Source organism: Microtus pennsylvanicus, chromosome X (genome assembly GCF_037038515.1).
Source record: "Microtus pennsylvanicus isolate mMicPen1 chromosome X, mMicPen1.hap1, whole genome shotgun sequence".
Lineage (NCBI taxonomy): Eukaryota > Metazoa > Chordata > Mammalia > Rodentia > Cricetidae > Microtus > Microtus pennsylvanicus.
The window spans coordinates 113495215-113783572 of record NC_134601.1 but is presented as its reverse complement, the minus strand read 5'-3'; the positions used below and the strand labels follow the sequence as shown (position 1 = coordinate 113783572).

At 36.3% G+C, this 288358-nt stretch overlaps 2 protein-coding genes, 1 long non-coding RNA gene and 1 other non-coding gene across 10 annotated transcripts in view; 2 read left to right on the top strand and 2 right to left on the bottom strand.

Moving 5' to 3' along the window:
* The window catches only part of LOC142841237 (uncharacterized), a 265846-nt gene extending 246867 nt beyond the window's left edge, over positions 1–18979 (bottom strand). The window contains exon 1 of the long non-coding RNA XR_012909036.1: positions 18891–18979. This is a non-coding gene — a long non-coding RNA (uncharacterized LOC142841237). The remainder of the gene's footprint in view (positions 1–18890) is intronic.
* Positions 18980–48601: 29622 nt separating this feature from the next.
* Cnksr2 (connector enhancer of kinase suppressor of Ras 2) lies at positions 48602–256293 on the top strand. Of its 7 annotated transcripts, XM_075958273.1 has the most exons (22): positions 48754–48966; positions 78581–78744; positions 79575–79777; positions 85060–85147; positions 109804–109845; positions 125682–125801; positions 131808–131867; positions 135948–136016; positions 150352–150498; positions 159964–160097; positions 163146–163357; positions 176594–176683; positions 178192–178406; positions 205907–205955; positions 206309–206481; positions 209346–209419; positions 209970–210041; positions 215200–215267; positions 220127–220227; positions 222686–223226; positions 252979–253175; positions 255944–256293. In XM_075958273.1, exons 1-22 carry the CDS (start codon positions 48903–48905, stop codon positions 256157–256159), a joined length of 3099 nt encoding a protein of 1032 aa, XP_075814388.1. In that variant the 5' UTR covers positions 48754–48902; the 3' UTR covers positions 256160–256293. The 7 variants fall into 7 exon arrangements, with proteins under 7 accessions (XP_075814394.1, XP_075814388.1, XP_075814390.1 ...); XM_075958275.1 differs by lacking the exon at positions 150352–150498; XM_075958274.1 differs by lacking the exon at positions 176594–176683.
* On the top strand, positions 178550–178684 carry LOC142841865 (small nucleolar RNA SNORA70). Its single transcript, XR_012909124.1, has one exon. It is a non-coding gene; the product is annotated as a small nucleolar RNA SNORA70 (small nucleolar RNA).
* Positions 256294–257720: 1427 nt separating the features above from the next.
* Klhl34 (kelch like family member 34) lies at positions 257721–264487 on the bottom strand. Its single transcript, XM_075958280.1, has one exon. The coding sequence runs from the start codon at positions 261308–261310 to the stop codon at positions 259376–259378; it is 1935 nt and encodes a 644-aa protein (XP_075814395.1). The 5' UTR covers positions 261311–264487; the 3' UTR covers positions 257721–259375.
* Between the last annotated feature and the right edge of the window lie 23871 nt (positions 264488–288358).

Here is a 288358-nt window from a genome sequence, read left to right as displayed (position 1 = left end):
GAAAAATTCTACCAGGGAACACCAAGAGCTGATAAACACCTTCAGTAATGTAGGATACAAGATTAATTTAAAAAAATCAATAGCCCTCCTATATACAGATGATAAACAGGCTGAAAAGGAAATCAGAGAAATATCACCATTCACAATAGCCACAAACAACATAAAATATCTTGGGGTAACTCTAACCAAACAAGTGAAAGACCAGTATGGCAATAACTTTAAGTCTTTGAAGAAAGACATTGAAGAAGATATCAGAAACTGGAAAGATCTCGCATGCTCTTGGATAGGTAGGATCAACATAATAAAAATAGGAATCTTACCAAAAGCAATCTACAGATTCAATGTAATTCCCATCAAAATCCCAGCACAATTCTTCACATAACTTGAAAAAAACAATACTAAACTTCATATGCAAAAACAAAAGCCCAGGATAGCTAAAATAATCCCTTATAATAAAGGAACGTCTAAAGGCATCACCATTCCTGACTTCAAGCTCTACTATAGTACTATAGTAAGAAAACAACTTGATATTGACCCAAAACAGACAGGTGAATGGAATAGAATCAAAGACCCTGATAGTAATTCACATACTTAAGAACACCTGATTTTTGACAAAGAAGCTAAAATTATACAATGGATAAAAGAAAGTATCTTCAACAAATGCTGCTGATATAAATGGTTGCTGACATATAGAAGAATGCAAATAGATCCATATATATCCCCATGCACAAAACTCAAGTCAAAATTGATCAAAGACCTCAACATAAATCCAGCCACACTGACCCTCATAGAAGAGAAAGTGGGAAGTAGCCTTGAATATATAGACACAGGAGACCACTTCCTAAATATAACACCAGTAGCAAAGGCACTGAGATCGACAATAAATGGGACCTTCGGAAAATGAGAAGCTTCTGTAAGGCAAAAGATACATTCAAGAAAATAAACAGCAACCTACAAAATGGAAAAAAAAATTCTTCAAAAACTCCACATGTGACAGAGTATATCTTTGTATATCTTCAAAATATACAAAAGATGCAAGAAACTAGATGTCAAAATATCAAATAGTCCAATCACAAAATGGGGTACAGATCTAAACAGAGAATTTTCAACAGAGGAATCTCAAATGGCCAAAGGCACGTAAGGAACTGTTCAACATCCTTAGCCATCAGGGAAATAAAAAAATGCAAATCAAAACAACTCTGAGGTACCATCTTACACCTATCAGGATGACTAAGGTGAAAAACACTAATGAAAGTTTATGCTGGAGAGGATGTTGAGTAAGCAAAAGACTCCTCCATTCTTGGTGGGAGTGCAAACTTATACAGCCACTTTGGAAATGGTGGTTTCTCAGAAAACTGGGAATCAGTCTACCTCAAGACCCAGCAATAGCACTCTTGGGCATATACCCAAAGGATGCAACTCAAACATCAAGGACATTTGCTCAGTTGTGGTCATAGCAGCATTACTCATAATAGCCAGAACCTGGAAACAACCTAGGTGCCCCTCAACCAAAGAATATATAAAGACAATGTAGTACATTACAAAATAGAGTACTACTCAGTGGAGAAAAAAAACAATGATATTTTGAAATTTGCAGACAAGTAGATAGAACTAGAAAAAAAACCATCCTGAGTTAGGTAACCCAGATTATGGAAGACAAACATGGTATGTTCTCATGCATAAGTGGATATTAGACATAAAGCCTATAGTCCATGACCCCAGAGAAGACAGGAAACAAAGAAAACCCTAAGAGGGTCATACATGAGTTACCTTGGGAAGGGGAAGTAGAAAAAAATCTCCTTAGTAGATTGGCAGCATGCAGGGAGGGAAGAGGGTAGTAGTGGAATTGGGAAGGGATAAGGAGGGGGGGAGAACATGAGGGAACAGGATGGTTGAGATGGGGGAAGGACAGAGAGGCAGAGCAAGGAGATACCTTGTAAGAGGGAGCCATTATGGGGCTAGCAAGGAACCTGGCACCAAGAAATTCCCAGGAATTCACAAAGATAATCCCAGCTAAGAATCTAAGAAAAAGTAGAGAGTACCTTAACTGTCCTTCCCCTATAATTAGATTGATGACTACCTTAATTGTCATCATAATATAACCTTCATTCAGTAACTGATGGAAGCAGATGCAGAGATCCACAGCTAAGCACTTTGTTGAACTCCTGGAGTTCAGTCATAGAGAAGGAAAAATAATATTATGAGAAAAGGGATCAAGACCACAATGGGGAAACTCACAGAAATAGCTGACCTGTGCATGTGGGAGCTCACTGACTACATACTGACAGCTGAGGTACCTGCATAAGACCAAACGAGGTCCTCTGAATGTGGATGACAGTTGTGTGGCTTGAACAGTCTATAGGACCACTGGTAGTGGGACCAGGATCTATCTCTAGTGTATAAACTATCTTTTTGGAGCCCATTCCCTGTGGAGGGATACCTTGCTCAGCCCAGATACAGGTGGGAGGGCCTTGGTCCTGCCTCAAGTGATGTGACAGACTTTGTTGACTCCCCATAGTAGGCTTCATCCTGAGGAGTGGATGGTGGTGGGATGGGGAGAAGGTGGGAGGAGCGAGAGGACAAGAGGGAGTGGAAACTGGGATTGGTATATAAAATAAAATTGTTTTAAAAAGAAAAAAATGGCAGTGTTAGGCTATCTTTCAAGATTCATTATATCATTAGTCCTGAGTAGTTGGCTGCATTTCCAGCACCAGGAATGATTTGAGGGAAATTAGGTAGTTCAATTACTGAGTTGTTGGTTACTGCCAAGGTGTGTGTGTGCCACTAAGACATTACTTTAATCTTAACTTCTGTAGTGTTCTAAGGCCTTGATGTAGTATTCTGTGTGCATATGTACATATTGTGGCAATTATTTTTGAAAGGAGCCAACATCTTGAAAGTAACATTGAACAAGTCAAACAGCCCATTAATTTGGGGGGAAAAAGAATTGTATTGGAATTTTGACAGGTATTGCATTGAATCTGTTGACTGATTTTGGTAGTGATAAGTATTGGAGCCCCAGTTATTGGGTATACACTGCTGATGTAGTAAGCCAAATCAAACTGAATTAATAAGACCAAGTTTAATAAATAGAGCAAAGCAACCACCAGGTGACTCTCAGAAAGGAAGGAAAGAAAAATCACATGGCAGGTCTGGTGACAGGGTCTTAAATACCCTGTAGGCATGGCCTTGGGTGAACCCAGGGCGGGAGTTTACCTTTGGTGGACTTTCTTTGGACAAGGTTTGGAGAGCGCAGCACCAGAGATCTGCTGCTTTGTGCATTGAAGATGAGGTTTAGAACGGGGTCACTAGCTGGAGATCCCGAACAGGTAGGCTGACCATTTTCACTGTATTAATCCTATTGATCCATGAACATGGGAGAGCCTTATATCTTCTGATCTCTTCTTCAGTTTTTTTCTTCAGTGTCTTAAAGTCATTATTATATAAGGTTTTTACTTGCTTTCTTGGTGTTATCCCAGGATATTTTTTGATGTTCTCTAATTTATTCTCAGTCTGTTTGTCCTTTATATACGAGAAGGCTATTGATTTTTGTGTCTTAATTTTTATCATGTACATTGCTGAAATTATTTTTCAGCTGTAAAAGTTCCCTCATGTAGTCTTTAGGACCATTTATGGATAAAATCATATCACCTGCAAATAAAGATATTGCTTCTTTTTCTAGTTATATCACCTCGAGTTCCTTCAGGTTTCATATTGTTCTAGCCAAATTCAAGTGCTATGCTGAATATGAATGAAAGATATTTATGACATTAAATATATTTTATATAATAAAAATCATTCATAAAAAGAGATGAATAATATTAATATATCAGGAAATAAGAAAAGCATCAACAAAAAATAAATTTCCAATATAGGGCAACAAGAAATATAGGGCAAGGGAAATTTGTCTCACAGCAAGCAGGATCAAAGACATAAAAACCACTAACAAAAATCAATGAGAGTTAAAAATAATTTTTACAAAATCAGTAAAGTCTAGTGCCAACTGTTTAATAAAATTCAGGAAACGACACATTTGGCTCTACTTAGAAAAGAAACAAATTTCCTGATATAAGAAATAACAAAGGATCAGAGGCCAGGTCAGCTACCTGAAAACCAGAGGCCAGAACAGCATCTTGAACCCCAGGGAATATTGTGCTCCACCTTATCTGTATTCCCTTAAACATAACTTCAACTGCCCCTCCCTACCGAATCACCAGTGCATTCCACCCCATCGAAGGCCAGGGCAGCATCCTGAAAATCAGAGGTCAGATAGCATCCTGAACCCCAAAGACCAGGCCAACTCCCTGAAAATCAAGTGGAAGCTTCCTAACCCACGAGAAGCCAGGCCAGTTTCTGAACTCCAGAGAATCCCTGGACAGATCAGAAGATACACACACAGCCAGAACTTCAGCCCTAAATTTGAGCGGCAACTCCTGCTGGACCAGAGGCCATCAAGATCATCAGAAGTTCAGTCCCCAATGTGGGTAGAGACCCCTCGACTCAAAAACAGGTTACAGGATCCATAAGATCAAAGAGGAAAGAGAAACTAAGGAAGAAAACATCCATCTAACAAAGACAAATCCAGAAATTGGCACCTGGACCTATAATCACTCCAAATCCAGATGCCTAAAGGTAAACATAAGAATACAAATAGTAAAAGCAACAGTCAGGGCAATATGTCACCACCAGAGCCCAGCCATTCCACTACAGCAAGCCTTGAATATTGCCACATAGCACAAGAAAACTATTTTAAAATCAACCTTATGAGGATGATAAAGTCCTTTAAACAGGAGATGAAAAACCGCCTTAAAGAAATTGAGGAAAAGACAACTGAAAAATTAGGGGAAATCAACAAATTCCTTAAAGAATTCCAAAAGAGCCAAAGAAAAACAAAGAGATGAAAGAAACTATCCTATCCAAGACCTGAAAATTGAAATAGAAGCAATAAAGAAAACAAAAACTGAGGGAATTCAGAAAATGGAAAATCTGGGTAAGTGAACAGTAACTGTGGATGCAATCATCAACAGAATTCAAGAGATGGAAGAAAAAAATCTCTGGCATTGATGATACAATACAAGAAAGGTCAAAGAAAATGTTAGAGAAAAAAAAAACACATAACATAAAACACCCAGGAAATCTAAGACACCATGAAAAGATCAAACCTAAGGATAATAAGAACAGAGGAAGGAGAAGGATCACAGCTCAAAAACCCAAAAACTTTAAGAAAATCAGATAAGAAAATGTTCCTAACATAAAGAAGGACATACCCATAGACAACACCAAATAGACTGGATCAAAGAAGAAAGTACCCAAGTCACATAATAATCAAAATATTAAATATACAGAACAAATAAAGAATATTTAAAAACTGCAAGAGAAAAAGGCCAAGTAATATATAAAGGCACACCTATTAGAATCACACCTGACTTCTAACAGAGACTCAAAGCCAGAAGGGCCTGGACCAATTTCTGCAGACTCTAAGAGACAATGGATTCCAGCCCGGATTAATAAACACAGCAAAACTTTCAGTCACCATAGATGAAAAAAACAAGATATTCAATGATAAAATCAAGTCAAACTTAAGCATTATCTATCTGAAAATCAATCCCTATATAAGGTGCTAAAAGGAAAACACTAACCCATAGAAGTCAACTGCACCCATGAAAACAGGCAATAGACAATCTCATACCAACAAAATCAAAGGAAAGGAAATACACACAAACCACCACCACCACCCACAACAACAACATAAAAACAGAAACAATCAGAGGTCATTAATATCTCTCAATATCAATGAACTCAATTCACAAATAAAGGCACAGACTAACAGAATGGATATGAAAACAGGATCCAACCTTGTGCTATATATATACAAGAAACACACCTCAACATCAAAGATAGACATTACCTCAGAATAATGGATTGGAAAATATTTTCCAATCAAATGGCCCTAATTAGCAAGTGGGTGTAACTATCCTAATATCTGACAAAATAGACTTTCAGACAAAATTACCTTTCATGTTTATCAAAGGAAAAAATCCATCGAGATAATATCTCAATTCTGAACACCTATGTCCCAAATGCAAGGGCACCCACATTTGTAAAAGAAACAATATTAAAGTTTAAATCACACATCAACCCCACACATTAATAGGGGGAGAATTCAATACCTCACTCTTGTAAATCTTAACTTGATTTGTGATATAACCAGGCCAGCATGAAGATAAACAATTTTATTTTTACTTATTATAAGGGGAAACTCTTGCCATGAGAATGGGAAGTCCAGCTCCGCTATGTCACTCAGGAATCACCCAGAGAGAGCAAGCACCTGGTCTATCCCAGTTTTTCTTCCTGGGCTCCAGGTAGCCACGCCTTAATTAGGTTCCACTTCTTAGAGGTGATTGGTTAACAAAGCTTCCCCCATCACACTCTCACCAATGGGCAGGTCTTCCAGACAGAAACTAAACATAGAAGTAATGGAACAAACAGACATTATGACTAAAATAAGCCTAACAAATATCTAAAAATCATTTTACCCAAACACAAAAGACAATACCTTCTTATCACCAATACATAGAATCTTCTCTAAAATTGACTTCATACATGGTGTCAAAACAAGTCTCACCAGATACAAGAAAACTGAAATAATCCCCTATATCATATCAGGCCAACATGGATTAAACTTTAATTTCAACAACAACAGAAACAATAGAAAGCCTATAAACTCATGAAAACTGAACAATTCTCTACTGAATTACCACTAGATCGGAAAGAAATAAGAAAGAAATTAAAGACTTCTCAGATTTCAATGAAAATAAATGCCCCAAGTATCCAAACTTGTGAGACACAATAAAGGCAGTACTAAGAGGAAAGTTCATAGCATTAAGTGCCTGCATAAAGAAGTTAGATAATCTTCAAATCAATGACTTAAGTGCACACTTGAAAGATGTAGAACAAAAAGTAGTAGATATACCTAAGATTAGATAGCAGGAAATAATCAAACTCAGGGCTGGGATCAATAAAACAGATAAAACAAAAACAATATAAAGAATCAATAAAACAAAGAGTTCAGTTCTTTGAGAAAATCAACAATGTAGAAAAAGTCTTATCCAAACTAACTAAAAGGCAGAGAAATAATATCCAAATTAACAAAATCAAAAACAGAAAAGGGAACATAACAACAGACACTGAGGAAATCCAAAGAATTATTAGGTTATACTTCAAAAACCTGTATTCCACAAAATTGGAAAATTTAAAAGAAATGGACAATTTACTTGATAGATAACACTTACCAAAGTTAAATCAAGATCAGATAAACAATTTAAATAGACCTATAGCCCAAAAATAAATAGAAACACTCATTTAAAGTTATCCAACCAAAAAAAGCCCAGGGCCAGATGGTTTCAGTACAGAATTCTACCAGACAATCAAAGAGCTAATATTAATACTCCTCAAATTATCAGACAAAACAGAAACAGAAGGAAGATGGTCAAATGCATTTAATAAGGCCACAGTCACTCTAATACACAAACTATACAAAGACTCAACAAAAAAGAATTGCAGACCAAGCTCTCTCATGAACATTGATACAAAAATGAATACTCAACAAAGTACTTACAAAATGAATGCAAGCGCATATAAGAAAGATCATCTATCATGATTAAATAGGTTTCATCCCAGAAATGCAGGGATGGTTCAACATATGAAAATTTGTCAATATAATCCACCATATAAACAAACTGAAAAAAAACACATTATCACCTCATTAAATGCTGAAAAAGTCTTTGACAAAATCCAATAGCCCTTCATGATAAAATTCTTGGAGAGATCAAGTCTACAAGGAACTTACCTAACATAAAAAAGCAATTTACAGCAAGTCAATAGCCAACATCAAATTAAATAGAGTGAAACTCAAAGCAATTCCACTTAAATCAGGAACAAGACAAGGTTGTAGACTCTTTATATATCTGTTCAATATAGTATTTGATGTTCTGGCTAGAGCAATAAGACCACTTAAAAAGATCAAGGAAATACAAATCAGAAAGGAAGAAGTCAAAGTATCATTATTTGTAGATGATATGATAGGGTACATAAATGACCCCAAAAATTCTACCAGGGAACTCTTATAACTGATAAACAACTTGGGTGAAATGGTTGGATACAAGATTAACTCAAAAAGGTCAGTATCACCTCTTATATACAAACAATGAACTGGATAAGAAAGAAATCATGAAATCAACACCTGCTATAATAGCAACAAATCATATAAATATCTTGGTGTAACTCTAACCAAGTAAGTGAAAACCTTTATGACAAGAACTTTAAATTTTTAAAGAAACAAATTGGAGAAGATATCAGAAGATGGAAAGATCTCCCATGCTCCCATGAATTGGTAAGATTAACATAGTAAGAATGGCCATCAAACCAAAAGCAATCTACAGATTCAATGTGATTCCTGTTAATAACACAACATAAATCTTTACAGAATTTGACAGAACAATATTCAACTTCATATGGAAAAATTAAAAACCCAGGATAGTTAAAACAGTCTTGTACAATAAAAGGAATTCCAGAGATACCTCAATCACAGATTTCAAGCTCTATTACATGCTATAGTAATAAAAACACATATGGTATTTGTATTAAAACAGATAGGTGGATCAATGGAAGCAAATTGAAGACCCAGACATAAATCCACACACTTATGAACATCTGGATTTTGTCAAAGAAGCCAAAATTAAACAATGGAAAAAAGAAAGCATCTTCAATAAATGGTGCTGCCATAACTGGGTGTCAACATGTAGAAGAATGCAAGTAAATCCATATCCATCACCCAAGTCCAAATGGATCAAAGATCTCACCAGAAAACCAACACTGAATCTTATAAAAAAGAAAGTGGGACAGTAGCATTGAACACATTGGCATAGGGGACAACTTACTGAACAGAACACCAATAGGTCAACATTTAATAAATAACACCTCATGAAAATGAAAAGTTTCTCTAAGACAAAGGACATCATCAATAAAATAAAATGGCAGCCTTCAAAATGGGAAAAGATCTTCATCAATCCAATATCTGACAGTGGACTAATTTCCAAAATATATAAATAACTCCAGAATCTAGACATCAAAAAACAAATAATCCAATTAAAAATAGGGTACAAATATAAACAAAGAATTTTCAACAGAAGACTCTCAAATGACTGCGAACCAAATGTTCAACATCCTTAGCAGGGAAATGCAAATCAAAATGACTCTGAGAAGCCACCTGTCAGAATAACTAAGATCAGAAGCACAAGTAACAACTCATGCTGGAGAGGATGTTGAGCAAAGGGAACACTCCTCCATTGCTGGTGGGAGTGCAAACTTGTACAGTCACTTTGGAAATTGAAATGGCAGTTTCTGAGAAAATTGAAAATCACTCTACCTCAAGATCCAGATATACCACTTTTGGGCATATACTCAAAGGATGCTCAATCATACCACAAGGACACTTTCTCAACTATGTTCATAGCAGTACTATTTGTAATGCCAGAACCTGGAAACAACCTAGATGTCTCTTAACTGAAGAACAGATAAAGAAACTGTGGTACATTTGCACAATGGAGTATTACTCAGCTGTAAAAAAAACCAATGACATCATGAAATTTGCAGGCAAATGGGATATTAGCTGTAAAGTAAAGGATAGCCATGCTACTATCTACAGACCCAGAGAGGCTAGGTAATAAGGAGGACCCAGGGGGGACACTTTGATCTCCCTAAGAAGGGGAAATGGAAGAGATTTTGTGGGTGTACAGGAGTAGGTGAGGATGGGAACATGAGGGGTCAGGTGTGGTAGGGTAGGGGGAGGTTAAGGGACAACTGGAAAGGGCAGGCATTGCAGGGTCAGGCAGAAACCTGGTGCAAGGGAAACTCCCAGGAATACACAAGGAAGATCCCAGTTAAAACTCTTAGCAATAGTAGATATGTAGCCTGAACTTGTCATCTCCTTTGACCATGCAAGACTTCCAGTGGAGGGATTGGGACACCAACCCCACCATATAACCATTGACCTACAGTCTTTCCTATCTATGGGATATGCTGGAAAGTCTGGTAATGGGTAAGGATGGTATAGAGATTGTGGAAGTGGCCAACCAATGACTGTTCCAGCCTGAGACCCATGCTACTAGAGTGTTCCCACCCCATGACACTGCCTGGAGTACCAGGACCCAGAGCCTGGATGGCCCAGAGACCTAGGATAGAACCAAATATGACTGGAGGAAAAAATATCAGTTTAATGATGTGCTATGAGATTCCCCTCTGTATGCTGTGAATACCATTGATTAATAAAGAAGCTTTTTTGAGCCTCTAGTAGGGTAGAGCAGAGATAGGTGGGGAAAACTAAACTGAATGCTGGGAGAAAGAAGGCGGAGTCAGAGAGAAGTCATGTACCCCTGCTGCAGACAGGCACTTGGGATGAAACTTTACCAGGTAAGGCTCAGCCACATGGCAATACACAGATTAATAGAAATATGCTTAAGCTATTGGCCAGACAGTATTGCAAATAATACGGTTTCTGTGTGGATATTTTGGGGCTGAGTAGCCCGGAACTAACAAGCAGCCTTCCAACAACAATGATGCCCTAAGGATATTCTGCTATATTTATGGACTGGTGCCTAGCCCAACAGTCATCAGAGAGGCTTCCTCTGGCAACTGAAGGAAACAGATATAGAGATTCATAATGAAACATTAGACTGAGCTTGGAAAATCCTGTGGAAGAGAGGGAGGAAGGATTGTAGGAGCCAGAGAGGTCAAGGATATCAGAAGAAAACCCACAGAAACGAATAAGCGGGCCTCACAGGGGCTCACAGAGATTGAACTGACAACCAGGGAACCTGTATAAGACTGACCTTAGCCCTCTACATATATGTGATAGTTGTACAGCTTGATCTTCTTGTGGGACTCCTAAAAATGGGAGCAGGGGCTGTCCCTAACACTTTGGTTGACTTTTGGGGCCCTATTCCTCATACTGGGTTGTTTTGCCCAGACTTAAGAAAAGGGGAGGGGATTAATCTGACTGCAGCTTGCTATGCCATGCTTTGCTGATATCCAAGGGAGGCCTGCCCTTTTCTGAATAGAAACAGAGGAGAAGTGGAATGGGGTTTAAAGGGAGGTGGGGGAAGGAACTGGGAGGAGAGAAGGGAGGAGAAACTTAGGTCGGGCTATAAAATAAATTAATAACAAATAAACAAAATACTATGACTAAAAAATTTCCCCAAAAAATAACAAACATATTAAAGACCCTACAAACTTTAAAATGATAAGAGAATACTTTGAAACAATACTGTTAACAAATTTGTTAAGTTGGATCAAATACCAAATACTTAAAATACAAATTATTAAAATTCATTCTATATGAAACAGAAAACCTAAGTTTAAAATTGAATTTGTTTCTATAAACTTTGCACCAGAGAAAACTCAAGGACCAGATGATTTCACTCTTTAAGCTTACCAAACATTTAAAAAATAAGAAAAAATACTATCAATATTTGAGAAAACAAAATAGAAGGATCTATATCCTGACTCAGTTTTAAGGATTGTTTTATTCTGGTATTAGAAGTAGACAAAGATAAAACAAGAAATGAGAATTACAAATGAATCTCTCATGGACATTGGTTCAGTAAGCTACTAAATGTTGTCAAATTGACTACAGCAATGTAGAATAGACTGCCTATCATTACTAAAAGAGGTTTCCCTCCAGATAGAAAAGATTGACTCTACAACAAACACCAATCACTATGATCAACAATACAACAAACTGAAGAATTATTATTCCAATATATCCAAAAAAGGTATTTGAAAGAATTTAAAATTTATATATAATCTATCCTCATGATAGGAGTAGGAATTAATATCCTTCACTGGGAGGAGTTATCTAAAATCATACTTACCAATGAAAAATACTTCTTAATAGATAAGGAAGGAGATAAGAATATCTGTTATGCCTACTCTTGTTCAACAGCATATTAGAAATCTTATCCAATATAAGTGCAGAAAAAGAAATAATATACACAAAGATATGAAATTAGAAATAAATAAATAAATAAAATTAGCTCCACTTTAAAAGACTTTGTTGTCCATATATAAAACTTCAAATGTCTACATGAAAATCTCCTAGAGTGAATGAGTATATCAAGTTTTGGAGTATAAAATCAATTGTGATAATGATTATAAAAATTCTATAAAATATAGACAATCAGAACCAAATATTAAAATATTAATAATTAAGTTCAAATCTACAAAATATATGAAGAATCTATGTATTGAAATCTATGAAACACTAATGCTAGAAAGCAAAAGTTTCTAAATAAATGAAGGCACACCATGTTTATGGGTTAGAAGACTTAATGGTTTGTTTAATTTAGTGAGTTTTCCATTGATTCCTACCTTTATACTGTGGTAAAATTTTTCTCTTCTTTTTTATTACAAAACTTAACTGGGAATTTTTATTTCTTTTTTTTTTAATCTTTTTTTTATTGAGAAAATGAGAAAAAAAACAAGTTTCCACCTCCTCCCAGCCTCCCATTTCCCTCCCCCTCCTCCCACCCTTCTCCCCCTCCTCCCACCCTTCTCCCCCTCCCCCCACTCCTTTACCCCTCCCTTTCCAGTCCAAAGAGCTGTCAGGGTTCCCTGCCCTGTGGTAAGTCCTAGGTCCTCCCCCCTCCGTCCATATCTAGGAAGGTGAACATCTAAATGAGCATCATTCTTTGATTTAATGTGCTGAACTTACTTCCTCAAATTTGCTTCTTTTCTCATTGTTTTGTCGAATATTCCTCCCTTTAGCATCTTTTCTTTATTAACCTTATCTCACTTGCTGTGGAATCCTCTTGTACACTGTAAAGATTTATCACGCAAATTGGTTTAATAAAACACTGATTATTAGACAGTGGCCAGGCAGGAAGTACAGGTTGGGCAACCAAACTAAGGATGATGGGAAGGAGAAGGGCAGAGTCAGGAGTACCAGCCAGACATAGAGGGAGCAGGATATGAACATGCCATGTTAATAAAGGTACCACTACATGTAGCAGAGTATAAATAAGAAATATGGGTTAACTTAAAATGTAAGGGCTAGTTAGTAAAAAGCCTGAGCTATTGGTCAAGTATTTATAATTAATATAAGCCTCTTGGGAAGCAGCTCCTGGATAATTTGGGAACAAATGGTCAGGGCAGAAATATCCAATTACACTCATTCACATTATTCCAGCTGACAAAACATCACAGAGGATACTTGCATATCCGTTCTATAATTCTAGCCTGATGCCTACCCTAGAAGTACATCAAATTTAGTGTATTTGTTTTTTACAAAAATATGAATTCCTTTTTTTGTGCAGATTGATGTATTTTACCATGACATTTCTGTAGTAGGAAGTGGAGCGGGCCGTGTCCCACCGCCCGGCTAGCTTACACCCAAAATAATTACATGGAAATTGTCTTAATTAAATTATGGCCTGGCCCATTAGTACTAGCCTCTTATTGGCTAACTCTCACATCTTGATTTAACCCATTTCTAATAATCTGTATGTCACCACAAGGTCGTGGCTTACCAGGAAAGAGTCAGCATGTCTGACTCTGGCGACTCCATGGTGGCTCTCTCTCCCTGCCTTCTTTTTCCCAGCATTCTGTTCTGTCTACTCTGCACACCTAAGGGCTGCCCTATCAAAAGCCCAAGGCAGTTTCTTTATTCAACCAATGAAATCAACACACGTATAGAAGGACCTCCTACACCATTTTCCCTTACAGACTGGCACCTCAACGTGGTCGACTAACTCCACATAAAACCTGAGAGGGCTTTAAAAGGAATTCTAGACACAAATATAGAGTTTAACACAGCTTTTTGCTGTGTGCTGGCAGGGTGCCGCAGAGAAATCTTTCCAACTCAGCAACAGCAGCAGGAAAAAAGCTGCGCCATTTTAAAACAAGGCCTCCTAGGCCCTGCCTCTGGTGCAAACTCTGGCTATGGAGCGTTTGTGGGCCCCGATGTTTGTGTGCCCACTCGGGGTTGGGAACAAAGTACCTGAGACCATGCCTGTGGCTTGGCACTCCGGCCTGGGCAGATGGCAGGATCAGGCTTAGACAGGTGGGAGAGCATGGCGAAATTCTGCCACCATACAGAGATGTTTCCAGGCTGCACAGTGCTCTGCGTGGCAGATTTGGCTATAACTCAAATAAAAAGAGTTTATGTGCTGCACACTCAGTCTCAGAGTTAAAGTACTGAGTGCAGCTCCTGCCTGGCAGGCCCCAGAGCTAGCAGAAATGATACATCTACCATTTTGAATTTGGAGAGAGGTGGAGCCAACATCCAGAGCAGCTGCAACCAAACTGCTTAGCATTTAAAGAGCTCTTCAAGACAGTAGAGAATTAAAGACACTGCAATGGACAGATTCAGACACAAAAGACCTCTAAATGGGTCATAGGGTTAGATAAACATACATAGGCTTGGGAGAGAGAAAAAAAGAGTATAGAGAGTCATAGCAAAAAGTTAATGCCTTAAAAAAGGGGTAAAGTCTTTAAAGAGACAGAGTACAGATAGTCATAGATTAAAAGAAGTAAAGAAAAATAAGCCATGTAAAAATGGAAAATTCACAGAGAGCCTGGATTCTGTATATTATTGTGTTTTTTTTTAATTTTTTGACTGTCAAGGAGCTAAGTACTAAAAAATATTTCATTAAATGGGCTGTTAAGCTAAACCAGCATATATGTTTTAAAGGTATTTGATGTGGGAGTGATTTCTTATTAATAAAGAAACTGCCTAGGCCCATTTGATAGGCCAACCCTTAGGTAGGCAGAGAAAACAGAACAGAATGCTGAGAGAAAGAAGCTGAATCAGGAGCTGCCATGATTCTCCCACTCCAGACAGATGCAGGTTAAGATCTTCCCTGGTAAGCCACCTCGTGGGTTACACAGATTATTAAAAATGGGTTAGATCAATATGTAAGAGCTAGCCAATAAGAGGCTGGAACTAATGGGCCAGGCAGTGTTTAAAAGAATACAGTTTCCGTATAATTATTTCGGGTATAAAGCTAGGCGGGTGGCGGGAAGCAGACAGCTGCTCCTATTACAACAGGTATTATGACTTCAGAATTTGGGTCTAAAGATATGATGCTTTGGAAAAGAGATTCTTCTTTTGTTTTCACAGAGGATGAGACCCTGTGGATTACATTTAGACCAATATGGTATGATAGGCCACACCCTCCTGAATGGTTGCTGTAAACACCCTCAAAAAATTACTTTGCTTGACTGCTGACTGAGAGGAACCTAGCAAACAGGATATACCAGGAAAGACCTGATTAACAGCGCCCCCATACGGCATGAAGCAGTTTGGAGAGAAATAACTGTGCCCATATTCCCAAATATTGTTTATATATGTTCTTTTACATTTAAAGGGGGATATGGTATAGATATGAATAATTTACATTGGTATAAATCTTGATTTATTAATACAAATTTAAGGTCAATTTTGTTATATGTATATGTATTTCTGATCTTGATTAAGGTATTGTGATTGTGTCATTCATTTAACAATGTAATGTATAATTAGGAAATATATGTTGTTGATGGATAATCATCAACAACAGTCAAGCTTGTAGTCATGTTAGTTATATTTTCTAGATATATAGATATATATTTCAGTTAGATCGGCATTCTTCATATCTTTCAAAGACTACAGAATATGGCATTTAATGTTTTAATAGCTTAAGACTTTTCATGACAATGAGACACATCTGCTCCTGGCAGCATCAGCTACTTCAAGAGGAAGATGGGCATCGAAGAGGCTCCTCGTGGAGTTTGCTAGCCATTTGGACAAGAAACTGCTCTTTTCTGGACTGTTGCATAAACTGGACATAGAGAACCTGCAGAGAGGACTGCTGACCTTGCCTAAAGGTAAGATGTCTCCCCATTCTTTGATAGGCCCTTTTCTAATGTCAGGATATGTTATTTGTTTCCACATATGAGAGGAAATATGTAATGAAAGCCTGGAGGGGGAGCATTAGACCATAGCCCCAACAGAGACAAGACCTTAGTTTCACTTCACTAGAATGGGATGGAACTGAGCAAGCAGGTCTCATGAAAAGCACAACTTATGGGTGACCATCAGCAACACCACAATAAGCACTTCTGCTGGCTCAGCAGGCCACCAAAACCCTTCTGCTGGCTCAGAAGATGCCACCCAGACTTCTTCAGGCTAAAGAAAGTTTTCCCTACCCTGCTGCTGGGAGGTCCCTAACCTCTAGGACTTTCTACCAGTCAGTACCCATACTAACCTTTCCTCCACCAATCAACCCCAGATTAATCTATTTGCCTTGGATTTCCCCTAACTCCTCTTAAAAGGAGCTTGTAGGCTACTTTGGTTGTGGCTCTTTTGCCACTCCAGTGTTAGAATCAATAAAGTGCTCTTGTTATTGCATACATGGTTGCTGGTCATCATGGGGGCTTTTCTTGGATCCTAACAGTAATACTTGTCTTTTTGTGTTTAGCTTATTCCAATTAGCATTATGCCTTCTAGTTCTATCAATAGTCTTGCAAATGATACTACTTTTCCTTATGACTGGGTAATAAACCATTAAATATATGTATGATATTTTCTTTATCTATTCATCTGTCAATAGATGCTTAGGCTTATTCTGTAATATTGCTACTGTGAATACAGTATCAATAAATATAGCTATGCAGGTATCTCTTTTTCTAAATGATAATAAGGACAAAAACTAGGTGAAAATTTTTCCCCTTTTATTTCTTTTTCTAAAACCTTGGTTTAGAAGCTTGGTCAAATAACTGATATTTCTTCATTTTTATTAGCACTGCTACAAAGCTTAGGTGATCATCTGTACAAAGCAACATTTGCTAAGTACACTGTCTACCAACTGGGAATACAAAGACAAATAAGATAAGTGAGATTAATTCTTAAAGTAGCTTTCACTTTCCTAGGAACTGGAAGAAAAGGAGCACATAATTGGTCAGAGTCTCTTATTTTGACCATATGGTAGGAAGGAGAGGCTGATAATTTTTTCTTTTTGTGTGCTGGGTTAGAATTAATATGTTTGTAACTACAGACTCACTGTAACAAATCAGTGCATTGGCCAGGAGAAAAACACAGCAGGAGACTGTGGAACAAGCAGGAAAAAAAATTAAGGTCTAGAAAAAATGAGAGAAAAGCACAAACTGACACTAAATATATACCTAAACAACCTTTAGAACTCATGTTTTACAGATAATGAATTAGTAATACTGAATTTTTAAAGTGAAGGGAAGCTCCTGATTCATGTGTGATCACTGTGGTAAAGAACTGTCTTTGTTAATAAAAGCCTCTGAGTCCTTTCCCTCCAGGTAGTGTCAGGGGTGGGATGCCTCTCATGGCATGGGTCTCAGGATGGAACAGTCATTAATTGGCCACTTCCACAATTTCTGCACCACTTTTACCCCAGCACATCATGTAGACAGGACAAACTGTAGGTCGAAGGTTATGCGGCTAGGTGCTCTTATAGAGGATCTGGGTTTGATTCCCAGAACCTACATAGTAGCCTACAACTTCCTATAACTCCAGTTACATATATGAAGGCTTTTTTGGTTTGAATGAGAATGGCCCCTATAGGTACATACAGTTGGTGAAAATGTTTGGGAAGGATTAGGAGGTCCTATTGGAATTGTGTCACTGGGGTTTTGATGTTTCAAAAGATTCACAACATTCTTAGTGTCTCTCTTGGCCTCCTATATTTGGATCAAGATGTATGCTCTCAGCTTATCCTGCCACCATGCCTTTGCTTTGCCATCATGGACTCTAACCCTCTGAAACTGTAAGCTCAAATTAAACACTTTCTTTTCTAAGTGATTGCCAATGTTACATTGGCTTTTTCATTTTAATTAATTAATTTATTATTAAATGATCTTTTATCATTTTACAAACCTATCCCAGTTCCCACTCCCTCCCCTCTTCCTGTTTCTCCCAACTTTCCCCCACCTCACCCCACATCCACTCCTTAAAGAGGGTAAGGCTTCCCATGGGAGTAAACAAAGTCTGACATATTACTTTGAGACAGGACCAAGGCCCTCCCCGCCCACCACTATACTTAGACTAGTAAGGTATTGCTATAAAAATATAGATTCCATAAAGCCAGTTCAAGCAATAGGGATAAAACCTGGTCCCACTGCCAGTGACCCCACAGCCTGCCCAAGCTTCACAACCATTGTTAATCACCAAAAAATATAATATGCCATATTAACAAAGTTAGGAATAAAAATTGCATGATCTTCTAGATAGATAGATAGATAGATAGATAGATAGATAGATAGATAGATAGATAGATAGATTTGTATATCAAAAAATAAATTCATGTGTGGAAAGTTATTAATAAGTTTGTGCAATGGCAAAAAGTTGAAAGACTTTAAGATCAGAAGAATGTCTATTCTCAGTGTTTTTATTCAACACAGTCCCAAAAACCTTAGCCAAATCAATTAGGCAAGAAAAATAAATAAAAAACATTTTTCTCTGTTCTTGGTCCATTCTTTTCTTGGTTCATTTCTTAGAGAATACAGAATGCAATAGCTACTTGGGAATACTGTCTTTTTAATTATATAATTTGGTTCTTTTCTTTCTCTTCCTTCTGATACCCAATGCATATAGTAATCTACTTGTGGTACCCGATGGGCCCCTTCATTTTTTGTTTCCATGCTGTTCCTTATATCAGATAATTTACAGTTTTTTTGATCCAATAATACTTTCTCCTGCTTGATTTAGTATGCTGTTGAACCCGTGTATTAAAATTTTTAGTACAGTTATGTATCAGTTACTTTTATGATGTTGTTATAAAATATCATGGCTAAGAACAATTTTAAAAAGAGTTACTTTGACTTACAGTTCTAGAAGGCTAGGTGCCTATCATGTCAGGGAGTCACAGCAGCAAGTAGCAGGCATGGTGATGGGCTGGAGTAGGAAGCTGATAGATCACATCTCCAACTGCAAACACAAAGACAGAGCAAACTCTAAGTGGGTGAGGTCATAAACTCCTAGTGATGTACCTTCCCTAACCTCCAGGCATTATCACTAACTGGGGACCAAATGTTTAAATGCCTGTGTCTACAGGGGACATTTCTCACTTTAACCACCACAGATTGTATTTTTAGCTGGATTTTACAACGTTTGTCCTTTTCAATAATAAATACTGTCTATTTGTTGAAGTTTCCAATTAGTTCATATATAACTCTCCTTAAATCAGTAAGAACTTTTAAGTGAGAATTTTTATAGTTATCCTTTTGGATTCTTTGTGAGATATATGAAGCTATATCTTGTCTCATTATTTGAATTTTTTTACTTCTCAATTCTCCATAAGTCTGTGTAAGTTTCCACACATTGCATCTGCAGTCCATTAGACTGGTAGATGGTATTCTAAATCAGTCATAGCTTTTAGGGACTTAGAGGCATTTTATGCTTATCCGATTTGTTTTCATTGCTCTTAGTGCTCCCCCAAAGATTTTAGAGAGTGTTAATTGGTGTTATTGTCTTGATAGCAGTAGGACAGAATATAGTACCGTGGGTTGAAGCTGGAAATATTGGAACATTAAGATTTTTGTGTGTTTTCTGTTTTTAAGGAAGTATTGCTATGTTGTCCAGCATATCACAATCCTTCTGCCACAACCTTCAAAATACCTGGCTTAAGTTAGGGTGTTAGAGATATGATATGGTTTCTTTTCTATTTTCAATGAAATCAAGAGTCAGAGTTTATGTCTGCTCTCTTCTCCATAAAACAAAAAGTATATGAGGCAGCTTTGCCAGATTTGATCATACTGCTTACTTCGAACCTAGAGCGCTTGCTACTGAATGCTTGAAAACTTAAGTGGCATCCTTTGTGTTCTGTAGTCCAAAAGGCTCAGGAGTGCAGGGGTCCTTTAACTTTCAGAGTCCGCTGATTTAGGAACCAGTCTCTCAGGTGAAGGTTATGAAAGCTAGGCTAATGGATGCATTAGTAAACTATTTTCAAATAGAGTAATCTGGATTTATTGTTATGATATACCATGAAAAGATGCAACAAGAGCCTACTCTCCTGTTTAATCAAGCAGAGGTCTTATATCTTTATATCAAAAGATTTCCGTTCTAGGGGTATCACTGATATAAGTCAGAGACAAAGAGAAGGCTGATTTCCCTTTCAGACATGGAGATACACCCACCCCCCACACTTTCTAATTTCTCTGATGAGTGAGACAAGGAATAGACTGCAAGGTGTACCATCCCTCCCACTCTTACCAACAGAGACTTCCAAATTCTCTTCCACAGAGAGCCGATAGGACTAGAATTACTGTTGGAACAAGCAAAGGAAAAATATCAGTATTCCTAATCCCATGTATGATCAAGTAATTTATTCTTTGATGGAAGAAAACGTGTATGGGTGTGTATTTGTCCAAGTTGAGTGTGTGCATGTGTGTATGCAGTGTGTGTGTGTGTGTGTGTGTGTGTGTGTGTGTGTGTGTGTGTGAATGTGCACCTAGAGGTCAATGTTGATGTTGGGTATCTCTATCATTCTCTACTTTCTCTTTTGAGATAAGGTCTCTTCCTCAATCTGGTGCTACCAATTTACTAAACAGGATGGTGAGTTCCAGGGATCTGCCTATCTCTGGGTTCCTAACACTGGGACTCCAGATATTTGCCACTGCACCTGACTTTTTAGGTGAGTGCTAGGGATCTGAACTCAGGTCCTTCTGTTCGCAAAGTAAGCATTGTATTGACTGAGCCATCTCTCCAGTCCCACACATAATTTTTTCTTTATTTGCTATGTCAGCTTCTAAAGACTGAATTGTTAGATTCCAAAACCAAAATGAACTTCTAGGAAAGCATACAGTTAGGCTCTATTGGAAAATTAGAAGCTAGTATCATTCTAGAGGCGGTGACTTCTGCGAGGGTTGGCATGCCCATCTCCATCAACAGCTGTAATTGTTCTTCATACTTGATGGAAATCCTCCAACCCTACTTGTTCTTTGTACTCAATAGAAAGAAATCCTCAGATGTCCTTTCTCTGCTGCTCCTTCAGCAAGGGTTTTAAAAGCCAAGCCCTTCCCCACAGACTGGAAATTTGGAGGCTATATGTGGAGCACAAACCCTTCACACCTCAGCAAGAAGATGGCAGCTATGTTTTCCTTCTTTAAAGTATTCCGAGTCTGTCTCCTGCTCTTCCTACCATTGAAAAGATTTTATTTTACTGTTTTATGTGTGTGGGCATTTTTTTGCATGTATGTCTGTGTATCGTGTGCATGCCTGGAGCACAAGAAGGCCAGAGGAGGGCATCTGAGCTCTTGGAAGTGAAGTTATGTTTATGAACTGCCTTTTGGGTGCTAGGAATTGAATGTCCTCCAGAAGAGCAGCCATTGCTCTTAACCACTGAGCCACCTGCTCTCTCCAGTCCTATTCCTGCCCTTTTCGATGGGAGTGTTTTCTCAGTTGTCTAGTATATAGAAGATTTCCAAAAGGATTCTGACCATCTTCTGGAGAATTGATCTGCTTGTAGGTATCTCCAGTATATATGATGGTAAAAGTATAACCAGGAGCTTTCTGTGTCTCACTAGTTATCTGGATAAGTTTTGAACTAAATGTTGGATTTAACCCAACAGTTCTTAATGTTTCTCAAGTGGCTTCAACTTCATCCTTTGTTTCATCCAAATTTCATGTGCTCTGTTTTTTTCTATTCCCATTATATTGTACATACCATAAGTTGTGACAGTAAGGATGTTAAACGTGATTCCTAGTGACATTCTACTATACCCATAGCTCAGTGCCTTGCTTAGTCATCATCATAGAAGCTTCCTCTTGCAGTAGATGGGAACTAATACAGATACTGACAACTGGACAGTTTGCAGGCAGTGAGAGACCTTGGAAGAGTCAGTCCTAAATGGGATATCTTCATCAAACCCCTCCCCTCAGGGCTCAGGGAGCTATGCTGAAGAGGAGGTGAAGGATTTTAAGAGCCGAGGGAATTGAAGACGCCACAGAAACAGTGTCTTCCAGACACAACAGTACCATACACACATGAACTCACAAAGACCGTAGCAGCTTGCACAAGGCCTGCATATGTTCAAGCTAGGCGGGCTTGCAAAGAAAAAATTTCACTGGGCATATTAACCACACTTTAGGGTTGGCCAGTTCTGAGCAGAAGATGGCCAACACAAAATGAACTCAGTGGTATTTCTGTAGGCTTTTTGTCTCACTTCACTTTGTTTGGGCATTTTTTTGTCTTACTGGTCTTTTGCTTATACATTTTAGTTTTCTATTTTATGTGTGTATTTGTGTGTGTCTCTCTGTGAATGTGTGCTTCTTCTGCTTTCTCTTTGCTACTTTTCTTTTTCTTCTACTCTGGTTTGTTTGGTTTTGGTTTGCCTGTTTGTTTTCTAAAAAGAGAAAAAAGGCAAGAGTTGGGTGGGTGGGGAGGTGGAGGATCTCGGAGAAGTTAAGGGAGGGAAAATCATGATCAGAATACACTGTATGGGAAACACCGGGCGGCGGAACGCAACGCGGCCGGAACACCGGGCGGCGGAACGCAACGCGGCCGGAACACCGGGCGGCGGAACGCAACGCGGCCGGAACACCGGGCGGCGGAACGCAACGCGGCCGGAACACCGGGCGGCGGAACGCAACGCGGCCGGAACACCGGGCGGCGGAACGCAACGCGGCCGGAACACCGGGCGGCGGAACGCAACGCGGCCGGAACACCGGGCGGCGGAACGCAACGCGGCCGGAACACCGGGCGGCGGAACGCGGCCGGAACACCGGGCGGCGGAACGCAACGCGGCCGGAACACCGGGCGGCGGAACGCAACGCGGCCGGAACACCGGGCGGCGGAACGCAACGCGGCCGGAACACCGGGCGGCGGAACGCAACGCGGCCGGAACACCGGGCGGCGGAACGCAACGCGGCCGGAACACCGGGCGGCGGAACGCAACGCGGCCGGAACACCGGGCGGCGGAACGCAACGCGGCCGGAACACCGGGCGGCGGAACGCAACGCGGCCGGAACACCGGGCGGCGGAACGCAACGCGGCCGGAACACCGGGCGGCGGAACGCAACGCGGCCGGAACACCGGGCGGCGGAACGCAACGCGGCCGGAACACCGGGCGGCGGAACGCAACGCGGCCGGAACACCGGGCGGCGGAACGCGGCCGGAACACCGGGCGGCGGAACGCGGCCGGAACACCGGGCGGCGGAACGCAACGCGGCCGGAACACCGGGCGGCGGAACGCGGCCGGAACACCGGGCGGCGGAACGCGGCCGGAACACCGGGCGGCGGAACGCGGCCGGAACACCGGGCGGCGGAACGCGGCCGGAACACCGGGCGGCGGAACGCGGCCGGAACACCGGGCGGCGGAACGCGGCCGGAACACCGGGCGGCGGAACGCGGCCGGAACACCGGGCGGCGGAACGCGGCCGGAACACCGGGCGGCGGAACGCGGCCGGAACACCGGGCGGCGGAACGCGGCCGGAACACCGGGCGGCGGAACGCGGCCGGAACACCGGGCGGCGGAACGCGGCCGGAACACCGGGCGGCGGAACGCAACGCGGCCGGAACACCGGGCGGCGGAACGCAACGCGGCCGGAACACCGGGCGGCGGAACGCAACGCGGCCGGAACACCGGGCGGCGGAACGCAACGCGGCCGGAACACCGGGCGGCAGAACGCGGCCGGAACACCGGGCGGCGGAACGCGGCCGGAACACCGGGCGGCGGAACGCGGCCGGAACACCGGGCGGCGGAACGCGGCCGGAACACCGGGCGGCGGAACGCGGCCGGAACACCGGGCGGCGGAACGCGGCCGGAACACCGGGCGGCGGAACGCGGCCGGAGGACGCCCAGCGCAGCCGGCGGGGACCCACTGGGACCAGAGCGGCAGCAGAGGACACAGGCTGCTGGCGGCGGGAACCGTCCCAGCAGCAGAAGCAGGCTGCAGGGACCACGCGCAACACCAAGAACAGATCGCCCCACTACAATTAAATCAAAGAGGTAGGCCTTCGGTTGGGGAGGTCCCTGGCAAAGGAGGAGCCGGGTCCTATTCCTGAAGACCTTTCTGAGGGGTGAGAGGGATCTTGGCCCCTGGCAGGAACCAGGAAACAGAGCAAGGGCATTTTGTAAGAGGAGCCCCTGGCCAGCAGGGGAACCTGAACCAGTTTTAAAAGACCCCTTAGATAGCATCGATAGGAGGAGATGGGCAGGTGCCAAGGAAAGAATTCACCCAATAATCTGAAAAACAACATGAAAACACCAGAACCCAACAATCTTACAACAGAAGGTCTCCAACACCATAACACAGAAGAAGTGGAAAAAATTGACTTTATGAAAGCTGTAGAGTCCCTTAAACAACATGTGAAAAATGCCCTTATAGAAATGGATGAGAAGTATAACCAAAAATTTGAAGAAATGAGTAAATACGTACATAATACCCTGGGAAACCAAGAAAGAACGATCAAACAGGTAATGGAAACAGTTCAAGAATTGAAAACTGAAATGGAAGCAAGGAAGAAAACACAAACTGAGGACCAGCTGGATATGGAAAATCTAGGTCAACGAGCAGAGCCTACAGAAACAAGCATAATCAATAGAATACAAGAAATAGAAGAAAGAATCTCAGATTCTGAGGACACCATAGAGAAAATAAACGCTCTGATCAAAGAAAACTGCAAAGCCAACAAATTCTCATCACAAAACATTCAGGAATTATGGGACACAATAAAAAGACCAAATCTAAGAATAATAGGAATAGAAGAAGGAGAAGAGTCACAGCTCAAAGGCCCAGAAAATATTTTGAACAAAATTATGGAAGAAAACTTTCCCAACATAAAGAAAGATATTCCTTTGAATATTCAAGAAGCATACAGAACACCAAACAGACTGGATCAAAGGAAAACATCCCCTCGCCATATAATAATCAAAACACAAAATATACAGGTTAAAGAAAGAATACTAAGAGCTGCAAAGGAAAAAGGCCAAGTAACTTATAAAGGTAAACCGATCAGACTTACACCTGATTTCTCTATGGAAACAATGAAAGCCAGAAGGTCCTGGATAGAAGTACTGCAGAAGCTAAGAGACCATGGATGCAAGCCCAGACTACTATACCCAGCCAAGCTTTCGTTCACTATAAATGGAGAAATCAAGACATTCCAGGATAAAAACAAATTTAAACAGTACGTAGCCACGAATCCAGCCCTACAGAAAGTAATAGAAGGAAAATCGCAACCCAAGGAATCCAACATTGCCAACACTGCTTACAATAACTCAGGCATCTAGCGACCCTTCACTAGCCACAACTCAAAGAAGGGAGACACACAAATTCTACTTCCAAAAACAATAAGAATATCTGGCATAAACAACCACTGGTCATTAATATCACTTAATATTAATGGTCTCAATTCACCTATAAAAAGGCACAGGCTAAGAGATTGGATACGAAAACAGGATCCAACATTCTGCTGTTTGCAAGAAACACATCTCAACCACAAAGACAGGCATCTACTCAGAGTAAAGGGCTGGGAAAAGATCTTTCAAGCAAATGGTCCTAAGAAAAAAGCAGGTGTGGCCATATTAATTTCTAACAAAACTGACTTCAAACTAAAATCAATCCGAAGAGATCGAGATGGACACTTTATACTCATAACAGGAACAATTTGTCAGGATGAAGTCTCAATCCTGAATATTTACACCCCTAATATAAAAGCACCCACGTACGTAAAAGAAATATTACTAAAACTCAAGGCAGACATCAAACCACACACACTAGTAGTAGGAGACTTCAATACACCTCTCTCAGCAATGGACAGGTCAATCAGACAGAAACCTAATAGAGAAGTAAGAGAACTACTGGAGGTAATGAAACAAATGGACTTAACAGACATCTATAGAACATTCCACCCAAATAGGAAAGAATATACCTTCTTCTCTGCAGCCCATGGAACCTTCTCGAAAATTGACCACATACTCGGAAACAAAGGAAACCTCCACAGATACAAAAAAATATCAGTGTCCACCTGTGTCTTATCAGATCACCACGGATTAAAGTTAGAATTCAACAACAATCATACCTCCAGAAAGCCGACAAACTCATGGAAACTGAACAGTCAACTACTGAACCACACCTGGGTCAAGGAAGAAATCAAGAAAGAAATTAAAGTCTTCCTTGAATTTAATGAAAATAAAGGGACAACATACTCAAACCTATGGGACACAATGAAAGTAGTGCTAAGAGGAAAGTTCATAGCACTAAGTGCCCACTTAAAGAAAACAGAGAAAGCATACATCGGAGACTTAACAGCACACCTGAAAGCTTTAGAAAAAAAAGAAGCAGATGCGCCCAGGAGGAGTAGAAGACTGGAAATAATCAAACTGAGGGCGGAAATCAACAAAATAGAAACGCAGAAAACAGTCCAAAGAATCAATGAAACACAAAGTTGGTTCTTGGAGAAAATCAACAAGATCGACAAACCCCTATCCAAACTAATTAAACGACAGAGAGAGAACACGCAAATAAATAAGATCAGAAATGAAAAGGGGGACATAACCACAGACACAGAGGAAATTTAGAGACTCATTAGATCTTACTACAAAAGCCTGTATGCCACAAAACTAGAAAATGCAAAAGAAATGGACATTTTTTTAGATAAGTACCACATACCAAAGCTAAACCAAGACCAGGTGAACGATCTAAATAGACCTGTTAGTCGCGAAGAGCTAGAAACCGTTATCAAAAATCTACCTTCCAAAAAAAGCCCAGGACCAGATGGTTTCAATGCAGAATTCTACCAGAACTTCCAAGAAGAGCTAATACCTATACTCTTTAATGTATTTCACAATATAGAAACAGAAGAGTCATTGCCAAATTCCTTTTATGAAGCTACAGTTACCCTGATACCAAAACCACACAAAGACCCAAACAAGAAAGAGAATTACAGGCCGATCTCACTCATGAATATCGATGCAAAAATTCTCAATAAAATACTGGCAAACCGAATCCAAGAACACATTAGAAAAATTATCCATTATGATCAAGTAGGCTTCATCCCAGAGATGCAGGGCTGGTTCAACATACACAAATCTATCAATGTAATCCACCATATAAATAAACTGAAAGAAAAAAACCATATGATCATTTCATTAGATGCTGAAAAAGCATTTGACAAAATTCAACACCCCTTTATGATAAAAGTCTTGGAGAGATTAGGTATACAAGGATCATACCTAAATATAATAAAAGCTATTTACAGCAAGCCGTCAGCTAACATTAAATTAAATGGAGAAAAACTCAAAGCCATCCCACTAAAATCAGGAACACGACAAGGCTGTCCACTCTCTCCATACCTCTTCAATATAGTGCTTGAAGTTCTAGCAATAGCAATAAGACAACATAAAGGGATCAAGGGGATTTGTATCGGAAAAGAAGAAGTTAAGCTCTCGTTATTTGCAGATGATATGATAGTATACATAAGCGACCCCAAAAACTCTACCAAAGAACTCCTACAGCTGATAAACACCTTTAGTAATGTGGCAGGATACAAGATCAACTCCAAAAAATCAGTGGCCTTCCTATACACTAAGGATAAGGAAACAGAGAGGGAAATTAGAGAAGCATCACCTTTCACGATAGCCACAAATAGCATAAAATATCTTGGGATAACTCTGACCAAGGATGTGAAAGATCTATTTGACAAGAACTTTAAGTCTTTGAAGAAAGAAATTGAAGAGGACACCAGAAAATGGAAAGATCTTCCTTGCTCCTGGATTGGGAGGATCAACATAGTAAAAATGGCAATTCTACCAAAAGCAATCTATAGATTCAATGCAATCCCCATCAAAATCCCATCAAAATTCTTCACAGATCTGGAGAAGACAATAATCAACTTTATATGGAAAAACAAAAAACCCAGGATAGCCAAAACAATCTTATACAACAAAGGAGCGTCTGGAGGCATTACCATCCCTGACTTCAAACTCTACTACAGAGCTACAGTATTGAAAACAGCTTGGTATTGGCATAAAAACAGAGAAGTCGACCAATGGAATCGAATAGAAGACCCTGACATTAACCCACAAACCTATGAACACCTGATTTTCGATAAAGGAGCTAAAAGTATACAATGGAAAAAAGACAGCATTTTCAACAAATTGTGCTGGCAAAACTGGATGTCAACCTGTAGAAGAATGAAAATAGATCCATATCTATCACCATGCACAAAACTCAAGTCCAAATGGATTAAAGACCTCAATATCAGTTTGAACACAGTGAACCTGATAGAAGAGAAAGTGGGAAGTACTCTACAACACATGGGCACAGGAGACCACTTCTTACGTATAACCCCAGCAGCACAGACATTAAGGGCAACATTGAATAAATGGGACCTCCTGAGACTGAGAAGCTTCTGTAAAGCAAAGGACACTGTCACTAAGACACAAAGGCAACCCACCAACCTGGAGAAGATCTTCACCAACCCCGCAACTGACAAAGGTCTGATCTCCAAAATATATAAAGAACTCAAGAAACTAGACCGTAAAAGGCTAATCAACCCAATTATAAAATGGGGCATTGAGCTGAACAGAGAATTCTCAACAGAAGAACTTCAAATGGCCAAAAGACACTTAAGGTCATGCTCAACTTCCCTAGCGATCAGGGAAATGCAAATCAAGACAACTTTAAGATACCATCTTACACCTGTCAGAATGGCTAAAATCAAAAATACCAATGATAGCCTTTGTTGGAGAGGTTGTGGAGAAAGGGGTACACTCATCCATTGCTGGTGGGAATGCAAACTTGTGCAACCACTTTGGAAGGCAGTATGGCGGTTTCTCAGGAAATTCGGGATCAACTTACCCCTGGACCCAGCAATACCACTCTTGGGGATATACCCAAGAGAGACCTTATCATACAACAAAAGTATATGCTCTACAATGTTCATAGCAGCATTGTTTGTGATAGCCAGAACCTGGAAACAACCTAGATGCCCTTCAATGGAAGAATGGATGAAGAAAGTATGGAATTTATACATATTAGAGTACTACTCAGCAATAAAAAACAAGGACTTCATGAATTTTGCATACAAATGGATGGAAATAGAAAACACTATCCTGAGTGAGGTAAGCCAGACCCAAAAAGAGGAACATGGGATGTACTCACTCATATTTGGTTTCTAGCCATAATCCAAGGACATTGAGCTTATAATTAGTGATCCTAGAGAAGCTAAATAAGGAGAACCCAAAGAAAAACATATAGGCATCCTCCTGAATATTAACCTTCAGCAAGCGATGAAAGGAGACAGAGACAGAGACCCAAATTGGAGCACAGGACTGTCAGGAGCCAGTTTCCTCCTAAAATCATTACAGGAACCATCACCCTGGGGAGTCTGCAGGGAACCCCACACCCCTAATTGTGTTAAGAATGGTTCTATTGACAGAGCCTACCCCACACCCAAATTGGCTGTTAATGAGAGCTATCTGTTAGCGGAACCCACCCCGCATTCTAAATTATCTAGAGAACTAGGTGTGTCATCTCCTAGTTGCCACTTCCAGGCCTACAGTGACCTGACCGAAGATAACCTCCTGCCTACGTGACCAACGAGGACCATGTAACCAACGTGAACCACGCGGCAAGAGCCCAGAACCCTGTGCCCATCCCCCAACTCTTTACTCTATATAAAGCTATACCCCATCTGTAATAAACGGAGGCTCTGACAAACGTTGCATGGCCTTCTTCCTGTCTCCTAGCCCATATCTTCCAGGTAGTGCCTCTCCGTGACCCTGGAATAACTGAATTGCCAGGCGGGCTACTAACCCTAGACTAAGTGGCCCGCCAAGGCAATCTACAGTGGCGCCCGAACCAGCGACGCGGAGCACGGTCAACTATCGGACGACAACGCGCAGTCCCGGGAAAACAGAAGGTTCTGCAGCTGTAGAACTCGGACAGATCTGCAGGACAAGGTAGGCGCAGGCTCACCGTCGTCCAAAAAGATATGGGACTTTCAAGGGAAGAGAAATTCATACAGGAATTTAATCAATCACTCAGGGAGAGAGGAGTAAGAGTCAAAAACAGAGATTTATGTGTTTGCTTCATATGTTTGCTTTATGTGTTTGCTTGTGGACTCAAAAGGGAGTCCCTCGAGATGTGAGAAGTTAGGGTACAATCCACACAGCTACGCCTGCCAAGCAGGCTGGCTGCTAGGGCTAGAGAGCCTATGTCTTTAACCCCCTGCCATATGGAGCAAAAGCTGACAGGCAGGTTTGCTATACAGGAATCTAGACTCAAAAAGCTGCAGCTTCATTTAGGGCAGTAAATATGCTTCTTTTCCATTTTAAAAATCTTGCTTCTTGGTCAAAAATCTTTAGTTTGTAGGTACATAAGTTTATATCTAAGGTAGATTAATTTCAGTACTGTGTTTCTGTAGGAAAGTTTTAAAATCAAAGATTGTGATACATTCAGAGGATTTTTAGAATTGTTTAGGCTATCCTGAGTTTTTATTTCTTTTGTATAAGGTTGGAGATTGTTCTTTTGAGTTCTATATTGTTCTTTCGAGTTCTGTAAAAAGTTTTGCTATAACTTTAATGAACATTTACATTAAATCTGTGAGTTCTGTGAGAAATGTTGCTATAATTTTTAATGGACATTTACACTGAATCTGTAAACTGCTTTCAGTGAAATTGTCATTTTTGCTGTATTTCTTCTGCTTTCGCAAGAAAGTAGGGGATCTTTCAAGATTTAAAGTTCTTATCCTACAAGTTTTTCCATTTGTACGGCCCGCTCTCGGGTGGGAGTCGTATCGTTTCAGCTTGAGGTACTTTCCTGCTGCCAGGTGTGGCTTCAAGGTGAAATGCTGAGACTCAGGCCTCTTAATTAACCTTATCAAGGGCCAGAGTTATACTCTAACAAATGATAATGGTTAAAAATAAAAAACATTTCTGCCTTCACAGGCAGAGATGATGGGACCGAAAACGTCTGTCCTGCTTGCTTGGAATTACTCCAAGATATTTTGTGGTATTCATGGATATTTCAAAGGATGATGTCTCATTTATCCTAGGTGTAAAAGAGGTACATCTGGGTTATTTTCAGATTCTAGGCTATGATAAAATGGTTCTGCTATGGGCATGGCTAAACACGTGTCCTTGTGGTATGGTTAAACATCTTTGTATTTAGGCCCAAAAGAAATATTGCTAAATTTTGAGGTAGATATTTGCCTAATTTTAAAAAATAGACCGAATGAGGGTCCCTCAGTGCTGGGGAGACTCTCACTCGGGTCTAGGGATGGCAGGGCCCGGAGACCATCCTTGCTGAGGTCGCACACGTGGCCTTGGTTGGTGGGGGAGGAGTTCGACCCCCAATGACCAGGAGAAAAAATTTTTTGAGGAAAGGGGCCACACCGCAGTGGTCCGGGAGGGTCATAAATTCCAAAAATCCTGTGGTGGTTGCAGGAGGGACAGCTCTCCTGCCTCGGGACCACTCCCAAGGTCCTAATCCCCTAGTTCCTAAAACAGTACTGTGATAATCGCAGCTGGAAAACCTGTTTTTCTGAGGTCAAGGCTTTGTCTTCAGCTGGTTCCTAGGGCAATGTGGCTGAAGCGGCTAGCCCTGGATTTTTGGTTCTTCTCTTCCTGCTGGGAGAGTCTGGTTTATCCAGGATTTTCAATACTAGGTATGATCCAAAAGTGGCTGTGCCAGTATGCACTTCCAGCACCAGTTTACACTTCCAGCAATAAAAGTTTTTTCTTTACCCACATTTTCTTAAGCATAAATTGTTAACAATAATTTTTAATCTTGGTCATTTCTACAAGGATAAGATAAAATCTCAGAATTTTAGTTTGCATTTCTCTGAGGACTAAAGGTTGTTATGTTTGAGCATTTTTAAGTGTCTCTCAGTCATTTTTAAGTTCGTCTGTTGAGAGTTTTCAGTTTAGGTCTATAACAAATATTTTTTGGATTAAAATTTTTAATAACTAAGTTCCTGAGTTCTTCATATATTTTTGGAATGGATTTATGATAAGTAAAGATCTTTTCCCACTATTTAGCCTTGTTATACAAAAGTTTCTCAGTTCAGGAGATTTATGGTTTCTCCAAATGTTTATGCCACTGAGGCTGTGTCTGAGATGTGGCAAAGTATACTTCAAAAAAAAATTTTTTCTGTAAGATTCAACATAATTTTTATATGCTGAGGCCTTTGGCTCATTTAAACTTAAGTTTTGTACATGGAGATGGATATAGATTTATTTTCATTCTTCTACATGTTGGTGTCTAATGAGGCCAGCATTATTAGTCAAAAAATGCTTCATTTTTCCATTTTCCTATCTGCAAGGCAGACTTAAAACTTAAGAGGAGGATAGCTTAAAAACTTTTGGTTGGATGTCCAATGGTTAAAGCCCTAGTTATAATATTCTTATGAAAGACCTTGAGCCGCTAGGTAAAATTCTTACAAAAAAAGTTTCCAATAGAGAGCTTAAAGCTGCCTAACAGGTATTCAAGCAGGTAAAATATAAATCAACAGGTAAAGTATACAATAATCAACAAATACAGTATATTAATTATAATTCAGCTATGACAAGTGTGTATATTAAATGTAAAACTTATTCTACAACAGTTTTATAAAAAATGTTTATGGCTAAACCTTCTCAGTTTTGCTAGTTAAGATATTAAACTCTTGATTTAAAACAGCCTGTCTTATACAAAAGGGCAGGATAAATGCTAGAAAATGGCTTTACAAAATATTGACTATGATCAATGTTTCTTATACTAAATAATAGATTCATTGATAATTTTAAGACTGATTCCTGGACAATTGTCTTTGCCCAATTCAAAGACAAAAACAATAATCTTTTCCAAGATCATTGCTACAATTCACACAACTATATTTTGCTAATGTTATAGCAAAAAATCCCTTAAAGGATTTTATGCTAAATTTTACAAATGGCTCTTCTTCCAATGGAAGAACTGTGTATATGGCTAAAAATAATAATAAAAAAAATTGTGGAGTGTAACAAGGCTCCTTGAAAGCAACTCATAAAAAGTTGCAAGCAGATCCTGATGCAAACGGATCTGGCGTGATAACACCAAGCTGACCTTTGCTAAGGCAAGGTGGAAAAGCCCTTACAATACATTATAAAAATACCCGACCTATTTATATTTGGGGTCGAGGATATGTTTATGCTTTTTTCACAGAAAGAAAATAAAAGCTGGATCTGATGCTGTCGAGGCTGCAGATGCCCACAGAGGAGTTCCAGAGGAGACTGGGGAGAGGTCCTTGGTCCGGCCTTTCCTGCCCCCAAGGAGAGGAGTGCCTGATAACAGAACCTGCTACCCCACTCTGCAAGGTGTCAATTCTGCCCCTAGAGAGTCCAGGGAGACCCGCCTGAGATAAGTGCCAGGATGTGCTTCAGATAGCTGAATCCAGCTCACCTCACTCAGGAATCCCACCTGCCCTAAAGCACTAATGCTGAGCTCCTTCTGCAGTTTGATTTCTGGTTTGCTTTGAAACTAAGATGCAGACTAAACATCAGACAGTTTTAATCTTTGGGACACAAAACTCATTTTAATTAAAATATTAATGCTTCTTCACTTAAGAAGGGGAAAGATTAGGGTTCCTGTCACTGTTGCTCAGAGACTGGAACTGGTGGTATTTGGTAACAACAATGTATGTCATTGTGCCCTTACTGCAATTGACCTGATACTTATAACTGCTTATAGATGTTGGAAAAAGTCTGACACACGCTGTAAAATGTTTGGGTTTAATGCATATGTTAAAAAATTTTAGATTTAGATCCCTTTTACACTGCCCTAATTATTGGCAGGCAGCACTCATAATCTTATTGTGGAGTAGGCATTTAGGAAGGAGGATACCTAAGGCCTGATTAAAAGGTGAATACTGGGTTTGGAAAATGCCCTTTCTTCTTGTCTGGAGATGGAGTTATTGGTGCCCAAAATTATATCATTATATTTTGTTTGAGGAGCTACTCACAGTCTTTTCATTAATGATAGACGCAGGGGCCCAATGACGGGAGTTAGTGTGGATCCTCGCCTGAACAGCACACCATACAGAGGCTGTACTGGCCGGCTCAACATGGCATGGTGCCAGGCACGAGGAGTGCCTTCCACATGGCCTAAGACAGGGTGACCTGTGATCTGTTTACTTTAAATCTCGCTAAATACCTTTCATTTGAGGAGCTCCAAGGACGGGTGACTTGTGGCAGGAAATCCCCCAACCTAAGACAGGATACTGGGAATCCTAAGACGGGTAAGGGGGATAAAGACCTGGTCCCCACTAGACCTAAGAATCATAAGGCACCCCTCTGTTCCCAGGAGAGGTAAATTGCTTCACCATTCGAGAGGAGGGTCTCTCTTTGTCCCAGTCACTTCTCCTTTAGATCTGACACCTTGGTTGGACTCTGACCTGATGCCCTTCACTTAATAGCTACCTGTCTTTATAAAAGAAAGGGGGATCTGTCAGGAGCCAGTTTCCTCCTAAAATCATTACAGGAACCATCACCCTGGGGAGTCTGCAGAGAACCCCACACCCCTAATTGTGTTAAGAATGGTTCTATTGACAGAGCCTACCCCACACCCAAATTGGCTGTTAATGAGAGCTATCTGTTAGCGGAACCCACCCCACATTCTAAATTATCTAGAGAACTAGGTGTGTCATCTCCTAGTTGCCACTTCCAGGCCTACAGTGACCTGACCGAAGATAACCTCCTGCCTACGTGACCAACGAGGACCATGTGACCAACGTGAACCACGCGGCAAGAGCCCAGAACCCTGTGCCCATCCCCCAACTCTTTACTCTATATAAAGCTATACCCCATCTGTAATAAACGGAGGCTCTGACAAACGTTGCATGGCCTTCTTCCTGTCTCCTAGCCCATATCTTCCAGGTAGTGCCTCTCCGTGACCCTGGAATAACTGAATTGCCAGGCGGGCTACTAACCCTAGACTAAGTGGCCCGCCAAGGCAATCTACACAGGACTGAAATCTCAAGGTCCAAATCAGGAGCAGAAGGAGAGAGAGCACGAGCATGGAACTCAGGACCGCGAGGGGTGCACCCACACATTGAGACAATGGGGATGTTCTATTGGGAACTCACCAAGGCCAGCTGGCCTGGGTCTGGAAAAGCCTGGGATAAAACCGGACTCTCTGAACATAGCAGACAATGAGGACTACTGAGAACTCAAGAACAATGGCAATGGGTTTCTGATCCTACTGCACGCACCGGCTTTGTGGGAGCCTAGGCAGTCTGGATGCTCAACTTACTAGACCTGGATGGAGGTGGGGGTTCCTTGGACTTCCCACAGGACAGGGAACCCTGATTGCTTTTCGAGCTGGGGGGAGACTTAATTGGGGGAGGGGGAGGGAAATGGGAGGCGGTGGCGGGGAAGAGACAGAAATCTTTAATAAATAAATAAATTTAAAAAAAAGAAAAAAAAAGAATACACTGTATGAAAAATTTTTATTTTGTATAAAGATATAAAAACATAAAAGTAAGAATAAAAGGATGTGAATTTACCTTTATATCAATATGGCACAATATTTTTGGACAAAAATAAATACAATAATTATTTGGCCTCTTCTCCCACTTTTTATGTGAGAATTCAGACAATGCTGTGTAGAAATTACTGGTGCAGACCTGGCATGGTGGCGCACACCTGGAGTCCCAAAATTTGGGAACTAGAGGCACGGATGAGTTTAAGGTAATTTTTGCCTACCTAGTGAGTTCCAGGTCAGCTTGGGCTGCATGAGAACTTGTTTCAAAAGGAAAAAAAAAGAAAGGTAGAGGGGGGGAGAGAAGGAAGGAAGGAAGGAAGGAAGGAAGGAAGGAAGGAAGGAAGGAAGGAGAAAGAAAGGAAAGAAAGAAAGAAAGAAAGAAACAATAAAGAAGAAATGATAGGTACACAGGTTAAGATGAGGATTCTGTGAAGCTTGGTTTTTTCAGCCACCCTATAGAAAGTGTATTTCCATATATGGGAAACAAAATGGAAAGGTTTCATTTTGTAAGCCAATTTTATTTCATATGAATAGTCATTTACATATGCTGATAGTGAAGTGCTACTTTCGTAATTCATTCTCCTCCCTCCCTAATCCAATTTTAACTCTCAATCTTAAATGGTTCATAAGAGCTGATTTTTTTCCATTACAGCTTATACCCGCACAAAAATAAAATGTATGAAAACTGAATGACATCTGAATGACATATTTTTTCACTTTACAAACATTGATTTACTTGATTATTTTATAATTTGTTTTTTTTTATTTTTGTAAAGTAGTAGTTTTCACCAAACATAAAAACTTTTCTAGATTCCTTTCTGATGCTATGATTAAACACACTTACCCAAAGCGACTCTGGGTAGAAAGGGATTTATTTCATTAATATTTCCATGTCACAGCTCATCAGTTAGAGAATACAGGATAAAAACTCAAGAAGGAACCTTGAATCAGAAACCCTGGAGGAATGCTGATTGCTAGCTTACTCTCTGGCTCACTAAGGTTTGTGTTTGGCTAACATCTGTACACAGCCTAGGACCATCTGCCCAGAGAACTAACTGGACCACTCACAGTGAGATGGGTTTTCTAACCTTGATTAAAAATCAAGATAATTCCTCAAAAACATGCCCACAGACCAATCTGATAAAGATAATTACACGACTGAGATACTCCCCCTAGGTGATTCTAGACTGTGTCAAGTTGACAATTAATGCTAACTAAGGAGACTTAGAATGCCCTAGGAGTATATATGGAAAGATTACTAAATCTCAGATAAACAAATTCTTGTAAGACATCTACTATAGAAACATAATAAATTACAATTAGCCACTCAAAATAATCATCTTTGAGGTATTTTATAATTAAAAACATTCTGAAATTTGTAAAACATTGCTTTCAGTAATTTCTAACATGTTTTGTTTTTTTTAATTTCTAACATTTTTCAAATGTCATTTTATAGCTATTCTTCATCTAAATAAAAGTTGTGGTAATGAGTTAGGAGATCAACTTTACTAGTCAGACATGGCCTCTAGTGAATTTTCACTATCAAAGTCATGCATAAAGAAAAATAATTGCTAATCTAAAAGAGTTAGGGTTAGGGTCAGGGTCAGGGGTAGGGATAGGGTCAGGGTCAGGGTTAGGGTTAGGGATAGGGTCAGGGTTAGGGTTATTTAGATATTCTGTGGCACACACTTTAATTTAAAACATTAGCTTACATTTGTATAACTTACCATGTTTTAATACATTTTTATTTGAGCGTGAAGACATTTATAAGAAATGGAGACCCTACTGTAAATGAAAACTTTAAAAGTGATTAGGTTTATGAAGTATTCTAAATATTGTAGACCCTTGAATTTGAAATGAGACATGAAGTTTACTGTTGTCATTCCTTAAGCTCTCTTTATACTATATTACTTTACAATTCTACACATTTTGGTGAATTTGTGATTTATCTTCTAATTTTATACAGCATTTGTCTTAGGGTTTCTACTGCTGTGAAGAGACACCATGACCACGGCAACTCTTATAATGGAAAACATTTAATTGAGGCTGTTCAGAGGTTTAGTCTGTGCAAAGCATGGTGGCATGCAAATAGACATGTGCTGGAGAGGCAGCCAAGAGTTATACATTTGGACCCACAGGCAGTGAAAAGAGACACTGGGCCTAGTTTGAGCGTCTGAAAATTCAAAGCCCGCCCCCCGTGACTCACTTCCTCCAACAAGGCCACAGTTACTCCAACAAGGCCACATCTCCTAATAGTGCCACTCCCTATGAGCCTATGGGGGTCATTTTCATTCAAACCACCACAGCATCTATTTTCATATAAGTTGTAAGAGCATAATTTATGCAGATGAGATAATTTTCTTGGGGATATATATTTTGATCAAAATGATTTGCTACTGAAAATAACCTTAATGTTGCCTTTTGAACTTATACATTTAGATTAAAAGCTAAGCAGATTTAAAGCCTTAAATTGTTATTTTCAAATTTGTAGCTATCTGGTACCATGAGAGTACTTGTATGAGAACAGCCAATCTTTGATACCAATGTAAGTCTGAACATATTCAAAGGAAAAAATAACAAGCTTTCTTTGAAAGGTTATAATCAGTTATGAACTAAACTAAAATTACTATTTTGGGTGGAATAGTAAAAGTAGTAATGTAGTAATTGAAAGAGACGTCTGTCTTGCATACATTTACTGTTGCTGTGGTAAAGAGCTTTGACAAGAGGGTAGAAGTGATGGCCCAGCAGTTAAGAATGCTTCCTGCTCTTGTAGTTTTGAGTTTGGTTCCCATCATCGAGGTTGAGCAGTTCACAACCACCTGTAATTCCAGTTCCAGGGGATCCAACTACTTCTCTTGGCTTCTGAAAGCACTCAAACTCTTGTGTACACACCCCATCCTCAGCCTGGGCTACATAGTGCATGTCAGGCCCATTTGAGCGACAGACTGAGATGTTGGTTAAAAGAAAAGAAAAGAAAAGGCTCAGAGACAACATATTGTTCTGAAAATAAAGTTTCCAACTTAGGAAGCATATGGCCACTCTTCAAGAGATCAGGGAGAAAAGGGTAATTGTTAAATATGCTCTGTTAGGATGGCTAGAGGGGCAGACCGTATGATCCCAGTACCAAATGTCCCATTTTAAGATGCTGTTCCTTATATTTTCTTATCAAATGACCAATTATTTTACTTTTCCCCTATTAATGTATACTTTATATCTTGAATTCTAAGATTTTTATTGTTTTTTACTTACACTAAAAAGATTTCGGGTATTGTACCCACTACATTTCAAACAGTAATGAAAAAAAATTCTACATTTAGGGTGAGACAGAATTTATTTAAGAAAGACTCCCTGGAGGCAGTTATACTCCAGATAATAATAATAACAGTGAAAAAGGAACTTTGAAGGGAAGAAAACAAAAGAAGACAATTGTCATAGTTATGGTTACTATTGCTGTAACCAAACACCATGACCAAAAAGCAAGTTGAGGGGGAAAGGGTTTGTTTGGCTTATACTTCCATATTGCTGCTCATCACAGAAGGAAATCAGGACAGGAACTCAAACAGGGCAGAAATCTGGAGGCAGGAGCTGATGCAGAGGTCATAGAGGGGTTCTGCTTATCAGCTTGCTTTTCATAGTTTGCTCAGCCTGTTTTCTTACAGAACCCAGGATCACCAGCCTAGGGACCACCCACTATGGGCTGGGCCCTCTCTCATTGATCACTAATTGAGAAAATACTGTACAGCTGGATCTTATGGAGGCATTTCCTCAACTGAGGCTCCTTCCTCTCTGATGACTCTACTTTATGTCAAGTTAACACACAAAATCAGCCAGTAAAACTATGCTTTTTTATGTGGCTAAAAACATAAATTATAGTGGGGTAATGCTACGCATAGAAATATACAGCTAGGTTGGGATCATCCTGTTAATAATTACAAGCATCTTATAAAAGATTTCTATCTTTACACTGTAGTCATTCATAGCAGAGCCGTCTACATTTTTTCCAAAATATTTAAAAATGCTTACTAATGTAAAACATATAACTTCAGTAATTTGATTTTGACTTACACTGAGACACTATAGTCCTTTGCCTTTCTTATATTTTCTCACTTTCAGTCATTTATCTGATTATATTAGCAGACTTCTTAGTTTAAGGCATTATTCAGAGACTTTCTGTCATAGCAGAAGAATATTTAGCTAACTTTTCTAATTCCTCACAATGTAATTAGACAGTCTTAAGGCTCTTTTGCTTAACATTGCAACTTTATATTTAAGAAATTTAAATATTTTTACATTTTAGGGCATTTGTTGGTTGAAATGAGACAATGTATTGCTTTGTAGTCAAGCCTGGCTTGGAAATACTATGGAGTATATGCTGGTCTCAAAAGTGGTAACCCGGGGCTGGAGAGATGGCTCAGTGGTTAAGAGCACTGGCTGCTCGTCCAGAGGACCAGGTTTCAATTCCCAGCACCCACATGGCAGCTCACAACGGTCTGAAGATCCAGTTCCAGGGAATCTGACACTTCACACCTAATGCACATAAAATAAAAGTTAAATAAACCATAAAAATATTTTTTAAAAAAAGTGGTAACCCTGCTATATCAATTTCCCGAATGCTAGGTTTGTAGGAATGCACTACCATGCATTGCAACTTTAAGAGATAGATGTTAATTTTCTTTTATAGGAACTATGTAGCATATCCCTTGGTTCTGAAGTGTAAAATGAGCATTTTTGTGTATATTTTCCTCTTCCCTTAAAGTATACTTTATTTGACATTAGCATATGTCATTAATAGAGCCACCTTTGCTTTTAAAAATTAATATTAATTCACTTCTCTTTTGACCTGTTATATTTGTAACAATTTTTTAAAATACCATATCATTGTAATATATTTTTAACTCTTTTTGCACCATTTTAAGTTGATGTCCTTAGATCTGTAATAGCTATATTAATTGATGCTTTCAAGTTTAAGACCACCATGTTCTAAATAATTTGTTTGTTCTGTTTTAATTTTTTTGCCTTCTTGTGTGTTACTTCAATTTTTAGAATTTAAGTTTATTTAGACCTTATTGCATCTCTCAACCCTAATTAGAGGAGTTTCTTTCTGCAGAATAAACAAGACATTCACAAGATCAAACCTCCCAAAATCTGAGCAGAGATGCTGAGGGGCTCATGAAGTCCCCCCTCAGGCTGAAGAGTTATTGGGCAACTCTATCTATAGGGAAAAAGAGATTCCGTTTCCTCAGGAATGTATCTCCCAGAGGCTACTCATCTTCCAGTAGACGGTCCTACACCTACAGTCAGTACTAAGTGAATTCAGTGAATTTAAAGAAAGAGCACATGAAAATTGAAAAAGAAAGGGAAGGATATAGGGGAGTAATTGGAAAGGAGGGGTGGTGGTATATTTGTTCAAAACACTTTGTATGCATGTATAAAATTCTCAATAAAGATAATAATAGAAAGAAATTAGCCAAAATAAAAATGAAAACCATGGAAATTTGTAGCATGGATTCTAACTGGTCTTACTAATAAAACACCCAGAGTCAGCTATAAGGGTTAATGCTGAAAGATCAGAGAAGCAGAGCAGTCAGTTACTAGTTCTTACACTCTACCCGTATCTTCAGACCGAATGGGTGATCCTAACTCTAGGAACCTCAGACTGAATGCTCTGAGCTCCTGTCTCCTCTAGCCTTGTATTTCTCTCTCCACCCACTCATATCAGTCCTGTCTCCACCCTTCCTCAGTGCTGGGAGTAAAGGCGGGGGATCCCAAGTGCTGGGATCACCTTTGTGTGAACTGTTTCTCTTATAGACTGGATCGATTTCGTGTAGCCCAGGGTGTCCTTGAACTAGTAGAGGTCCACCTGCCTGTCTCCCAAGTCCTGGGATTAAAGGTGTGTAACACCGTTGCCTGGCCTCTAGTGGCTTAGCTTTGCACCCTGATCTTCAGGTGAGCTTTATTTGTTAAAACATAAACAAAATATCACTCCCGGAATTTTTATTAGTTACAGAGTAATCTTAGGGAGACCTAACGATTCAGAAAACTGTAGTCTTTTCAAATTTGCAATCAAGTTCCTCCTGCTGCTGCTCCTGCTGCTGCTGCTGATTTACTAGGACACAATGGATGGTCCTAGTTTATTCAGACAAAAGTTCAGTAGAACTCATTCCTTTGGGAATATTTATGGACTTCATAGATCAAATCTATGCTAAGTAGTTAAACGGGACTAAGTCTGCAGCATGGTGGCAGTTACTAAGTTGGATTGTCACACTTCCATAGCGTAAATCACTAGGGAAGTAACAACCACAAATGTGTTTAGAAAATTTATTTATTTATATGGCTGGCAATGCAAGATCAGCTCGCCATATCTCTATTTCTAAAGGATGATACCAAATCCAAGTGGCCAGGCAATAGATATAAAATAATAGGTTATTTTGTGCTTGATCCTTGCTTATGTGCCCTATGTGAAGATGTGTAATATAACCAGTGTCATGGCAACACTGTTTCCATAAAATCTGATGAGAGTAGGTAATTTTATTTATTTAATTATTTTAATTTAAATAACTTTTTTCATTTATTTTACATACCAATCAGTTTCTCCTCTGTCCTCTCATTCTGTCCCCTCCCTTTTCCCACCTATCCTCCTCCTCATTCGCTCCTGCTCTATCTCCATTCAGAAAGGGGCAGGCCTCCGATTGGGTTTCACAAAGCATGGCACATCAAGTTGAGGCAGGACTGAGCTCTTTCCCTTACATAGAGGCGGGGCCAGGTAATCCGGAATGGGGAACCCATTACCAAAAGCCAGCTAAGTGCCAGGGAGAGGTCATGGGTAGGTAATTTTAAAGGGTGGCATTGCCCCTTAAGTGGGTGAAGATGTAATCTCAGATGAGAGTATCACGATAGTGTCTGGGATTTTGTCAGAAAAATGTACACAGTAATGGATAGATTAGAGAAAAGTAGTCACTCACTTTTCAGCCACCTAGTTAAATTACAAACATAAGGAGGCTATGAGGAAGGGTAAAAGAAAAAATAAACCTGTGAAAAAAGTTGATAACCTGCTACCAAACCTCCCCTTCTGACAGCTAAATTCTTTCCCAGATTAAAATCAGGCCATAAATGATATCTGAACTGACAAAACCACCAAGCCTTACTGGAATAGCTTTATCTGTGGCCCTCAAATACTTTTCCACTCCTTTCCACCTGCAGTGTTTTGTTCATTGGGCTATGGTGTCATGCCATACTCCTGCTTTCTTTCCCCTCCCTCCATTCTTCCCTCTCCCTCTCATCCACCCTATCGCTTGCTTCCCCTGTATCATCTCGCATTCACTCTCAGATCTACAGTCTTGTTTCAGCAACTGCTCACAGATTTCTATTTCAGCCCATACTAAGCTTCATCATTTATATATGAATGCAGGAACTACCTAGTATCAATTTCTCATCAACTGTCTCAGATTCCTCATACTTAGAATGTCCAAAAGGAGTGATATCTCAGATTATCTCCACTTCTCAAGCCAGCTTCTTATGTTTTAAATGATTTATGTAAGAGAAATAATTTATCTATTCACCCAAGTTAGAATCCTGAAATCATTCTTGATATTGCCCCTTTTCTAACCTCTCACCCACTTAATCAAGTTTTGGATAATTATTCTATCAAATCCTCTCTATTTCGGACCTGATACATCCCTTCACTGGCCTATTGCCACATTGTTTGAATTGAAACTCTTCCATCCTGCCCTTTCCAATCCCTATTCTCCTTGGCTACCTGAGTATTCTATAGAAAATACAAATATCTCTAAGTCACTTAATTACTCAAAATATTTAAAATGCTTCATTTCAGTTTGATTTTTCCCATTGTCTTGTTATTGCCTTCCATTTCTACTCTATATCCTGTCACTTTTTGCTTTTTAATATTCACTACCCATGAACCTATATAAAATGATATGCAATCCTGGCCACAGTCTGTCTAAAAAGTCCTTTTCTGCATTGTTGTTTAACTGACATCCAGTCCTCCAGGTACTCTCCTTTATAGTAGATAAACTCTCCTCTTTGCATAGCAGTAAGCATATCTATCTTGCTATTACATTATCCTTTTAAAATGAATTGTAAACTTTTTGTTTTCCCTACCAGCATATGAATAACTTGGCCATCTGTATACACAAAATTAAGATTTTTTTTCTGATCAAAGTGTAGAACTTGAGCCAGCATTTTTGATGGGGCTCAAAACACGTTGAATAACAACGTTGAATATGCCTTTCACTAATGTCTGCCAAGTGCATTAGAAACTTCCCTGGTGGGCTAAGGCTTTATGTATTAAGGAAACTAATCTTGGTGGGCTCTGAGGTTTTTGTTAGATTGTGATTAATACAGCAGGGGACGATACTGGAAAGAACATTTAAAGACCTCCACTGGAACAGCCTCAACTCAGGCCAATTTCTCTTCACTTAGAAAGGATTGTTGTAAATCTTGGTTGAAAAGGACAAGGCTTGATTTAATACAGCTTACCTTTGAGGCACAACAACAAAGAAATGATTCTACTAATTTGATTATCATCTCAAGGTGTTCTTTGTCCCCATTAAATCTAAAGGGAGATAGGGCCAGGAGAGGTGCACAGAGTCCTATTTACAATTAAGGTTATTTCATATTTGCTTATCTGATGACTGGAAATTTTGGTTGCTATCAGAGACTTTGGTTCTTAATTGATAGCTGTTAGGTGAATTATACTGGAAATAACATTATTACAGAAATTTCACTAACCTTTCTCTGGAATAAATTTTTTAATTAGTCTTAGGACCTTTGTTTTATAATTATTAATATTATCAGAACTGCTGAAGTATGGTGTGGTATTACACTCTATATGCTATGACTATGTTTTATTACCATTCTTTAATAAAGAAGCTGCTTCAGCCTATAGCAGGACAGAATATAAGAAAGCTGGAAGAGATATAGAGAAAGAGTAGGCAGAGTCAAAGAGACGCCATGTAACTGATGAAGGAGAGGATGCCAAATCTTCGTTGTAGGCCACAGTCTCGTGGTGATATAGAGATTAAAAGAAATGGGTCAGTTTAAGATATAAGAGCTAGCTAGCAAGATGCCTAAACCGTTGGCCAAACAATGTTGTAATTATTATAGCTTCTGTGTGATTATTCGGGTTTGGGCGACTGGGAACAAATGAACAGTCTCTGTTTACAGAAGTATAATACACCTGCTTTTGAAATTAAAGGCACTGTCTGTGATGAACTGAGGGAAAGGAGGAGGTTGTTATTTTCTCTTGTTTAAAATATGAACTTCTTTTAACTGTTCTCTCCATGTTTTAGTGATCAGTGTTATTAAAAAGTAAAATATAAAAGGGATAAATTAGCATGAGAAAACATTGCTTATTAAAAGAAAGCAAGAAGTTGGGCATGGTAACAAATACCTGTAATTCCAGCACTTGAGATTCAGGTAGGAGAGATGGAGAGTTCAAGGCCAACTTGGACTACCTAGTGACTTTCAGGTTAGGCTGTGCTATGTAGACCCAGTCTCAAAAAAGACAAGAAATCAATATAGCCATATCAAATAATAAATCTAGGCAAACCGAAAATATCCACTAGAAGATATCCAAATGTCAAATAAGTAGAAATATTAAAATATATTTTGTACAGTAATCCAAAGTGAGCATCTTTGCAAAATAAATGGTAAGTAATAATACGATCTCTATAAGCACAATTTAGAAAACATTTATATTTTTTCTTCAGCCCCAAAGAGACAAAGGATTAAAAGTCCTTCTTCCAGTGGAAGACTACTTTCCTAGCTGACATAATTCCTAAAAATAACATCAGTTAGAGAATTATTTGTAAATTCTTCATCTAAAGCCAATTAAAACTACATTATACTCTAAAATCTTAATTAAGGGATTTTCATTTTTATTTTGAAATCGAGAGTGACAAAATGTTAACAACCAGAGTCATAAATTGGGTTGACATCGTTTTTAAAAATAGTAGATTAAAAAAGGTTATTTCAAGTGATTTGTTTGATATGGTTGCACATATCTCAAAAAGTATATATCCAATTAAAGTAATTAACTTAACATTTCTACTCTACCTCCATTAAAAAAGAATCTGTGGCTTTCCCCAAAGGTTCATAATTTGGCTTTTAAATCTAGACTGTTGAAGAAAATGTGACATCATACCAATTAGTTCATTATATTTTTATATATGTTTATGACAACATACTTTACTCTTAATATTTAAAGACTGTATTGTTCACTAAGAGAAGGCAATATTAAGTTGCCCAGGTTTTTATAAAGAGAGAGCTATAATATGTGCACATGCATGGGGAAGATGTTAAATTCTGAGTAACAGGCAGAGTACATAAATGGTAGTTTGTTTGAACAGTTGTGGAAAGAAAAATGCCAGATTCGGCTGAGTCATTTGTAGTTAAGAATAAAAGAATAAGAGCAGTGATGATTTAATCCTTTTATTTTTCTGCCCTCCCCAAATCGAGAATACATAAAGTGAAAAGCCTATTATGTTCTGAAGAGTTTAAGTGGAATGATTTATGCTGATTATATTGTCAAAGTCAAAGTTAAATGCTATATTTCATTTAGCAACCAAAGGGAGAAGTGAAGAGAAATGCTTAAGGCCTTGGTGCAGTCTGTTAGACAGTAGGAATCTACACTCACATTTTGGTTCATTTTTAGATTTAGTTTTACAGTTATTTTACATGATTGAGCAAAACATAAATGCATAGCTGTAACATAAATTGGGAGGGGGCTATGCACTCCTTCAATCTGATATAGGGTCTTCCTCCAAATTCTCTTTCCTTTCTCTGGAATCTTGCTTTCCTATTTTCTTGCCAGTGGCCTTGTCACATAATTTCTATCAATTTATGTCTGTCTGTCTGTCTGTCTGTCTGTCTGTCTACCTACCGACCTATCTATGTATCTATCTCTACCTGACTAATCCTGGTGTGTGGCAGTTGTCTTGCTAGTCTGCTCACCAGACAAGTGATATCTTAATTTGCACTTGCTGGCAATATGATCCACAGTATGGTTGCTTGTCACAGAAGCCTAGTCTTTCAACCTGCAAATTGCTGCTGCCACCAATTTTAGTCATGCTCTATGTTCTTCCCATTTTTGGTTAGGTATAGACCAGGAAAACTCAGGATGAGTCTCAACGTCTTTGTGGTTAAGTTTCATGGAATGCATCGAGTAGCTCTTCAGTGGCCCTCCCATCCACTATCATTGCTCATTTTATGACGCTGATACAAGCCTTTTCCTCACTTTCAAAATTGAGATTCTGGCATGAATTTGCTGTTACAATCATGCATCATGATCTCAGATAAATTTGACCATTTAGGGCACTATTCACTAATTTATTTCACATTTATGTAACATGATGATAGATCTAAGGGATAGGAACTGAATATACAGCTGAAGTCTCAGCTGTAAAATGTAGCTAACAATAGAGCTAGTATGAGGCTAGACTAAAACAGAAAGTGAATATTTAGCACCTTGCTTAACAAAATTTGTGTTATTACTAATAGTAATATTTTTATAACATTAACTTGTGTAATTAAACTCCTTTTTAAAATTTTGTGTATATTTTGAAGTTTGGGTTAATTTTTTTGTTCTGTATCAGTAGTATGAAAACATCATTATTTTATCATCTACTGTTTAACCTCTTTGTGTGTGCGCACGAGTGTTGGGAGGATGCTGTCAATTCACGACAAGTGAAGAAAGTGACATTCTGTATTTCATAAAACTGAGTTAGAGAAAATGACTACGGCAGGAACTGGCATGATTTATTGACATTATTTAAATGATTATAGAAATAGAAGAAGTTTCTTGTTTACTCAATGTGGCTCTTTAAGAGTTATACCAAGAAAAAAAAAGCTATAATGGTGGTAGAGTTTGCTACTAGACACTCTAGAATTGTCACTGAAGTGAAGCCTCATTAGGCAAAATGTATTTTACTAAATGTTGCATAGAAGCCTGCATAGATTTCTGAAGCAAACAATATGTGGAATATCATGCTTGCAATTTGTCACTAACTTTCAATCCCATTATTACTCTCCAGTTCTTATATAAGAACATCTGAACACAAAATGACATCATGTAAAATAGATATCGGGACCCTGTGTCAACGGAGTTGGGCGAAAACCTGAAGCAGAGGCTTGGCAAAGGCACGTGTAGGGGTGGGGGAGGCTCCAGAATCACCTGGAGCACCTTGCACTTGACTGCCCTGACTTCCCAGGTCCCTTTTAGCACCCAGGGGAGATCCGACAGCCAGTGCCATCTAGCCTCATCTAGGCGCTTCTGGCTAGAGCCGAGTTCCCGTCTACCAAAGCCCACACCCCGGTTTTCCGCAGGGACTCTCGGGTTCAGAGGAGTCACCTCGGGAGCCAACTCTGCAGCCGCGAAGGCGACAGCGAGGAAAACCAGGAGCTCCCATTGTCACCCAAGCAGTTCAGCGGCGTCCCCTCCCCACGGTGGCAGGGGTGGGTGAGCTACCGTACCCTCCTCCACTACCTCGGCTGTCGGTTCAACTGGTGGGGCGGCCCGTCGCAATACCGCGTCTCCTGGGAGGCCACTGGGAGCCATGCCCCTGCCGCCGCACCTGACTGACTGACTAAACGACCCCCAGGCTCAGTCCGACTTCAGTCTCGAGCCTCCTGGGTCGCCAGCACCTCAGGCGCCACCGCACACGCCCTCCCGGCGCGGGTCTGGCCGAGGGCGGCCCCGGGGGCGGGAAGGCGAGAGCGGGAGCTGCCCGCACCTGGCCGCCTGTTTGGCAGAACTCCGGCCGCGGGCGCGCGCTGGCACACGCACGCGCTCACGCCCGGCGCGCCGGCTGTCGGGCTTGGGGGCGGGACCGCGCGGCGGCGAGCGGGCGGGGGGCTCGTGGAGCGCGCGCCCTGCACCCGAGGGCTGCGGAGAGATATTTTGGGTGGCAGGAGGCCCCTCGTCATTTCCGCCGGGCGGCTCGTCGTGCCGGGGGCTCCACTCCCGCGCGCCACGGCAAGCGAGCGGGCAAGTTGGCTGCGGCGCTGCGCCGGCGCCTCCTGCCTTCTCCCGCCGCGGCGACCCTCGGCGGCTCGAGCCATGAACTGAAGCCCGGCGGGGACGCACACCCGGGGCTGAGCGGCGGAGGCTGCAGCAGCAGCCGCCGCCAGTGCTGGGACCCAGCCGACCCCAGGGCTTTTTCCCCGGCCGGCCGGCCGGCCGTAACCGCTCCCACCCACCGCACTCGCTCGCCTCCGACGCTCCAGCCTCGGGACCGCCACACAAAAGCCACCCTCTCCGAGCCGCCACCCCGGGAGCCTGCGGCCGGCCACCGACCCCACCTGAGGGTGCCTCGGGCTGCGGACTTCGCTTTCTGTCCGAGCTCCGCGTCCCACGCGGCACTGACCCCCGCCACTCATGGCTCTGATCATGGAACCGGTGAGCAAATGGTCTCCGAGTCAAGTAGTGGACTGGATGAAAGGTAATGCCCTCTGTGGGGAAGGCGAGGCGACCCTGGGGGCACAGGGTCCCGGTATGAGGGAGGGGCGCCCTCCAGGGCACAACCCGTTTCTGGGAGCTTCCAACCGACTGCTAGCGGTCCTCCCTGGGGATGGACGGGGGTCCTTGGGCTCTGGTAGGGGCTCGGGGACCCTGGTCTCCTTTTGTCTTCAGCCCGAGGGGCGAGGGGAGCGAGCGGGCGGCGGGCGCCACCTGGTTGAAGCTGGAAGCAGGGCTGTGGAATCCCGGCGCATCATCTTAGCCACTTCCCGCTTCCCTCGACGCCTTCGGGCCGGGAGGACGCTGCGACCCTTGTTTCCCAGCTAAGGGAGGAGCCCTCGGGACCTAGTCTCAGGAATGCCCCTTCCCTGGTCCCTTTGTTCCTGGAAACCTGAGGCCCCTTCTAGGTCTCAACCTGCCAAGTGCCTTCCCCAGTGCCAACTCTCCTGGCAACTTTTAAGCCCGCATAATGGGGTCAGGATGCAGTCGCTCGGGTTGGAAACTAGGGACCCCCTTCTCCAGACTAGGCTGAGGATGATTTGGAAAGGGAGCGCGCTACTTTGGGGTGAGGGAAACATGCTTCCCTTGGGACAGCATCCCTGCTGATACATGTAGGTTCCCTCTTGCGCACCCTAGCATATCCTTTGCTTTCCTAGGTTGAGGTATGCGGAGGCTTTAGACCTTTAGCTGCTTCTTGTTAAAGGCTCAACGTCAGGTTTAAAGTGGTGCACATTCAAGTACTCTCTCCTTTCTTCCATCTTGAAGGCTCCCCCAGCCCCCGACAATTTCTAATAACCAGTTTCAAACCTTCACCCTCCTTCTAGTCGCAAATGTGGGCTTTTTCTCTAGTCTCTGGGCTTTCCCGTCTCACTATCTCCCTCTGTTGTCTGAGTTGTGGGGCTTGTATGGGATCTCTCCAATCCATCCCCAGACCGAACTCTGAGAAAGGGATGTCTGGGTTGGAATAAAAAATTCTTGAACACGCTTGGAGAATGCTTGAAGTGGTACCCGAGCACACAAACTTAAGATGCGTAGTCTCCAAACATTATGTCTGAAAATGCCCTTTCCAAAGACGAAGGAGCCCCTTTTCTAAGTATGGCTTAGCAGCCAGACTTTTTAAGATCTGCGTACTTGAAAATGGAAGGTGGGTGGTTGATTGGAAGGTATTGAAAGTAATAGGGAGAATCTCAATTCTCCCCTTATGCCTTTTTGGACGTTTGCTTATTCTTCTGGATTTCCCTTTTTCTGTTTTGCTTCCTTTTTTTCACTGATTTGCCCTGCTACTCCTCACTTACTTTGTTTTCTCATCTAATATGTGGGGAAAATGCTTTGTAACTGCGAAGCACAGTGTAAGTGCAAGTGAATTGAATTAAACCTAATTCATTATTTATCCACTGCCCCCTGTGTGCACTGCATTGGGTGTCATGGGGGTTATAAAGATGACTAAGACAAAGTCCAGCAATGGCTCATCTTTTCTGCTGCTTGCTTTCTTTCCATATTTCCTATTAAAATTCCAGCTTCCTGGATTCCTACTAACACCCCCACAGCCCCAACACACACACACACACACACACACACACACACACACACACATTTTCTCTCTCTCCCTCCCCCCCCCTCTCTCTCACACACACACATACACACACATTCTCTCTCCCTCCCCCGCCTCTCTCTCTCTCTCTCTCTCTCTCTCTCTCTCTCTCTCTCTCTCTCTCTCTCTCCCCCCCTCCCTCCCTCCCTCCCTCCCTCCCTCTCTCTTTCTCCATTCCCTCTCCCTCTCTGCCTCTCTCCCCCCTCCCTTTCTCTCCCTTTTCCCCCCTCAGGAGAAAAAAAAATCTCTTTTCAGTTTCCCAGTCATGGAAGACAGAGTATTCACAGGAAGGAAGAATGCTTAATTAAAACTCTTTCTTTGAATTTGTCTGAAAGGTGAGTTTAGTTTGAGTCTGTTGCTGCCACAGTATTCAGAGAAAAGGAGTCTTGGCTTCATGGGAGTCAGATTACCTCCATGGACTGCCTTCTAGAAATTGCCATGATGGCTGTACCGAGTGCTGCATACTCCATCTTCTTTACCTCCCACCCAGTTGCAGTCTCGCGTTTTCCTTCTCTCCACCATCGTAGGTCCCCGGAAGCAAGCCCACCAGACCAGATGATGTATGTAATCTGACACACATCATCAGCTTTCCAGTACACTGGTCCTTTCAAACGCTCTCCAGTGCAAACTGCAGTTTCTTTGCACTTTGGTAAAGACTATTTGCTGGAATTTCAAGTTTACATATTTAAGTTGAATCACTTGTTTGGGTACTTGTTGGTGACATATTTTTCAGCTACCTGAAAAAAAAAAAAAAAAAACCTTAGGTAAGTGTAGGAGCCAGCCAAAGTAGGAGCCAGCCACAGTAACCAAAGGTAGAATTTGCATGCTTTTGTATAACAAAAGACTGGATGACAGTGGGAGAGCAGTTGCTTTAATTACCAAACCGCTAATTGTTCAAATTTCTGTGATAGTCTATAAATTTGAGATTCTATCAGAAAAGATTTTTAAAAATAGTTGAAGGAAATGAGCATTTCCTCAACTTGCCCCTTCTACTGTTGTTACCTTAGTTAATTTTCTCTATTTTTCCACCAGAAAACTTTAACAAAAGACAAAAATAGTTTTCACACTTTCCTCAGTTGCAGAAATGTTTAAAAGCCAACTGCTAATTGAGCCTATAGCCTTGAAATGATTAAACCTTGCTTAATGCTTTTTCTATGTAGTGTCATAAAACCAGTAGTAAAGCATGAGCAACACTTTGTTGTTGTTGTTTGAAAAAGAATCTCAAATAGCACAGACTGGTCTTGAACTCTGTGTACCTAAGCATGACCTTGAATTTCTGATCCCGCTTTTTCCACTGCCCCAGAACTGGGATTACAGGCATTGCTTGAGGTGAAGCTCAGGTCTCTCTTCATGTTAGGGAAGCATCAAGTGAGCTAAATCCTCAGCCCCTAAAAAAAAAAAAACCGAGTAAGACATTTGAATAATGGCAAGATCCTGGGAGTTCTTCAGAGTGTATTCCTTCTGTGACAGCTTTATCCTCCTTAATGCTTGTAGCTTTCAGCTGGTCACAATCATAGCTACTTATACTGTTTTAGTCAGGCACATACTTCATATTTTTCCAGGACTTTATTTATTTATTAAGCAGGGGAAAAGTACCAATAGATTTATAGAAATTATATAGAAACTAAGTCATCAAAGAAGGAAACGAAGGAGAAAAATAACTTTATTGAGCTTTCAGAGCATGTGTTCAGATTGATTTATGAAGGACCATTAACGTGACAATTCATTTTGATCTATTATTTTTATTTAAATGTATTTGAAGATGATGCCAATATAAAATGTATATATTAATTTTTAGCAAAGATGTAAGTTGCTTATTCACTCTTTGTAAGTATAGTGCTGGTCAGTTTTTCTGCTGGCAATGAATATTTGATATAGCACATTGTCATTTTTGCAGGAAATGCACAAGGCATGATCTACTTAGGAGACTTCTATTCCAGATTATTTTTATAGTACTTCCTGATATTTGGTGATAGCTCATAAACTTCTACGTTACCTAAAAATTAAGTTTATAAAATTGCTGTTGGAGAAAATCAATATATTCGTCCCCTTTATTAGCACTTGAAACCAACCTTCTTCAATTGGAAAGTACGTTCAATTATCTTAGAGTTTTGACAAATTAAGTCTTAAAACAGACATTTTCAGCATCAACAAAGGCAAGCAAGTTACCAAGAAAAGTCATAAACAACAAAATAAACCAATATCTTTCTAATTTGTTGTTGAATCTGTTAATCTAGAATGTTATTTTCCAGTTCCTGTTTGTTTATTTGACAATCCTAGAAAACCTCATAATCTATAGTCTCATGAGTCCTTGTTTTCTTTATTTTTTCTCGCTAAAACATAACAAAAACCTCTGAACACTTCAGTGTTCCTCTTATTAATTTTATTATTAAATTTCCTTGTCCATCTTATACCAAGTAATTCCACTCTCCCTTTCATAACTTTTTGAGCTTTGAGACTAATGCAAAATATCCATATGGCCAAGATAATTATTTTCTAGGACCATTTCCCTTTATGATATTCTTCTAGTGAGCTTTAATCTCTTTCTGGGTTAAATAAAATGGCTATCATCTTCAGACCAAAGCAGAAGGCCCCCTTTGCTGCTCTTTTCTTATGATTTCTGGGACTTAATTTCACAGCATTTATAATTGCCAAAATAATCTAAAATTTTAAGATAGTCTTTAACCTATTCTACAATCAATTGCTCTATTCTTTCTTGAGCATAATAAAACATTTTGTTTGAGAACTAGTCCCTGACTTCTGGTTTCTATACTGATGACTCAGCCATCTTGAGCATAGAAAATGAAATTATTTTAGGTATTAAAAAACCCAAGCTTAATGTTATGCATGCAGTCCTATAATAGAGGGAAATGTAGTGATTGCATGATGTCTATTCAGTATAAATGTGAAGTGATGTAGAGGAGACTATACTGATAAGACAGAAATTTTGGCAGGTGATTAATAATTCTTTTTTCCCCCTCATAGGACATCAGAGCTTAGGTTGAAATGCGTCTTAATTGTATAAAGGAAATTATCAACCTTTTAAGATAAATTGAATTGAGGGAAAGAAGCTAGAAAAATTTATGGCAAGAACTTAAAACTGTACACGCTGTAAGGAAAAGATGTTAAACTGAATTGATCACATTGGTTATATTACTTTTGAAATATCGATCCTTTTTTCAAATTCAAGGTAATTGGAGAGGCACAGCAATCTGCTTTGGATTTGACAGTTTTGCTTTTTTTTTCTAATGGGAATTCTTATAATTTTATGTAAGAAAAAAAAGACGTTTACCTTCTGATAGGTGTAGTCCACAAGTAACATTTGATTTATATTGTCATTGACATTTGATTTCTAACGTTCACAAATTTAGTCATGATTAGAAAGAAAGAACTAACTGTATGACTATAATCTGCTCCTTGGATATTATTTACTGAGTACATCTACATGGAAAGAGTTTTAATGAGTTAAAAGAATAGTCTCTGCTTTAAAGAAATTATCTCTGTCAGTGACAACAATGTTATTATAAAAAAAACCTATTCAGGATAAAGATAGGAACAAACCAGTACACATAGAAAATATTTAAAAGTTTGTATTATCCATGCAAACACCAATTAAAAGAGATGATAGGTTTGTGAACCAAGAAGGGCTATAAGAAGAGGATGGGGTTTTAGCAACTATTTGAACTATTTGATTAAGGTGTGTTCTAAAAGAAATGTATCTTAATGTAGGAGGCATATCAAGAGATTGTGGAGAAGCAATAGGGGTGTTAACTGAAAGGGTTTATCTGGATTTGTCTGGTTGAAGTGGGAAAGTGGGCAGGAGAGGCACAGTGAGGGAGGAGTGTGAGTAGGTGACAAAAAGTACAAGAACAAATCTGCATATGAGAAAGACAATAATACTCTCATCATGTCCTGAGTTTAAATAAATACCACACTATAAAACTTTGACTGCCAAAACTCAGCCCACAAAGAATGTGTATTAAATTGGTACAGCTGTTTCAAATCTGTTTCTGAGGGATAATCTAGAAATAATGTTAAAGTAGTTATTTTGAAGATTAATTACATCATTAACATAGTGTTGGATATTTAGAATTTTACTGATCCAAATTCTTATGTGAGAAACTAAACTAGGCTTTTAGATATTAATACTGTTCTTAAAGCAATGATAAATTATCATTTTCATTTATAGCAGTGCAACCTCGGATTAAGTCTTAATTTGTTCCTAATAACTTTTAACTTTCAGCGCAACTTCTTTACAGTACTTGACATGCCAGACTATTTTGAAAGATACAATGTTCGTTTCTGTAAGCGTAATAGAAGAATAGCATATCAAAGTAATTTAAAAAGAGGGCAATAGAGAGCAAGTGATTTGGAAAATTGGAATGTAAAATTTTTTTCGTGTCTTTTATAGTTGTCTAGTGTCTGAAAATGGGAAGTATAGTTTTTAATGTGGAATCATTCTGTTGTATAACATTCAGTGAGTGAACCCCATTTTTGTGAATAGCATAGGTCTCTGCTTGGAAATGGGGTATTTCTCTGACTGTGAAAGGCAAGTGATCAAAAGCTGAATAGCTCATTTTTGTTGACAGAACTTAAATATTATTTTAAATTAAAACAAATATGAGTTTTACATCCATGATGCAGAAAGCAAAATTGGTAAGATTTCAGGAATTTTGGGCTTTCAGTAGGATGTTTAAAGCTGCATCCCTCAGACCTCCTAAGGCTAGCAGTACACTGTTCAGCAATTATGGAGACATCAGCGGAAAGCTTGAGAAGTGCTAGTTGGCTTTAGAAAAGGTAAATTTAATGGACTATGTATTTGTCTATTTTTACTATCACTACAAAGGGCAAATTTTTGACTTTGTCTCTTAAGATCATGGTATTTATTGCATTTTAATTTTGTGTGATCAATAAACCTACAGCCACAATGAACTCCTTAAGAATGATTCTTAGCAGATCATAACTTCTCACTTCTTGTCCCCCACACACACTTTAAATGACTTTTCACTGTTTTAGGCTAAAGGTCAAAGTCCTTAACGTGCTCTAAGACACCCTTTGGTTTCATTACTGCCTGTGAGGTAAGTCTCATGTCAGACAGCAGCTACACTGGGTTCCTCAGTCCTTTTGGTTTGCCCACCACTTGGCCTTTGTACTTTATATATACTTTCCTCTTTTCTTCCCTTTAGTCTATTATTCCTTCAGGTCTCAAGCTTTTCCACCTACACATCAAAAAAGTCTTCCCATCTTCCGCAAACCTCATAAAAATCTTTAGTTGTACGTTACTGTTCTGCAGCCTATATCTCCTGTGTCCCATTTACCAATTGTTTTATCGTTAATTCGTATGATTATTTAACGTTAGTCTAGCTGCTCTACTAAACAAAGACAGGAACCCCATATGTTTTATGTAACAATGTATGAAATAGAATGTGGTAATATATACAGTCACAAAATATTTGTTGAGTGAAGGAATAAATCAATTTATTTTCAGATTACTGGTCTATCGGCAAATCTGCTTTCCTAAATGACAATGCATGCACATAAAGTCCCTTACAGTGCTTTAAAGTATACTTTGTTGCCAGCGCGCATGCTGTATGCCAGAATACAAACTAAGGTAGGCTTGTATTAGTCATTTTTCTTAGTTGTGTTGGCTTTACCCAGTTCAAAGTCCTAAATCATGGTTTAGACTTGTTTTGTTAAGAAATATTAATTTCAGTGAGTTAATGAATGACACTGGTACTTATGAAATAGCTATTATAAATATGATACAAATATTTTCTAATTTAAGTATACTAGGCACTATATACAACTATCTATAAACAAAAAGTTAGTTTAAAAATAGAAGCATACCTTTTCTAAACATTTATCCAAATATCCTGATTATTTCACCATTTTATAGTTCAGAAAAAAACTTTATATTTGAGAGTATATGGGAGACTGGTATTGATAGAAAGCCTTGGGCTTTTTAATTTCCATGTAAGTGTTTAATAAAAGCTTATACAAGAAAGTTAAATGTATTTTTTCCAATAGTGAAAATAAAATTGACTTAATTAAGTAAATAATTGGAGAAATACCTCCTTTTAAAGCAACATTATCATCATTATTTTTAATGTGGAACTTACATTTTACTATTAGGAATTAAAATACTGAAGATACTTTTAAATTCTTTTTTTGTAATTTTATATCTTTCCTCCTTTCTTTGATAAAAATAATTTTAATATTTTAAATTATATATAAGTTTGTTTTGCCTAGCTTTTGGAGGCTATTTTGTAAGAATATATATGGAAGACTCAGTATGAAGTATAGCTTGTTGAATGAATGTACCCCATGTAGGTTTTTTGAGAGTTACATGCTACTAAATAAATACTCCTAGAGAGTTTCTTAATAAAGTATTTGTCCTCTCAATTTAAAGTTGGTAATGCATGTTATCTTAAGTGAAATCTTCAGACCTTAACATAGCCATGCTGATTTTTTTTACATTTTATTGAAAAAAGTTATATTCTGATTATCCTTTCCCATCTCTCAATTCTTCCCAGTTCTTCCCTACCTTCCCAACCACCCAGCTCCATGCTCTTTTTTTCTCTCTTTCTTTAGAAAACCAGGCAAACAAACACACAAAAAACCAAACCAGAATTTAAAAAAAAAAAAAAAACAAAGTAAAAACCACAAGAAACACCCACATATACCCTAAACAACAAAAAACAAAACCTATAAAAACACAAAATCAGAAACCATAATGTACAAGCAGAAGACCAGTAAGACAAAAAAATTTACCCTAACATAAAATGTCTACAAAAACACGAATGAATTCATTTGCATTGGGTATGTGGACTACTGTTAAGTGTGGTTAACATACCCAGTGAGACCCCATTGAAGAAAACTAATGTTTTTCTTTTGCAAGCAGATATCAGTTGCAGATTGCTTCCTGATTAGGGATGGGAGATCATGTATGCCTCCCTGTCTCTGAGCTGGGACTGCATTTGCCTTGAACCTGTGCATGCCCCATGTGTGCTGCCTCAGTCTCTGTGAGTTCATATGTTGCATCGATCCTGTTGTATCTGGGTGAGCTGTTTCTTTGGAGTCCTCCACAATATCCTAGATAATGTTACAGAATTATTATTTGCACTTGTATCCTGATTTTACTTACAAGCAAATATTCATTCTCTATGGTGGAAATTTTAAAACTTTAAAGATATATTTAATTTCTTTTTTGATTTTAATTTAAATTATAATAACCCTGATGTAACTTTGCATTGCCTTCTTCATTTAATTTGAAGATTTACCAAAACTTATATCAATTCATTAAAAATTTAAATTAAGAAGACTTTATGTTCATCTGTAGAATATTTTAGCACAATTTAAAATTTTTCAGAAGCTAAGCTGTATTAAGTAAACTAAAACTTTAATGTTAACATATATGAAATATTTGTCAAGTATTATACATGTCCATTATATATTTACTTGACATTAATGTTCTTAGACATTAGTCTTGTCTGATAGAATTATATAATCTTTAGATACAGTGATATATAAGAAGACATATTATACTAGTTGCCTTTTCAAATATTTCAATATCCTATTTTCTTCCTTACTTGAACTTTTTATTTTGTTTCTTAAACATCTGTTATTTCAAAGCAAGTCTACAACATGTTTTCCCAAGTTGTACCTACAAATCAACAGAAGGCTGGCTTAAATCCTGGATCTTACTGGTTTATTTCCTTTTTTTTAATTGTGCAATTTATTTTAAGGGGCAGTAGCATTAGCTCTTCCATTTATATTTAAGTGAACAAAAGATTACTTATTTTCTCATGATTTGTTAATCTTCTTGATTTCTGCTCATTAGGAAATACTAGAGATATAGTTTTCATATATCATTACTATTACTTAATATTTATTAATATTTAATGATAGATAAGGTTTTGCAGAATGAGCTTATTTATTTTTTATTCCCAGTTTGTAAACAAACTGAAAATGTGGAGAGTCATACTTTTATCACATTGTTTAGCAAAGATTATCATAAAATTCACTTTCTAATAGCATGATTATAATATAATTAATAAAGCTTTTAAATAGTAGCTTTAAATCTGAATGGTTAATTTAAAGAATCTATTTGTTAAATTTTATGTGTACTATATGTGTGTGTAGAAGTTACTTCTTATACTGTATATTTTCTTCAACTATTTGCATTATTTTTAAAAAATTTAACAGTACTGGATATTTGTGATTTTTTCCCCTCCTTTCAGTGCAGAAAATTTGTGTTTTAATTTCACATGATTGATTTGCATTTTAGTTTCCAACATGGGCCACGACGGTATTAAATACATACAAAATACAAAATGTAGAATATCAGCTCATTTTGCTCAAAATATATAAATTCGTTAATCCCATTGCTAACTTTTAATACTTCTAGAACTTAAATAAAAAACACATTTCATATGGCATAAAGCCTATATGACAATGGTTCTGAGTCTGTGGGTTGTGACCCCTTTGAGGCTGAACAACCCTTTCAAAAGGGTCAAATATCAGATATTCTATATATCAGATACTCACATTACAAGTCATAACAATAGCAAAATTGTAGTTATGAAGTAGCAACAAAATAATTTTATGGTTGGGGATCACTACATCATAAGGAACTGTATTAAAAAGTCGCAGTGTTAGGAAGGTTGAGAACCACTACTATATAGTATGGCATAGATAGATGTTTTCTCTCTGTTCCCTCCATATTGGTGGCAGGATAAGCTTTGTGGCAGTCTTTGGGATGGTGGTTCAAGCCTTTCTTATTGAGAAGCATGCTCACTTGCCTCTACGCTATCAGAACAGATGCTATCATTTGGATGTTAAATTGCTACATAGACTCCTGTGTACGATTAATTTTGCTTTTCAGTTTGTCTATAGGTATAATGCTTTGAGTTTGTTTGTGCTAAAAACTTGTTTCTTGAGGTTACATTTATTTGGACTTCAGTTGAAGATTGCTTTTGACACATGACAAAAGTGTTTGCCGATAAAAGCCATACATAATACCTACAAAATTGGAAAGAAATTGTTTGACCTGAAAAAATAGTGTTTTCAAGCATCATATTTTCCAGGAGACATTTTCACACTGCAAATATCATAGTTAGAACTAGCTTGTGGTTTTAGTTCAAATTATAGCTTATTTGGACTGACAGATTCTTTTTAATATTTTGAAGTATTTTGCAAACACTATATAGTATAACTTGGTTCTCATTTGCCAAACCTATAAATGTCTTAGGAACTTTACATTTAATATTAGTAATCCTAAAAGATGAGATAAGGGAGCCAGTAGAGGACAGGGTAAAGACACCTGCTCTCAAGCTTGCCAACCTGAATTTCCCCCAGACAAAGTGTTTCTTTGAAGATTTTATTCATTGTGATCCTATAGATCTTAAGCCCTTACATATCTACCAGATGTTAATTGGTTCCTTAAAATTGTTTTCTTTGAAAAATATTAGGAATCCAAATTATGATATGTGATGGTTTAGTGAATCAGTAAAGTAATTTAAACACTAAAGAAAATTTAATGTAATCGAAAATCATGAAATAAATAAAATTTGAAGTGATCAAGATGAGACAGTTGTTTGACCAGTAAATTACCTATAAAATGCTAATGAAAGGTATAGTATATATTTATTAGGTATAATGTTTTTAAAGGTGTAGTTTATTTAAGGTAATGTATATAATTTGCATATAACTTTATATATGTATTAAACGTGTATTCTGATATGTCTGAGGCAACCTAAGTAGAATTTTTTCAGAGTTAAAACAAGATGATGCTTTGTATTGCTCCATTTTTTTTCATTAATAGAATTCAGATAATTTTAGAATGGAATTTTTAAACAAGTGAAAAGAACTTAATTTAGCCAGAGAGTGGTAGTGCACTCAAGCAGTAAGGGCAGGTGGTTCTAGGCTAGCTTGGTTCACAGAGTGAGTTCTAGGACAGCCAGGACTACACAGAGAGATTCTGTCTCAAAAAAAATGAAAAAGCAAAACAAAAAAGAAACAAACAAAACTTAACTTGTTATATTGGGAATAATTAATTTCAAATCTCTCTGTTGTTAATGAAATAATCACAATACTCTGACAATTGTTTTGAAGTTTATTTGGCCTTGTCCACTTGATATAAAAACACATATTTTTTCCTCCTACAGTATACATTACTTTTTATGATTCTTTTCAGTCAGTTCATCACTTTTCATAATATAGTTGTTGATATCTATATTTAAAAGAATTCTGGTAAGAGAAAGACCTGAATGCAATAATATTATAGATCTCTATCTAAATTAATTTTTGTATATTTCTGATTTGTATTTAAATACAGTGGTTTCTTATGTTTGTTACTTTGAGATGAGGTTATTTTGCCAGAAATTTTTTTTATTTATACTGAAAACTAGTGCACACGCATACACACGTATAGACATGCAGATACACATACACACACACACACACACACACACACACAGAGAGAGAGAGAGAGAGAGAGAGAGAGAGAGAGAGAGAGAGAGAGAGAGAGAGAGAGAGAATAAATATAATGAAATAACAGGGAAATTTATTTCTTAATTTGTTTTTGTTTGTTTTGCTTTTCTGAGACTTGGTTTCTCTGTGTAGCTCTGGCTGTCGTGGAACTCACTCTAGATCAGGCTGGCCTCAAGCTCACAGAGATCCATCTGCCTCCCAAGTGTCGGGATTAAAGGTGTGCCCACATTGGCATCCTTAATTTTTATAGTCAGTGATTAATTAGCCAAGTTTATAGTTTCATAAATGTTACAGTTCTCTAAAGATATTTTCTTTATTTAGCTTTCAAGTACATAAACACATTATTATCTACCTTATTCTTTCCCCCATATCAGATTTTTTGGACCCAACACTTTTTACATATCACTGTGTGTGTGTGTGTGTGTGTGTGTGTGTGTGTGTGTGTGTGTGTGTTTGTGTATCCTGATATAATAGTCATAGGAGGTGTCCCATACTTACATGATTTTAATTTAAAAAATCAGTACAATGGAATCTTGGTATAGTGGTATGTATCTGTATTCTTAGCTATTTAGAAGACTGAGGCAGAAGCATTGCTTCAGTCCAGGAGTTTGAAATCAGCCTCCATAACATTGTAAGACTCCATCTCAAGAAAATCACTATAATGCCCTATTATAATAAAAAAGAGTGTTTATGATAAAAATAAGATGGATTACTCTATGTGGAAACTCGGTTTAACTATGTGTCCTCGTTTACTTTCTATTAATATGATAAAAACCATGGCTAAAAGCAACATGGGGAGAAAAGGTTTGATTGTCTTCCGCTTCCACATCACAGCCCATCATTGAGGAAAGGCAGAGCGGGAACTCAAGCAGAGGGGCAACCTGGAGGCAAGAACTGAGCTGAGACCACAGAGGAGTGCTGCTCACTGGCTTCATCTCCAAACTCATGTTCACTAATCTTTCTTAGACCTAGCAGGACACACATACCCAGAAGTACTGCTCACAGTGTGCTGTGCTCTTCCACACCAATCATTAATCAAGACAACTCACCATAGACTAGCCTATAGGCCAGTCTGATGGAGGCCTTTTGTCAATGGACGTTCCTCTTCTCAGACAAAACAAAAACAAACAAACAAAAACAGCTAACTAACACACTACGGGAAAAAATTGCTAATTTTTTGCCAACATATATTGAATATATCTGGATTTAAAAGAAGCATTAGAAGATATGAAATCATTCAGTATAATATGTATAAGGAAGCAGAAAAGGAGATGGTAGATCAATATGAATATTAGGAGAAATAGTGACAGGACAGGCTCATTTGATATGTCATTCTAACTATAAGGTACTGGTACTAAATATTTGAACTCCTTGATCGTGGTTGTTGCTGATAACTTGTTTCCACTTAGGAGAGTGTAGGAAGAGGGAAACATGTAATTTTATAGAAGCCTGGCAATTTCTTTCTCAGCCAGGTGATCAAACTTATCTATATGAAATTTTATGTCATATACCCTTGATAAAGTATGATGAGGACAATTATATGTAGTCTCTTCTCTCAAACCTATAATCCAATTCTAACTATAAAAATAAAACTTTAGGAAACCCAAATGTAAGGATATTTTAAGAACTATCTGACTAATACTCTTCAACCTTATCAAGATCGTCAAACACCAAGTAAATAGAAACAGACTGGAAGAATCTAAAGAGACATGGGGATAAATTGTTACTATGGTATGCTGGATACTATTCTCGAAGATAATAACACATTAGGAAAAAATTCAATGGCAAAAATGTGAAGTTCAATAACAAAATCTGCACTATAGGGATATGAGCTATTAGTAGGAGAATTTGGGTGGAAGGTACATAGGAACTGGCAACTATCAATACTATTTTTCCAGCTTCTCTGTGAACCTTAAACTATATTGAAATTAAAATTTTATTTAAATATTTAAATAAGCATCAAATATAGCATACTTTTAATTTTTGTTATTTTAAACAATAGTCTCATGAGAAATAGTTTTTAGCATATCTCACTAGAATTATAAATACTAAATATTTACAAAGAAAAATATCACTTGGGATAAAGGTTTTCATTATGAAGGTTTGTTTCAAATATCATCAGTAACCCAACCTCTGTGATAAACTCACATTTTAACCTTAGGAATATATACTGCAGTGGTTTGCAAAGTACTTTTCTTTTCAAAAGAATGCTTTGTCTGGTTACTATTCTACTGAAATTAACATCTTACCTGATCAACTTTTTAAATTGCCCTTTGGTAGTCAGGAAATATATATAAGAAAAGAAGAGGAAACAATATAATTGATAGGATGCAAATTACCAAAACTAAGCCCATTCTCTGTATTTTACCTGCTAACTAGTTTGCAGTCAAACACTTGCATAGAATAATGTGCTATTATAAACCTCGTTAACAAAGTCTGATTCTCAACACTCATTCTAATTGTAGTTTTTGTTTCCCACAGACATTTTTGTTCATGAATGTTAAACACGGCATGAAAATTTTGAGCAAATAAATGTTGTGCTGTCTAATAATTGATTTTCAACTGTATAAATATAAGTATGTGTGTAAATAGTGGCACATTTACTCAGGGCAGAGTTGCTGAAACTGAAAGACTTTTGCTGATTGCTTTCCTGCAAGGATACGATGGTCTTGTCATTAACACCTTATTTTCATTTTGATAGATCTATGGAATGTGTTTTGGTGAATTTGGTTTAGGAGGATGATTAGAATTTAAGACCTGTGGTCACATCTCTAAGAAATGATATTATATTTTGAAATATAACTATTTTAATACTTAATTCCTGCAATTTTAATAACAACGTATTGACTTTTCATAGAAAACAGTCAATTTTAAGAAAAAAAAAACATTTTTTTTTCCTGATCTTGAATCACTGAAAACAAGAGAGAATGACTGGTAAAAAAATTACTTTTTCTCATTCATGTATTAAAAGTGGTATTTGGATGGAGGACAATTGAGAAACATTAAGACAGCAAATTAGTTCCCATGTTGTACAAAATGGTGGTTCGAAAGTTTACTAAAGATCCTATGCTAATATTTAATTTCTTTTATTACCAGCAGTTTTGCTTTTCTCCTTAAGCATGACTTCCGTTTGTGTTTTCCTTGGTAAAAAGGCTTCTTCTTTCTTGACATTAGCATATATTATATAAATAAAGTTAATTCACATATATAATTCAGAGGACTTTTAACTGTAGAAGTTAAGAGCCTTCTTTTAGTCAGTCTAATAGTATTGACTTTAAATATTTGGGAGACAATGCTCTCTTGATTTTTTTTGTTAGTTCTATTTGATATTGATATGCTTCTAATTGATAGTGTGCAGTATTTTATACTTTATTTCAAACTTAAGGATATTTTAGATTTTTTTGGCAGGAATGGTTGATGTATTTAGGTTTAGTTTTAAAGCAGTGGTTCTCAACCTGTGGATCATGACTAATACAATTACAGTTATGAAGAAGCAATGAAACAATTTTATGTTTGGAGGTCACCACACCATGAGAAACTTCATTAAAGTGTCACAACATTAGGAAAGTTCAGAACCACTGGTTTAAAGCAAGTGATTTAAAAAAGCGTACAACCATGAGATCATATGGTTGAGAAGCTGTATTTTTATGCCATAAACAATGGTAAATACTTTGGATTTCTGATTTCCTTTCCTATAAAATGATTCTGAACAATGAATATACTATTCTTTAAAATTCTAAGTCTATGATCCTAAACTTACTCACCCATGCCCACATTTGATTTAATGACCCCCAGAGATAATGATTCTTTTGCATTTCCATATCAATTATATTCTGATGCCTAATAGAATACCAAGAACAAAACTAAATGAGCATTGTGTGAACATTTTCTGTGTAACAAAAGCAGTGTCGCCTTCATGTTTAAGGTAGATCTGAATCACCCTCCACCAGTGTGGGTTTCCTATTAGCAAATGATTGGGACATTCCTGAGAATTAGATTATAAGTACTTCTTCCTTTTCTTTTCTTTTTTAAAAAGATTATTTTAAATTTTGTTACATTTATTCATTTGTCTATTTAGTGTGTGTGTGTGTGTTTGCTTAACCAAGGTACCTATGTGGATGTTAGATGACAACATGGAGGAGTCAATGCTTGCCTTTAACCATGAGTATTCCAGGGATGGAATTCCTGCCCTTTGGCTTGGGGTGAATGCCTTTACCCACTAAACCTCCTTGCCAACTCTCTTTGTTTTGTTCCTCTTTGTTATAAGAATGTGCCTTAAAGGGCTAGAAAGTTGGTTCAGCCATTAGTTAAAGGCCAGCTATTAGCTAAAGGGTAGACTCACAACCAAAATATGAAGAATCTGCCTTAAATTCTTAAATACAATTCAAACAATATTTTATTAATATTTTCTGAAAATACCCTGCTTAGTTTCTCACCACACTGACATCTTTGTACTCTGTATAGGCTATTACAGAAAGCTAGAACAAGGAATAGCTTTTAGAAATCTCTTGTTAATTTGCCATTATAGTACATGTAAAGAACTGAACCTACAAAAGTTAAAGAACTTGTCTAAACTCCCTTATTTTTCTAGCAGTGAAATTAGTATGACAAGGAATCTATAATGTATGAGAGTTCACAAATAGTATCTTCTATGAATATTTTCATTATGATGAAGACATCTCCGTTAGGAACAAAAAAGAATGAATTCTCTGATTATTTATGTCAGAGATAAGAAACATTTTCTGTTTGAACTTTAGTTGTCTTTATCCTTCATTTTTTCTTTCTTATCCCCTTCCCTCTCCCAATGAAACTCTTCTTCTCAACAATCCCCCATTTTTGTCTTCCTTTTGTGTGTAATCCACTGAATTTAATTAGTGTTTCTTCCTCAAGTATGATTGGAAGTTATGTACTAGAGTTAAGGCAATATATCAGTGACTACATACATCATTACCAGTAGTACCTTAGTAAAGGAGGGGGTTTTATAGATTCCCCCTGTGGCTCATGATAAAATATTGTTGGGACTCATCCGTGTGCTGGTCTTGTGTAGATAATTCATAACTGTAGTGCTTTCATGAGAGCAATGACAATTTCATGTCCAGAAGACATCTTTTTTGCTAAATGTCTCCTCATTCTTTAACAATCTTTTCCACATGGACCCATTCTTTTGTTGTTCCTTCTTGTTTCATAAATACAAATATACAAAAGCATTGCATAAAGTATACCAGATCGCAAGAATAACTTAATGGAGAGAACCTGCATACTAAATGACTAATCTTTCATAGAATTGGCTGTGAACTATAAAAGCCTATATGAGGGTGGATATGCAAGAAGTAAAACAACAAAAAAAAGTCCACAATGGTTCACTAAAGCATAACTTGAGTAGAAAGGGGACAATGGATTTTTATTACAGACTGGAGATCATACGTATTATGCTGAAAAATCCCTTAAGTGTCTTTTATCAATAAAAATGTTTTAATTTTGATGTAGTTCTTGTTTTATGCCAGCTCAGTAATGTATCTTGGTTAGGACAGATCTTTTCCTTCATTTTGATACAGTATTCTCATTTATTTAAATCTTATTTTATAATTTTAATTAAAAATTTTAAAGCGTTCTATTTTCTCCAAATGTATAACCAGCTAGTTGTTCTAGCAGAATTTACCAATATTCTCTTTTAGTACAACTTCAAAGCATCATGATGTTTAATAGAACATTTGCAAACTGAACAAGCAATTTCCTTCACCTTTAGGTTTGGTTTATCAAATGATTCTTAATTATTGATCATTTTTCCTTTTGTGTGAAATTTAGCTTTAGTTTGTCAAATATCAATTTTAAGAACCCACAATGGTTTTAAATGAGATTGAACTGGATTAGTATGTTAATTTTGGGAAAAATAGTGCTAAAACTATTGAATTTTCTCATCCAAAATGTGATATAGCCTTTCTTATTTATTTGGAGTTTCTTTCTACAGTCAGGAAATTTGAGGCCTTTAAATTAAAGCTAATATACATTGCTGTTCTTTTAGTTTAATGTTTTTATTCATATTATGAATGGAATTTTTATTCCATTTTCTGACTGACTTTGCTGTCTATAAGGTTACTATGAACTACATTTAAGGAATGTGATGTTTATTCTGTTTTTCAGTTATTTTTCTACTAATAATATACATTGTCCCTAGATTTCTTCTTATAATATCCATAACTCTTACTAATTTTATTTTCTCTTTATATCTCTTAAGACAAAAATGAAGACTGATTTAATGCTAAATATTCTTGACCTTTAATGAGACCACTTCTTGAGTTTCATTGTTGATCATAGTGATTCTGAATTGTTCTAAATATGCTTCTTCCTTTGTAAAGGCTTAATTAATCAATATGCCAAAGCTTACATTTTTAGTTCTTTTATAAGTAAAAGATGAGTCGCCCATCTCCCCATAACCGAATAGCTGGTTTAGAAAACTTAGTTTATCATTGGTAGTATCTGAGCCTTAAATATTTTCTTTATAAGTTTTAGGAAGGAAGTTTGTACATAGGATGATTTTTTTATATTTATGAAAATGTTGTTATTTTATTTTATGAAGTAACTTGCTATTAGATTTTCTATTAAATGTAGTTTCAGCTTTAAGAACTTTTATTTTGAAATCCTATCAATGATTAATATTTTTATTACTGAACCTTTAGAATATCTAAATCTAGTCTGTCATCGTTTATAAATTTCCTGAACACAACTATAGGCATTCTTCCTGAAATTCAAAAAGCATATATGAGGGAACAGGACCACTAGACAACTAGTAGTCGGGCCAAAGGGTATTCTTTTTTCATTGAAAGCATATTTACATTCAATATATTCTGCCTCCTCTCGCAGCTCCTCCCAGCTTCTTTTCACCTACCAGTTCCGGCAACTCCATGCCCTTTCTTTCTGTCACATTTGGAAAAACAAAAACCCATAAAAATCTAAGGCTATACACACACACACACATACACAAAACCCCACAAAACTCCAACACCAAAACATACAGGCAAAATACCAATAAAACAAAACAAAAAATTGTATGTCTTTTGGGCTGACCATTTAGCACTGAACAACAAATTAGAATCCTTTTCTTGCTTTCAACTTTCTCATGTAGGGTTGCAGTCTTGTGGACTTTTCTTCATTCAGTATGGCATGTCCTTTGATATCATAGTTCAGGTCATGCTTGCACAGTCATGTTGGTGAGACTTTACAGGTGCAGCTTCTATGACTAGGAGACATAGTCTCACAACAAATTCCCTGATCCTCTGGCTCTTACAGCCTTTCTGTCCCCTCTTTCCTAATGTTCACTCTTCATTTTGATTGGTTGTAGTTTTCTGTAGTGGTCCCCATCGGTTGCAAAGAGAGTTTTCTTTGATAACGGATGAAGACTATCTGTGGTGTCAGGACAAATGTTTATAGATTGCTGTTACGCATTATGCTGGTTCAGTGAATTAGTGGTTATAATTTTTCTTCCAGTAATCATGACTTCACTAGCAGTGAGGAGTTAGCTAGGTTTCCAGTGCTAGACATGGTTTTCCTCTTGGTGAGCAGGTCTTAAATCCAATTAGAGAACAGTTGGTTGCTATCAATGTTTGTGTGCCACTACTGCACCCGTAGGGTTACTGTGCCACCCTGCTCATTGGTAGAGTTCATAGGCAGCCTAACTGGGTAGGACTGTTGGTTTCTTCCTTCCTTTGCAAAGAACATTATATGGACTGAGCAGGTTATATTTATATGTAATAGAAATATATAATGCATATGTATAAATTCATGAAATAGGAATTAGTGAAAAAAAGAGACCATAAATATTAAAGAGAGCTGGATGGATATATGGGAGGGTTTGGAAGGAGGAAACTGAAGAAAGAAATGTTGTAATTATAATTTCAAAAATTAAAAACAAACAATAAAAAATGTCCAAACAAAGCTATATGAGACCAAAAGGTATACAAAAATATCATTGAGCTTGTTTATTTATTTATTTTTTGTTTTATTGAGACAAGGTTTTACTTTGTAGCTTTGTCTGGCCTGGAACTCCCTATGTAATAGACCAGGCTGGCTTTGAACTAGCTCATAGTGATCTGCCCTCCTCTATCTCCACAGTATTAGAATTAAATCATGCATCATCATGACTCACAAAAGGTTGTTCTATTAAAGTTCCATTATCTCTCTGTGTTATTTCATGTCACGAAAAGAAGGAATGGAAGTAGTTGAACCAGTTTCATATTCATTTACATTTTAAGAAATCATGATCCAAAATACGGGTTTCTAATCTTCCTGAGGTTTTCTAACTATACAAAGAATGTTAATCATATATCATATTCATATATTTATTTATTTAAAGGAAAAATTTAAAAGGCTTTTAATTTTAAAAAAGAATCTAGAGACACTGACCATATTTATTTTGAGATAGGACCATTTTTCAAAATCAATGATTCTCTTTTTATACTAAATTTTTCTTACACTCACTTTTCTTCCTTTCATCCCTCCTTTTTTCTTCCTCTCTTCCTTCATTCTTCCCTTCCTTCCTTTTCTTAAATGGTTCTCACAAGGTTACCAATAATACACAATCCTTAATGAACCATCTTTAATTGAAGCAGAAATTATTTTGTTTTACTCTCATTTTGAGATTTGGAGTTGTCATGCGAAGTAAAATCTACACACACCACATGCACACACATGCATCATTTCCTAGGAGGACATGACTCAATTTTGAATTAAGAAACAAGGTTGCACCTTAAACAATTTACTGTTTTTAGCGCATAACACTAGGAGGTCAGGATTAGAGTTCATTATTCACAACTTGAACGTATATAAAATGTTAACAGGAACTTAAAATTGCCTTCATCATTGCTGAATGATCATATTCCTCTTAAATTACTTTTAATCTGTTATGCTATAACCATTGAGAACATGTTTCCAGGGTGACTGATGACAATAAAAAGTAATTATATGTTTTCTTGCATTGTTACATATTTTAGTATATTTTTATTTTCTTTGTGAAACGAAAAGGATTCATTTTAAATTCCTTAGAATTAGAAATGTTTTCTAGTTCTGTAAAAGTACACTGAGTTCATTAGCCTATGTTTTAAAGTTGTCATAAGTGATTGGAAGAGTAGTTCAGACACAAAGTTCATAATTTAGCATGAATAAAGCCCTGGCTTCAATTATCAGCACTACAAAAAATTAAAATTATTATGAATATTGGACACCTTTGGCAAAGGAGCATTCAAGTATAAAAATTCAAAAGCTAATATTAATATCATCTATATTAACTTAGGAATTTTAACCAGTATTTTCTAGAGCTTTCATCAAAATTTCTTTTTGTGCCTATCAAGTTTTGCTCTTGTTATGCTTATAACATCTGCAGGACAGTTAAACACCCCTGCTTGTAGCTCATCAAGATATATTTTGGTAAGTTCTTTGTTGCTTTCACAGGTTCATTTATAGCTATTTTGAATGAAGGCCTCTGTAGAAGGCAGTGGTATTATGTTTATATGCATGCAAATCTTATATCCCTTAGGGTCTTTTAATTAAAATTCACCATTGGAAGAATTTAGGATTTGATTGAAATAAAAACTCATGAAAAGATTGTTTGTACAGCTGCTTTTAAGCAGGGGCCAAAGTCTCATAGGAGAGTGAATGAATACATTGTTGTTGAGCCAAGTTAAGAAGTTTCTTGAGTAGTGTTTTACAAAATATAAAATCATTACATGTGTTGGATCTTTGCCCTTGCCCTCACCTCCCCACATTCCTTTCTCTTTCTCTTCTTTCATGGTCTCCTTTCTCTAGAAGGGCTGATCGCTTATTTTTTTTTATAGAGACAATTGAAAAATACTTTGTTTTCTTGTAAAACTTAAGTATAGGTAACCTTAGAGTGATACTTTAAACCATCATTTTTAGATTCTGAAACCTGAGAAAGCATGATGTTCATGCCTCTTTCCTTTAGAAAGTACCGTTTATGAAAGTACTCTTTTTAGTGGGAATTTAATAAGAAGACTCATAGTGCTAAAATTTATTAGCTTCACTTGCCAGCAAAAGGAGTATCATATTAAAATATGACTTGGAGTTTGGAAATGGCATATAAAAGTTAATTCTTAAATTCTTAGCGAGCAATTGCAGTTTGTTAGAGAGATTACTTTATGGCTGGAGAGGCAGTGGTGCCTCTGTAGGAAGGAGTGATCACAGCACAGTGTTTGCTAAGGTACTGGCCTCCCACCTGTGCTTGTTCTTACACATCTTCTTACAACTGCCCTCCTTCCTTCTTATTATCAGGCAATTAGTATTCTGACCCACTGGAAAGAATTGGGAGTCCAGAGGGAATGGAGGGAAATCAGAATTCTTTTTCTTTTTCAAAACTGAAAATAGATTCTTCATTAAAATCCATCCAGACCCAACCCTTTCCTCCTCCCAGTCCTTCAGCTTTCCTCTCCCCTAGATCCACTCCTTTTCCGTTTCCCTTCAGAATGGATCAGGCCTCCATGAAACAACTGAATGTAATGAAACAAGATACAATAAGACTGGGCACAAATCCGCATATCAAGGCTGGACGAGGCAACCCAGTAGGAGGAAAAGGGTCCCAAGAGCAGGTCAGAGTCAGACACCCCCACTCCCACTGTTAAGAGTCCAACAAGAACACCAAGCTAAACAACCACAGCATGTATACAGAGAACCCAGTGCAGACTTAGGCAGGCCGCATACTTGCTCACTTCAATCTCTGTGAGCCCCTGTGAGCCTTGCTTAGTTGATTTGGTGGGCCCTGTTCTCCATCCTCTAACTCCTAAGTCTCTCCTCCCTCTCTTTAATAGTCCCTGAGCGCTGAGGAGAGCAGTAATTTCTAATGACATCTTTCACATTTGATTCTTGAGTAGACATTGATTGTAATAGAATGCTTGTGTAATGAAAGTATTTTACTGAGAAAAGTAATTATAGGAAATATTGAAAGACCCATAGTTTTGGAGCTTATCATTTGTGCTTTCTTTCCTAGTTTTGAAAATCTCCTACTATACCATTTATAACTGATAGTAACAATATTGGGAAGCATGAGACTATTGCTCATTTAGGCTGGTGAATTTCTCTAATGCTTTTAATGTTTTGCTTTTTACAAGCCCTTAAATATACAATTAGGGATTTATTTAAATAAACATAATTAAAATTAGTTTGGAGTAGCTTTTTCCTCCCCTTTATTTTGTCTAACTTAAAGCATGAAAAATGTGCTTCTTTGTAGTCTACACATTTATAGTAAATATTTGTTGATTCTTTTCTGTCATTATATGTGCTTTCATCCCCAATTGATAATTTCTAGATACTTGGAAACATAAACCTATTATTTCCAAGAATTGTGTTATTATGTATCCTATTTGATGATAAAACTTTAAAAAATAAAAAAAACAATTCTCTTTTTGCCTTGGGCGAGTGAACTGGTCTATTTATTGTTATTTCTGAATGATAGGAATACAAAATCCCAGATCACACCCCAGACAAAATAAATAATAATCTGATTCCATCATATCTGCAAATACTTTATATGTATATATAATTTGAAAACAATGAAAAGTTATTGTGAGTAATCAGAATTATTTTAAAGATATTTCACAAACTTTAGGGGGAAAATAGTCTGAAATATCTTATTGTGTAATAGAGTAAAATATCTGACAATTAAATTACATATTTCATATTGATTCTGATGCATAAAGTAAAACACTGCTTATATTTTTGATACCCTATCAGAAATAGTTATAGGATTAATATAGGCCAGCTTTTTCTAATTATAAACCCTCACATGTTGTAAAATAAATATTTGTAGTTTCATTTCAGTTTTAATGTTCAGCATAGCAAATGATTGTTTAGTGATTAGTAACAAAATATATTGACTAAAAATTAAATTGGGCCATATATTTTAGAACTTGTCATAGTCATAAAAATTATAAGACACCACAGGGGTTTTTTTGTTATTTGCCCCCAAGAGATTATTGAATAGTAATAATGTTGACATTCATTTGACATAGGAAAATGCTTGTGTAACAGTGAATGTGGCTTTAAACTCTGAATTTTAAATTATGAATAAGATTTGTTTCATGTTAAGAAAGGATCATGGGAGATGTATTGAGATAAAGTTTAATAGTGGATGAGGCCATTTTTTTCTGCAGTTACTTTACACCAAGATTTTCTTTGTTGAGGCTATTTCAGTCAGAAGTAATAAGCCTGAGTTAAAATGATAGTCTATAACCTAAAGGTAAAATTGACATCTATCTTAACATACTTCTAGATGCAGGATTTTAAATGAAATTTGTACCACTTGCCACATTGTCTTTTAATTACGATTTCTTATTGAGGAGAACATGAGTATAATTCTAAATAGTATCTTTTTCTTGTAGGTCTTTTCATTCGTGTAGCTTACTCAGTAGATAGTAAAAAGGATTATTAGGACTGATAAATCAAATGTCTTAAAGAAAGACATGTTTGGGAAAGATGGATACTCAATAAATATGGCTGAAATAGCTGACCGAGTGATAGGACCAAGCTGAAAGATTAGTTACTAATAGATTACTCTTTCTTTAACAAAAGGCAATGTGGTTACCAGTTCTGTTCTATATGCTGAAAGAGTGAAAACTCCAAAGAGTTTTTCACAGCATAGGTATGAACAAAACCTTTAGTCTTCCTTTCATTTTCTCATACTTCCCATTCATTTTGTCTCCCTAGGACTTTGCTGTTTCCAGCGTCTAGTGGTCTTTCCTCCTTCATTGCCTCCTTCACTCCTACTTCTCTCCAGATAGCAGTTCTTCCCTTCCCAGCAGAAAGCCTGTCCTTGGTCTGATTTGGAGCAAGGTCCTTTCCTTCTCCTCCCCTCCCCTCCCCTCCCCTCCCCTGCCCTGCCCTCCTCTCTTCTATCCTCCCCTACCTTCCCCTCAGTGAATTGTTAGGCTCATTTGTATGATTCCATAATTCCTGTGCTTCTCCGTTCCAGGAAGGAAGGGACCATGTCAGATTCGGTTACCTTCTTCTCCGTGCTCCTTAGAACAATACCTAACTCTCAAACAGGCATTTAGTAATTGCTTGTTGAATGAATAATTAAAAGTTGGTATCAGGACTTGGGAAAATATTAATATGCTATAGGAAAAAGCCAGGAGAGCTTCCAAAGGGGAATCATATAGAGGTGGATAATGAGGTAAAAATGTAAGATGCAGGCAGTACTTTAGAAAACTGGTTTAAATCTGAAAAAAAAATGAGAGCATTGGGGAAATGTAGTATGGAAATAAGGTTTCTGGTTTCCCCAGAACCTGTCTTCCCTGGAGAATGTACTCTCCTAGCAACCTGAGATTCCTGATTAATATATTGTAATACTATTTATTTGCAATTCATCTGAATAGCATTTTTATGCTTTATGAATCTAATCTATAGAATTATAGGTTCTATTAATATATTGTTATATGGAATCATATGTTCTTATACATTGTAGCATCATTAAAGGAAATAATTTTACACATACATTTTTCTACATGACAACCCACTATGACTAGATGTAGGGCACAGTATGTATTTCTCTTTATTTATTCTATGTCTTTTGCACCATGTATCTTGATCCCATTCATTTTCCCATCCCTTTGCATCTGTCCGCCATCCCTGCAACCCCCCCCCCGCCAAAGTTTAAGAGAAAAAAAGAAAATGGAAAAAAGTTAAAAATCTGGCCATGGAATCTGCAGTGTTACACAGCGAGTCGCGCAGTAAACCCCTTTCTTTGTGCATATATCTTTACTTGCAAGTGGTCATTGCAAAGAGTCATTGGTCTGGTTCAAGGCCTCTAGTTTCTACTACACTATTGATGCTGGGTCCTTACTAGGACTCTTCTTGGACATCCAATTGTTGCCCTTTGTTGTGGAGAGCCTATAGCTTTGGGTCTGTGAGTCAGCTTCCTTCACATGCTCCAGCAGGTCATCGATGGGGTGGATGTTGGGGCAGGCCAAGTCATATACCAGCCAATCCTCCCCTGTCCTCATCTCCAGCATTGCCCCTACTAATTCACCTCTTGCAGTGATGAGTGAGGGGTGGGGCCAGTTCTCCTTTCACTCCCTCAGGGTGGGCTCTCCCACACCTGTACCACTAGGGCCAGCTCTATTGTGTTGCCCAGGCTAGGCACAGAGGCCACTCTTCCAAGTACTACCGCTGGTGAAGGGTAGGGGTAGCCCTGTGCTCTACCGACCCCAACCAGCTCTTCCACCTCTCTCAGGTGTTTATTGGCAGGAGGTGGGGGAACATCTCTCCTCTGCCCATGCTAGCACATATCTGATGAGTAATAGAGAGAGCTCTCCTTTGTCTATAACATGCACACTTCCAACCACTGGGCAGTTCTGCTGTGCTGCCTAGGTGAGGGGCAGGACCCGTTTCTTGAGTGCTAAAGCTGGTATTGGGAAGGGTGTGCTCTGTCATCTGTTGCAGGCAGTAAAGAGCAAGGGGTATGGGGAGCATCTCTCACCTTCCCACACTGCTGCCTGATAGATGAGTAGTGGGGCCAGCTCTCCCATAATTACAGCTTTGAGGCTGGCTCACCCACACCACCACCAACAGGGTTGGCTCTACTGTGTTACCCAGGTGAGGTGCAGGGCCTGCTCTCCCAGGTGGTACAGCTAGTGAGGTTCAGGGACAGTTCTTCTGCTCTTATGACCACAGGGCCAGCTCTTCCATCTGTCCAGGTGTTGATGGCCAGGGGCAGCTCTTCCCCACCCACGCTCACAACTTCAGAGCTGGCCCATTCACACCTGTGCTAACAGTGTTGGCTCTATTGTGCATTGGTGAGGGGGAGCATCTCCTTCCACTATGGCAGATGAGGGTGGGGCTAAGTTTTCTGGCAATCGCTGCTTTGGCTCTGGCTCACCCACACCTCCACCAACAGGGTTGGGTCTATGATGTTGCTCAGGCTAGGTGCAGGGTATATATTTCCTTAAGAAATCTTTTTGCTGACTTAAAGATCATGAACAGATAGTCTTAAATGAGTGATTGGCTTGCTTTTACCTACTGAATGTTTTAAATTATATCTAATCATATTTCCTCCTTCACATTAACCCCTAGACAATTTAGAGTCTGTGTGATAGTGCTTTGTACATTCTAATAAATCTGATCTTCATTGGTGTGCACTTGTTTGTATCACTATTTTAGCTCCATATTATATGGGTAACCATATTTTTGTTACTTTCAATTTTCATGGTCCTACTGAATTTTGCATCTGTAAATGGAACAGTTAAATTTATTTTGATAGAAATCGTAATTTAAACTTTTTAACAAGATCTTTAGCTTTGTAAATGGAAAAAGGTTTAGACATTAATTACTGGTATGATCAAAATGGTTACTCTGGAGAATTGTAAGCAATCCTTTCCATTTTCCCTCCATTCTCAATTCAGTGTAGTATTTAAAAGCAGAGAAAAGGAACTTGCCTTAGAGCCCCACCTTACCATTTTATAAGGTGTAGAATCCTAGACCTGGCCCCAAATTTTCAGGTTTCTTCCAGCAAAATCAAGACAATGATATGCAGCTAATAAGTTTGCTATAAAAATTAAATAAGGAAATATTTGTAAAGCACTTAGATTAGTGCTTGGTACACAGTGAACACACACACAAATATATAGAAAGTAGTATTGTTCTTCAGCATGACTACTTTTTTGGAAATAACAGAAAGCTGTTGAAGTCATGGTCTTTTTCTAAAATAAATTAGGACAGAGTAATTGAAAACAGGCCTAGAAGAAAGTTGCCTTCTTTTTCTATTTCATTTGGTTTTCTTGAGAATTCATGTGAAAATGAATTGTATGCTACTTGTTAGATTGCAACCGTGTTTATGCAGAGGGTAACTGAATGATGGCATTGACTAAAATAAGGAAGCGTTTGCCAAGTCAGCATGTATCGTATTGGTTTCAGTGCTGTCGAAAGACTAGTGGCGGTGTTTTTCCCTTTCGTTTATTTGAATGGAGCTTTAGACTATGTGTCTGTCAGGTACTTTACATTTTCCTCACTTCCTGGAAGTATGCCAGCATGGAATTCAGTCCTTGCTAGTTTTTGCTAGCATTGTTTTCACCTGTGTGAAAAAGAGTGGGATGCTGTTACCTCATGTTATTTTGTCTCATATAAATAGCTAGAGTGTTCTCTGCCCGTTATACTGCCTTGGTTTTTTTTTTTTACAAGAATATAATACACTTTATTTTTGGAAACTTTTTTAATCTTTAGGTGGTCTGATGTAGTCAGAAAAGATCCAACTTCAAATCTTCTAGTTCTGATTTTCTGATCAGTTACTTACTATGTATACTTACGGAGTTACTTAATCTTGCTTAAGTTTTAATTTCTTTTCCCCCAACATGATATTTTTATTAATTATTCCTTAATTTTATTCAGTGCACCCCAATCACACTAGCTTTCTATTCCTCCCAGGTCTACCCTCCCATCTAGCACCCCCTCGGACTCCAAATTAAAAACATTAAGTCCAGTTTGTTTTGCTCATATACTCATTGGAGCATGGCCAAGATTTAAAACTGATAACAATAGTCCCCTTATTTGACACCTCCCAATCTCCTCTTCATCCTCACCAATACTATAAAATTTCCAGAAGAAAATCAATGTTTTTTAAAGTTTATCTTTAGGATAGCAGAGTTTTAAGTATAAAAGACATCAAAAAATAGAAATTTATTGAAACAAAGTATTTAGCTTTAAAATTATTGAAGTAGTGGTACAATGATAGAAGACAGGAGTTCAAAGTACAGGAAGATAGATTCATTAGGCTTATGTAAGAAGAATGAGGCCCCTCCCACTGAAATAGCGTTAAAGAAAATGAAATGGTATGATAATCTAACTCTAAAAGTAGTTATTCATTCTAAATATTTGTCTCAAATTAGAAGTTAGAAGACAGGTGAGGTTTTCAGTGATTACCTGGAAAAGTTTGAATAGGAATAGTGATCTAACAATTGTTATTGAAGTCTGCTTGTTTGTTTCCCAACTGCCCAGACCCAAAATAATCACTCAGGAACTATATTAATTACAACACTGCTTGACCTGTTAGCTTATGCTTCTTACTGATTAGCTCTTATACCTTAAATTAACCCATTTCTATTAATCTGTGTATGGCCACATGGTTGCGGCCTACCAGTAAGGTTCTGTCCGGCATCTGTCTCCTGCAGTGGCTACATGACTTCTCCTTGACTCTGCCTTTTCTCTCCTCCTCTGTCTGCTTGGAATTCCCGCCTTGCCCTATTCTGCCCTACAATAGGCACAAAGCAGCTTCTTTGTTAACAGATGGTATTCACAGCATACAGAGGAGAATCCCACATCAAACAACGAAGAATATAATTATTTTTTTGCTACAGCTCACATATAGAATGAGAAAAAATGGGTGATTTGACTAGACCAATGTCAAAATGGATTTAAGTTGTGGCATGGTAGGAGTTATTGCTTGCTTTCCACCTGTCCATCAATTGATTTATATCAACAATTATTTTTTTGTATTTTTTTCTTTTTTAATTTTATTTTGTAGGTCTTGATGACTGTTTGCAGCAGTATATTAAGAACTTTGAGAGGGAGAAGATCAGTGGAGATCAGCTGCTACGCATCACACATCAGGAACTGGAAGATCTGGGAGTCAGCCGTATTGGCCATCAGGAGCTAATCTTGGAGGCAGTTGACCTTCTGTGTGCACTGGTAAGGATTTAAACTGGTTGGAAAGAAAACCTTTCTTATCTCCTGTCTTCCACTGTCTGCTGTTTTGTTTCTTTCTCTTTTATTTGTTTTTGCTGTGCTTCCATATCACAGTGCATCATTGCGATAATTGGGACAGAAACCCTGGAACAGGAAGAAATACAGAGGCCATTAAAGAGTCATGTTTACAGACTTCTTCTTCATGTTCATGGCCTGCTCAGCCTACTTTCTTTTCCTTTTTTGTTTTGTTTGTTTTTGTTTCTTGAGACAGGGTTTCTCAGTGTAACAGCCCTGACTGTCCTGGAATTTGCTCTGTAGACCTGGCTGTCCTGGACTCACAAAGATCTGCCTGTCTCAGCCTCCTGAGTGCTGGGATTAAAGGTGTGTACCAACACCTCCTGGCCTCCTCTGACTTCTTATGGTACCCAGGACCACCAATTCAGGGACGGCACCACCCACAGTGGTCTGGGCCTTCCCACATCAAATATTAATCAATAAAATGCCCTACAGACTTTCCTGTGGACAGCCAGATCTTATAGAGACATTTTCTCAATTGAAGTTCTCAGCTCTCAGATGACTAGGTTGTTTCAAGTTGACATAAAAACTAGCTAGTACAGCTATCTTTATTATAATTGTTTTTCTTGGTATCCCCAAACACGCATTTGATTGGATTCCACTAAGCCAGGTATCTATCTTACTCATTTGTAATTCTAACATTGTCCCACTGCCATTGCATAATAAAGTACTCATTCAGTTCTTTTTATATCAATAAATTTTTAATAAATAAAGAAAATATTGACATTAAACATACTTTTCTCTGTTTTATTATTCAGAATTATGGCTTAGAAACAGAAAATCTAAAAACCCTTTCTCACAAGTTGAATGCATCTGCCAAAAATCTACAGAACTTCATAACAGGAAGGAGAAGGAGTGGCCATTATGATGGGAGGACCAGCAGAAAATTGCCAAATGACTTTCTGACCTCAGTTGTGGATCTGATTGGAGCAGCCAAGAGTCTCCTCGCCTGGTTGGACAGGTATACTCTTCCCCATGTTCTATAAGTAACTCGTCCTCATATGCCAGTTTGTATCATCACATTATTTCACATTTTCTTATGAAAATATTAGTCAGATAGAAAAGTAAAAATAATAAATATCTGGTTATGGGCGTGCTGTGGATTTTCCTGTCCAGAAGTCTGAAGACTGGACAGAGCCAAGAGATCAAATAGACACTGGCCTGTCAACTGAAGAGTTGCTGGGATCCTGAGGAGCTGGCTGTGCTGGTCCGAGTGCCAAGGATTGTTCCTCTACCTATGACCATCCCATGATATTGGCAGCCATTGCTGTGGCTGCCAGAGCAGCTAAGGCTGCTGGACTTTCCATTAGTCAGTCAGTTGCTTCTGCTAGCACAATGGATACCTTCTCAGGGCAGGTTGCAAATGCCTTGGCCATTCAAATTGAGCTAAATTTACAAATGAATATTGCAGTTAGTTTTGCTATTGGTTTTGGTTAAAGACCACTTCTAGGTTATACAGTAAAGGCTTATTGCTGTTATTCATGAACCCTGGAGTGCACAATTTACAAATTGGTTCTTGAGATTATTCTAGTTAACTATACCAGGGTTCCTCACACCAGCACTGAGACCTTACTTAAAGGGCTCCAATTTGGGCAGACTTGTTTAGGATTGAGCAGGCACAACCTCCTTAAGGAATGCTTACATGTGCTAGAGCATCATCTTCATGGTTTCATGGTACCAGAACCAAAGGAAAGCTCAGGTCAATGTTGCCACATGGCAGGTCCTCTTAGCTATTGCCCCAGAGGATCTTTCAGCATGAGTCTGGCTGAACTCAGTGATGGGTGACTAGTGAGCCAATGACAGGAGAGGTTTTTCGGGGGCTGCCTCAACCTAAGATAGGAAGTGTGTTTTGACCTGGATGCTCTCCCATGATGGGTAAGGGGTATTGCCTGATATTCAATGCCATCTAAAACAGGCCTAGTCATATAATTTATATAAAAGGGGGACAGCCCTATCTCATTCCTGATTTTAATAGCATTGTAATTTTTCTCCATTTGGGATAATGTTGGCTGTGGGGTAATCATATAGCTTTCAGTTAAAAAACCTATTTAAAATTATACCATAAAAAGAAAATATGGTGAGAAAGCCATGAGGTTTAAGCCAGTATATGCAGCATTCCTCCATAGCCTTTGCTTCAGTTCCTGCCTCCAGGTTCTCATCTTGAGTTCCTGCCCTTATTTCCCTTCATGATAAAATGTTAAATGGCACTGGAATCCTATTCTCTTTGGATGTATACCTTGCTCAACCTGGATGAAGTGGGAAGGGCCTTGGGCTTCCCACAGGGCAGGGTGCCTTGCCCTCTCTTAAGATTGGAGGGGGGTTGGGGGGGAGAGTGTGTGGAGGGAGTGGGAGGGAAGTGGGAGGAGGGGAGGAAGTGGGAATTTGGATTGGTATTTTTTTAAGTAATAAAATAAAATAATAATAATTTAAAAAAGAATGTTACTCTAAGCTGAAATAACCTCCATATTTACATACATAGTAAATATTACCTCTGGTCAGTAAGCTAGGCTAATTGCTAATGCTTAAATAACACATCAGTTTTAGTTTTATTTTCTGTCATTATTATTTCATCTGTAACTATACATTTGTTTATCCCAAAATAAAGTGATTTAAGTAAATTTCATTGTATTTTCTTTTCCTTGCATAGAATGATTACAGAATGCTTTTGTTTCCAAATGGTAGGCCTAAGTATACATACTCTAAATTAATTTTTATAATATAATAGTTTTGAGATTTTGTTGTATTATGTATCATTACATTATATCATCAATACAACTCTTGATAAGCATCAATTCACCTCCATATACAAACACCCACAGAAATCCCTGAAGCCATGCAAGTCATAGTTGTTTTATGCTTATTTTATAGGAAGTGACAGTATGACAAAGTCCTAAAGAAAATAGTTGGTGTGAATTTTGTACTATATCAGCAGTATTCAGTTAAATTAGAGGCTATTTGATATTTTGACCCTAAAAATTAAATAAGTACTTAAAAGCAACACAAAAAGATAAATTGGGATAACTTTTAAGTTCTATATAGATTTTTGAAAGTTGAAAAAAGAAATGAATGTTTATTATTTTTAATCACAGAAAACTTCAACTGTAGACTGGCTTGATCATTAACATTGCTTTAACAACTTGAGTTAAAAGAAAAAAAAAACTGAACTTGGTGGCACATGCCTTTAATCCCAGCTCTGAGGAGGCAGGTAGATCTCTTTGAGTTCTAGATCAGCCTGCCAGCCTGGTCTACACATTGCACTTCAGGACAGTCAGTCTAAGTTACCTCCTTTGACCCTGCCTCAAAAAAAATTAATAAAATAAAATAAGAAGAACAAAAGAAAGTCTTGGTCTTATTAATACATTTGCATAGGAAAGACAATGGGGTGCAGCCCAGAGTCATTGTTTTGTTCAGATCTGTAAATTTCAAAGATTCCTCCTTGCAGAAGATTGGAGAAGACCAATGCTAGAAAACAGGAATACTACTTTGGAGACTTTTTCAGGATTTAATCACTGCTACTACTGCTAGCATGGCGATGACACTCTTTGACATGAATAACTTTAGGCATATAATTATTTACTCAAAACAATCCAAAATGGTTGTCCTTATTTTACAATTAGGCAACCTAGGATGGTTAAATTCAAAACCAAATGAGTTAATGGACCTAGTACTTTACAGAGCCTAATAATCCGACGATATATTTTATTTTCTCCACTGCTATGAGATTTTAATTAATGAAGCAAAAATAAGAATATATCAAGATGTCTGGATAGACAAATAAGGCCTCGGGTCAGATAAGAGCTGGAGAGTCAGAGAATGGGGATATTTGGAAAGAATAAGTCATACCGGACTTGGCCAACCCAGTGAATAATCAAAGGAAATGTAAGGAAAATACTAGAATGTGTTTTGATTGTCCTACTTGATTTTTCAAAACCCATAGACAGACCTTCCTACTATGTTATATGATTCTACTTATAAACTAGGCCAATTGTTCTTATTAACTGTTCTTTCTATAATATGTCGTTCACAACAGCGAAGATTTTTCTTGTACTTTGCTCACTGATATCATAGTTATCCAGAAAATGTCCAAGCCTGTACAGTACACTTTATAATTTTTTGAAGGAATAGAGGGCTATGGAATAAGAAATGAGCCCTGTGGACCACCAACAGTTGAAAAACAATTAGAAGTTTAGTTCATGTTCGGCATGGTTGCCTTTAATCCTAGCACTTGAGAGGCAGAGGCAGGAACTGACTTCAAGGCCAGCCTGGTCTACAGAGTGAGTCCGAGGAGGAGGAGGAAGAGGAGGAGGAGGAGGAAGAGGAGGAGGAGGAGGAGGAGGAGGAGGAGGAGGAGGAGGAGGAGGAGGAGGAGGAGGAGGAGGAGGAGGAGGAGGAAAGAAGAAGTTTAGCTCATGAGAACAAATTTAGAAGTATAACTAGAATAAAAAATAAACTTATATGAAAGTAGTGTCATGGAAGCAAAAGAAAATAAGAATTTGAAGGAAAAAAGTTATCAGTAGGGTGAGATGTTGCTAAAAGAATAGATAGGGTATAGTATGTGATACATTAAGAAATCAGGATATTTGTGAATTATTTGGTTGAACATAATGTGAGAAAAGCTGCAGGATAGTTTTCTATTTTAACTTTACCTGTGAATCAATTTTTAATCTTTAGTGATTATAGAAAAAAATATTAGCACAAATTCTAAGTCCTAATAATACATTAGGGAACGTGACTGTTCCACCTCTGTCTTGGGTTGTAGGAGTATCAATCTGTATTTCTCCTTGACTGATAGAAATTTTAGAAAGTATTGATACCAATATAAATGTAATAGAATCTTATTTTCAATTACATTGAGAAATTTGTTTTCCTGATAAGCAGTATAAACTTCTGTTAAATATTGTTAGTAGGTATACGCTTATTATATGTTTAGTTTTCAAAAAAATTGTTTTCTACATAGCAGTTCATCCAAACATTCTACATACCCCCTTTTTGGTGTATCCTGAAGTCTTTTGAAAATTATGTTTAACCTTTACTGTTATTTTATGTTTGTGAGTGTTAAGCTTATGTGCATGTCTGCACATCCTGCATATATAGTGCCCACAAAGGTCAGAAGAAAGTATTGGATCTCCTGGAACTGGAGTTGTGAGCCATCATGTGGGTGCTGGGAATGGAGCCAGGTCCTCTGTAAGCAAGCACTCTTAACTGCTGAACCATATTTCTACACTCCATGTCCTAAAAAGTATACACAGAAAACAAAACACAAGAAGTAGATGCTAAAAAGTAGAAGGAATACTATCCATGAGCATCATTGTGGATCTCATATTTATCTGTAATAAATATGCTTTTCTTTTCATTAACTAAAATTTAATTACTTAAATATAAAATTTCCATATAAATGATGCTGAGCAAATGTTAAGATTTGCTTTTCAGTCTATATTTGATTTGTAAGGTTTATCCACTACAATTAAATATTGCTAAGTATTTTATCTTATTTTAAAGTTCTTTATACATAAAATTGTCATGATAGATGAAATGGAACAATTCCCTAAATAGAAGAGATTTATCATTGCTTCAATCTCTCCTAGTGATTTACCCTAGGTAAATTTATGTTAGTGTCTAACTGCATGTGACTCTGGGTTCTGGATTCAGACTTCTGAGTCTAAACACTAACTCCCACACTCACTCGTTCTGTTTCTTAGACAAATCACTAGATAATTATCTACCTTCATTGTTTTCTTTTGTAAAAGGAAAATAATAAAAGAATGCCTATTTCATAAGAATTACTGTGAATATCAATTAAGTATGTCACAATTAGAATAGTGATTCACATGTAGTAAGCCATCAGTAACCATTATTTTAGTAATATTGCTAACCTTTAATTATGAGTATTTCAAGTAAATGTCATATTTAAAATGTTAGGTTTCTTTGAAAATAAATACTTAAATGCTTAATGCTTTGTATTAGATTTAGTAAAGGAGTATTTAAAAAAGCATTAGAGAACTAGATATTAAGAAATTTATAAAGAAAATTTTGATAGAAAGAAAACTATATATTTCTAAATTTTAATTCTTCTTAATTTTACTCATGTTATTCTAAACGAGTCCCAGATATTGTGTTTTCTCACTATGTAAGCTTTAGAACAATTTATTTCATTATTATTCAAAATCATATTTTATACCATTTCATTTTGGTGGTCTTCAAAAGCTGCTCTGAATAATCACAGTCTTTGTTTTACCTTTGTAGGTCACCATTTGCTGCTGTGACAGACTATTCAGTCACAAGAAATAACGTCATACAGCTCTGCTTGGAACTAACAACAATCGTGCAACAGGTATTGACTGACAGTTTCCTTTGGTTAAATTACTAGCTATTATATATTTCATAAATGAGTAAATAATTTTTTTAGTTTTTCAAGATAGAGTTTTTCTGTGTAGCTTTGGAACCTGTCCTAAAACTCACTCTCTAGACCAGGCTGGCCTTGAACTCACAAATCCTTGGATTAAAGGCATGTGCCACCACTGCCTAGTGAGCAAATAATTCTTAAAAAGCAAATTATTTATTCGAAAAGTATGCATGTATCATAAGTTTTGTTTCTCAGAAGATATAAAAATGAATTGGAATTCCTAACTTCATTATTATAAGATCCTGTCTGTCAGTTTCATCGTCAATGGAATGTCTAAACTGTGTCACTTTCGCAGAATGAAATCACTCTATTCAACAGAGTCCGATTTTTGCTCTAAGATACAGTTTCACTTTGTGTGTACACATAAATAAATATACCTAAGAGCCTTTTAGTAGTGATCTAATTGCCTGAGCAAATTTTTCAGTAAAAATGAAGCGGGAGATTCCAAGATCAAATGCCTTCAAGAGTCCAACAACTAGTATAAATGTTTGAGTCCATTCTTTTATAAAACAATGAGAAATGTCAGAGACTGAAGTAAATTTACTAGTAGAGCTACGATAATTTTTTAAGTAAAATCCATCTAGGAGGATTGCTGTTTAGAGCTACAACTCTCCATAACTCTTGTGGCATCCTATCGCCGCTGCTTCTTTCTCAGGATACCATTATGCAGTAATGCAGGGACTGGGAGAATGGGAATAATGTATAATGATGCAAAAAATTATTGGATAAGCTAGTGAAATTGTGATTTACTTTATTCTTGTGCCACCTATCCTTGATTGTCAGCCATAGTTCTCAGATTGCTATATTGTTTATAATTCCTCAAAATAGGGAATTTTATTAATATAGACTTACTAGCTTCAATATACTTTTCTATCATGTAGTTATTTTTGCATTATTTATCTCATATTTTATGTTCTCATTATTTTCATTTAGGGTCTAGTTAGTAACATTGTGATGCCTCATCATGATATACATCAGACACTTATCAGATTGATATGATGGAAATGAAAAGCTTTCATTAGTCAAATGATGGGAAACATTTTTTGGCATTTTATTAATTTTCGTTTTTCTTTATTCTTTTCTCATACAATATATTCTGAATGCAGCTCCCCTCCATCACTCCTCCCATTTCCCTTCCACCTGCCCTCTTCTCCAGATCCACTGCTCCTCCATTTCCCTTCAGAAAAGAGCAGGCCTCCCAGGGATATCAACTGAACATGATATAACAGGATGCTCTAGGAACAAAGTCTCATCAAGTCTGAATGAGGCAATCCAGTAGGAGGAAAAGGGTGATGGGAAACATTTTATTAGCTTATAAGTACTCCAATAATCTGTGTCCCTTCATATTTGATAATGATAAATAACTTTTTAAAAATTTCAACTAGAAAATAGAAAAGCATAGTATATTGAAAGTACACATTAGGAAATATTTTTCTGAAGGGCCATATCAAAGTAGTAGATATTTAAGACTTTATAGGCTAGATTGTATTTGTCACAATAATCTCTCTTATTTTAAGGCAAAAAAGTAGAAGGTATAAATACATGAATGTGTTTAGAATCCATTAAAAATTGTTTCATAAAAATTAGCCAAATTTCAGCCATTGCTATTGATCTGTGTTCCAGAGCAGTGGAGTCCAGTGTGACCAACTGCTGTTTTGATAGCATGAAAAAATGTTAGAAACGGAAATGCTTGGGCCTCACTTCAAATGTATTATTATAGGTAAGGCCCAAGATCTTGCATTTCTGCAAGGTTTTCTAGGTGGTTTTGATTGTCATGCATTGCTCTTGGGAACAGAGCTAATAGCAATAACATAACTTACAGCTAATGACTCCTGTGGTTATGGCTTATCAGAAACATTTATTTTTATATTTTATTGGAATTTTTTTCATACAATATACTCTGATCATGGTTTCCCTTCCCTAACTCCTTCCCGATCCTCTCATCTCTCAACACACCAACTCCAGGCCCTTTCTTTCTCTTTAGAATGCAAGCAGGCAACCAATAAAAACAAATGATGATTTACAAGAACAAAAAAAAATCAAAAACATTTCTTAAAAATGTTCTTTCTAGAGTGTTACTTTATCTCTATGTCTTTGTTTTTTTGGCACTGTGTATGTGCACATAATAATAAAATACATTATTACTTTACTGTTACTTGGTAAAAATTTGTGGTAATTAAATTATCTGTTATTTAATCAATCTTTTTTGCTTTTACATGACAATTGTAATACTGTGAAATTAAAATTAAATTTATTGTTTGTTTTTATTTTTAATTTTTATACTAAAGGAGTTAATACTTATTGCTATTTTTATTATTTCAACATTGAAAATACTTTCAAGTATATTTGTGAAATGAAGGTTGGTATTTATTGAGTAGTGGGCTAACACTTCGATGTTTTTGTAAACCGAGACTGCAGTGCTTGATGACCTTGGAGATCATCAAGTAATCATTGCTTAACTCACATATATCAATATTGTTTTTTAATGAGAAGGCAGTACATGAAGGGATTTTAAACAAAAGTTATATATAAAGTAAGGTAAAAATAGTTTTCTATGTTTAGAATTCACAGATTATACAGCACACCTTTGTTCTTAACCTTCACCTATTACTTTGAGAAGAATATGGAAATAATTTTTAGTGAATTGCCATTTTTCTGCAGAGATATGCAGTGATGGAAATGCAGTGCATGTCAGATATGGCTAGCTCACACATTCTGTGATTCATTGATTTCTTGCTTTTCTCCTGATTGCATGAATGTCTGCTATTGATAGTTACTTTACATAAAACATCCCCCATCCTATCATTTGCCCTCAAAGACTTGTTAGTATTTGCAATAGGTCTTTTCAGTAGCTTTGCTCTTTATCTCCAGATTATCCTTGAGCATCTTATTATAAGGTAGTAATGGGTTTAAGTTTTGCTACTTAGAGGTCAGAAAACGTTAAGTAGACTAGAGATTCTTTTACAGGCTGAACTTTAAGTACACATTGTCTTGACCAAACATAAAATTGCTAAACTACTTCAAATGTACTTGGAACACAGAAGGACTTTTTGTACCCTCCACCCACTGGATACTCTGTTTAAAAGATAATGGTGTGCCCTCTTAGGACATTTTGCTCATATATCACCAGCTTCTATATTTTACAGTTCAGTAGCTCATGTCATTTATCATAACTACTTCTACCTCATTTTCATTTTCCCATCACATACTATGTTTGATGTGTCATCTTTAGAACAAAATCTTACATTGTTGGTTTATTCCTTGCTTTTCCATATTTCTAATTTATACCTAGTTCTGTTGTTCCTTAAAGGAAACATTAAATGCGAATTCCTCTTAGTAAATAATGTCGTGACAACCTTTTTTAATCTGTCTATAAATATAGACCTTATCACTTTTGAATTAGTCATTACAAATCAAAGCCCATTTTTCTGTTTACAAATACATTGCTAACTTGTTCCTTTGGGATTCAAAGGAGCTAACATTCTATTTCAGCATAACTCTGGTTTTATCTTCAAGAACTCCCAGGTATATTAACTCTAACTCATACAGATAAATTATCTTTAGTAAAACAGATCTTAGTTTGGCTGTTCATCTTATGATACCTCTGTACAATATACCCTATATATTTCATCTCTGCCTGATTAAAATTATGTCCTATACTTTAAGGACTTTGAGAAATGATAATTAGTTCATGAAGCTTTTCTGATTTCCCACAAGTGTCTGTGTCTTCTCTTAGTATTGAATATTTATTGTAATGTGTTTCCTGCTATTGTTGAAATTAAGTGTAACACCTTGCTATTGGTCTTTTACTTTCTCACACATCCAATTGTTTACCTTTTTCTGTAAAAGATTAGACTAGTTATTTGTCGTATTCTCTTTTATCCCGTTTTTGATGCATGTTTTTTGATCCACCGTTGTATGAGCAGAGGTAAAGTTCCTCATCATTCTGTGCAGAGCATCACATACCTTCTGGGACAGTCATAGCCTTGAAGAGCAATCATCTTACTGTCATTAGATGATAAACTCCTTGAAGACAAAAACAGTGTCTTAGTTCATATATAATGCTGGTGAAAAATAATTGAATGAGCAGAATTATCCTCTGTCCTTGCCATGAGTTCCTTTGTCTTTTGCAAAGAAAGAAAAATGAAGGAAGGAAGGAAAAAAAGGAAGAATTGTGTTACTTTTTTATTAACTCTCATGTGAGAAAGCTTCCTTTCTGTTTCTGTTATTCATATTTTAAAAACCTCAATGATATCCATCACTTTAAATCTCTCTTAAATAGTTAAAACATGATTATCTGAACTGCTGACACAGCTTAGTGACCGAGCACTTGTTTTCTGCATATGGCACTACATACTACCTCAGTGCTATGAAAGTAAAAATAAATAAGAAGTGATTATTCTCATAATTATATTACAGGCTAGCAAAAAAATATGTTCTGAAACATTATGCAGATACCTAATGCTAACAAAATGTATCTTTTAGGAATTTTGGGTATTTGTAGTCAGAAATTATCTCTGAATTACTGCACTGTTTTTTTTTTGGCTGTAGATGATACGATCTAATTTCTGAGCTCTGTGTTATGTTTCTGCTCATAAGTACCAAAAGGAATGAGGACTGATAGATAAAAATTGTGAAATAAAATAGTTAACTGTTTGGTTCTGGATAGTGAATCTATAGGCAGACTTTACTTTTCTATTTTTTCCAAATTTCCAAAAAGTGAATTTAAATTATCCAGAAAAGAAAGACTTTTTTCCACACTGAAGGAATGTTAAAGTTTGACAAGGGAACCTATCATAACCAAATACTAAAATTATATTTTAAAATAAATTACATATAGTTACCCTCCAACAAATTGTGTGTGTGTGTGTGTGTGTGTGTGTGTAGTAACCAAAGATTTATTTGGATTATATGAAATAACTAAATATAGAAATTAAAGTTCAGCTACCACTTAAAAGGACAAGTTGAATAAGTAAGGTATAGACTTTAAAATATATCTAGGGCATGCGTTTATTACCAGGATTTTGGGAAATCTCACGTGAACAGTTTTATGCTTTAAAATGTGCTGTGCTTAAAATGATTATTTTACACCACTTTAATTATTTTTATTCCCTTTGCAGCAAGATGAGATGATCAATATCTAAAAATAAACTGTCATAAATTGTTTTTGTCCCTCTCTTAACACAAAGGGGTGGTCCAATGAAGTAAGTGCAAAGTTCTTAATGACGTCGGGCACTTCTATTTTGAATAATGTTAAAATTAGAGAGGAAAAGCCCTTTAAATCTCTTTTTAAAATCTCCATTTGGAAGAATTTACTTGGTCTAATTTAATCTATATCATCTTTACTTATTCTGTGTTTTGATAGGTTGAGATTTTTTTGAAGTTATAAGGGTATTTTCCCCTAACACTTTTGTTCCCTACATAAAATTCATTATAACAACACAAGAAAAAATGGGGAAACTTGTTTTAAAATCTTAACTGGAAAGAATTCTCACAAAGAACTGAAAATTTTTTTAGAACACTGTCAGCAACTGAATAAAAAAAAAAGAGACAAGTACCCACGCATTTCTTGTCAGCATGAAATAATTGCCATGATGCCTGTCTTTGTGAATATTAGCATAACCTAAGATAATTCTACTGTACCATTTTAATATTCTCTACTTCAGACAAAAACTGAGACTGTCACTAATTAAGAATTGAGCAGTAAAGTGTCACTTTGAAAGGTAAAGCTTTGATGAGGTTGAGACTCCTTGGAATAAGGGACAAGGATGAAGGAAGTTAGGAGAGATGTAACCCAGCTCTGCTGAAGATCAGTTCACACTGAAAAATTCATTTCATGGTTTTTAAAACTTGTAAACAGAAGTTATCACATCTATCTCAAAGTTATTAGAAGGATCAAAATAAATAGGAGTTAAAATGGCCAAGAGACATCAAGTGAAAACCAAGAAGAATGTAACCAGAGACTGCTAAGAGGCAGTAAAACATTTTTATTTTAAAACCAAATATACAAAAACCATTAGTTAGTTTAGTTGGCCAAAATTTACACTTATGTTAGAATTATATGCTGAGAGAATAGTTTGGAGTGTTGTAAAACATTTTTAAATCAGATTTTCAATTGTTAAATTCATTTTTTAATTAATTAATTTTATTTATTAAAAATTTCCACCTCCTCCCATTTCCCTCCCGCTCCCCTAAGAGCAGTCAGGGTTTCCTGCCCTGAGGGAAGTCCAAGGTCCTCCCCACTCCATCCAGGTCTAGGAAGGTGAGCATCCAAACAGACTAGGTTCCCACAAAGCCAGTACATGCAGTAGGATCAAAATTCAGTGTCATTGTCCTTGGCTTCTCAGCAGCCCTCATTGTCCGCCATGTTCAGAGAGTCCGGTTTGATCCCATGCATTTTCAGTCCCAGTCCAGCTGGCCTTGGTGAGCTCCCAATAGATCAGCTCCGCTGTCTCAGTGGGTGGGCGCATCCCTCGCGATCCTGACTTCCTTGCTCATGTTCTCTGTCCTGCTCTTCATCTGGACCTTGGGAGCTCAGTCCAGTGCTCCAATGTGGGTCTCTGTCTCTAGCTCCATCCCTCACCAGATGAAGGATCTATGGTGATATGCAAGATATTCGTCAGTACTGCTATAGGATAGGGCCATTTCAGGCTCTCTCTCCTCTGCTGCCCAAGGAACTAGTTGGGGAAATCTTGGACACCTGGGAACCCCTCTAGAGCCAAGACTCTAGCCAACCCTAAAATGGCTCCCTTGGTTAGGATAACTTCTTCCCTGTTCCCATATTTCAGAGTTCAGAGTGAAAACTTCCTTTTAAATTTTATTTTTTGGAAAGATACCTTTACTTGAAATTGTTTTTTCTGAGCTTTTTTTTTCTTTGTTCCATTTTTACATGGAATAGTTATGTTGCTTCATTATAAATACATATTTAAGAAAAAAAAAAGGTATTATTTTGTTGATATACTTTAAATAGCCATACTGAAAAATGGTTTATTTTGCTGAGCAATCTCTCTTAAATTATGTACTTGTGCTTTTAGACATTTTAACGTTATAATACCTTTTATATAAATTAAATTAAATATTAACTATTCTACAATTATGATTTTGAAAGTAAAATTTTAATCTCTTAAATATTTCCACTAAAATTTAACTACTTTTATCTATTTAGTTTTGAGATTTTAGTTACTCAAGCTAAACACTTTTAAGAAAATTATAACATTTTATGGCAGTAAAATAGAATTTGTGATTTATATTTGTAGAGCATACAATTTATAAACAGTTGGAAAATATTGTAGAATTTATTTAAAAATGTAACCTAGAATTGATTTTAAATTTTTAATGATTATTCAAGGAAACTTTTATTAATAATGGCTGTCAGTCTACTTTATCATATTCTATGTATATGAATGTCAATTCCTTTACTTTCTTCAGGAACACTCTCTCTAACTTACTCCCATATTTTATCCTAAAATACTGTGGTAGAATTTGACATGAAATAAGATCTGAGTTTTTTGTACTGAATATGCTTTTCAAAAAGTGGTGTACGCTTAGATAAATTGCTTCAGAGGTCTGTTATTATTTACCTGTAAATGTTTACCTTTAACTATCTTGTTAGATTATTGCAGGGTTTTAGGTGAACATTTGAACATTGATAATATCTTAATAAATGGCTGTTAGAATTATTAGCAAGAGACTTTGGAAACAAAACTAAGCTAGCTTCTTGTTCAGAACAAGCTCTGAAGACTGATACTCTGCTTCATTTTGCTGTTGAATGGTCATAGAATAAAAAACTTTTCTGAAATGTGTGATTTAAAAAATAATTTGGAAGCTGAGTATAATATCACATGCCTTTAATGCCATCAGAGGCAGGTGAATCTCTGATTTCTGGGCCAGCTTGTTCTACATAGTAGGTTCCAAGACAATCAAAGCTACAGAGTGAGACCATATCTCAAAAACATTAAATAAAATATATTTTGGTTTTATTCAGGACATTTTATATTTTAATACACATTTATATAATTTGTATTCTGGAACATATCTTACCATTCATATTTAAATATAATACAGAAATTAATGTTGGTCATATATGAACTTTCCACTCACACTTAACATTTATAAATCACCTACATGTGAACATGTACAACTCAAAACATGTCCATTTTAGTGGTCAGTGTATAATAATCATACAAAATATGTCTTTTAAAGTTGATAGTAAAAGCAAACTTGAGTTATATTTATGTAGAGATGCAGAATGGTGCCCTCAATTGTGTGTGAATGAGCAGAATACTTACTCTTTAGATCATGCAGGGTTAAGGCATGAAAAGTTGAGCCAGAGTAGTCTTGTAGTCATTTCAAACACAGCTTTAAATACTTTTACTGCATGCTCAGGGTTAGTGCTTAAACCTTCTTGAATCAGACATTCTAGGTGACCCGAAAATTGAATCGGGGCTTTTGGGATTGAAACTAGAGCATTTCAGACCAAAAACCAGGGCAAGGCTTATATATAATTTTTTAACCAGTATGAATTATATTAATTCAGCATACCCAGTGAAGATGGTATAACAGTTGATTCTATTTTTCTCTCATATTTAAACTAATATCTTTAATTCATTTCACCTATAGCTTATCCTTTAAGTGTTCTTCAACTACTTTAATAATTCAGAAGCAGGAAATATTTTCAGATTTCCTAGCTTATCCTAATATAATAGATCAAAAATCAGATAATAGAAATATTAGAGACAGTAGTCAAATAACTTGAAGATTTTATCTGGATACACATATAAAAGTGGAATTTGCAAGGTTGATATTATGTTAAATATATGTACAACTGTATGCTTTCCAAAGACCTGTGTGTAATTAGAATGTTATAATCAGATAAAAGTACACATGCATAAGAAAGTTTCATGATCTTAAATAATCATTAAGAGCTGTTTATTTTCCTAAGGCTCAGGATGAAAGAACGAGTGAATAAATTATTGCTTGCTAGAAGTTTCTCAAAGTCATCCTGCCAAAACACTTTTAAATATGTAGACTACAGCAATATCTGTACCAAAAACAATAGATTGTTTATACTGCACTAGATGGGAATTGACAATGGACTGTTTCTCAAATATCTGCTTTATTTACTATATTATAGTAATGTTGTATAATATTCCATATGTGCAAAAGAATATATGCAGCATGTTTTCTATAGAACGTAATAATAAATAGTACATAAATCTATCTTATAAATCTAATAGTTGAAGTGCTAAATAATGTTTTAATTATTGAGTTTCTCCTGCATCTTATCTGCCTGCCATCTCTTGTTTTGTCATTTTTTTTGTCTTTAAAGAGTCATATATCATACTTTATTAACCACATTTAATGATGCATGTCTTTGAGCTATAGAAAAGTATTATTACCAAGCATCTCGCTTTTTTCACTTGGTATGTTCTAAATTTTGTTTGATTTATAGCTGTAGTTAATTTCACTGAATATAATATTGTATTCTGCTCATATTCACTAATGAGTTTACTCTCCTGATCATGGACATTTGAGTATATACACATATTTAAGTATATACCAAAGCATATCTACTAAGTTATATAGTTTATGATACACTATATCATTTTCTCCAAATACTTTTGCTTATTACATTTTTCATTTTCATTCAACCCATGAACTTTTTATCACATATTTTATTATATAATCAACTTTCAAAAGCTTTTATAATTTTCTACAAAAAATCCTAAGAATTAGATTTTACCATTATGCCTATGTTATGTGAAAGAAACAGTGCAAAATGTTAGGTGTAAGGAAACAGATGTAGAAAAGTATGTTAATAGATCTTGACCCTCATAGGGAATAAAATAAGCCTTGGACGATATTCCCTGGTGTGCTACCATTTGCAATATATGGTAACTACTCTGTGAAATTTCATGCTAAAAGTAATAGCAATACATTTCTAAAAGTTTTTTTGATGACAGATTTGGTGAAAGCAGACGGCCTCAGCATATCTATTACTTGGCACATAAATGTTTGCTGAAAAAATGCTTATGTTTCCCCCTAGAAATTCACCAAAAGAAGGTTAAAGAAATTCTAAGTTAGATTTATTAACTACTCTGATACTAAAAATGACCTAAAAGAGAACTAACCAGAAAATACTAATTTTATAATCCATTTATATTGTGATTATGGCACATATAAATTAGCTGCACATATTCTAACATGACTTATTCCTATTCCTTTTCCCCTTAGTCTTTGTACCTTTAGGGACAAGGGTTAACAAAATGCTTACAATACCAGCACCATAGTGATTTGAGGAAATGAACAAGATAGGAATTATTGTGAAGAAGACTAGAAGTTCAAGGAAAATACTTGATTTGAAGATAGGGAATTTTTTGTCCCATTATAATCCAATCTACTTCTTTCCTCTCCAAATTTTTTAGTGTCACTTAGAATCATTTGTAGCTTAAAAACAACAGTTTTCATATCATATTAAAGTTGGAAATGTGAGCTTTAAATATGAAATATAATGTCCCTGAATAATGCAATGCTACAGATAGTATGTGTTTAAAAAAACTAGATGGGAGAGCAAAGTATCAAAAAGATATCTTTATAGGTTTTGATTCTTCTATAGCTAACTCTTTATTGGTTCTGGTTTACATATGTATCTACTATTGAGTGCTGTGCAGATTTTCCCCAAATGCTTTTAAAATGTCTTTTGGGATGCTTCTCAGGACCTATCAACACCACAACTATTGATTTCCTTTGTCATGCCTTACTGTTTTCTGTTTCTCTCCTCAGCTCACTATCTCAGTGCATGCTCCTTTTCTTTTCATGTAAACTTCAAACATAAATGTTCAATTTCTGTACTTTGTACAGGGAATGAAATCTCCGCTCAGGTACTTTCCCTACTCTTTTTAACCCCTCACTCGCATCCTATCTCCTGAGAAAATCTTATTCTACATATTTTCTCAGTCACTAGGAAGAAAAGGATTTATAGGCTATGACATTTCTTTCTTGAATTTAGCATGGTGTTTTTACAACATTATTACGTTTTTCCCAGAAGCCAAGTTAAGAAGATAGATCGAATATCATTATCTTATTTTTTTGAAACAGGGTCTCAGTAGCTAGCCCATGTTGCCCTAAAATTCATAATTTTCCTTCCCGAAAATTGCAAATGCTAGAATTACACACATAATACTTTTACATGTGATTACTGTCAATTTTATAGGTGACTAAATTCAAAGTTAGGGATGTGACATAAGTGACATTATTCAGGGCTTTAATCAAGGTGTTCATTACTCCTCAAGTTAAGCTTCATCCTAGAATCAAATAGCTTTTGTAAGTATTCGTGGTTGGCCACCACCCAAGACCTATTAAATTAAGTCCCACTGTATAATGGGACTTGACATTAATATTTATTAAATGATGTCACAAATAATTCTAATATAGAACAAATTGAGATGATCACTGTGCTCTATTTACACCTTGGCAGTGAACGAACGTGAGGTGGGAAGAAGATATATATGCCAAGAACAGTGTTTACCAAATGTTGGTCCAATATTACTGTGGATGAAGCATTTTAAACATGCAAATTATGCAGGCTTTATTGAAAGCTGAAGTATTGAGAAGTGTGGATACTAAGACTCAGTTATCCATAAGGATTATCAGCTCAGAGCCTGATCAGCTGAAAGCCCAAAAGAGTTTAGAATTCATAACTAAAAGTGACTCATTTGCCAGGTATTATGGCACACATCTGTAATCTCAGCACCTGGAAAGTAAAGGCAAGACAATCACTGCAAGCCCAAGGCTATTGTCTACCCAATGAAGTACAATACTAGCCAAAGCTACATTATGAGACCCTGTTTCAAATACACACACACACACACACGCCCGTGTACGCACACACGCCCGCGTACACACACGCACACATGCACGCGCCCTTCACAATTTCTCTCAGCAGTCAATAATATGTTAAAAGGATTAGACATGAAAAAAAAAAGGATTAGACATGGTCTTTTGAACATTGAGTGTGTTATTTTACTATAACTTGTATTAAATTCATTGTGTGACAGCTTCATAAATACATATAATGCATTGATTACTTTCACCCTCTCTGAGAGCCTTCCCCACAATCCCCATTTTACCTCTCTTTCCTCCTTCGAAGTCTCTTTTCGCTATTCATGTCTTTTTGTTTTATTTTGTAACTTGTTGGGTATACTTAGCATCATCTATGTTATCATGAATCTGGAACTACCTATAAGAACATCTAGGCTCATCAGTGGGTACGTAACTGTAGACAGTTTGTTCCCTTCCCCCGAGCCCATCCTTAGCCAGTCATTTACAAGATAGGATTAGGGCCCAGTGAGACACACTCCAATCCATGATTGACTGTTGATAGACCCAGTTTTTTGTAGGTCCAATGCAGGCAAGTGCTGCTGATATAAAATCATGATTGCATGGGCTGTGTCATGACTGGAAGATAGTATTTCACAGGCCTTTTCCCCATCTTCCATCTGTTACATTCTTTCAGTCCTTCCTTCCAGAATGCTTCCTGATCAGTAGGTGGGATGATATAGTTGTACTGTTTAGGGATAAACATTCAAACAACCCTTATCTCAGAACCTAGAGCATCCATTAGTCTCTGCATTCACTGCTGTCCACTACAAAGAGTTGCACATATTAAGGCCAAGAGTAGCATCAGATATTTTATTATGCTCTTGTAATTAAAGGAGGACCAGTGCTACTCTGATGTGTTATCAACAGACAAGGGTAGGAACTAGCTAGATAGCCAAGGAGCACTACTTATATTTTAATCATTTGTTATTTATCAGACTGTCCCTGGATCAATTTCATATTAGTCTTTACATGGTTTGCATAACATATTTTTCATACTGATATAAGAAATGAAGATGTGATTTTTAATAACACTACTTTAGGTGGGGTTTAATGACAGCCAACATCAAATAGCGAATTCAGGTGTATTTAGGCCATAAGAAGTAAAATAGTGGACTGAAATTATACTTAATGGTATCAGCCTGAATAACTGATCAGAATTAAGTAATTAGAAAAAGAGAGCTTGAATCAAACATAAAAATGAGATTAAAGTGTTAATGAACACAAAATGACAAAGGAGTAGACCTAGATGAAGGTGGTAGTAACCTGAGACTGATTATGTGTTACAGTGTGAAGTTCAACATAGGACCTCTGAGAAAAATTGCACCCATATTTCTTGAAAAGATGCCTTAGAAAATGAATGGCATAGTTTTTATATTAAGCTACATTTGTCATATACTCAGATGCATATCTATCTTGTTTTCCCCTTGTATCTGGGGACTATATTACTCAAGATCAGAGATATTATGCTGCGGTAGCAGCCTGAAAATGTTAGTGGTTTCTACACTGGTGCTCACAATCTACATCCACCCTGGTTGCTAGATCTCCTGTATCATTTCTTCACTTCAGGGCCAACTGTGAAAGGGTAGTATTCTCTAGAATACTCCTGGTCATTATGACAGGTACGATAGAACATAGTAAACTGTGGTTTTTTTTCATATGGAAATAAGACATAGTTCATCAACTCACAATTTATTGCCCACAACATATTTCGTGTCTATGACGGAACTTAGTCAGTCTAAAAAGTTTACTTCTCCTATTAAGAAGGCAGTGCCTGTTCAGAAATGTTTAAATGTCATCTGTTGAGAGAGAATAAATGGCTTGTTGAATTTTTCCAAAGTATCAGATTCTAGCTTATGATCATTCAATGCTAGTATTTAGAAACCTTAAATGTACATCTGGTGTGTCAAATATTTCCTTAGAAGGCTTATCAAATTAAGCCTAAAACTTGGGCTTCTACTACTGTTTAAATTTATTAGTATTTAGGTATTATCTCTATTGTCATAAATCTAAAATATTAATCAAATACCTAAGAAATTTAAAATACTACATTTACTAAAAAGAAATGATTTTACTTTGCCCAGGAAAAATACAATTTAAGTAGATAAAAGATATATGAGTTAATGAGTTTTTTAATTCTAATAGTAGGAATTTATTTGAATAAATTGTGACAACAGTTTTCTTGCAATCAGGTAGAAAATCTTGAGGAAGTAATATTTAATGTATATCTTTATTTAGGATAGTGTATGGTGTTTATTTTTTCTTGTGCTATTTAATTAAAATTGTCACAAGGGAAAATTTCCCTCACAGATATCATACAGGTTTTCTTTTCCTTGGGATATGTTAGATGGTCTTTATAAATAAATTGAACATCTAGAAGCTAAAAAGCTTTGCATTACAAAGAAATGTTACCTTCATTGTATGAATGCACACTTCTTGATATCTTTTATGCAAGAGAAAACTTCCATGATAGAAGGTCTCAATTATTTTTATTATAAATATCTTCTGAGATCTTGCACATTAAAGTTAAGCTTAAATTCACATTCAGAATGTTTTTAAATCTGTGAAACTCAATCCTTTTTGTACAAAATAGAAGTGTGAAGAAACTAAATATACTATGAGTTTTTCAATTACGTATTTTATTTTCGTATGATTTTTTTGAAAGTCACATTTTATACCTCATCTGTAAAACATTTATTATAGAAATTGAACATTGAGAGTCAGTGTGATGAAATATTTATAAGGTGAGTTAACCTCATAGAATCTATGCGGCCCCTAAAGAAATTAAAGTTACAAGGCAGTTGTTTATAAGGTTCCTTTTTGAAAGTATTGAAAGTTTAATTGCAAAGATTAATAACTGACTCAACACATACAACATGAAAAGCATAGTTCATGATGGAAATTAATTTACTGCTTCCTCAGACTGACTAAAGTGATATTAAAGTTACAGAAATTATGGTCTCAATATAATTAACTTTCTAGTCATTGGTGGCTTTCTATTAAATCTTGGAAATTTGAAATCATTAGGAATTTTTAGGGATCTAAATAACTTTTTAAATAATCGACATGCTTTTTCTCTGTACCCCATAATCTTCATATGTTAAAGGTTTCACTTATCCACCCACCTCACTATTGAAACATTAGTCTTTTATTTTCAACTGAAAAACTAGAGTTCTCAGTAGTCCTCATTGTCCGCTATGTTCAGAGAGTCCAGTTTTATCCCAGGCTTTTCCAGACCCAGGCCAGCTGGCCTTGGTGAGTTCCCAGTAGAACATCCCCATTGTCTCAGTGTGTGGGTGCACCCCTTGCGGTCCTGAGTTCCTTGCTCATGCTCTCTCTCCTTCTGCTCCTGATTTGGACCTTGAGATTTCAGTCCGGTGCTCCAATGTGGGTCTCTGTCTCTGTCTCCTTTCATCACCTGCTGAAGGTTAATATTCAGGAGGATGCCTATATGTTTTTCTTTGGGTTCTCCTTATTTAGCTTCTCTAGTATCACTAATTATAGGCTCAATGTCCTTGGTTTATGGCTAGAAACCAAATATGAGTGAGTACATCCCATGTTGCTCTTTTTGGGTCTGGCTTACCTCACTCAGGATAGTGTTTTCTATTTCCATCCATTTGCATGCAAAATTCAAGAAGCCCTTGTTTTTTACTGCTGAGTCAAGAACAATGGCAATGGGTTTCTGATCCTACTGCACGCATTGGCTTTGTGGGAGCCTAGGCAGTTTGGATGCTCAACTTACTAGACCTGGATGGAGGTGGGGGTTCCTTGGACTTCCCACAGGACAGGGAACCCTGATTGCTTTTCGGGCTGGGGGGGGACTTAATTGGGGGAGGGGAGGGAAATGGGAGGCGGTGGCGGGGAAGAGACAGAAATCTTTAATAAATAAATAAATTTTAAAAAAAACTAAAATGGTTACAGCTGACTTGAACTTCATTTTCTATGGTCTTATAGGAGTGAAATGGGATAGACTATTACAAAGTACTATCATACAAGATATGGAAGAATTAACCATATTCATTGATAGATGATTTTTTTCAGCCTTCCTATCACAGCATGATTATTTCTTTGTGGGATCCATTGCCTGAAAAGATTTCAGAACTGTATTTGTGTAATTAATTTTTATATTTTATATTAATTAATAGCCTGTAACTATCCATTTCAAAAGACAACCAGTATTAGAGTTCATGTGAACTACCATTTCTAGTGCTCTCTTTGAAATGTCCATATTAGTTTATGTGTCCTTGCCCTTTCAGTACTGTCTCCATGTACTATCTTGGAAAGTATGGTTAATGCTATATTCCTATTTTGTTTTATAACTTTGAAAAACATTAAATGGCAGTTAGAAGTAGAGAATAATATAACTAGCAAATACACATTGTCCAGCACTTCATATTGACATCTTGAAATTTTGTCTTATTTTATTTTTTAAAAAATCTTATTTCACATATTAATTACAGTTCTCTCTCCCTCCAGTCCATCCGTTCCCCAAACCTTCTACCCACCCCAACCCTATTCACTCCTCAGAGAGGGTAAGGCGTCCCATGGGGAGTCAACAAAGTCTGTCACATCACTTGAAGCAGGACCAAGGCTCTCCCACCTGTATCTAGGCTGAGCAAGGCATCCTTCCATAGGGAATAGGCTCTAAAGAGTCAGGTCATGCACTAGGGAGAAATACTGGTTCCATTGCTACTGGCCTCACAAAATTCCCAAGCCACACAACTGCTATCCACATTCAGAAGGCCTAGTTGGGTCTTATGCAGGTTCCCCAGCATAAGTCTGGAGTGAGTGAGCTCCCCCACTTGCTCAGGTCAGCTGTCCTGTGGGTTTCTCCATCATGGTCTTGGCCCCTTTGCTCATAATATCGCTCTTCTACTTTTATGACTGGACTCCAAGAGCTCGGCCCAGTACTTAGCTGTGGATCTCTGCATCTGCTTCCATCAGTTACTGGATGAAGGTTCTATGATGACAATTGAGGTAGTCATCAATCTGATTACAAGGCAAGGCCGTTAAGTACCGTCTCCTCTATTGCTTAGATTCTTAGCTATTTCCCTGTGTCTTGTAACTGTGACTAATATGACAATGAACAAAGCAGTGCAGATAACTCTCTGAGATAGTGATTTTATTTCCTTTGGACATATGTACAGAGATTGGATTACTGGTTAATATGGAAATTCTAATTTTAATTTTAAGAGTAAACTCATTTTTCAAAATTATTATACTAATTTATATTCCCATGAAAAATAATCAAGAGATTCCATTTCTCAACATTCTTGATAGGATTTTTGACATTTTGATAATTGTCATCATAACAGTAGGAAGATAATACCTCATTCTGACTTTAAACCTCCCCAAGAATTAGTGATAGTGACCATTTCTCTCTATTTTGGAAAAATGTCTAGTCAGGTCTTTTGCTCAATTTTCATTGGATTATTTGATTTTTCTGTTTTATTCATTTGACATGCAAGTTCTTTATATATTTTAGTTAACAATTCATTATGGATATATATTTTTAAAATATTTTCTTTTTCCTATTCCATTTTTAATTTCTTCTGGGAGTTCTGAGGATGGAACCTAGAGATTTAGATGTGCTTCTATTTCAGTGTTTTGTTGATAATTTATTTTGTTATGCAGAAACTTTTTTAGATTGATGCAGTTCCACTTGCTGGTTTTGTGACCTCCATTTTTAATTATATGTATGTAAGTTTTTTATTGTATTGTATTTTTCCTATTTGGAATTTTATTTGATGAATTTTATTTCAGCTTTTTATCTTTTGAATAATCTGTGCATTTATTTCTTTAGAATTCGTAGTAATGCTTGGCTTAATCTAATCCTTCATTATGTTTGTAAGAATTTAGTGATAGGGAAATATGGCAAAAGTAAAGCATTTCATTACTGCTTTGTTAACTAAGAGACAGTTATATGTTTGTTAAATATCCTACCTTAGTATACCACAGTATTATTGATCAGTGTATTGTAACCACCTAAACAGATAATATGTTGCGAAAGGAATTATACTCTTCATATGTGGCTGAGCGGTGTTAGCGCACGCCTTTAATCCCAGCACTTGGGAGGCAGAAGCAGATGGATCTCTGTGAGTTTGTGGGCAGCCTGGTCTACAAGAGCTAGTTCCAAGACAGGCTCCAAAGCTGCAGAGAAAGCCTGTGTTGAAATACCAAAAACAAACAAACAAAAAAATCTTCAAATATATGGATACATTGTATCACTATGTGCAACAGAAGGATGATTGTAGGTGAGTTCAACAAAGATAAAAAAAATCACAGAAATGGGCCGTTTGTTAAGTAGAAAAGAACATTAGGGATTATCTAGTTTCATTTGCTTCCATTTCAGTCTACGGGTAATAACTGTTAACATTCACATGTTCTGTAATTTACAAAACAGTTCCATGTCACTTGATGTTCATAGACAACAGAGTTGTTATTATTGTGATACTCATGACAACTCTGTGAGGTAAGTATAAACATTCCCATTATTTTTTAATCTACTAATTATGGTTGTCTATTCAAAAGGAAATTCATTGTTTTTCCTTTTATTATAGAGTGTGGCTTATTGTAGAAGATAGAGGCATTAAGCATAATAGCAAAAATATTCAGTAATTAACTACACTGAAAGACATTTTTATAGTTACAGTTTTATTGCCAAGTAGCTGTCTAGTTGTGTGAATTGCTTACCTACATTATTTCTGTATTTCTTGTCTGTGAAGCTGTGAGGGCTGTCTACTACGGTTATGCCCATCCACACACTTCCATTCTTTTTGTATTCTTTTCTCTGTTACCATTTATAATCCCATATAAGCAGATGAAAATATTAAGAAATTCTGAGAATAACTGGCCCTTATAAGTAAAATAGCTAAGCTGTCTCTTTCTTAAAGTAATGATTACAGGAATACAAGCAAGACTGTGATAATTGAGCTGTTCAAAATGGTGGATAATATGCAGAAAAACTGTGCAAGATCCAGCCAGACAAAATCCCAACATAGAGGGCATGAAGGTGAATATGTAAGCCCACCGGCAGCTGAGGGATTAGTAACCATTGATGGCTGTTGGGAGAGGGAGGGTCAAGAACATTGTAATAATATGACTTCTGGTAGGCTGCTCACACAACAGAACCAGTCACAATCCCAAGACAAGCTGGGCAACAAACTACACTTGCTGGCAAAACAGTAAAAAAGCAAAAGAAGTAATCTCAAAATTGTAAAGGAAGGAATAGAAGGATGGAGAGGGCAGTAAGGGAAGTAGCTGAGGGGGTGAATATAAATTCTCAAAGAATTAATTTTAAAATGGGTGGATGCACTGTTGAGGAAGAGCTTTCCCCATCTGCCTTATATCTCAAGAGCACATAGGATGAAATCCCAAAGAGCTAAGCAATAACATGCTGGTAATGCCTGTATATTAACCCATGGGTAACTTTTTTGCACTAACAAGTCAGCTTTCGGTCTTTAAAAGTGAAGCTATTGTTATTTCACCTTTCTCCTGTATTTAGCTACCTCTCACATCCCTAAAGAGCTCCCCTTTCCCATTTCCCTATCAGATGAATTATACCCTGATACTTGCCTTTACCCATATTACAGAGTATTTTATTTTAAAAAAAAATATTTTATTTTTTTCTCCCTTTGAAACCCACAACGTCTTCTCCAAGACCTAAATTTAACCACGTGCTTTTTATACTTGAGGATGTATGAACATATTTTTTTAAAAAATTCAAAGTAATGTTCATACTCCTAGCCTCCTTGAGGATAAAATGTCTTCCTGGTATGGCTAAGAAGATATGCAATTTTAAAATTTTCATATGTCCATTAAGAAGCTATGAAAAAGGAAGACGAAAAACAGAGAAGAAATGAGACATTTTTATTTTCTTAATTGCCTTATTTCAACTTTATACTCTGTAGCATACCATATCACATTTACTTGCAACTGAAATACTCTATAACGTTAGTATTAGAGTAGGCTGCCTTCAACTTCAACCCTCCCCAAGGAAAGTGAAGAAAATTTAATTAGTTGTTAAAATTTTGCCACCCTGGTGTGCAGGAGCCTTGAAACAAATACAAGCTTTATTCTTTTTTAAACACAAACAAAATTTCCTAACAGCCTAAGGCTTTCATATTTTTATAAAACAAGTCCTTATTGCTGGCCTGCTTTCTTTCCCACTGCATAACCTGCACATACCTTATCCTATAACAAAATATGTGTCCATGTTCCTTACTGATTTTTGCCATTGTTCAGTTTTTTTAAAAAAAAATAAAAAACAGAATTGTTATTTTGCCCTGAATTCCCAGTATTCTCATTTGAAAGCCATTTAGGCCAGCTAAAATACCATCTCTTCCCCAGAGAGATAAGCCAGAATTATGAATCGTAATTTATCGCCTTCTGATGGACCTTTTCATTAATATTATATTGTCTACATTATCTTATTGTTTTCTCTCCCACTAAATAAGGAAATCCCAGGATTAAGTTTAATGTATCTCTGATCACTCAAAGGTGCCTAACACTACATTTCAAAAATACTAAAACGTCTTATGGCAAACTGTGACTTGAATGTATAGAGAGAGTGTAGATGGAGTCTGTGCTTTCCTTTCCCAGCTTTCCAGACCTCAAGAGTTGCACAGAAATGAATTACAACACTATTTGGCTCAGGCATATTCCTAGCTAGTTCTTACATGTTAAATTAACCCATTTCTACTAATCTGCATGTTACCATGAGGCTGTGGCTTAACAGTAATGTTCTGGCATCTTTCTCCTTTGGCAACTGCATGGTGTCTCTTTGACCCTGCCTACTCTCTATATCTCTGTTTGGATTTCCTGCCTGGCTTTACTTTGCTAAGCTATTGGCCGAAACAGCTTTATTCTTCAACCAGTAAAAGCAAAACATATACAGAATGACATCCCACATCAAGGGAGTGACAAAGTAAAACAATGAAAGAGGCAATTTGTTGCTTGAGTTACTCAGGCATATAAGTCATCTCAGTAGCTTAATAACAGAATTATATAGAGGTGTGAACATACAATATGAATATACTGTATTCAGAGGCTTGCATTGATGGGTCATTTAACATCTTCTAAGATTCATTATTTATAAAAGTATGGTATCAACACTAAAATTAGACTGATGAAAATCTAAGGCAGTTATAAAAATACAGTTTCATAAAATACAATTGTATACAGTATTAGAGACCTATACTATTTCTTTTTATGTATTTAATAACCTGTGTAGTGTTCTTGAGAGTATAATATACATATATTAATGAGAAGTGCTGTTTATTCAGGGTATTAAATAGTGCTTAAAACTTGTCGACCAGTACATGGTATACCAGTAGTAGTGTGTAGGAATAGAATAAATTTTGTGTGTTCTGTGCTCAGTATAGCAAAGATATCATTATTTTACAAAAAGGATAATTAATTATAATCTATAATACAGCTCATCTCTAAAATGGTATTTCTGTGTATATATGTTTTGAAATACGAAGTGATCAAAATTGGAGGAACAATCGTCACTTAATGAATACATTCTCATTAAGAATTATGTGCATAAAATTCAAATCACATGATTTAAAGAAGCAATATATGGATAAGGATGAAGAATTGCAAATTTCATTTTGCATATACAGCAAAAGACAACTTAAGCTATTGAAAAGAATTTGGGGAATGTATATTGTTCTAAAACCAACTTTTAAAAACTAAATTTAATTTAAACATGAAAAACTAGAACATAAGAGTTATATCTTTCCATACCATGGGTATGTTCATAAGAATGTAGATTTTTCTATATACAACACTATTTTCTTTTAAAACCTTGAAATACATTTTTAGGACAATATTTAGCCCCAAGTGTTAATAAAACCTACACTTTGAGAAGCAAGTATTTTAACATCCTATTTTTAAGGAAGTAAAATAACTTACTAATAAAATTAATCCTCCAAATTACCTGGGGCTGTTTAAATATTTACCATGATAAAAACAAATTACATAAAATTAGTGCTTAAAAATATCATATAATTATTTAGCTTTTATTATTTTCTGGGATAACAGGTTATTATGTACTGACTCTGTTTCTTGGTTTTGTTATACAGTATTTAATATACTGTGACCTTGTCCTTGATAAAAGCCTATGGCTTTCAATAAGAATCAAGCCAACATAGGCAAAACAAAAAAGAGATACAAACAAGTATATAAGTGTCTATTCAAAATAGTGAACTATTAAATAAGTTTAGTGGATGAAAAAAATCAAGTGATAAATTGTGTGAATGTATGCACCATGAGATTCTAAGGAATGCAGGACTGTTTAGAGTAAGCCAGTAACAATGTTTTTAAACCAAGTTACTAGTTTGTGAATTCTGTACACTTCATTTTTAATTTGGTTAATTTTTCCTCTTATATAATATACCACAGCTGATGAAAAGTTTTGCAGGTTTGAAATTTGACTGATACAAGGAATACTGTAATGTAGTTTTATTGAATTTTATAGTAAGGGTATTAACTTTTAAAAAAAAATACTTGCTCTTTCACATAATTTTGTGGCATTTATGCTTTACAAGACATTAAACTTTAAATGTCATGAAAACTATGGATTCCTGTGTAAGTTTTGGCACATCTGTGCAAATGCTATGTGATTTGCTTTTCTTTCTGTTGCTGTAATAAAATACTTGAACATGAAGTAACTTAGGGGAGAAAAGGGCTATTTCATTTAATAATCCAGCTACAGTCCATCATTGTGAGGAAGTCAAGGCAGGACTTTAATCAGCTGATATTAAATTCACAGTGACGAGCAGAGAAATGAATGTTTCCATTCTTACATCATTCAGGAACCTTGCCTATGAAATGGCACCAAGCAGAGCAAACTAGGTCTTCCTATATTACCTTAAGTCAACCTTCTGGACTTGGCCTCAGGCCAACCCAAATGTAGACAATCAGTACTTGAGATTCTCTGCCCAGATAATTCTAGGTCATGACAAGTTGACAATTTAACCATCACAGCATATTGTACTCATTTTTGAGTGCCTAGCACAATAGAATAGTAGTTACTCATTCAAGAGGAAAAGACATATATTTTACATGGTCCAATCTGTTATATATATATATATATATTCACTAAACTATTTTACTAAATATATTTTATTACCTCTAGTAATTTTTAAATTTCATATTAAAGCATTAGACATATTAATGTAGTTAATATTCTACAGTATTTAGTATGTTTTCACCCATTGCATTATTATCCTCTTATGTCCTCAGAGGAAGTAGGAATCTCTTCATGTTAAATCCTAGGTCAATATTAGTCATCTTAGATAGTTTCATTCTATCTTAAATCAAAATATAGTCCATTCTTATATATAGTTCCAATCTTATTTGAAATTAGCCATTTTCCAAGAAGTTCTGGGAAATGGTACAAGACAACAAAACTGAAATTTTCATTATTATTAAGTTGATCTTTGTTTCTATTCCTTCTCAGTGAGCATATATACATACATATATACATATATACAGCATCAAGATCGTATAAGGGTGGTTGTTTTTACTTCCTTAGTAATATGTATGTATCTGCTTTCTCCCTCGCTAAATTAATAATTATGAATGATGCAGGTGAAAAAGACATGACTTTTTTGTTTTGTCTTATAAGTCATACAGAACAGGTTTAGCACATTAATGCTATTTACAACAAGCAGTGGTTGCTAAAGATACGTTTAAGATTATTTTAACATTTCTTTGTGTTATATCCACATTAGATATGGCGTGAAATTATTATCTTGTATGAGTATTATGCTGCTTGTAGGGTATATACATTATTAGGCCACTAGTAGAATATTAACTTAAATGATATTTACTTTCTTAAGGAGATTCCCTTTGAAGTTTGAAAGTAAAAGTATTGGATTTTTAAAAATTAAATAATAATTGCCAAACAAGAGTAATATTTTACAATAGCATATTTATTACTCCTTATGTGTCAATCTCTGAGGCAAGCAATTTATCTCATTTTTCTCACTTAATTCTCAGATCACTCCTATTGGGTCACTGCTACTACATATCATGTCTATGGCCAGTTTACAAATTTCTTGAAAAAAATGACAACCATTATGTTTCTAAGCAGAAGTCACTTTTACATATTGTGGTTTATTGGTGAACAAATAGTTAAGAAAAAATGTAGTTGATTTTTAACTTTTTTTTACAATTTCAAAGATTCAAATTTATGTAAGAACTATAAACCTGATATTTTAAAATATATAATAGAAAGTAGATTTGATAGTTTGAGTAGTTAAAAATAGAAAAGTATGAGATTTTTTATATCAATGTTGAAATAAATGTTAGTGTATTCTTAATGGCCTAATCATAATAAATCAATGTTTAAAATCTTGGAGAATTTGACAGATTTACTTATCATGGGTAAAAATTTTAGATAGAAAATCTCTAATAATTTTTTAAATGTTTCCAAAAGTAATCTTAACATCTATTGCCCCTTGTTATATGTGCTTAAAGTTAGTCAAATTAGAAAATATACTTAAGGCAAAGTAACTGACCATCTAACCTTACCATTGGTTCTACTTGGGTTAAAAAAAAGTAAAATTTCCAGATTTTACTCATTCTTATTTGAGTTTTTGCATGGAATGTCAAGAATTTTTCTTAGTACAATTTCTAAAAACATACATTAAAATGGATATTGATTTTTTGAACATAATATTTGTTCTTGTTTTCAGGATTGCACTGTATATGAAACTGAGAATAAAATTCTTCATGTGGTAAGTAGATTTGGATGTATTTTTATCTCCATTAGATAATATTTACTTAGCAATTAAAAGAATATGGCTTGAAAAAAGTAATCCATAATAAAAAAAAAAGATCAACTAACTTACTTTAGTTAAGTATACATTATAGGAAACCTCTAAAAGAATCAAAACATGTTAGTTATAGTCAACTTGTTTTAGCTAATAGAAAAAAATGCTCTGATGTAATATTTGAATATTATGAGGCAAGATTTGAGTAAAATAATCTTGCAAACAGAATTGGAAAGTACAATTTTTCTCAGTAATTTATGATTTAAAAAATATACCAGAACAAGGTATTTTCTTCTTCAGTGGGAGTAATTTGTCGCTATATTCATTTGGATGAGATATTTCCTAAGAAAATCAAACTTCCTTGCTCTGATCTTATACTCAAGAACTAATCTATCTGGAAATTTGTCATTATTTGTTAAATCCATTCATTTCTTTGGTTACTTTTTTTACATTTATTCATTTTGTTGATGATGGGGGAGATATGAATACATGCCACATTATGCATATACAGATCAGAGGACAATCTGATTGGAAGTTTGCTAATAATTTTTTATGAGAAGTGAGGTGTTGTTAAATTATACTCAGAGAAAAGGTATCTCTTGTTGTTAGTAAACACCTTGATGACTTTTGCCCTTTCTTTAGGGTGATCTCAGCAAAGAACAACTGATGTACTCTTCTCTATTTTATAGCCTAGGAAGAAAAAAATAACTATCCCTCTTTTTAGGTACTGCTATCCATAGGCTCTGGAGAACAGGAAGGAAATAATAGCATGTGTGTGTGTGTGTGTGTGTGTGTGTTTTCCAATCATTAGTTTAATTTTTTAAGCATATTATAGGTTAAGTAGTAATCCTGAATTTCATTCAAAATATGAAACTGGTGTATGCACATATATACATGTAACACACACACACATGCGGAGTTCAGAGGAAACTTGTAGGAGTGGCTTCTCTCCTACAATGTGTGTTCCAGAATTCAAATTTAGGTCATCAGGCTTTCCCCACTGAGCCATCTCACCTACTCAAAAATCTAAACTTTTTGACCACATTTCTGAAGCTGCTGACATTGTAAGTGGAAAATTCCTTATCTGACCTCATATGATGGGGCCCATTCAACATTGAGGCTCACAACACAACTAATCCAACATCACCAAGGAAAAGATGACTCTCTCAGACCTCCCCAACAGCTGTGCTATATCTTTTTCATGTAGCTAATGCAAGAATACCTACAAATAATAATGAAATGGCGTATGTGCGGGCCAGCCGCAGGTTTCACATAAGACCTGTGGACATTACTTACAGTTGTTCATTTCTTGCTTTAATTTTGTTTATTCCTTCTGTAATAAAAAGATATTGCTAAAAATACCCCAAAATGTCTGTAGATAATCTGTTTGTGTCAGGGTGAAAAAAGATAAAGATATGTTTATCTATAATACGGAATGTAAACTGTTGAAAAAATGGACAGCGGTGTAAAGTACAGAACTTCTCCAGAAGAATGTGGTATTGCAATGACCACTATGTATGACATAAAGAAACAGAAGGATGAACTGTTGAAGTACTGTGCTAAAATGCTGAACAAAATACCACATAAATTAAAGACTGGAAATCTCAAGTTATGTATTTAAATAGCGGAGCCACTACATTGCTATCAGCACCTTCCAATTACTGTGCTCATCATGATGAAACAAGGGCTGATCTACCTCAATGAACTGAAACTTAAAAGGAACTGTATTTCCTAAGGTAGGTGCAGAAGTTTAAAGCATGACTCAGCATGAAAATTTTCAAGATTTGTTGGGATAAAGCTTCTGCCTATAGGAAAATGAAAATATTCATTGAAGTGGATATAAAAGATTATATCATCATTGGGACTCTAGTTGTTCATTCGTTGGCTGGTAGTAGAATAGTCAAAATGGTTCTGAATCAAGATGATCATGATAATAGTTACAATCAAGATGACATTTTTAATACAGCAGAGAAAATGCCTATTGTTGACCCAGTAAAAAGAGATAGTGGGCTTTTTGGAGGAATAGAGAAGTGTTCATTTATAACAGAATAAGAAATCATAGTAGTTCATAAGCTCAAGAAGAGACTTCTAAGACAAAATCTGTTTTTAATGGGTTAAATGACTCTGGAAGAAAAAATAAAAAAAAAACTATCCAGTACTGTGCTGTCTTATCTCTAGGAGACCTACTTCTTGATCCTGTAACTGAAAATTTTTATGATGATTTAAGAAGAAAAAAATCATTGGTCTCTGAATGGCAAATCAGATTTTATAGTATTTTGGATTACATAAAATATTCTGATATGATTGAAACCAAGATTTGCATAGGGAGAGATAGACGTTTTTGCCTTACACCTTTAATCCCAACACTTGGAAGGCAGAGGTAGGCAGAAGTCTGTAAATTCATGCCTAACCTCATTTGTATAGTAAGTTCCCAAGAATGTCAGAAGTGAGACCCTCTCATTAAAAAAAAAAATGTATAAGTAACAAAAGCAAAGTTCAAATGGTACATATAGTATAACATTGTTTGAATATATTTATACTACAGAAAATGTCTTGAAGATGTTTGTAATAGACTAGATCTTCTTTTGTCTGGTAGGAATGGGATGGCAGTTGTCAAAGAGGAAGGAAATGATCAAGTGTGGAAAGCTATAATACCTTAGGAATTCCCTAAGGAAATATAGGTAGCGTTGTGCCCTTTAACACACCTGGGAAAACTAGAGAGCTAAGCAAAGTTATGAGGTGTCTATTCTTAAATTAGGTCAATATGTAAGGATTAGCTTTTAAAAAGAAAGAGAAAGGAAATATGTTCTAATACACTATAATATTAAAATAATCCTACCTCATGAAGTAGACTTATTAAGCTTGTTTAATGTCCACAAAGAGTCAACAGAACACTGCTTATTTTTTTAAAAGATACCATATTATAAAGAAGGCATGTCCACTGTAAACAGAGACCACCAAGTGAGCTAAGACAAATGATTGTAGTAAAAGTAACCAAGCAGAAATAGAAGTAAGACTACACTAAAATCATTAAAATGAAAATCAGATGTTAAAGATAATATGAGAGGGAGACACAAAGTGGACTTCGATAGTACAGTACTAAGATATTTACATATTTGGAAAATGGAAATATGAGAGCAAGCTTTTAGAAGACAGGTTTTAGTTCTCATCACTGTTTCTAAGGAAGAAAGCAATAATAAAGGCTATAATAGAATAATTTTGGACTAGAAATTTATATATTCACTAAAGTTAGAAAATGTGTTGAAAGGATAATTATTTCAAGATATATTCATAGTAATAGTTCATAATTATAATGGCAAGAAGTAACTTTGCATCCATTCAACAGAGGGACTAGAGGAAAAGAAGCTCATTTTTGTGGTAAATGTCTGTAATCCCAGCAGCTGAGAAATTGAGGGAGGAGGATTATGAGCTCCAAGGTACCTGGGCTATATATTGAGACTGTCCCAGATAAGAGAGAGAATATGAGTATGAGTAGATTTCCATAAGACAGTGGATGAAAAATTGTAACTGTTTTAAAGAAAAGCAATGGCCAAAGCTAATTTGCAGAAACAAAATTTAAAAGCATGTTTTTAGATTAACAAGGTTGCTAAAGTAATTTCTTGATAAATACGTTAAAATAAAATTATTAAATAAGTGAACAAAGTAAGCCAAATTCCAGAATAGGAAAGTATAAGATTACGAAGAATACATGATAAAAAAACACAGATGAGATGACTAAGAGCAAAAAAAAGGATATAAAAGTGCTAATTATTTTTAAATGACAGTTTTAACTATTAAAAGATAATGTGCATATTCTGAGTTTTGTATATTTTTAAAGTGACAATCTCCTAATTGCATATTAAATTATAACATCTAATCAGAGGCAGTTATCCTCAGATACCAAGTAATTTTAATAAAGCAGTAAAAAAGTGTTTTCTATCTATTCCTAAACATACTTTTAAACATACTCATGTACTGATAGAAATCTTCATGAAAATAGAATGGGCTTAATTTATTGCTATCCATGTATACTACCAATGCCTTTTAGGAAAGCAAGTTTGACATATATTAATTCTAATATTTGCATGGTATTTTACAATTGCTTCTGCCGTTACTTTGAGTGCTATATACAAACTAAACTCATTTTGGTCCTCAGGAAAAATTGCTATCATCTCTCTTTTATAGATGAATAAATTTAAGCATATAATGGTTAAATTTCTTGAAATGACAGAAATGATTTATAATCAGTTTCTCTACTCCTAAGGTTCAGGGAAAAATCATTGAAGAGATGATGGAAATATTGTAAGAACCAGTGGATTGGGATGCCTGCCACTTGATACTGTCTTATAGACATGATAGGGAAGCTGCACCTAGGAAATCTCAAAGTATGGCACCTTATCAAACCTGCATAATAGTACCATCAGTTGACATGCCAGTGTGGATGGAGGAAATTTCACTAGGTCCCACCCCTAGATGATGAGCCACAGATAGTCAGTGGCTGCTAAGAGAATAATCAGTTTTCTCCAGGGTCAAGTTCCCTGAAAGGTGCTCCAATCTCAAGTGGTCATTCCTAAACATAAATGCAATTCAAAACATACCTAGTAGCTTAGGTGAAGGCGCTCAAAGAATTGGATAGGTGAGAGGGGAAGGTGAAATGATATATATATACACAGTATTTATGTATGAAATTCTCAAAAATCCATATTCCTATACTTTCCTAGGAATAAAATCTAGAATAAATTGTGGAATACAATAATATTTTCTATAGGAAATGTTCAAATAATCATAATACATAATAATGAAAAATAAGAAATGGAGTAATACTACAGTCAACTATGGTACATTAATAGTACATAATATTTACTACTCATGATTATTGCCTGAAATTTTTCAGGAATATATAATTTATGTTATAATTTATGAATAAATTATATTAGTATCCCAAAAATATTCATTGACCAGTGTTAAGATTCTAAATTATAATGCTAAGTAAATCATGCATAGAGTAAGTCCTTACTGCTAAAATTTTAAAAGTGAATATTCAGGAATAGTAGTATAGTAAATAGAATTTACTGTATTTGCTTGGAAAGATGAGAACTGAATTTTCAGCTTCAAGTAATTCCCTATTTTCAATTATTTATAGTATGTTTATAATAAAAACAAGAGAATTATATATTTTATTCTACTTTATTCATGCTTCTGATGGGATCTAAGGCTTAATTTCATATTCATATGGGTAAAACAGTCAAAACTGGTTTGAATATGACTTAAGGACAATTTTTTTTATTGATAAAAGGAGAATAAAAAAAAATTCCACCTCCTCCGAGCCTCCCATTTCCCTTTCCCTCCTCCCACTCTTCTCCCCCTCCTCCCACCCTTCTCCCCCTCCCCCCACTCCTCTCCCCCTCCCTCTCCAGTCCAAAGAGCAGTCAGGGCTCCCTGCCCAGTGGTAAGTCCTAGGTCCTCCCCCCTCCGTCCATGTCTAGGAAGGTGAACATCCAAACTGGCTAGGCTCCCACAAAGCCAGCACATTAAGTAGGGTCAAAACCCCGTGCCATTGTCCTTGGCGTCTCATCAGCCCTCATTGTTCGCCATGTTCAGAGAGTCCAGTTTTATCCCATGCTATTTCGGTAACAGTCCAGCTGGCCTTGGTAAGCTCCCAGTAGATCAGCTCCACTGTCTCAGTGGGTGGGTGCACCCCTCGTGGTCCCGACTTCTTTGCTCATGTTCTCGCTCCTTCTGCTCCTCATTGGGACCTTGGGATCTCAGTCCAGTGCTCCAGTGCGGGTCTCTGTCTCTATCTCCATCCATCACCAGATGAAGGTTCTATGATGATGACATATAGTTATCCTCTTGGCTAAGGGAAGTAGACAAAATTGCCGGGGAGAAAATTGGGATTTTGGGGGTGGGGTGGGATGGGGGTAAGGGGAGATGGGAAGAGAAAAGGTAGAAGGGAAGGAGGGGGGGACTTGGGGAAACAGGAGGATTGGGATAAAGGAAGGTTGGATAGGGGAGCTCGGAACCACAATTCTTAGTTAAGGGAGCCACTTTAGGGTGGGCAAGAGACTTGACCCTAGAGGGGCTCCCAGGTGCCCAAGCTGAGGTCCCCAGTTAGTTCCTTGGGCAGCTGAGGATAGGGAACCTGAAATGACCCTATCCTAGAGCAATACTGACTTAAGGACAATTTTGATATATCGCATTTCTCATTAAAATCGGAGTAGTCTGTGAAAAGTATTGCGGAAGGGAATTTGCTTGTAGTGTTTAATAGGGATGTGTATCAATGTAAATCATGACAAAGAAAGAAAAGATACTGAACAACCTAGGATTTGGGGGTTTTGCGTTAGCTCCAATTGTCAAAACTGAATGAGACCATGAAACACATTTCAGATAATTGATGTAGTATATACTGGAGTGATAAACATTTTCTTATAAGTCATGTTTCTTGGAATGTTGGGAAACATCTGCTTTGCTTTGCTGGCACCCTTGTTTTATATGTTAAAATGGCATCAGAGTATCTGGGATTTTCTTTAGTTCCATGCTTTTATACCTCACTCCCCCCTTTCTCCGTAGTCTTTGTGATTGATCTCCTCCCCAACCTATTTTACTCACTTTTATTTAACTTTGGTAATAAATGTTGACTACTTTCTGCATGTTAAGTATTGTTTTACTTCATAAATGTTTTGTGTAAGTTTTCATATTGGCAAGTTTATTGATTTTTCTAAAAATTCATCTGGTCTGGGATTCTTGTGCATCCTCTGCTGTCTAGACTAAAGTTCACAAGGTCAACAGTTGGATATAAGAGGGGAGCCTGCCAAAGGATGTGAAGAGCTCATTTCAGCCTTTGTCCTCACATTGATATGATATATTAAAACAGCCTTCTTCTGCTGATGATCCCAAACCTTAAAGATTCTTTAAGTAGTTGTGTAACAGCATGTCTCACAATGGAATAAAAGTGATGATATTTAATCTCTTAGAGCTTTCTTGAATTCAGTAGAATGCTAATGACTTTCAAATTCATATAATTTTATATTGATCTTCAGAAGTTCTCTGATGTGTGAAAAGGCAGCTTTTATCAATTATAACCCAGAATCCTCTCCTAAAGCTGCTATCTTGTTCTAAATGTAAATTGAATTTCTGTATGCTTGAAATTCCAGTGTGACTATTGCACTCAGGCATGTAAGTTCTAGTTATTCTCATTAATATGATTTCTAATACTGAGGTTTTTTTTAGATGAAAAGCACTAGGAGGTTGCTTGACTTGTATTACAGTTAACGTAAGTGATCCTGCTAACTTGACATGTATTACAGTTAATGTAAGTGATCCTGCTAACTTGGCCCCAATTCACGCCTTGTAGTCAACCTAAAGATACATGGTAACACTATTACTGAGCCAGAAATTGGTTTCTGGAGTTTGTATTGGATTTTGACACTTTGGTTATTATTAACATTTTAAACCATTTTAATCTTATTTTAATCTCTTGGCCTGAAGAGATGGCTAAAGAGTTAAGAGTACTTGCTACTCCTGCAGAGGATCTAGGTTTGGGTCCCAGCACCTCCACTGTAGTTCCCAATCATCTGTAACCCTAATTCCAAGGGATTCAATACCTTCTTTTGGCATTCTTGGGTGCCAGGCACATTCATGTTGCACAGACATACAATCAGGCAAAACACTCATATAACATAAAATAAATATAAATCTTTTTTTAAAATTAACTCTTCTATAACTGTTACCCATACCAAAAGGACAAAGGAGGAATGCAAGTGTAATATGATAGAAGTAGTAAGTATTTGCCTTTCCTACGACAAAAGGAGAAACATAGTCTTAAATATTACACCTGACATAAAGAAGATAACCTGGTATTGCTATTTCTTTTTATGATGTGTATAGACAGTACTATATTTATATAAGTGTTCTTGGTGATGTTATATTTGCTGAACGTATTATACATCACAGACTACTTTAATATTTAGACTGAATCTAAGGGTATAATCATTGTCCTCATAAAGGATTTGTTTATATTGAGTACCATCATAATATAGCAGAAAGGGCACTGATGAGTGGTAAAAAAAAAAAAAGAAAAGAAAAGAAATGATGTCCTGACTCCAGCCTGACACTTCATCTCTGTGAACAAGCTTAAATTAGCCTTTCTAATTAACTTGAGGAATTGGACTAGCTGTAATATCTTAGGTCTAAATGCCAAAGCTATTTTATGATAAGCTCACAAAATCATGTGAAAGCAACTGGCCACATAAGTGATGAGTTTGAGGACAATCTTTATCTGGTACCATTCTGTATGTGATCAAGACACTGGATTTTTAAAAGTACAGCCAAGTTGCTGTAAAATTAATTTTCAAGATAATTGAGTAAGCATAGAAATGGAAACTTCACACTAACTTAAACAAGGAAAGTTTGATTCAAATAATTATTAACCTATACTAAGAATTCTGTTAGGATAAAAAGGGAATCATGAAAATCATTCCTGAAGCCTAAGAGTACCCGAAAAAAAAAAGAAAGAAAAAAAGAAAAAAGAATTGGCTGCTCCTATAGTAAGAGTTCTGGAGAACATATTAAGGTAGCCTCAAGTTAACAAACTCTGAACCTAGACAGAGCTGTAAAGTTGCTGAGAGATTTGTATAAATGGTTTAGGTATGTGGTTGGAGCAGAACAATATCTGGAATCCTCGAAAGAATGAGCATGTCTCATAGACCCTAAATTGGAAACAAGAAAATTTAATGTATAGCCCATGAGAACCTGAAAAAGAAGTCTTATTTCCACCTGCAATGTCCCTGCAGTGCCCTCTACTGACAAAAAATATAATATTGTGCCCAATGTAAAGGCAGAAATGCGTAAACATCCAGTTCATGAGCATAGAAAAGGCACTGAAGGGTAACTTTGGTGCTGAGATTTAATAAATTCCTAACTGAAACAATAAGGATAGCACTTACCTCTGCAGAAACATACAGGCCACCTTCAGATTTCTTGGGTGTATGTGGAAATACTGCCCAGAGATCGCACCTGTTTGGTCCTTATTTACCTAAAATTTATATATTATATATATAGTCTGTAAAGTATTGAGCTCATCCACATCATTTATTCCATCTGAATCGAATTCCCAAAGCACAATTAAATCACCTTCTTAATAACTTCATTTTCAGTTCACTGATACATCAAAATTTTTGTCATCTTTGAGCCTAGAAAGTAGTATACCTACCCTCTTTTGTAGTGGTTCTCAGCCTTCCTAATGATGCGACCCTTTAATGCAGTTCCTCATGTTTTGGTGACCAACCATAAAATTATTTTTGTTGCTACTCCATAACTGTAATTTTGCTACTGTTATGAACCATGATATAAATATCTGATATTCAGGATGTCTGATATGTGAGCCCTATGAACGGGTCATTCGACCAAAGGGGTCATGACCCACAGGTTGAGAACCACTGCTCTATTGAGTGTCATCTGCTTGAAGACCCACCACAAACATGCCTGCCGCTGCTTCCTGAACACAAAACACAGGTAAATGATCTAGTTCTGGTTTCTAGCTTAGACTCTGTCCGCGTGGTAATGCAGAGAAGTAGGTACTGTCTTTTATTTTTATTAAAATCTTTATGTGTGACATAACATAGACACTTGGAAGGATTAAGGAATTTCCCTAATATCATGTAGCTAGTGGGTTGTAAACTGGGGTTCAGTCCCAAATTTTTCATCAGTCTTATATGATTGCCCTTCTATGAGAACAAAAGTCCAATTCTGTGGCTCAGAAATGAATGCAGATTATTTCAGTGACTTTCCACTCACAGTTTTCCATTCTTACCTATGGTGGGTAAGAATCTAAGATGGCTGCCAAGATCTATGCTCCTGGCGTATAATTAGCAATGCTTGAGTGTAGTTGAGATCAGAAGATACAATGAATTCTACTTCTATATGCCTAGATTTTGTTCTTTGACAAAAGTGAAGGGATTTTTTTTCAAATATGTTTAAAACCCTTTATCATTCGACTTAAATCATAGAAAAGAAGAAATTATCTCTGGTGAACTTAACCTTGTAAGCCATTTTTAAATGTCTCAAAGAAGATGAAATCTGTTGACTGGGTAAAAGCCAGACAGCTTATCTCACTGTATCCTATGAAGTGCTCCATGTAATCAGGACCTGAGGGCAACTCTTGGGAGCTAACAATAATACTTGGATAACAAGAAGAAAGAAAATGAAAAGCTCAGTAATATAGCCACGTGGAAATGAATTCTACCAATGACCTAAATGAACATGAAGCAAATTCTGTGTCTTAAGCCATCTTTTGGATATTTAACCCTGTTGACATCTGACAGGCTTGCAAAGCCATCATCTGCAGAGTAAGAACTGGGTCTAGTATCTGGATTCCTAGCTCACAGAAACTGGGAAATAATAAGTGTGTTATTTTAAGCATCTGAGCTTGTGGTGATTTGTATCAATCCCAAGTATATGACCAATTTAAATTTAAATCCAGACCAAATCAAAGAACTTGAAAATTTTTAAATAAACCAAAAAAGAGACCAGTAATCAAGAGAGAATAATTTTGAAAACATTTCTTTTGGTCATTTAAATTTAAATGTAGAATACTATATTTCCACCTCTAACATTATTTTATAAGAGCTGGCATGTCATGGGAGGACAAATTACTTTATTGAGCATCAAGATTTATGGGGGTTTGCTTTGACTATGCCTGTAGCGCTGTCAGCTTGTCAGGTTGTTTGACCTTTTAGGATCCGCAAGGGTCATTTAGGAAGACTGAACAAAAACTCTTCAGTTATGTTTATTGAAAGTCTATGACCATGAGGATTTCAACAATTAGAAGCCTTAGTGACAGAGTAGATGCTATCAATAATTGTCAGGACCTATACATTCCAGTGTAAGAATTTAGAAGGAAGTTGATTTGATTGCTGTGAGTTGTGAATTAGTATTTTTAACTCACAAGGTCTTAGGGGTTATTACTTCTCTGTTTTCAGGAGCTACAGTGTAACATGCTTAATGTTTGTGATGCTAAGGTTACAACCCCAAGTAAATTACCAGAAACACTACTCCAAGCTGTGGAATCCATAAGCATTGTATTTGACCTTTAATTCACATAGCATATTCTCTGTGATTGTTGAGTATATGAATGGCTTTAATGTCAGCATGATTGTGGTCAGGATAGATTCATTTAATCTTGTTGAGCTTTTCTCTCCACTACCATATTTTGAAACATAAAGAAATTACAAAAGAGTTTGGGGGCTTTAGAGGAATGAGTTTACAAGTCTTTTATTTACTTGTATATGTAGTTGATTTCTTTTTTTTCCCAGCAGATTAATTTTTATTACTTTATAAATAACACCAATCAAAATTTTCACTTCCTCCCCTCCTCCCACTTCCCTCGCCCTTCCCACTCACTCTTCCTCCCTCCCCCTCCAGTCCTAGGAGAGGGCAGGGTACCCTGCCCTGTGGGAAGTCCAAGGCCCTCCCCCCTCCATCCAGGCTTAGGAAGGTATGCATACAAAGAGAATAGGATCCCAAAAAGCCAGTACATGCAGTAGAGACAATTCCCAGTGCCATTATCATTGGCTTCTCAGTCTGCCCCAATTGTCAGCCACATTCAGAGTCCGGTTTGATCCCATGCTCGTTAAGTCCCAGTCCAACTGGATTTGGTGAGCTCCCATTAGCTCAGGCACACTGTCTCAGTGGGTGGACCAACCCCTAGTGGTCCTGACTTCCTTGCTCATATTCTCCCTCCTTCTGCTCTTCAACTGGACCTTGAGAGCTCAGTCCGGTGCTCTGATGTGGGTCTCTGTCTCCATCTGTTGCTGGAGGAAGGTTCTATGGAGATACTCAAGAAAGTCATCAGTCTGACTATGGGACAAGGCCAGTTCAGGCACCTTCTTCTCCACGGATCAGGGTCCCCGTGGACACCTGGGAACCCTTCTGGAGCCAAGCCTTTGCCAACCCCAAAATGGCTCCCTTAATTAAGATATCTTCTTCCCTGCCCCCATATTCGTCCTTCCTCCATCTCAACCATCCCACTCCCCTAAGCTCTCCCAACCCTCACATTCTCCCTTCTCTCTCCCCCTCTCCCCTTCCCTCACTCCACCCGCACCCCCATGCTCCCAACTTTTGCCCGGCAATCTGTATGTTTTTCTTTGGGTTCACCTTATTACTTAGCTTCTCTAGGATCGTAAACTATTGGCTCAATGTCCTTTGTTTATGGCTAGAATCCACTAATGAGTGAATAGATACCATATTCATCTTTTTGGGTCTGGGTTATCTCACTCGGGATAGAGTTTTCTATTTCCATCCATTTCCATGCAAAATTCAAGATGTCATTGTTTTTTACGGCTAAGTAGTACTCTAATGTGTAGATGTGCCATACTTTCTTTATCCATTCTTCCATTTCTGAAGAAATTTGAAACAGTCCTTTCTGGACATAGATATAATTTTGACATCACATTGAAATTTATTATTCTATTACATTAGTTTTTAAGTTAAAATTGTCTTTCAATTGTCTTTACTCGTATAAATAAATTCTTCCAGTGTTATGAAACATGTATATGAAATAAAACTTTTAAATCCCAGTTTAAATTTTATTCCTAAACTTTATTCTTTCAGAGTTATCCATGGTTAATTGTACCTTATATATTAATGATGTACTACTATAAGTAGAAGTATAGAATTTCTAGCTCAGGGCCCAGTAAAGTTACTCAGTGGGTAAAGATGGTTTCCAGAAAGCCTGACAAATTGATCTTGAGCCATGGTGGAAAAAAAATACAAACTTCCAAAAGTTGTCCTCTGAATTCCACATGCTTTTACCATGGTATACAAATGTGTGTGTGTTTGTGTTTGTGTGTGTGCATGTACTCATATACTTACAAATAAATGTAATAAAAAATTTCACCTTCAACAAAGATGTCAAGCACTTGGACATTAAATATTATATTTATATTTCCAAATGAAATTTACCATTTAGACTTCTCACAATTATTTGAATCAGTGTATATTTTATACAAATTTCATAGCAAAATAATAGATGCTAGCAAGATTTATACTCAATTATTTTAATAGCCAAACAAAATAGTAAAATAAATGTATACTCCATTCTCTAAACTGTTATAAATGAAAAATGTTTATATCAGTAATTAGCATTTCCCTCTTTTCTGTGTATCTGAAAGTAAACCTGAGTTATTTAAATTATGGGTGTATTAAATCATATACTTCACATGTATGCCATTTGTTAATTTCTTTTTTTGGGGGTGGGGGGTGGGGAGTGGGTTTCCAGACAAGGTTTCTCTGTGTAGCCCTAGCTATCCTGGAACTAGTTCTGTAGATTAGGCTGGCCTCAAACTCACAGAGATCCTCCTGAGTGCTGGGATTAAAGGCGTGTGCCACCACCTCCCGGTTTTCACTATGTTTTTAATTGAGTTATCTAACATACATCTAATGCAGACAAAACAATACAAAGGGAAGTTAATTGGACACGAGTTAGTAACTAATAATCAAAGTAAACACAATAATTAAGAATTCAGATCATTCTGCCAAATCAGTAGCCATGACTTGTTTTTAGCCTAATTCTTATATCCGTTCAGCTGGCTATAATAATATCTACTACTTCAGGAAGTTAGAACAATAAATGAAAATGAACATGAAGTAGTTTTCATTGTGCCAAACATTTGTAGGTACTCTGCAAATAATTTCTGCTAGCAATAATATTAGATAATAATTGCAGTGTATCTCCCTATGGTTACCGTTTTTTTTCTAAAATACAATCTTGGGTAGTTTTAAATATGATTGAGTTTTAAACTAGTAGTGTAAACCTGATGTGGTGGTTTACAACTGCATTACAAGCACTATGGAGGCTGACACAGAAGAGAGGATTCATTTTAGCTCACAGTTCCGGTTACAGTCCATCATTGCGGGCAAAGTCACAGCAGCTAGGGCTTGATGGAGCTGGTAATAGCGGATCCATAATTGGAAACAGTAATGAATGCATACATGTCATTGTTCAGCTAGTTCTCTCTGTTTCTTACAATCCAAGATTCTCTGCCCAGGCAATAATCCTACCCATAAAGGGTATATCATCCTACTTCAATTAATTAATCAAGATAATCCCCCACAAACACACCTTAGGCCAGTATCCTAGGTGACTCTAGATTGTCAAGTTGGCAATTAACACTAACCATCACTTATGAGTAGATGTTTATAAGGGTAAATACTTTCATTGTATCCTGAGACCTTAATATCAGAAAGAAGGCGAATAATAAGCTTTCTATGATTGTTATGTAGCTAGACTGGCCAGTGTAATTATTGTTTATTATAACATGGTCATGGAATTAAGAATAGTGTGTTATTTCATCTCATGTGTAAGGACTGAGGACTTTGCAGGTAAGAAAAACAATAGATAAGACAAGTAAGTATTTGTTTATTATCTTTGGATATTAGCTATATTGGACTGTTTTAAATATAATTATCATATATATTATAAACTTTATAAGGCTGTCTTCATTGCATCATTTAACTTTTTATTTGAAGAAATACAGTCTCAAAGATATAATTTGCTTACAAAGTCATTGTCAGTGGGGTAATTACAAACATCTATCCTCATATCGGGTTCGTATTTTTCCTCTGGGTATTGGTGTTAGGTGACTAATGTCTGTCTTTAGGAGCTGATAACCACAATTAAAGTGCAGTCTTGAAAAACAGATGCAAAAATCAGGAGTCTCATTACAGAAGCAAATTTAGCCTGACAATTTCTGTAGCGGAGGGAAGCAGAGCCCAGTGAGACAGACTGAATCACCTCCTTCATGGAAAACTAATGCAGTCACTGTAGAACAAGTAAAACGTAGCAGAGATGGAGTATTATACCTTGCTTCCCACAAAACAGTAACTCCTTCAGTAAAGAAGAAAACTGCTTATTTGATTATAATGCTCATTCAGATAAGGTAAGGATATATTTGCAGTGATCAGATGTGAGCAGTAGGTAAGCAGGGTACAGGGAAAAGTTAAAAATTACTGGAATATAAATGTTCCCTAGCTCAGAAGGGTTCGAAATGAAGGTTAATTTCTGACTGGTGACCGAAGGGTGAAGAAACAGATTGAGCTTGTTGCAAGTTTCACCTGATGGAAGTAGGAAGTTCTATACAAAGGTAAACTTGATCCAGAAAGTCATGAAAAATGCAAAAAGAATTATCCAAACAAGTGATGCATCTTTCAAATGCGTCATTTTCTTTAAGTTTTCTGATCATTAAATAAAAGAACCCAGATTTTAATATTATTTAGAATGTAGTTAAATATAATTTGAATTAAATTAAACCTCAATATCAAGAGTTTCTCAGATTATCAAAATTATTAGTTAATAATTTAGATGTGATGCATCAAATGATATAAATAATACATTAACTATAACTTGGATTAGTCACTGGACATATAGTTAATATATCCTTAACTTTAAAAATATAGATACCTTTGTGTATTATGTGTTCCTAGTGACCTTTTGTATAAGAATTTTAAAAAATGAAATGCCAGTTGACATGTCCTCAACTTTATGTTTCCCTCCTTAAAAAGTTATACTAGAGGCTGGACAGATGGCTCAGTGAATCAGAGTGAGTTTTGTTTCCAGTACGCACACTGCCTAGTTCTCAATCACCTATAAGCCAGATCTAGAGCCAGCTGATGGCTCTGAGGGACCGGCACTAATTTTCACACAAACATGTACTAGAAAATAAAACTCTCCAGAATCATAGTAAGTGGTGACTTGTATGTTACTACAACATGTGTTTACCGTAACTTTTCTTTTGCTCTTCCAGTGTAAAACTCTTTCTGGAGTGTGTGACCACATCATATCCCTGTCATCAGATCCTCTGGTTTCACAGTCGGCTCACCTGGAAGTGATTCAGCTGGCAAACATTAAACCGAGTGAAGGGCTGGTAAGGGATACCATGTTTATCAAAGCCATCATCCATCAGCACACAGCAAAAGATGTGGGCAAGAAGGCAGCCTCGGAATAGAGAAGTCTAGGAATTTCCACAGATCCTCACCCTCCTCTCCTTTTCATTTCCTGTAGAGGTCAAGGTAGAAGAGGGTGGCATTGAAACCACTTTTAAAAGACAAACCAAGAAAAAGAGAGAAAAGGAAATGAGAATTCTGAATTATCCTATTTGGTTGAGTAATCATTGATTGCATTCTTTTACCAATTAAAATTCCTGATCTTAAGGACATTTAAGAGTTTTGCAACAAGCACAGTGTTACCTGTCATTCAAGTAGGTGTTTTCTGGGTTTGTTTTACAATGATTTATCCTGGTTGTAATAGATCTTCCTTCCCCTTGAGTAAGTAATTAGAGAAAACTCACATATTTTGTTTGTGGGTCCATGTGTAGTGCATGTGTGTTTGTGTATGTGTTTATGTGTGTCTGGGCAGGCATGGCTATGTATTCACATGTGGGGCCTGGATTTAATATGGAATGCCCTCCTTAGTTATTCTCTCCTTTACTGAGACAAGATTAGCTTACTAAACCTAAAGCTTAATAGACTGACCAGCTCACTAGCCAGCAGGTAGCCCAATACTTCCTATCTCTTCCAGCTCTGGGGTTACAGGCAAGTTTCACCATGTTTGGCATTTTGTGTGGGTGTTGGGAACTCGAACTCAGGTCTTTATAGTTACTTATCAAGCTCTTTACCCATTGAGCCATCTCTCCAGACATTATAATGTATATGAATTGCATCTCTGCCATTTTTCACATCTCTTGTTAGAAGAATTGAATGAGCAACTGGATAGTGCTAGCACTAGGTTAATATTCATGAAATGCATTGATATATTTTGATAATGTTAGTAGTTTGTTCAACTGGTTAAAAACATCTTGATTATAAGTTTAATTCAAAGGAGAGCTTTTTAAATATAACTGTAGAAAGCAATTATATAAAATTGATATGAATGAGAAAGGCACAGACACACTAAGCAGAAACTGGCTGGTAAGCATTACCACTTATTAAATGTTAATTTCATCCTTTGGTGTTATAAACTTTCTACCCCATAGATAACGATGTTCTGGAAAATAGAAATCTTGGAAGCAAACATATTCTTAATGATCTCTGAGGAAATTTTAACTTTTTATGTGCTTTTTTTCACACACATGTATGTGTTTGTATAGTTATGTTTGTAACTATTTGGGGGAGAAAGCCTTTATTAACCACCAGTGATATTTAGTTTGAAGCCATTCATGCAATCTATACAGTAACTTCTTTCCTGCTAGTTGACAAATTGATTCTGGGTGTCCATCGTTTCTAGATTTTTTGCTTGTTTGTTTATTTGTTTTAGTTTGGATTTTTTGATTTTATAAATGATTTCTTAAAAAGATGAAAATCAAGTATAGCATCCTGGTTACACAATATCATACTAAGTTATAAGTACTATATCTAAGTTTGCTACAGTTTGTTTATAAGCTTATTTCTAATATGTATAGGTTTATATGGAGAAACCTTTATGATTTAGAATTCTCATTACCGCATTTTCCCCTTTAAAGTTTACTTTCTGTGGCCTCAACTAACATCATTAATTGCAGTCCTAAAATATTAAATGGAAATTTCAGAGACAATTTAGATTGCATACTATTCTGAATAGTGTGATTAAAATTTCATACCAACCCATCTAGGACATGAGTAATCCAGCTTAGCCGAACTATATATGATACCCACTCACTAACTACTTAATAGCTATTGAGGTTATTAAATTGACAGTCATAATACTGCAAGAGCTTGTGCTTAATCAACTCATATTCAACTTACAAACAGCCCCAACGTTCATTTATGTTGCTAAGACACCAGAAAATGATTCCTATAGCCAATAAACTGAAAATACATGATACTTTGCGCATTATTTCAGCATATAATCATGATTTTTATATTACTAATAGTTATTTTTATCTCATTTTATTTATAAATAAAAATTCATTATTATGGTTGTGTAAGAAAAACAGTACACACATATAGACATACTATGTTTGATAGGATCCATACCCTCAGATATGTCATAGACTTTTTGAACATATGAATAGGTCTCTTCTTCCTGAATGTCTGTGCTCCTTTTGGTATCTTTACCAAAGTAATTTTGTTTTTGAAGATAAAACACCCTCAAATATTTAATACTAATACTTTCCCTTCTCCATCTCCTCTTTCAGTTATAGTCAGTGAAAGATCTTAGCATAATGGGTGCAGTAGAAAATTAGGAACTAATGCATTATATTAGTTTAGAATTTGTGAATCTGGATTAAAAATATTTACATAAAATATGAGAGCAGTCTTAGGGATGTGGGAGAATAAATTTAACTTCTGTGGCCTTGATTTTGTCACAGAGAAAATATAGGGGCAGGAGTAGATCATCTTTAGATGTTCTGTGAGTTTTATGACTCTGTGATTCTAATAGTAGTGTTTGAAGAAAAGCACCTATTTTTCCCTTTAATTAGCACTAAAATCACGGGAACACTAAACATGTGAAGTGAGCTAAAACTCACTTTACTTTATTGTTCATGAACTTTATGAACAATTTGTTTTCTCTATGAACATACAGCCCTGGAGAAATTGTTTTAAAGTGAGGTCGGTCTGTATCTTCTTTTTAGAATGGACATAAATTTAAAGTAGCAATAACCAAAAATTTAAATAGGTTGGAAAATGTCAGAGAAAAGGAAAAAAATAGAAATTAGGATAAGTATTAGAAGTACTTTCTTTTTGCCTTTTATTTTCCTCACAACATATAGAATAAGTATTAATTTTCTCATTTTGCAAGTAAGAAGATAACCAAAAATTTTACTGATTGTCTTTCATTAAATAATAACCAGTAGAGGCAGGACATAAATCTAAACAAAACGTATCTGGCAAATACTTTTTCATTATCTTATATTCCAAATTTGGAATAGCTAAAGGGGGATAAAGGCAGCTTAAGAGAATAATCTTAAATTTGAGTTTGAATTTTCCTTAAAGAACCTCATTTTTAAAGGACAGTGGACAATACTTCAACTGAGTTGCTGTTTCACAGGGAGAGAAATAAAAACCTAAAATATTGAGTATTAATTGAAAGAATTAAAGGTGAACTTTCTTATGAGTCTCATCAAGTTTGCAGAAGATTAGAGGCTTTACATGACTTACTTAAGATGCTTTTTTAAATGCACTCATAACCTTCATAGGTCATGTTTAAAATAGATCAGTTTGAGAATTTGACCAGCATTCAGTAAGTGCTTAACCATGTGATATGTCTAAAAGGCAAATACGGGGAGAGACTGCAAACACGTGTGCCTAGTTGTAATTAAGCCATGGCCATGTGATTTGCCTTTAAAAAACGATTAGCAGAAAATTAAAAGATGTGGAAATGAGATCTATTAGAGCATTTAAAAGCTGAGTAATAGATAAGAGATTATGAGTTGAATAGAGGGTAGGGGCCTCAAGGCGTCATTCTGGAAGCATGGCTTCAGGCTTCTTCCTCTTGTGAGGTGCTTGAGCTACCTCCAAACTTGTAAAACTGCCTTATTGTACCATCTTGACTGTAAGGCTGCTCTGACTCCTACTACATAACTGGCATTTGGAGATGAAGTGAAACAAACATCATTTTAGCTAGCAAACTGAGCATGGGAAAGGGAGCTGTTAAGTCAACTCCAGAATTAATTGTTGCCCAAAAGGAAAAAAAAAATAAGAAAGATGGTTTTCACGCCTTTAAACCCAGCACTTGGGAGGCAGAGGCAGGCGGATCTCTGTGAGTTCGAGACCAGCCTGGTCTACAAGAGCTAGTTCCAGGACAGGCTCCAAAACCACAGAGAAACCCTGTCTCGAAAAAACCAAAAAAAAAAAAAAAAGAAATATAAGGCAAATATTCATTGTATTTCCAGAAAAACAATGTTATTTGAATGATATTTGGCGCTTTCTCAGAGAGAAGCAATAATGAGGTGTATTTTCTGTGAACTCTTCATCATTGAAAAGATGATTAATTAAATTCATCCAAACAATTTGCTTCTCTTTCTTTTGTTGATTTACTTTTGGGCATTTTTTTTTCTAATTGGTACTACTAAAGAGAGATTAAAGGATAAATAAATCTATTTCTATTATTAAAAGCAGTTGTTGCAAATAATTTATTGATTAGAAATAATACATAAATAATCTTTATTCATGTGCCATTTTAAAATCGTTCTTTCTAACCCTTGGTTCATGATTATGAAATAACTTCAGAGTTGAACTCTATGTATATATCTATACCCAATCCTAATCAGGATCTCACTGTTCCGGTCTGTTTTGGAACTCAATATGTAGACCAGGCTGACCTCTGTCTTCCCAATACTGGAACTGAAGGCTTGTACAACCATTCTCTTTATATAAATATTTAATTAATAATTTTCTAGTTTCTGCCATAATTACACATAGATATTTATTCCTGAATCATAGATTATTCCCATAATTTTTTTCATCCCAGGATTTGATTTTCTTTTCAGAACACTTTTATTAGTATACTAGATTTTCTTTGTGACCATAACCTTTCTAGTATCATTTAAAACTCTTCTTAAATACCAGTAATCATAATCAATACACCCAATATTGAAAGATTTGTGGAAAGTAAAATAATCAACCTCTACTTATCATTATTGGAGAAAATGACTTTGGAATACATTTGTAAACTATCCAGTGTCAAACCTAGATACACTTTCCAACTCCATTACGCATACTACATATGTGCTAAGGTTATTTTTAGACCTTTAGACTGGATTTCAACAGCTAGGAGTGTAGGTCAATGGTAGAGAGTTTCTATCATGAGTGAGGCCTGTGGCTTGATCCCTGGGATCACCAAAAATTAATATAGATTAATTAATGATTTTCTGCTTTAATTTTTACAATATCCAAGCGTTATGTTTTAATAAGAAAAGTGCATTAACTCTGCTGGAAATAACTCCAAAAGTTTGAGGTTCAGTGATTGAGAGGGTATCTGGATTCAGATATGACACCTGACTTTACCACCTTAGACTTACTCTCCAGGCATTCTGCCCTTTAGTTTTCTTAACTCTAAAACAGTGTCAATCGAATTACACCACAAAGACTTGTGTCAAATAGATGTAAGATACTTAAAACAGGCCCAGGCAGATTATAATAGCTACTAGTGATGATGGAAATAGGTTGGTGGATAGATGGATGGGTGGATGGATGTCTAGATGATAGATAGATAGATAGATAGATAGATAGATAGATAGATAGATAGATAGATAGATAGATAGATAATTATGGATGAGGATTGTGTTCTAGTTGAAATAATGTTTTCTTTATTTTGCTGCCAGTTCCCACTTTATTTACTTACAACCTTTTAATGGAAAACTTTAAAAGAAAGTGTAGTATTTACCTCTTACAAATACTATTTAAGATCTTTTATTGATTTGATAATATCTTTTAAATAGCTAGGGTAGAAGTGTCGGTATCAATCATTCTCTCCTAAGATTTTTAATATTATAATATTTACTTTCCAAGAAATAATGGGATATATATTAACTCAAAAGTGTGTATGTCATACACCCTCACCAGCATCACATTAAATAATACCATATTATTATAGCCAAAGCTCAATATAGCCAATTTGTCAGTTAATTTCCATGTATACTTCTACTTGGGCTATTATTTACTATTCTATTAAACTGTGAACTTCCATTTAAAACTAGAGTTTACTGATAAACAGCCTTCTTTTAAAACTACATTCATTTCATTTCCCATTTAGAGATCCAGGCTCAACAATTTTGTAGAACTATTACACTTTTTATATATGATACTTTGAAATGACTTTTTAGAATAAAAGAACTACCTAGTCATTTCTTGGTCCTTCCATACAGTTAACTATTCTGCTTCATTTTTCTTTTTCTTCCTCTCACTGAAATATGTCTGTTGCTTCACGTTTTCTGATTCTGTCTTTTTCTTAGGGTATGTATATTAAATCCACATATGATGGCCTCCATGTAATCACTGGAACCACAGAAAATGTAAGTACTAAAACATTTCCAATTTGAGTATTTATGTGTTTCACATGATTGAGGTTAAATGTTGGTCCCAAGAACACATCTAAAAATATTTACTAAATTAGTAGATTCTGGATGCATTGGAATTTCACTCATTTTATTTACTCTAGAATAGTGGCTTAGAGAAATTCCGATGCTTTCCTTTTTAAGCCAGAGAATTATCTTTGTTAAGTACTTTCTGGTTCATGCCAGGTTATTGTGACAACTAAAATAATCTACTTCCATCATCAATTAGTTGAGTTATCTTAAGAAACTTCAGTGACGTGAGAAATGTCCCATCAGTCAGGCTGTTGGATACTGGCAGCATAATTCAGCTCCATGAAATAGAGGCGTAGCTGAATGGTTTTAACAGTGAGATTCGTCCATTAGTCTACTTTGAGAGCTTGCTAGAAATTTAAATTCAAAGGTCCTATCACAGACCCAGAATCCTAGGAACATCCTTTCTTTATGAAAAGATTCTAACAGGTGTTCTGACTATAAATTGGAAAAGATTATCATAACATACTAGGTTGTAAAATTCAAATGAGCAAAGATAGTGGCACACAAAAGTGTCTAGCTATGCTCTAAAAAGAGAAATATAAATGCATTAAATCAATCATTAACATGATTAGCATAATAGAAATTGAATAATAAAAAGTCATTAATTAGCCCATATTTCTCTTTTCTTTCATAAACAGGTTAGGAACTTTGGTTTTGTTCTTATTTTCTTTTAGAGATTCAGACAAATTGAATGTTTATGCTGTGTTTCTTTAAAGAATACTATGGTGGAATTAAGTTAATTTCAGTTGTCATTTATATCAGTATTTTATCAATATTTTCTTCTTTGAAATCACCATTTTCTGTAGTTAATTCACCTATTAACTCTAATTATTATTGATTTAACTTCTTTTCTTGGTTTCTTGTTGAAAATGAAACATCAGTGAAAATCAGTAAAATGTGCGTTGTGAACTCTTTCATATTTGAGCTTGAGTAGGACGTTAAGCACTACATGTTTGCCACCCTTCTCTGACTTCCGTGCACTCGTTAGATCATTCCCGCACTCCCTGCTCATTTAACAAGCCCACTGCGTCTGTGCTGTGATCCAGGCAAGGCACTGAGCATTGGAAGGATATAGATGATAAACTAGTTTTGTTTTCCTTGAGAAGTACAAAGTATGTAGGGCTCAACTATGTGAGCAAGGGTTACTATTTACTTGATACCTGAAGGAAAAAAATGTAATAAGTATTGTCAAGTAAGCCAGAGAAGAAATCACAGAAATGGTGCTTTTGTACTGTGTCATGAAGAACTGGTAGGAATGGCTCTCCCTCCGTTATCAAACATTTGTGAATGTAACAGCTGAGTACTGTGCTTCATACACTTTACTTACTTGGTGAAACATGGTAAATGGCTAAATGAGAAAAGGAACGTTTGAATCTGGTGTAGTTCATAGTTCATCCTGTGATTCTTCTTTTCTCTTGATAATATCATATTATTTTGTTACCTATATAATTTGTAATTCGGAGTTCTAGTTCTGTGTTTAATCTTAGTAAAGCTGGTCACTAGAGTGGGTAAGTTATATTTTTATCTGCTGTGCCATCTTATAAAAAAAGATTAGTTTTGAGCCAATGGCACAAGTGACCGGATCTATTGCACTATGCGTTCTAATCCGTTCAGAACTGTTATATGGCTCTGGTCTGATTGCTAATATTGCCACGACCTAAAGATATTTTCAGATCACTGATATTTTTTAGGATAGTGTTCATATCTCAGATTAACCTACCTCCATAACAGTATTTTTAGTTCATTCAATAATATACTTTTTAAATATAATCTTGAATTTTAGCCTATGACAAATTTTTGTAGAATAAAACTTTTGTTCCAGTGAGGTAATATAGTATGGAGTCTTTTATGTTTTCAAAATAATTTAAAATTGGAAATGAATTTTTGAAAAGTAGCTGCTCTAAGGACATGGCTAAGTCTGTGCTAGAGTACAAATATGAGGGCCTGACTTTGGACCTCATAGGCAGATAGCACAGAGAGCCTCTGTAACAGCAGAGCTGGGGAGCAGACAGGTAGATCTCTGGGGCTTGCTGACCCATCAGTATAGCTAATCCATGAGCTCTACTTCACTTAGAGAAGCTGACTCCAAAAGTAAGGGGTGGAGTCACCAAGAGGACTCTGCAGGTAAAGGTGTTTGCTGCTGCACCTGACAACCTGAGCTGGAGCCCTAGAACCAATGCAGTAAATAAAGAGAACTGACACTTATGGTTTTCTGCTGAATTCCATAGCCATGGCATGGCCTGTGGATGCCCTCCCTCTCCCCTACTACACACATACTAAATAAATGCAAAAATAAAAGTTTTAAAGGGCGTGTAAAATGGATCAGTGGGTAAAGGCACTTGGTATACAGCATGATGATCAGTTTCCTGTCCCTGGAAGCTACATAGTAGAAGGAAATAACTCACTCCCCAAATCTGTTCTCTGATTGCTACACATGCCACCAAGACACATGCTTGCCCTTATACAAATGAAATAAATAAATATATTTTAGGAAGGAAGAATAAGGTGGTGAAGCAATTTGACATCAACTACCTGATGTCCACCTGTGGCCTAGATACACACACATACAAACAAACACAAACATAAAACAAAAACACAGAATAACCCAAAATGACTTTTAAAGAACATTCCATCCCTGGGACTCAAAAGTAGTGTTTTATTCTCTGGATTCTGTCACCATATTATTTTTCTTTTCTGTTTTTAATAGATACCACTGAGTAATATCAGAGTACAAGCAAATAATTTTAATAGATTAATATGTCTTATTATTCTATATAGACAGTACACAAGGGTGTATTGCCATGTGAAGATTTCTGAATTGTTAATAGGTAGTAACTAGAAAATAAGACTATAAAATCTATTTATAAGACCTGGAGGAAAAAAAATTCTATCACAAATCTCATTTAGTTTCTTTTATACATCTTAATACTTACAAATACTAAATTGCTATGTTGGTTTTATTTATTTTTAATTTCATATTAAAAAATAAGGTATTTGAAATTACGTATTATAGACATGTTGATATTTTGTTTTATTTAGTGTAGTTTGCCAACCAATCGTATTATAGTATATGAAACGGAACAGCATGCTCTTGAAATTAGACATGTGGAGAGAATGTTAAATAAAACAGTCTTGACCTAAGTGCTGCTTGTGTTTGAATTTTCTGTTCTGTGTTATTTAGGGTTGATTTTATTAATAGTGAAATAAATTAGCAAATTGATTATCTGACTTCAAAGTTTAATGATAATTATATGCATATACTTGAAAATAATGATTTGTTTACATTACTGAGGTTTATTTATATTAAATGGGAAGGACACAAGTAAAAACTCAGAATATTGTGAAATATACATATATATATTGCATTTTTTATTGAAAATATTTTTTCATACAGTATATTCTGATCACCATTTCCCTCCCTCATCTCCTCTCAGATCCTACCCACGTTTGCAACTCCATACCTTCTGTTTCTCTCTTAGAGCTTTTTATTTCTTCTATATTTTTTAATTTGCCTGTTTGAAATATATTTTCAATCAAGTAGTAGTATTTAGCAGGGTTTTCTAGACTAAGTTTGCCAAGCTTAGTAACAATTATTATTGTCCTTTAATGCTTTCAGAAAGATGTTATTGTTTTCCAATATAGATAATCTCTGTATGACTTTCTTTTTTGTTTCAAGACAGGGTTTCTCTGTAGCTTTTGGAGCCTGTCCTGGAACTAGCTCTTGTAGACCAGGCTGGCCTTGAAATCACAGAGATCCGCCTGCCTCTGCCTCCCAAATGCTGGGATTAAAGGTGTGCTCCACCACCGCCCAGCTGACTTTCATTTATATTGTCAGAATGCAAACTGTATGTTAGCTATGAGTAAACACATTATATATATAATAATTACTTAAAAGTTATGATTTTATTTTTAAATCTAATTAAAGAGGTAGATTGCTGTGATGTTCCCAGAGAAAGAAAAAAGCTGATAAACCTTGTGTTATCATTTCTTTTATGTTAAATTCAGTCACCTGCAGATCGATGCAAGAAAATCCATGCTGGGGATGAAGTGATTCAAGTTAATCATCAGACTGTGGTATGTATAATTACCTTAAGAGTCAGTGGGAGAAGCTAATTTAAAGATTTGCGAAAACTTTAAAATGATACCAGTGAAATTAAAGGCCAGTATTTTATAAAAGATAAATGAAGAACTTTAAAAAACGTAACTGAGTAATTACTCTTCCAAATTGTTTTATGGAATGTAAGACATGGATTTTTGAAAAATGAGGGTATATTGTGCTTATAAATTTAACATTTTCTGGTATAACTTAAAATTTTTTCATTTTTATAAATTTTTGAATTAGCTACTAGATAAAGTTAATGGTTATATATGCATTTATCTGTTGTAACATTGACTTATTCATTAATATGTAGAGAATTTGGTCATAATTTAAATGCACATTTTAATAAAAATTATAATCCTCAGTAGCTGATTTGGCTCTTAGTTTTCCAAGAGGTTTAGTTCTAAAAATAATATACTAAATTTAATATGTTCACAAAGCTTTCTTGCTCGATGAGGCTCACCGATCTGTTGAGAGAAATATGAGTGCTAGTGATATTTAATGCCTATCTCAGATGTGATAGATTTTCAAAGATGTAGAAATACATAGTATTGATTGCTGTTTATTTTATATGCCTCAAATGGTGCTCTTTATTCGCCCTCTTTGGCAAACATTAGGTCTGTTGCCAAAATTTGAAAATAAAATATTCTTAGATTATCATTTTAATAATCCTTTTTGAAAATATGGAAATTTAAGAAATAAATATCCTGCATATAGTTTAGTAACGTTAGAGTGGGTAATTCTTTCTTGTTCATACCATTGAGCTAAATTTGCTTCTATGGGCCCTAAAGAAAGAAGAAAATTTGGGAAGACTGTTTTTTCTTGAGGGACGTTTAGAACGGCTCCAAATGATCATGAAAGTTAAAAATGTTTCTCAGTGAGTTCATTATCTACCTGATATAAAAGTGGATAGACTCTTTTAAAAATGTGATGCGTTAGTGTGTGGCTGGTACTGAACAACAGAGTTCTGGGAATGCACAAGGGCTTTCTGCCAATGACATCATTTTCTCATTAGAGCAAAAGGCCTGATGACATCATTTTCTCATTAGAAAAATAATTCTTTCCACTTGTCCTTTTGGAAATTTCTGGATCCATAGTGTGAGAATTTGGGCAAGGGGATAAAGCAACCAACTATTCCAGTACATCAGTAGCTTTTCCTTCTGTTCTGTTCATATTGCTTCCTTCTCTGCAAGAGATTTTAACATGTAGACCCCATTGCATATTTTCGACATGAGTTTCTACTTGATCAAATTAAAGTTGCAAGTTAGTCTCTAGTGCAAAGGAAGATTGTTTAAAGAGTACTCTTTATGGAACAGATCTGACATTCATAAAATAAATATCAAAGTCTAAAAGTTTATAGATGAACTAATAAAATCTGCACGAATTGGTGACATTTAAATGCTGAGGATGTGCATACACATTTTCATCACTAGAATAATTTAAAATTTTTGAAAACTGTATAAAATAAGGATTGGGGAAACTTAGTTCTGGTTTTTGCTCTGAATTGTAATCATGGCTTTAAGTGGCTAATATTACTAGAGTAGCTTACCTTTTCTAGAAACATTAACTGTAAATGAAATTTTAATATATAACTGTAAACACAAATATCATGTCACGGTAGTTTTCTGTAGTTTTAAAATCTTTCTACTGCAGGTAATATTGTACAATATAAAAATCTACTCATTTTCTTTATTTAAATTTCATTGAAAAACTATTTTAAATATTCCCATGAGGGTCAATGAAAGATGAATTAATAACAGGAAGTTTTGAATGCCATTGTTTTATTTTTATTTGTTTATTTTTGATTTTTTGGGCCAGGGTTTCTCTGTTTATTTTTGGAACCTGTTTTGGAACTCATTCTTTAGACCAGGCTGGCCTCGAACTCCCAGAGATCTACCTGCCTTTGCCTCCCAAGAGATGGGATTAAGCACCACCACTGCCTGGCCCGAATGCCATTGTTTTAAATGGCTGATATGGTTCATATACTCAATAGCAGTTGACTTTTTTACCTGTCTTACCTCTTCATGTCCAATAGATAATGTATGATTTTCCTATGTTCTTTTATTTAAATATATATATATATATAGTTACTTAAACGAAACTTGAAGTTACATGTCCATTTTCATGTTGCTATATTCTCCATTATAAGCTTCTAAACTTTTCACATCAACATACTTCTGTGGCTGAAAAACTGGTTTCCAGATAGGAAGAAGAAAAAAAATTATGAACATCCAAGCAAAGCAGAATGATTCCTATTCATGTCTTCCTTGCCAGTGAAGATCAACTCATCAAAGGCTGCTGAAAACACCCCAGATTCATTCATTCATTCATTCATTCATTCATTCATTCATTCTCTCTCTCCTCTCTCCTCTCTCTCTTCTCTCTCTCTCTTCTCTCTCCTCTCTTCTTTCTCTCCCTCTCTCTCCCTACCTCCCCCCTCCTCTCTCTCTCATTCCCTCCATCTTTCTACCACCTTGGCATAATTTGAACCAGCAACTCTGCCCTCATGATGGAGTTTAAACATGTTTTGTACTGATGAAACTGTAGTGATTTTTAAAAAACATCTGGGCCTACCCATAACGAATCTGCTATATTACAGGTTAGTTTTTGTGTGTGAGAGAAAGTGTTCTGAGTATTTTATTTATACTAAAAGCAGACACTTTCTTCTTAGGCATATCATTTCAAAGAAGGGCATATGTATGGTGATTGAGTATGGCTTTTGGAAAAGTTCCCTCTATTTTGTGTTAACATTAAAACATATCCATTGTGATTGTGAAAGGTTTTCTAGCACTTCTTGAATATTTTGGTAAACATGGTCAAATAGATTTGGTTATAAAAACTACCTAAACAGATTAACCAGGGTGAGATGTCAAGAAGATAGACTGCACAAGTAGTGTTGTTAGATCACTGATTACTGAGAGATGGAAGATAAGCATTATATGGTAGTGTCTTTTTTTTACTTTCAAGATGGTGAATATTACTGAGTAAGACCTGGAAATCATAGTGAAGGGGATGAGGGAAGAGAACAGACTGAAGGATTTAACTTGGGAACTTCATTCTAATTCTGGCTGTACCTCTCTGATTCTCAACATAGCTTCTCATTTCTGACTGTGGCCTCAACTTTTTGTTCTTCAAGCCTAAAATAAGAGCTCATTGTTGAAAGGGGGAGAAGTCAACATAATCAGAATATATTAATGTTCATTCCCTTTTGTCCCTTTGAGCTCTAATCTTTTTCCTGGATATCGTTTAGTGCCATATATATCAAGATTCTGTTTAACATTAAATATATTTCCCCCCAGTTTTCTAGATAAATTTTGTCCTATATTTTTGGCTTTCCTTTCTAATTCTTTTGCTCTCCTTCACTATGTGCATTTCTGCTCACTTAGCTATTTCTCCTCCATTCTTACCTTGTTCAGTTATCATTATTCTTCCCTATTCTATTTTCCCTTTTCAAGGGAAAAGTTATTTATGTTATAATCCCTTAAACTCAAAATATTGAAAACTGAGACCTCAAATAGCAGCATTTCCTCTATTTCCCATATATTATTCATATAGTCACAAGGTGTTACTAGACTCTAGAAATTAATTATATTGGCAATATGTTTAACATATTAATGAGTAAATGGTTCTTATAATAACCTACAAGAACAATATTGGGGTTCTCCAGAATTGGTATTCTGAAACAAAGCACATGAAATAGTATCTTTTAGAAGGGGAAACTATAAGACATTGAAATTAAACAGTATCACACATTTCAGTTACTCATAATAATGCCTATTGTCTTATATAGTAGTTTATGAGATATTAGGTTTTATGTTATTTTAAATTGAACATCTTCATTAAATTGTGTGCAAACTGGTTTTAATGTATCACTTATTTGACATGAATTGTATTATTTATTTTGCATAATCAACTCATTACTTTATCATCTACCATAATATATTTCATTGTCTTTCTGTTATCAAACTAGAATTCATTCTATTAAATCCTTCTATAAAATAAATTAGTTATGTTAATAAAAGTACTTAATAAAAGTAACTTCCTGTCAACCAATTTCTTTTCTTTGCAGACCTCTGTGTCTTGATTTGTTACTTTCTTATTTACACAGTTCAAAGTAGCTTCACTGTGAAGAGTGTAATTGGTTTCTTAACTGGTTACTGTAACTCATTTTATTATCAAAATACCTTTTAAGTGCCAAGGTGCAGTTAAATATAATCTAGTTTTTAAATGAATCTTTAAATGACAACTTTCAATTGATTGTTTTGTATGCTTAAGATTTATCTATTGCCAGATATTCTTTTATATACTCTAGGTTTTTAGTTCAAATGTGTATTTTATTTGCAAATTGGTATAAGTAACCGCCGTCCTTTCCTACCTTTGAGGAATCTGTCAAATTAACTTCATCTACTCCTTCCTATGAGAACTAGGTGTAGACAATTACTAAATAGCACTAAACTTTCTGGTAAAATTATTACATGTAAGAATAATACTGGAGGATACCATGTCATAGAAAATTTACTAGACAATAACATTAATAGGATATTTATCCCTAGTATTCAGCATCATTAATAAAATTCTGATTAGCATTGGAGCTAAAATTTTATATATTGTTATCCATTGTTTCTTTCTTTCTTTTTTTTTTTTTTTTTTTTTTTTTTGGTTTTTCGAGACAGGGTTTCTCTGTAGCTTTGGTGCCTGTCCTGGAACTAGCTCTTGTAGACCAGGCTGGCCTCGAACTCACAGAGATCCGCCTGCCTCTGCCTCCCGAGTGCTGGGATTAAAGGCATGTGCCACCACCGCCCTGCCCTATCCATCGTTTCTTATTTACTTTTTCTTTTACACTGTCCTGTTCTGAATTTTATTATCTTCATAGTAAGAAAGAAGAGGTTTTTGAAATTAGAATATATGGTGTATACAGTTTACTGTACCCACTGAAAGCTGCTATTGAGTTAGCATTTTTGTGTTGCTTGTCAGAATTTTGATAAAATGAGTTTTAAAGACAATTTCTAAAATGTGGAAATCTTAAAGTAAAACCTTTTATTAATAAATATTTAGAATGCTATCTAGTTAACTATACATGTGCATATATGCACATGGTTTATCTTGTATTGTAATATGAACATATTGCAATATTTAGAAATATTTTTATAGCCACAACTTTGTTGAAGTGTCTGCTTATAAATGGCATCTTAAAAATTATTCAAAGCGGCTATACATTTTTATGTCTGTTACTTTTTTAATACTAAGGTTTGAATTTTTTTGTGTGTGACTTAGGCTCCAATATTGAATTAACCTAATTATTTTTCGAAGTATGGATATTTTTTCAGAATCAATAAGCAAGAAATTTAGATTTTAATATAATGAGGTATTAATTCATTCCGTAACATTGGTAACTTGGAACATTTTCTTTTTTTCTTATTTTAAAATAGATATATTTCCAGTGTATTTTGAAGACTAGAACTGAACTATAGGAAGGACTGGCTGAAACAATAATTTCAAATACATGTACACACAATACATTTGTGAATTTTTTTAACTCATAAAGATATTTTTATAAAATTTATTTTAAATTCTGTATTATTGTGATCTTTTTAAAATATGCAAGTGCTTTTTAAAGGACTAATGTATACTATATAATCAGAGGTTTTTCCCACATTTTTGCCTTGTGCTATGATGTGATTGCCTTCTTCTTTTTTCCCTAGCAATACTTTTCAGAATAAATTAATTTTATAATTTGGAGAAATCAAAGGATATCATGAATGGTGCCGAACTGGAAAAAAAATTGGCTATGATTTAGTTTTTATTGATCATATAAATGAGTACTATGGAGCCTCCAAAATAAACTTTTGACCTTAAGAGACTACATTACCAAATGCCATATTGAAATGGAAAAAGGAAATGACAGCTATGTGTACAAGATACTGACCTATGCCCACAGCTTTGGACTCGCATTGCCAATGCAGAGATGGTAGTGAGACAGAGGGTACACCTAATATCAGTGACTGTTTACAGAAATAGGAATGCTGCATGATTCATTAAAGGGAAAAACCGTGATGATGGCTGTTTCTTCATGTAGATTCCACATGGGTTAATCAAGATGCAAGCCTCAGAACTTCTGATTGACTCATGGATGGACTCTAGGGGGAAAATGTCATTTCTGAGATTGCTGAAATTGCCTTGCTTTATTTCCTCCCTTTAACTATCTTGGCAATAAGAAATTGTTATTGCTTAGAAATTTGCCTTTTAATTACTTAACACTCAGATCAGGACACACATTGTGTATATGTATATGTATAAATTTTAAAGTGTTGTATATATATAATATATATATATAATATATATGTGTATATATATAATATATATAATGGAAATATTAAATATTGACGATATATACATTCAAATGATGAATTAATTCAGCATGTTCTAAGTTTCACATTTAAATTAAGCCACACGGAAACAGAAGCCCTTTAAAAATAGCTACGTGTGCCTTGACATTCACGTTGTACTGAAGAATTGCCTTTTAGCATTTTCGAGGATATGAAATGAAGAGTTATTCAATAAACATAAAACTGGAGACGTTTCCCCTGATGAAAATGAAATATTGAATTGCCATATTCACTTTTTCAAATATTTGTTTTTTATCTTATTTCAAGACTATCTTTTCCAATTATCTGTATAAATATTAATACTAAGGTTTTCTTTTTTTTCTTTTTCTTTTTTTTTCACTTTGTTTTTTATTTATTTATTAAAGATTTTTGCCTCCTCTTAGGATGGATAAAACTTAGAATGTCTCGGTCTGCTCCGAATTACCTTTCAAAGTTATTTTACGGTAGAACTTAAAATCACTTATATAGATTTTGTTAAATCAACATATATAGATTCGTTTATCTTTGGATCATGAATAATTTCTTACTTTTCTTCAAGACATGAATGGTTGTATGAAAGTAAGTTTATAGTATCTCCAAATGCTTAAGATTGTAGGGTTTTCATTCCCATTTTGGGAGAAACTGAGCGAAGTTAATTGTGTGCATGAGTACTGTACACCTAGTTCTAGGATCTTTGAAAGACACAATATGTCAGAGCTTAATACTTCCGAAATGTTACTTACTATGGCATTTCTTCCATGGAGCTTGTTTGGCTAAAAAAAAAATAAGGAAAGGAAAGGAAAGTCACTGGCACAAAATATTCATTGATTACATTCTTAGTAACTTTATAGTAACTCTAAGAAACAGAATATGATAATAAATACCTCAGTTCAAAAATCTTTAGCAAAGGTTGAGAGTGTTTATCTGTAATGCGATCATTTGTGCATTGCCTCTGGCCTCCTCAGTGATTTCATTGAGAAAGGGAGACATCTCAGTGTGGAGTAACTTCTGTAGTCTCTTTGAGGTTCTAAGAAAGGGTATCGTTTATACATTACCACTGGGGAGCTAAGAATGTGAGTATGCACACACATATGTAAGTATTGATAATGAAACTCATTTTTATGAAGGGCAATATTTTTTAAACTATTTTAAGAAATATCCTACTTTCCTACCTGTGGATATAAAGATGATCTCTGTAACTCCACATATGTCCACAAAAAAGGAAAATCTCCAGATTGATATGATAGTTTTAAAAATCTAATATTTATGAATGTTCGTTAAGTTTTACTACTTGGGTCCAAAGAGTAATGTCTGTCACTTCATAATTTGGTTAAATAATTCACCAGGTGTTTGGAAAACCAATAGACATAAAGACAACTTCCCTCTGTGTGCCCAAAGGAATGAAAATCTCTCGCCTCTACTGCACTGACCCAAAGAACCTTGTGTCTCAGTCCAGGCAGCCATTTGTCCAGAATCTCCCAACTTATGTTTCCTCTTACCCAGAAACACCTGCTTCAGCCTGAAAAGTACACTTAAAAGACCCCCTCTACAAGAAACCAGAACTTCTGGCTTCTGACCTTCAGAACCTTAGTGACTTTCTTGGGAATTTTTAATCTTGTGTTACATAAAATACATCTTAATATATGTGTTAAGGTTTGGTTATAAGTTAGTGAGTGATAAAATTAGCCAGTCTTCTTACTTGTCCAATGGGAAGGATAGCATTAGTTCAACAATGTGGGAAAAGTGTTATCTTGAATTAATAAGAAGATATACTATGTAAGACAAATATAATTTTGAAAGGTTATTCTAATTGTAAAATATTTTAGGACAAGTAAGAATTTTGTTCACTGTTCTATTATGTGCCATAATCACATTGTAATTTAAAGGGCAGTATTTTATATTTATTTACAGGGAACATTGTATTGCTTCTTTGAGGGTAAATACTATGTATAATAGCTTTGATATCACATATATTTTTTAGAGGGAAGGTCACTTAACATTTATTTAACATAGCAAACTTCAAGTGCATTTAATAAAAATGTTCATGCTACATTTTGATTTTACATCGATACTAAAGCCATTTTGTAGTTTTAGCATTTTGTTGTCACTGAAACATTTAGTTCTCATAATGTCATCTCATCTCATCAGTCAAATTAACATATACTGAATGTCTATTTTTGGAAAGCATATTATTTTTTGAAGGGATATCTAAACATGAAACTGTTTTTACTCAGAAGCCAGTGTTGTGATGGTAAGCAGAGAAAGATAGCAAGGGAAAATTATACTAATGAGGCGCAGTATTGCAAGATTCATATAAAAAAAAAAAGGACTGTGCTTGTAAGAAGAGGCAATAGGAGTCTGGCGGTGGTGGCGCACACCTTTTATCCCGGCACTCGGAGGCAGAGGCAGGCGGATCTCTCAGTTCAAGGACAGGTTCCAAAGATACAGAGAAACTCTGTCTCAAAAATTTTTTTAAAAAGGAGGCATTATGATGGATATTGCAAGCAAATGAGCCTTTATGAATAGGAGAGATTTTAGATTTTCGAAGTGACAGAAAAAGTTCAAGCAGAGGAACAAGCACTTGAGCAGTGAGACAGCTATAAGCGAACCGTGCTGTTTGGAGGAAAACGTGCTTACTGCTTAACCAACTCTTAATTGTTTGATTTCAAAAGCCTCCAAGTGGCCTGCTTCTTTCTCCTGCCTCCTTATCTTTACCTTGCTCTGTCATCCACCCTCGCTAAACTGTTGAAAGTTGTTCAGACTTACAATTTCTTGCACAGATTTCTTTACCTATTGAATTTCTGTGAGTCTTTCACTCCAAACCCTAAAGATTTCAGTTTAGACTAGTTGGAAACCTTCCCCCAAACCCAAGGATGGAATAGGTTGGATTGCCCCCTTTTTGCAGGATGGGAGGGTTCTACTATAGCTTGGAGTTGTTCCTTCATTTTAATCTAAATGTTTACCTGTTCATCTATTTCTGTGCTCATTATGTTATAATCATACTCTAGGGTCTCAATAAATACTAATTTGAGTTACTATGTCCAGTCTAAAATTATATAAAATATTGTAGGCATTGGCAAGTCATTACCTTCAGTAAGTTCATCATTTATTATAGCAGTTTTCAAAGTATGATTCCCAGACTAAGAGCAAGTAGTATCAGCATTGTATGGAAACTTGGATTTAGAAAGCAAAGCAAATTATTAGGCTCCTACCCCAGAACTACAACTGGATCTTAATCTCTGAAGTAAAACCTAGCAGTCTTATCATTGAAAACAAGCCTTTATTTATTTAGTATAAACTCATGTTTGAGAGCCATATTTAAGAGAAGAAGAGCTGTAATTTGGGGAAATTTAAAAGCTTTGAAAGGAAGAAAACATTCGCACATAGTGGTACTGTGGAGATGTAAAAGACTAGAAGAAGAAAGGTAGGTTATGACTCAGTTTGAATCTAATAAGTAAGTACCCTGTCTAGACGAAAAGTAATGTTCATTGCTAGGAAATTTTCATGATGTACCTGCAGATAAAATGGGGTAAATATCCATAGGTGAATCCAAACTTGATAGAATTATATGGAAGTTATTGGTAGTTGTGGTAAATGAAATAAAAAGGGGAGATAATATATTTGTGTTGTAGAATACTGATTTCATTTGAGATGCCAGAGATATTTGAATGAAGATATTGAGCTAAATATAAACTCTTGTCTCTGCCATTTAATTTGTAATGTTGCCCCCAACCAGTCACGTTTTCCATTTTATCACATGTAATGTTATCTTAATACTTGCTTCTTTGAGCTGCTATAAGAAAGAAATAGAAATTAAAATAATTTCATATAAATATAAAGAACCTACTTCAATATACTATTGGTATGTGATTATTTGGTAGATATTAGCACCACAGTTAGAGTATGTGACAGAAGCACTTAATAGGAAACAGAAAAGGTTTGAAAGATTTGAGAGTCATATGCAGAAGATTGCTAATGGAAACTATTAACAGAGAAGGGATTATTATAACAAGACAACATGAAATATTATCTCATACAGACACCGAGAAGAAAGGACAAAGAAACAAAGATTTAGCAGGACCATATTATGTCTGCACACGTTGATCTGTCCTTATCTTTTTACATCCCCTTCTTTTATTAAAACTGTAATATCTTGTGACTTTGGAAGCTCTGTTATCATTTGAACTACTAAATTATTGAAACATTTCTTGATGTTGAGCTCACTGTTTCACAAATCAAGCAATTCTTTTTATATAGCTTGATTTAATAGTGGTTTTTCCATGTTTATTCATAGCCTACTATCTCTAATTCCTGTTCTTTGATTCCTTCCAATATTGGTGGCTTATGCTGTTATTATTGGTAGACTTTAGGATGTCTTCACTTCTTTAAGCTCCCTGTTTCTCTTACTACATGAGAACTCAGAAACCAGTGGAAAGAATGCCATAATTTTTTATATATTGCTGATAAGTATTTACATGATTTCTATCATTTAAATCTTTCACACTTGATATTTTAAAGCTAGCCAGAAACATAAATTAGAAAATGGAAAGTGAATCTGGTAAAAGTGATTCTCTTTCATTTGTGGTATTTAGCTCTTTGGACATTTGGACACGTAGATTTAGCTCTTTGCATGGGGGATCCCAAGCTTCTTCGAACTGTAACACACATACATGCCTCATTATATCACACCTTCTGTCCATGTTCTATTATCTGTCAACGATAAGTATCTCAATGAGGTAAAGGGTAATAAATCAATTTCAAGAATTCTTTGTACCTCATTATGTGACTGTAAGAGTATGATGATACCACAGCACCATATCTGCAAATCATTTTGCCTGAAGTTGTAAGAATACATCACATTTGCTAATACATTGAAGACAGTTGTTAAGTATGACAGTATAAAACAAGAGGAACTAAAGATATTAAATAATTTGAAATTATCTACGTTAATAATTTCAAAAGAGGACTGAGGAAATAAAAGAGACATTCAAATGATAAAGTCGTCACATCCAATTACCATTCTTCTATGTATATTGCTCATCAGGCCTCATTTCCATTCCAGAATTGTTATGTGAAATGGACCTAATGATTAAGGGGTGTGTCTACTGAAAATTAGTCACGGAATAAAATATCACTGTAGTTCTTATTGAACACACATGTTAATAAGCTTATATTCCTTTTTATTAGTCATCTAAAATGCAATGCTCAGAGACTTCGTTTCCCATTTCTTTTGATATTTTAGAGTAGTTGCCTTTCTGATTCTGTGCATTAAGTAGACTTTTTTTGATAGTAAGCTTTTCTCATTAGCTCTTGAAATTCATATTGTCCTAATTAAAATACTACTATTTGTAAATTAAAACCTTGTTTTTATTGTTTTTTTAAATTTTTTAAAATGTTTATTGGTAAAATTTAAAGAAATAAAAAGTGGAATGTAGAAAGGTTATTGTTCTCCTTAATGTAGTCATCATTAATGATATTACATCCATTCTACCTTCCATAGCTGTAACCATTTTTAACAAAAATGATATTTTTACCACCATGAGACTTACTTTGTTCCACACATAATTTTATATCCCCTTGTAGTGAATATTTAAATAATTTAAAATATTGGTTTAATTGTACAGTGTTACATATTTACCCTGGCATTTCCTTGTGATAATGAAAATAGAATTTGAGAGCCAAACTATTTACTACATATGATTCTTAATTTATATTTGCTTGCTTTTGCTAAAACCATTGATTTCATCATGTTAAATGATAGTAATCAGTTTGGTTAAAATAAAGTCAAGTTATATACTCAAATATTTGACTATTAAATAACATTCAGATAAAATTAAAGTATATTCAAGTTAATTTTGTTGCCAGAAACAATTTCACTTTCTTGTGGACAAGTAATTCTATTTTTAATTATTTACTTAAAAGTATACAGAAATTATAACAGAAAAGGGCAAGTTAAATTGAACTGTACATTTCACAGAAAAGCATGCAACTTTAAAAGTCTTCAGCTAAACCCAGCTTGGTCATTTGCTTAGAATCCAACTACATGGGAAGCAGAGACAAGAAGATTATCAAAAATTCATAAGTTTAAAGCCACTCAGCACTATATAGCAAGACCCAATGTCAAAAATAAATAAGTATATAAATATATTAACTATCCGTAGTGATTATACAGGGTAAAATATGATGAAATACGTGAATACAAATAAATGTGCAGTAAATTGTTGAAAACTATCAGTTCTTGGTTGCTTGTTTTAATTACTAATTAATTTACTAATTTAGGTATGATTATTATTGATAAGTTGTTTATAAGTTTTGTATGAAGAATTTGTCTTCCCTCAGATTTATAATTCAATATTAGGTTTCATTTTGTGGCGAGAGTATGAATGAATGCCCAGATTCATATCCACTTATTTTGCGTCTTAGCTTGTACAAACAGCTATCCGGACATTAGCTATCAGATATCAGAATGGATCTAATATATTTATAACCATCCCCTCTTATAGAAAACAGGAAGCATTGGGCTGGTTTCCTAATAGAAATTGATCTGCATTAATCTTCTTTTCAAAAGCTCTTATTTATCACAGTGACCATTTTGGTCCATAGCAAGCTTTTCGAGATTTTGAGCACTGAAGCTCCTTTGTTTCGTTGTTTTCCTTTCTTTTCTTTGCTCACTTCATCTGTGGTTGAATTTATCTGTTAGAGGAAGTTCAATAAATATATGAAACATCTACCATTAAACTACAATGGATACATTCCAGATTAATTCCTGAGTCTCTTTCAATCTTTGCATCATTTGGTGGAAGTTCTTATTTTTTCCAGTTGAGTAATATCTTTTAGACAAAAACGTGATGAAGAGCACACCAAAGACATCTATCTACTTTGAGTGCCTAAAAGAAACTACATGACTCTTTAGAACATTTGCTGAATTATTTTTGCAATCCAACTTAAATTTTTGACTCCACTAGACTTAAGATAAAAGGTTCTTTTAAGTATTTAATATTAATATTAAATATATTTTTAAAAATTAATAATACAGTAATTGATTTTTAATGTTTCTTTTAAACTATCCGTTTTAACTAGCCAGGTCTGAAACCTTAATTACTTGATACTGTATCACTAATCCATTTTAAAAGCAAACTAACAAAAGTTCTATGTTTAAAATTTTTAAAGAAGATTAGTGAAGTAATTTAACATGAATATTCATTAAGCCAGTTTTCAAATCATTTACTATTTGTCTTAATTGTCCTGAGCTGATATTTAAATAAAGCAGCTTCATTACATTTAGCACACAAATATTAAGTTTATAGGTTATTTGGAACACATTGGCAGCAGATGCTGCACTGAAGTAACATTACCATGTCAGTTTTAAATCTATCTTTATACCATGATAAAAGGGTTATTTCACTGATGCTGCTGCCCTTGCTTCAGAATGTTTCCTTGGTGTGTCCGTACCTGCTATCGGTAGCACAATATCAGTCTAACTTAAAGACACTTGCAGTCACGTGTCTCTAAAAGATGGTGATGAGAAAGCATGTGGTGTGGTTTGTTAGCTCAAGACTTTGCCAACTCATCATTTTATGGCATGTGGACTTTTAAATTGTACTTGTGAAGAGCTTTGGCCAAGACCTCGCAGCTAAGCAGTATCAACGGTGATAGAATTTCTTTATTTTCCAAATCACGTGAATGGCAAGATATGTTTTAGTCTCCGTTTTGATATGGTAAATGTCCATTATGTTGTCTCATAATTATATGGACTCTAATGCAATAATATGGTTAATAATTCAAACATAAAACTTCTCTCTTGAATATATATATCTCCTGAAAATAGGTAGGCGGATACTCCGATTATGTGATTTCTTTTTTACTAATCTTATTAAAGGGGGAGAACATTAAATCTTCGAGTACTGTACCTCAATTTTATTGTAATGATTTTGCTGGTTACCAGGTGGGGTGGCAGTTGAAAAATTTGGTGAATGCACTACGAGAGGACCCGAGTGGTGTTATCTTAACTTTGAAAAAGCGACCTCAGAGCATGCTTACCTCAGCACCAGCTTTACTGAAAAATATGAGATGGAAGCCCCTTGCTCTGCAGGTAATAAAGCTTAATCATAAGTCATACACCATCATTTTAGCCATAGATTATCGCAGTAATGCTTCGTTTCTGTGCCTCATCTCAGCAGCATATGAATTAATCTTGTATGCTTTTGAAAATTTGTTTGTGAAATTATCTCTTCACTGCTTATCCTTATAGGCTTAATTGTGATGGAATTTGAGAGAATCACTAAAACCCAAGTGATAACACTAATTTAATTAGAAACCTAAAGCATAATTCTAAAACTTCACAAGTTAATCCACGCCAAAATATGGAAAGGGAAAAAATTAAGAGGTTAACTTTTTGTGATAGGATCTTGAATATTATATGTTAGAATCACATCCACTTCTGGAAGAAGCTAGCAGATAGTTTATAGAGTTACTTTAAATAAGGAAATAAATTTGTACCTTATAAAGAGTAGAAATTTAATTTTCAAATTAGCAATTAAAAATTAACTAGTGTATTCCTCATTATAGCTCATTTTTCACTTGTCCACCCCCTGCAGCAGAAAAACCAGGGAGAGTGTTACATTTTACATCGTGAATATGAAAAAAAGAAGTTTTGCAGTTTTCTTCATTATGAAATTTTACTATAAAATGTTAATTTGAGTGGTAATAAAGCATATAAGAGTTATTTAAAAGATATAAAATATTGTTATTGCACAAAGACAAGAAATCAATACATTTTTATTTCAATCAGGATATAATCCTTAAATGTATAATTAATTTTTTTCACCAATCTTCACTTTGTTAAAATAGTAGACTATTACCCTTTGCTAGAAATCTAGTTGATTTTTCTTTTTTAAATAGTTTCCCATCTAATGTAGAATACTGATAATTTCTCATATTAAAAAGAAAAGCTTCGTTATAGTCTCTGCTGTGTAAGATTTAGTAATTTTTCTACTAGTGCCCTTTACAAGCAACATTTTTTTTCTAGTAAGTTTTCCATTAAACAGCTCTTATAAATATAATTTGTTTCCATTCTTTTAAACTTTACCACTTATCAGCCTTAAAGTTGGCATTATATTTAGATAATATTAAAACACATAAAATGTTACAATGTTAACATTTTTAATGCAAAACTTTTTCTAATTTTCAAATGAATAAATATAGATTGCATTAGTATTTCTAAATGCATTTGACTTACAATATTTATACCAAAATATCTAATGATTGTTAATGTTCCGAGGCTGTTTGCTTCATCTGGAATTTTCTATTGTCTATGCCAATGATCTTTTTTCAAAGTTTAAAGGAGTAGGAACACTGGAGAAGAGCCTCACACTTTCAGCTATAAATAGCTGGAAAAATCACTACTTGTATGCAGTTTTTCATAAAGGGACCTAAACACCAAAAGAGATCCTAGTTCTTGTTGTTCCACGTACTTTGAAGTAGTCTGTTTAGAAAATCACGTAGTAATTTATTTCATTGTTAGATCTTTTTCCAGTAGCATAAACTGAAGTGGAGAATGAATGTTAATAGCAATTAACACTTTTATATAAAAAGTAAAATAATCAAAAAAACTAGTATTTTATATCTTATACATACACATGACATATTTTCTTCAAAGTTAGAGGGCAAAGATCTTTTAAAATTAATTCCATCATTTTGTACAATATAATTATGACATATTTTAAGGTACTGTTTTAGGTCTATTCTTATATAGCTATACATAAGCATTATCAAATCATTAATTATATTTATTTCTCACTACCTACTAATATATGCTGAATATTTTTATGTTTACCTTTTCATAATACTAAAATCTGGGGTGGATAATTTAAATAAGTACATATGTATATACCATATATCACAAATTTGTAAGTTTGCTATTTACCCCAATAAGAATTACCTAAAATGAATTCCCAAAGTTCACCATCTCTAGATAAGCCTGTTAGTGAAAACAAAATTACTTTTAACATCTTTGAAAATAGCTTCAAAATTGACTTTTGCAAAGCAGAAGGAAAAGAATTGGTTTTTTTAATAATTAGATTCTTCTAGCAGTGCTAAACCAAATTCTTGAGTGTAAGAAGAATGTGTTCTGTACGTATACAATAGCACCACCACCACACGGTCGTACAGCCTATTTCTGGACTGGATATTATACCATTATAATCAAGTTCTTTCATGAATTTAGGCTTTAGCCTGTACTTAAATCAATTCCACTTAGTGGAAACTACCTGATGAGAATTTTTATAGAATATAGATTTGAGAACAAGAGAATGGGGAAACACGTAAAAATTTTAAAATCTAGAGTTTGAATGCAGACTGTCCTAGAAAAGAAAAGTCAAATGATAAGATGAGATTTGATGGCAATTGTGGATTGCTTCATACCTTTATCTGAGATATTTTTTTCTTCCTAGTTCCTGAGAACCAGCCTCAACTGTGAACCATAAGTACTAATGCAGTAACAGTCCTCTGGGTAGACACAAGCATCATCATTATTGTTTTCTTAATTCTGGTGTCTATACAAATCACCTGAGACTAGAATGCCTATTAATTCACTTACATATAAATCATCAAAATGCAAACTTGAAGTTTGAATTATGTTGGTTATTTTTATCAAGTATACCAGTAATTTAGTAGGAATTACTTTAATTAAAAGCTACACAAAGAATCTGTGAAATTTATTTAAATCAGCATTTCAAGTTCATTTGCTAATTACCAGGCTTAACTTACCTATTAACTTTTTTCAAATAAATATTGCAATTGACTTTACATGGAGGTCAAAAATAGTGCATACATCTTTTTCAAACCAATTATTTTAAACAAAAATGGTAATAATTTTATTTATACAAATAAAATGGCATATATATCCTAAAGTATTTATTCCTAAACTGTTTCAAATAGGGCTACTCAATATGAATTAACTGCAATGAGAGATTTTGATTTGGAATTTCTTTGGAAATCATAGCCAAATAAGCAAAAGCATACAATCCAACTTCATGCTCACAGAGAAATTTCATCAGCACATTTCATGAAATTTGGCAGTTCTTTTGATAAAATTCTATTTTCTCAAACTTTTGATGATAGACCTGAAGGACGTAAAGATCGCTTCATTAGATACAATGACCAAATTTAATTACATCTGAAAAACTGAATTCTGTTATCATCTGTGTACTTTCATAAGTACAATCATTTATTCTAGGAAGGTAAACGGGGTAGCTTGCCTTCTGAGAGCTGCTTTCAAATCATCTTAGAGGCACTCTGCTAATTTCCAGGATGTTGATAAGCATGGTGATTGCATATAGTCACATTCGTCTACCGGTGAAATAAATTTCAGGGAGTGCTGAATAGGTCACAAGTATATGTTTAGATGGTTTGGTTACTAAATTAGGATGCATTGCAGCAAGAATATATGGACAGTCATTTTCTTCTTACAAGAGATGTATCGAAGAATTAGCTGGACGCTGCCAAGAAATCTCCTTAAATCATCACTGGGAATCATTGAATTTTTAAAACTGTTAAAGAACCCAGCTTTTGGTGGAGAAAAACATCTCAGGTCAATCAATGCTAGAGTTCAAAATCTGATTTAGATATTGTTCAAGACATTTCATATGAATTAAGATAAAGCTATATGAATTTAGGAATAATTTATATTCCTAAATTATTTTCTACTCCATAAATCTCATATATTGATGCCATAGTTATTAGTATTGGCTTGTTATTTTGTACTTAAATTTTATTGTTTAATTAACCTTGATGGCAATTTACAGGATATTTAAGTGATTTGAGCAGAAAGGAAGTAGTCAACAGCAGTCAATTTTGTATATCAATTGGTATAACGACTATAGAATGGTGATCACATTCAATTTAAAATGCATACAAATATAAATGGTTAAAGTAATTGTATAAAAAGTCAAAGCAGGAGCAGCAACAAAATTTATTTCAATATCCATAATGCAAGTTGATGTTATTAAACAAATATTAGTGAAAGACAATTTGTACGTCTGAGAGTTGTTTTGAAAACATATTGTAAAGAAAATGTTTTATATGAGGTATAACACTACAAAATAATTTTAACTAAAACTGTAATTGGGCTGGCTGGACAACAGAACTATTTCTGTGTTTTACATGCTCATATTAGGAAATAACTGCACGCAGCTGTCATATCAATTATAATTCATCAGTGTTCAAACCATAAAATAAAAACCTAAGTAACATTGGCGGGTTTCAGCCAAATGCTTTTACAGTTTTAACACAGACTACAAATAAGAAGCTATGATGTGAAGTGAGCCGTTTTTAAACAGTTGACAATTGAGTTAAGCTATGCTTTTCAGAGATTTTAAAATGTAAAGGGTTTCAAGTAAAACCTCAAATTCAAATGTAGTTTCTTCGGTGAATATTCCATAATGTTGTTAACTATATTTTGGAATACATAACTTCAATTTTTATATTATCATTTAATTATGCATATAAGATTGAGCAGCACAAAATTACATACACTAGTCTTATTATCAGTACAGATGATTTGATGGAAAAAGCTATTTTGTAATATGACTACAAAGGCTTTTTATTATATATTGTATAAGAACATACATATTTTGGTGTCCATATATCTGTGTTATTTAATTTCAAGGATCTAAGGTCTCCTGATCATATTCATGGTCTAAAAAAAGTTTTCTTTATAGTCTAGTAAGAACAACAGAAAATTTATCTGCTTATAAAAAGTACAAATATTTTATATTAATAAATCTGTATTCGATTAGAAGCTGTGAAACTGAGGGGGAATTTTTAAACAATGCAATTATTTTGCTTACGTTATTTTCAAATATAATTTCTCACTTAGGAAAAGCTTGGCCAGGTAAAAAGTACACATTATTTTTTAAAATTATATCTAGCATTCTTTATGTGGTCATGAAATGTACAAAATTGTATGCAAATTCTTGTTTCCAAACCCAGAATACATTTTCTCTGGAGTATTTGTTGGAATGATCAAGGAAATAATTGTTAATATAAAGTAATATTCTAATACTAAATGAAGCTAGTACTGGGAATTTAGTAAGAATGGGCCTGAACTGTGTAAGGACTTAAAGACTGTCCCATGCTAGAAAATTGAGGTATTGTGATCAGCTGGAATCTGTGATTATTTCTAAGAATAAAGAAAATGAATGGCTAGGTTATATACTTAATGTAATCATTTGTATCTCAGTTGATATTTTTACCCCTGAAAGGGAAAACAAGTTTTTGTGTGAATTTGACATAAGTGTATTTTGGAACTAAATACTATTACAGTGTATAACATTGAAATATTGGGGTTGCCTCTATGTCATTGGGTTCACTGAAGACTTTTATATATCTAACTTCGCTGGATCATTTACTGAGGGCCAACTTAATTAAAATATGCTTGCCAAGGATTTGGAAATATAAAATATTTCAAGTAAAACTTGAAATTCAAATTACTTTCTTAAGTGTAGACATTCTTTTTAATAATCTTTGCCAGAGACATCTCATATATACTGATTTACTTAAATATAGAGATTTCATATATGTGTATAATATATATATTAGTTCTTTGCAGATGTGCTATTTGTGATATTAAAATTGGTAAATACAAAGACAAAAACACTTGATCCATCAAATAAATTTAAAGTAATGATTCACTTAATCTCTTGTAAAAGTTAAAAATTTTCTTTGACAATTAGAACCCTCGATCAGTATGTAAACTAATCAGTAAGATGTTATTTCTGAAGTCTTCACCCATACTTCAGGGAAAGATTTGTACCGTATTATATTTTAGAGAATGTTTTTAAGCTATTTATATAGTTTAAACTGACACTGAAATGCATATATAAGTTCTAAGTAGATTTCTGAGTCCTGATGACAATAGCAAGTGCCTGTTAAGCTTCTAAATGTACATTTAAAGAGATGCATATGACTTTGAACATAAAAAGATAAGTGGCAGTGTTCTACAATAATTTATCAGACTTGATTTACAAGAGTAAGGTGCACACATGCACACACATACACACACATAGACGTACACACATACACACAGAGATGATCTTCTGTGTGAGAGTGCTGTTCAACCGGTGGAAGAGCTTTATGGTGTAAGAACCATACTGGATGTTATGACAAGGTACTAAATAAAATCATTTGGATGGGAATTCAAAATGGATCTAAATCACACTTGGTTACATACCATAGTGCCATGTTATATTAAAGGCTTACAACAATATGCAGTCTTAAAACAATACTCTTAATTAATGATAGTAGTTTTTCCCATGCACATTTTAATAAACATGTTAAAGTTGTGAAAGAAAAAAATAGCATTATTATTTTTACTTAAAATTCCAATCTTTCTTGGTACAATTATAACTGATACAATGATGCTATGTTAGAATAAATAATGATTTACAGAAAATGTTTCTAGGATAAGAGAAGCGATAGTTTAGTTTTTTTAAATTCTCTTACTTGAAATTTTTACTCAAAGAATATACCTATTAAAATTTGATTTGAATTCTGAAAGATCATTAGTTTTTAATTGGGAGACGATAAACTTGTTATTTTCCATGTAATTTCATACTAATAGCAGATGTTTTTGGTTTTTGTTCATTTGTTTTTTTGCTTGTTACAATTAGGAATTTCTTTTTTTTTTCCTCAATGGTTGATTTCATCTTAATTTCATCATTTATTCTATGCCTTAAGCTGTTATTGTCTTCCTAAAGTTTCTTAATGATCTCAGAATTCTTTCAATCATTTAATTTTATACTATTTCAATTCTTGTCCACAGTGTTTTTTTTCTACAGTGTTTTTAATGTTAGGACACAGTTTATTTTTTCATTGCCAATGTCAAAGTTGATTTTTTAATTTGATACTCAAATTAATATTTTCTTTTTATCTCTGTTCAGCTTGATAAAAAATAGCACAACTAGTACACAAAAATAATTGTCTGTATATTGATTATTTACTATCTGTGCTTTAATTGCTGTAGAACGTACTGATAAGCCAGATTACACCCACACAATAAACCCATTAAAACACTTCTTCTGATTTACCTATCAATAAAATAAACACCCAGTTGAACTCAGGAACAGAATTGAATAATTCTTCTTTTGTTCGGTAAAAACAAGTTGAATTTTTTAAAGCAGTTCAATTAATTAGATCAGGGTAACGTAATCAAACCTGACATCTATTTGAACATTTTAAGCTTTTTTTCTTATATTAATCTTCCAATATACTGATTCACATTTACTGATCACATTAATAGCAACTCCTTGTTGAAAATAGAAAGGTACAAATACAGGAATTTGTAGGAAGTTGGCATTGCTAATCCTTAAATCTCCTAGAAAGGAAATGTATACAGAATAAAATATTCTGCTAGACTTCACCTCATGCTTAAGGCATATTTAAATATCCTTGTAAAAATTAATACAATTCTGTTTTTCTTTATTTGTTTTTTGTGGAGTGGAAAGAAAAAAGTATGTACTAAACAAACAAAAACTCTATATATCACCAAGGGAATGGAGAAACATCTTCAAACTGCAATTAGCAACCTTAAAATAGAGGAAAAAGAATAAAAAATTGAGTCAGATTACTTTTTATGAAAAACTTGTGTTATTAGGAAGTGGTTTAAGTTCACATAAAGTGAGATATTTTAACGTACCATACTAGTACATTAAAAAGCATAGTAAATATTCATTTGTCTTCCATAGTAAATTGATTTTAAAATATTGGAAATTAATATAATGTGTAATAAGGTTTTCTTTTACTTCATGTTTATTATCATTATCTGTATTTAGAGCTAAAAGATAACAACAAAATAAAAAACTATAAGCAGTCATATTGCAGTAAATATGAGTATGTGTGTGTGTGCATGTGTATGTATCACTGAACCTTTCATTCAAATATTATAGAGGCATGAAACAGTCTTAGAATTTTCATTTAATATCATTGGGCTTCATGGCATTCATCAGTACAAATGACTCTTCCAGTCATCTACATCTCAAGAGTTTCTCATTGCCAAGAATTTTTTTTTCTATAGGACAGGAATAGATTAACTGGATTCTATTCCAAAAAAAAATTATATTGTCAGACAGAGAAGTTTTTATTGCATACTGTCATAATATATTAATTAATTAATGTGTAAAGTTTCTGACCATTGTAAGTCATCATATATGATAGAAAATTAAATTTTATACATGATTATTCCTTTTTCCTGTCTCTCTTTCTTTAAGTTTGATTTTACATACATTTAAACATAACCACCATTTTGGCAGAAAGTGTGATTTCAAGCTATTAAGGGGAGCTGTGTAATGAGGAAGGTCAAAATCATTAACTGATTCCCAAATTATGTAGCGTATCCCAGTAACCTACATTGTAATCTCCATTGTATTCATGCCTGACTTTCAAACAATTTTTGGTTATCTGTATGAAAGTAATGCTACAGTGCAAAATAGTTGTAAGATGCATTTACTTGAGTTTCCAGCAATGCATGTTGAAGTAGTAGAATTGTGAGTCTATCACCTAGATATGCCAAATGTGTTTCATACAGGCTAAAATAGCACCATTTTGTCATACGAAGATGCAATTCATTTTGTGGTCATTATCATCGTGTTTGAGACTGCACTGAGATACTTATTTTAATGTTAATTGTATGTATACTTAATCAGTAAGATCTGTAAGATAAATATAAAAATTTGTGAATTTGAGTTTCAATTTAGGATAATGTTTTTCAATCCACAAGATTATTCTCAAATACTGTGAATCTTGGAATTGGGACTGCTCTTAAGACTGATGTGATTAAGTCGGTTTATACAGTATGTTTAGAAGGCAACTTCCTATTTAATACTTAAATCCAAGGTATCTATAGGCATGCAACCAAAGATGAGTTTTAAATACTAGATGAAAATATGTGTCTGTGAAAGATGAAATGTTCGTGTCTCCTTATTCACTATGCTTTTGAAGATGTGATATAAAATGGCTCTGAGGGCTGGCGATGAGACAGCTACCAGTGTTTATGTTGGGAGAAAGTACAGTTTTCTAGAAAATTCTCTCCTGTGTTGATAGCCATTTTTGCCTTCTTTGAGCATCTGTGACATTTCTTACTAATATAACACTATAGTTTTTCAAATGTCAGTCAGGATGTGAGGAAGCTAATTCTTTTATGAATTATTTTTATTAGCTTTCAAAAGTACAATTCTGGCAAAGTTAATTAAAATACATTTCTTTTTGTGAGTGACATGTCTTCTCATTATGAATCACTGAATGGTATTTTTACTTTATAAGTAGCTTTTGGATGGTTAAGCCATTGAAAAGGTGAGTTGGAAACTGCATTGAAAACTCTATTATTTGTTATTTGTTTGGGGAGGGATCAAAGAAATACCCATATGGACAATAACATTTTTCTTTATTTCAGCCAAGTTCAAAACTTTGCACAAACAGATCATTTTTAAATGATAACTATGTGTCATTGTTGTTGTTTTGTGTTGTTTGTGTGCGTATGTATTTTCTTTTTCATTTTAACCAGCCTCTTATACCTAGAAGTCCCACAAGCAGCGTTGCCACGCCCTCCAGCACCATCAGTACACCCACCAAGAGAGACAGCTCTGCCCTCCAGGATCTCTACATTCCCCCTCCTCCTGCAGAGCCCTATATTCCCAGGTATAAGCTACCCATGGCATTATTCTGGACAGCTTCTAGAGAAAGGCTAATATAATAGCTCCTAAACTGGAAAGCTAGTTTTTCAAGAGCACTGTGAATAGTTTTTTCTGGAATTCTAAACATATTCTAGAAGGCGATTCTCATTATACCAAATGCTCTTTTGTTAATAATGACAACAACTAAATTTTAATAAGCATAAATTGGACAGTGAGTATCTTACACTCATGACCTTGCATAATAGGAAAGTAGTATTAAATAACCAAAATTATTTTACAAGGTAAATACTAAGGGAGGATTTTTGCTTGTGAAGCTTTAAGAAATGTCAGTTTAATGTAAAACATTTCATATGTTTTTAAATGGATAGAGTTTATAGATGAGTTCTACACATTCTTAAGTAAAAGAAGTTGTATTTACTATCTCAAATTTTAGGTGATCATTAAAAGAATATTGTAATGGCATCTTTTATAGGGTAAGAATTTTGATAATATAAAAACATAATACTGGTTATATTTTGTACTTAACAAAATTTCTTTCTCTGTGTTGTAAATAATTATTTTAAAGGTCCTTAAATAATTATTCGCTATAATAACTAATTTGCCTTATTAACTCTACTATGTCTAATTAAGTGCAAAGACTATCTACTGGGAAAATGATCTTTTAACCTAAATACTTAAATCTAGAGCATAACCATGCATTTATTATTTTTGTACATGTACATATAAATTTAAGAAAAGTGAAATTGTTTCTATTACAGTGATTACTTTAAGTTCTTCAGAAACTCATACTATGAATATATACATATGCAAACACATTTATATATTTAATTGTACATACATACTTATATATTATTACTTCATTCCATTAAAATTTGTTTTGCATGCATGGTACATTTCCAAATTTAACATTATTGAGTAGATTCCATATAGACATGTTTAATAAACTTGACATGTTGAGAAAGGCTGCTTCTCTATAATGTTATATTATAGAAAATGCCAGCTCTTGCAATTTTCTTCTGCAGGGAATGTCTATATAAATATAACATGGAAATTCAATAGTTCTGAATTACCTTATGGTACAAGCTGCGTTAGTATTCATGTCATGGGCCCCGCAGAGAAACCTGCAAATTTACAGATAAACATAACCTTCCTCCAGTATTATGAATTCACTACAACTGTTTCCAAGCTAATTGCAATATCAATTTTTTTCCAATGGAGAATTAGCAGTAACAGAAAAATACCAGGCAATTAGTTCAAGAAAAGCTTTCAGTTAACTAAAAATGAAATTTGCACTGAGATTTATATTTATGTTCTGTATATTTCCTAAGAGCTGGTTATATATTTATAATTCAATAATAAGAAATGTATTGGTTTTAGGAAGTAAAAAAGTAAATGATTATAATAATGATAACTTTACCTAGTAAAGAAGTAAATTAATAAGACAACTTTCTGATTTAGTCATCTTTGAGAATATTATTTATTGCTGCCTACATATTTAAAATATTTGGATCATAGTTCTTTGAATTGGGACATCTAAACATTTTCATGAAGATACAGAAATATAGACTTTTGGTAGGCCAAGACTCATAATTCTTAAATTGGCATATTTTAATAAATTCATCATTGTTTTATATGGTATAATGAAAGCTAATTAAAAATGATTCAAGTTTCTTTTGCAAGTTTAAAATTTTGGTCTTGTTTTGATGTCGAATTAATGTTTTCTTATTTGATAACATTGATTTATGGGACACTTTTGGGTAACTGGGAACACCTAGAATCGATGAAGCACAACGATGCATGGAAGGAAAAGCATAGCTTTTACATTCATAGTCATGTTCTAGAAGACAAGAAAAATATCAGATACCTAGGGAAACATTTCCTAAGATAAATAAGGTGTTGTTTTAATTAGTCCTAGAGGGGATCTTTCATTAGGAGTTCAGTCATCCATTACTTTCTAAAAACCATGGCCTTGCACCTCGGACCACTCATGAGGGAAAATCGCAAACTAGACATTCTCACAAAGTGAGCAGTGCTCATTAAAGTTTCACAATGTATAAGGGGGGATTAAGTAAAAAATATATGATTGGGGGGGCAATATGAGGTCACCCAAGAGAAGGTAGAGCTGCAGAGTGAGGAATGAATATGATTCAAATGCATTGAACACGTGAAATTTTCAATAAAAATGAAAAATGAAATTATTGTAACAAAAACATTTTAAAGGAAATATTTTTAAATAACAGCAATGAGATTTAGGAATCCCATAAAATGTCAAGAAAATGTCTGCTTAAATTATTACAGATGTAAAGTGGAATTGCTGTTTCCCAAATCCCATTTGTAAATTCCATATTTTACCATTTTTCTCCTATCTCCATAAGAAACATTGCTAATGTGTAATAATTTTTATATAGCCTTTCTGAATGAGCTCCACATAAACACGTTTTTAACTTTCAGGAAATACATAGAGTTTGAATATATATAGTAACCATTTATAATAACATTAAAATTCATTTACATTAATAATCTGCTGTTTGAACTTCTTATAATACTGATTTATAGATACTAATGTCATTTATAAGACCATAGTTTCCCTTTATTTTGGTGACAGAATCAGAAAGAACTTTGTTTTCAGCAACACAAATCCTGTCAAAACCAATAAGATAAACAAACAGAAGAAAAATCTATGATTAAATTGTTAGCATTATACCTAGTATCTTTCCTTCAACTAAAATCAATTTATGTGGTTAAATTATTTTTCTTCCTATGACATGACACAGTGAAAATGAACGAGAGCAGAAGTTGGAAGATTCATGGTGTATTTCTAACTGGCATTTATTATCTATATGACATTGAGGCAATTTATTTAACCATTGGGCCTTATTCTTATTTGAGACAAAATAGGAATAATTTTAACTAACCTTATAATTCTCAAAGAAATCTTATAAAAATCTGAAAATACATTGTAAAGGAATGGTATTATTTGTATTTTAAGGTCCCTCTAATTTTGTATGGCCCTAATGCTACACCCATCTCCTCTACCTTCACTTTGCTTTAGGGACGAAAAGGGAAACCTTCCCTGTGAAGACCTCAGAGGACATATGGTGGGCAAGCCAGTTCATAAGGGATCTGAATCCCCAAACTCATTTCTGGATCAGGAATATCGAAAGAGGTTTAACATCGTGGAAGAAGATACCGTCTTGTATTGCTATGAATATGAAAAAGGACGATCAAGTAGTCAAGGAAGACGAGAAAGCACACCGACCTATGGTAAGAGTTCCTTCTTCTCTGGTTTATATAAGGATACATATCTTCCCTGAGTTTCTTGATTACCTTTAAGAGATTTGGAGTGGTGAGATTACTGGATCCCTCTCCAATTGTTAAAATCCACATCAGTGTCATCATGTACTTCTGAGTAGACTACTAACAATTTCAGGCATGATATTAGAAAGTTTTCTATATTTTCTAATGACTAGTAAAGATTTTAAATCAGAATGGCATATGAAAATTGTAGAATCACATGTATTTCTTCTCTGATAGGTGATAAATTAAGTCAAGAGTTTTATAAGTATAAATGCTTAGAACTAACATGATTTCTTTGAAATAAAATCATTGATTTAATCCTCGAGGATTTTTTTATTGTTGTTTTTCAAGACAGGGTTTCTCTGTGCTGCTTTGTAGCCTGTCCTGGAACTAGCTCTTGTAGCCCAGGCTGTCCTTGAACTCAGAGATCCTCCTTACCTCAGCCTCCCAGGTGCTGGAACTAAAGGTGTGTACCACCACTGCCCAGCAATCCTTGAGGATTTTTAAAGAAGTATTTAGATAGGCTTTTCTGAGGAAAATAGTGTCAGATTTTATATTCTTCTAAGAAGTTTAAGTGATTGATCTTGTCTTTGAGTAGAAGAAACTGTTAACTAGAAAGGACAAACCTTATTTAGGGCATAGATTAACCTAGAATTACTGTTAGGATTTTTATTGTTGACTCTTCATTTTCTTTGTATGATCAAGAAGTTAACACAGTCACAGTTGAAATTGATACAATGTATCTCCAATATTTGCCTGTGAAGATGCCTGAAATGTAAAATGAATGGATTTAATTGGAAGTCTATGCTTTTCCCTGTCCAGTGTCAAATTAATCCTTAAAAGTGAGGAACATACACTTTGGGAAAAGGCAAGATCCTTCCTAATTAGTACAACCTGCTCCATCCTCTGTTCCCAAAAGACAGCTTATTTCTTCTTATACATGCTTAATTTTCTTACAGCTATTTGGTAAAGTTATATATGTAAAGTTTTGCCAAACATTTGCCTTAAGAATAGAAACCAAGGTCGGCAAAGTGGCTCCATGGGTAAAAAGTGCTTGCTGTGCAAGCCTGACAATTGGAGCTTGGCCCTGCAACCCACTGAAAAGCTAGCATACAACTTCCAGAAGCTCTACATGGGACCTCATGGTACATCCACACATGTACCACGACACATACACAAACCCCTACACACACACACACACAAATAGTGATAAGAATAAAGAAATGAAAAGAACATGAACACTTACAATCATTTGTGTTTGTGTGCATGTGCTTCTTTGTCATAAGAATAAGCATTTATATTTTTAACATAACTTTTAAAATTATTTCTAAAACAACATTTTTTTATTTTACATACCAATTCCAGTTCCCTCTTTTTCCCCTCCTCCAGCTCCCCCACATTCTGCCACTTCATCCCTATTTTCTGGAGAGGGTGAGGCCTCCCGTGGGGAGTCAACAAAGTCTGTCACATCACTTGAGACAGGACCAGGGCTCTCCCCACTGTATTTAGCCTGAGCAAGGTATCCCTCCAAGAAGAATAGGCTACAAAAATCCAGTTTATGCACTAGGGATAAATCTTGGTCCCTTTGCCAATGATCCTACAGACTGCCCCAGCCACAAAACTGTCACTCACCTTCAGAGGGCCTACTTTAGGCCTATACAGGTTCCCGACTGTCAGTCTAATTAGTGAGCTCCCACTAGCTCAGGTCAGCTGTTTCTGTGGGTATCCCCATCATGGTCTTGACCCCTTTGCTCATATTATTGCTCCTTCTTCTCTTCTACTGGTCTTTGGGAACTGGGCCCAGTGTTCTGTTCTGAATCTCTGCATCTGCTTCCATCAGTTACTGGATGAAGGTTCTATGATGACAATTAAGGTAGTCATCAATCTGATTACAGGGCAAGGGCAGTTCAGGCACCCTCTCCACTATTGCTTAGATTCTTAGCTGGGGTCAACCTTGTGGATTCCTTTGAATTTCCCTAGTGCTAGATTTCTTGCTAGCCCCATAATGGCTCCCTCTTTCAAAATAAGTGGTTTTTAAACATAAAACAAAGGAAACCAGCCCACAAATCACAATCCCAGAGAACCTAGACAACAATGGGAACCCTAATAGAGACATACACAGATCTAATCTACATGGGAAGTAGAAAAAGACAAGATCTCCTGAGTAAATTCGGAGCACGGGGACCCTGGGAGAGGGTTGAAGGCGAGGGAAGAGGATGGGAGGGGAGCAGAGAAAAATGTAGAGCTCAACAAAAATCAGTAATGTACAAAAGTGGAAAAAAATAAAAAGATATCCCTTTCCTTGGTCTGCCTCGCTCTCCTTACCTCATCTTGGCCATCCCATTCTGTACTGCAAAGGGCTTAGTCCACTTAAGCCTCCCAACAATAGTATATCTGTACATGAAAAAAATCTAAACTGCAAAGAAATTAAATAGTTCGCACAGCTACTAAGTAATGAGCTGAGATGAACTACCCATGGATATTTGTTGACCCTATCAGTGATAAGAGCTTGCCATATATGATTAAAAAGTAATTCTCAAAAACTCTAGAAAAAATCATTTTAAAACATTTCATTAGTCTTTCCAAACTCGAACTTTATTTCAAGCAAGCGAAGTAGTCCTAATTTTATGTCTTAGCTTATATGTTATTTTGTATCTACTCACCAACAATAAACATGTATTTATATAAACATTGCCCTGACAGCTTTTTAAAAAGCTTCCTATATTGTGGGTAAGGAACAATGGTGTGGCTTATCCTTTTAAACCGGGGTAAAAGGTTTCATTTTACTAACAATAAAAACCAAAATAATTTCAGATTATATGCAAAAGTAGATCTATTTACAAAACCAATGTCAATTGGGATTTATTATTATCCTCTGTAGTACCAACTGTGTCCCCAGATCCTATCTATCACCTGACTACTCCAGAATGACCCTGAAGGCATACAACTTTATGCTTCACTTTTCTCGTTTATTTAATGAAGATGATTTCTGCCTCATAGAGTTTTTGTGAGAGTTTAATGACAATGCACTGTAAATTGCCTCAGTACCCAGTATATTAGATATTAATTTTCATTATTGTCATTACAAAATTAAAGGAAAATAGAATTAAATCACATTAACAATTGGTTTCATCTTCCCAGACTTCAAATGCAAAGGTTCAATTTAATAAAAATCAGTTGTTTGGCAACTTTTCAGAGCAGAACTATTTTCCACCAGCTTCCTCTGCTAGTGGATTCCATGCCCCTTCTGTTTCATCAAAGAACACCGTTACAGTTACATTTCTACGTGAGAAATTCAGTTAAAGAGTAGGCACAATTGGCTGAACCCCTTTGTGGCCACAGGAAGTCAAATTTCGTAGGAACAGAAGGGAAATAATTTAAAATATCTCAAGAACCATGTGAGCTGGGAAATGGAAACCCAGACCTTTTCTCATTGGTTGAAAATCTAACTCCTCATCAAAAGCATATAAATGAATGTGTATAGTATTTTGGACATTATTCTCATAAATGTTTGTGCATTGAGTAAACTTGGTGTCTAGAATATTTTCAACTTCACTGATAAAAGAAAATCAAATATTTTCTCCCTTTTAGTCACCTAAATAGTAAATGGCTTTAATGATCTATTGTCATATGGTGAAGGGGCAAGTTCTACTACTTGGGAAATAAGAATGATATCTGTACATTTCAAAGTTTGTTGTCATACTTACTCCAATGCCTTTCTTTTTTTTTTAAAGACCAGGCTGGTCTTGAACTCACAGAGATCCGCCTGCCTCTGCCTCTCAAGTGGTAGGATTAAAGGTGTGGGCCACCACTGCCCGGCTCCATTGCCTTTCTTTTTTTTATTAAAAATTGTTCTCTTTGAAGACACCAAATTATAACTTAAGCATTTTTCTAAATTCCTAAAGATTTAAATACACAGAATTCATTTATATTTCTTTCATTTCTGAATAGCTGGCTTCTCTCTTTCTTGTCACTTTCCATTATAAATAACTTCCTTTGAAAGTAAAAATCGGGTTTATTTCATTAGCTATTCTAGAGAGGAAAAAAGTTGTACTGTCCACAGAAGATCTATATATTCTAGTAAGAAATACTATTCCCAAAGGAGTAATCATAGAATTTAATGAAGGAGAAATATGAGATATATACTATGCTCAAAAGAATTATTATTCTTTTTGGACTTTTTGAAAAAAAGTATAAATATTCTACTTTGGGTAGCTTCACAGAATGGTTTTTAGCATCAAGCTAACTGTGATTAGAGACCATGTAACTAATGGATAAAAATAAGAAAGTATATTCCTATTATGAGAATTAGAGTAATCATCTAGGGAAGGCTCTCTTTCTCAATTTCTATAGCTTTGTTGATAAAGTTATTAAAGCACATTAGTTTCAAAGTCAGGTTGCTTGTGTTAGTGTCCGAGCTTGGCTATACTTGAACTTGAGCTTAATAGAGGCTACACTTATACCTCAGGATTTCGTCTAGAAAAACAGAATAGCAGTACTATTACTATATCTGTAAGAACTAACCATTAGCTTACATATGTTTGTCACTTAGCACAATGTTTTTCTCATGGGTTTCTGATCCTACTGCACGCACTGGCTTTGTGGGAGCCTAGGCAGTTTGGATGCTCAACTTACTAGACCTGGATGGAGGTGGGGGTTCCTTGGACTACCCACAGGCCAGGGAACCCTGATTGCTTTTCGGGCTGGGGGGAGACTTATTTGGGGGAGGGGGAGGGAAATGGGAGGCGGTGGCGGGGAAGAGACAGAAATCTTTAATAAATAAATTAATTAATTAATTAAAAAAAAAAAGAAATGGTACCTAGATGGGTGGTGGTGGCCCACACCTTTAATCCCAGCACTTGGGAGGCAGAGACAGGCGGATCTCTGGGAGTTCGAGGCCAGCATGGTCTACAGAGCTAGTTCCAGGACAGCTAGGGCTGTTACACAGAGAAACTCTCTCTCGAAAAACCAAAAAGAAAGAAAAAAAGAAAAGAAATGGTATCTAAATGGCATGGTAAGTGGTTGCTGCTCATAAATAAAATGTGCCGAAGAATTTCATCTGCTTTTGAATCGTTTTAGCACTTAATGTCCTCCCTGTTACAGGACCTAGTAAATAAAGGATTAAAACAGTAAAGGTATATCTTCATATTTGGTCTCCCTACTAAAGCAATAGCCAACTATTGAAGTCTTAGACAGGATAAAAGGATAAAATGATGTGGGAAATAAATAAAAGTGTTGGAAACTCTGAAAGACATGGGCCCTTGGAAGAAAGGTTTGTTTTGCAAGCATTCAAGGAAACAGCTATTAGATAAAATAGTAAAGAAAGGGAGACTTTCAATAGGTTCCAGAGCATTAATATACAGAAAAAAATAATGTAAAGATAGCTGTTCAGAATGGTTATTTAGTTCTCTTTTCAAAAAAATAACACCACCTTCACATGACTATCAGTGGAATGATGTGGTCCATATGAAATGGTGCTCCCTGTACAGACAGAATTGAAAAGCCAAGAACAGAAAGTAACAGCATTTCTCATCTGGAGGGAGTCATACCCATCAGAAGACATTTGACAATTTCTTAGCTAATTTTGTCTTTGTAATAATGGCATAATAAAGGGTACAGGGTCTTTTTTGAATACCATCTTTTTTGTTAATTAAATATTTTTATTTACTTTACATCACAATCACAGTTTTCCCTCCCTCCTCTCCTCCAGTTCCCTCCCCTGCCTCCCTTCTACCCCCACCCCTAGCATCTACTCCTCCTGCATCTCCATTCAGAAAGTGGCAGGCCTTCCATTGGCATCACAAAGCATGGCAGGATGCAGGTTCTTAATGGTACCCAGTACATCAAGGAGAAGATAAGGTTGCTAATCTGCATCCCTGCAATGTACCATACTGTATCCAAACATAAGAAGGCCAGAATGTTGTTGGTGAGAAACCCTGACTACCTTAACAACCAATTCACAGAAATAGATACTAGAAAAAAATCAAACTTAGAGAAATACAGAGATCATTGTCTTGTTTTTTATTTGTTTGTTTTTTAGTTAAAAGAGCCTAGGGAGCTGGGCGATGGTGGCGCAGGCCTTTAATCCCAGCACTCGGGAGGCAGAGGCAGGCGGATCTCTGTAAGTTTGAGACCAGCCTGGTCTACAGAGCTAGTTCCAGGACAGGCTCCAAAACCACAGAGAAACCCTGTCTCGAAAAACCAAAAAAAAAAAAAAAGAGCCTAGGGAATTAGCCCTTTGGAAATATATACCTACATTTATTCATGATTAGCATATTCTCTGATCAAAAATAGTATGTGATTGTAAGTGTCTGTAATTATCTATTCTGCCCCCACAGTTAAACAAGCTAACCATAACATCCTCTGGAGCTAGATATGATACATTATTTCCCTGGCTAAAATTGGAGTGCATTTTCTCTTATTGCAAATGTAACAAGCAACAGTTGCTAACATATAGATAAAGCTGTTAGTGTTAGCTTTCAAATCACAAATGTGAACTAAGTAATCTGACATTTTCTTGACAATTTTCTATAAATCTCTGGTTTTGAAAATCCATTTAAGAAAAGTTACGTAGTTAAATAAGACTATGGTATAATCATATTTTTTACTCCTCTTGTAGATTAATAAATGCAAACTGTGTTGAATGCCTTCTTGCATTTGGACTATATCTAGTGTTTCTCTAATGCATTTGTACATGAGTCTTTGTTTCTTTGGGTCACAAAATAGTATTAACTTCCCAGTGGAGCAAATGCTTAATAGAACGCATTTGGGAAACACTAAAAGGCTTGGAATTCAGCTTAAACACTCCAGATTGTTGATATCTGTATTAAAGCTGAGTGTAGCAAGAGGCCAATGTATTTATCAAATCCTGTTTTACTCCATGTTCTACAATATTCAAAGGAGGGCCCAGACTTCTTCTGCCACTTAGTATTGAAAATATCCTAATCCTTCCTCATTCCTTCCACAACTCTCATGTGATTGTCACTGTATAGGAGCAAACATTAAGATAAGAAATGCTGACTTCTCAAATTCATCTGACTACATGGCGAACTCAAATTAATTATACACACACAACACACACATATCCCTCCTCTTGCTAGAATTACCTTTATAAAAGGTAATTTTATTTAAAAATAGCCTAGTAATTAAGCATTAAAATGACCATAATTGTTTACCACTGTCTCCTTCACTTACATCACTCCTCATTTGTATATATATAAAAGTATACATCACTTTTATAAGGCAGTAGGAAAACAAGCAAGATGAGACTTTTTTCTCTTTATTTATTCTTCTCTCAAACAATACATCTGAACCACATCCTCTCCTCCCTCCACTCATCCCAAACCCAACCTCCTCCCCTCTCCCCCAGATCCACTGCTCCTCCATTTCCCTTCAGGAAACAGCAAGCCTCCGAGGGATATCAACTGAACACAGCACAATGAGATGTGACTTATTTTTAGAAAAAAATTACTGCAATTGTTTTTTGTCTCTCATCAGTGAAACTGAAAATAGTAACAAATTCAAAGTTTATATTGGATTTTTATTATTTATACTTGTTATTATAAACCATTCTTAAACAAATAGCCTGTTGAAATACTTACAAACCACTTTTTCCCAAGATCTTTTACCTAAAAACAAAATTTTTAAATGTAACACTGAATATGAAAGCACTCACTCTTACTTATTTTATTAGATCCAGATACGTTTTCATTCTCCTTCAGAAAAATTACTGACTTTCCATTAATTCAGTTTTTCTTCCTCTTCAAATGTGTGTTTCTTTACCTTAAATAACCCCAGGATGTTTTCCTAGAGATGCAGTCAACCATCTGAAAGTAATTTTTGTGTCTGGTATGTGCAGAGTTTGATGGGTTTACATAGCATGCTTATAGCTTAAGCATTCCTTACTATACTCGTTTTCATCAAATTATTGGCTAAAATATTTAGAACAGATGTGTATATATGTAACTTTCCTGCGAGAATTAAGTTATAAGTCAGACTTTTGGAGAGTTTCTCTGCACGTTTTTTTTTTTTTTAACTTTTGCCAGCTATGAAAAGAATATTGCTTCCCAGGTGCTATTTATTATCCTGAAACCTAATGATTTGTGCGTGGAGGGAGGAAAGGGAGAATGGTAAAATTGGAAAAGGAAGCAGCTCACTGGTGTTTCAACAGACATGCTACCCATGGAAACGTTTTTAGAAGATAAACCAGGAACAAGGACTTGTAGTTCTGACTTGCCTACCAGGCAGCTTTGTAAAGCTCAATTTGGCCTTTTTTTTAAATAATGAAGTGATCAGGAGTACTTCTGCTTTCCAGAGTTGTGTGTGTGTGTGTATATCCATGCCCATGACAGACTCTCACACAGACATACAAATAAAAATCTTTTAAAATTGTTTCAAATGTAGTGCATGGACCAGAGTGATATACTACCTTGGATGGATGGGAAAGACAGGAAGAGGAACAAAGCTATGAAAATACAAAGACTGAGGTGTGATTTAGAGCATAGGTGGTCGGGTCCAGTGCATGAAGGAACCCCTTGTTGTTATTTTGTTTTGTTTTTAACAAGCTGCTTAAAAGTACAGAACAGTTGTTGCATTTAAGGCACTATTCAGAGTATGGGAATACGGCAAGCAAAGAAAGAGTACACTACAGCAGAGGCGTGTTTTTTCTCATTAAATTTATATTTAATTTCCCTAAAAGAAAGACATAAACCATTCAACTAAATCACTACTTATTTGAACAAAGTTGGTATATCATGAAGAACAAGAAGAAATGAACAAGAATTATGTCATGGAAGAAGTAGGTGTCTCTGCTTACTTCTGAATGATACATGTGAATTTAGAGAGAAAAGAGAGTAAAACGTGAGGGACAGACTCCTGGGGGGAAGTATGAACAGCATTTCAAAGAAAGAATAATCTATCACCAATGCTGCAGACACCGCAGAAAGGTCAAGAGGTCTAAACTGAGTTCAAGTTAGCAATGTGGAAGTCCTAGTGCCCTTGTAGTAGATATTTTGGTGGAGTAGTAAGGCAAAGCAAGCATTCAAGAGAGGATATGGAGAAGAATTGGGGGTTGGTCATCTAAAGCAGCTTTCTGATGGTGATTTTGATGAAATAGAGAAAGCTAACAAAGTGCTGGTTTGGTGTATTATAGGGTGAAAAGGGTTGCTTTAAGGCATTCTCTTTAATGCCTTTGGGGTGAGAGGCAATAAGATCAAATGAGCAATCTGATGACTTGTGGTTTCCTTACTATGTGACATCCTTTTATGAATGCCATCTCTGAACCTGTGATGGATAGTCATAACAAAGCTATGTAAGATCTGATTACTGAGAGGAAGTAGAGCAACATCTACGTAGACAGCAACAATATAGTATAGTAAGCATTGTATATACACCAAAGGTATCAGGAAAGACGCTAAGGGAATACAACAGGTTGAGCAAATCATTCTGTCATTTGGCATTCTAGTATTTTTAATATCACCTAATAAAGACATTTATTTTTAAGCAATTATATGTACTAGTGTTAAAGAAGCTATTATCTTTTTAGTAAATTTTACCTCAGAATAATTTAGATACATCGTTATAAACTACTCTATTGTTACCTATAATCTTAACATTAGAAAATCATATCCCATTTGTGGGGAGTTTTCAGTTAAACATAGTTCATATTTTTAAAGGCTGCTTGCCATTAATCTTGAAATAATATTCAGTCAAACCACAAAATATTTATTCACACTTACTAAACTACAATAAAAAGTACAACCCCAGTTACTATAATGATGTCAGTTATAAAACTCCAGATATACAGCACATCTAAATAACAAAACAGTGGTTAGACGATAAGGTATTAACGCAGAAGTGTGGCCAGGCTCCTGGATAAGATTCAAAGTGAACTCCAGAAGTAACAGATGCCCAATCCTTTTAGAAATAACATTTTACTCTAAGAGGTAGTGAATAACAAAAAAAGTTTAGAGGAGCTGTAGTTTTCCTTTCTTGACGGCAGTTCTCTCTGTAATTTTTCTCATAAAATAATAATACTGCTATGTAAAGATAGTACATTTTCCACAGTAGTTTTTATAGATTTATAAACATTTATGTAATGGTAGATCAAATGTGTTTTAATTTTGTGAGCCAATGTTTTGTTGAATTCTTAAGTATATGATCTTAAAATATATGCATAAATCACAGTATATACTTAAGTACACTGGAACTATAAAGTTCTTTTACCATTTGAACTTAGTATCTCATGAAAATAAATCTGTTTCTATATTTTAGTGGAAGAGGACATTTTAAAGTAACATTGAGGTTGGGCAGTGGTGGTGCACACCTTTAATTCCAGCACTCAGATCTCTGAGTTTGAAGACAGCCTGGTCTACAGAGAGACTTTTGGGAGAGACAGGCTACACACAGAAACCCTGTCCCAAAAGGAAAAAAAACTAATATTGATAAGCAAAATTATTTAGTTTTACCTAACTCAATGTCTACCTATTTTTTAAATATTTATTTTAAATTTTCATTGTTGGATTTATAATAATAACACAACCCTGATTTCTATTGCTGTGATCAAACACTATAACCAAAAGCAACTTTTTATTTCAACTAACATATATGTCCCTCATAGCCCATCCTACAGGTAAATCAGGTCATGGAGAAAGGGATAGAAGAATGGGCCACTAATAAAAACTGCTTAATGGTTTACTTACTCAGTGTGCTTTCTTATATTCCACAGAACCACCTGTCCAGGCATGGCACCACTGGGCTGAACTTTTTCACATCAATCATCACCCCCCCCAATAAAAACAAAACACAGGCTTGCCTACAGGCTACTCTTATGGAGACATTTTCTCAATTAAGATTCTCTCTTCTCAGATATGTCTAGGTTTGTGAAGGTTTATAAAAATCAACCAGCACATCTGATTTCTCGAAAAAGGAATTTTAATTCTTTCTGGCCTTTTTTGAAGTCTTTGTATTTTCCTTCAATTTTGTTTTGGTAATGTACAGTATAATTAAGTTAAATAATGACTCCCAGAATCATCAGTATAAAAGTCATATACATATTTGTTCCTCTAGCAACTGAAACATAAATTAATGGGTTAACTCTGTTGGCATCTTAGATATTACCCAGTTGCAATGACTACATTCTGCGTGTCCTATGCTATGTGAGAAATGTCTCTGCTCGTCTTGTGTTGATACTTGACTCCAGACTACTAATGCTTTTAAAACCAACACACGAGTTTTTCAATACATAACTGTTTATTTGATAGTAAATGAATAATTATTATTTATTAGATTTTTGCTTTTCAAAACAATATAAAGGTGCTGTTATCTGCATTAGTTTTGGTATGCATGCTAAAAGAATAAGTTGTGGCTCTCTTGGAAATGTAGCACTTATAAAATGGAAAATTTGGGGAACTGATCAATAAAGCAATGGAATAGGAATTTTTCAAAGACGACTTCTTACACGCTTGCCCTACCCTTGATGGGCAGAATAGACGGAACTACGTCATCTCACTCATTGTTACTGTGCAAAGAGAGCAGAGATAAATTACATAAGAATGTTAAAATCATAAGCACCAACTTATAAAGTCAGTTGCAAGCCTTGAAAGATTAAATAATACCACATTGCTGCCTCATTAATTATTTTATCATGTCCAGTCAATGCTCAGACTTTAAAATAGCCTAGCAAAATATACTAAATAAATTTTATCTGTATAGATAATTCAAAGGTATAAGGTTGGTGTATTTTTCTAGAGGAGTTAAAATCTCCTACATTTCTTAATTTTTTTTGGCTGGTACATAAAAAAGACATGAAACTAAAGGGTAACTTCTAGAGATGCAAAAGAAGGGATCAGCAAGAGAAGAGTAAAGGACAGTAAATGTGACCTAAATATGCTATCTACATGTATATATAGAATTAACCCTCTTAGTTTTCATAATTAATACATGTTAATTATCTGACAAAAATCTAATTTAATTCATGCAGTGAAGAAAGAAAGAGGTTAACTGAAAGATTAAAAGAAAAAGAAAGGATTGCTGAATCTGCCGTTCTATATGTAGTTTCATTAGAAATATATAAAGTGGTACGTTGAAAATGGTAAATGTCACCAAAAATTATGTCGCAACTGGTATTCATATGCCTTGATTTGAATCCTGATATTAGGCATTTACCAGATGTGTCTCCTTGGACAAATTACTTAACAGGTCTCAGTTTTCTCATGGTAAAAAGGTAAACCTTATCCTAATAAGCATAAGGTTTTAATGATCCAATTCTTATAAAACTCTTAGGAAGTACATGACATAGAGTTAGTGTTTATATTCACTTTTATTGTTGTGATATCTTGTTTTTATGATCCAAGTCTTATAGATTTCTGGTTTTCATTGATTCAGAATTTATTAAACTACGACCTTTTGTCATATATATCTTTTGTCAACTCTTGGGTGATTTGATGTTCATTGGCTATTCTGTACTTCAAGAAATTTAAGTTGAACAAAATACTTGACTGCTCTACCAGAGTCTTCTATGTGAAGTCTTTGCTATGACTGCTGCTTACTAAGTTAAAGTGGTATTTATTGAGGAAAAAGACCCAGAAAGAAATTGGACAAAGAAGTGACTACTTGATTCTACAAACTAGACATACTTATTGTATCAAAATATGCAGGTCTAGGTTTAAGGCCATGAAACAGAATCCACATATTGCTAGGCAGGGTAATATCCAAGTGCATGTTGCTATAATTTAAAGTTAAGTTAGTTTGTGATAGTATATCAGAAACAGCAAGTTAATGTTCTTTCTAAAAGTAAGGTTAAATGCAAGGTTCCATTACCTTAGAAGTATCTAGCAATAACATAGATTTAAAGGCATTGTGGAATAAGACTAAAGTCCATTACTAAACTAATGAAAAGAAATATGGAAATAGTGATCTTCTTTGTAAAATATTCTATAACCTTAATATCCAGGACTCCAACGAGAGCAAACATGGGATATTCTTAATTAACTCTAAGAAGTACTTTAAACTAGTATTATCTGGACAGTTCTCAGAGGCAGTTTCACCTTCTGGCTCAAAACACACATTTTCTTCATCCACACATGCCAACCATAACGTTGCATATGAGAGTGTGTTTTGTATACTGTAGCTGAAAATATAAAAAGTATAAGCCTACCTGGGGAAGAAAAACAATGTGATGTGAACTTTGTTCTCTGTGTTTAGGCAAGCTACGACCTATATCTATGCCAGTCGAATATAATTGGGTGGGGGACTATGAAGATCCAAATAAGATGAAGAGAGATAGTAGAAGAGGTAAGTGTTCTAGAATTTCAGTGTAGGCTGGGTTATTTGAACAAAAAACAAAATTAAATGTTTTTAAAATAGATTATTATGGCGTTAGCAGAAACTTACTCTGTCATTGACTGACAGTACAACTAAGTGAAGCCAGACCAATATTTTATTCCCCTCAACATTAGTAATGGGTGTTTTATATGAATGCCTTCTAAGATGTTCAAGGCAGATAATTACACAGAGAAAGAAGTTTTGTAAATTGAAAGTTTATATTTGGAAGCAAGGTCAGAAGTGTGAAACTGCATAAAAGAATTCATTTTGGTTCAATAAATAGAAACAGTTTTGTCATCAGTCCCAATTAATCAGCAGTGCAGCTGACTTCGTCCATGGAACCTCATGTGATGGAACCTCATCATGAGCATTGAAGCACATAGGTTGGGAAGAAATGTATGGTGGAAACTGGGCCGGTGACTCCTAACAAAAACCACAGAGAACTGGGGGAACCGGTGCTTTCTGCTTTTTCTGTTCTTTGCTGTTCAGGGTTGTTCTCTTACCTGGGAGTGGGCTACTTTTTAAGTATCTACCCAAAGTAAGTTTTTATATTCACTTAGGCTATTACTGAGGTGAGCAGTAGGAGGAGCAAGTGAAACCTTCACCGCTTAGTAGACTTCCCAAGTGTGGATAAGATGGGCCCAGCTACTGATGCTCCTTCTACTTTCAGAAGAGCCATAAATTGTAGATGAACAACAAATCAAAAGCCGCTCCTAGAAACTAGGCTTCCTTTATGGTATGGTTGACCCATTTACTTACCATTTCTATCCCATAAACTGTAAAACATCCACAGATCACATGGGCAAGCAAGCATAAATGTCTGCTTCATAAGTCTCCTTAACACTTTTTTTTAGAGTGAGATTGAAAAATGTTGAGAAGTTCAAGGACACTGTCAGATTCCTTTGCATACATGTATTAATTCCATTTTCCAAGCTTCAGTATCTAATCTCATTAATTTTATTGGACAAATCAAGGAAAAATTAAAATGCTTATGATATGCCATCTCTAAGATTCTTTGGGACTTCTTATAATAGTGACATCCTGTGGGAAATTTTTATACTAACTACTAAATCCTGACTACTAATTTAAGGAAGGATTCTATGAACTAAGTTTATAATGTGGCTTTAACTTCTTCAAGAATGTTACCCAAAACATTGGAGGCTATTGTTTATCATCAAGGTTTAGGAGACTTTTCCTCGGAGCTTCCTAAAAAGTGTAAGTTCCACCCATACAGAGCTTAAAGTTTAAGTTCTGCAGGTGATTTTGATGTAGTTACTCCAGAGTTCAAACCAGAAGAAATAATCCAAAGGATATGTCTTATTGTCTTAGGATACCAAATAATTACGTTCTACTATTATCACTACATATATTGTAAGTTAAATCAAGGTAATGAGTGAAATCTTATAGCACAATTTGGAAAGAATGGTACACTTCAGATATTTGCATATTTATATCAGTGTATTTCTCTTTTTATGTAGAAAACTCTCTACTTCGCTATATGAGCAATGAAAAAATTGCTCAAGAAGAATACATGTTTCAGAGAAACAGCAAAAAAGACACAGGAAAGAAGTCAAAAAAGAAGGGTGATAAGAGTAACAGCCCAACTCACTATTCACTGCTACCTAGTTTGCAAATGGATGCATTGAGACAAGACATCTTGAGCACACCAGTTCCAGAAACCACACTGTACCATGTAAGTAAATTCCAAAAGTCTTTCATACAGCTTTTCTTGGAAGGCAAATTACTTTTGTTGTTAAAATCCAATTTTTTCCCATTGCACTATTTTTATAAAAAGACTCTAACATTAAAAATTGACCTTAAAATTATTAGGGATTTTTGCAACTAATTAAGCCGACCAGGTCCCTTTCCCCTTGGGGCCCTGGTGTGCAATGGTTGCAAACAGCAGCCTCTTTGGTAGTGTACGCAGCCTGTTACCTGTATGGGTTGCCCTAAGGGACCTTGGAGACAATTTTCTGGCACTTATTCAAGTCTCTGATCTCAATGCTGTCTCCAATGTAGGCTCCAGACAGGCATGCGTGGTGCCTTTGGGAAGCCCCAGGGCACAGTGGCCAGGGTTCACATTGGCCAGGTCATCATGTCCATCCGCACTAAGCTGCAGAATAAGGAACATGTGATTGAGGCTCTTCGTAGAGCCAAGTTCAAATTCCCTGGCCACCAGAAGATCCACATCTCAAAGAAATGGGGCTTTACTAAGTTTAATGCAGATGAATTTGAAGACATGGTTGCTGAGAAGCGACTCATTCCTGATGGCTGTGGGGTCAAATATATTCCTAATCATGGGCCCCTGGACAAGGGGTGAGCCCTACACTCCTGAGGGCTTTCACGGTGCTCTCCTGTACCCTACCAAATCATGTTCAGTAATAAATCTTACATCCAGAAAAAAAATATTAGGGATTGATTCATTTTACAACTCATGTGATCAAAGTATTCCTATTTTATAGCAACATCCTATTTAGTGAAATAACTTAATAGGCACAGTATTGATAAAGAAGAGTAGTTAAGATTTATATGTTAATAAATACTTGGGAAGGTCCGGAAATCCAGATTAGAGATCAAATGCTTCATATTTCATGATTCCACTTAAAAAGGACCACCTGCTTTCTGCTAGCTAGTAAAACTGGCAAGACACAGCACATGATTGGGGCTGGGGGTATGGCTCAGTTGGAAATCTGTTTGCTACACAAGTGTGAGGACCAAATCCAGATTTCTAGCACACAGGTAAAGTCAGGCATAGCAGCATTTGTAACCACACAGTCCTGTACTCCTAGTACTAGGGAAGTAGACACAAAATACTCAGAACTCACTGCTTAGACAACCCAGCTGGATCAATTGTTCCATGTTCAGTGGGTGACCTCTCAAAAGTAAGGTAAAGGGGCTAGAAAGCTAGCCCAGTGCTTAAGAGCACTGACTACTCTTCCAGAGGATGAGGGTTAAATTCCCAGCACCCACATGGAGGCTCACAGCCTTCTGTAACTTCAGTTCCAGGCTTTCAACACTCTCTTCTGGCCTCTGCAGGCCCTAGACACGTACATGGTCCACAGACATATGTGTACACAAAGCACCAAGAACATAAAATATATAAATGTTTGAAAATATTGTGAATGGAGGGGGTGGTAGAAGACAACATTCAAAGTCAACTTTTGGCTTCCATGTATGTGCACACACACACAAATGCATATGCAAAAGCACATATGGGGGAAATATGCTGATATTTCCAATTTAATTTAACTTATATATGGGAGTATGCAAAAAGTGTAGAAACAAGGAAAGATACCATACTCTGGGAAAAATAAGAAAAAGTGTCATCATGGGCAGCAGTTGAGGCAAGAATGAAAAGTTTGAGTAGTGATATTTTAATGAGAATGTAAATGCTAATTATCACAAACATGTGATATGAGATGTTCCAGGGATTCCACGAGGTTCAGAATTGCTAGTTTGTTAAAAAGAAAACCTGTGAGTCATTGTATGAGGAAGAGTCAATACATTACCTACAAATGCAGGCAGAGTTAGATCAGGAGTTTTGTAATGGAGTTTTGAGACTCCCACAGTAATATAAAGAGCTCATTAAAGAATTTTGGGCTAAAACCATATGATCACATCAGCATGTAGTAGTGTTCTAATGAAGGAGCATCACTTGAAAGGTCAAAGGCAAAGCCATTAAATCCATCCCACATGAATTATGAGAAACCAGAATAATAACCATGCAGAAGCTGAAAATCTTGTTAGTCAATAACATTCCTTTAAAACTTCAACATGTTTCAGGCTACTTAGGATAGAGTTTGTTTTAACAATAGAATTGTAGCTTCCACTTCCACTTGACCATTGAAAACAGACTAAATTGGGCTGGGGAGATAGCACAGTCACTAAAAGTGATTGTCATACAACAGGGGGACCAGAGTTCAGATCCCTAGTACCCATATAAAAAAGTCAGGCATGGTAAGACACACCTATAGCTCCAGCACAGGAGAGCCATGGAGATAGGAAGGTCTCTTGGCTTGCTAGACAGGTAGTGTAGCCTAACTGGTAAACTTAAATTTCAGTAAGAAACCTTGCCTCAAAAAAGGTAGAGAATGCTGGCCATCCAAAGCGAACCTCTGACTTCCACAGGTGTGCATACATGTGCATACCCATGTAAATGCCCATGTTCAAGTGCACACACATGAACATGTACATACATGGAAAAGATTATGAGATCTTGAATTAGTAGTTGGAGAAATAGAACTTAATGCTCAAAGTATCAAATCTACCATATTGTTAAAGTATGCCATCTAAGTATGCAAGATGTAAAAGAGTTAAGAACTTTATTCTTGAACTGTCCCTCAGGATTACTATGTTAAATTATCTTTCCTAATCTCATAAAACTAGGTTAGAAAAAATGTTTTTATTTATGTGGATTAGAGTTTCATCAGCTTCAATGTCCACCTTCCCTTTCCCAAAGTTCATATTCCTTGTCTCTTCCTCTACAAGAAACTAAAATGTCTCAGCCAAGCCCTTTAAATAGCTGACAAATCATATTATTCTTTCCAGCAACATATGAAGGGCATCTAAAAACAGTATTCTTTGATAACCTGTGAATGGGGCTACTTTTGTTATCATCACAACTCAGAAGAGCCATGCAATCACTGAGCTTCCTCTAGAGCCTGGTTCCAATTTTGAGTAACATCCTGAACAAAGATCTCAAGATGAGAGACAGCCAGCCTATTCAAGAGCAAAATTGGTAGTTAGAGATGAAGCTGAAGAGGGAACAAGAGGCCACTTTGATTCAGAGTAGGCTAGCTGGTAGAAAGTTTGGATTGAATCTTAGAAGAGCAATAATCAATCAAACACATTTATATATACAGTGTGTTCCATTCTGTCGTGCATGGACAGACTTGTGTATACAGAGGAAAAAATAGAGAATGGCCCTGCGAACATTTGAATTATTGAAGAAAGGAAGGCCATAAAAGGCAAGTCCAACTGCTAAGAATATTGTGTATTATTACTTAGGAGTAAAAATTGTTGCTACTTTTTTAAAGAGCATTCATTATTTACTGAGGAAAATCAAAGCCCTGGTTGAGGAACTTCATTTCTAGAGGCCCATTTAAAAATGAACATTTTTTTCTTTCTGTTATAGTTTCATGAAAATGCAAGGTCAATATCAATATGTAACTTAATCACCTTCATTATTAAATGTTTATCTTCATTTTCCCTGATTCTTTGAATAACATGGGTGTTTTTGATACAATAGGATTTAAGGGAAAGATTGAACACTGAGTTTCATAGGTCACTGTATCTGCTATAGTACTAATTCCATGGCATCTACGGATGTTTGCATTCCAATTTAGATAAAATGTTAATTTGATATCAGGATTATATCAGCATTTTATAGTAATACAGTACCTTGTTAAGTTGTGGTGACTAACTCCACTAATAAGGAAGTTACTGAACTGGAATGTTAGTGCCCTTTTCAATATTTTTGACTTGGAAATGGATCCTTTCTGCATGTCCTATTACAGTCCCAGGAAAGGCAACAAGATTAACTCCCTCACACCATGTCTCTTATACTCTTGGACAGAGCTTCAGTGCCAGCCAGTCCTTGCTTTCTTCCCTTCTTGACCATCTGATTATAGAGATTCCACTATGCCTACCTCATCAGCTAACATTCTTCTTCATTCCTAACATTAGTTTTACTTGTGGGTAAAATAGCTCAATTCTGTCTGAAAATGTGGAAGTTGCTAACTGACCTTAGGGCACACAAAGAAAAGACAAGCAGTAGTGTATGTGTGTTTGTATGAAATCCAAATTTAATAAGTCTTTATAAAGATAAATAACTGAATTGCCCTGAATCTCATCTTTCAATATTATAGAAGAAATTGTTACCAGCTTTCCAAATGGCATTATTCAGTGAAATAAATCAAGAACCTATTGAAGTAACTTTTAAAAAAGAAATCAGTGTACACTTTTGCTTAGTGCAATACACACATAACGATATGACAATAAGCATATTTCATATCTCATTAAGACTGCAAAAAATTAATCAGTTATTTTCAATATACATGCAGAGATACCAGAATGAATAAAATATGATTGTATATCCATGCACCATGCTTTCATAATATGATTTTAAAATAGTTTGTTAACAGATTTTTAGTAGGTATTGAAAAACCCATTAACACCTTTCCTAACATCCCAACATTTCTCTAATTCATCTTAATTTTTAAGATGTGAGTAGAAACATTTAGCTGTTACATTATTTTTAATAAGGAGGTTTTCCCATTCTGATAAATTTGTGAGGAAATATTTTGTTAAGTTAAAAGGTCATTGGAAGGGTGTTAAGACTTTTTATTTGTTTGTTTTTTAATTTAACAAATTAATTTTTTTAACAAATTTTTTAATTTGACCTGCAAAAGGACATTATACTAAGCACGTTATAAGTATTATTTCAACCTCAGTAAGCTATGAAGAAGGTACTGGTGTCAGACTCATTTTACAGGTTAGGAAACTGAAACACAGATGTTAAAAGTACTTACATGGTAGAACTGAAATTTGAACATCAACATTTTAACAACTCTCCAAAACTAGCATAACTTTATCAGAAAGGTAACAATTGTAGTAGTTAAAACCGTATGTGACTGTAGACCCTAGTCTAAGAATTATAGAATACAAAAGGCTGATAAGTATCACTTCTATAATTAAATATTAGCTAACATTTCCTGATAACTCATGATGACTCCATGCCAGAAACTTACACATTGCTGTTGAATCCTCAAAATGATTATATGATGTTGGCATTCTTAATACTGTTTCTGTTTGTGGTACTAAAAGGAAAAGAGACTGTTCATTTTACATAGACATAAAAAGTGTCATATTTGGGTCCAAAAACCCCATCTTTAGATGAACAAAGCCATTTTCACTTGGAAAGTTCACCATCTAGTAGGGAAAGCAAAACTATTGTTTTCTGTAATTAAAATATAAACATTATTAAATTAGCTGAACTTATTAAGGTTGGTTTGCCTAGCAGCTCTCTTATTTAACGAGATTGTTTCAGGATCCCAGTAACTAAAACAAGAGGACAATTAGTATTAGAAAGAAGCAATCTGTGAGCCAACCGTTGTTTACAACTAATTTTACCTAATTTTGCCTTTATTCACCTAGAAAATTGCTTCAATATATTGTAACACGTTTCTCCTTAACAAAGAGCATGCAAGCATATTAAATATCTATTTTAAATATATGCTTAGTATTGTGCTTACTCTGGTTTCTATGGATAGCTTGGTTATTTCAAAACCAAGTATTTACTGTGTCAAATCATAGTAGCACTGGCAAAATCTCACACAGCCGTCAGCACTGTGAAATATGTCTGTCAGTAGTCCACTTCTACAGAGCAGGGATTCTAAGTATGAGCTATCCCTAGAAAAATGTGTTGGTGCTTTGGGTTTGACCCAGAAGTGAAAATCCTTTCTTTGATTTTTATGGACAAGTAGTAATTTCAGTTTTACATGTGTATGTGTATGCACCAAATAATAGAGTTCTAAAATAGCAGAAGTGAAATATAACATTATCACTTATATTATTACTAACCTACTAGATGCTTTTTTTGAAACTTTATATACACAGCTGAATGAAACATATTTATATATCATATATATTTCCCTTCTTCTGTTAGCCTTCAGAACATAATATGTTTGTTTAATGTGTATGCACGTATTTTGCCTGCATGTGTTCAAGTTTCCCAAAACCGTTAGAACTGGAGTTACAGGCAGTTATGAGCCATCTAATGTGGGTGCTGGGAACAGAACTGGGTCCTCTGCCAGAGCAGTCAGTGCTCTTAATCACTGAGCCTGCCCTCTAGTCCCCTACTAGATAATTTTAAATTACAAGGTAAATAATCATAAAATAATACTTGAATAGAGTTTGCTAAGTATTTTAATTCTGTAGGTTTCTTCCAGTAAACTTGCTGTCCAAGAAACCATGACAAAGTAGTGAAGCCCAATGTAGATGGTTCTAATTTACATGGTTGTCAGGAGAGAAGCTATGCTTATACATCATTAGAACTTTTTAAGTTACTGATTATTTTAGTTGCTGTTTTTTCCCATAATAAATTATCTGTAAGTTCCTTCCCTTCAATTTCAGTTTATTTTAGGTTAAGAACGTTGTCCTCTAATGCGTCGTAATTCATGTTTTAGCACAGTTGTCTAAGAATGATGCTGTGAATCATCCACAGGTAGAGTGCCTACACAATAACACTGCATTGGTATAAACTATTTTCCCCGCTGTAAAGTATGGACACAAGAATACCTGGGCCCAAAGGATCTGTTGATGTGTCTTAGAGGCCTGCAGTGAAAAACAATTGAGATTCACTGCCTTAGCTGTAGATATATGTTTACATGGGGAAACTGAAAGAAAGTTTGACTGTAATTGTTTATAGATGTGCAAGTTTTATTGAAGGCTAGTCTGAAAAAAATCGGAAAGGAAAATTCACTTGTATTTTCCTGACTCAGGTATTCTAACAGCTGTTTTTGTTTCCATACCCGGATGGTTTATAAGCTTTTCTTTTTGTTGTTGTTTGTTTCTGTTTTATGAGACACAGTTTTGAACGTGTGGCAGTCATATGGCCATAACCTCCAGAGAACTAGATTGCAGGAGAAAAGCACCGCCTATAGTTTTGCTTTTCCTTTTGAGTGAGTTACCTATTGGTACCCTTGTTTCCACATTTGAGGTCATCACAAACTGATATATTTGTAACTGAACTGTTTAGACTAGAGAATAAAAATACTTTGTGAACTTAAAAGATTTACAAATTGAGCCTTAGATATAGTACAGACATCCATTTTCTTTTTCCTATAAATCACAACCCTCTCACTTCCAAAAAAAAAAAAAACTGGGCAAAATACATTAACTCACCTGTATGGAACGCTGAGAGGCAGGAAGGCTAGAGACCTCCAAACATAAAGTACAGCCTGGTGGTAAATTCTCAGTATTTTTTTTCTTGACTACTATGTGAACTGGCCCTGCTTCTGGCCTGGCCTGTAGTGTTCTAGTCTGCTTTTCTGTAGCTTTGATACACTGACCAAAAGTAACTTGGGAAAGAGAAGGTTTATTTTAACTTACATCAAGGGAAGCCAAAACAAGAAGTGTAGCAGAGACCAGAAAAGAATGTTCCTAACTGGCTTGCTTCCTTTGGCTTGCTCAACTGCTCTCCTTAGTTAGCCCAGGCCCACATTCCTAAGGATAATAAGGGCCGGGCCCTCCTACATCAGTTAGCCTCATGGACATGACCACAGTCTAAATTGATGGTACAGTTATTTAGTTGAGGTTTTCTCTTCATAGATGACTAGACTTGTGTAAAGTTAACAGTGGAAACAAACAAAATAAGGTCCATAAAACAGTTCTTCTCTTTTACCAATGGGCCAGAAAGGAGGTAGTTCAATAGGACACGAACCCCTTCAACAATGCCTGTCTGTTGTAAAAGCAAGAAAAAAACAAAAGGAAAAAAAGTCATGCTTTCCTTGTCTACCACAAGCAGAAAAAAAATCACTCATTTACAAAGAATACATAACAATATTGCATATAAATGCACCAATAATTGAGATCCAAAATAGAAGAATGAAAATAAATCAGAAGGAAGAAGTTCATAAGCTTACAATTATGACTGGGGACTTCAAATCCCTCTCTTAGTAATTTATGGAATCAGTAGACATGTTAGCGAAAATATAAATGTACAGAATGATTGCCTGCACAGAATTGGATCTGTTACTGGGCTGCATGGTTTTATGTCAACTTGACACAAGCTAAAGTCATCTGAGAGGAGGGACTCAATTAAGAAAACACCTTCATAAGATCCAGCTGTAGGCCCATTGGGCATTTTCTTATTTAGTGATTGATGGTAGAGGGTCCAGCTCATTGTGGGCAGTGCCATCCCTGGGCTGATGTAAGCCAGTAAGCAGCACTCCTCCATAGCCTCTGCATCAGCTCCTGCCTCCAGGTTCATGCCCTGTTTGAGTTCCTGTTGTGGATTCCTTCAATAGTGAACAGCAATGTGGAAGTGTAAGGCAAATAAACCCCTTGCCTCCCCCAAGTTGTTTTTGGTTGTGGCGTTTCTCACAGGAATAGTAACCGTAACTAAGACAGCTACCTAACATGTTATATATTCCTTTCAAGCATACATTGGCCATTCATCGGGATGAGATCATATCTTGGGCCATAAAACAAAGTTTAATTTTAAAAGAAAAGAAAAATGCAAAGTATGCACTGTTGATCATTTTAAAAAAGGAAATCAGTAACAAAACAGAAATTAATATCCAACTTTTTGAAATTAAACAGCATACTACTAAATAATCCTTAGATAAAAGAAAGTCTCAAGAAAATGAAACTGAATGAAAATAGACAACATATACTTAGAGAATTTGTAACAATATATTATTGTGTCAGGCCAGTAGTTCTGGTTCACACCTTTAGTCCTAGCTCTTGGAAGGCAGAAACAGGGAAAGATCTATAAATTTGAGGACAGCAGGCCAGCCAAGGCTACAATGTGAGACCGTGTCTCGATTTTTTTTTCTTGTATTAAAGGAAAGAAGTGTTCATGATTTCCACTCCTACCTCAAGATTAAAATAGGAAACTAGACATACTGTTGCATGCCTATAATCTCAACACTTGGGAAGTGCGGGCAGAAGGACTGCAAGTTTTAGGCCAGCCTGGTCTGCATAGCAAGGTGCTATCTCACCAGAAAAGCAGAAAGAAGACTTAGTAAAGAGGAGTCTCCGGGAAACTGAATACGCAGAAAAATGAAGCAATATAATCAATAGCTGTGAGATTTTTTTAATGTATTGATAAACATCTAACAAGACTAAGGAACGAAAAAAGAAAACACTCAAATTACCAAATTTAGGAGTGAAAAACTGTACATTACTTCAGGCCTAATTGGCACTAAACAATAAAAGAATTCTTAGTTAAAAAGAAATTGATCAGTTTCCCAAAAATCACAAAGCTGACTCAAGATGAAGTGTGTAATCCGAATGGTTCTATAACTATTAAAGAAATGTAATGAATCATGAAAAGATGTGTTTAAATAGAGAAATGTTGAAATTAGAACCAAAGCCAAGTGATTTAAGTGCTTATAACCCTGGCATTTGGGAAGCTGAGGCAGGAGAACCACAAATTTAAGGTTAGCTTAGACTACATATTGAGACCGTGTCTCAAAAAACTTTTTATGTTAATTAAGTTTAGAGTCATTCGATTTCACTTTATTGTTTTGTGGAGTTTTTTTAAGTATTTGTAAGCCTGGTGTATGATACTTTGATATTTATTTAGAAATTCCTAAGAAACTGATTAAATTCCTAAAATGTATTGATCTTTAAGATAGGTAAATATATTAAATTCTCTCATTCATTTTCTTTTTAAAATTCAGCGTTGAACAAACAAAAAGATTCACTAATATCGTCTTGCTTTGAAGGTGATGTCTCCTAATACTATATAAAACAAGTTCTCAAAGCCGGTCTTTTCTGTTCCATGTTTGAGCAAATGTGGATCTTATTCTGCTAGTTACTGATTAATGACGGCCAGGAAGCAAAACACAAAATCTAGTTTAATCATTAAGGGACCATATAAAGCAGAACACAGAACAATTAAATTAGGAATTTAATAAATTTAAATTTATTAAGTTTTAAACTTACTACGAATTCCTTGTTGCCCTTAGGGGGAGGGGGGACAAATTCCAAATTGGAGAACTTTGACTTGATTACTAAGGTCAGTCACTGCAAATTCTTTGAATACATACTTGCCTTTGGAAACCCTCACTTTCTTTTATTTGATAAACCTGTGCTTCTTATTTCTACTGTCAAGAAGCAACCTCAAATTTTATAAACAAGAAGTTATTTTGCTCCCATGATAACTACTCATATTGCATCGCTACCTTAACTCATTTAACCACGCATTAGAAGTTTAATAAAACTGGCAAAATTACCTTACCTTCAGAACTCTGTGACAGTCTGCTATGACTGTAAGTCTATAACTTATGGCACATTCTTTTCTTCACTAAATTCTTAAATATACAGTCCACTTGATGGTTTCAACACACTCTAACTTGACAAAAGTGGTTTGTAGTTTTGTGAGGAATTGATCTATTTCCTCTAAACTACAAATTTATTATTGTTTAATGTCAATTACAGTCTTTAATTCCCATGTCTGCAAATTTTGAATTTTCTTCCTTGCTAATTTGTGTCTAAATCTTACATACTTTCCTCTTAATGAAATATGTTCAGGCATAATTGCTGATGACTATTACAGCCTAGTTTCTTGAAGACAGTTTTTTAAAGAGCATTGTTTGAAAAAACCCTATGGATACTGGAAACCATACTTGGGTCCTCTGGCAGCCCAGCAAGTGCTCTAAATTGATCCTGCCCAGCTTCTTTTCATGCTAATATCAACTCTTACTGTACAATGCAGTGTCAGAGTAGAAAAAGATGAGATATCTCTCAATGAGGTGATTGCAAGTAGTAACTTTGAAAACTTTTTAAATCAACGTCTGAATTTGATCTTGTGTATTCTTTGAGAAATATTTCTATTAAGAAAAAACTCCAGATCAAGAAAACCTCACACAACTGGTATGTATAGCTTCATTTGAAATAGTTATCTTAGAAGTTTTGTATAGTGTATTAGGCAAAAATATCCCAGAGTAAGAGTTTGACATAAACATACTTTTATCCACTAAGGAATTAAGATAAAAGCTAGCTTTCATGAAACAAAGTCCACTGACAGAAAAGAATTCCATGATAGTAAATGTCTACATTATTGTCTGAAACTAAATTTAACGAGGAAAAAACTGTTTGATCTCAGATTCTTTTTCCAGAGAAAACCATTATGTTAATAGTCAGAAAAGTTTTTCAGTAATTGTGATTTAGCTATATCATTGTTAATAAAAACCACCATACCACAATTCAGTTGAGATACTTAGATTTTGTGCCTTCTCTTCTAGAAGTGATTCTTTTTTATTGTTACTCTCTTCGTTTTATATGTAACTTATTTTCTTATCTTTTGATTCCAAATATTAAGTCACTTTGTGTTCCTTTTTTTCTGGTTATTCTCATCTCTTTGTCACAAAAGACTGGCAAACCTACCCTGATTTCTCTGATATCTATATGCCAACAGTTTCTGACAAACAGAAAAGTTCAGAGCAGTAGCTGCTGTATTTCTACGTGTACCTTTTAAATACTTTCCACCTGTTTCAAGTACAAAATATATGTTAATTATACATAACAGTCAGATACCCAAAAATAACTGTATCTAATGTGGCTGGTGTTAACTTATTTCCATATGTGGTGGAGCTTAAACAGTGTTTTTTAAAGAACCATCTAGCTTTTGGTATTGAAACAGGTGCATATAAATCCTAAGTCATCAGTAATTACATTCACATGCATGACTAATTACCTGCTATTCAGTTACAAATGGCATTCAAATAAAGTTAGTAGTCTGATTGAAATCCTTGATCTTATACATAAGAAAATTGAAGTCACTAATAGTTTAATGACATGACAGCAAACATAGAACTGGAATAGGGATTACAATATGGAGACTTCTAAGTCAAGTCTCCTGGTTCTTCTAGAGTGTTGCTCCATTGGCACTGCGTTCCATTCCTAACGAAAACTGAATATTCTAAGTTATTATCTCAGCTGTATATCGAATGGTTTGAAGGAGCTGGGGATAAGAATGGAAGTAGGGAGATAAGATAGGATAGGGCCAAATCAAGTGAGAGGGTAGAACAGCTTAAAGCCTGTATGCTAAAGTAAACGTAGTAAGCAGAATTACACTCTGGATATGTTTGGAACATAAGTAGACAGGATGTACTGACAGATTATATATGTAACTTACAGCCTATACCACAGTTCTGCACACACTCAGGTGTTTAGTTGTAGTATGAGAAGTGGTGGGGCTGTGTCCCCAGCACCCGGGCCGCTTGCTAACTTATGCCCCGAGATAATTACATGGACACTGTATTCTTTTAAACACTGCTTGGCCCATTATATCTAGCCTCTTCTAGGCTAACTCTCGCACCTGGACTAGCCCATTTCTAATAATGTGTGTAGCACCTCAAGGTGCACTTACCTGGAAGATTCTAGCCTACGTCCATCCTGGGTCGGAGCTTCGCATCTGCCCGGGAGAGGGGAGCATGGCCTCTGCTCCAGAGAGCAGAGCTGTCGAGTCTGAGCTCACTTCCTCTTCCTCCCAGCATTCTGTTCTGTTTACTCCTCCCACCTATGTTTTAACCTATGAGGCCAAGCAGTTTCTTTATTACTTAACCAATGACCTTCCTCCATCATTTAGTAACTGCTTGATTTGTGTTTTCAACAGGTATCATGTGAGGAGCTGAGTAGCCAGTAGTGATCAAAACAGATGGTATCTGCCTAAATAGACAGGAGGGGAAAAAACACAACATGAGACTCAGAGCCAAGTAATTTCAATGACTTTTTTAATTAATTAGGAATGACTCTAATGGAAAAAAATGTGTGTGTAACAGTGAATGGGCTGCAGGAGATTTCTCCAGCATAACGAATTAGTACAGATGCAGGCTCTTCTTCAGATCCATGCTTTCCTCATTCTTGTATTGGCATGGGGTTTTCAAACTGCAGCTTTCATTTACCACCGTTAATAGGCGAGATAAAATGTGACTACACTTCCATCTCTGTCTGCTTTGGCTAAGCTTTCTGACCTTTCATACCTTAAATTCTGTCTCATTTACAAAACTGAGACATTAACATGACCCTTCATATTGTGATATTATAAGAGTAAATCATCCTCTCTGACCTACAGAACAATATGTCTTCCTAAATAAATTGATGTAGCATAAAATTGTAGCTAGGGGTTACTGATTTAAATTATCTCCACTAACATATTATTACCTTTTTCTGTTTTGTGGAATCCTTCCTTTCAATATAGCTGTGAACTTGTATCACATGTCAGAAAGCATTCATAGATGATTGCCTTGGTGTCATTTTGTGACATTTGTGACATATTTCTTCTTCTTCAAATGGCTACTATGATTATATACTACTTTGAAGGCAGCAGTGCATGTGGTGGTTAGGAGCACAGAATTGACAGACATAGGATTGAATTTTACTCCGCCCTTCCTTAGGTGATCCTGAGTGAGCAGCTTTGCATTCCGTGCCTCGGTTTTCTCTTGCTTACTAGAGTGTCAATGATACCCTCTTTACAGCTGTTTTTGGTGGTAGTGGTGGTGGTGGTTTAGTTTGGGTTTTGGTAAGAATGAAAATTGATAACTTACATCATGTTCCTAATATTGTATCTAACACAGAATAATCCCTCAGTAAATAATTATCATGATCTTAGAATGATGGTTTTTGTTTTCTAAATGGGTAATTCTTTTTTTTTTGCTTTTTTATTTTTATTTTTTGGTGATTCTTGTTAACAGGCATTAATCACTCCCTTCTCCTTCTCCATACCCTTCTCCATACAACTGTAGCAAGTAAAAAGAAGCTTTGCATAAGATAGGATATTGCACAAGCTTCAGTCATATTCTTTCCTACATAAGCTGGGAAAAAGTCATTCTTAATAATCATTGACTGTGTTTAATCTAAGTAGTTTGAAGAGAATGTAGCCTCATCTAAACTATCATTCTATATCATATTAGCTTCATTGATTATGTTTTCAAAGCATGAATTTTGAGTCAATGTGAATACATTTTAGTCGAAAAAAGTTCAGATTCATGAAGAGCCAAGAACTACATTACCCCCACTGAACTGAAACATCGAGTGTTACTTGCCTCTGTTCCAAGTTTATTTCATGTTGTACATGAGTAAGAGTATCACCACCAGCAACTAACCAGTTAAGCTCTATGCTGTTTCTTGCAAATAGAAGATTTGTTTATTTAATATTTAGTGCTATTAGCATATACTCCACTTCTCATATTTATGCTCTTTTACTGCCAAAATATAATAATTAGATAGTAAGAGATAAAGTGTTTTACTTTATAAAATATTTAAGACTTCAAATAATTTTGTTTATTTGTTTATTTGAAAAATTAAATATGTAGAAGCAGCTGTCACTTATCCGAAGTACTTCAAATTGCTAAGCACCTTCTTGTCTTACGTAGACGAAGAGATGCTATTGGTTTGACTAGTCACTGAAGAAATCTTGGAACTTTGTGGAAAATTACAGTGAAAGAAAGTTGCTATATTGCAACAAGAGAGTATTTTGATTGCAAATTTTTCCATAAGTGCAGTAATTTGCAACTTGAGAAGAATTTAATAGTAGCTGAGCTTTCAAAATGCAACACAGAAACTGTCATTTTCCTCTACAATTAAAATAAGTGCTTCTGAAAATTTCAGGATAAGAATGACCCAAATTACCACCACACACCCCCCCACACACACACACACTTCTTCATCCAAAAGACTGGAGAATGAAGTTTGAAGAGAACATCTGTGGGCAAATGAAAAACAAATGGTCTTTTCAGGCAAATGTCTGAAAAAGGATCTTTTATAGCCAAACAGAATCCTATTGCGTGCATCACCATGGTTAAGAAGAAGATCAGCAATACTTTCATAATGGCTTTTTATTTTAGCACATTCTATTTTTTTGCATGGAATTACAATTTCAAGACATCCATTCATAATTCATCATATAATTATTTGCATAAATATCTTTTGACACAGATTTAATGTACTTTGGTGAACCACAGCTTGAATATAATATGTTAAATGTTCTAAAACAATCTCAGTGCAAATAATGCTAAAGAAGACTGAATAAAAAAGAATTTTCTTGATATCCCCAAAGGAATGGTCTACTAAAAAACATATATCTAGGAATATTCTGCACACATGGATTACTGGACAGAAGACAACTGGTTTGTTGTCTACCACTGCCCAATAACTTCGTAGGTTAAAATAACCAGCTAGTTAAGATCATATCATGGGCTCTTTGCTGGTGTTTTGCTCAGTCGTTATTCATTCACAACCAGGAACTCAGTTTATATTAAGCCCCATTATAGGCAGAGGACAAAACAGTGTATAAAAAATAATTCTTTATTGGAGTTCATATTTGAAAAGAAGTCTGTGCAATAAATAAGAAATATAAGCATATTTGTTATTAAATTCTAAGAAGAAAATCAAACAGGGAGTGTTAACTGCAGGAGGACTAACAATTTTATATAAAGAATGCTGAAATTATTTTTAAAGTAAACATTTAAGTAATTACTTAAAGGAGATCTAGAGTAAGCCCTAATAATGTCTGGGTGAAGGAACACTGAGGTAACAGCAAGAGTAAAGACTGTGAGATAGACCTGTACTTTGGCTTGATAGGGAATCAGTCATTATGCCTGGAATAAAGTTAATGAGAAGGAGAGTAAATGGTAAAAAGTAATAAGGGAACACATCATGTTCAAGATTAGGAAAGGATATGAATGTATAATCAGAATGAGAAGGCATTAGAGAGTATTACATGTAGGAATTAAAATATTCTGAACATTTTAATAGGATCACACTGGCTCTTGTATTAAAATTGGAGAGGTTAAAAACAAAAGCAGAGAGAATGGTAAGGATACCTTTCAGTAATCAAGGTAACTAAAGATGGTGGCTTAGACAAGAGTGGTAATCATAAAAGGAGACTACAAATATATGTGACAATCTTGTACAACTTGTTTATGGTTTATCTATAGGCTGTAAAAAAAAAGAACAAAAAGGAGGTGAACTTTACTCCAAGATTTTATACATTACCCAATAGGATGGGGAAAAAATGAATAGCATTTACTTGAATATAGAAGACTGAGTAGCACATTTGACAGATGGCAAGTATTATATCAGTGTTATTCATATTAAATCAACTGAAATGGGCAGCCTATATAAATCAATCAAGACATCCTGGTTAGGATATAAATCCAGAAGTTGTTAAAGATCAGAGTATGTAGAACATTCATAAAAAATTAAAGGGACTTTTCATTCTGTAAAAGCATGTTTTTCTTATGTACTGTTAAAAGAGAAAGTAGAAGCCTGGCTCTTCCCAGTGGGACCATATTGAATAAATCTCCATCTTCTACTTGGACTGTTAGTTTGGCCTGTTGGGGACATGTGACTGAGCCTGGTTTGTTGTTGGGACACAGGTTATGACTCCTTCCGTCTGGTAATAATGGCAGCTATGGCAAGAATACCCATACCTTTTGAAATGCCTGCTGCCTGCAGCAAGTTGTCCCTGAAAGGAAGGGGAAAGATGGAAGTTCCTAGAAGCTACTGGAGTTTGTTTACTCTAGGGACATTTTTCTGTTGTTTCATAAGAACTGGCATCTGTTGCTTTTTTTGTGATGATAATATAATTACATCACTTCTCCTTTCCCTATCCTCCCTCTAAACCTTCCCATAGACTCCTTTTCTCTTTTCAGTTGAAGGTCTCTTTTTTCATTAATTAGTGTTTCACACATTTATATACAGATATATTCATAAATATAACCTGTTCCGTCTGTGTAATGTTATTTGTCTATATGTTTTCAGGGCTGACCATTTGGTATTGGATAGCAAATTGTGTTCTTCCCTGGGGGAAGAATACTTCTACTCTCAGCATTCTGTAGTTGACTATAGTTCTTGGGGTTGAGGCCTCATGGGCTTTCCCCATCCACTTTTGATGTCTGTTGGTTTTTGTATGTATTTCATGAAGCTGAAAAACAAGTCTTTGGGGTTAGTTTTGGTTTTTAAGAAACTGATTTTTAATAATTTCTTTGAGTTTTGCTTTCCAGTTTGCTTTTGTGTTTTTTGGCAACTTTGGGTTCTTTTGAACCTTTTGGTACAGTTTTGTCTTTTGGAGTTCTTCTGTTGAACTCTCTGAGCTATTATTGCTTGATTTGTTTATTTATTTATTTTATGTGTGTTTTTGCTACATGTATACATGTACAGTGTCTGCATGCCTGGTACCCTTGGAAGTCAGAAGAGTGTCAGACCCCCTGAAACTGTGGTTATGGATGGTCATGAGCCACCATGTGGGTGCTGGAAACTGGACCCAGGCCCTCCAAAAGTATAACAAATATTCTTAATCACTGAGCCATGTCTCCAGTCCAAAGACTACTGTAGTTAAAGAGAGCTCTCAGAGGCATTAGAGGTGGCGAAAGAGGCAGTGCTCTGATGTTGCTGCAGTCAAGGGCTTTGGGGGAGGCATGCTTAGGTCTCCTTTGTCTTGGGTTTCCTTTTTCTCTTCAGAGACCTGTGTATTTTAATCCTCATCATAGGAATCTCTCAGCTCTAGGAGGAACCTTGGCTTGATTCTTCAAGCTGTGAGGTCTTTGCAGAGTTACCAGTGTCTTAAAGGGAGAAGCCTATAATCTAATAATAATCCCATTTGTTGGCCAGGCCTTATTGATCTGGAAGTTTTTTAAAAGCAGATTTAGAAATCTGTTGAAATAGTTGGGATATCTTCCATGTGACAGGAGTGTTCGAGGACTCTATTGAGGCACTGGGCTCTGTTGAATCATTTAAAATAGAATAACTGATCACTGCTGTGATTTATGTAACTATAAAATATCCCTTGCTGCCTTGGTATGCTGTAGAGAGAGCTGTAGCTGACTAGCCTTTTCTAAGCATGGGATGGTTTCTAAGATAGCAGTGGGGCAAAAAACTGTCTCTGCCCCTAGAAATTCTGAAATTAACCAAGAAACTTCTGCACAATTTATTTTTTGTTTCTTTTTTAACTCTTTGTGTGATGATAATAATGATTCTCATGACTTTTAACAATATGAATGTGTCTATAATTTGGGGACTATTAAGTGAAAATAGTTCTGTGCCTTTTTTTAAAGCTAACTAAAATGCAAAAATTTAGATACAATTTGATTTTGAGACAAAAAAAAAAACACAAATGGTTTTACCAGACTTTGTCCCTAGCAGGTTTATCTCAAATACTAATTAGCTTACTTTTTGATGATTTGAGTCTGGCACTTTCAAATGTTAATTTTAGAAACTGATTACAAGATTTAGGAGAGATAACCTAAAGATAATTAAAAATAGCATTACATTTAATCTTAGAAAATGTCTGAACACGACTCAGAAGGAATCTTGAAGGCCATTAAGCTAGAGAAAGGCAAAGGGGACAGCCTCGGGAGTAGAAGTCTGCACAAAGTTACATGGAGGAATAGGGGCCTCCAGGGGATGAATAAAAATGGCCAGTGTCAGGAGAGACATGGTTGGGATTTGGCTTAGTAGATAGAATGGAGGGGGAAAAGTTAATTTTAAATTGGATTGTCACACAGTAGCTGCAAAGATCTTTAGATAACTGCACTGGGCATGGGAGGGGTGGGGGCTGCTGTCTTTGAGAGGAACTGGAGTGTCATGTCTCCACTCAGCACCAGTGATCAAACTCAGTCAAGGGCAAGTAGGATACCCTTAATAGGCTTTGAGAAACTCTGATGCCTCCTCTCTCAGTATTTTCATGTAGCATTTTTCTTCTTGAAAAAGAGCAATTGCAGAGCTTGCCTTTTTGTCTTTGTTGCCTAGGAAAATGTGTGATGGGGTCCAAAGGCAAGTGTGAAGGACAGATCCATACTTACTGACCTCCGAGCCTGCTAATGGCTATTTTCTATCTAGCTTAACAGTTTGCTATAAGTAGATACTGCATACTAAATAAGATAAACAGTACTATTCACAAAGGGGCAGTGTTGACCTTGATATTCATGTTTGTAGACAGAATAATCTTAGGATATATGCAGTGTACTATGTAACTTTGGCAGGTGAACCATGAAGAAAATGCCATTAATCATTTTTGTTCAGTTAAGGTTTTAATGAAGTAGAGTGATTATTAGGGGCTAGAGAGAAGGCTCAATGGTTAAAAGTATTGTCTGTTCTTCCAGAGGATCCAACTTAACTACCAGTAACCACATGTCCTAAGAGATGTAGGTAATTCTAGTTCCAGGTGATCCAATGCACACTTCTGTGGGTACTGTATACACATGGTACCCAGACATACATGCAGACAAAATTTACCTATACACATTAAATAAAAATAAATATTTTAAATGATTATAGCTATGCATATTTACTATTTAAAAAGGTAACAGAAAATGCTTCTTATTGGGACCATCAAAAAAGCTTAATGAATAGTGTATATTATTAAAAATGGCAGGAAAGAGAAAGACAGCATCATATAGCAGGACGCACTAAAGGGTATTTTTATTAGGGAAAGGAAAGTGAAAGAGGGGAGGACCGAGACTGGCCTCTGGAGACAGGTGCGGTGAAAGAGAGCAAAGGGAGGGAGAGAGGCAGAGAGAGAGAGGAGGCAATCAGGACCGCCTTTTATGAGGGAATGCAGCTGTATCAACGTAGCTGTAGCAATCTAGCTGATGACGTTGTCCAGACTCTGAGCAGGACAGACAGAGTACTGCCTGAGTCCTCACAAGTGCATCCTGCCGGGTGACAGACCAGCATAATACCTGAGTGCTAACATTCCTCCCTTTTTGTTTTTTATTCAAAGGTGAAGAGTTAAAGGCGATAGCAGGTGGGACAGGGATGAGGGTGTTGGAGTTTTCAGAACTGCTTCCTGCTGACCCGGAGGTGTTGCATTTTGGGGGAATGAGAAAGCTGGGGTGCTGGGCAAGTCCTAGCATAGCTGGCTGTTTCACTGCTCTTCGAGGTCTGTGGGGCCTGGCAAGATGCTGGCAGAGCAGAGGACAAAATTAAGTTTAGGGAGAATTTTTTTTCTTAGGTCTTGATAATTGAGGGACGGGAGTCCTAAGACCAGGGAAAGGTTGGGAGGCTTAGGCTGTTGATTGACAGTCCTTAATTGAGGGGTACATCTGACTTGTTTGAGGTGAATCCAAGTCGACTTCCTGGACCTTATAAGAATTCCTAGAGTTCATGAAAAGATAGGTTTTAGACACATTAGCATTCCCACTGTTTAGACCCTATACTGAAATCCATATTGTAGAAACGGCAATATACTCACACCAGAAACGATCTTGGTTGTAGGCATTAAGACTCTTTCTTCTATCCAAAAACTGTGATAGATGTTTTCTGCACAATGAAAAGCACCTTTTAAGTCTATAGTTAGAAAACAACTAAAGGGAATTTAAAATCCTGAGCTTATGGCTATGATAATACAGTGATATCACGAGTAGTACTCTGCCAGAGCTAGATTAGCAGTTTATCAGAATTCCATCGATTACTTCTAAGACTGTGAACGTTTGGAGTTTTATATCACAGTAGTATAGTGAGGGAAAGAAATCCGAGATATTTCATTCTCCTATACATCTCAGATCACTTCCTCCTTAGCACCACTTAAGCTTTCCCTCTTCATGTAAACAAACCTGAAAGCGCCATTTATCTAATCCGCCAGGACACACAGGTGGCTGACCACTCAACAGTCCCTGCAGAGTAAGTTCCTTTAATCAAAGGGATGGTAAGAAGTTGTGAGTTTATCTCGTTGTTGAGACTGGTAACGAGGCAAATTGTGTCTAGACCTAGTATTAACTCTGGAGAGTGAGGCCTTGTGACCTAAATTTTACACAGAAAACTGAGAAGGCAGCTGAAGCCTTGGTTCCTGCTGTTAAACCGACAAAGCTACCTCTAGCCTAGTCCTCAAACAGCATCAAAGCTGTGCCTATCCATCTTCTTTGGAGGAAATAGGGTGCTCCCAGGAGTTGGCATGTCTCTCTATTACAAAAGGCCTTTTTAATTCAATATTTTAAAGCCATATTCCACAGATCTCTGAGCATTTGAGAACTGTGTGTCTATTAGGTATATCTAAGTAGACAAACTCTGTTTCTAGTTACTTGTTTTATGATTAAGTCTGAAAACATACAAGGGACGAGGTAAGGCTTATCCCTGTAATTATGTCAGTACTTATCATGAATACAATTAAAGAACTTGATCATTTATACAATGACTATTAACTTGTATTTCTTAACAGTTTACAATATGTTAGCAGCTTTCATAAAACTAGAAGCTTGGTGTTGAACACTTGGCAAAGACATAAGTACATATGTGTAAATCTCTAAGTTAGCTTTTGTTAGTCTGAATTGTTCTTTATAGACTTAAATTTTTATCACCATATAGAATATATTTTAAAGCAGAGTTGAATCACATATATAATATGTTGTAAAAAATTTGACCATATATTTTTATTATCATACAAAACTCCATACCAATCTAAAATATTTGAGACTGTTGCTTCCTTAGTCTAGAAGGAAATATAGTGAACAGAACTCATTAGGACTAAGAAGTATATGCTTTAACCTTAGTAAAAGATGGCTGCCAGCCACGTGGCTACCTACATCATGATGGGTCACCAGCCAAGATGGAAGAGAAGCGACATGGTGGCTGTTTAAAACGTGTTTTACTAAACAATAGTTCTATGTACACATACACACAGTTGAATCCAAATTACATACACACAAAGTTAAATCTAGCTTACATTCACACATACAGAGTTAAATCTAAGTCACATACTTGTACACACAAGCGCGCACACACACATTATATATATATACATATATATATACATATATATATACATATATATATGTATATATATATAAAACATTAAACAGGAGTTGAATAAATTAAAAGATAGTGAAAACCAAGGGAAGCTGGCTTCTCCATTTCTTGGCTCCCTCGTTGTAGCAGACTTCAACAGGACATTTAGAAAGGAATAGCAGACAGATATAAGCAGGTTTTGGAGCAAAGAAAGTGGAGAAAATGGGCCCCTTTGTTGGGCCCTGCCACTGAGCAGACAGGCCACACGCACAGAGTTAGTCCAAGAGGCTTATTAGGGAATGGGGAGGGCAGAAGAGTCAAAGGCCATGTCAGAGTACAGACTTGAGAGAGGCAGACCTATAAGAGGAAGGAGAGAAACAAGGGAGAGAAAGGGCAAGAGAGTAAACTGGAGACAAAGTAGTTAAGGCAAGAGACAAGCAAAGAGAATGAACTCTGCCTGGCGGATAGTTTTAAAGGGTACTTGTGTCACATAGCTGATGGCGGAAAGGAACTTAGTGACATGTAACTACTTTGGCAGCAGAGGCAGGCTGTTGCTGTGGAAACTTAACATTGGGATTCTTTAATGAAATAAGAAGAGTCAAAGGTATAATACCCCAGGTTTTTTTCATTTGATACTGTTTATTTAATGAAAGGGGGAAAGGCGGCTTAACAGGTTTCATAGCTGAGTAGAGGAGCAAGGAGAGAGAACAGAGAGAAAGCATGGAACAAAGTTTACAGTGGACAACGCAGATCCCACAAGTGAGATAGAGAAATAAGATCCAAGGGTCTGCAATTCCTAGCATCCCAGGAATTCAGAGAGTATTGGATTTGAGAAGGCACATGCTGCTCAGTGATTCATCAAACACAGACCTGGGGTCAGGGCTGTGAGCCCGAGAGATGAGAAGGCATAAGCTGGCCAGCAGGTCATCACCCAAATGTACAGGGACCGTGGGAGTGCTCAGCCCCAAGAGACAAGTGGTTGCCTGATATCTGGGCTTGTTATGGAGGCAAGAAACCACAATCACGAGACAAATTCTCACTCATGGGAAATAATCAGAGAAGGAGGGCTCACCAACAGTACTGGTGTAGGATGAAGGGGTCCAGTGATCCATTAGTTGCAGAAGTGAGACTGTTGTATGTGGACAAGATTCCAGGGTTCTGGCATGCTTTGGACTGCTGGTGGGCAGGAGGAAGCCCAGAAGAATCAAGAATCTGCTGAGATCACAACACCAATGTTATTTAAAATACAGCAGGAGAGAGAATTGCCATCATGGGACAGAGCTCACATGGTGGATATTTTATTGGGAGGAGGGAAGGGACGAGACTGGCATCTGGAGACAGATGCAGTGGGAAAGAAAAAAGAGAGGGATAGAGAGGTAGAGAGAGAGGGGGGAGGGGGGCCACCTTTTATGAGGGGACTTAACTGTAGGGACACAGCTGATGAAGTTATCAGGACTCTAAGCAGATCATTATACTGCCTGAGTACTGGTGAGTGCATCCTGCCATTGACAGGCCAGAATAATTCCTGAATGCTAACCAATATGTTCTTCAGATAGATTGTGATAGAGCTTTGAAAAGAACTGGCTTTCACGATGCTTTGAAAATGAATCAATTTTTGATGATCAATAAACATTATAAGCTTATATTTTAATCTCTCTCTCACACACACACACATACACACATACGCACTTCTCTCTCCTGCATATGCTTTCAGATTCATTCTGCCTTAAATACATAGCTATAAAACAAGCAGACAGATGGCCATAGTAAGATAGATAGAGAGAGAGAGAGAGAGAGAGAGAGAGAGAGAGAGAGAGAGATGGAGAGAGAGAGAGAGGGAGAGGTATGTAGGTAAGTAAGTAGGTAGAAATAGATATCAGAAAGGGAAAACTTCTCTCTATCCTCTAGGAAAGAGAGATGGCCACAGGTTCTTTAATGAGAACCTGGAACCAAATTGAGATTAGCAGTGTTGGGAAATTAATAATTAACTCTATGGTTGAAACTAGAAAGTCAAAGAGAGGTGGATCCATATCTGTGAGTATGTTTTGCTAAAGATAAAACCCATGGCCAAAGTTAATTCCTAGTGTCAACAGGATATAAAAACAACCTTTTACTCAGAAACATGGGCAAGCCTCCCAAACGTGAGCTGCATTAGTGAGACATCAGGCCCTGTCATCACAAAACGTCCTGGTTAGCGTCTGAAAGGACCCAAGAAATAGAGGCAGGATACTGTAACATGAACAGGGCCAGGCCTGTCTGTTTGGGTTTCTGTCCTGCCCTTTACCCCACAACTGTTTAGCCCCAAAGAAAATCACACATAGATCTCTATAAGTTATAAAGCTGATTGGCCCATTAGCTCTAGCCTTTCACTGGCTAACTCTCACATCTTGGTTAATCCATTTTTCTGATCTGTGTTAGCCATGTGGCTCAGTACCTTTTTTCAGTGGGGCAGATGACATCCTGCTGCTTCTGTGGTCTGGGCAGGAATGGGAGGAATCAACTTCCTCCTTCCCAGAATTCTCCTGTTCTCATTACATCATTTCTACTTCCTGTCTTTTTTTTCCCACCTATATTTCCTGTCTGGCCAATCAGCATTTATAACATGATTGACAGAATACAGAAAATTCTCCCGCACCAGGATACAACAAAAGTCTTGGGCAGAAAAGAAAGAAGTTTCTACTTGATCTAAAATTTTGAAGTGTCTAAAATAACTTGATACTGAAGAAAGGGCAGTGAACTGAACAACCAGGTGATATGTTACACACTAAATAAAAATATAGCACAATTACAAAAGTACTTCAATTTCAAAACAAAACACAAAACTCGAAAATGGTTGCTGTTCTAGAATCAGTACCAACTGGCTATTCTTACATATAATATAAATATCCTTAAATGTAAAAATATTGTCAGTTAAATAAGTATAATAGATAAAATAAAGTTTATTGGATATAATCAGAGAGAATTAAGTTAAATGGAAAAGAATTAATTTACTTAAAGGACAATGCAGAATGATGAAAGGAAAAACATGAAATAAAAATAGGTGATAACTTGACACATGCCAACATTCATCTAGAGAAAAAGGAGCTGGTAAAGACAAAGTTTGAAATAAATAATAACTGAAAGTGTGCAGAATGGAAGAAATAATGCAACCTAATGAATGCTCAATGAGATTAGGATAAATTATAATTTGGACACTTAATAAAAGTGTAGAATATTGATAATGAGAAAAATGTCTTAAAAGCTAATGGAAGACTAAACATAGAATTTAGTAGAGTAGATAGAGATGTCATAAGGGCAACATTAAATGCCAAAAACATAAAATGTTCAAATTGCCACTCTGAAGCTAGGCATGGAGACTCATACCTGAAATCCCAGCAGTCAAGTTACTGAGACTGGAGGATGTAGAGTTTGAGGCCAGCCTGAGGTAACTAGTGAAATCCTTTAATAAAAGTTATTTTTAAATTGTTCATTATTTTAAATTGAAGATATACCCAGCCAAACTGTTACTCAAATTTATTTTTATAATTTTGAGCATAAAAATAGAATTTAATTCTTAGTCTATTATACAAGAGCCTCTAAGAGATATATTTTATTTTAGCATAAACCAGAAAAGGTTTCCTTAAAGCAATCAATCCTTTCATCTTATAGAATATCAATGTCATTTGAAAAATAAGGAAATATCAAAGATGTTCCTCATTTATATTCATAAAACATCTGATTTTTTTAATGTGGCTACATTTATTACATACCTGGAAGTTCTTAGTTTTCAACCATATAGTACTCTGAAATCATGATCTTTATGGAAATATTGCATGTTTATATGGAAAGGCAAAATTATCTTGTTAAAGAAAACCTGGAGAACATGAACTATTTTTTTCTGTAAATTTTTAAGACCTTGAAACTTTAAGGAATGGTATACAGAAAGCATAGGAGGAGGCCTCAGACATAGCTTAGTAATAGGACATATGTCAAACGTGCATTGATGTCTAGCACCATAATAAACTGAACTAAGAAGTATAAAAGGCATAACACATTAAATAACCCAGTTCTTATTAGCTGTTATTAATCTTGATAGCTTCTGAAAAAAACAGACATCGTCTCAGATTTGTCATGTTTAAGAGTAATGAGCTAGAAAGCTAAGATTACATGAGGGGACACAAAAGGAAGAAACTGAGTGAATAATTTCATGCAAAAAATAGATGGGAATATATTAAACACACTAGCCGGAAATACAAATATCCATAATGAATTTTGTCTTTTATGTATTCTCTCAGTAACTGTGAATTTCTATAAACATGATTCATGCAAAGGTTACTATGTTTGCATATATTTATATATTGATATGTGTTTCTATAAATACACTTATGTGTATTTATATACATGCAAGACAACACAAACATTTAGGGTGTTGGGTAATTATATTTCTGGATTACACTGTATATCAAGAGATTAGCTGACTGTAGCAGGTACCCATCAATATATTTATAAATCATGCACACAACAAAAAAAATTATAGAAATATACTATTTTAGGAAGCAATATATTAAATATTAATGTGAATTTATTATTCAACTAAAACAGGAAAATTTTATATAATCAAAATCTATTTAACCCTTATTTGCTTGTATAAAAAAAAAGAAAAAATTGTTACAAGAACATTCACTTGAAAAAAATGCCTGTGACCTAATACACAGGCAGTCTCTGTTCTCTCTTAGTTACTTAATCATAATTCATCTTATTATACCAGTGAAAATTTATATGTTATCTAACTAGAATCAGTAACCTATAGTCATTAATTGGAAGTTAGGTGAGTCAGTACAGCTCTGTTTTTCCTCCAGACATAGTAAACTGTTGAATATACTTAGTATTGAGTTGTTTAGCTATAACTAGATACATGGAATAGTGCAAATGAACCATTATAATATCCCAGGGAAAGTAGGTAGGAAAGATATACAGTTATAATTGCATGGTATGGTCAATGATTTAGATGACACAATACTGTTTCATTGATAGGACAGTGGTATTGGACATTATAATCCACAAATATTAGAGGCAGTGGCTGGGACATGTTCAAAATACCAGCCATATAGTATTGGGGTTTGGTAGTTGAGGAGTGGGCAGGTTCCTATGTCAGAAGCAGATATGAGGAACTGGAGTGCTGATTCCATTGACAAGATCATTCACCACTAAAAGTGATATAAGTATGAGATTAAAATAGTGATCAAAGTGCTTTACTAAAACTGATATAAGTAGGTATGAGATTAAAATAGTGATCAAAGTGCTTTACTAAAACTGATATAAGTAGGTATGAGATTAAAATAGTGATCAAAGTGCTTATAGATTTAGAGACTTAAGGGAGACAGAAATAAAAAAAGACATTTGCCTCTTGGTTTGTCTGATTATGTAAGAACCAGATGAGATGTTGTGCTAGAAACCACAGTGAGTTTCTCTAAGGGCACAGCTATGTGTGCGGTGGTGAGAACATTTTCTTTCACCAATGTGTTGTGCCCTGGAATCGCTCAACAAAACGAGGATCCTGACAAGTCTTCTCCTGGTCCATGGAAGATGAGAAAGGAATGTCATTGTATGCATTTATTTTGAAATATTAATGGGGAGAAGCACTTCTCTAACCCGGGTTTTCGCGTCATCGTTCAGCTGGTGAGAGTTCTGTGTAGCTCCATGGTTCTCTGGTTCACACTCTGCATATGAGATAATAATCTTCCCTATCTTTAATTTCAGACGTTTCAGCAGTCCTCTCTGCAGCACAAATCAAAGAAGAAGAACAAAGGTAATCAAAGAAAACAAAACTTGAACTTCTTTTGTACTATGATAATAATCACCAGCATATTTCATTAATTCTCTCATTGCCTTGAAGCCAGTGTGGTTTCAGATTACTTACCATGCAGATCCTTTGATATCATGTGATCTCAACAAGTCTTGAGACGAAAATTGCTATTTCCAATTATGTTGTCATATGTGGAAGAAAAGGCATCAAAGATGCCTGTATTTTTTGTGATAACACAATTAGAAAATGATAATTTTAAGATTGATAGTGTCTTACTTGCTTTTAGGGTTTATGAATTAATCTCTTATCTTTATACACGTTCCAAAATTAAGAGTGTTGCTACTTACTATCTTTAGGAGCCATAGCAGGCAAGAGCAAAAGACGAATTTCTTGCAAGGATCTTGGCCGTGGTGACTGTGAGGGATGGCTTTGGAAAAAGAAAGATGCAAAGAGCTATTTTTCACAGAAATGGAAGAAGTACTGGTTTGTCCTGAAGGATGCATCCCTGTACTGGTACATTAATGAAGAGGTAAGACAGAGCACATTTGTGTTCTCATCCGTTCATTATCTGTAACAATAATTGTCAACATTTGAGACATGATTTTAGATCGTATCACCCTCAAGCCAATTCGGGATCCATCTTCAGCATTCTGGAAGACCTGTTGCTCCATTTTTCTAATGTAGCAACATATCTGAAGCACGGTTAAAATATAGAGAAATTCTCTGTTTCTAAAGATACCAAGCAACTAATGTTGTAGTTTAACTAAAAACAGAGATTTTTTAAAAGCTCTTGCTCAAAGTTTTATAGGGATTTTCTTTTTCTGCTTTGAAGGAGGGGACTTCTTAGCAACTGAAGTCAGTAATTGTTTCAATTTATTTCAGTTTCTCCTAAAGAAAAAAAATGAACTAGTAGACTAATATTGAAATTAAGTATCCATTACAATTGGACCACTTGAGGGAAGGGGCATGTTTAATGTGTTTTAATTGTTCTTACAACTTTTCTAGTTTGTTTGATATAACATATTTGTATCTAGACTAATCATGTAACAATCAATCGTGTATCTCACTGAAATGTCAAAATGTGTTTTATTAGTTGATTTTTTTTTTCCGCTTGACACGGCATTACTTGTTTGCTGTACCTATCTACTACTTTGGTGTATTATAAACATATAGATTAATATATGTGTACATATAGGGTACTTGCAGTTTTATACAAATAGGATACTAAGATATTAAACAATTTGCATTTAAAGGGTAATTCCTTAAAGTTACCATAATTATTAGAACTTTGCTTATAACGTGCACTATCTAGAGAATTTGATGTTCCCTGAACAAGCTATTACGCTGCTGTCTTACATCATGCTGAAAGAGCAGACTCAGGAATTACACTACTTGACCAATTGTATTTAAATCTTCATCTGCAAAAATGAAAATAATGATGCATATCACACTAAGCTTTCTTAGAGATAAATAAATGAACCATGTCTGACAAAATGCTAAATGTTCAAATAATGTTATTCAATGAAGACTTATTTGGAAAATCTTAAACTAATAATTTTCTATATTCTTATGTGAAAATATTATTTCTTGTTTTGATAATTTATGGCAGTCATATAATGAAATAAAAATCTGTCTTACTAAGTATGTCTTGTTTGTAGTAAGCAAATATGAATACATTTTATTTGCTAGATATACCAAATTTGGATGCATATCAAGTAGCATCAAAATACAGTATCTCTGTTTTTCTTTATTGTGATTTACTTCTAGACTAATTTATAAGACAATCTGTTTTCTGCATATACTAAATTATAGTCTATCTTTCAAATTATAAAGGATGAAATTTTTGTGTGTTTTATTAATTAGTTACTATATTTTAATCATTGACAAGTTGTCATTACTGTTACTCATGTAAAATATAAATGAATATTTTTGTAGTACATATTCCAGGAAAACCTTATTGTTATTTTAGGGAAATAGAGTATTTTATGTTGCATCATTATAAAGAGATAATATTCCAAATATATTTCAAGTTTTAAATTAAGGCCATCAAAAGTAACATAAGCTAGAAGTCAAATGGAAGCATTTTCTTTAACGCAAGATTGAAAAAATATTTAAAGACAAAAATTTAATACTCTTTCTATACATAACATAAATTTCAGTTGCTATCTATAGCTCAAACTTCTAACTTTTGCATAGTTCATTAATAATAGAAATAACGCAAATGCACATATACACGGTGAAAGAGAACTGAGAGTAGCTTTTTTTCTTCAAAATAATGGAAGGGAGAGTAATCTTACTTCAGTTTGATTCAGAAAGAGTTGTGGACTGGTGTAGCAGTTCCAATACAATTTTGGAATGGTAAACATCTACGAAGCTTTGTTACAGCCAGAGCAAAGGACAAGGTTTAGCCACCCAATCACTTCATACTTGATTAAACTCGAGACTAATATAAGGCTTTGAATAATATACCTACCTGGTTTTATTAACTACTATTTAAGAGAGGAGTACTTATGAATTTTATTAATTTTTTAGATTAAAAATGGTATTATGTAAGAGAGATATCTGAAACTGCATATTTGAAAATCAAGTTGACCTACTTAATTTCCAAACTATTGAATACCCTAAAAAATTGTTATATAAAAAAATAATTCAAATTTGATTAACAAATTGCTATGAAAGAAAATTTGAATTGGTAAGCAACTCATATTTTATATCTAAATATTACAATTGATCGAAAAAGGGGCCGGAGCGATTTAGTCAGCACTTGTTTCTAGCACCTACATGGTGGCTCACAACCTATTGTAATTTCAGTTTCCGGGGATTTGGCGCCATCTTCTGACCTCTGTCAGGCAACAGACATGCACATGTCGCTTGTACATGAATTCTGATAAAACTCTCATACACAGAACATAAATCACACCTTTCTAAATGATGGAAAATTTTGTACTAAAAATGTATAGCTGTTTTGTGTATCTGGTCTGAAACGGTTCCTTTTACTTTTTTTGGTTTATGTTCTAAAGATCAAACCCAGAGCTCAATACATCCTGCACAAATGAGTACTCTACCACTGAACTACTTCTTCAGGCCCCAATTTCTTTTTATTTTTCAGCCCCTCAAAAGAATTATAAAGCATATTTTACTTTATAAATTATTTTCTATCCTCATATTAATATAAAATAATGTATATATTTTAGTTTTTAAACGTTCTAAGTTTTCAAAATATTAAAATTTCCTTTAATTTATGGATATGTAGAATTTATGAAATGTAAGTAGAATTAAGAACAAAATGAGTAGCACATTTATTACTCTAAGTATCTACATCACACCTACATGGTATAATTAGCTTCAGACTTCCTTGGTATGATACACTAATCAAAAGTGTTGCTTCTTTAGGATGAAAAAGCAGAAGGATTCATCAGTCTGCCTGAATTTAAAATCGATAGAGCCAGTGAATGCCGCAAGAAATAGTAAGTTCATTTTACTTGGAGAGAGGGGGGGAAAGGATAATTTATTTTGTAATTTTCTAGATTTTAAGTTATAGTTTGTTTATCTGATGATTTCAAACTGAGAGTATAAGAAAGCAACTTTGAGGACAGAGCATGCATACAATTTTACTTATTTCTGTCTTGATAGAAGCATTATGTATGTGAAGTTAGGTTAGGCATTGCATTAATTTTATCCATACAAATTATTTAGTTTGAGCCGAACAGTTCTCAAAATTTTTTCTCTTGCATGTGCAAACACATAAAAACACCAGTGATGATGATAGACAAGGTATCACTATATAGCTCTGGCTGTCCTTATAACTCACTTTGTAGACCAGGCTGGCCTCTAACTGACAGAGATCCACTTGTGTCTGCCCTCCAAGTGCTGGAATTAAAAGCATGCACCACCATATAATATATTTTGATTACATTCTTTCACCTCTCTGAACTCATTTACGCCGTTACAGGTACTTAAAACCATTTTCCAATTTGTCCAAAAGTCAGTGAAAATATTTTATTGTTTTATTCACAGTGCATTCAAAGCCTGCCATCCTAAAATCAAAAGCTTCTATTTTGCTGCTGAACATCTTGATGACATGAACAGGTAAGGTATTATTTTCATCTAAATTACTTAATTATGCCTCAAATTCAAAATCTAAGCCTTGTCTTTAATATTCTTTAAAGAATTTCATTGTAGGTAGATTCTGTATTGGTTAATTAAAATTGAGTAGTTCAGCTATAGTTATACATGATCATACTTAATTTTTAAAAAAATATTTGCCTAATTCGTGATTTAAATTTCACATACAATACAATTTATATTTTAAAAATAATAAATAATATCATTTTAAAAATTCAACTTTTGTTGACTGTCAATTTTACCACAAAAGTACTATAAGTAATATAAATCCAAAATAGTACCATAAAAAACAGGTTTTTAGATGTTAAATTTTAGGAATATATCTAACATGTATTTCTAGATGCTCAGAAAAGGCACACAAAACCTGACTTATTCAGGTGCTAAATATATTTGGTAGAATATCCATTTCAATGATTTAGATGTAGCTAGTGTAATAATTCTTCCTGTCCCATTCACCTAGCACTGGACAGGACTATGAAACCAACTGGTTTGACTCTGCTGGGTTTCCTCAGTGGCTAAAGAAAAGCCTGCATACATTTCCCTCTACATGTGCCCCATTGTTTCACATTACAGTTTTAGTCACTTTAAGGTTGCTTTTGTTTTCTTTAATTTCCCCTCTCCATTTAATGAAACGATACAAAATGAGTTTAAAAATCAAAAGGTCCTCCCTTTTACAGTTGCAGAAACTAATGCATATTGCATGTAATTTCCCTTAGGAAGAGGCACCAAAGTGTAGTGACCAAAACTGTGACCCTTTAGACAAGACTGAATCCCCGATTACAATTTATTAACTATGCAAATTTATGCAACAAACTTAGCCTTTCTGTACTAAATAATTGACCCTTTTATAGACTGAGAAAAACTGTCCCTCTCAGTAGGGATTTTTTAACTTTTAAATACTATATTAGTCTTCAGTAGCAATAAGTATTAATGTCTGTATACTTTTGTTCTCTTAACTCATTTACTTTTATTTAGATCTCTAAAAATTATATCTAAATATTTTAAGCATAAAAATTGTACTACTTCATGAATATACTTAACAGAGAAGATGAATGCTTAAGCTACTTTTATAAATAAAATTTTTGACACCTGAAGTACAGCCATGGTTTCTAAAAAGCAAAAGTGCATGAAATTAAATTTTTATTTGTGGTTTGTATAATTTATTATGTTATGTATGTATGGATGGATGGATGTATTTAGTGTAGTGTTCTGTCTGCATGTACACCTGAAGGCCAGAAGACAACACCATGTCTCTTTACAGATGGTTGTGAGTCACCATGTGGTTGCTGGGAATTGAACTCAGGACTTTTGGAAGAGCAGCCAGTGCTCTTACCACTGAGTCATCTCTCCAGCCCCCTAATTTACTACTCTTAAAATTTCATACCACCACTAAGAATTTTCAGAGATTTTTCTCCTTGTTCTAGAAGTGAAAATGTTTATTCACCTGTACATGATGGAGGACTCGTAGCTCTCTATTTTTGGTGCTATAATTATCCTGCAATTCTATACTTCTGTGTCCATGCTCTCTGTTTAACGAAATGATAAAGTCAGTTCCCTAGGGATACACATGAAGGGTTTGCATTATAACCAAAATAAGAGTAAGTAACACAAATGAGGATCTCTTGTATTATAGGATCAATGTATTAGGTGTCAGTTGCCCCCCTGTAAGAATTCAAATAATTTAACCATTCTTGATATCTGCTAATTTAGAACCATTTTAGCTCGCATTGTTGGTGCATTTTATCAACTGTAAAAACCTTTCTTGACCTACATTTGCTACTTGTTCACAGTATACTGAAAAGGATGTATCACTACTCTTCCCTGATACTTCTATAAGTCTAAACAACAGAAAAGAAAAAGAAAAAACTAAACCAAACCCATGTCATTCATTTTATTATTTTAAGTAATGTGTCAAAGAAAAGAAACATCTCATCCAAAATGTCAGCACCACATTATACTTTTAAAAGTCTTGTTTTATGTAAGACTTAATGTACTATATATTTTAGAATTATCAATGTAAAAATTGAATTTTTAAATTTAATTGTAATGTACCTTTATTCTTTTCCTTTGTTTTTATTTCTCCAATAATTTTATTCTTGGTATGTATTTTCAATAGGCAATTTAAAAAACTTGTTAATAGGATAAAATAGTCAGTGCTAAAAACATTCACACAATATTAGTGATATGGAAAGACACCCATATACAGCTTTGTCTGCTTACCTGATTATTATACATAGCAAGATAATGTGGATATTGGTTTATTCCATATGTAATCTTTGAAAACATGCCTGATTCCAGAGGGGATATTTTTAAAAAATAAGCATAATTATAGTCAATACATGCTTATCTGATTATTCATGGCTTTAAAGGTATTATTGTTTTATATAAATTTTTATCATAGCACAGAATACTATATGTTTGTTCTCTAGAATTTGAAATATATACTATGCCAGTAGTAACAGTGCCTAGTAATTAGGGTATAAAAGTACTCCTTAAATTCAGTTTTCCATGAAATCTCTATACACAAATGTGTGCACTTTTCTAAGTGTGCATGTATGCATGTGTGTGCATGTATCCTTGTAACTGTGAGTTACTTGTCTCTTAGTGTATTAGGCTGTGTTACTCTAATCATATTCCCTAACCTATATATTCATGTTCTAAAGCATTAGAATATGATGAGGTAAGCCAGGCAGCGTTGGAGCACACCTTTAATCCCAGCACTCGAGAGGCAGAGGCAGGCAAATCTCTGTGAGTTCAAGGCAATCCTGGTCTACAAGAGCTACTCCAGGACACACGTCAAAGCTACAGAGGAACCCTGTCTCCAAAAGCCAGGAAAAAAAGAGTATATGATGAAATACTGAAATTAGGACTAGTATTAAAGAACTTCCACATCAGCATTCTCGAAAAAGATGATGTTGAATATGTGTATCCCTGCCCTCCTTACCTAACATAGATTCCCTACTCCCAAGCAACTTTGACCTTCCAAATTTTACCTTTCTTGCTGCTTTAAAAGATGGCATTTGCTACCTTGGTAAAACTTCATAAACTCTTACTTATATCCCGATTTGTTATCTGCCGCCATTGTTAAAATGCAGGCATCATGAAGATGGCTACTTTGTTTTGTATACTCTTGATTCTAGGTGCCTAGAACCATCCCTGGCACATACAGTCGCTCAATAAATACTTCTGGAATCAGTTAACATATGTACATCTGCTTTCATGTCTACCTAAGATAGCAAGTCAAAATTATACCAAGTATATCAGTAAGTGAGGTTCTTCCAGCTGGAGCTTAAGGACACGTATATGCAAGAGACAGCAACAGCTGTCTGTCTAAGCTATACACAGCAGCCTAAGAATATCCAAACATGTTCCAAAGAAGTTTTATCATGATCAGAATTTTTTTTCTAAAAGTAGCTTAAATTTTCAGTTGCCTTAGGAATCTTAGCAATCTAGAGTTCAGTGAAAGCAAGAACTATGCCTTATACATTTCTTTGTCTCTAAAACACAGGCTATTGTTAAACACAATATATTTAATAAATGATAAATTGAAAAGCTGAAGAAGCCTCTCTTAAATACCTCAATTCACCTACCAAGAACTTCCATTTTCATTAGAATTCTGATTAAAACATCAATGTTTTTCAAGAAATACAAACATAATAGATTAAATGTCAGTGATCAGTTTTCTTTAGTGTTATTGTCGTCCTTGTGACCCTAACAGCATCAGTCTACTCTTTCCCGAGAGTAGTCAAATTTGCCCTGTAATAATTCAACCCTTTTCTTACTAAAAAAAAATGAACTATATATTAAATTTTATTCTGAACTTTTGCTAATAATTCTTCATTTTCAAAGTTATCATGAGGTTAACTTCTTGATTTATAATTTACTAGACTATGCATATAATATGTATGTTATTGAATTCCTGTGAATATTTTGTTGTATACTAATAGGACTCCAATTGTTCCTTAATTCCCATATATTCTTTAGACTGATATTTACATGATATGTTTTACTAAACTGAAGTTTGTATTTAAGTTACTTTTTCTTAAAATTACAATTTATATTTGAGTAGATACCCATGAGAGATACAACTTTCCTCTCCTCCGGATATGCTAGGTATATGATACATACAGCACCATTTGGAAAAGTTGTGAAATATGTGACTCAGTTAATAATGTGTAGCTGAAAGACATCCAGGATCTTAGGAGGAAAAAAAATCTCAACAACAGGTTTTCCTTCATCTACATCTGAATCAGACTGTTCCACAATTTGATGATACTAAAACTCTAACAGTAATTCCAAAATTGGTTAAGGTGAATTCTCCCTGATTTCAGTTCTGGGAAAACATTTGGCCCATGCTCAGAATTTCCAGGTGGGAGATTGTCAGTTTGTTTACAAATATTTGTGACTTGATAATCCAGTGGTTGAAATGATGCCTACAGGAAGATTCCTGGTAGAGTTAAATAGAAATTGAAATAGTATTTGACTTCACTAACAATAGCAGCAATACTTAAGAAATATTTGCTTGCTGTCGATCATGAAAGTATGTTTTCTAGATCATAATAGGTTAAAATTATATATGTATTTTTTATTTCTGGGGAGCTAAATGCTCTCGTATTTAGGAACAAGATTCAAAAGTACTTCTGAGATGTAATTCTCCTTGGGTCATTTAACTTAATTGAGTATATTCAAAATATTATTTCATGGTAAAGCTGTTATTTTTACAGGCAAGCTTTGTAACTTTTTCTCCTATCTCTATAAATTAGACTGACTCTTAAAAAGTGTCTTCAAAAGAGTATTTGTTCTGAAAAAAAAATCAAAAACAAAAGAGCAGGCATTTTTGTAGTGCTTATATATTTGAAGGAAAAGAAATGATATGGCTTTGGTCTTCTCAAAATCTTTTATATTCCACACGTTAACAGCTTTACATAACTGTTTCATTGGAATTGTATCAGTGTGGGAACAATTTGCACTACAGTAGATTATTGCCTATTGAAGGCTTCAATTTTTTTCAAGTTTAATAAAGAACGTATTTTATATGTAGGGTTATCCTATACTTAGACATTTTGCAATAAATATTTCTAACAAATATAATGAATTATCATTGATTTCTTTCTTTTTCTAGGTGGCTTAATAGAATTAACATGATGACTGCAGGATATGCAGAAAGGGAGAGGATTAAGCAAGAACAAGGTAAAGGAATGAATACCTTTTATTTTATAATCCTGTTACACTTTTTTCTTACATAAAAAGGCAGAGCTAATGAGGAAATAATTTTTCTAAAGAAAATCATCAGTGACTCTTGATATAGCATTGATAAGGGAAAGATGCAGTATTTTATTAAATATTAATGTATTTCTGCAAAAACCCTCAATGGGTTCTGTTAAAAAAGATAAGCTTGGTGCAATATAGAAAATGAAACCTAATAACATACATATCAAGTTCCAGGAAACAAGGGTAAGCAGAGTCCTTCCAGGAAGGGAGTGGGGGAACAACTTTTGGTTGGCTCTGTTTTCTGAAGTAATTTTTGTAATGAGGAAATGGTGTGGACCAATCACTATAATATTCCACAGTATGGAAGCAGATTGCATAGTTCTACAAATACTGGAGAGGCCATCTTCATCAAGTCAGTACGTGCAGGCAAACTTCATCCAACACTCTACTGTAGTAAAGGTGTCTGGTGGAGGCACTTTTATGCCTCGGTGTAATTTTTAGACTTTCCTTTGTGGTAAGAGTACTGAAAAAAAAAATACTAGCCTTCCTTTTCAGATTTCTTGAAAAGGTGTGAAATAGCTCTTCAAAGGTGTTTTGGCTGATTGTTTAAAGATAATAGAGTTGTAAATATGGGTAATATATAGATAGTAAAATTAACCTAGAAAAATATCAAATTGTATATATCGCAGAACTTTTATTATCAAATTTCAGAATTTTATTACCTGATGTTGCTTTCAAGTTGAGAATAAGCTGGATTGTAATCAATTGCCTTTGTTATGGAAGCAAGTTTTATTGTGGAGAAGAGGACAGGTTAAGTTATATTGCATGTGCAAGTTCCAATGAGTATTTTGTAGTACATGCTGCCTTGCCCTATTGTATAAGTATGTATTTTAATGCCTACTAAATAAAGTTTGGTAAAAAAAATCAAACCAACGATAATACTTGCTATTTCCACAGAGTAAAAAGGTACCTTAACATACATCAGAAACATACTAGACTTCCTACTTAATATATAGTTAAGTCTCTTGGTCTTCTACTTAGGAAACTGATAAGAATGCATATCAACTCCACACTTCTATGGTTATTTGGTATCTCCTAAGTAATTCTTAATGCTGAAGTTAAATTACAAACACAATATAACTCTGTAAGGTTTTAAAAAGAAAATACTGGTACCCAAAGGCTATGAAGAACTAAGTAGGTAGTGGACGAAGTAATGAACAAGTACTGTTATACTGTTGTGTAAGAGGAAAGTGGAAAGGTTCTGCTCGACACTAAGATGCATATAGGTAATGATAATGCAGTATATATTTCAGAAATCTAGAAAAGGGAATTTTAATATTTTACAGTAGAAATAATTCCTTGATGTCATTGTGAAGTTTTAATCAGATAAAAATTAATGGCCTATCAGCAGGATGTCTCTGTCAATTCTAGAGTTTTGGAAGTTGCTTACAATGTACTTCCTGTTAGCTTAGGTAATATTATCTCCTTCTGGGGTTTTTGAAGAGTTGAAGACACACAGTTATAGTTATAGAATTCCTTAGAATGGTAAAGGATAAATTAGATATAAAACTTTAGACTCACAAAGATAGGATAGATGGTAGAGTATTTTCCTTAATTTGCCAAATGTAAATGGACTAAATATTGTAACAATAATTCTGGCTTGAGAACTATTTTGTATATGTAATTTTACTATGTTAAAGTTAAAACTTTCCTTTTTATTTAGACAGAAAAGGAGAGATAATGTGGGATTCCCCTCTTTATGCTATGAATTCAATTGGTTAATAAAGAAACTGCTTTGGCCTACGGCAAGGCAAAATATAGCCAGGATGGAAAAGATATATATAGAAAGAGAGAATAGGCGGAGTCAGAGAGACACCAGGTAGCTGTCAAAGGAGATGGACACACCAGAATCTTACCAGTAATCCACAGCATTGTGGTGATACACAGATGAAAAGAAATGGGTTAATTTAAGATGCAAGAGTTAGTTAATAAGAAGCCTTAGCTAGTAGGTCAAGCAGTGTTGTAATTAGTATAAAAAAATTAATGACCTATATGATACTTCTTTGATAGTTCTAAATAAGAACAAGCTTTAAAAATATGTCCTTTGTGTCAACATATAATGGTAAAAAGGGACCTTCCCTCTTCTACTGATGGCCGTGTTTATTCATAATTACTTATAAATTTTGATATTTCACATGACAAATCAAAATATATATTTAGATTTTTTAAGAGAAAAAATTCTATTTGCTCTTAGAAAAAAAAATCAGGCTGGTTTCAGCCAGTAAGCTATAGTGTATGTATTATTTCACATGTTCCTAAAGAGCCTAATTTTCAATGTTGCCTTTTTTCTGGCATTGTTCTCTCCCTTACAGCTTAGCATAAGAAGTTGATATGTAAAGTAATATTTCTGCTTTTTCTTTAGAACCCCAGCAAATGTTTAGATTGTTATTGCTTTTTAATAAGCCAAAAATTGCATCAAATAGGGATTAGAATTTTTCCTAATTTAGCTGAGTAGGAAAAATAAACACTTCAGATTTCTTATGTATGGCAATGGCTCTAGAGCTATGGATAAAATGCTAATCATCTCTTTTCTAGTGTGCTAATAAGGACCACTTGAGGTATTATTTCACCAAAATGTCATGGTATCCTTAATGCAAACATTAAGGATAAACTCAGCCAGCATTCTTGGAAACAGTGGGAAGTATAAGAGTAGAGTGAGCTTAGCAAGCTTTGTGTGCTGGGGCTGGGGGGAGGGTGAATGCTAGTGTTAACTTCCAGGAAGATTCCAGGCTCTCACAAAACTGCCCAGACCCTAGGACTCCAGATTTCATTCTTCATTGCTCAAAAATACCACAAAAAAATAAAGACTATCTGTGAAAAAATGAACATCATCAGTCATTTACTGCCTTTGTGATCTGTGTCAGACTGCCCTGGAATAAAATCTGCAAATATACCCCAGAAGATAAATGCTGCTAATATCTCTGGAGTGGATTCAAAGTACAAAGCAGTTGATTATATGTTACTTTATTTAGTACTACCACATACACAACTACAAAAGTCAGTTATTATTAGCTGCTCTTTCTCAGATTATAAAATAGGCCCAACAATAAAGTTAAATAATGCCTATAAGGGGGTCAATGCATAAAGTAGTTGTATGGTGACAAATTGAACCTTTGCCTGCTTCTGAATATCAGACATACTTCTTTCACAATCATTTAATAAATGTTTCTGGGTATCTATGCCAATTCATCCTTGAGGGAGGACTTAGTTATATTGGTGGTCATTGTCCAGTATCTCCATTATTTTCCATTGAGCTTTTGAGATAGGGTTTAGCTGTGTAACCCAAGCTGATCTCAACCTGAAAATCCTAGGTCAGCCTCCTTAGCTCTGAGTTACAGTTGTGTGCTTCCATGACCAGTTTCCCAAAACCAAAAAAAAAAAAAAGGTATCTAATTGAGATTGGAGACTTTGTATATTTTTCTCAGTGGGCATTGTCAGGGTCCTTGTGTTTTAAGGCCTGAATAGAAGGGGCAGTTTATTTTATGTCCTATATGTATTGCTAGAGACTTTCTATTGACAGTAACAAAAATGAAAAGTCAGGAGTGGGTAAGGGAGATTAAATTGCATAACTATACCTAACATTAAACTGTTGTGTTAAACTGATGTGTCAAGCAAGAGTCCCGGAAATGTAGTTCTCAGACCTTTGGCTCAAGTCAGTTTCTTAGTTCAAATCCAGATCCATTATTCCCTACCAGGAATGCAACAATTTCTGGAAAAAAAATTCTAGTTGCATTCATTTTTAGTCAGTAGCATGGGAAAAACATTACAACTGAAAGTTTCTAGAAAAGGGAAGGGCTCGTACTAAATTATGTGTAGGGATTTTTCCCTTGAATCTGAACACCACATAAGTCTTGTGGTAGTTGTTTTAGGATATAAGTTTTCATACAGATTTCCTTTTCTCTTAATCCCTGTTCTCTCTCCTGCAATTGCTGTAGAAATTATCCTGCTTCTCTTTGCTTGTAACTCACAGAAGGAATCAGCGCAGGAGTTAGGACCACGATATAGTCGAACTGATTCTGATATGAATGTGGTGCTGGATTTGACTTACAATATTAATATATCTCTCAGAGTTGAACTTCCCTCTTGTCTCAGTTCTGCCAAGTAACGTTGTCTATCAGCTTATAGTTGTTATCTTTTTAAGTAGTTCTGAAATTTAGGACTTGGAGCACTCATCAGCAAGTGTGCAATTTTTTTTTTGCACTTGGCCAGATTTAGGGTTTGCCATGCCTTTCCAAGGAGAGGTGGGAGTACAATACTATAAAGATTCATGTCACCATGACACTAGAAAACAGCAATTGTTAGATAACCAGTGAAGGGAAGCCAAAGCAATTTCGAACATTAATTTGGAGATGTTTTTATCAGAGATATACAGCAGCAGCATACGGTTTATTGCTTCTCTTCTCTGAGCATTCATCACGGTAATGTGACATACTTTAAAAACATCCTGTGGTATTTATTAAGTAAAGCTTCTGAAAAAAAATGTTCTAAAATTAAACATTCCCTCCACCTGTTGTGGCTTATAGAGTATCTTTCCCTTAGCTCTCTTAAGACTGGCTGTGTGTCATTAATTTTTCATGGGGTTGGGATTAGGTTATTGTGTTCTTCTTCTCCAAAACAGCTAAAAATGAAGCTGGACTCTTGAGCAGGGTGGTGATGGTAAACATGCCATAGGAATTGAACTTAAGTCTTGTTTTGGTTAAGAGATATTATCTTTTCTTGAGGATATGTCTGTAAATACTTACTAAAGCCTCGGGGTGTCCATGTCTGTAAACTTTCAGATTACTGGAGTGAGAGTGACAAAGAAGAAGCAGATACTCCATCAACACCGAAGCAAGACAGCCCTCCGCCCCCTTATGATACGTACCCACGGCCTCCCTCTGTAAGTTACATGTGCGGGTGCTTACTACATGGCAGGACAACTTGAACTTAATGATCCATTTATATGTTTAAAAGAAAGTATATTAAATTCCAAGTCAGATGAGATTTCATAGGGAAAAGAACACTGATGATCTAAACTCAGAAGGAAAATATGTTAATATATTTATTCATGGGAAATAATCATCACAGGGTGTTGGCAGAATGAATTTGCCAGGCTTAAGGGAGCAAAAAAGAACAGAAAAGTTTCCTTACCAAAAGATGTAAATTGATCTTACTTATTCTATACTAATAAAGTCCATTTATGTATTTTAGAAACAACTAATGAATATTAGCACTATAGTGCTGGAGGTCCAGCTCAGTAATAGATATCATATGCTATCTTAGTTTGCTTTCTATTGTTGTAGGAAAATAGCATAACCTAAAGCAACTTGGGAAAGTTTATTTGGCTTATAAGTACTGATTATAATCCATCATTGAGGGAAGCCAAGGCAGGAACACAAGCACAGCAAAACCCAGAGGTAGGAACTCAAGCAGAGACCCTGGTGGAACTCTTGCTCAGCCTGCTTTCTCGTACAACCCAGGACCACCTGCCCAGGGGTCATAGCACCCACAGTGGCCTGGGCCTTGGGCCCTCCAACATCAATCATTAATCAAGAAAATGCCACACAAGCTTGCCTCCATAACAGTTTGATAGGGTTATTTTATCAATTGGCATTCCTTCTTCCTGATAATCTAGCTTGTGTCAAGTTTGAAAAAAAAAATAACCAGCACAGATGCACATATCCCAGGGTTTTGGATATAGCCATGGTATCTGCTTTAATATATATGTTTATGGTGTTCCAGAATTCTTATGGAATTTTCTTAAGTCTATAACTCACTCTATGTGTAGACTATATATATATATATTTCATTCTTTTACTGAGGTAACTAATTACCCTACTTTTCTTAAGACTATGCCAATTTATGCCTGTTTCCCATCAAAATTACTGAGCATATGTCAGTGTTTCCATTTAATTTTGTGGTCATGTTACCAAAATAATCAACTCTCTGTATCTTGGGGCTTAGTCTTCCACAAAGGAAAAGGAAGTTAGTTTATGTGACTATACCAGTCAACTTCATTTAACCTTTGCATTATTCCAAGTAATTAATATTTTCCCTTTCTTTAAAAACCCCAGGATCTGAATGATTCCTTTGAAATTTATAAAAAATGAAAGGGGGCCACAACTTTGCTTTTTTTGAAATTATTGTTTTAATTATCTACCAAGAAGTAGATTTGCATATGGTTTTTTAAATATATCCTTAGTTTTGTTTAAGCCTACCCCTGCCCCCACTCTCTGACCCCGCTGTCTCCATCCCCCACTTAAATCTCCAGTCCCCAGCATTCCCTCTGTACTCTGGTTGTTCTAGTCCTCTTCTGATAAATGCATCTTTTTCCCTTTGAGCAACAATAGTGTCTTGGAAAGAAACTATTCATATTATTTTAGTTAATTTGTTGTTCAACATACTACTCGATATGTTGAAAGGTAACAATCTGCCCATGGATGATGCTAAGTAATTTCTCTCCCTTTTCCGAAAGGGGCGGTATGTTCATAGCAGCTAAATTTGTCCTGGCTGCCACTTCAACACCGTTTGTAATTAACAGGTGTAGCTCCTTTCAGAAAGGCACCTGGGCTAGCCTGCTAGCCTCTGTAGCTGGAATAAGGCTTTTCCCAGGTAGAGTGTTTCACTTGAAATGTTTTATAGCATTTTATTGATGCTATTCATCTTTCTTGTTTGTCTTACTATAATATATATTGTCACATTTCACATTTATGCACAGAATAAATTCCTTTTTATGTAGTCTATAGTGTCTATACTCACAGAAAATGCCAGTCCCCAACAAAGTATAACTTCATCCTACCTGTAGTCTCCAGAAATTACCATAGAATATACAAGACCATAAGACAGCTTTTCTGTGGTACCCATAGAAACAGACATTTACTTGTGAAGAAGCAGAAAGGTTTGCTTTGTTTATAGACAACTTGTTCTCATATATAAAGGCCTCTCTCTCTTTCTCTTACCCCCTAAGCTGCCTAAAATCCAGAAATAGGAATCTATGGGCGTTTTTTCTTTAGAATTTCGAATTATGTAGAGAATTTAAAATTGTTTAGTTGCTGAATGTTTCTTATATAAACATTTACAATTACTCATCCTTCCATTATTATCAGATTTGTACTATTGTATCAGATGTTTCATGGGCAGCTGTTACATCTGTATCTCAGGACATCTGAATTCCTAACTATTAAAGTATAAACTGGGTCCTAAACTGAAGTGTCTACAAATTTGCTCAGTTGTTACTTGACTGTGTAAGAATCCATATAATCCATGTAAATACTCTATGGTAAAAAGAAAATAAGTTCTTTGACAATCGAAATAGTCTGCCATTTCTGTGGAAACTGATGAGGGGCTCCTTTCCACAGATGAGTTGCGCCAGTCCTTACGTGGAAACAAAACACAGCCGGCTCTCCTCCACTGAGACCTCTCAGTCTCAGTCTTCACATGAGGAGTTTCGCCAGGAAGTTACTGGGAGCAGTGCCGTGTCCCCCATTCGCAAGACAGCCAGTCAGCGCCGCTCCTGGCAGGATTTAATCGAGACGCCGCTGACAAGTTCAGGCTTACATTACCTTCAGACTCTGCCTCTGGAAGATTCTGTCTTCTCTGACTCGGCGGCCATCTCCCCTGAGCACAGGCGGCAGTCTACTCTTCCCACTCAGAAGTGCCATCTCCAGGATCACTATGGCCCATACCCGTTAGCGGAGAGTGAGAGGATGCAGGTGTTAAACGGCAATGGGGGCAAGCCCCGAAGTTTTACTCTGCCTCGAGACAGCGGGTTCAACCACTGCTGTCTGAATGCACCGGTTAGTGCCTGTGACCCACAAGATGACATCCAGCCACCAGAGGTGGAAGAAGAGGAGGAAGAGGAAGAAGGGGAGGCAGCAGGAGAAAACATAGGCGAGAAAAGTAAGTATGTTTATGGAAATTCTTAGCCCGTATGCACAGTTAGACCTTTTCAACTTGTTATTTGAATCTGGTTCCCTTGGAAAAAAGGAATGGTCATACTGGATAGAAAGTTAGGGCTCCCTAATTTATGAACCAGGCCAAACATCACTAGAACAAATACTTTTGCTCTCAACTCCCCATTTGCTTTTTAAAGGTCATAATTTTCATTTCTTTGCTTTCTTTTCTTCCCTGTTTCTTCTCCTTGCTTTCATGCATCATCTTGCTAGTCCCCAGTGATTGCCCCCTAAGTCTGCATTAAGGAACTATAAATGTTTCAAGTAGGGTGGTAACAAAGCCCTGGTTGAATAACCAAACACACACACACACACACACACACACACACACACACACATATACACACATGCACAAACACATGGCCACGAGCATTATCACAAATACTTTTATATCTTTCCTTTCACTGGCGGATTTAAAGGAGAAGCCTGAAAAACACTTTCCCACCCAGAAGTTTCATAAAGCATTTGTCACCTTTGCTCAGCTTTTTCTAGAAACCAATTTGCCAGAAGCATCCATTTATTTGGTTGGTATGTACATTAATTCCAAAACTCTATTTATGGGTATCAACTTTAAAGAAAAAGAAAATAATTCGGAAACCTTCTAGTAACTCTCTAGGGCATCATAAAACAAGCATAGTGACACATACATATATACTTAGGATGTAGAGACAGGAGGGTCAGGAATTTAAAGCCATTAAAATACATAGCAAACTCAGAGCTAATGCGGGTTACATGAGACCCACCCCCACCCAAAAAAAAAGGCTGAATCTGTTTACTAGCTATCAAGTTTGTTATATAGATGCCAAGCTTCTGTTTCTAACTACCGTGTTACACTGGTCAGGAAACCCTAACTTATTTAAGGAAAGACTATAACTCGGTTATTTAAATCAAAGGTCTGGCTCTAATTTATAAAAGTAAAATGAAAAGATTGCAGGTGAATAGCACTAAGCTCTTTATTTAATGCAGTTTGAGTCAGCTAGTGCAGAAGACTAGCTCCCCCTTTTGAAGATACAAATAGAATAAAATATTCACCCCATTAGTCAAGTATATGAGACTTTGATTAGAGGATACATTAGCATAAGTTCTTTATTACTGGTGGAAAAAACAACTCCTTGCATACAAGTAACTAACAGGTCAGGAATCTCATTTCAGTGTCAGTGTGAACCTTGGTTTCTTTAACATCGGAGCCTCTTATGCTCACTGACTTATAAGTATTCTATGTCTTCCACCAGCAAGATAGAAGAACCCCTTGTAATAACATTCACAGGCTAAGACTGTTTTGGTGTAAAGTATATTTTAAACACAGTCTCCATGAGAAATATTAAAAAAGATGTGACTGTCTATACTGGAAAGGTAATTAGCACCCATCACCTGCGAACAGTACCAACATCCGTATCTATCAGAGATTATAGAAGATGCTTACGAAAGGAATATTTAGGAGTCACCATAGGCTTTTTATAGAAGATCTACCAATCCTAATATATGCTTCATATTGTAATGATTACCAGAATTAACAAAGCCTTTTCTAAATTTTAAGTATTGATTAGAAAAATTGTTATAGCTCTCATTCAGGTGCTTTACAACAACTATACATAATACATAAATATGGGGGTTTTGTTTATTATTATGTAAACCCTAGAAAAGGAAAATACTCCACCTTAGCCAATTAAACAATATTAAATTCTCTTCATAAAACTTTCTATCCATTCTATAGGCAGAGTCACCAATGTTAGCTTTTTAAAGTGATTTATTGGGTTTATCCTAATCGTAATGTTGGGAAGAAGCAGGAAGATGCAATCATGTCTGACACATGGTACGAGGCCTGCCCTTTTTTTCAGGTTTCCAAAATCCCACAGTGTCTCTAGTTAGATGGATTTTGATATTTTTTTCTTTAAGAATCCTCTTTTTGCCGGGCGGTGGTGGCGCACGCCTTTAATCCCAGCACTCGGGAGGCAGAGACAGGCAGATCTCTGTAAGTTCAAGGCCAGCCTGGTCTACAAGAGCTAGTGCCAGGACAGGAACCAAAAAGCTAATGAGAAACCCTGTCTCAAAAATCCAAAAAAAAAAAGAATCCTCTTTTTGTTGTTCTGTGTATAGGATTTATTTTTCGGACGTATGGATGTACCCCTGTGTTTATATAATTTTTTTTTAAGTTCAGGTTCCAATTGTCTTAATTGCATAATTATTTGATGCTCTCTTTTTCAGTGAAGCACTTTATAGAACAAACATGCCAATAAATGTAACATTATACATTTTGTTATTACAGCCCAATACTGTGGGGCAGTCCATACAATTTCAATAAAATTTGTTTCACTAAAATGATTATGTACTATCTTTGAGACCCCCATCTACTTCTTTTGGGGTACTCATAAATCTTCCCATTTGATTTTTTTCTTTGTACTTCCAACTATTTTGTATGGAGCACTGCATCCCATTTTGCCTAGACATTTTTTCATATTCACTGTAATGTATATTCACCTTTCTAATGGTAAGGGATTTTTATTCTAAATATTTAGGTTTTTACAACATGATGAATGCTTCATTTGGAAAAAGATTCACTTTACAAATCAGTATTTTCAAAATCCTGTTTAGGATCTAGTTAAAAGATGTCATGATCTTGCCTTGTGTGGACTGGTCCTTAGAAATACCTGCAAAGGCTGATAATTCAGATGGAGCTGCTTGGTATTATGCCAAAGCAAATTATACACAGAACAAGAGTTCATGATCGTTATGTTAGCATCACAGATGTACATCCTCTGACACATTTTTGTAGCCACACAGATTGACACCCATACAAACTTGCAAAAGTCAGAGTCTCTCAGTAGCTTGCTTCTAGCCTGCTTGAGGCCAGCATTCAGTTTGATCCACTAAAGAGACTGTGTACTAACCATGGGCATAGGTGCAAGGAAATTGAGTATTAGGTTTCTGGCTCAGAACTTTTTTTTTCATTTTGCCTAAACATTGAAAATAGGAAGTATTTAGACAAGTGAGCAAAATGGGTAATACAAAACATGAAAATGTAAATTGTTTTATAAAGAAGTATCATTAACAAAACTCCTTTTATGTAGTTTATTTTGTCTCAATCTATATAGTGTTATACATCGAGTGACATGTTTGCAATGAACTCCCAAGAACAAAATGTACCTAAGTCCAAACCCTGAAGTTTTTCATTTCCTTGTGGTTGTAAAATTTAGCCTTAATTTACAAAGGGCAAATTTAACCTTCTATAGAACAGACTGTAATCTGTGTTTTCATGGCTGAACTACCTTTTGTCTGATTTTGAAATTCAGTTATTTAACTGAGTCATACTGTGACAATTTTCTCAGGCTGCGCTCCTTTTAGTCTGAACTAGATGGTCCTAAAAGTACACAGATGAGATGAGATATGTCTTGTTTTCCTTTGACTGAAAAGTCAGCATGCATATTAATTATCCTGACCTACTTCACTGGCATGTGGGAAAAGACAAGTAATTTCCTATTATCCCAATTAGCAGTTTCAAAGCTTACTGGGATATGGGCCTTTTAATAATCTCCTTAAATTAAATTATTAATTATGTCAGCCTCTACAAATTTTAAAGAGTATGAATCATTATAGTATAAGACAAAATATAAAGCTATACTTAATTCAGAAATGATTTGTTATTAACACTAAAGTACTATCTTGAGTAACATAGTTAGCATTGGCTAGAATGCCTTTTACTACTTTGTAATAGTAGGGAATTTAGATGAGGTTTCCAAAAGCTTTATCCCTTGATTCTGCTCATATCCTCCTTGGCAGTTAGTTATAAGATAGTCTTTCTTAGATATGTGCGCACACGTTCTTTGTGCGCTCATTTCTTCAATAAAGTCATAATGTTCTATTTTTCATTATCTTGAGATTGCCTATTGGTATTCTTATTTAATTTACACATGTATTTAGCTTAGTCTTCAAAATCTAAAGTAAAACCTAACTCTTTCCACCAGAATGGAAAGAGATTCATTCTATTACCATGTAACAACAGTATACATTAGATTATCTGGAAGTGATATCCATGCTTTCCAAATTAGAACACCTGAAAAATACTTGCTAAATTTTCATTTTAAAATACAGTATTCTTTGCACACCACTGGCAACGTGGGCGCTGTACAGGTTGTTTTGTGGTTCAGTTGCCCACTATCTGGAACTATCTAGATGGAGACGCTGAGGAACGGCTACTAATAGAGTGCAGAGAAGCCTTCAACCTGTTCAGTTATTGTAAGAGTCCAACAGTCATTTCTTGGAGAGGCTCTAAAAGGTAGACGTTTCTTTAAGAGCATTCTGGTAGATTGTGGGCAACAAGATGATGTACTTTGAATACAAACCTGCATTGAAGGTGGGGTTGAAGGAATGGAACAAGTTGAGAAGAAAGGAAAATGTTGCATCACTTTTTTGTTTTCAAGGTACATTTTGAACACAAGTAAATTATTTGGGGAGAGCATCATCATAAATAATCTCTGAAGTTATTGCTGAAATCTAAATGGAGTAGATAAAGAATGACACAAGCAAGCTGAATTTAAAAGATGTAATAAAGTCAAAGAAGAGTAGAGTACCTTAAATATGTCAATTTTTTGAAGTTTTAGGCACTATCCTTGGCTGGATATACAAGTAAATATAAAGAAAGAACAGAAAATCTAGGGGGGAAATCTCAATATCAGATTATCTGATGTATATAGAATACTGTAAGTGAATATAAAACACTGATAATTGTATGTAAAATCATCTATCTATAATTCTAATACTGTTTAGAAGTTAGACTTAAATCACACTGCCCTCATTTTTGCCTACATGATAAAGACAATTATTTACCATTATTGATATGAAGCAGAAATCAAATCATTGTGTGTCTGTTTATTTTAGACATTATTTAAAGCTAGAATTTGGAAGGATTTAGCATACCCTGTTTATGTTGGGATTCTAGTGACTAGAATTGCTGCTCTTTGCACCATGGCAACTTTCTTTTAAATAGTTTATCTATTTTTATTTTATGTGCATTGGTGTTTTGCCTGCATGTAAGCTGGTGTGAGAGTGTCAGGTCTTGGAGTTATAGACAGTTGTTAGCTGCCATGTGGGAGCTGAGACTTGAATCTGGGGCCTCTGTCAGAACAGTTGGTGCTCTTAACTGCAGAGTTATCTCTCCAGCCCTTTGATAGTCACATTGAATGTGGTTGTGTATGGTCAAAACAAGCCTCCTCTGTATAACTCCCATTTCAAATATAAATGTCACACATATGAAATGATTCGTTCATTTTCATAAATCAGATAGAAAATAGATCTCCAACATCTCTGAGCTATTGTCCTTACACCAAAATCCATAGCATTGAAAAGAAGGTGAGTCACATTAGCTATGTGCTTGGTTCATCACCTAGTGCCGTCTTTATTAGTTTGGGAAAAGTATAAATAATGTCTCTTGTAGTTTATAGTTTAGTAAATGACCGATGGCCCTCCATCTCTCAGGAAAATAATCTCGGCGATGTTCAAAGTAACAAGACCAGATTTCAATAGAAAAAGAAAGACACATCTACATGCTAGAGTCATACTAGCAAAGATGTAGCCCGATAAGATTTAATCTTATGTGGGAGAGTGACAACCTATCATTACCATAGGCAAGACAAGCTGTGATTTACATTTTTTACCAAAATAGGTAATCAAATTCAGTCATAATGTTGCCTCTTACTATTTTCACAATTCATAAAAGCAAACCACTTTTCAATTCGGTGATGACTTATTGTTAGCTTCTCAGTGGAAGTAGTCTCTAGCAAGTTGTAGAGAAGCCTCTCAAATTCAGCCTGCTGTTTCCTTGTTTACCCTGAATTCATGTATTACAAGTTCTCTCATCCGCTTACCTAATGCCTCAGGACATGTTTACCTTCTTTCTGGAAATTTTCTTATGCTCTCACCCTATCCTAAAGGACTGTCATCAGACAGCCAGGCCAGATTCTAAGATTTGTTCCCAAGATCTCTAGGAGAGGTCAGTACCTAAGATCACTTGCTGGTTTTCCAGAGGGCCTAGGTTTAGTTCCCAGGGAACCTGCATCCTGTGGCCCACAATACCTACAGTTCCAGCTTCAGGGAACTGGATATCCTCCTCCAGCCTCCACAAACATTGTGCACAGCTAGCATATTCTCTGTCTCTGTCTGTCTGTCTGTCTCTCTCTCTCTCACACACACACACACACACAAATAATTCAATTATATTATGAAAAATCATCTTTAATGAGAGAAAGTCCTGAGTAATATGTTATTTATTCATTAAAGGGCAAGTGCCCATATATGTATGTTTGAATGTAAAGGTGACTCTTTGCTAAACAAATATTTAATATTAAAGCTTCATACTTCAGAACTTCTAGAATGTTTTCCTATACAGTATGACATTTTCATATATATTTATTTCTGATACCAACACAAGACATATGTATGCCAATAAAATAAATCTAATAAATTATTTCACAGAAATTTTAAGATAATTAAATACTATAGTTAAACTTGTTTCAGGAAATTTGCAAATTACTTAATATCCCAATCATGGACTTTAGAACATTTCAATATCTAGATTTAATCTACAAAAATTTAAATCCCTGTACTTCACTTCTCCTTTACTGTAAGAATATATAATCCAGTAGGTATTTATTGATGAGTTATCAAGTAGCGAGAACTATATTATTAGTAGATCTTAATCTTCAATAAGTCTGATTTTAATGAAAAAATATAATTTTAGTAAAAGAAAACAATAATTCAAAACACATAGCAACTTTCTTACTTTGTGCCAATAATTTTCTCTCATATCCAATTTACAATTTTGTAAAAATGATTCTTAGAGAAATAGCACAAAATAGTCTGTTCTCATTTTAATTTATTTATAATTTATGCCTCTTTGCAAAATTGAAGATGAGTTGACTAATAGCTTTGTCTGATTTGGCTCACTCCTTAGAAATCGTGGCTTAGAATTAAGCATTTTAGTTGCTTAACTCCTCTGATTAATACAAATCAAATGTCTGGCACAGTGAAGTGAATACATTATATTCTACAGGCTCTGGATAACTATTTCTTTCATTTAAAACTTGCTTCATAATTTTATAATGAAGTTATTATAAAATTTGATTATTAGAAAAATAGAGGGAATATTAGCTGAGTGAGTACTAAGTACATAATATACATTTTAATGTCTTAATAGAAATTTAAAGCTTCACAGTTTAAGGATTTTGAATTTTCTTCCGCGTTTGAAATCTTTACCCTGCAATTTTAAGTCTAATGTTTTATTGTGCTAAGAGTCTTTGGCTAAATCATCCACAGAACATATTAACATAATGCCTAAAATTTATTTCTCCTCCAAATTTTGTCATCCCTGACTGAATGGATTTTTTTCATTTCAAAGTTTGTTTTAAATTCTTTTTTACTTTACCCTACCACCACAGAATCTGTTCTATGACTTATAAAATGGACATTTTAAAGCACACACCCTGTGACTCTTGGTGAGAGAAAATAGCCCATGACTTTAATATCACTAATTCCCTTTATATCTTCTTCCCCTTGGCAACTCTGCTGTTTTCTCGCTGCTCTTTAATTTTGCCAAACTCAAGAGTTTGCATGTTTTCTTTTCTAAAAAGAATGGGGATAACATGGAGTCAGTATGGCTTTCAACCAAATCTAACAAGAAGTCCCACCCCTCACTTTGAACACTGTTGTCCTTGTATACATTATATACTTGCCGGGCAGCCTCCTCTAGATCTATCATCTTGGGCACTGAGGATTATGATATGCTTTTGTTAACTTAGTTAGGACCATGCCTCAACATTGGTGACAAGAAAATGTTTACAGCTCCGAAGATAAATCCACACAAATGCTGAATATCTTTGCTTAATAATTAGATAAAGGTATATTTAACTAAGTTTGAATGCTTCTTTAAATCATTAGGATGTATCCTTTTTATAAGTTTCTGTTGGTTGTTTCTCTCTGGTAATATTACAGAATGTTTTGTTAGCTTTTTTTGTTGGGGTTGTCATTCTGTATGTAAATATAAATAAGAACTCTCTTACCATAACATAAAACTTAAGAGTTCTAAGACAGTTATATTCACCCTCCCATCCAAAACAGACATTTAATATTTAAGAAAGATTATTATTAAGCCTCTGTTTGAATATTTTAGAATTTCAGAGCTCTTGAGTCCAAAAGATGGGATGTTGCATTGTTAAAGTTCTTCCTCACATTTATACAAAAATAGATTTCTGACAATTTTATATTGATTGTGAATCTGAAAATAACAAATGAGATTTAAAAAACAAAATTAATAAAAGGCCATCATATGTAAGGCAGAATAAGATGGTCTTGGAAGTTCCAGAGAGCAGAAGAGGTGAAAGATAAACAAAGGCTAATTTTTATCTTGCCCGTATGTAGAGAGACTGGTCTCATATGTTTCATGGCTTCCCCATACTTGGAAGATTTAAAAAAGAGACCAATGCCAGGTTAGAAGGTACATGCACTCTAAGCTGCCTGGCAATCTGAAGACTTCTTCCAACTCCTAAATTTTATGATTTTTTTTGTTTAGCATGGTGTCCTCACCATTATTGCTTTCCATATGCATGTGTCCAGAACTGTACAGCGGGACAGTGTTGTCAAACACAGTTTCTCTATTCTTCAGCTGACTCCCTGGAATCCCCCTAACTTTCTCCTGATAGGAGATCTAGATACCATTGTCTCGAGTGTGGTGGAACTATTACAGAGAACCATTAACTTATTAAGTGATAGTTTACATAATGCTTTATTGTCAGCAAGATATAAGTAATATCCCATGCTGATTTCTTTTAGCCCAAATGCAACTATTCACATTTTCTGTTATGTTTTAATATATCCAGTTTTGTCCAGAAGTATCCATTTCAAATTTCATTTTTATCATCTATGGTATTAATCATCCATCTAACTGAATAGGGAAGTCTTCATTTTCCAACATTCCAAACATTCTTTCCATGTTTAGTGAATTCATTGGTTAAAGAAAACACTTCTAAAAAGAAGGAATCAAGGACTGAAACTTTTATGACAATCTCATTTTTTTCATAGTGCTTTTGTAGAGCCACCAAATTAGAAATAACTTTCTGTCCGTATTCATAAGGGTTTCACGTGAAATGCCATCTTGTATCGTCACACCACCTATGACTTTCTTCTTATTTCCCGTCATGGCACTGCTATCCAAAAGCTAGTTTGAAATGCTTCCTTTTTGCTACTAAATCCAAATTGGTCCTTTCATTTATTTTTTAATATGAAACTCCCCCAATCGTAGCCTATTGGAAACTCCCTCATCTGTTTCTATCAGGATATCAGAATGTTCTTTGAAGAACCACTGCTGATTTTTTATTTGTTTCAACAAGACAGCTGTTTAAGCTTAAGCAGTGTCTCAAAGAATTCCTATAATAATTTCCAAAATGACTAGAAACCAAATATGAGTGAGTAGCTGGCCTGGGTCTGAAAAAGCCTGGGATAAAACCAGACTCGCTGAACATAGTGGACAATGAGGACTACTGAGAACTCAAGAACAATGGCAATGGGTTTTTGATCCTACTGTACGTACTGGCTTTGTGGGAGCCTAGGCAGTTTGGATGCTCACCTTACTAGACCTGAATGAAGGTGGGTAATCCTTGGACTTCCCACAGGGCAGGGAACCCTGATTGCTCTTTGGGCTGACGAGGGAGGGGGACTTGATTGGGGGAGGGGGAGGGAAATGAGAGGCAGTGGCGGGGAAGAGACAGAAATCTTTAATAAATAAATTTAAAAAAATAAAAATAAAAAAATAAAAAAAATAATTTCCAAAATGTTCATTCATTTGCTATGGTTGCTGCAGGTCCAAAGAGCTCTTGTTTTCTCCAGAAGCATTTCTTCAGTGCTGCAGTCTACAGGCCCCTTGCAGGAAAAGCCTGCGATGTCAGTCACATTATATGGCTCTTTTGTATTTTGTCGTTACTTTTTCTTAATTTCTAAAGACTCTTTCTTTGCCACAAGCCTCAGCAATGCCTGCCTTTGTGGCATTCTTCTTATAAGCATGCGCTGTTATCTGCTCATGTGTTTCTAGTTAGCCTATCCTCCTATTCATAGAACTCTTCCGCACCTCAAGGCTTTTTTCTAAGGAATCTTGAATTGTGTATCTTTTTCTACTTTTAGTGGGCAATTTATATCTGTATTTCTAAGATTTTTTTATCAAACTAATTACTGAAATTTTCTATTGTGTTACCAAGGTTTCTATCTTCAATATTAAGTTTTTATCAATGTTTAAAAAGAGAAATAAAAGAAATTACAAGATCAGTTTCATCCCCCTCCTTTCTTCTTCAACCTTATCCTTTAGTGAGAAAGGAATCTACCATGTTACCCTAGGCAGATCTTTAATTCCTGGGCTCAGGTAATCCTCCCACAGCAGATTCCATGGCAGAAACTACAGGTTTGCCACTGTACCAGGCCTTTTCAGTCCCTTTTATAGCTGTTGCCACCATAAACGTTTTCCACTGCTGTTGAGTGTGAGGTTCCAAATGTATTGTACCTCTTTCTTTATATTTCTTTTTATTTTTAGACTCATTTATTTTGTGTGTATGAGTGTTTTCCCTACATGTATATATTTGTACCACATACATGTGTGGTGCCCTTGGAGGTTGGAAGAGGGCTTTGGATGCCCAGCCACTGGAGTTATGAATAGTTATGAGCCACCGTGTGGGAACTGGGAACCAAAATCTCCTCATAAGAGCAGCGAGTAGTTTTAACTACTGACTTACATCTCTAGCCCTGTCTTTATATTCCTGAAACAAAAATTATCCAGGTTTTAGTATATGCACCAATTACATGCATATATTCTTATCTCCACTAAGTGAGCAACATTAGCGTGTTGATGACTTAAGCAGAAAAGAAAACGAAGCTAGGGTTATATAACTTATATTTTTCCATCTTCAGAAGGTTTCATATAAATTAATTCACCAATTTCAATTCTACAAGTACCTTCATTGGGGTAGTTTTTAATGATTTTTAACCCTTTGTTCTTACTGCCCTCAAATGATACCACAGAATTACAAGATAGAGCAACTATATAAACCTTTGACTTGTAGCAAAACTATTAAGTGCAAGGAAACAAGAATACCAAAGAATGCCAGGAACTTGTATTTTAGATCCATAGCCTGTCCTTGATAAGCTATTTCTTTGTTCAACTATTAAGTCGTTTCTAGGATTTATAATATCCCTGCTCAGCAATAACTCACATAACCTAAAATATTAGCACCAAATTGCAGAAACAAGTTGAGTTCCAAACTTTTCATTGTAATCCCTTTTTTCAGCAATAGACTTTTTTACTTTTTAACATTTATTGGTGTATGTATTGTGTGTGCATCTGCACACATGTACACATGCATGTAATCAGAACACAACTTCTGGGGAGTCTATTTTCTCTTCTGCCATCATGTGGGTCCCAGGGTTTTAAGATGGGTAGTCAGACTTGGAGGCAAGTGCCACGCAGCCTACTGAGCCATTTGCCAGAACTTAGACCTTTTATATAAAGTAATAATAATGTGCTATTGCAAGTTGAAGCACCCCTTATCCAAAAATCTGAAACACCAAATACTTTGAAATCCATAATTTTGGGGAAGTTTTCTATTTCAAGACATTTTGGATTTGGGATTTTAAGATTAAAGATTCTCAAGCAGTCAAAGAAAAAAATCCATACAAATATTCCAAAACACACACACACAAAAAAAAAAACCCTGAAGCCTGAAGTCCTTTTAGTTTGAAGCATTTTGGATAATGAATACTCTAGTATTAAAGCATAAAGAACTTATAAAGTGTGGGATAAAATAGGTGTGGTAGTGCACACCTGCAATCTCAGCACTCAGAAAGGAAGTAGAAGCAGAAAGATAGGAGTTCACAGCTGCTTTCAACTGTATAGTGAATCCGGGACCATCTGCTCTACCATATGACCCTGTATCAAAACAAAACAAACAAAAAAACTTTTGGTACTATTTTAACATTTTAGAAAGTGCCTGGCAGTGTTTCAGAGTGTGTAATCATAAAACGAAAAATGAGATAAGGTATTTCCATATTTTCCCGCATAATCAATGTTAAGTCTTTTCCAACTGAATAATTAATATAGCTGAGGTGATCATAAAAATCAACAAGTAAGCTTGATTTAGCCACTCAAAACATTATTTTCCTAATTTCCTAAGCATGTATTAAAAAGGGTATAAAGAATATCATGTATAATGTTGTCATAGAACCCAGAATAAATAAATATTAAATAAAACTATTTTTAAAACTTTTCATACATTTGTAGCTTGCAAAAATGTATATTGTAGCGAAAAGAAAGACATGGGTTTCCAAAACTTGATTTCTGATTGTTCTTGTTTCTGATAATTGACCTATTATCCCAAAAAACAAATAAAATAATACTGTTTAATTAGTAGGCCTCCCAGCACTGGGAATGGAATATGACAGTCAAATTACACAAATGATTCACTGTGGAAACATCTGTAATATTCCTGCTGGTGACACAAAAACTGTCTTCTGTAGTATCTGAAAAGTATAAGAAAATCCATTGCTGATATTCAGAACTACTTTTTGCATATTAAGGTCACTGATATCAGATGGAGTACATCTAGCCACTTGATAAACTATTTCAGTGGAGTGTAGAAACATTAAAATGATGAAAAGTCTTCCTGTAATTAGATTATATGAAAGAGTAGAATGCGACAAAGCTTTCTGTCGTGATTTGTTTCATCACAGTTAGAACTGTGATGTGTTAAGGATATACTTGTCCAAACTTGAATTCTATTTGTTGCTTGATTTCTAAAACCAGAACATGTCTTAAATGGAGACTATGTGACTTAATTGTATATCATCCCTAGTAGTTCATAATCCAAGTGTCTGTATAACCCAATTAAATTAAAGTGTGAGTGAAAATTAAACTAATCAAGTAATATAGAATACAAATTATTATGCTTTTTAAAATTATCACTAGTCAAAATATTGAATTTTTAGAACTATGTAGTTGAACTAGTGATATTATAAGAAATCGTATCTTGGGCTGGAGAGATGGCTCAGAGGTTAAGAGCATTGCCTGCTCTTCCAAAGGTCCTGAGTTCAATTCCCAGCAACCACATGGTGGCTCACAACCATCTGTAATGGGGTCTGGTGCCCTCTTCTGGACTGCAGGCATACACACAGACAGAATGTTGTATACATAATGAATAAATAAATATTTTTTTAAAAAAAAGAAATAGTATCTTATTAATGACTGAAAAGTGATAAATTAGACTTAAAATGATCTGAACCCAGTTTTTATAACATTGTATCATACTATAAAAGCTGAAACGTGAATATCAGTAAGTTCATAATGACATTTCGATTTCTTAAAACAACAAATGGTTATGTTACAATGATACCTGTTTTCCTGTTGCATACAACATAGAAGGAAGAGTAGTCAAATTTAGTTAAAGGACCAAGTTCCAAACAGCAATAAACATACTCTACTGAGCATTTGCCTAAACCTCCACCAACAGCTCCCCAAGACAGTGAGGGACTTAAATTCTTTTCCATGTTTCTAATCAACATCTGTCAATGAAGTAAGAACTATTGAAAAATATGAGCTGTACTGATAATTAATCTTTGCCTTCATCTATTCCTAATACTAATGACATACAAATAACTTGTCACCATAGGCCATTCAAAGGAAATACCTAAATGATTCTTCCTTGATGTAGAAGTGCCAGAAACAGCACATGTGATATCAGTCTCTTCCTGACATTTGTCTACCGAAAAATTCCAACTCTACCATATAGTTTACATTTAAGATTTTAAGTAGATTTTCTTATTTCAGGTACATGCAATTTTGTCCAGTACTCACCAGTCAGACAAAAGGTTTAAAAAAAAAACATTGAGAAGAGCACACAAGGCACATGACTAAAAATGTGAAGAAGTCTTATCAGGGGAATCCATTACAAATGAAAAATTATATATAAGGGAAGTATCTTTAAGAAAAGAAGACAGGGTCTCATTATAGACCACACTCTGGGCCTCAGATGTACAGAGATCCTTCTGCTTTGATCTTCCAAGTGCTGATGCCACCACACCAGACTAGATTTGTTAAGTTGCTTTAGCAACTCCTGAGGAAAGTGTAAGTTCAACGGAGTTTCAGGTTTTTTCCATGCTAAATACAGAAGTGGCATTTGATTTCAGCTTCACTGTTTCTATGGGGAGCAATGTAATGTAGTATCTACTCCCCAAGCTGACTTTTTATCACCATGGTGACCAATCTACCCACACATCTAAGATCTGTAATCTTTCCTAGTATGACTAAAACCAAGGTCTTGGTTCTCTAGGCTTTCTCTAATTCAAATATATTAACTTTTAAGAAAGAGTTACTACTAATACTTTTGAGGTATCTACTGATTTTTCACAAAAGAAAGAAAATAGGCTCTCTAATGTAGTGAAGATTTCCAGTAAGGAGGAAGAAAATGTCATCTCGACATTTTCTTTGGTCAGGTTCTGGTTTTATGTCTATTTATGGTGTGTACTATGCTTAGTCAATTGCTGCAGAATAATGTCTTAGTTTAAACTGTGTGACAGCCTTTCTTAATAGTAATACGCACATGTGATTAACATACACTTGATGATGGTTTGAAACTTTTAATTTAAAGATTTTCTGAATTTGCTTCAAAATTCAAGATTGATGTCTTTTAGATTATTTCTGCACTTAATAACCAAATCAAGAGATAAGTTGTTCTAGAATCTTGATTATTAGTATTCATGGACTTAAGAAGGGTTTGGTGTAATATTTCATGATAAATAAACTTATAACATTAGCTGTTTAGATCTGATGAAGTAGATCTGAACCATACACAAACCAATACATCTTCTAATATGTTTATATGTATATGTGTATGTATACATATAGAAATTTGTGGTAGTAGTATGTATACATCTATCAAAGAACTCTGAAAACATAGCCCTATGTGGGTTCTTGCATTTCTTCATCCAATAATGAGGCTAATAACATAAACACACATAAAATAAATAAGTCCATTTTCGTGGAATCCTTTGGTGATCATTTTTGTTATAGATAAATTATTTACTCCATAGATATTATTGTTTTTGATCTTCTTTTCCTCCACAAACAATGGTAGTAACCAAAGCAAATTAAATCTCAATGCATTTGTTTATTATCTGCAAGTCAATCAATTGGGAGTTTTAAGTAAAACTTAGGAATCCTAAATATACCCCATTTTTACATGTTTCTAGCCAATAAAAGTGACTTGAGACAGCCTCTCTTCCTTAATGTAGTATCTTTTCATTCTAGAGAAGGCAACATAGTCTTTTATATATAAAATATAACGTATAGAAATGTTTAAAGCTTGACTGGGTTGTAATGAAATATGGAGTTCTCTTTTTTTCAAATATATTACAAGTAATGTAGGCCCATAAAGCACTATAAAATTGATTGACTTGCAGATAATAAACAAGTGTATTGAGATTAGATTTTTTTCACATTTCAATATAAATTATATTTTAAGATAGAACCTTCTGACATTTCAAAGATTTTATTTTCATAAAAGAAATGCTCATGCTAGTGAAGTTCCTATATGAATCTACTTTTCTGTAATTATACTGCTGAGTGTAAAATTCAACATATGATACCAAATGTTAAACACAGATATGGCAGGCAACCTTTCATAGTAGCTATATAAAGCCATTTTTATTTTTCCATAAGAACACTGAGAGTCAGCATCTCTGTAACTCTCCAGTAAAATGTAGTTTTCTTTATAAGGATTAATACTACACAATATTTTCCAGAAGAAGAAATGAAGCTCATATTTAATAGAATATTTCAGATGGTACACTTCCTATAGTTTTCTAATTCTATACTTTTCTATTCCAAGTACAGAATACATTTTCTGGTCCAAAATCTAATAGCCATTAATTTCTAACACAGCTAAGATTGAATATGAATACTCGTTGGCCCAGATTTTCGATTAAGGTGAAAAGTTGTACTAATTGGTTTCACCTGTGGTGCATTCTTATAAATATATTTTACAGTGATTTTTATTTACCACATTTCTTTCTTGTAAACAACATGATACATATCACTAAAATAGAATTTCTATGTTGAATTGTGAAACTATTTTAACAAAGGAGCTTTATGATACAGTCTGATATAATAATTGTAGGAGAAGTAAAAAGGATATGAAATGTTAAATTAGCTATATAACAGATTTAAGTAAAGAAAAGGTGTTAGTGGTAAATGACTCATCTTGAATTTTCTTCTTCTCTTGGCACTTGCTTTGCTGGAGAGGTATTTTTGATGGTCCTGAAATTCAATTGGCAATGATCCCAGAGTGGCTTATCTCCTTGCCAGAGTTGTTAATGAGTAAATGATCCCAAATGTCAGACTGGCATGCCAAGGAGGTTATTAATAAAGCATTAACATTTAGAAGTTATTGAAAGAGAAAAAAATCAGTGTTTTAAATATTGAAATCTCAAAGACATTAAGCAAAATCCACTTCTAAGTTCTCCTGTCAGAACAGTATATAGTGTGAGAGGAAAAACTCTTTAGATTTGAAGTGTAAGAAGAACTCCTTTTCTTGCTTTGCTACAATGTTTTCATTCCTGTCCCTCCACACAACCAGCTGTTATATTCTTGTTGAAAAGAATTTAGTATTTTCACTCCCTTTTTTAGATTGTGTCTCTCTTTCCCTCCCTGTAGCGGAGCAGGTGAGCAGGCCTGCTTTTCATCCCGCCTGGCTCCCGCAAGGCTAGCTTAGCCCCAGAATAATTACACGGAAACTGTATTCATTTAAACACTGCCTGGCCCATTAGTTCCAGCCTCTTATTGGCTAATTCTCACATCTTGCTTTAACCCATATTTAGTAATCCATGTAGCACCACGAGATGGTAGCTTACCAGGAAAGATTCTAACCCATGTCTATCTCAGACCGGAGCTTCATGGCACTTGCCTGACTCTGCTTTCTTCCTCCCAGCATTCTGTTCTGTCTACTCCACCCACCTAAGGGCTGACCTATCAAAAGGCCAAGGCAGTTTTTTTTTATTAACCAATGAAAGCAACACATAGACAGGTGACCCTCCTACATCACCTCCCCCCTCATTTGCTTTCCTGGAATAATATGCTCCTGGGTCTGATACTGAATGACATTCTTTAAAAATAATAGTGCTCTTCCCATATGATAATGGCAGAACTTTTAGGATAGTTTAAAATTTCAATACAAGAGGAAGAATAGAGTGGAGTAGGGCTGCGGAGGTAGTTCAGAGGTAGACCACACATTCACCATTCATGAGGCCCTGAATACAATCCTTGTATCACAGAGGTTATCAGTGAGAGCCTAGAAATATAGCCCATCCTATAAGGTATATCCATTAGATATTGCTTGCAAAGATATTGTTGATTTGGATATGTTCATTTATTTTTAGATTATATTTTGAATAATTGGGAAGTTTGGCCACTGACTGCACCTAATAAAAATGGGCGGTAAAAGTATCCTTACAACAGCCTTAACATTTACTGAGCAAAGTTCAAGTTAATTGATCAGCAAATTTTCCAAAGGAGATAAAAGGAAGACACACAAAATTTATCTTCAGAACCCCAGCTCCCCTACTTTCTCTTAGCTATTATCCTATGAGAATTTTCAGTTTGGAGAATTTAAGTCAAGTAAGATGTCCATCCATATTCAGTAGCTTCTAAGATAAAAATATAATCAATAAATCAGTATTTTAAAAACATTTTTATTACCTGATCACTTAAGTGGCTCAAAGTTCAGGTCAGAAAAAACTGCCTTTCAAAGTACTTATGGGGCTTTTTAAAATATAGTGTGATTAGAAGGAGGAAAAGAGAACGTATAGAATGAAATGATTTAGAAACAAACTTAAATATTGTTAATTCCAATTTGTTGGGGTCTTTTTCCATTTGTGGCAAAGTCATACGTAATCATAAGGTGTTTGGTGACTTATGTCTTTACCATATTGTCCAGTCTCATCACTGAATTACTTTCACACTGATCATCAGGTGATCTAATTACTTCTGTTTATAAATACATAAACTCATAGTAAAGTTTAAACTCTCATATATTAAAAACATGCATTGTTCATATCAAGGACGTATTGCAAAAGTTTTGTTTTTCTTGTAGTGTGTTCATATCTCAGAATCTAGTCACTAGACACCCATTAATACTTCTGAAAGAAAACTTCACCAGGAAAATGGCCATCTTGGTAGAGTTTAATGTGGTTATTTTATTAATAATATTGTCAGATGAAATATATGAGCTGTCTCTGCATCACTCAGCTAAAATATTAGAAAATAGTAATGAACTATAATGGAGGAATCACATTTGTGTATACACAGACACACATAAACACACATACACTCATTTTATCTTTGCTCCACAACATATACATGTAAAAATTAATTCCTCTTGCTTTCCATTTAAAAAACTGAATAGCAAACAATAAAAGCTTCTACTCTTAATTCAACCTTTTAGAAGAAAGTGGGTGCTCAAATCACAGGTCCATTCCTTCAGATGCTTATGTTGATTAAAGTAGTTATTAATTATACTTTAAGAAAAACTCTAATCTGGATATTTATATACTTAGAGAAAAATGAAGACTTCAGATAAGTATGTTAACTAAACTTCTAAAAACCAAGTAATTCTCTCTGACGCTCCTATGTTGTCCCTGCTAGGCTTGGTCATCTGCTCTCAGCGGCCTTCACTATATGCAAGCAGTCTGTGACTATTTGTTGGAGCTTTCGCTCCTGGATTTGCCCTCAAGTTTACTCGGAATGAAAGCAGATAATAGGAAGGTTTTCTTTTGGAATTCAAACTAAAGTGAGACTATTCTAAAGTGCTCATTTGCTTTAAGTACATAGTTTCAGTTTCAAGCAGTTTGCTCTCATTCAACAAGAAAATGTTTGTACCTGTTTAGTATTCAAATTTAATCATAGTCATTCTCATACAAATGTTTGTGACTTCAACATTAACCACTCTAATGTAACCTCAAACATCTGATTGAAATCAACTCTTCCTAGTGGGTATGTTTTTAATGTTCCTAAAATTTGTGTTTCCAGAATTTATATTTTTGTTTATTATTTGAGTAGTCCTTAGTGGAGTCATTTTTAAACTCATAAAAAAAAGGAGAAAAGGACATATATTTCTCAAAATAGTTTGCATTCTCACAGTGGACTGTTGAGAATCTGAAAAAGACTTGCAGAAAGGCACAGAAGTGTGAGTCTCTCAGAAGTAAACAATAAACATATAGATTAGTCTCACTTCGAAATGGGTTTGTTTGTGTTTGCACAAAACTCTTGTCAATGAGGCGTGCACCTTGAGCCCTTTGTGCCTTTACCAGTGTTTGGCCTGGCTTGTAGTACCTAACCATACAGTTGATTCAATTGGACTTAGTCTAAGAATATCCTTATAGTTGTTCTATTTGCCTCAAAAATAGGAAATATTTCCCAGCACTCGGGAGGCAGAAGCAGGCAGATCTCTGTGAGTTCGAGACCAGATTGGTCTACAAGAACTAGTTCCAGGACAGGCTCCAAAACCACAGAGAAACCCTGTCTCGAAAAACCAAAAAAAAAAAAAGGAAATATTTATGGGGCTGGAGAGATGGCTCAGCGGTTAAGAGCATTGCCTGCTCTTCCAAAGGTCCTGAGTTCAATTCCCAGCAACCACATGGTGACTCACAACCATCTGTAATGAGGTCTGGTGCCCTCTTCTGGCCTTCAGGCATACACGCAGAAAGAATATAATAAATAAATATTTTTTAAAAAAACAAAAATAGGAAATATTTAACTCAACATAAAATTTTATCTTTCAAGAATATATGTAGTAATATGAGCGGCGGGGCTGCGTCCCCAACACCCCAGCCGCCTGCTCGGCTAGCTTTTGCCCCGAAATAACAACACACAAACTGTATTCATTTAAACACTGCTTGGCTCATTTCTACCTAGCCTCTTCTAGGCTAACTCTCGCACCTGGACTAGCCCATTTCTTATCATCTGTATAGCACTGGTCTTACCGGGAAGATTCAGCATGTCTAACCTTGCGGCTTGCTTCATCGCGTGTGTCTGCCCGGGAGCGAGGCATGGTGTCTCTCTGAGGTGTCTGCTCTGGAGAGGAGAGCTGTGGAGTCTGAGTTCACTTCCTCTTCCTCCCAGCGTTTTGTTCTGTTTACTCCTCCCACCTATCTTCTAACCAATGAGGACCAAGCAGTTTCTTTTTATTTAACCAATGACCTTCCTCCATCAAATATATTCAAGCAGTTCATCAAGTTTTTTCCTAACTTTCCTAACTTCAGGACTCCAAGATATTTCCAACACATTCTTCAACAAAAAACCTTGAACTTGTATTAGCTGAGTGATAGTGTTCCACTGATGGAAGGGGTGCAATTAAATGCTATATAACATCCCTGCCTAGAGGCTAAAGACTTAGAAACTACTGGTAGGTATATACAAGATAGTGAATCCTACCCACTGAGTAGCCCTTGCCAGTGCAGATTTCAAACTACAATGGGCAAAAGAATCATTACTTGTATAAACTGAGAATTCCAGAGTTCTGTCCTCAGACATCCTGATCCAGTATGTAAGAAGTGGCACCTAGAAATTTATGTTTAACAAATACCTCCATCCTTAAGAGTCTCTAGTCAGTGGTACTTAATCACAAATAGTTGGAGAGATATCTTTTTCTTAAGGAGTTACCTTTTTTTGTGCTAACATTAACAGGTTTGTAAAGAGTGCTCACCACTTTGAAATAGTGATTCTTCACCACAATCTCATACTCAGGCAAGGGACTAAACTGGAGAGATATTTTCAAATCTCTTATAATAAAATTCATTAATCTTATAGAAGCAATACTGTAAGTGTAATTAAACCCCACTTGATTACCAGGGCTCTAGTTAAATGTGCATTAAGGAATATACTAGAAATGAAAGTATTCATGTAATATTATCTCTACAAAAAATGATGAATGTGTCTAAAACAACTTATAAAATATTTTAATTACATAAAAAATTAAGGACAGTTTAAGTTGAGATAAGACTTTATGACTCAGGTTAGATTGCCTCTGATTTTCCATTCTGAAATCCCATACCCTTATCAAACAGTGGTAGGACCTAGAGACATATTTCCAGCATTATAATCTTTTAAATGATGAGGTGTTGTTTGTTATTTCACTTGACCTACATAAGAAAATTACTTAGCTCTCAGCCCCTTTTATACACAGTGTATGATGTGATAAGTGCTTCTGCTGGTTTTGAACTACACTCTATTTCATTTTCTACACACCAGTTATTCCCCTTCCCATTTTCTAAGGAATGTAGCAGTAGACAGATTGCTTTTTCTGATCCTTCTCCCTCTTTGTTTCTTCTGGGGATATAACCAAAAATATGACAGGGTGCGGCAGACAAAATTCTGCCTTATACTAGTGATGACAAATATTGCCAATGTCTACCTACTGACAATATTTGGATTCCTGAAGATGAAAAATAAAATGAACAAAGAGAGATGTTAGTTTTTCTGAACTCTGCTCCACTTTTCCAGTCATTCAAAAGTGTTGTTCTCTTCCAGTTTATAAACTCCTTGATGTGTGGCTAATGCTCAGATGTAAAATCATCTTTTTGTCATGCTTCTTGTTGTGGCTTTTCATTTTTTTTCACTTGGTATCATTTAGTCTGGAGCCTCCTCACCAGAACAATGCTAGCTAGGCTATTGCAATTTCTCTGGATCAGAACAGTTGCTTTTATGTCACAGCAGGAAGACAACCTTCTGGTCAAAAGACAAAAAAAAAAAACCTTCTTCATACCTTAAGACTGTGTAAAAATGAGGAAACATATAGAAATCCATTTTGATTTGAAAAAAAAGACTGATGGTTTTGCACCTATGTGGAGAATACTTTAGCTGGCTTTTCTGATTCAAACTATAGACATATATGTACAAGTTAGAGGTGGGAAAAGATGTGTCTGTTAGTTATTGTATGTAATTGGAAGATTGGCATTCCAAACAAACTAAATCAAAACTGGTCCCATTTATGGCGAGGTAGACTTGCATGCCAACAGAAAGAAATTATGGTATTAAAACCATATGCAATTCTAGACATTATTTTCTCTTCATGGGTACTGCATGGTGGTATTTCTAATACAAATACTGATGTGCTTTGGAATAATGGCACTCGCAAGTCTTTCATCATATTGTATCACTGCTTTATTATATTAGGCTAATACACTACGAGAGTTGGTAGAACCTCTCCATGCCAAATCGGATCCACTTCTGTTGGCACTCAACCCATTGGAATCACAGATTGCTAAGCTAATGTTTAGAGAATTTAGATCGAAGAGAGTCGGCACGGCGCAGACTCAACATCAACCTCTTGCAAGCAACTAAAATGGCCTCGTCCTTGCTGTTTATAACAGAAAACAGACTTGTAAAAAGCTTAGACCATCAAGTGTTGTGGATTTGGGGCCTCCCTAAAGGGATATTATGAGGGGCAGGCCACTCTTTAAGAAGAATTCGAGCTTTCTACAGTGGGACTAGCATAAGATCAAACCAATCAAGATGGAACACGGTAGCCGAAAACTGCCCTGTCTGTGGGTGAACAGAGGGTAAAGGGTCTTGCCTGGGGAAGGGCTCTATGGTGACACCTCAGTTGTGTTCGCCTGCCACCAGGAAGAGAGGGATCAGCACCGATAATTAGAAAATGCTGTTTAATGGACTCTTGGCAAAGCAGTGGAAGCAAATTCTTTGTTAAGTGTATTTGCATTTTTAAATCTTGACATGCTGTATTGTACTAAATTAAGTGTTAATCTATTAAGGCAAGGTGTACACACCCTGCTCTGAAACTTAATATGTTTATTCTATTATTAAAGCATATTCAGGTGTAAGGCAGACTGCTTTCAGTGACAGTAATGAAGGAAATTCCTCATGCCAGGCTTTATTCGATTCCTTAGCTAAAATCCTAACTTTCTCCTTTGTCTTGGCACTTAAATAGAAGTGATGTTGCCTCTTAAACTGGAATGAGCTATCCTTTTTCTGTAAAATAATCCAAATCTGTAGGCTATGGTTTTCCATATTTGAAAAAAATATTTTGTCTGGATGTCTTTCAAACAAGCTTCAGATATTATTTAATACTATGTAACTGGGTCCCCTGTGGCTCATTATTGCTTATTTTTCTTCTGTGGTAGATGTGAAATTTCCTTTAGTTGGATAAGATACACTGTAATGATTTCAATGCTAATTATTGGATATTTCATACTGTGCAGTGAAAAATAATTTAATATTGTATTATGAAATGTTTTTCTTCCTGTTGCTGCAGTGTGTGGTATTGCTTAATATGAATACCTGTTAAAATATTAAATTACTTAAAATAAAAATATTACCAGTTGGTACCAGATCTTTCTAGATAGCTAAATATTTGCTAAGTATGCTTGATAGCAAGTATTTTTCCAGTGAGAAGAAATCTATGCTTCTTTCTCACAAATGAAGTTTGTGTTGTGAATCAAAATCACATGGATCTGCCTTATAATTGCCTTTGTGCTCTAACCATTTCATGTGTTTTTAAGTATATCTAAAGAATGGTGGTTCTTGGTTCATGGAAATAAGTCAAATTTATTTTATTGGCATTTAATAGTAATGAAATTCTCTTGGGTCATTCTCACTGTTGATATTATAGTAAAACTTTATGATTTGAAGAATTCTAGGTGGTTTTCCTCATTAATGAGTGTAGTGACTGTGTATTAATTTTCAAATAAAATATCCCTTAGCTTTACTTTGAAGCTGTCACTATTATGAATTTCTGCCTTAAACTTCCATTTTAACTGCTTACATATTTAAACTATGTGGGTAAATTTGGATTCTGACATTAATTTCTATGTTTATCTTTCAAACAGCCATTCCTTCTTAGGGATTAGTAAATTAGTATTAAAGATGCTGACATTCTGCCATTTGAAATATTCATCATTAAAAAAAAAACCTCTTGTACCCTGATAATACAGCCACTGTCATACAGTTATTATTAAACTACATAATTTTACAAAAATTGCAAATTGGAGAAGAACTGACACGTATAGCCTCTGAACATAGTTAACTTATAAGTACGGGCTTTGCCTGATCTAAAAAGAGAAGAAAAGAAAACCCTAGCAATGTAGGTAGATCCAATCACTTGTTCCTCTCAGTGAAGGGGATTTTGCTCATTAAAATCCATTTTTCCACCCGAGAAACTGTTGCCTAATATTAATGTTGGAATATTGTTACTTTTCCTAAAAGAAAAATTATTTCCAGTTTTTAAATAAGTAATTGGCTACAAAGGAAAAACTAAAAGCTAGCTTGTAAAATCTTTACTTTCTTCTAATATAACAAGCTGCCTTCCCCTCCTCCCAAGTTTTACAAATCAAGGCATAGCACATTGATTGATATAAAGGCATGAATTAAAATCGCTAGTGCTTAACTATAAAACAGTTCAAGTTATAGTGCAAACCCCTGCTTATTTAGTATAAACCCTACAAAGATAACAAATCCACTAAAAGTCTGTCACCTTATATATAAATAAGTTGTTCTCTGTGACATGATAATAAATTAGTATTCATAAAAATGATCCTGTGGTCTCAGTGAAAATGACAATTGCCCTTTGGGACAAAAATAGTGTTCCACGTACTTGATATGATTAGCCTGGAAGCCTTAAAGTGCTTTCTGGTTGCATAAGAAGAGATGCCACTCAGATGTGGTTGATGACTACTACTACTATGTCTAGCCTTCTCTATCATTTGTAACTTAACCTTTCCCAACCTTGGAGCTCATTGCACAGCTGTGTTGTACAAAGAACAACTGTTTCTATGAGGATATCATTGTCCAATTTTAAAAGAACAGAATTCTCTTCCAAAACATGTACCAAGACTCCATTTCCCGTTGTTTGTTTCAGAGCCCAATTCTTGGTTTTGTTTCCACCTTTTACTCTGCTTTAACAGCGTCATTACAGTGCCAGGGAATATGAGAAGACAAGAGTGAGATTTCAGTGTCCTTAGTTTTCATCACAGAAGCATGAGCAGTATTTACCAATTACTTTTCAGTCATTACACAGTCACCTAATAGGCAATCTTCTTTGGAACATCTTATTTATAGAGACATCTATTACTCCATTTGAATTTGTTGAGAGCCTGAGGCATTATGGCAGATAGAGAATGGGAAATGCAAATATGAGTAACACAAATTTCCCTGAGAGGAAAGTCACAATATAGACCTTTGAAGGAGAATCCACTAACATACAGGAAGAAAATAATGGAAATTTCCTCATGAGTTTTGTATCCCATCCTTTTCAGCATCATTTTTTTGCCTATATTTATAGCGTAGACTAATATAGACTAATAAATGTGTGTAAATTATGAACAACAAACATGTTTTAGCCTGTAAGTGTGTAGTCAAAAAAAGTTAGAAATTACTGAGCCGAAATTCATAGAATATATTAACCAAAAGTTTTGGAGAATTGAGAAATACATTATGATCCGCTCATAAGTTGTTTCAAGACATTACAACAAACTAGTATTTTTCATTAGGTAATCTTTTGTTTGAGCTTTTCTTTATTCTTTTTACTACCGGGCGATCATATGCAACCTGTAGAAGACCAATGAACTATTATTGTGATATTCACTGTGTTCCTGGATTCCTAATAGCATATTCATATATATATGAATGACATCAAAGAAGATCTTTTTTTCACTCCTGCCAAGTGTGGCACAACCAGAAATGATCATCCCCTGACACAGAATACAAATTAATTGTCTAATTTTGACCTTCAAATCCACCAGTTAATTAAATTTTATATAAGAAAGGGGACTTTATACACCCTTTCTCCTTTAGGAAAATGGAACTTTTTTGATGAGTACCTGACACAGACCTAATTTATCTGCTGCAAATGTAAATACAATTTGGGGGAAATTTTATTCCTTCATAGATCCAGATTTCGTGAATAAATTAGATGCCAATTAAAATGTCATTGCAGCAGTGATACACTTCCTCAGTGGGAATCACAGAAGGTTCCTATATATTTCCTTTTATTTGAATGTGTTCTACACTTTGCCAATTTTCAGAAACATTCACTCAAATTGCAAAAGAGCTGGTTTTTAGCCAGTCTTCCAATGACTGAGCTGGCACATTGAAAGAAATTCAGTTGGGAAGCAGGCCTCACTGAGTGTTTGCCTCATCTTCCAAAGCAAGTTCTTCCAAGAGAAGAAAAAGCAAAGTTTGAGAAGAGAAAACCCTGGAGGGAAATGTGAAGGAGATGAAGAAGAAGAGAACAAATGGAAGAAAAGAAAGGTGCTTTCATGTTCTCAGTTGCAACAGTAGCCCTGTAGACTTAATTGATATCCATCTGAGAAAAACCAAGGAAACCAATTGAAAACTATAAAAGAAAATAAAGGTCTGTTTTTGTCTTGAATGTTGAGTTCTGTGTTGTTTTGACTGTTGAGCACAGTGAATCAGATTTATAATGTGACTCTGCCCCTCACTCCCTTCCTTTGAAAATAAAGAGACTCTTTGTGTAGTCTTAAAATGTTAACTACTTGGTGACATTTTGTGGTAGCCTGGCTTCTCAATCTGTCCTCCTTACTCATTCCACTACTGTGTCCTGTGCAGTGTTGCATGTGTGTGGTGTATACAGAACTAAGGGGGGACTTTCTTTTCTCTGCTAGGAGCCGCACCATCCACTGGCTGGACTTTAAAATGTTTCTGTGTTCTGTGTCATTGTGAGTCATTGTTCGGATGTGCTGCCCAGAGGTGGACTCATGCTTGGCTTTTTGTACAGATGTCATACCAAATTCTTTGTGCAATTGTTTTCTTTTGGTTAAATGCTTCTCTCAAATAATATTAAGTAGGGACAGAGGAGACTTTCGCTTTTAAAATAGTTATTTATGTAAATTTTTTAACATAATCTAGGCTTAGTCTTCTTAAAATAAAACTTGGCTGAAATTGTATAAAACTTAAAGATTCTGCTCCAGCATTCTAAAATGTTAAAAGTCAAGGCAAGGGGGCTGGCTGGAGATATAGTTCAGGAATAGGATGTTTGCCTAGTATGTGCGAGACCCTTGGTTTAATCCCCAGTAGAGAGGTAGGGATACAGAGACATAAAGACATAGAGAAGAAGAACAAATGATGGCAAAATGTAACAAGATATATATGCCCTACAGTATTAGGTAATATGAGAAAGATTTCTCTTAAAATAAAAAAAAATCACTGTGTGAAAACCATCCTTAAATTCTAACACTATAATCTAGATCCTTTTTGCTTCTTTCCCCTTCTTTCTAGAACTGAAAGAAGTTTTAATACGTTGTGCCACCCGACACCTTAGCTACTGTAATTCTCATCCACTAGGCCTCTTAGTGATAGCCAAACCCCTGCTCTCAAAAATTACTTCCGTCTTTACATGCAATCTAACCTTGAGGCAAATAGAATAATTACTAAATTCCCCAGTGTCCTTTCCTGGATTATGATTTTATGAATTGGAATTGTTGTTTTCAAATGTGTCCTCGTTTTTACAACTACATTTAGTGACCATAAGTTGCCATGTGGTTTTGTTCCTTCCTTATTCCTAGGCATTCTCATTTGAAATTCTCTATAATGAATCCATCTTGCTTTTACCTTGAAAACCCATTCTTTTCGTAGACTTCCATCCACCCATCCACCAAAATCCCCTATGTACTGAAAACATTCAAGGATGAAGCACGAGAGAAGGTTCAGATTTTCTTTAGTGGAATTTGTTATATAATATACTGAGAACATATGCTGACAGATGATAAGGGATTTTCTACTGAAAAGACTGAACGATCATAACTATGCTCAGCTACTCAGAACTGCAGAAAGCTACATACAGACTTCAACAAAACTACTTTTCAATCCTAAAGGTAGTCCCTTAAAATTATAACATTATTTTAGACTTTGGGGCAGTTTTAGGTGTAGTGTTTTAAAATTTGTTTAGAGCATCCTCTGCATAGCCCAAGGGATGGTGTCCATAGTTTACACAAATTATGGGTATGACTCATCACCCCCATAAGTGTTCTGCCTCTGACATTTACCTTCTTTGCCAGAATATGAGCACACAGAAATATTCCTGTGTAGAAAGTATTACCGTCTCTGTATAGTTTGTATCCAGTTAGAAACCTTTTCTATGGAAAGCTCAATACTTTTTATTAAAAGATTGCATGCAAAACATGAGATAAGTGTTTAGAATGCTGCATTTTAAGCTACTCACACATTAATTGGCACCTTCAATTAAATTCATACTTTAAATGATTAAATTTTTATTCCACCATTTCTGTGAGATTATGATCTTGAGCAAAGACCTCCCCTGATATAAAATGAATATTTCTTCATATGATGGTGAAGATCAAATGAAATTATGAGTGTTAGTTATTTACCCTACAGCCTGACACAAAAAAAAAGTTCATTAGTATTATGTTAATTAGGGAATCTACTTTTAAAACTGTATCCAAAAGCTTAGAATTGCATGGATCATCATGGAATGTATGACATTCTATATTTATGCCTTGGGTTAGTATAAGTAGTATTCCTCAAATAAGACCCCACTGCTCCCCCAAAGAAGGAATCCTAGTTCATTTTTATTACTTATATGACAAACTGATATGTTTAATAATGATATAACATTATTATTAAGATAATTTTAAAGCAAGATGGCACATTAAATTGTTCATCTAGATTTAAAATCCATACTTATGATTGTCTTAATTCTCTCAAAAATATTTAAGTGGGGTATTTTTCTTGTCAGAATTTTAAAATGTTATAAATTCTCTTAGTACATGTCAGATATTTCTTTATATTTGCTTATAAATATATCCATGTGCTTCATTTTAATTTAATTTAAAACATTAGTATTGCTAACTATGGTAGCTTATATCTGTAATCCCAATACTTGGGAGACCAAGGCAAAAGGAGTGCCATGAATTTGCTGCCAGCCTCATGTGTTACAGGACACAGCCTGGGCTGCATAGTGAATTGCAGGCCACCCTGGCCTACACAGTGAACTCCTGCCTGAAAAATCAAAACATTATTTTTGATAATAACTTAGGATCAGTTACTGTATTGATGATGTACCAGAAATTGTCATGACAGTCACATGAAATCTAATAATCTATTAAATAGCTCAACAATCTTAATCATATGTATACCAACCAATATCTTCCATCTTAGGAAGTCTAAAAAAATGAAAATCATTCAGTATTAATTAACCAGGAAAACTCTATTAAATAGCATATCTGCTTTTATTAGTTATTGTCTTAAAATACTAAACTATGTGAAGCAGCATTTCCATGTTATGTACATTTTATATTCTAATTCTTTGGATTTGAGATATGTGTAGCTATTTTTCTCTCAAGAGGCTCTTTGTTGAATCATAAATCCTATTTAATCCTTCTAAAATAATTGGCTGCCCATGGAATATCTAACCCAATCTAGCACCTGTGAGGTATTTTGGTTTACTTTATTTAATTTTACTTATTAGAGATATTTAAGTATTAGACTTAATACCTAATCATTCATCAGACTGTTTTTCAGATAATCCAATTTTTAGAAGAGTTTTCCAACTACAAAATAACTTTATTAAACTGCATATCTGTCTCTTTCCCTCCCTTCTCCCCATTTTTTACCCCGCTCCCACCCTGTCTTTCAGGTGAAAACCAGGAAGAGAAGTTAGGAGACTCCTTGCAAGATTTGTACAGGGCACTGGAGGAAGCCAGTCTGTCGCTAATAGGAGAACATCGCATTTCAACCAAGATGGAATACAGGCTATCATTTCTAAAAAGATGTAATGATCCTGTGATGAATGAAAAACTGCACAGGCTGAGAATTCTTAAAAGCACTTTAAAGGTAAGGTATGAAAGGGACAGATAAATTCCTTTGGGCAGATTTATTCCTAACCAAAACTCGATTGTCAGATACTCTAAGTGGTACAACAAAACAGGGAACTGGAGGACAGACAAGGTAAGCAGCAAGAACCTGCAGCAGAGTGACGGGGAGGGGAATCTGTCAGGACTTTTGTTGAAGTCCTAAGTCACTAACTAAATGCTGCATGACTTAGTTTTAGGAGAAAGCAGGATGTGGTTAAGACTTTCTTCTCGAAAAGCAGGCTTGGTGCTATTCCTTAGTCTTTTGATTCCTTAGGAGAAGTTCACCATGTAGTATATTTATCAAAGCTATTAAAGGCATATGGTGTGCATGTAGAATGTTTAAGCGCTTAAAATGTTTTGTGAATATTTCCTGCATAAATTTCAACACATCTGGAGTGAAGGTTCCACGTGAAATCATCATGTTCCACGTAGAGATTGCATAATTGTTCTGTTCATATGATCCGTTCCGAACATGCATATCACCTTCCCAATGTGTACTTCTGTAAGATCTTAAGAGTGTTTTCATTCTTCTTATGCCACACCTAGATTGGGGAGCAGGTGGAAGGACAGGGAAACAGAGGGGCAGAAGTTGAAGAAGGAGGTTGTATAGATGAGGAAAGGGCCCATCTTATAAACCACCTGAACAGGTCCTGCATCACACAAAAAGGGAAACAAAATAAAAAGAATTATCATACAGAATGTGGAGCACAGCAATTCCAAAACACAGAATGTCAGAGGACTTCTTTGAAAAGTCTTTAAATCCACAGCATTCTCCTAAGAATGTAATATTGGAATAGAGATGAGTACTAAATAGATATATGCAATAGAAAAAATGATTATTTGAAACGTTTTCAGGTAATAATGGCCAAGGATTCAGAGTCAACTAACCCTGTGGTATTTGTACAAATGCTATTCTACAGAACAATTAATGGACCTTGGTAGCTAATGCCACAATTCTAGGCAGAGCTATAATAGTCATGAGAGTAATTGTAGTGACCAACTGTATTCCAAAGATATCCTCACTATCCTACCTTTTTTTAATTTTTGTCCTTTGTTAAATTTTTCCCTATAACTTATTCAGATCATACTTTTCCTCTCTTCCAATTCCTCCCAGATCCTTTTCTCTCTTCCAGCTCTTCCCAGATTCTCTCCACCCTGTTTCTCTCTGTCTCTCTCTGTCTCTGTCTCTCTCTCGCTTTGTGTGTGTGTGTCAAAAAGAAATAAATAAAAACCAAGAAATACACACAAAACAAAACCAGATCTGAAACCAAAATATGCAAGCAAAAGACAAATGAGACCAAAAGAAAGTCCAAGCAAAGCAATATGAGATAAAAGGTCTGCAGAAATCCTGAGTTCTTTTTATGACCCTTGCCTCTTTGCCATATGTGAATATCTTAAATATCTGGTCCTTGTATGCTGGCTGTCATATCCCTCTCTCTCCCACGCCCTCCCTCTCTCCCTTCTCCCTCCCTTACCTTCCTACTTCCTCTTCTCCTTCTCTCATTTCTTCTCTTTTATGCTCTGTAAATACTCTACAATATTTTTGTCCTGTGACAATGAATATGAACCACTATAAATGTTGGGTTCAAGAAGAAAGAGTGACTCACCAAATACATGGTGCTATGTTTCACTCTTCTGCTCTAAGACAAAGATAATGAAGAAAGTCACTAAAAGGAAATGTCCCTTGCTGGTTCAAAAATTGGGGGGATAGAAAGAACCCTGTACTTTGGGGAATGGAAAAGTAATAGGTTGTAAAATCTTCTGTTACAGAAAAATGCCTGAACAAACCCAAAAGTAGATCTCAGATCCCACCATAGGCAACCCCCACCATCATCAGTCCCATATCTATTAATCTCTTGTCTCCTCACTGGCCAAAGCGCTTCTTAGGCATATTATTGTCTTCTTTCTCTCCAAACTCTGGAACAGAGGTATGCTTTTTCACTCCTGCAGAACATTTCCAGGATTCCCTTAGCCCTCTGTTAGATCCATAAAAGACCAGGCTGGTTTTCTCAAACTGTCCTAACCCTTTCTCCATCTTACCTTCCACAGCAAAAATTCTCTTCTCCATTTGATATTTGTGCCTTTGAGAATTATACCCAAATGAAGCATTGAGAGTTAAACCAAAATGACGCCTAGTAATCGGCTGAATCCCAGCCTATAATATGAAAGGGAAAGGCATTGTTCTTTATAGGGTCCCAGTGCTATGAGAAGGGATCTTCAATAGTCACAGGGCAAGAATTCTGGATTGCAGCAACAGGGGGCCCCTGTTACTCCACTGGGGCATGAAGAGTTTACCATAAAGAAGGAAAAGCAGGACAAGCTCCAGAATAACTCAAGAGTTAGTGGTAAGTCTACCTGATGGCAGGGATGGCATGGTACAGAAACATCATAGAGAGAGAAAAGCTTCTTCTCGGGTGTTTAAGGAAGGTTTGAAGAAATGAGAGACTTTTAAGCTGGGTCTTCCAATTTGAGGAAGGTTTCCTTAAAACATGAAGAATTCCATAAGCAGAAATGGCAAATGGAAAAGGCCAAGAGTAAAAAGTTAAACACGGACAACAAGCAAGCTAAGACATAGCACTGAGTTAGAAGGAAAAAAAAAGATGCAACATAATTTTCGTCTAGATAAGTGAATGTCAGCTTATCAAATCAGTTTCTTAGAGCCTTCTGAATTTATTGGCTCAATGACTTGTTTGAAATTTTGATAAACGTTCATCTCTATCTTAACTATTAAATTCTTTTGCTTTTCAGGCCAGAGAAGGGGAAGTAGCCATTATTGACAAAGTCCTAGACAATCCAGACTTGACATCTAAAGAATTCCAACAATGGAAGCAGATGTACCTCGACCTTTTCTTGGATATCTGTCAAAGCAGCACCTCAAATGACCCACTAAGTATCTCTTCGGAAGTAGATGTTATCTCTTCCTCTCTAACACATACTCATTCGTACATTGAGACACATGTGTAAGTGCATTCTGACTCGAGGCCACCTAGTACCTGCTGGTACTCTGAACAGGTACATGAGGTAGTTTTTTATCAATGTGTTGGACACTTGACAAGCTATACTTTAATGTTACCAAACTCTATGAAACAAAGCATACATGGTCACATTACCGCTGTCTTTAATGAGCATTTGTATGTTTTATATGCAGTCCGTGCTCAGCTTATGTGCAAAATCAACTCTCTTTAATGACTTCAATTAACTTTTACAAAGAAATCTGCATACAGGTGGTCTTCAGATAGAAAAAGCACAAAAAGGCAGTTTTCTACCTGAAGTCGTCTTTTCTCCCTTTAAGTTAATTTTCTATAAATGAGACTTCAAACGTAAATCACACTTTTTTCAGGTGCAGACCTCCTTGTGGGTGGGAAAGAATTTAAACCTTTTTATATTTATTAAAATGTCCTAAGAATTTTCTTAAACCTTGCACAAAGTTTAATGCTGTAGTTTTATTTTTGTGAAATGTAGGTGCGCATAAAAGAGTTTAGCAAACTAGAAGAGCGCCAAGATAAGAAAGGTTCAGGCAGCTAATACCCGTCTTAATAGTCTAGTGACCTGTGCTAACTGGCTAATGGAAAGCACTATTCCAAATCAAGGAGAGCACTGCATGGTGTATCAGGGCAAAGCTTTGTAAGATGTTTTTGTAACTAAGACCAAAATCGAAGATAGAGCTGCTTTATTTTCTTGGTTTAAATCTTCCTTTATTTTTGTAGTGACGAAATGCTGATTGTGTACAGAAGAATTTAAGAATGGATTTTTTAAAACAGACTTAACTCACCCAGAAAGGCAGCTAACAGCTATACATACATACCTACATAATGGATACATACATGCATACATACATACATCTATATATATATATATATATACATATATATACATAATTTCAGCCCAAACTCATGGTTTTTGAACTCTTAACTCTTAAAAGACAAAGTATACACTGAATTGAGTCCATTTTCCAGGCAATTTCCAATTTTCCCTTGGTCTGTTAACTAAACTTCTGTAATTATACATCAGACCAGGGAGTAAAATACATTTAGTCATAGCAGATGGAAGTTACAATAGAGAAATCAATGTGAAAAAATGTTAATGGACTTGTCTGCTAAGGAACGGAGAGTGCGGTCATTCAGGGAGTCGCCACTCTGAGTGACCTGAGATCAGGCACTTAGAGGTTTCCCTATTCCTGACCTGTTTATACAGTGGGTGGAGTCTATGGTAACATCCTCTTCATATATACGGCCATTTCTGTGTGTCCAGTTTTGGAAAGTGACCACAGCATGAAAGTGACTTGCTGCTTTTTAGTGTGTGGCTGCATAATGTACAAGTCACAATTCGCTGTTTTTCCAGGAGGGAGAGAGCCTCCTTTACTATTATTCTATATCCTAAAATCTACTTCTGATCAGCTTTCTCCTGTCGCCTGTACAGCTCAGTGAATGTACTTATATCTCTAAAAGTTCAAATATTTTTGCTGTAGAGAAGGAAGTAAAAGCTACACAGCGGAATCTTTTTCTTTGCTTTTGAAATCACATTAAATCACTATCGTTTTGCAGACTTTGCACAACTGTACAGGAGAGTGGCCTTTCTACAGCACACTTTCGGTAATCCTATATTTACTCAAAATGGATGAGAAACCACGTATTAATGTTTGTATGGAATTTTGAGTCCAGTGTAATATTTTTATCATTTAAAAAAAACCCTATTTGTAAAAACATTTATTTACTGCATGGTTATTGACACACATTAAATTTATGGGATTTTGTGTATGTAAAAGAGAGAAAGAGAGAGAGAAAAAACAAACAAACAAAAAATCCCTCTTGTCCTAAAAAGAAGTGTGCTTGTTACAGTTGTTTAGGCATATTGATGTTTACTAGACCAATGTGTACCGTCACTTCAAAATCTCTGTACATGATGGATGTGTCACATATACAGTGGACAAACGGCCTGCAAACAGCAAGCAGTTAGTGGGAAACTAGCTCTGTTACTAGTAAGCAGCTTCTACCTTTGTGAAGTCAGCCGTTGCTTTACTGGTAAAACTTAAACTGAGGACTTTCACTAGACTCCTGACTAGCCTAGCATGAAAGAGACCTTTAAACACTATATATCTGTACATTTATTGCCTTAGTTTCGGGTCTAGGGGAGAGGCAGCACTGTAAACTGAAGTCAAATTCAGCCCTTAACAAATCCTTATAAAGCACCAACTTTATTCACACAGAGGGCTTACCACAGTCCTCGGTGACATAATCACACCGCCACCCTCACTACCACCGCCCCACTTACAAGTTCTCACTTTGCCACCTCCCTGACAGCCCAAGCCAGAAGTAACACCTGTTCACAGCTTACCAAGGTCTCCTATGAGACCTTGAAAACCCCAGCTAAGCTATCTTTCCACTGGCCTGACATAACCATGTAGAGCTCACCTACTCATTCTTTTCTGTGAGCCTTCAGGGACTGGAGGGAGTAAGCCACCACAAATCAGCTAATTTTCATCTTACAAATGCAGCATTTTGTGGTTAAGGGTTGCTGACATATGTCTAAACTAATAAGCTGCCTCCAACCAGTGTAAAAGCAGATGGAAAAAGAACAGGAAAAAATTAACCAAGAATAGTTTCTCAAAGAAATGCTTTTTCTGAGATTTTTTTTCCTTCTCGGTTCCATTTCGATAAGAAACTATTAGAGCAGCACTGTGCCCATGGCCCTGGACTGTAAAAGTCAGTCTCCTCTGTGCGACCGTGCCATGCTCTTGAAGCCAGACACGCACGTAGACATTCACAATTCCCTCAGGTAATACTGTCTTGTGGGACTCTTACACCTGTTATAAGCAACAATTTTCTGTGGGTTGTGTGTAACTAATTGTACATTTTTAGAAGGAAGACATGAAAGTAATCGCAGGCACCTGAAAAACAGTTTAGGGAGGGAGATAAGGTCCTATTTTACTTCCAAAAGTCCACCTTTAGCACAGGGTGAGTTTGTCTGAAAACTCTTCATTTAACTAAAGCTGATTCATATCTTTGTATTTGACCATTCCTGACCGCCATTTACAGTTGAAGAGGAATAGTTATTCTTTGGCTAAAGTCGCCTTTGTCTCCTTACCCTTCAGAGCTGCTCTATCAGAGTCCCAATCTTTGGGTTGCTGGCAAGGTCAAGGACAGCTTTCTCTTGGGTCCTCTGAGGACTGGAGTCACCTGTTCAACCCAACACTAAATCTAGTGCCTCCCCAGGCTCTCCCTCCCTTGTCTCCTCCCCACCCTCCGCCAGCTGCAGCACTGCACACCGAAGGCCACTCCAAGCCCAGGGCAGCACACAGCCTATGTCTTCCCAACGGTCCAGGTCAAGGTCATAGCCCACTACGTTACGGGTTGGCACCTGGCGTGAATCCCTCCACTTGAGGCCGCCCAGTAGTAGCACTGTCTCTTCTACCACAGCAAGTCCATAGCAGAAGCGATCGTAGGGTAGTGACCGCAACCGAGTCCACTGGTCCGTGCTGGGATCATAGCGTTCAATCTCAGAGAAGGGCTCGTACCTTCCCAAAAAGGCAAACACTGCACCTCGCAGCACCGCAAGGTAATGCCCATAGCGAGCTGTGCCCATGGGTGCCCTCTTCCTCCATGCCCTTTCTCCAGGGCTAAGGGAGTACATATCCCGGAGGCTACTTGTGCCTCCTTCACCTCTCCCAGCCTTGCCCCCAGAGATGTACACAACACCATGGTCTCCAACGGCACCTGCGTGGCCGTGCAGTGCCCGCGGCAGCTCCCCAGCTGCCACCCAGCGGTCCCTGCGCAGATCGTACATCTCCACTGAGGCCAGTGCTTCGCCACAGGAGCCCAAGCCCCCAACGGCCAGGACATTGTCGCCTACCACTCCACACCAGAAGTAGGCCCGTGCTTCTCGCATGGCGGGCACCTCTGTCCAAGTGTGGAAGCGCGGGTCATAACGGTGCACAGAGGCTGTGACCAGCCTTGGGCCATCTGCCAGGGAGCTAGGTGGACTACCAGAAAGGCTCTCCCCTCCCAGAACAAATAGGAAGTTGCCCATGGCACATACACTGTGGCCTAGCAGCGGTGCCGGCAGCCGTGTCAGGCTGCGCCAGCTGTGGTTGTATACGTCAAAGGACACCACATCCAGGGTGAGCTCCCACTCCTCCTCCTTCATCTCTTCTTCCTCTTCTTCCTCCTCTTCCTCCGGTTCAGGTGCAGGGCGGCGATTCCTTACTACCTCTGGTAGGACCACAATTTCTTCAGTAACAGTCTCCCTCGCTCTAAGACCACCAACCAGTAAGATGCGTGTCTGGGGACTCCGGATACTAGTCTGTTCTCCCTGCAGGAGCGGCTGGCGAGAAGGTGCTGTGTGGTAATTGAGGGCCTGGATGATGAGGCCCTTGATCCGAGTAGGTAAAGTAAGACCAGAGCCTGAGTACACGCGCCTCAACACACCCGCAGGCACCAAGCCAAAGCGGATACATCCAAGCAGTGTTGAACTGTGTGCCAGGCGCTGGGTCGCAGGCTCCTGCCTCAGCCAGGCTAGTGCCAGGCCCAGCAGCTGCGTCTCAGCCACCCGTGCCACGTCAGGGGCACCCAGCACAACCTTCATTGATATAGGGTTGAGTTCCAGCAGTCCCGAGGGGCCAGCGCCCATCAGTAGCAGCTCCCGCAGGTGGCGCACGATGCAGCGTTCAGCTGCACCAAGGGTGTGAGCCAGGCCAAAGCGAGCAGCCACATTGGCAGTGAAGCAGCAATTCTCTGGGGCAAGCTGACGTTCCAGGTAGTGGCCACACAGCCCCAAGGCCTCCGTGACTTGCAGGTAGCTGGCGGCCTCCAGAGTGTCCTCCACAGTGTCCATAGAGAGGGGCAGCCAGGCAGTGTAGATAAAGTCCAGCAGACGCTGCAGGCCAGTCGCTGATGGCACACGCAGGTGAATTACATGAGCCTGTGATTCCTTAGTGTGACTCTTGAACAGGGCCCTAAAGTAGTCGCTGGAGCATGCCAGAAGTGACCTGTGCGCTGGGAACTCACTGCCCTCGACCTCCAGTATCACGTCGCACAAGAAGCCTTCAGCACGTAGGGCCTGGTAGCCGGTGAGAAGAGAGCTGCCGTGAGCTTTGCAGTAAGACAGGAAGTAACTCATGGTGCCCGAGGCGGGAAGCTGGAATGGAGCCAGCCCGGCACGGCTGGAGGCATCCCGCAGCACCGACCCCCCTCCTCCGCTGTCCAGCAGCAGAGCCCCCTAGCAAAGGCCGATTTTTGCCTGCTCTGCTTAAAATTTAGGGTTTCTTCATCCAGATCTGGCAGTTGTTCTGTGTCCGTCTCAAACAACGAATGATCTAGAGACAATTTCCAGAAGTCTCTAGTAGAAGAAGTTGTGAATTTCAGAGCCTTCTCGGTATTGCTAGGCTTGCATTCAGCTGCTGCTGCTGCATGGCAGCGCGTTACCCAAAGCCCCCTCCCCTACACAATTTGGGGAGCCCACACACGCACGCCAGGGGCGGCGGTGGCCGCGCACCATCACCTGAAGAGGTCGATCTGACAGTGCACCAGCGAGGGTACCTGATCTCCAACAGGGCAAGTGCGTGGATGTGGCCCTATTGTGGGGGCCCCGGGAGTGCAGGATGGTGGCTCTGAATTCCCGGCCATGGAGCAGAAGGACCCGTTCTGTGGACACCCGTGCAGTCCGAAGACAACTGGCTAGGGGGCTGGGGGTGAGCTTGTTCTGAGAGGAGGATCAGATCAAACCCTGTGGCACTGGGGGAGCGCAGGTCAGCCTAGACGTTTGGGAGCGTGATTGCGCGCTGCACATAACATGCCGGTAGCTCACAGGGACAGGAATAGTGCTCGCCTTGGCTCACTGGCGCGCGGCTACCCGCCCCGCCCTGCGTCTCAGCTGCTGGCTGCTAATCAGGAGCCCGGCAGGAAACTTCCTGAGCCAGGGCACTGACTTCTGCGACCCGAATGGCCTTTGGTCACCGCGGGGAGCCCGAGGGTCCCCTCGAACACTGGAGTTGTGTGAGGAGAGCTCACGAAGGGCCCGAGTCCCTTGGGACTCTCGGCCTGGAGGTGTGCTTGGTTGAGCTGGAGGACTGGAGACCTCCTGTTGCCCCAATGACTTAAAGAAGCTCCAGGCTCAACTTTTGGCTTTGAATATGTCCTAATTAGTAGGGAGCAAGCGGGATTAAGCGGCGACTTTGTGCTCTGACACCTAAGCGGAGGCCTCCGCTCAGAGAACAGAGTTAAATCAGAGGGAACCCAAGCTCTGAGTCAGATGTGTATGCCCCTCACCTGCGCTCATCCATGTGAGCTTCCTAAAGCAGGTGGAGTCTCCCAAGCTGCCTTGTTTCGCATTCATTCCACAGAATTTGCTCCCTTCCCCCCACCCCACCCCCATCTCTGCCTTCGGACCCTAGAGGAGATCTCTTTGGTATTCTTGTGGAACTCATCTCTTTGCAACACGGAGGAAGAAGTTGCAACTAACTTGAGTTGTTTGTCTTCGAGTGGCAACGCCTCAAAAAAAAAATCTTCTAGTTTTCTCTGGTTTTCTGGGCTGTGGTCTTACGACTGGCTGCTGCATCCTCAATGTTATGACAAGATAATGGTGAGCATAGTGACAGAACTCCGGAGAGCTGTGGCTTCTAGGCCCCTCCTCACAGTTATTTTTCTAAGAATCACCCAGTGTCGAAATGTGACTGTCCGTCACCCGCATCCTGCTCTTACACTACAAACTCATCAAGTGCTCTTTCTTGCCAATTTGGAGGCTTCTGTTTCATTTTGCTTTCAGCTACTGTTCCTTTGCCCACCTTTCGAGAGCAACTCCGCCCCCTAGCAGTCCGTTCTAGATGAGTCTTTCAGACAAAGTTGTATTTCATAGAAGATTTGAAGGATAAAACGCTCTTGTTTCCTACTTGGTCAGCCATCAGTACTTATAAAGTATCCGATTACATGCAATTCTTTAATTACATAAAATATTAGTCAAAATTCTATGGGGCTGAAGAGATAGTTCGGCACTTAAGAGTACTTGCTGCTTGCTCTTGCAGTGGTCACGGGTCCACTTCCCAGAACCCACATGGTGGCTCACATCCGCTTGTAAGTCCAGTTGCAGAGACTCCAACACCCTCTTCTGTCCTCAGTGCAGGCACACGAGTGGTACAAAGACATGCATCCAGGCAAAAACACTCATACATCTAAAATAAAAATAAACCTTTTAAAAAGTGATTCTGCTGCCAAAGATAGAATTGAGTTCTAACTTAAATTACCAAATTATAGAGTGTAGGTAGGGGCGGGGGTTGTACTCCCTTAACTCTAAAAATGTTCCAACTAAATTCCTAACATTAGCAGCATAAATGATTCCAGGGAGAGTGTTGTTCCTATGGAGATGGAAGACAGTCTTAAAATGCTTGGCTCCAAAGGGAAACATAAACCGGGTGTGGCATCATATGCCTTTAGTCTCACCCAACACTCAGGAGGCAGAGGCAGGTGGATATCTGAGTTTGAGGCCAGCCTGGTCAACAGAGCAAGTTCCAGGCCAGCCGATGCTGCACAGTGAGACCCTGTCTCAAAAAAAGAAAACAAACAAAAAAAACTCTTTTAAAAGTTAACTATTGCTACAATTCGTTTTACACAATTCTCCATTTTAAATCTAAATGCCCTTCACTCAACCTAATTAAATTTTGCTAGAAGGAAGTTGGGGGCTTATTAAGCCAAACCTTGGCTCAGTCCCCCAAAATCGCATTGTTCTGCTTTATACAAATATGCCAAATGAGCTCCAGACAGAGTATGGTTTGTCTGAATGCCTTGAATATTGAGTTCTAGAGTTTGGCCAGGAATCCAGGGTTCTTTTCCTACTATATATTATGTGACCACATGTATAATAAAAATCAAATCGTGCAACACACTTTATTTCAAAGGTGATAAAGTGCCATTTTAGTAATTTAAGAAGACTTGCGTGTGGTTTTTTGAACAGCACCTTGTTCACACCTGTATTAATTCACATCCATCAGAGCTACCCATCACTGTACATTTGTATTCAAGATGTCACATTGCAAGGCAAAGATGGCTGTGGAAAAATCTGAAACTCTTAACATCAAAAGAATGTGTTTACCGCTGGCTCAATGTGACATACTTTGCCAGTGCCAAAGTGATGGTGTGTGTTAACTGAAGACATTTTTACATTGTGTTGTGCTTGTGAGACCTTGTTTAGAAAATATAACTGTCAACCCAAGAACATCATTGTCATTTGAGTAATGGTTATGTAGTGTTAGTATTTTTATTTCTGTGCAATATTAAATAATATTAAATAAACAATTTAGTCTCTGTGTTTAAACTGTGGTAGATGTGTGTCTTAAATTGATATCTTGGTCCATTCCTTAAATGGGATACTGTATAAACAAAAGAAAGTCATTGTTCATAGTTCTGGACGCTGGAAGTCAGCGTTCAAGGCACTAGCACACTCAGTGTTTAGTGAAGACTCTCTACTGTGTAAAGACGGTGCCTTCTTGCTGTGTCTTACATGGCAGAAAGACAGCGGGCATTAATCCTATCACCAAGGCAGAACCCAGTGACCTACTCCCCAGAGACCAACATTCTCAAAGGTCTTACACTGACTATTAACTTTCCACATGTGAATTATGGGAGGACACATATATTCTGACAAAACAATAGGGTTTCCCAGAAACCCGCCTTGTAATCCAGCAGTGCTGAGTGGCTCTGATGGGATGTCGATGTGGTCATTCTGTTGGAAATGATCTCCTTATGAGTTGTCCTCCCCCTACTAGATTATCAACTCTTCAGAGCAGGGGCTGTGTCTACAGCCCTTGTCTTAGTCATTGCCACAAGCAGTGTTGTGTTAAACAGATGAAATAATGAAGGAGAAAGCCTTGTGTTTCTCCTTTTTACACAGCTGGGGTAAGACACATACAAGTAAGGCCATAAGAAACAAAAGGGTGACCATACGTGACTCTAACTGTGGAGTCTGGGTGGACTCGACCCTTCTGAAAAGGAATTAATACCTTGTCAACCATCTAATGCTACTCTGTTACTCCAGTTCTTTAACAAGACCACACTTCCGTGGCTCTCACATGCATGATTGCCCACCCAACTCGGACTCCAGGTGCCCTAAAGACACTAGCAGTAGCCCGTGATCCATCTGGTGTGGTTGAGCTTCTCCTCCTCACCCCAGTATGCCCGTTGGAACTTTAGTATCTTCTCTGAACCCTTCACCAAGAGTCAGGCCTGTGAACCGCTGTTGTCGATCCCCTCCACTTACCCTCATCTCTGTAAGAAAGCATAGAACTAAATCTCTTACAAGCAGCCTTCTCAACCCCACGTCCAAGCTGCAATACTACTTACCCGGAGCCCTCTACCTGCCCTGAGTAGGCCTGTTAGAACAAAATCTCAGCCTGTAAAGTGTTTGAAACACACGCATGAGAACCCAAGTTTAGGGCCTGTTGAATTGTTCCTGAAGTCATAGTGATGGGAATGGAGCAACAAGAGGATCACTTGAGCTCACTAACTGGCTAGTCTTTCTGAATTGGTGAGCCCCGGGTTCAGTGAGAGACCCTGTCTCTAAAAATAATGTGAGAGCAATCAAGGGAACAACTTGACATCATCCTCTGGCCTCCACACACATGTGCGCATACATACCTGCATGAACACATGCACACACCACACACCAAAAAATGTTATAAAAATTGTGATTTTTTTGGTAGCAAATTTCAGGTATAATTAAGGTATTTTTATAATGAATATATAAAACACCATCCATTTCATCCATATAAAGGTTACCAAAGGCAGGGCGTCTCTTTCTCATCTGCCATCACTGGTTCCTTTCAATCCAAATATCTTCCTTCCAGCACATGGTTTCTGGCAACTCTATGGAAAGCCTATTATTAGAAATTGACACATTATGTTTCTTGTGAAAAGACAATAACAAGCAGAAACACATGCAATAGAAAGAAAAAGTACTCCCCCATCGCCATCACCTTTTTTCTGAGACTATTTGTGTATCTATGGAATACATTTTATCTTTGTGATACACAATTTCAGAAAAAAAAGGTTGTGTGTGTGTGTGTGTGTGTGTGTCTGTGTGTGTGTGTGTGTGTGTGAGTGAGTGTGTGTCTGAGAGAAACAAAACAAAGACAGACAGAATCATGAGTGATGATGTCATTCTAGCCCGGCTTAAGAGTCCTGGGCTCCAGCTGCACTATGATCCACGTGGCTGTAAACCAAGTGTCTTAAATTTTGTGAGCATCATTTTATCGTTCTTAAAAGGATAGTGACTCAGCATTCGCACCATCATTAAAATAAAAGAGAACTAGGTGTGGAGGGAGTGTCTGGGAGTACAGGTGTTTCTGGGGGTCTGGCACAAGAAATGGGTTTCTTCTCCTCTCCACCTTTTAAGTAAAGCCTTATGAAAAAACTCAAAGTACCAGGGCTGGGGAGATGGCTCAGAGGTTAAAAACACTTGCTGCTCTTTCAGAGGACCACGGTTCAATTCCTACCACCCATGTGGCAGCTAACAATCATCTGTATCTCTGCTTGTACTCGCCCTAATGTCCTCTCCTGGCTCCTTTGGGCCCTGCATGCACTTGGTGCACAGATGTAGGAAGTATATCTGTTATGTACAGGCAAGTCCTGTGTCACAATTAGGGTTTCTATGGCTGTGAAATGACACCATGACCATGGTAAATAAAGGAAAACATTTACCTGGGGTGGCTTGCTTACAGTTCAGCAGTTCAATTCACTATCATCAGGGTGGGACATGGTAACATGCAGGCAGACATGGTGCTGGAGGAGCTGAGAACCCTACATCTTGCAGGCAACAGGAAGTCAACTGAATATCACACTGAGAGAAGCTTAAGCAAGAGACCTCAAAGTCCACAGCCACAGTGACAATCTTCCTCCAGCAAGACTACATATTCTAATAGTAACAATCCCTTTGTGGGCCATTTTCTTTCAAACCACCACATGCCGGTACCTAAAAATAATTACATCTTTTAAAAAGAAGAAATAAAGAAAACTATCTCACAGTACTGTATCAAAGAATGCGATAAAGTAGTGGTCCTCCTACACCATTGCATAAGAACAGTGAATAAACAAACCTTTTAAGACATGAGAGATGGCTCAGAAGTAAGAACACTTACTGATCTTATTGGAAGACCCGGGTTTGACTCCCATACCAACATAGTAGCTCTCAACCATCTGTAACTCCAGTTCCAAGGGATCTGAAATCTTCTGACCTCCTTGGATACTGCACACTTGTGGTACATAGACAGGCAGGCAGGCAAAACACCCATAGGCATAAAATAAAAATAAATCAATCTTTTGAAAGAAAGAAACAGTCATTCTCAGCTCAACCTCAAGCTTGTTAAATTAGGAACTCTAGGACTGAGGCTTGTGTTCTGTTCTAACAAGCCCTCCCCACAATGTCTATGATGTCCTGAGTTTACTGTTCTAAAGAATAACTTCTGGGTTTTGATATCAATGTTTTCCCCAAACAGGGTTACATCCATCCATTTTTCTCTTGCCAACAACACAATATCGTGCTTCACAATGGGGTTTAATGTGTGATAGCTGATGGGGGACAACCAAATCACAGCAAGAAGAAAAGCCAGTGGTGAGAGACCCAAAGGAGAAAGGCGACTTCCGCTCCATGTCACACAGCTTAAAAAAATAGGAACTTGTATTTTCTTTCCTTTATTATCCTCACTAGATGACAGAGTTGGTGATGGCTTACTGATGCAGGAGATTGTGGCCTGCTACCCCACGCATAAACTAAAGTAAAAAGCAATTGATTGAATCCTCAACTTAAAGTTGGCTGTAGTCCTCATTTCCTATCCAGATGCCCTATTTTCAGAAGCTCTTGGATGAATCATTAAATATTCAAAGAAGTCAACCAAAGGATATAGGGTCTGGAACAATTCCTCCTCCTATAGGGAGCAGGTGAAAGGGCTGGGCTACAGGGCTTGGGCTAAGAAGAAGTCAATAACCACAATTTTCAATTTTCTGAAGAGCCGAGAGGAAAGCAGAGATAGTCACCTGGCCAGAGTGCAGAATTGGCAATTGGAAGTTACAAAAAAAAATTATCACCATCACATGTCTATAGAACCTAATGCCAATTTAGAATATTGAAGCAAAGTGTACAAGTAGGAAAAATAGACAGTGCTAGGTCATAAGGTGTGTTTTATGAAGCTTGAAGAAGGTAAAGAACATCTGCAGAGGTACACAATTTAGATTAATAAATCTTTCCGACAGGCGGAGCTGTCTGGGAACTCTCCAATCCCAGAGGTTTCCTTGTGTCCCCTCTTGAGCAGAAGGCCCCCTTGCTACACGAACCTTGTTTGTGCATTTATGAAAAACACAGAAGGGCCTAGAAATCTGCTCTCCCAGAAGCCACCCTCAGCTCTAGTAGGGAGGGTCATGGTCAGTATGCAGACATGACAGTTCCCTGTGTAAGTGACTCCTACAATTTCCAGAGCTAACCTGCTGGACTGACCCACAGTTACCTTCTGTGGGAACGTGCTTGCTGCCACATGCTTCTGGTTCCTGCCTTTACTCACCTGCTCGTACCTACCTCTTCTGGGACCGGGTTCTACTAAATCCCTTTCTCAGAAAGTCTTATGCCAGGAAAGATACACACCATTGCAAAACCCCACCCAAGATACACTGAAATTTTGGAGAAGGTCAAGGCAAAGATCTGGCATCCCCAACCAGATCAGCCCTAGAGATACTGTGGATGGTGATTTGAATAAAAAAAATGGCCCGCTATGGGCCTATAGGGAGTGGCACGATTGGGAGGTGTGACCTTGTTGGAGTAACTGTGGCCTTGTTGGAGAAGTGTGGTTCAGTCCCTGCCTGCTATCTGTGGATCAATATATAAAATTCTCAGCTCCTCCACCAGCCCCATGCCTGCCCAGATGCCACCATGCTTTCCTTCATAATAATGGACTAAGCCTCTGAACTGAAAGCAAGCCCCAATTAAATGTTTCCCTTTATAAGAGTTGCCATGGGGATGGTATCTCTTCACAACAATAGAAACCCTAACTAAGACACTATGTGTGCAGGTATATGGATCCAATGGCATACCTGCACCTGAGAGTCAATACAGCATCACACTAAAGGGGCATCTCTTCCTCCCCCCTACCCATCCAGTCTTTCAGTGCAATTCTGGAAGGCAAACTGAGCTCCGAGGTAGTTTCAGACGTACATGCCACTATTTTTCTCTTAAGACTTGTCTTCAGGTACCAACTACATGGTTTACTTAAAGTCTTTTTTCTATTGGATTGATTCATGCTATGTCAATAAAATAAACAACTCTCACCTCGAAGAAATAGTAGAGATGGTTTCATATGAGGCCAAATCTGAATGACTGTAGCCCAGGACAGAGATTTAGGTTTCCTGAACTTCCAATGAACAAAGAAAGTGATAGAACACCCAACACATTGATGACTATATCAGGTAGGTAGGTGGGTTAAAGTAAAAAAAGAAAAATTCTACTCTAGGCCTTAGATGCTCTCTGGTAGCATTCTTGTCCCTTTGGTTGGTGCAAAATGGGGTTCTGTTCACACATTCCGAAGGATTTACCTAAAAACATTACAGAGGATGGCAATAAATGGCTGTTAAGGGGACTAAAGATGTCCCAAGATAATTTGGCTATGGCTTTGAAACACTCTGACTTCTCTACATCATTGAAGTTCTAATCAATCAATCAACTTTTGTAGTCACAACTACTTGCCAGGAATTCTGGTTCATGGTTGTTACCATTTTTCCCTAGCTCCACCCCAGGCCAGGAACGTCCTGCTTTTGCTATACAACCCAAGCTTCTCGTCATTCCTCACGAGGCTTAAGCTGACTCAGTTGCTTTCTTCTAGTGGTTTCCACTCCATCTTTCATGAGATGGCTCATGTCCTTTTTTTCACTCCACAAAAGCCCTTCCCTCAAATTCTACCTTCATGTGTGTTCAAGTACACCACTGAGCTTCACACCTGGCTTGGTTTCCCAGGGGTCAGTTTACAACTTTAATAACATTCGTAATCAGACATACAAGGGAGATGGGATCACCAGAATCCAAAGAGCTAGCTTAGAAGTAGCTTCCAGGGCCCTGTTCTCCCCAACTAGATCAGAAAACCTAGGCCCAATGCAAGGGGGGCTGGCTGCCCTTTTAACAAGGTTTCCAAGGAGTTTTCATTCGCTTCCAAAGCAGTCCTGCTGGCAGCGGGTCAGCTAGCCACCAGGAATAGCACCCGGACCTTTTCAGAGGGGCAGATCTGTAGCTGCTCACAGAGCTACTAAAACTCTGGAGATGAGACCCATCCTCTCATGTTTTAACACACCTCCCAAGAAATTCCCATGACTGATAATGTTCTAAAGTTCAAGAGCCACTTACATAGAATGTAAATTTATCCATTCAGCTAGGTGCAGAGGGGAGGATAAGGACTTTAACGCCAGCATGAGCTACATGGCCAGCTTGAGGCCAGCCTTGGCTACATAAGACTCTGATCCCAAAACAAGAACAAACAAATTCATTCATTCAAAATATATCTATTGAGTTCTTTGTATATTTTGGAGATCAGACCTCTGTCTGATGTGGGGTTAGTGAAGATCTTTTCCCATTTTGTAGGCTGTCGTTTTGTCTTGTTGACCATGTCCTTTGCTTTACAGAAGCTTTTCAGTTTCAGGAGGTCCCATTTACTAATTGTTTCTCTCAGTGTCTGTGCTGCTGGGGTTATAGTTAGGAAGTGGTCTTCTGTGCCAATGCATTCAAGTGTACTTCTGACTTTCCCTTCCAGAAGGTTCAGTGTGGCGGGCTTTATGTTGAGGTCTTTGATCCATTTGGACTTGAGTTTTGTGCATGGTGATAGATATGGGTCTATTTTCATTCTTCTACATGTTGATATCCAGTTGTGCCAGCACCATTTTTTAAATATGCTTTCTTTTTCCATTTGATATTTTTTGCTTCTTTGTCAAAAAGCAGGTGTTCAAAGGTGTGTAGATTAATATCCGGGTCTTCGATTTGGTTCCATTGGTCCTCCTGTCTGTTTTTATGCCAATACCAGGCTGATGAACCACTTTCTAAATTAGTGGTTTATCCTCTCCAGAGGCAATGAATTTGTGCAGTTGTCCTGGCCTTGCCTCTTGCTCTTCTCTTCTTCTCCACTGACTACTGCCATCCTCTCTCTAAGACCACTTCCAGAAAGCCCAAATACATACCATTTTGTACCATTCTGTTATTTACAACTCTTCAGCTTCCTTTTTCCAAAACAGATTTGTCTGACCAAACCTAATGGAGTGTTGGAGTGTGTGTGTGTGTGTGTGTGTGTGTGTGTGTGTGTATACACACACACACACACACAGGTATATATACACATGTATATAGTATAGTAAAAAGGTAGCATTTTAACCATGCCAAATGGACAGGCCAGTAGTAATAAGTACATATGTCCTTCTGCAAATTGTCATCATCAACTAAAACTATATTCATTTTAAATCTCCATGCCCCTTCTCCCCAGCCAGACAAAAGCATCATTCTGCATTCTGCCTCTATTGATTTGACTGTTCCTGACATCTCATGTAAGTGACTCATAAGATAGCATGACTTTTGTGTCTGGTTTATTCCACATAACAATGTTTTCAAAATTTATCCACATTGTAGCATATATCAACAATTAAACTTTTTGATTTTTCTGATTCTGAATAATATTCTATTTGATGCACAGACTGCATTGCCTGCTTAGTGTAAACAAGGCCCTGGATTTAATCCTCAGCACAAAAAAAAATCAACTAATGATGTACATCTGTCTCTTGGCAATAGTGTTGTCTACAACATTTTGCCTGTTTTGGACAATGCTGCCAAGAATATTGGAGCACAAATGTCTGTTCCAGTCTCTGGTTTTGGTTTTCTGCATATACCTAGAAATGGAACTGTTACATCCTATGACAATTCAATACCTTTGTCCACATTGCTTGGCTTATTGTGGTTGAGGTATAAAATTCTTAATATTGTCTGGATGTTGATTCCTTGTTAGAGGTGTGATTAACAAATATTTTCTCCTACATTGTGTTGCCCTTGTACTTTATTGATAGCATCCTTCAGTGTATACAACTTTTGTTTTGATAAAATTCAACTTATCTGTTTTTCTTTTTTGTTTTATTTTTTTTTTGTTTTGTTTTGTTTTTTTTTCAAGACAAGGTTTCTCTGTGTATCAATCCAGGCTGTCCTGGAACTAGCTTTGTAGACCAGACTGGCCTGAAACTCACTGAAATTCAGCTGCCTCATCCTCCCAAGTGCTGGAATTAAAGGTGTGTGCCACCACTACCTGGCATCTGTTTTTCTTATATGTTGGGCTTTTGGTATCATACATAAGAAACCACTGATAGGGCTGGAGAGATGGCTCAGAGATTAAGAGCATTGCCTGCTCTTCTAAATGTCCTGAGTTCAATTCCCAGGAACCACATGGTGGCTCACAACCATCTGTAATGGGGTCTAGTGTCCTCTTCTGGCCTACGGGCATACACACAGACAGAATATTGTATACATAATAAATAAATACTAAAAAAGAAATCACTGATAAATCTAAGATCATAAAACTTTTCTTCCCATCTTTTCTAATAAAACTTTTATACATGTAAGTAAATATATGTACTTAGCCTATTTTGAGATAATAATGGTAGAAAGTGTCCAACTTTATTTTTTGACATGTGAGTTACAAATGTTTTTGAAAATATTGTCCTTTGCTTATTAGTTTTGACACACTTGTCAATCATAATTTGATGCAAATTAAAACTACATTAATATTCCATTTTATCCCCAGGCTGAATAGCAGTCATTAAGCAAACAAATAACAAGTGTTGGCAAAGAATGTGGAGAAAGGAAAAAATTTACAGAATTCTGATGGGAATAAACTAGTCAAATCACAGTAGAAGTCAGTGTATGGGAGTTCTCATAAACTAAAAACAGTTTCCATAAAAAAAAACTTCCATATGGCCCTGTTGTACAACTACTGGATATTTACCTTGGACTCCACGTCAACATATCCCACAGATGTTTACACATCAGTCTTTATTGAAGCACTATTCACAAAAGCTAACTTACAGAACCAACTTCATCATGTAGTCTGCAAAATTCTGATAAATGTTAATGCTTACAATGTACTTCTGCATTGAACGCCTCGCTTTCAGAATCATACCCAGGGAATCGTTTGGTACCATGAGGAATAAACAAGCCTCCATCCATAGCTCCATTCAGAGCCCCCCAAAACATTTTTTGTCAGTTGTAGTTCAGGCAAGACCCATATCCAAATAGCAAGTGAACGCCCCAGGCTGCCCGTACTGTATTCATCTCCAGTCACCTCCATTTGGCCTTCACTGATTTGTCCACAGGAAACCTATTGAGAAGCCTGCAGGCCAGCAGCAGGCCGGTACAATAGGCTGAAGAATAGTTTGTCAGGCCAGCTTTCACACCGTATTTTGGCAGTTCCTGTGCATACGCTGCGCAGACTATCGTATCCCTTCCATACGGGCATACACAATCTGGCAGATGACGTCTCTGTTAGTTATGCCAACCATCATTCTGTATTGTGGTGTGTTGTATTTATTTTGTCTGCGATCACCAATTGTTTCTGAGCATAGTGGTCAGTTTTCCCCTTTTGCTGCCTTCTTAATTTCATTTGGTATTTCTTAAAGTAGGCCTTCTTCTTGATAGCTTTCACAGACCCCCATCCTGAGCAACAGAAACCCACAATTGCAGCTCCAAGCAGACCTGCAGGCCTGGGAGGGCTAGGCAGAAAAACCCATAACGTTATCTTTAAGGTCACTCTCTTGTGCTTCCGTTGCATTGGAATGTTCAGGTCTTGCTGTAGCAGGATAGCTGGGTTCTGGTGGTGCCATATTGCCCTTTCTACTATTGATTGTGTTCTTACACTGGCATTTAGGCGTCTGGATTTGGGATGGTTATAAGTCTAGGTGTTGATTCCTGTTTTTGTCTTTGTTGGGTGGGTGTTTTGTTCCTTGGTCTTCTGACGTAAGTGACCAAAGATTCTAGTTAGTAATGAGTCTTCAGGTTCAGTGGAGTCTATCCACTGGGGTTTTGGGGGACTTGAGTCCCTAGATACGGCCTGGCCTTCAGTAGAGCCTTTTGAAATAGTTGGCCAGAATATGGAGTCCAGGGCAGGGGGTTCAGTCTGGGGTTGTTGGTCAGGTTTATAAGGAGTGTTAACAGGCAGTGGGCAATGTCTTACCTGGGATCCCTGGGACCAGCCTGGTCTCCGGTGAAGCTGCCTGGGCTATGGACCAGAGTGTGGAGCCCAGGACTGGGGGCACCGTCTGGGGTGTTGGTGAGCTTTAAGTAGTAGGTGATGTCTTACCTTGGGTTCCTAAATCCAACCTGGCCTCCAGTAAAGCCTAAATCTTCTTCCAAAGTTGTAAGACAGAATATGGAGTCCAGGGGGGGGGGGGTGCATGTCTTTTTTTGTTTGTTTGTTTTTTATGAGACAGGATTTTACTGTAGCTTTGGAGCCTGTCCTGGAACTAGCTCTTATAGACTAGGCTGGCCTCGAACTTACAGAGATCTGCCTGCCTCTGCCTCTGAGAGCTGGGATTAAAGGCGTGCACCACCACCACCCAGCTTCATGTCTTTTTTTTTTAATTAAGATAATGCTGAGTGTTGTTTAGAATGCATCCAGTCCTGTGTTTATACTATTGGAACAAATCAGAAGAATGAAACACACACAGTTACGAGATTTGCGACTTGAGGACAATCTCTTTGATTAGACTTTTGGAGAAGATCGCTAACCATATTTGTGAGCAATTAGCATGGGATGTGCTGGCAAAAGAAAGTTCTTCCGTCATCCTGAGCCCTGGAACTTCTCCTTTCCCAGCTTTACTTACGTTACTCATCAGGAGAAAATGCCAGTCCGCTCATAATTGTAAGCAAGCTGTGTTAGAAGGAAACATGGCAAAACACAGAATTGATCATACGTGAACACCATTTACTTCCTGGTAAGAATAACTGTATCTGTAAGACTAACTTCTAAAAAGTTTCCTGACCGTGGAGCAAAGGGATGAAGGCACACCTGACTAGTGACCCATAGGACATGGTACAATAAAAGTGGCATCAGTCGAGAGAACATTAAGCAGACGAGTAATAAAGTATATGTAATCCTCCCAAAGTAGAGTTTGTCCCTCTACTTATGGTGACCGGCTTCCCAGTAAAGAGGGCACAGCCTTTCCATGCCCACCATGGTCTTGAGAAGGCAGTTCCAGGGTCAGAAGTCCTTGAACAGTTATAGCTCCATGGCACACAGTGGAAACTTCATAGTTGGACAAGTGACCTGTTAAAGAGGGGTAACCAGCAGACCCAGTAACTAGTAATAGCCACTTGTGCATTCGTTGAACTAATGTTAACTATGAAACTGGATCATTTTCCCAAAGGTCCCCAAAGCATGGAGGAAATCATTGCCAGAGCCCTGAGATGCATTTTACAACACTGGTTTAATGAAGAGCCTGAGTTGCTCAAAACTGCTAGTTTTCTGGGTTTCTGTAACAAATTTCTATCACCAAATAGGAAGTTCGAGTTAGTACTCTGGGAAGTCACCGAGCACTCTGTGCAGACTTAAGATTCCACCCCCCCCCCCAAAACTTTGCCCAAGTAACAGCTAATCCAATTTTTTTCTTTGCAATTGCGGCTAGAAACTTAGCAAACCTAGCAGAAGACTGGTTTTTGAGGCTTGTCCCTGCTCTTTGGTCCCCTCTCCAGGCAGTATATCATGTTTTCAAAGTGCTTTAGTGATTAGTTACAAGAACACAATTCCCAGACCACAGCCTTTGATCTACTATCATAAATCGGCCATGCTTTTGATATGAGTGCTGGGATTTTTTACAAAATAATTCTCTTTGTTTGATGCATTCCATTTTTTTTTTCAATTGATTTACTCCTTCATGGTGAAACAATGTATCCATCCATAAATATGCATAAGGACTTCTTTATTGAGACCATTAGGCTCTAAGAACCTCTCGTGATGAAATCCTTAGCCCCGCTCTCAGCGGTCTTCCCAAAGTAGAACAGAATGTCTTTCCTCTTCTCCAAAGAATTCCTTTTATGATAAGCTTAACATTTCTTCAGACAAAATGCTACAAATGCCAGAGACTTCCAAGCTGACATTTACTTAGTTTTTACAAGAGGAATATTTAGAATTTACACAAGGCTTACATCCGAACAGCTTCAACTTCTGTAGGTATAAACCTCAAAGGGCAGCTCAAAAACCCATATTTAAAGGCCCTGCATTTGCACATGTCGGTAGAAGAGTGTCCACATGACTGGCTCTCCGTCAATATGCTCGGAGTCTCACCCCATGTGGCCACCTGCTTACCAGGAGACACTTTCAGCAGGCAGGTGTTTCTTCAGTGACAAGTGGCACTTACCAGTAGTCAATTATTTACATCTCTGTCCCATCAAAATTTCCCACAGCCTCCTGCAGGAATTAGCAGGAGTAATCCCAGAGAGGCTGTGGTGTGAGCTGCTTCTTAATCTTTTTATCGTGCTGAGGATTTAAAAGGACGCATGACCCTGCCTCTGTCCTGCACTTCACAATTGCTCTTCCAGTGAAGAGACCCAAGGTTCCCATGTCTCCAGGAACATAGCAAACTAATTTTGAAAATCAAAAGCCTAAAAAGCTGGGTCAGCAAGATGGTTCGGTCAGTCAGTACGCTTGGCACAAAGCCTGATGACCTGAGTTTGATTCCTGGGACCCATAGAATGAAAGGAGAGAAGTGACTCCTACAAGCTGTCCTCTGACCTCCATGTGCACGCTGTAGCCCACGCATATATAGATGAATAGACAGAGGAGTAAATAAATGTGAAAATAAAATAAATAAAATCTAAGCAAAAATGGAGACTGTATAATAGTAAGAATAAAAATTGACCACATTTGCACATCCAGAATAAACTATTAAAAGTGGTGTATTTCCAGGATAATTTCAATACTCATGTTTCTCTCTCTTCCTCCATTTCTCCCTCATTCCTTTCTTCTTTCTATCATTAATTTTTGAAAGCATAATTTTTCTAATTTGGGTTACTTTGTCAATGTAATGCATCGCAGTTGATGTTTATTTCTTTAGTTAGCATATGATGTAGTTGGCTTTATTAAGACATCTTCACACATAGATACACGCACACGGATATCATTATACGATGTTTTTATTCTGCCTGTTCTCCTCCATTTCCTCTCCACCTTCTTGCTGGTTCCCGAAAGAGTTCTCCCTTCTGTTTTCATTACTTACATTCCATTACCATCTCTTGTGCCTTTGTTCCCACCCCCCTATTCATGCCTTCTTCTCCCAGACTCCTGTCTACTTTCAATATGTGCTTATTTTGAGGAATTCAAATAGTTTAGGAAATTGCAAAGATAAGAAAATTGGCAGTCACCCACAGAACACCAACCAGAAACCATTATCAAATATTAAGGGAGTTCTAGAAAATTGCCTAGACCTATGAAATAAAAGTGGATGAACAGATGGAAACAGGCATGAAGACGTTTAAGCACCATTTTAATTAGTTTTTTGTATTAATACACAAAATAATAGATTTCACTTTGTGCTCCTCATAAAAAGAACTTGGAAGTGTTTTTTCAAGTCTGTAAAGAATTGTGTTGGAATTTTAATGGAAATTGCATTGCATGTATAGATTGCTTTTTTTTTTTTTTGATTTTCGAGACAGGGTTTCTCTGTAGCTTTGGTGGCTGTCCGGAACTAGCTCTGTAGACCAGGCTGGCTTCGAACTCCCAGAGATCCGCCTGCCTCTGCCTCCTGAGTGCTAGGATTAAAGGTGTGCGCCGCCACCACCCGGCTATAGATTGCTTTTGACAAGATGGCCATTTTTACTATGTTGATCCTACTGATCCATGAGCATGGGAGATCTTTCCATCTCCTGATATCTTCTCCAGTTTCTTTCTTCAAAGACTTCAAGTTTTTATCATATAAGTCTTTCACTTCCTTGGTTAAAGTTATCCCTAAGATATTTTATATTATTTGAGAATATTATAAAAAGGTGTTGTTTCCCTGATTTCTTTCTCAGTTTTTTTGACATTTGTATGCAGGAGGGCTAATGATATTTTTAGTTAATCTTATATCTAGCCACTTCCTGAAAGTGTTTAGCCTCTTTAGGAGCTTCCTGGTGGGATGCTTAGTCATTTGTGTATATTATACTATCTGCAAATAATGATACTTTAATGGCTTCCTTTCCAGTTTGTGTCCCCTTGATCCACTTTTGCTGTCGTATTGCTCTAGATAGAAATTGAAGTACTGTGTTGAATAGATAGAGAGAGAGTGGACAATTTAATCTGGTTCCTGATTTTAGTGGAATTGTTTTGAATTTCTCTCCACTTAATTTGATGTTGGCTATAGGCTTGTTGCAAATTGCCTTTATTATGTTTAGATATGTCCCTTGTTTTTCTATTTTCTCTAGGATTATTATCATGAATGGGGTATTATATTTTGTCAAAGGCTTTTTCTGCATCTAATGGAGATGATCATGTAGTATTTGTCTTTCAGTTTATTTATATGGTGGTTTACATTGACTGATTTTCTTATATTGAACCATCCCTGCATCTCTGGCGTGAATCCTACTTGATCATGTTGGATGATCGTTTTGCTATTCTTAGGTTCATTTTGCAAATTTTCATGAGGGAGATTGGTCTGTAATTTTCTTTATTTGTTGAGTCTTTATGTGATTTGGATATCAGGGTATCTGTGACCTCAGAAAATGAAATTGGGCAATATTCCTTCTGTTTTCATTTTCTGGAAATATTTGAGGAGTATTGACATTAGCTCCTCTTTGAAAGTTTGCTAGAATTTGGAGCTAAAGCTGTCTGGCCCTGAGCTTATTACTCTTCAATGCCTGAGATTCTCTCCCATCTCTTGTATTCTGTTGATGATCCTTGCATCGGAGGTTCCTGTTTGCATTCCTAGACTTTTCATTTCCAGAATTTCTTGTTTGCGTTTTCTCTATTGCTCCTATTTCCATTCCCAAATATTGAACAGTTTTATTATTTCCTTCAACTGTTTGTTTTTCTGACATTCTTTAAGGGATTTATTCATTTCCCCACAGTTGTCTGTGTTTTCCTCGCTTTCATTGAGGGATTTATTCATTTCCTCCAATGGTTTGTTTGTGTTTTCCAGGATTTTGTTAAGAGATCCATTTCCTTCCTAAGGACCTATATCATCTTCATATAGTTGGTTTTAAGGTCCTTTTTCTTGTGCTTCAGCTATATTGAAATATCCAGGGCTTGCTGTTGTAGAATAGCTGCCTTCTGGTGGTGCCATATTGCCCTGGCTAATGTTGATTGTATGCTTACACTGGCATCTACACATATGCATTTGTGGTGATTGTAGGTCTAGGTGCTGACTTCCGGGTTTGTCTTTGTTGGATGGATGTTTTGTTTCTTGGTTTCTGCTTCCTCCCTGGATTTTCAGAGAGTGTGTTGGCTGTTTGTCACCTGTTTTCTTACTTAGCATGCTTGGCTAGTGTGGTCACAAGGAATGCTTGCTGGTGTGGGAGGCTGGGGGCAGGGAGCATCCTGGCAGAGACAGTCTATTGTAGCACTAGGAGTGTCCCCAAGGGTTGGATCTGTGGAAACAATGAGAGTGGAGAAGTTCCTTGAGCAGCCCACCTGGTCTTCTGACAGATGTGCCTGTGGTTGAGCAAGGGGTGTCTGACAGAGTTGGGTGCTGGAACATGGCTACAAGAGGGGCGTGAAGGGATCAACAGGAGGCATGGACTTGGGAGTTGCAGTTGGTGTTCTGTTTCAGTGGTAGGGGTGATCCTGAGACCTGGGTCTGGGGCAGCAGAGAGCCACAGACATTTTAAAGATAAAAAGTCCTTAAAGTTGGAGGGATGACTCAGTAGTTAAGAATGCTTGCTGCTCTTTCAGAAGACTAAAATTTGACTCTCAACACCCACATTGGAGATCTTATAACAGTATGTAACTCCAGCTCCAGATGATCTGACACCCTCTGCTGGCTTCTGAGGGCACCCACACAGAAGCACATAGACACACACACACACACACACACACACACACACACACACACACACATATATGCAAAAATAAAACAATATTTTTAAAAATATTGGAACAATATACTGTGGAAAATATTTAAGCTGATTTAATGTCAGATTAGGTAGGCTTAAAGAAATATTTCCTAAAATAAAAGGAAAATCCATAGCCAAGAATAACAGTCACGCCTGTAAACCTGATTGATACTCAGAAGCCTGAAGCAGAAGGATAGCCATGAGTTTGAGGTTAACCTGATCCACATAGTAAGTTTCAGGGCAGCCTCGTCTAGAAAATAATACCCAAGCTCAAAACAAAACAAAAGAGAACAATCTATAATGATAAATGGGTTAACTCAGCGGGAAAGAATTTGGATGCTAAATGTGAATTCACAACCTATAACAGGTTTAATCAAGAAAAACTTGACAGTATTAAAAGTCTAGATGGATAGATATGAGGAAGCCTAACTTAACATCAGAGCAGCCATGACAGGCTGCAGGCTAGCAATACTGGAACTAGGCCTCACCCATACAATGGTCCTGAGTCCAGGAACCAATTAGAATTAAGACAAACAAGTACCAGACATTCCAGAATGTTAAGAATAGTTTACATAATTGTATATAGGTTGCCAATTTCCTTGCAGCATCAGTACCCATCCCTGTTCGACAAGACTCCTGTTGCTCCACTCCTGCCCAATTAGGAGTTCAACCGCCATCTGAATTCAGAATTTCCTTAAAACCCTGCCATAACTGAACTGAACTCAGGCCTGTCTGATCCAACCGATGTGTGAGAACAGAGGGTCCAAGTTTGAACTTACAATAAAAGCTCTTTGCTTTTGCTTATGAAATCAGACTTTTGGCGGTCTCTGGGGTGTTTATGATGTGGGCATAACAAGATCAATAGTGTGGGGCAAATTTAAACTCCTGCCTCATCAACTTAATGGAATAAGTAAGAAAGAGCATCCAAGAAATGTAAATGCACTAGTGAGCTGCATGACCTAATGAATAATTGGATAATTCCTGTGAAACACATGGAATGTTAGCCAAAACAGATCAATGCACCAGGGCTTAAGTGAGTCTCGATAAACCGAAGACCAAAATCACACAGAGAGAAGTAAATCAGGCATCAGTAACTGCAATACAAGCAGAGTCAAAGTTTATAGTTGATGCAAAGCCTCTGGATCCCTGTTGATTCTTCTATAGGTCAAAAGAGAGCTGAAAAGAACTGAAGGACACATGAAGGTCATCATTTTTCCTGTCTGCAAAATAAGAGGATTCCTGCAATGGAACACTAAGGAGGAGGAGGATGTTATCTCTGCCCTAAGAATCGTCCTCCAATATTGAACCCCCTAATAACCATCACCAAGTAACTTTTTCTATGTGTCACTATTTAAGGAAATTGAGAAGACAAATTGTGGATGTATTATCCTAAGGTAAGCATCCCCTACCCCCTGAAATATTTGAAAATGGCATGTAACTTGCTTCAAATTTGCATCACATTTTCATTCGTTGTGTGTATTGTGGGCAAAGGGATGCGTGAGTGGAAGGCTGAAGACACTTACAACCATCAGTTCTCATATGGGTCATGGTGGTCAAACTCACGCTGTCAGCATGATTTACCCATGAAACCATCTTACCAGCCCACGCTTCCAGTGCTTCTTATGTGAGGGACATCTGCATGAGGATTTAGGTGGAACTGGATTGGCTATGAGCTTGTAATTCTCCAGCTGAATGGTTGATATGGAGGGCTTCTGTATATTAGTCTGTCTGACAAATGCTTTAAATATTTTCATAACAAAAACTTTTTTAAAGAAAAAAAGAGGGGGGGCTGGAGAGATGGCTCAGAGGTTAAGAGCACTGGCTGCTCTTCCAGAGGTCCTGAGTTCAATTCCCAGCAACCACATGGTGGCTCACAACCATCTGTAATGAGATCTGGCGCCCTCCTCTGGCATGCGGGCATATATCGAGGCAGAATGTTGTGTACATAATAAATAAATAAATCTTTAAAAAAAAAAAAGAGGGAAAGCCAAGCATTGGTAACTATGGGGTTCACAAATATCTCTAAAACTATCCTGGGCTTAAGGCAAATGAAAAAGGAGAGGGAATTTTTTCCTTTTGCACACTTTGAAATGTAACCCTGGAGAAGATGGCTAGAAGGCCCTAGAAAGATGCCAGGTGGCTTAAGATGAAGATGCATGGTCACACTTATGAATGAAATTAGTTTCCAGTTGGCTTCAAAATTGATTCCAGTCTTAGAAGAAGCTCCATAAATAACTTGCATAGTGAAACTTTGTATAATAATCACTCATTTGACATTTTTCCTTTCCAGTTTTTATTTTTAAATGCATATAAAATTTCTCAGCCATGAGACTTTTTTTTTTCCTTCTCTGCATCTGGTACCCATGGTACGCAAAAGGCCAATTCTCTATTTTTAGCTTTTGTGGGTTTCAACATTACTTCTAGATTCAATGGATAAAAAAATGTTCATTGATATATGTTTAGAGGACAAGGTAATATCATAAACTGGATGCTGAAACTCAATGGACTCATGCAGAATTATGATGCTTTTGATAAGATATGATAATATCTTATTAACTACATAAACCACTGGAACATAATATGAACAGTGTTGATGCAGTAATAAAAAAAATCAAACTAACAGAAGCTTGCCACCTGTATTTGTGAAAAAATACATAAAGCTCAGTGGCTATATTAACACAGCTTTCTATTAATTCATGCCTTTGTTAATGTACATCAAGTCTCCATTAGGGGGCTAACCACTTTATTTTTCAAATTAATGGCCAATTCATGAATACCTGTTATAGCCTTCTTTGACCTTAAAAAATAGTAAGAATAATAAAATTTTACCAATTAAAAAAATCCTGACTGTGGAATTTAACTTACGAGCAAAGCCTTCTCCAAAATTTGCTGTCTACTTGTCCCAAATTGACCTCCACAGTAGCTTCCTTGGGAAGGACAAATCCTACATCATAGAAATCATGATCTAGAAGTTTCTTAAACTCATAAATATAGATGACAAGGTCCTTTGGGATCTGTCTCCAGTGCCTCATCTCACTGTGACAGGAAGTTCTCTTCGCGAATCATTCTGCACGGATTGACTCCATCTGAACTTGACATAACCAGCTGGTGGACTGCTTCGTGGCTGCTATGAGCAATCCCCCGGCTCCAGTCGCCTTCAGCCTGTTAGATTAAGGGTGTCTGCACTTGGAATGATTGCAACTGGTGCTCCACCAGGAAACGTTTTCCTTTATACTTGTGCTTGACAATGTACAGCTGATGATAACCTATAGCAGTCGGGTTAGTTGGAGACCCCGGCTCACTTCATTTCTGGTTTCAAGCTGTCCTTCTCTTAATACCATAAGTTTGGAATAATGGGTGAGTCTTCTTCAATGTTTCCTTGAAAAATTTTTCTCAGAATCATAAAAAAATTGCATAATTTTCCCCAAGCAATTCATTGCTATTTCAATATGTTGCTGAAAATGCACTAAGTGCAAATTTTTTATATTGGTGAAATGTATATTCTATTATGTTATATTTTTATATTGGTGAAATGTATATTCTATTATGTTAAATGGCAAGAATAACATGTTCTTAGACATATAAAAGACAATTTTCTCAATCATTAAAGTACTCTTAAGCCCATATATAATCATTTTCAAGGATTTTAATGTAATTGAAAACATTTAAAATACCAAACGCTTAAATGTACAGTAATCTATTATATGGATCGGGGTGGGTTGTATTTTATTTATTTATTAAAAATTTCCGCCTCCTCCCATACCCCCATTTTCCTACCACTTCCCCCACACTCCCACTCCCCCTCCCTCTCCAATCCTAAGAGAAGTCAGGGTGCCCTGCCCTGTGGGAAGTCCAAGGTCCTCCCTCCTCCATCCAGGTCTAGGAAGGTGAGCATCCAAACAGGCTAGGCTCCCAAAAAGCCAGTACGTGCAGTAGGATCAAAACCCAGTGTCATTATCATTGGCTTCTCAGTCAGCCCTCATTGTCAGCCACATTCAGAATCCAGTTTGATCACATGCTCGTTCAGTCCCAGTCCAGCTGGCCTTGGTGAGATCCCATTAGATCAATCACACCGTCTCCGTGTGTGGACGCACCCCTCGCGGTCCTGACTTCCTTGCTCATGTTCTCCCTCCTTCTGCTCTTCATCTGGGCCTTGAAAGCTCAGTCCAGTGCTCCAATGTGGGTTTCTGTCTCTATCTCCATCCATCGCCAGATGAAGGTTCTATGGTGATATGCAAGATATTTCTATGGGAGAAAGCCAGTTCAGGCACCCTCTCCTCTGCTGCCCAAGGACCTAGCTGGGGAAATCCCCTTGGACACCTGGGAACCCCTCTAGACTCAAGTCTCTTGCCAGCCCTAAAATGGCTCCCTTAATTAAGATATCTTCTTCTCTGCCCCCATAGCCACCCTTCCTCCATCTCAACCATCCCATTCTCCCAAGCTCTCCCCAATCCTCCCCTTCTCCCTTTTCTCTCCCCATCTCCCCTTTCCCCCAACTCCATCCCCGTGCTCCCAACTTTTGCCCAGCGATCTTGTCTACTTCCAATATCCAGGAGGATAGATATATGTTTTTCGAGTTCACCTTCTTATTTAGCTTCTCTAGGATCACGAACTATAGGCTCAATGTCCTTTGTTTATGGCTAGAATCCACTCATGAGTGAGTACATCCCATGTTCATCTTTTTGGGTCCGGGTTATCTCACTCAGGAAAGTGTTTTCTATTTCCATCCATTTGCATGGAGCAGAATTTTTTTATTTTTTATAAATTTATTTATTTATTAAAGATTTCTGTCTCTTCCCCGCCACCGCCTCCCATTTCCCTCCCCCTCCCCCAATTAAGTCCCCCCCCCAGCCCGAAAAGCAATCAGGGTTCCCTGTCCTGTGGGAGGACCAAGGACCGCCCACCTCCATCCAGGTCTAGTAAGTTGAGCATCCAAACTGCCTAGGCTCCCACAAAGCCAGTGCATGCAGTAGGATCAGAAACCCATTGCCATTGTTCTTGAGTTCTCATTAGTCCTCATTGTCCACTATGTTCAGAGAGTCCGGTTTTATCCCAGGCTTTTCCAGACCCAGGCCAGCTGGCCTTGGTGAGTTCCCAGTAGAACATCCCCATTGTCTCAGTGTGTGGGTGCACCCCTTGCGGTCCTGAGTTCCTTGCTCATGCTCTCTCTACTTCTGCTCCTGATTTGGACCTTGAGATTTCAGTCCGGTGCTCCAATGTGGGTCTCTGTCTCTGTCTCCTTTCATCACCTGCTGAAGGTTAATATTCAGGAGGATGCCTATATGTTTTTCTTTGGGTTCTCCTTATTTAGCTTCTCTAGGATCACTAATTATAGGCTCAATGTCCTTGGTTTATGGCTAGAAACCAAATATGAGTGAGTACATCCCATGTTGCTCTTTTTGGGTCTGGCTTACCTCACTCAGGATAGTGTTTTCTATTTCCATCCATTTGCATGCAAAATTCAAGAAGTCCTTGTTTTTTATTGCTGAGTAGTACTCTAATATGTATATATTCCATACTTTCTTCATCCATTCTTCCATTGAAGGGCATCTAGGTTGTTTCCAGGTTCTGGCTATCACAAACAATGCTGCTATCAACATCGTAGAGCATATACTTTTGTTGTATGATAGGGCCTCTCTTGGGTATATTCCCAAGAGTGGTATTGCTGGATCCAGGGGTAGGTTGATCCCGAATTTCCTGAGAAACCAAAACACTGCTTTCCAAAGTGGTTGCACAAGTTTGCATTCCCACCAGCAATGGATGAGTGTACCCCTTTCTCCACAACCTCTCCAGCAAAGGCTATCATTGGTGTTTTTTATTTTAGCCATTCTGACAGGTGTAAGATGGTATCTTAAAGTTGTCTTGATTTGCATTTCCCTGATCGCTAAGGAAGTTGAGCATGACCTTAAGTGTCTTTTGGCCATTTGAAGTTCTTCTGTTGAGAATTCTCTGTTCAGCTCAATGCCCCATTTTATAATTGGGTTGGTTAGCCTTTTGCGGTCTAGTTTCCTGAGATATTTATATATTTTGGAGATCAGACCTTTGTCAGTTACGGGGTTGGTGAAGATCTTCTCCCAGTTAGTGGGTTGCCTTTGTGTCTAAGTGACAGTGTCCTTTGCTTTACAGAAGCTTCTCAGTCTCAGGAGGTCCCATTTATTCAATGAGGCCCTTAATGTCTGTGCTGCTGGGGTTATACTTAGGAAGTGGTCTCCTGTGCCCATGTGTTGTAGAGTACTTCCCACTTTCTCTTCTATCAGGTTCAGTGTGTTCGGACTGATATTGAGGTCTTTAATCCATTTGGACTTGAGTTTTGTGCATGGTGATAGATATGGATCTATTTTCATTCTTCTACAGGTTGACATCCAGTTTTGCCAGCACAATTTGTTGAAGATGCTCTCTTTTTTCCATTGTATACCTTTAGCTCCTTTATCGAAAATCAGGTGTTCATAGGTTTGAGGGTTAATGTCAGGGTCTTCTATTCGATTCCATTGGTCGACTTCTCTGTTTTTATGCCAATACCAAGCTGTTTTCAATACTGTAGCTCTGTAGTAGAGTTTGAAGTCAGGGATGGTAATGCCTCCAGACAATCCTTTGTTGTATAAGATTGTTTTGGCTATCCTGGGTTTTTTGTTCTTCCAAATAAAGTTGATTATTGTCTTCTCCAGATCTGTGAAGAATTTTGATGGGATTTTTATGGGGATTGCATTGAATTTATAGATTGCTTTTGGTAGAATTGCCATTTTTACTATGTTGATCCTCCTAATCCAGGAGCAAGGAAGATCTTTCCATTTTCTGGTGTCCTCTTCAATTTCTTTCTTCAAAGACTTAAAGTTCTTGCCAAATAGATCTTTCACATCCTTGGTCAGAGTTACCCCAAGATATTTTATGCTATTTGTGGCTATCGTGAAAGGTGATGCTTCTCTAATTTCCCTCTCTGTTTCCTTGTCCTTAGTGTATAGGAAGGCAACTGATTTTTTGGAGTTGATCTTGTATCCTGCCACATTACTAAAGGTGTTTATCAGCTGTAGGAATTCTTTGGTAGAGTTTTTGGGGTCGCTTATGTATACTATCATATCATCTGCAAATAACGAGAGCTTAACTTCTTCTTTTCCGATACGAATCCCCTTGATCCCTTTATGTTGTCTTATTGCTGTTGCTAGAACTTCAAGCACTATATTGAAGAGGTATGGAGAGAGTGGACATCCTTGTCGTGTTCCTGATTTTAGTGGGATGGCTTTGAGTTTTTCTCCATTTAATTTAATGTTAGCCGACGGCTTGCTGTAAATAGCTTTTATTATATTTAGGTATGACCCTTGTATCCCTAATCTCTCCAAGACTTTTATCATAAAAGGGTGTTGAATTTTGTCAAATGCTTTTTCAGCATCTAATGAAATGATCATATGGTTTTTTTCTTTCAGTTTATTTATATGCTGGATTACATTGGTAGATTTGCGTATGTTGAACCAGCCCTGCATCTCTGGGATGAAGCCTACTTGATCATAATGGATAATTTTTCTAATGTGTTCTTGGATTCGGTTTGCCAGTATTTTATTGAGAATTTTTGCGTCGATATTCATGAGTGAGATAGGCCTGTAATTCTCTTTCTTGTTTGGGTCTTTGTGTGGTTTTGGTATCAGGGTAACTGTAGCTTCATAAAAGGAATTTGGCAATGACTCTTCTGTTTCTATATTGTGAAATACATTAAGGAGTATAGGTATTAGCTTTTCTTGGAAGTTCTGGTAGAATTCTGCATTGAAACCATCTGGTCCTGGGCTTTTTTTGGTAGGGAGGTTTTTGATAACGGTTTCTAGTTCTTCGCGACTAACAGGTCTATTTAGATCGTTCACCTGGTTTTGGTTTAGCTTTGGTATGTGGTACTTATCTAAAAAAATGTCCATTTCTTTTGCATTTTCTAGTTTTGTGGCATACAGGCTTTTGTAGTAAGATCTAATGAGTCTCTGAATTTCCTCTGTGTCTGTGGTTATGTCCCTCTTTTCATTTCTGATCTTATTTTTTTGCGTGTTCTCTCTCTGTCGTTTAATTAGTTTGGATAGGGGTTTGTCGATCTTGTTGATTTTCTCCAAGAACCAACTTTTTGTTTCA

Coding starts and splice junctions, on each gene's coding strand:
- Cnksr2 (XM_075958273.1), top strand. CDS start 48,903: ATGGCTCTGATCATGGAACCGGTGAGCAAATGGTCTCCGAGTCAAGTA. Junction 48,967..78,580: donor AGTAGTGGACTGGATGAAAG/GTAATGCCCTCT, acceptor TTTATTTTGTAG/GTCTTGATGACTGTTTGCAG. Junction 176,684..178,191: donor GAAGAGAGATAGTAGAAGAG/GTAAGTGTTCTA, acceptor CTTTTTATGTAG/AAAACTCTCTACTTCGCTAT.
- Klhl34 (XM_075958280.1), bottom strand. CDS start 261,310: ATGAGTTACTTCCTGTCTTACTGCAAAGCTCACGGCAGCTCTCTTCTC.